The 288,358-nt window shown below is 39.3% G+C and overlaps 10 protein-coding genes and 1 long non-coding RNA gene across 13 annotated transcripts; 9 read left to right on the top strand and 2 right to left on the bottom strand.

Annotated features, from left to right (window-relative positions):
- Positions 1-107: 107 nt before the first annotated feature.
- On the bottom strand, positions 108-7,034 carry LOC108713500. The gene is made up of 5 exons (XM_018257069.2): positions 6,796-7,034; positions 5,022-5,233; positions 3,009-3,232; positions 1,939-2,095; positions 108-626 (listed from the first exon to the last, which is right to left on the bottom strand). The coding sequence occupies exons 1-5, from the start codon at positions 6,861-6,863 to the stop codon at positions 529-531; spliced, it is 759 nt and encodes a 252-aa protein (XP_018112558.1). The 5' UTR covers positions 6,864-7,034; the 3' UTR covers positions 108-528.
- A 9,694-nt stretch (positions 7,035-16,728) lies between these two features.
- On the top strand, positions 16,729-87,539 carry homer3.L (homer scaffold protein 3 L homeolog). Its single transcript, NM_001087155.1, is given in 10 exon segments — positions 16,729-16,782; positions 40,651-40,817; positions 48,058-48,214; positions 48,294-48,425; positions 49,805-49,912; positions 55,075-55,196; positions 60,113-60,269; positions 64,222-64,329; positions 68,267-68,347; positions 82,832-87,539. Coding segments are annotated over 9 exon segments (1,074 nt in total). The 5' UTR covers positions 16,729-16,782; positions 40,651-40,797; the 3' UTR covers positions 83,021-87,539.
- Positions 87,540-96,186: 8,647 nt separating this feature from the next.
- Positions 96,187-109,715, bottom strand: ddx49.L (DEAD-box helicase 49 L homeolog). Of its 2 annotated transcripts, XM_018257074.2 has the most exons (13): positions 109,548-109,714; positions 107,983-108,106; positions 104,401-104,486; positions 103,235-103,356; positions 102,515-102,702; positions 101,041-101,181; positions 100,392-100,467; positions 100,091-100,167; positions 99,567-99,664; positions 98,946-99,020; positions 97,174-97,262; positions 96,898-96,969; positions 96,187-96,814 (listed from the first exon to the last, which is right to left on the bottom strand). In XM_018257074.2, the coding sequence occupies exons 1-13, from the start codon at positions 109,660-109,662 to the stop codon at positions 96,644-96,646; spliced, it is 1,434 nt and encodes a 477-aa protein (XP_018112563.1). In that variant the 5' UTR covers positions 109,663-109,714; the 3' UTR covers positions 96,187-96,643. The 2 variants fall into 2 exon arrangements, with proteins under 2 accessions (XP_018112563.1, XP_041419274.1); XM_041563340.1 differs by lacking the exons at positions 100,091-100,167; positions 100,392-100,467 and having other exon boundaries at positions 109,548-109,715.
- Positions 109,716-109,775: 60 nt separating this feature from the next.
- cope.L (COPI coat complex subunit epsilon L homeolog) lies at positions 109,776-123,993 on the top strand. Its single transcript, XM_018257090.2, has 10 exons — positions 109,776-109,953; positions 110,156-110,218; positions 110,341-110,441; positions 113,414-113,566; positions 119,293-119,346; positions 120,607-120,688; positions 122,256-122,411; positions 122,536-122,604; positions 123,016-123,090; positions 123,652-123,993. The coding sequence occupies exons 1-10, from the start codon at positions 109,855-109,857 to the stop codon at positions 123,697-123,699; spliced, it is 900 nt and encodes a 299-aa protein (XP_018112579.1). The 5' UTR covers positions 109,776-109,854; the 3' UTR covers positions 123,700-123,993.
- A 2,309-nt stretch (positions 123,994-126,302) lies between these two features.
- Positions 126,303-142,597, top strand: cers1.L (ceramide synthase 1 L homeolog). Its single transcript, XM_018257081.2, has 7 exons — positions 126,303-127,214; positions 131,970-132,129; positions 136,040-136,220; positions 139,008-139,169; positions 139,273-139,420; positions 141,188-141,324; positions 141,619-142,597. Exons 1-7 carry the CDS (start codon positions 126,969-126,971, stop codon positions 141,659-141,661), a joined length of 1,077 nt encoding a protein of 358 aa, XP_018112570.1. The 5' UTR covers positions 126,303-126,968; the 3' UTR covers positions 141,662-142,597.
- Positions 142,598-146,812: 4,215 nt separating this feature from the next.
- On the top strand, positions 146,813-151,356 carry gdf1.S (growth differentiation factor 1 S homeolog; the record flags this gene model as incomplete). Its single annotated transcript, NM_001095591.1, is given in 2 exon segments — positions 146,813-147,096; positions 149,341-151,356. Coding segments are annotated over 2 exon segments (1,086 nt in total). The 3' UTR covers positions 150,159-151,356.
- Positions 151,357-157,857: 6,501 nt separating this feature from the next.
- LOC121393803 (protein kinase C delta type-like) lies at positions 157,858-174,041 on the top strand. The gene is made up of 10 exons (XM_041563349.1): positions 157,858-159,319; positions 159,924-160,094; positions 161,843-161,952; positions 163,209-163,370; positions 164,296-164,387; positions 165,185-165,247; positions 166,843-166,981; positions 167,070-167,261; positions 168,403-168,531; positions 170,069-174,041. The coding sequence occupies exons 1-10, from the start codon at positions 159,031-159,033 to the stop codon at positions 170,489-170,491; spliced, it is 1,770 nt and encodes a 589-aa protein (XP_041419283.1). The 5' UTR covers positions 157,858-159,030; the 3' UTR covers positions 170,492-174,041.
- Positions 174,042-182,515: 8,474 nt separating this feature from the next.
- LOC121401344 lies at positions 182,516-183,908 on the top strand. The gene is made up of 2 exons (XR_005966175.1): positions 182,516-182,633; positions 182,937-183,908. It is a non-coding gene; the product is annotated as an uncharacterized LOC121401344 (long non-coding RNA).
- A 6,670-nt stretch (positions 183,909-190,578) lies between these two features.
- LOC121393805 (protein DVR-1) lies at positions 190,579-195,016 on the top strand. The gene is made up of 2 exons (XM_041563353.1): positions 190,579-190,894; positions 192,945-195,016. Exons 1-2 carry the CDS (start codon positions 190,627-190,629, stop codon positions 193,760-193,762), a joined length of 1,086 nt encoding a protein of 361 aa, XP_041419287.1. The 5' UTR covers positions 190,579-190,626; the 3' UTR covers positions 193,763-195,016.
- Positions 195,017-195,672: 656 nt separating this feature from the next.
- LOC121393807 (protein kinase C delta type-like) lies at positions 195,673-216,235 on the top strand. 2 transcript variants are annotated; one of them, XM_041563358.1, is made up of 11 exons: positions 195,673-196,692; positions 201,399-201,548; positions 203,823-203,993; positions 205,672-205,781; positions 207,037-207,198; positions 208,124-208,215; positions 209,010-209,072; positions 210,666-210,804; positions 210,893-211,084; positions 212,292-212,420; positions 213,952-216,235. In XM_041563358.1, the coding sequence occupies exons 2-11, from the start codon at positions 201,461-201,463 to the stop codon at positions 214,372-214,374; spliced, it is 1,569 nt and encodes a 522-aa protein (XP_041419292.1). In that variant the 5' UTR covers positions 195,673-196,692; positions 201,399-201,460; the 3' UTR covers positions 214,375-216,235. The 2 variants fall into 2 exon arrangements, with proteins under 2 accessions (XP_041419292.1, XP_041419290.1); XM_041563356.1 differs by lacking the exons at positions 195,673-196,692; positions 201,399-201,548 and adding an exon at positions 202,092-203,218.
- A 65,391-nt stretch (positions 216,236-281,626) lies between these two features.
- Positions 281,627-285,304, top strand: klf2.L (Kruppel-like factor 2 L homeolog). Its single transcript, XM_041563367.1, has 3 exons — positions 281,627-282,011; positions 282,800-283,691; positions 284,120-285,304. The coding sequence occupies exons 1-3, from the start codon at positions 281,958-281,960 to the stop codon at positions 284,293-284,295; spliced, it is 1,122 nt and encodes a 373-aa protein (XP_041419301.1). The 5' UTR covers positions 281,627-281,957; the 3' UTR covers positions 284,296-285,304.
- The last annotated feature ends 3,054 nt before the right edge of the window (positions 285,305-288,358 follow it).

The raw sequence follows: 288,358 nt of genomic DNA on the forward strand, positions 1-288,358 counted from the left end.
TTTTTCTGTTGTCTCATTCTGATCTGATGCAAGGTTTTATTCCTTAGAATTGCTACAGAACATTGTAGCGAATGAATTCATTCATTTTCAATAAATTCTTCTGTAGATATTTATACAGAACAATTGCTTTATTTAGTCAGATCTTTATTAACAGAATGATAGACGCCTTGTTGCATAATATAACAGTTAGAATTAAAGAACACAATAATGCCACAGAGAAACCTGAGAGGCTATATAATTGCTAACGTTTGGTTCTGCCTGCTGATGCTTAGTGAAAAAAAGCAGAAAGAAATACAGTACTTTATGTGTTTTATTTTGTATTTGCTTTATGTGAGAATCGGAGGAAAAGGAAAGCAACGCTAGGTAAAAAACTTTGTGAAACTAATAAGCAAAATGTAATCAGCTATTCCTCTAATATCACACCTGCATGCAAACATGTATATTAAATACCAGCTGGTTCATTATTGTAGTGAAAATCTAATGTGCTGTCTGCCTTGATCTGGCTGTTATCCCATTTAATGGATCAGCTCAGAGGAGTGAGGTCCAAACAAAGGGTTGCTCTTTTAGTTTCCCAAGCGCATTGACACTGGTTTTTCCCCAAGTCTTCCCAATAGCAAACATCTGACCTACATTAAAACAAAATTAAAAAGTAAGCAAAGTTTCATATGTGTTTTGGTTATAACACAATAATACATATACCTTCTTTATAAGTAGGCTTTATATAAAATGTATATTACATGAGCAAAACAGTGGAATACATTTGCTTAGGCAGTTATTTTAGGGAACCCTTATTCTTCTTAGGGTTCATCACTACGTGCTGCAATTGCACTTGCACTTATCTGCTGAGCACTCATCTGCTGCATGAGGTAGTACAAAAGGGAGCTCCATATCTAACACCCACTTGTCCAGGTGGAAAGCACTTAGCTCCATTTGTGTATTGCGTCTATAGGTGCTTAGTGTTTTGCCAGGTAAATCAAATGCATCTGCTCTCCCTAAGATTGCAGGTGCAAATAGCACCAGTTTGCACAAACTTTACTATCTGGTGCTAACCTGATTACAGCAGGCACAATTACACTGGAGTTTTGTTTTCATTCTTTTCTACCAATATCTACCAATAGTGTTCTTTTCTTAACGAAATGGAAAGTGGCAGAGAATTTTTTTTTTTAAAGAACGAATGTACACAGTGAGGAAAAATGGTCAAAAAAAATGTGTGTGATTAAAAAAAAAACAACAAACAAATTTGATTAAAAATGAATTACCTGCCCACAATGGTCAGTTATATCAATATATCAGCCCCTAAGATCTAAGGAAATAACTGCTGACTGGTTTCAGAATGTCTAACCTTGGAACTATTCAGGTTGCACAAAGGTGCGGTAAACATGAATAAAAGTGCTAGATTCAGAATTAATTATATATAAACATTGTTGTGGTTGAAAAATAATATTTACAGAAAATCAGGACTTGAGAGAGCCTTTAAAAATATCCCTTTATGGGATATTTGTAGAAAAGTCAGTGTGCTAAATTTGTTTTCCCCAGACAATATGCACATAATGCAAACGCATTCCCTATCCTTTGTCACACACAACAATATAATTACAGTATATATTATATAATTATGTGCATGCCAGTGTCCCAACATGGCATTCCACAACAGGAGCTCCCTCCCAGGAGGCAGAGCACTTAGTAGAGGTGCTTTTTTAAAAAAAGAGAAGCAAAATGTGCTCTTTTAGCCAGCACCTCTGGTGCGATGAACAATTTATGGGTGACAGGTGCCCTTATAAAAAGTAAAAAGAATAACCTCCAGCTTGAAGCTGAGGGGGACAGTGAAGCTGAGGGAGATTAGGGTGCCCTTCTCTTCTGCAGTCAGCACATGTGCAAAGACTGTCCTCCTGTACATGCACTGATGTTGGAGGGGGTGATCAAAGGGCCAGTACCTACCAGGTATGTATCCTCCATAATTAGGAAGGATTCCAGAATCAGTTCTGTAAATCAATTTTCCTTGTTGTTCTTGATTATAATTTGTTGTGTATGAACTTGGTATAGGATCCCTTTCATTTTTCTCTGCAAATGGAGAAAGCCTTGGCAATGGGCGCTCCTGTAGAAATGGAAAATATAGCAACATTCAATGTGGTTACACAGGTGATAGATACACATCAAGGAATTATTCACAAATTGAGGTGCAAAAACACCACTGCAGTAACCTATAGAAACAATCAGCTGTTTACTAAAATTATACAGTGGATTTACTGTATAAGCCAATTGTGGATTGGCTGGTATAGTTTACTACGCGTCAAATTAAGGTGCATGGGGCCCATTGGGGCTTTGAACTCAAGGGTCCCCCTAGTGACATACAGCCCCCCCCCTTAAGTAAATTGTTACAAAAGTATCATATCTCCTGCTGTGGCTGTTCTGGGCTATCTGCCAAAAGCCAATTAAGTTAGAAACTTTGTTTCTTTTTCTGGCTGTTCAGAGAAAAACAGGACTTTCCAGTACAAATGAGGGACTGCAGGTTGAGCTGTCAAAAGAGGGATTGTCCCTCAGAAAACGGGACAGTTGGGAGGTATGATCCCTTCATCTGCCCCCTGCACTGTTTTGGGCTTGGGAGTAAGGGGGTCTATTCAGTGATTGTTATGATTGTTTATGGAAAGCTGGAACTTGTAATTTTATCACCAACCAGAGCAATGCAAGTTGCCTAAATACTGAATGATGTCTTGCTGGGCCATATACATAAAGACTTAAAGGTATATACATATATCAGAGTGCTTTTCTCTTCATATTAGGGGTCATTTACTTACTGCACCACAGTGGGTTAAGCACAATTGCCCTGTTTTTTCTGACAATGCAAATTCCAGCATAATACCATTCATTCCAGCACATTTGCAGTGCAATTGTGGCAATGTGTTAAACGTGCCACAATTGTGCTAGAACTGTATAAAAACATATTAACACATTCAAATAAATATACTTGTACTGGCAAATATCTTTGATATAATCAACTGAAAATTTACCTGCTCAGATCTTCCATGAAAAGTAGCTTTTTGCTTTAAACTTTCCCGAGACATTCGCAAATGCTTGCTGGTGTCAGAGGTAAATGTCTTCAGCTGATCAGGGCTGTGTAACTCATGTTTTATTCCTTCCACTGTTTGTATAGCAGTTGAAATCCTCAGGTCTCCATTATACATGTTATTTATTCCTGTAGCATAATATCTTCTTTTTATTGGATAAAAATATCCTTTATAGGAAAATGGGAAGAAAGCTATTACAGACAGATACTAAGATTTGACATAGCCAACTGAGCAAAAGCTAGGCTAGAACAGCTATTTTATTTGACATTCCTTAAAGGGGTGTTTCACCTTTAAGTTTACTTTTAGTATGTTATGGAATGGCAACTTCTAAGCAACTTTTCAGTTGGTTTTCATTATTTATTTTTTATAGTTTTATAAATATTTGCCTTTTTCTTCTGACTCTTTAAAGCTTTCAAATGGGCGTCGCTGACCCCTTCTAAAAATCGAATGCTCTGGAAGGCTACACTGGTATTGTTATCGATAATTTTTATTGCTGAGCTTTATGTTCAGCCCCTCTCCTATTCATATTCCAGTCACTCATTCCTATCAATGCATGGTTGCAAGGGTCGTTTGGAACCTGGTTACCAGATTGCTTAAAATGAAAACTGGAGAGCTGCTGAATAAAAAGCCAAATAACTCAAAATTCTTCAATAATAAAAAATGAAAACCAATTACAAATTGTCTCAGAATATCAATCTCTATATCATACTAAAAGTTATCTCAAAGCTGAACAACCCCTTTAATCAATAGAGGTTATGTAACAACACAGCAAAAGTTTTACCCTACTCCCCTAATCTACACAAAACTATTAGAAATTTGCTTTATTCTTTTTGTCAAGGTAAAGTTCTATTATTCGTAAAACTTGGGCTTTCCAGATAAGGGATCTTTTCATAAATTGGTTCTCCTTACCTGAAGTATGCGAAAAATCATTTACTCATTAAATAAACCCATCATGACTATTTTGCCTTCAATGTGTATCATATGTAGTTTAGTTTGTTTCAAATTTTGTCATTACCTTGACAATGGAAATCATTTAAAAACAGAATTTACTTAAGATGGACTCTATGGGATATGGACTTGTGTAAGTGTAAGTCTGAGTTTTCCAGATAACGGGTTTCTCAATAAGGGATGTACTAGAACAGTAAAAGCTGTAGAGCATTTTTATAGCCCCATAATTCATACATTATTTTATAATGCACAAGAACCATGAATATCTTGTAAATTATATCCTTATAAACGGTGCTAAGTGATGTCATCGGTTAGAATCGGAGCTTAGTGATGTCATTGCTGTCACATTATTTGCTGAAAATTGTGCATTATAATAAAAAAAGTAGGGATGCACCGAATCCACTATTTTGGATTCGGCTGAACCCCACAAATCCTTTGCGATAGATATGCAAACCTCCTTGTTTTGTGACAAAAAGTTACGCAATTTCACTCCCTGCCCCTAATTTGTATATGCAGATTAGAATTCGGATTCGGTCAGCTTGGCAGAAGGATTTGGCCGAATCCTGCTGAAAAAGGCCAAATCCTGACCAAATCCCGAAACCGAATTCTGGATTCGGTGCATCCCTAACATAAAGTACCCCCTGTTGCAAAATATGAGGATATTAGAATTGGATTTCCATGACCTGTATAAAAACACTTGGCCTTTAGTTTTTATATGGTCATGGAACTCCTTGATAACTTATAATATCCTTATAATACAAAAAAGCCATGAATATCTGTAAATTACATCCTTATAAATGGTGACTAGTGTTGTCCTAAGTTATAAACGGTGAAGTAACCTCTGAGTTCCATGACCTGTATAAAAACACTCGACCTTGGCCTCCTGCTTTTATATAGACATGGAACTCCTTGGTGACATAATATCCTTATATTTTACAAGAGGGGGTACTTTATTCACTATATTAAGTATGTTGTATATACTGTATGTACTGTATGTATCAGTCATACCTTTTTTAATATTCCAGCTTTCAGCCTGCTCTCTAGGGATGTCTCTTGTGCCAGAGTGCATAGAAATGACTGGTCCTTGTCTATCTCTCCATCCTGTGAGAGGCAAGTTTGTACATCTTTGTACACCTGGTTCATGGTTGCTCGATGTTTGGGTAGCATTGCCGTATATGTAACCAGCATCACTTCGAAGCTTTGGAATTTGGGTTGTATATCTGAAAAAGCAGGTGTTAAGAAATGATTTTCTAATGCTGAATGCTATATAACTAATGCCATATGAAACTGATGGAAATTGAAAATTTTGTTTAATCCCTGTTTAACAGAAGCAAGGTATAAAGCAAAATACGCACGACCCTGGGGAAAGGCTCAGTTCCCAGTCTGCACCGTTGGCCTAAGTGATAGTACCGAATGTGTCATATATGCCATTTTGATACGATCAATTGCTGATTTCACACAAAATCAGCAGACTCTTCAAGTTTCTTGTCCAACTCCATCTGCCAGCTCTGATGCTTAAACAAGCTACATTATATAAGGCCATGCTTGGTAACTCTGCCCTGGCTTAATTGCTTGGAAAATAAATGCAATATTTACTATAGTTATCTATTAGGATTTTATGTATATGCCAATTAAAAGACCCATGTAAAGTAGCACCTTTGCACCAAGCATATACCAGGTCACACTGTGCCTCACAACACCACATATACTTGTATTGTTTGCCTGAACCCAATCCAGTAAGTAAGCACCACAGCAGTGTGTATTAGCCAGGAAGCATTTCCAAGTAGCTACAAAACAATTTAGACAGGATTAGAATAATGTATAAGCCTCTTCGCCTATGCTCAAATACAGAAGGAATGCTGTATGCTGTCACGTATATATATTAAATTATGTAATTTATTAAGAGACTGAAGTGGAATACGTTAATATAGCAGACAATAAAACCACCTCATGGAGACTGTGCAGTAATATCCATAGTCTAGTTAAAAACAAGTAAAACAACTTGATTGCTCACTAATCCTAAAATCTAACACAGCCTAAAGTGTGGCTCTATTTCCTAAATCAAATGTCATGTATTATGTTACATATCCCATAAGTTCTGCCTATTCAGTTCGAGACTATGCCCAGGATCCAACTGTTTTTTCTTTTTGTTTGTTTCCAGGGACACGAAAAACTAAACGTACGCACAGCCTTGATACATTTCCCGGCAAGACGCCAGTTTATCAGAACCGATAAGCCTATGTAATTTATTATTCAGGCACGTACAGTTCTGGTTATCAGGACACAATGAATGTGTGACCCTCAATAAACTCAATATCCCCTGACTCCCGTTTTACAAAAGGAGCCCCAGGCATTCTTTCTGTATAAAAACCAAAAGTAACTGGATAGTTTATCAAAGCTTTCCTTACCTTGTGGCATAACAATAAATTCATTGCAAGTCAAGTTTTTAAGTTAAGTGTGGCTTTTTGTATGTCTTAAAGCTAAATTGTATTACTGTACACACCATCACAGACTATAAAGTACACCCAGCTCTAAAACTCCTGCTTCATTTACATGTCCACGTTAATTAACACTAATCTATTTACCACTGATCTGCTATTTAGTAACAATTGCCTTCATTTCAATAAATACATATTTTTATACAGCATATAAGTAACAGAGCATAGGCTTAGTAAATTAATTCTATTATCAAATAATTAGTCTCCTAGTTATTCACATATAATTACAAGAAAATGTCAAGCTCCAACATAGAATATTACCTGTAGGAGAAGACACGGCTTACCCTGGGATGTACTGGGGGTCATAGGTAGAAAACATTACTTCAGGAAGCTGTGGTAGAATGATGGGCATTTTCTGCTTAAATAGAGAAAATAGAAAGAGCAGAGCTTTCAGTACTCAGTTCAGTTAGTTGTTTTCGAATTGGTAACCGGACACTCACTAACTGCTTTGTCATAACAACCATTGACTTGTTTCTAGGCACAAACATTTATAGTCATTATCTACTGTATATTCTTAACAGATGAAGGAATGAAGTCCCAACCAGAAATTTGGGAAGTCTCTCTCCTTGTATAATTATACAAAATTCAAATTATCTACTATTTATCAAAAAAAGAAAAAACACACAGAGTTTACAGAGTACATAGTCCCCTTGTCACAATATACATAATAAGTAAAATCATGCAGAATATAAACTGGAAAATTGCTTTGTTTTATTTATATTTCAAATCTGTGTACGCTAATGTATTCTGTATTCAGTATGCTGTGATGAACTATTTAAAAGAAGGTTTTTAGTTTGTGTTTGCAATTGCTATAGAAACTAATAGGGCCACAAAAGTGCAAGAACAATACCCTCTAGTGTCATGTTAGGTTTACTGCACTAAATGGCCATAGTGAAATAAAAAGTACTTTCATGTAAGATATGTATTCTATCCTTAACTTCTAATACATTCTCTTGCCTTATATTTAATCTTTGTAATATGTATATTTTATTCTTGCCTTGTCCTGTGCTACATATAAGTAAATTATAGGGCAGAAAATGTTAGGGCAAGGGAGGAAGCTGTTTGCAGTGCTACAGGTATGGGACCTATTATTTAGAATGCATGAGACCTTGGGTTTTCCAATAAGGGATCATTCCGTAATTTGGATCTCCGTGTCTGAAGTCTACTAAAAATCATTTATAAATTAATTAAAACCATTATGATTGTTATGCCTTCAATAAGGATGAATTAGATCTTAGTTGGAATCAAGTACAAGGTAATGTTTTATTATTACAGAGAAAAGGTAAATATTTTTTAAACGTCAAATATTTCATTAAAATTGAGTATATGGGAGATGGACTACTGTAAATTGGCACTTTCTGGATAACGGGTCCCAAACTCGTTCTAATTTATACAGTGGTAGGACCAGAAATTAATTCATTAGTGGGTAATCACAGGGCTGCAGATGGAGACGGGGTAATGCCTAATGTAGCCAATGGCAGGCCATGATATTGAGCCAGTGGAGAGACTAAAAAAGGTGCAAGTGGTAGTTGGGTGTTTGAAGTAGGTGGTGATAATACTTAATTTAGATTGATATATATTTATAGTCCTACTAGCTACAATGAAATATAGGGTGTTTAAAGGTATTTCATGAGAGCTACAAATGCTAATGAATAGAAAATTGTGCCAATTAGGGTTCATTTAACATCTCAGCAGGAAAAAGTAGGTTTGTACCAGTTACATATTGAGGTCCTCTAAACCTGCTTCTGTCCCAACTGAAGCACATGTCAATGAACAAAAAAAGTTGTGGAAAACAGGCTCAGAAACCGCAGGTACTGTGCTGCAAAGTTTATTTAACACAACATATTTTGAGCAAAGTGGCTCTTTATCAAGTTTTAATCCGTGTACATATTACAACAGGTACAGGTATGGGATCCATTATCCGGAAACCCGTTATCCAGAAAGCTCTGAATTACGGAAAGGCCGTCTCCCATAGACTCTATTTTATCCAAATAATCCAGGTTATTAAAAAGTATTTCCTTTTTCTCTGTAATAATAAAACAGTAGCATTGTACTAGATCCCAACTAAGATATAATTAATCCTTATAGGAAGCAAAGTCAGCCTATTGTGTTTATTTAATGTTTACAAGATTTGCTAGTAGACTTAAAGGACCAGTAACATCAATTTATTTTTAAAATTTGTAAGTATAAAACAAAAAAAAACACAAAGACAAATTAAACTTTTAATTTGCTAAGTCTTTATTAAGAAATAATTTACCGAAACTCTGCTTGCGCTCGATTTCTTCTACCCTGCCTTCCTTATAGGAGATAGCCAGGGAGGAGAAATTGAGCGCCGCATGATGGATAGCCGCCGTGGCGCCTTTTCTGAAGAGGAGCGCAAGCGGAGTTTCTGTAAGTTATTTCTTAATAAAGACTTAGCAATTTAAAAGTTTAATTAGTCGTTGTGTTTTTTTTTGTTCTATACTAACGAATTGAAAAAAAAATGATGTTACTGGTCCTTTAAGGCATGAAGATCCAAATTACGTAAAGATTCATTATCCGGAAAACCACAGGTCCCGAGCTAGTACCTGTACTTATATCCTACTGACTGCTGACTGAAAAGCACAGAATTACGGGAAGGCCATCTCCCATAGACTCCATTTTATCCAAAATCTTTTTAAAAAAAGATCTTTTTCTCTGTAACAATAAAACAGTACCTTTCCGTATTGGAAACGTATTGGGTTTATTTAATGATTACATGGGTTTTCTAGTAAACTTAAGGTATAAAGATCCAAATTACAGAAGGATCTGTTATCCGGAAAACCCCAGGTTACGAGCATTCTGAATAATGAATGAGACTGGGGGATAATCTATTACCTAAAGTTTCTTTTTTTCTTGTTACAAATCTGTAGCACCTGTTAGGGATATTTCTCAGGGTGGGAACAGTTATATAGTTAGATTTTATATCAACAGTATTCTTAATTAGCTTATATTGGGGACTGTATACATGATAGAACCTCAGAGTTTTCCTTAGGTTTTGATATAGCTTTCTCCTCACTGGAGGATATGTCTTTATCAAAAGGAGGATTGATAGCATCAGTTCTATATTTTCTAAAAAGGTTTTCCCTTTTTGTGGCAGCTGCTCTTTTAAAAGCTTAAGTAATGCCTACATTAAATTATGCCTAAATTATCTGAGAAAAGCAGAGTGAATAGATGAAAGATTGGAGGATCTTGTAAGAACACAGTCACCAAAGTATTCTAATAGCATTAATAATGTCAGAAGGTGTGTACTATGAGGATATGCTAGTACTATGCAGGGATCCTTAAATTAAAAAAAGCTATTACTCACCCTGCCAAATGTCACACAGTCACACTAAGTGATTTTATCCTGCCCAGTAGCCCAGAGGCAATTGTAAAAAGATATCCTGGAAATTGTAAGCTGGTGAGCTAAAACTCCCAATATACTCAAGGCAGCATTCACTGAACTTTCAGTGCAATGACAGAAGCTATAGTGAAAAAAATTCAGCATCTATAAATGTTAGCCACTTTTATTTCTCTTAAAGAAGAAGCAAACCCAAAAGTTAAAAAAACCCTACCCGCTATCCTACATAAACCCCCTCCCTCCTCCCCCAGCCTAAGTGTTACCCCGGGTAAATGCCTCTAAGTTTTTACTTACCCCTTCATGCAGATTCTGACCAACGGAGTTCTTCTTCTCTTCGGAAATCTTCGGAATGAGACCGGCGGAGCGGCGCATGCGCAGTTGGAGCAATTTTCTGTTTCATGACAACTGCACATGCACCGAAATTCATGAAAGTTGCCGAATCGCCGTTCTCATTCCAAAGATTACTGAAGCGGCTGAAGATGGTGCCCGTGAACTCTGAGGGGTAAGTAAAAAGTTAGGGGATTTGTGGCAAGGCCACAAAGGCTAGTGCCTAGGGCGGCAAACTTTTAGGGGCGGCATGCCATCCGGCCACCTGCCGAAGAGCACCAGAGCTCCGGCGACTTGCGGGAGGTGCGGGCTGCGGGCGCCACAATACAAATCCGGCCCTGCCCGGGGTAACACTTAGGCTGGAGGGAGGGGGTCTATGTAGGGTAGGGTAGGGACTTTTTAACTTTTGGGTTTGCTTCTCCTTTAAAACATGTCAAATTTTACTCAGATATTTTATGCACTACAAATATTTTATTTTAGCTAAATATTTTGCTTTGCAACTTAAGGTTGATGTCCCCTCAGTATTAAGTCTAATGCAGGTAGAACTCTTGGTCTGAAGCTGGAAGAGTTTTGAATATTCTCCAATGTATTGTGCTTATGTGGAGCTAACATTAAAATTGTGTAATTCTGACAAAGGAAACCCAAAAATGTAGGGTGGCTAATCTGTAAGACACCCCTAAGGACCACAGTCTCTTACCTGTAAGCACTGGTGGGTGCCCCTCTCCAAATGGCCCAATATAGACAATTTAATATCTTACAACAGCCACTCTGGCATTTTCCAAAACACACAGATTGGCAGTATGAGCCTGAGCACTGGTGAAAGATATTCATTGCTAGCTGAAAATCCACCATTAGATGATATTTACAGCATACGCCACAGGGTGGTGTTGTGGATAAAAAAGTTAAAAAAGTGTTTTAAAAAGTTAAAGAGACTTTGATATCATAAAGGACATGTAAAAGATGTATTTCAGTATATCTAGAAGGAAAGTTTTTATCAACAGCAAGATTATGCAAACACAAGTGTATGTTACAAGTGTAACATAAATAAGTGTATGTTAATGAACACAACATTGCTGTAAACTACAGTAGAACCAACCTTTTTATGTTTTTCATGGCACCAGAAAAAAATGGTGTAAAATCAGGGAATTATGAATTTTATATTGGGCCAGACCACCAAAAAGTGTGTAAAAGCATTAGGGGATGTAAAATTGAGGTTTCGCTGTATTCTGATTACACATAGTACATAATTGTAATTAGGCACTGTTTAAAATAAGAATTGGTATTTTTATGCATAGATAATTTTAGAGATTTGGATCTTATATGTTTATGCAAGGGTCATGATAGGGAAAGTAGACCCTGTGATTGCTAGAAACTTAGAAAGAGTCCTTGGCAGAGGCCTTGTAAACAGGGCACAATTTTAGCCAAGCCACTGGCATCACTTATGAAGCACATATGGGTCATCTGGATAAGGAACTGAACCCTCCTAGGGACAAAAGCTCCCCTCATCTCTTCCTTCCTGCACAGTCTATTACTGTATGTAAAAAGTGCCCCTGTTTGAAAACCTGAGCTAAAAATGCAGAGCAGGTGTCATCTTCAGGCCATGCAAACACTCTTCTGCAACACAGACCCTACAGGCGCATGTGCAGTTGAAACGGATTCCTGACTGGCTCCATCTGCACATGCACCTGCAGGGTCTGTCTTGGCGGTGAGACACTAAGGGGTTATTTACTAAAACTTTTTTTCTGGTCAGGCTTTTTGGGGCAAAAACTCATTTTTCGGGATTTATTAAATAGGGGCACCATTCTACATGATAGACTGTGTGGGTAGGGCAAGGCCAGAACTAGGGGTAGGCAGAGTAGGCACGTGCCTAGGGGGCAAAGCTGGGGGGTGTCAGCTTTGCCAGTTCCTGCCTTCTACCCCTAGTCGGGTCCCCTCTCTCCTAGATTTTTTTGTGGAAAAAAAACCTAACATTTTTCGGGATTTATTATACCCCGAAGCTGCAAAAAGCCTGAATCCGAAAACCCACCATCTCAAACCTGTTGAAGTCCTGTATAATCAATGGTAGATGTCCCTATCGAATTTGAATTGGGGGTGGGAGTTTGGTTGAGCTTTGTTTAATAAAAAAATTAGATGAATTTAGATTTTAGTAAATAACCCCCTTAGAGTATCAAAATAGACAGAAGATGGCGCCTGGGAACTCCACTGCTTTTTTATGTCAGGTTTTCAAATAGGGGCACCATTCTACATGATAGACTGTGTGGGTAGGGCAGGGCCAGAACTAGGGGTAGGCAGAGTAGGCACGTGCCTAGGGAGCAAAGCCGGGGGCGTCATCTTTGCCAGTACCTGCCTTCTACCCCTAGTCAGGTCCCCTCTCTCCTAGGCAATTCGCGCTTCTGTGCGTGGTGATGTGGGCAAGCGTCAATTCATGCATGCGTGCATTCGTCGATCTGCACAAACGTCAATTTGCGCTTGCATGCTAGCGTCAAGTCGCTCATGCACGCTCCCAGTCGGCGCTGTGACCGGCCAGGTTGCCTAGGGTGCCTGGCCTGTCTGGCCCGGCTGTGGGGGAGGGAGAAGTCAGGGGGGGCCAAAGGAGGGTAGTTAAGGGGGGCTGTTGGGGGTTTAGTTCTCCTTTAAGACAGTCATACACTACAATTATTCATCACTATCAAGGCTGAATGAGCCAATATTGTACAAGTGCCAATTATGTGCCCTAATGTGAAACGTAATGGCTCCTCTTCACTTACTCATCTGCCAATGCACCGTGAACCACCCAACATTGTGCATTGGCTGATGAAATTTTTATACAGTACTTGCCCAATTGACAAACTGACTGATATCAATTGTATACATTTATCAATATGACTACCATACCAAAAACTGTACAACACCTAATTGTGTATGATTTTATATGTATGTATATAGTCAGCTTTAGTTTGGGATCTCCCTTTCTGCCCATAACCACGAATATTTGTACTCATACAGTAGTATAGAAAAGAGCAATTTTGACTTAAATGACCTGGCAGAAAAGCATGCAACAGTTGTGCTGAAGACAAAATACAGATAAAAGGTTTGGGCACTCCTGTTCCTTTTTAGAAATGCTAAAAGATCCTAATGCAACTTTCGAGACTGCAGCTCCAATTCTGTGTTTACTGTATACCTAAAGTCTTTGCCATTAAAGGGGTTGTTCACCTTTAAATTAATGTTTAGTATGTTGTTGAGAGTGATGTTGTAGAGAGTGATATTCACTCTCTACAACAATTGGTTTTGTCTGGTTTACAATTTCAGCAGTCTAGTTGATAGGGTCCAAATAACCCTAGCAACCATGCAATTAATTTAAATGGGGGACTGGAATATGAATTATAAAGTGCCTGAAAAAAGGATGAGTAATACATAGTAGCAATAACAATACATTTGTAGCCTTACATAGCATTTGTAATAGATGGGGTCAGCGACCTTCATTTGAAAGCTGGAGAAGAAGAAGGCAGATACTTAAAAAATTACAAAAAAGAAAAGATGTAGACCAACTGAAAATTTGCTTGGCATTAACCATTCTAAAACATACTAAAACAAACTTAAAGGTGAACCACCAATAGAAATTGTGAAATCACGTTGATTTTTGCACTTCACACTTTACACTGTTTTTAATAAACGAGTATTCGTCCAGAAACCCCTCTTAGTGTTGTTGTAATAACTAAGATGTCATTGGTTGAATAATCCCATGCAGGATCATTACATCATTGTTCCCAGAGCACACCCCCCCCCCCAGTAGGGACCACGGAGTCCCCTCAGCATGCTATAAGGAGGCCTGAAGGTAAGATGTACACTTTGAGTGTGGGAGCAGACTAGGGGGAGGTTTGCAGGTGTTGCACCCAGGCCTGTAGACTCCTAGTTTTCTGTATAAGTATGGAACCTGTTATCCAGAATGCTCAGGACCTGGGGTTTCCCAGATATGGGATCTTTCCATAATTTGGATCTTTCCATACCTTGTGTACTACAAATCATTTAAACATTCATTAAAACCAATTGGATTGTTTTGCATCCAATAAGGATTTATTGTCTATTAGTTGGAATCAAGTACAAGGTACATTTTCATTACTTCAGAAAAAAAGAAAATCATTTTAAAACATTTTAATTATTTCATTGTAACGGAGTCTATGGAGGATGGCCTCTCTATAACTCCAAGTTTCTGGATAATGGATTTTCAGACAATGGATCCTTTTCCTGTATCAGCCATCCCAGATAAAGATTCTTAGGTACACCAGGCAGATAATCACTTACCTGAATATAATTTATTATATCATTTCATAATACTACTTACTAGCCCTATCTTAGAAAATTTGCCCAAGACTGTTGCTGGGCAACCAGGCTATATCTCTCTCTCTCTACCCTTTAGTTTAGTACTGGCATTAAAGAACATTTTTTAGTTAGCATTCTATTTACTATCATTCAGAATTCATGTTGGAATTTATTTTTATAGCACAGTCTATAGGATTTTTGGGATGGAATTCTATAATATTTTGAGCATACTGATGGTCAATCAGGGTGAGATTTGCGGCAAATACTTACTTGCTGCACTAGATAGTCTTGGACCTATGACTGGTGGGGCAATACAACTATCTTTTCCTATATCTGTAACCATGTTATGAGCTAATGGGTGTGCCCTGACTAAAGTTTCTACTTCAAAGGGGAAAAGCACAGAGCTAACTGTCACATAATGTGTGATGTATTGGCGGCACAAAACAGGGACACACCACACCCTATGAACAAGGTTTACACAGGGGCTTTATTGCACCGGGGTACAAAATGGGAGAAACAGGAACAAGGCAATATCACATAAGACCCACAAGTTGATCAGTGAAGTCCCATAAAATGGTCTCCAGATGAATTAGATACATCTCCCCCCGTGGCAACCCAGAGGGTACCAAATATAAAGTTCTCCTTATTCAGTCCAATGCACAGTTCCTTCTATACAGGTAACAGGGCAGAGAATCTTTTGACATCAATCCACAGAATGAGGCACAGTTCAGCATACATTGTTCTTCTCTAGGTAACTCCACAATTAAAGGCACAGGGTACTTTTGGGTGACTCAATAGCGTAACAATACCTTTAGCTTGCTGAGTTCCTCCAATAAGCACTCCTCCGCAGGGGTAGGGGAATCCAAACTGTTGGAGGGAGTCTTCCTGCTGTAGCTAGGGTAGATTCCAGAGAGGTGCCAAGCAGGCCTGGACTGGCAATCTGTGGGTTCTGGCAAATGCCAGAGGGGCTTTTGTAAGTTCCCATAGAGTTGGGCTGGTGGGAGGCTGCTTGTGCCTTTGTGTACTTGGAATGCCAGGGCCTATTTTGATTCCCAGTCTGGACCTGGTGCCAAGGTGGGCTGCCCTGCCACACCCAAGATGCTCCCATTGTCTCTAAAGAATATGCCTCTGCTGCAACCACAACAACAACCTCCACTTCCCAGACCAACAATACTTTGTTTTTGTAGCGGGACAGATTTTGCCAGACCCCCTGGGATAAACCCAGTGTCAGACTGGCCCACTGGGATACAGGAAAACTCCCAATGGGCCCAGGTGTCAGTGGGTCCTCTTGCTTCTAACCATTTTGCCTATTTCATGGTCATTCCCTATTTCTTTAAGGGGCTTAATTATGGAAGAATAGAGTATAGTATGTAGAGATAAAAGACTAGGAGAATAAAGAGGTTGAGAGAAGGAATAATAGTTTGGAAAGTGGGCCCGCAGTCTAAGGTTTTCTGGTGAGCCCGACATCCCAGTCCCACACTGGATAAACTGGTATGTCCACTATACAATAGTGGGGGGGGTACTGTCCAGTGCCTTTCCCTGTCTTTTAATACTGAAAATGGGGGAAAGTATGGGGGAATTATGAAAAAAAAAGGCGCAAGCACATTCCAGTAGCCAAACCACATGTCCTTTTCTAGCTCAGCATTTGTCACACTAAACATTCTCCAAAGCATGGACAAAACTGTTTCTTTTCAAGAGCCAGTAAAGTTAACAAAGTGACCATCGGCAGGGGGAGCCATTGAGTCTGCAAACTGTCTGGAAATAAAGTGAAGAGAGAGAAAAAATAGGAAAAATGTAATGGGATGGGGCAGTGGGGAGGAAGGAGAACAAATCAGCTTAGAACAAAAGGAGAACAAGCTATAGAGGGTGTTCTGCAAGGGGACTGGGAGCGGTTGCTAAGCATTCTGGGAGTGTGGTACACACAGGGTTATTGTGGCTACATGCTGGGGGCAGGGGGGGCTAAGGGAAGGTTCGTACATAGCGGGGATGAGACCGGCAGAGCTACTGGAAAGTGACTGAAAGTTGCCCTTCAACTGGAGCCAGCGAGAGAGACAGAGAGAAGCTGCTCCCGTGTCTGCTCCGTCCTGCACGCTCAGCTCTTTGTGTCTGGGAGAGAGAGAAAGAGAGAGAGGAAGAGGCGAGAAGGGGCGGCAGGAGCAAATAACGGACTGGGAAGTGGGAAATTCACAGGAAATTTAAGAGCATCCGGCCTGACACAGGGAACAGGGACACGGTGCAAAGTGACACAGGGGCCACAGGAAACTCACATGGGAAAGGAGTGTGGGTGAGTAATTAGCTCTCAGACTCGACTACATGCAACACATGAGCAATGCTGATTTATCAATAGTCTGTGCTGTTATATGCCACATGTAAGCATCATTTAGGGATGAATCCCTGTTTTACCTTATAAACACGTGTGTGCCTATTCATATATCTGTGCGTATATAGGTATTCATTAGAAATGGTATGGTCATACTCATAGTGCTTCATATATGTTCTGTGTCATTCTCCTGTATTTCATCTGAGAGGCTTCTTAACTCCTTGGTCCCTGAGCCGGTCCTGACAGTACATTTATTTGCAGGCGCCTTTCTTTCAGAGCAGCTGTTAAAACCAAAGAAGGATTTTCCTGTTAGTGGAAAAAGCCAATTAGCGACTAGCATGACAGAGCTGAGTGCAGCATATGATATACTGCCAGCTGTGCCAATCTATGTGTATGTCAATCATCCTTCCGTCTGATGGCTATAAGCAGACTTTCTGTGTTGTGTGGCTAAGTATTAAGCACTTCTGTAGTCCTGTTGTAATAGCAAGTGGTTGTGTGCATGTCACAGAATCTTTCTAGCCCAACGTGCAGTCATGCTGAGACTTTCTTTTTTTGGTGTGTAATTTATGCTACAGCGCTGTACAGAAACATATAATTTTGAGCACAGAGTTCTCTCTCTCTCTTTTCACATCAGTATGGGGGGGGTTTTAAAATTTTCATCTTTCTCTGTGATCCCATCCTAGTATTTAGCTGGCGCTAGAAAGAAAAGCGGAGTTTCTCACCAGTACGGTACTAAAAAAAAAAAAGTACAAGTTTGAAGCGTATTCCAGTGAGGGTAAAATGCTCTGACATGTGGAGTCAACAAGCATAAAGCAAATGTCACACTCTCCTTGGTTGCCTCTGCTGAACGCTAGCCCCTTTGACAGTGCACAAGACAAAAGTACAAGACATAAGAGTTACGCTTCCTCCTCTATGGATTGCCTGCATTTTTATGAGCACTGTTTGTCCTGCTATATGATTAATGATAGGCAGGTGTGTTGAGAACATTTGGTGAGTGATCTGTAAAGTAAAATGCAGATGCTCTCAAAAAAAAAAAAAAAAAACCCTGAAGTCTGCATTTCCTTTGAGAAATGCTTAAATGGTGGAATTAGTCCAGCACTGGATGAAAAAAGAGAACTAAAGTGTTATGTATTAAATGTGGGGTAGGGGGCAATCCACCATGTTTCTTTGCACATTGCACCCTGCCCTTAGAAAAATTGCCATAGGTCTTTGCACTTCAAAATGGTATACATTTTGCACTTCAAATGTATACATTGTCGTCTGCATTTGGTAGTGCTATATTCATGAGGTACAGGTAGGGGTGGCACGGAAGGGTCTCCCCTTCCACCCCTGCCCATTCCCTAATGTGTGTCTTATTAAGACGCACAAGTTGGGGGGCATAGGCCACAATGGAGCCTATGGGAATAGGGCCTTGTGCCTGATGGAGCCACACTGCACCTAGCACAGAGCTCATAGGCAAGTTCTTCTCCAGGGTGGCACCTTCACCTTACCAGATCCATGCTCTTCTGCTGTAAACCGGTTGTAGCATATAGGTTCTACCAGATCCCCGTTACTCAACCACAAATCTTAAGTGTAGGCTGCGAGGCTATAGGAACTGAAGTGACTTGTGCTTGATGAAATCTTTAGAACCTGCACTTCTAGAGAGGACAAAGCACTTTAGATCAAAATTAGACATGGCTGGATTCATAACAGGCCTGATGGAACAGCAGTTTTAGGATTTTTGATTAAAAAAGGGCTTTAGGAAATTATCCAATGTAAATTGCAACAGTGCACCGATTACCCCTCTTTCTAACCTACTGCAAGCATTCACACAAGCAGGAGAGAGAAAGCGGTGCAGGCACAGCTTAGGTATAGACTGGGAAACAGCCGTCAAAGTTTGGTTCTCTGCCCTGCCATGTTGAGCAAAAACTTTGATAGGTGTTTAAATTTCTCTCTCCATACTTAAACTGTAGCGGCTTGTTGCTATCAGTCCTGCCAAACAACATAAACAGTTGGACCATTTCAGTTTTTAGTGATGTGGGTTGCTGTGTCATATACTGCTGTGAGTCAATGTGCTATTGGATGCTAGAACACTCACTACCACTTTAATGCTGGAAGCTCTGTACCATTTATGGTTGTTAATCATCCATTGAAAATGTACAGCTTCATGCCCATTATCAGACCCTGCCAGGAAGAAATAAGCTGGAGTGTTTTTGAAAGGTGCACACAGTTTGCCCCAGTCCAGTTATCAACAGCAAGGCTGCTGACAGTATTTTTGGGGGCCAACAAGTAGAATATGGCCCCAATTTAAAAAATAAATTCCCCATACATGCATAGACACATCCCTGATTCACCCAGTCCATGCTTCATTATCCCATGATCCACCCAAACCTTGACCTCAAAACGTGCAAATCACACTTCTATTCACACCTAGGGGCACATTTACAAAGCTCGAGTGAAGGATTCGAATTAAAAAAACTTCGAATTTCGAAGTGTTTTTTGAGCTACTTCGACCATCGAATGGGCTACTTCGACCTTCGACTACGACTACGAATCGAACGATTCGAACTAAAAATCGTTCGACTATTCGACCATTCGATAATTGAAGTACTGTCTCTTTAAGAAAAACTTCGACCCCCTACTTCGGCAGCTAAAAGCTACCGAAGTCAATGTTAGCCTATGGGGAAGGTCCCCATAGGCTTGCCTGAATTTTTTTGATCGAAGGATATTCCTTCGATCGTTGTATTAAAATCCTTCGAATCGTTCGATTCGAAGGATTTAATCGTTCGATCGAACGAATAATCGTTCGATCGTAGGATTAGCGCTAAATCGTTCGACTTCGATATTCGAAGTCGAACGATTTTAGTTCCTAGTCAAATATCGAGGGTTAATTAACCCTCGATATTCGACCCTTAGTAAATCTGCCCCCTATTGTATTTGTATGTTTATTAGACCCCTGAATGTGATACCCCTGATGGCAACCCTAAGCCATAAGAGGCACCATTAATATCGTACGAAACAAATTTTCATACGATATTCGTTGTGTGTATGGTGGGAGACGAGTCAACGAATATCAGCAGAAGGATTGGATATCGGTCGGCTCGCCGATCGAGCAGGCCAGAAAAATTTGGTTGGGGGCCTTTGAAGGCACCCGAACATCGGCCATTGTTAGTGGTATTCTATTGGTTCTACCTGTTTATCTGACCATTCAGCTCTACACATGTGTATTAAAACAAATGATCTTTCCTGGAAAGATCTTTTCCAGGAAAGATCGTAATTGTAAAGTCTATGGCCTCCTTAACAGTAAAGGCAATAGGATGGGTTTTTTTTACTGTTCAAAACATACTGGCCCAAATTAACAATTAACCACCATATGAAAATACATGAAAGAGCCAGCCACACTCACAAATTTTTGGCAGTCTTGACTAATAAATTTAAAAATCAGTGATTTAAACCCAGAAAACGACCCGTGTGCCATTCCCCTAAGGAATTTGATGTTTGCTTTAGTTATTGCAAGGATTTACTAAAACTTTGCCCTTCTATTATGTATGGTTATTCATTCAATCTGTTGTATTTACGCAGTAGAGCTTGTCTTCATCTTCACTCAAAGGGGCAGATTTATTAAGGGTTGAATTGAAAATTCGAATTTTCGAAAAAATGTTATGGTCAGAACTTTTTCAAATTTTTTTTTTATCATACCCTGGCCCTTTAGGAATTCAAATTTGCCCCCCTAAAACCTGCCTAATTACTGTTTACGTCAATGGGAGGGGGTCCAGGGATCAATTTGGAGATGTTTGCAGCCTTCCTGACATTTGAATCGGGTTTGATCGAATTCGAATCAAATTCGATTTGAGTTTTCGTTTGTTAATAAATCTCTCCAAGTTGAATTTCAAATTCATTCGAATTTAAAGGAGTTTAAAAAAACTCCCATGAATTTGAAACTCAACCTTTGATAAATATGCCTCAAAGTGTCCTGAGATACTGCATAAGATTTCTAATACTGTTGAGAACTACAGTACCCAGTGTACTAACCCAGCCAGTTGTACAGAAGCGATAGTATGGGGGAGGGGTGTTGTCATTTAAACAGACTCCAATAGGCACAAGGCGGTAATTGAATAACGGTACTTTTGATTGATACATGAAGGTTAGGCCTGGTACCACTTACTGGCAAAAAATCTTAGCATAAATTAAATCTATTAAATCAACATCCTGACAGCTGGAAATGCAAATCTCCATTGATAGCTTTTATACACCCTTATACAGCAAGTCAGTAAGACAGAGGACATATTCTGATACGGAATTGAATGGTTAAAATAGGTGCTGAAGGATTCTGTTTCCGATATACGTCATCTACAGAGATTCATGAGTATAAGTATTTATAGGTGCACTCGTGTGACCTAACGTCATTTGTATCTGCATTCTTTTGGTGTCAGAATACCCCCGCGTGGCACTTGTGAAATGCTGCTGTCACTTTCCATGGCTGGATGGACTCTTGGAAATGTTCAGAGCCAGTATAACAACTCACATTGACAGCAGAATATGTACAAATATATTGCCAAATTTAACCACTATTCCTTTCCTGTTCTTCTGGGGGGGGGGGGGGAACGGCCATATCAAGTATTACAAAAGCAGTTGCATTTCCATATACTTTCAAGGGGGGGGGGATATTAGCCTTGTCCTTATTGATTACAATTTTAGATGGTCATTTGATCCCTGGTTGGTCTTCATTTGCTTTCAGTTATTTTTATCCTGTAATTTTTTTTTGTATGATTGGTGCCACACCTACCCAAGGTGGTACTTCAGACAGAAAGGGTATGCTTTTTTTCTGTCCCTTCTAGACTCAGAGTAGAGATGGCCCAATTATGTTCAGAAGAATCTACACTAATGCTTATCCCCATTTCCTAAAAAAATAATTATACGATAATTTGTTAGCTAAATAAACTGAAAACGGTATTATGGGTAATGTTCTCTTAAAAAGTGTTCAATATAAGCTTAATTTTTACCTATATTACCACTGGTCTGCACTGATCAATGCAAATCACAAACAAAAGATATTTCTCACAGTGGACAGAAACTAGGTTCAACCCAAGCCCTATTCACTGAAACTCATATTAAACATTAGTGTATATTGTCTCTTAAAAGGGGTTGCTCATCTTTAAATCAACTCTAATATAGGGTAGACAGTGATATTCTGAGATAATTTGCAATTGGTTTTAATTGTTTATTTGTGGTTTTTGAGTTATTTAGCTTTTTATTCAGCAGCTCTCCAGTTTGCAGTTTCAGCAATCTGGTTTCTAGGGTCCAGATTACACTAGGAACCACACATAATATACAAAACAATATCATTGTAACCTTACAGACCATGTGAAAGATGGAAAGAGTCAGAAGAAGATAGCAAATAATTTAAAAAAAAACGTAAAAAATTAAGGCCAATTGAAAAGTTGCTTAGAATTAGCCATACATTTGTGATCCAAACGTAGGCTGGCACAAAACCGGACTTACTCCAAAGTATGATGCAAATAAAAAGTAACTTATTAAACAAAAAATAACATCTCAAATGGTAGCTTTATCCGTTTTGTGCCGTTTGGGCACTTAGTAATAGGCCTATGTACCCCCTGGACCCCCTGTTAATATCGGTAAGAAATTGCAAAGTCTAATTCCCATAAAAAAAAAGCATTAAATAAGCAACCTGAATTTTGTCATTTTATCCTTTAATATAGGTCATTGTGTCCTACCTGCCCCACTTCTATTTAAATAACACGTTCCTCTGGAGGCAGACTTGCTAATAATTTCACTGCTCTGCTATCAAAAATGTAAATAAATGCAGTGTGAGAAGGAGGTGCAAAATCTTCTCAAGTCTGCGTTACCATTTATCATTGAACACTTGGTTTAAATCCACAATATCCTTTAAAGATTATGCTCCTATAAAAGTAAAATTACAGTATAGTAGCAATGTACTGATTCTTAAAAAGATCACCATATTGTATAGCTTTTCCTCTTGTGTAACATATAAGGGTTCTTCCATGCATCTATATTATATGCAAGCTCTTGCAAGCAGGACCCTCTGAATCTTATTTTTAATCCATAATCCTTGTTGGTTAAATTATAAGACCCCTGTTCATTAAACATTAATGTAAAGCATTGCGCTTTGCTTGTGCTCTATAAATAAATTATGATGATGATACCCACAAGAAGCTTTGTTCAAAAGCCAAGCAAGTGCTAATGTTTTCCACAGTAATTTGGCCATGGGGTAGAGACCTGCAGTGGTCAAATTATGTAGACCCATACCTGGAGCTGCAATCTGATCTGACCTGCAACTGCTTAATCCCCAACCTACTAGTCATTGACCAACATAAAGCAGGAAAACTGCAAAACTTGCAGATCTCAAGGAATGTCATACACTAGTAAAAAATGGATCTTAAAGGGGATGTTCACCTTTGAGTTAACTTTTAGTATGATGTAGAGAGTGGTATTCTCAGACAATTTGCAATTGGTTTACAGTTTTTAATATTTGTGGTTTTTGACTGGCATATGATTAGGAGAGGGCCTGAATAGAAAGGTGAGTAATAAAAAGTAGCAATAACAATAAATGTGTAGCCTTACTGAACTGTAACTTTCTTAAAAAAATACACTTTTAGTTACAAAGTTTGTACAAAGCATGTATAAGCTGACGCTCCCCATCAAGGCGTCAGTCCTATCCTAAGTGAAAAAAAAGAAAGTGTTGGGGGGGAAACAGACCATACCTGCTTTGTACAAACTTTGTAACTAAAAGTGTCTTTTTTTAAGAAAGTTACAGTTCTGTTGTGCAAGAATATTTTTCCAGGGGGTTATATATTGAGAGTGCTGGGGCTAACTTGTTTAGTATGTAAATTAAGCCTTGCCCACGTGCACCCAATAAGAAATGGGAGGAGCGGCATTTCAGCTTGTTTCGTTTTAAAAAACTATATATATTGATTATATATTGAAAACAATACACAGCATTTTGTTGAATACGTCTAAGGTAGGGGTGCACCGAATCCACTTTTTGGGATTTGGCCGAATCCTCGAATCCTTTGTGAAAGATTTGGCCAAATACTGAACCGAATCTGAATCCTAATTTGCACATACAGATTAGAGGTGGGAAAGGAAAATGTGGAAAAAATGTTTTTACTTCCTTGTTTTGTGACAAAAAAAACAAGTGATTTCCCTCCCAGACCCTAATTTGGATATGCAAATCAGGATTCGGATTTGGTTTGGCCAGGCACAAGGATTCAGCTGAATCCGAATCCTGCTGAAAAATGGCGAATCCTGGGCGAATCCCGAACCGAATCCTAGATTCGGTGCATCCCTAGTCTAAGGGTAGCTAGTGGATTAATTTGTGCCAAATATCTGAACTATAATTAGCTTGAAGATCAACATCTACATCTGTTTTAAAGATAAAATATGGTAAGTAAAGCTGTAACTGTGAGCACCTTCTCACATGTTGTACTGTATCAGTGCTGGCTGCTGCTTCTTTCTGAAAAGATGGTCCTGTCTCTATTGCCAGCAGAAGGACTCAAGAGATGGGCATGGTGCAAGATTAAGCCTAATACTAGAAGTCAGTTCAATTATTCCAAGAAAGTATGCATAGTATGCTTTTGGCTTTTCTCATTCACCTTAAGTGATTAGTGATTGGATGGAGCCCTAGAGCTGAGTGACAAGTCCTCGTTTAAAATAACTTTTTTTTACAATCTGTGGGTTCATTTTTCTATACAGCACAAACATTGTGACAGCTACAAATGCTGCTTTTCCAGTTTCTGCTTTTTGGGTTTTTTTTTTAGTTTATTTTTCTTGTGTTCCTGGTTAGGGTGCCATTAAGTAGAATAAGCAGGTACTGTGATCCAGAAGCATAAACACATGGAGGTGAGGTTTCCTTTCAGTTGTAGTTCCTCCTACAACTGAAAGGAAACCTCACCTCCATGTGTTTATGCTTGGCAAAGTAGGCCAAACTTGAAGTGAAAGCACAGTTGTATGAGATTGTACTTTCTCTGTTGAATAGAATTGACTAATGATGAAAAACCTGCCCACCCTGGATGTCAGTGTAGAGGACAACATTACCAACCACTAAAAGGGTATCTGGCCAAAAGTTGTTGATCAATGCTATTGGAGTCACCCGGTATTCAGCTTTTGTCTCTGCAAAATATATTTCTAGGCTTGCAAGAAGATTGTCAAGTCCAAGATGGCAGAGAAGGGTCAATGACAGAAATTATGGTTGCCCTGGCCAGTGTTTGACCAGCCTAGCCGAGACCTGGGCCGGAATTACAAATTCACCAGAAATGTAATAGCCGATATATTCCTAAAACCTGATAAATACCTCCCTTACCTGACACTCTCCGCTGAAAATAACCTCTTATATGGTTATCCGGAATATCGGGAAAGCGGTAAGGTTTCAGGTAGAAAATTTACGCTTCACCAACCAGTTGGGTGGTACAAAAGTGCCCTTAGTGAGTATCTGGTTTAGTTGCAGGTCTAGCCCTCCCATCCTTTCAGATGATTGATCCTCCTCCAGAGTGATGTCACTATTGCAGTTCCCCGGGTTGAGTGAGTTAACCCTTACAAGTGTGGGTTGGGTAGCGGATTTGGGTAGTGGATATAGCTGGGGTGGAAGGTGTGGGTCGGGTTGCAGGTCAGCGATTCCTGGTTGGGTCTGCCACACTGGATCCATGCAGGACTCTACCAGCTGATGTTTTCTGGTGCATACAGTCTAGTACAGGGGTCATCAGCACGTTTCTCTTAGCTGCAGCAGCATCCATCAACATATTTTTGAGATACTTGGTGCCCATGGAAATGCAAGAAGGATGGGGTCCTACATTAAGAGAAAAAAGTCTTATAATTGATGTCCAGCCTACAGCTCAATAATGGTGGAGAAACCAATTTTTAACTGAGTCAAATAAAAGGCTAGGGAACTCACTTTGAACACAGATGTAGACTGAAATTTTAATATGTTTAAACAGAAATGACAAATTACAATGAATGAGGGTTATAAGGCTCACACAAGGATAATTTGGTTTTAAAATGTTGATTTGCTTTTATAATGATGGTTTTAAAAGGTCTGTATCATTTATTATACATCCTTTAGTATATACACGGTAATAATAGTGAAGAGCATCTTGAGACTTAACTGGTATTTTTTGTGGTTCATATCAGGATAAATGTATATATTTATATATGTATATATGATATGACAAATGATTTAGCCCTGAACTGAAAAACTGAAAAAAGTGTTTGGAAGGTGAACAGAAATTTAACCTCATATTGTTTATATGCTCAAGCTCATAGGTTGCAGAGAGGCAAAATAGAAAACAACTGAAATGAAAAATGTATTTTAGAACCAGTACCTAAAACATAGTTCACTTGAAGGTGAACCCCATCTCTAAGTAAAAAAATACCTTAGGCAGAGAGGATGGATGCAGTGCTGTGCATTATAAAGGCAGCTGAAAGCCCTTGGGCCACACTGCAGAAAATGTATTCTCTGTGAACATTTTTAATAGTTACTCTTATTGTATGTCTTTTATAGAGACCATTCCCTGTTAATCTTTCATTCCGTTTATTTTCCCTACGTCTGTGTGGGTTTTTCTCCATGCACTCCTGCTTTCCACCCACACTCCAAAAATTAAGCATATGTGTGTTGTGTCAGTGTCAAGTATGCTAGTTTTAAGGGCTGAACTACACAGTGCGCCGTTGCCTGACACGTCGCCATGCAATGCCACACATGCGACATGTCGGATGTCCAGAAGATAAAGAAAGCAAATGAGAAATCGCAGGTAAAAACTATATTCTGTATATCCAACTGTCTATAAAAACAGCGTGCAGCAGTGTTTTTTAACATGCAAATTGCCATGTGGTGTACTGGTATAGGATCCCTGATCTGGAAAGCCATTATCCAGAAAACCATCTCCCATAGGTTCCATTTTAGTTAATTAATTAAACATTTTTTTTAAGGTAATTTACAATTGCAGTTGCACTCCTGTAATAAGTTGCACATTAAACCACATTCTTTAAAGGTACTTGTGTCAAAATGCACTCTTTGCATTTCTATATAGTTGTGCTTGGCGCCACAAAGTACTCCCATTCAGAATGAGCTACTGCCCGTATTGACATAGTGGAACCCTGGAGCTACTACCATCTCCCGACAGGCAGTAGTTCCAGGCTTATTTTATGCTTAGCATCAATACATGCAGTTCACTTACCTAAAGAATCAGGCATTGACATTACTTACATGCCAAACGCTGGAAAAGACGACAGATGGACTAACGCACAATCCACACAGAGTTGCATTAATTTGGTCGAATCAGCCACAATTGCAGTAGAACTAGTACATTTGTATCAGGTGCAATGCCCCCTGTTACACTAATGCTAGAAATCTGGGAAAAAACACTGCATTGTGGGGGGAAATATAGCGACTATGCTTGAAATTGCACTTTGCTCCCTTTATATGACCACTATAATTAATCTGTATCTGTAGACCCAGTGCAGTCTGTATATTCTGTTTATTAATCAGTCTTGCTGTATCAGCTTCTATGGCAGATATCATTTGACTTGTGCTGTTTTGATAATTTATGAGGATTTCTAAGCTTAGCCTCCCAACAGAAGCCCAGACCAAACTGAGCATGTGCATGGTCTTGGTCTTCCAAAGATGTTTAACAAAGTTACAAGATGACAGCTCCCTGCGGCCAACTTTGAAAGCATAAATCTTTTAATGCCCATGTTTAATTAACCTCTTCCTCCTTGAGAGATCACCATCACCAAAGACTACAAGCCAAAGTCTAATAAACGTTTAATATTAACATTTGGGAATGTATGAGGGCTTCTAAAGATATTCATTTTTGATTCTGTTTATAATTATTTTCAATGCGCCAGCAAGTTATGCGGTGCCGTAGAGAAGCATTAAACATTTTTATGAAGTAAGGATGGTAGAATGGAACAGAAGGGGAGAAGAACACTGCTGACGTGAATTTTAAGGTTTAAAGATTAATTTATTATGTGATATATATATATATATATATATATATATATACATATACATAAACACACAAGATTTACAGATTCTGAATTGAGAGCATTGTGGTCTAGTGTAGAAGCATAACATTGGTGCAAAGGGAGCATTTAGAACTGAGGGGAATGAAAGAGGCTGGCAAGAAATTCTCTGGGCAGACAGATGCAGTGAAGGCAAGAGTGGGAGATTATTATAGGGAAAAAAAAGGCAAATGTATGAAGCAGTGAGTAGTGGGAGTGAAGGACATAGCTAAAGGAAAGGTCAGCGATACAGGGAAAAGCTGTACTGCTATAAGTATTTAAGGCTAAAATGTGTGATTTTTTTGTTTGCTTAAAGGTCCAGTATGCCCTCATTTCCCTTTATTTTGGTGTATTTGGAATTTATCATGTGTTATAACCCCACTGAAATGCTAGGTCAGCGGATAAATCACTGCTGCTCAAATCTGCCCATTGTTCATAGTATTTGACATCTATAGCATACACCTGTCATAGCGGACAGACTCGTGCTTGCACACTAGTATTGTACAGGTACGGGACCCAGGGCCGCCATCAGGGGGGGGACAGGAGGGAGAGTTGTAGGGGGCCCGAGGGTAAGGGGGGCCCGGCTACGCCGCACTTACTTGATTAGCTTGGCCGACTGACGACTTTGCGAAGGCAGGGCGGGAGCACAAGGGGAGGTATCTTCTGTCCATTACTTCCCCTTATTGGTCACAGAGTTTAAGTCCCGGTTGAGCTTTGAACTTCCCCTCCAGCTCATCCAATCACCATGCAGCTTTACCGGGACTTGAAATTCTGTAACCAATAAGGGAGGAAAATGCTGTCACTGGAAGAAGATGCCGCCACCTGTGCTCCCTTCTGTAGTTGGCAGCTCACCTACAGCTTCTGGGGGGGCAAGATTTATTACATGGACATTTAAGGGGGGCCCTGGCCAACAATTTTCTTATAATGTGGGCGGTGGGGGGCCTAAACACCAATATTTTTTTATTAACATGTGGGAACCCTAGCCACCAATGTTTTTTTTTTACTGTGTGGTGGGGGTGGACCTGTGGGGTGGGGAGGGCGGACCTGTAGGTGGGGCTTGCGGTGGGCGCATCCCAGGCGGCCCAGGAAACTTTGTCGTATGGGACCCTGCGATTTCTGATGGCGGCCCTGACGGGACCCATTATCCAAAATGCTTGGGATCTGGGGGTTTTTCCATAATAAACATTAAATAAACCCAATAGGCTGGTTTTGGTTCCAATAAGGATTAATTATATCTTAGTTTGGATCAAGTAGAAGCTCATCTTTTTTTATTGCAGAGAAAAAGGAAATCATTTTTAAAAATCTGGAAGCATTTCCTCATCTACACTTGCACAAGCAGAATACCAACACCAAAATTCTTCCTCATACTGCTCCCACGCTGCTTGTCTCTCGCTTTACTTCTGCTAGGGTTGCCACCATCCTATTTATTTATCTTTTTTCCCCTATCAATGACATTGGGATCAACCATTATTTTTACGAACCAGGCTGGTAAAATATCAGCCAGGTGGCACTCTACCCTCTGCCTGGCTTCTGTAAAAAAAATCTTAAGATGGTTGTGCATTCCACAGTGGACCGCACAGACTTCTTAAATTTTTTTTTTCAAGGAGCAGCCTGGAAGCTGAGAAGAATCGAAGATAAATGGAAACATTTAAACATTAACCCAGGATAGAGGGCTGTGATCTGATATGAGAGAGGCATTTGAGAGGTATGCAAAATTCCAGGGTGGGGAATGTGCCGCCCCTTGCCTCTTACCATGACTTCCATGGATACAGCAATAAAGCCACTATCTTACAATAAACACACACTCACCAACTGTTCCTGTATGTACTTCTGGTAATACAACCCCTATTCACAAACACCACTGCCTCACAGTAAGAAAAGTACTTATTAACTAAGCATAGGCAGAGTGTGATTTTTGAGTTTAGGGAGGCTAATTTGGTTGATAGACTCAACTCCATTGGCAATTTATTGTACAATAACCCCAGAAGATGTTGTTAGATATATGTAGTACCAATATTATATATAGTTACTAACAGAAAACAAGGTATGATAAAATCTGATTTAATTCCATGCATAAAAAATATTGCAAATAAGGAAAAAACCTGGAACAAAAGCCAGCATAGACGGCCTATTTCATGCAGAATGCCCCCCAAAAAATGTGCCAGGAATAATTTCTGTGACAGTTACATCAGTAATTATTATTATTATGCATGTGGAACAACATACCAAAGTACAAAATTAATGTCAAATTCAGGTGTAATGCCCCCAGAATATTGGCAAGATGAATGGAATGCTAGATGCTTGTGTAGGTTCACCTCGCTGTAGAAGATTATAACCAAGAGGGGCAGAGGGTTATTTTTCACAAAAAGCAAGAAATAAATATGTTTAAAATATTAAATATGCAATTGTGATTCTTCTGGTTTAAGTATTGCACTAATCATGTGCCCAAATATTACTGCTATGATGACGTGATTCCTAATTGCACTGTGCTGGGAGGCTGAGGGTCAGTGTAAATTTGAGAATGGCCCACAATTGGCTTGCGGGCCTGACTTTGGACATGCCTGCACTAGGGGATTGGCTTGGCTGAAGGACGCTTTTTTTCTTCCAAGCCTAGCCAATCCCCTTGTGGCAGGACCGGGACTTACAACTTGAGGGGGGGGGGGCAGTCAGTAAAGCTTCTTTTTGGCAGTTAGGGTTGGGAAGGTTTAGCATTCCCTATCCTTAATGAAAAGCCGCCCATGAGTGGGGTGTAATCATTTGGTGATAAGGTGACAGCAGCTCTGTATCTTATAGCTCTGTATCAGTCATTCAAGTTAACTCCTCCCTTCCTGCCCTCTTGATAATACCACTTTCAGAATGTGTTTCTCATCTTATGTGCTATATACATTTTTACCCTGATGGTTTGGGGAGGCTTAGCCTGTCTTACTAAGCAAAGAGCTCCTGCTGAATTGCATGAGATGGGATGACAGAAGACTTTCAGGGGATGTGGGGAATTTCAGTACAACAAGCTGGATATCATTGCTGTATGTAATGGAAGACTGAGGGGCCCAAGACATATACACTCATTGCCCCCCTGCCATTCTCATACACAGTCCCCACATATTAGAGGGAACTGAAAATGGCATCTTTTTTTTTCTTAGCAGTATATTTTTCCACCCACACGCTGTGGGTGCCCAATATTCTCGCCATAGTAATATGGATAGGTGTCACAGGACTTTTAGTTTTGCTTGTTAAATGACCTGTATATTGTCTGGATGTTATTGCGAGGCTCTGTTACATCATGTGTGTTTTCTGGGTGGCTGCGAGTTACGGTCTGAGTGGTGTTAATAGGTTCTTACTCACTCACTCACTCAGGTTTTGTCTCATTCAATATTAAAGACTTCAGCTGACCCACCGTAACAGCTACTGTAAATTGCAGCACTGGGATATTCTTTTTACTAATGCCTTTTAATAATAGCTGTGGAACACAGTGAAAAAAAAAAAAAAGAGATTTGCGTGTTTCTAGACAGATTCTACAGCAACCAGTATGTAACCATGGTGAATAAACTACAGTCCACAATACCCCTAGTTCACTCACGGGAAATGTAGTTCACAAGTGATTATTTGACATTGCAACATCTAGGGAATAATATAAGGTCATATTATAAGGACAGTAGAAGCCGCAAGACGTTTCATGACCATATAAAGGTACAATGTCAAAGAATGAGGCTTTTAAACAGGTCACGGAACCCCAAGGTTACTTCTAATATCCATGGAAAATAAAAATTGCACTTTCCTCACTAATTTGTACATAAGAATTTTTAGTTCTATCTGGTTCACAGTGGCTTCAATGCAGGTGATTATTTTACATTTGAATGTGGCTCATGGTTTAGAAAAGGGGGGACCCACACTTGGCAGAGTTTGCTAGCTAACCCATCCTACATTCCTGCCCAATCATCCTAATCCTATCTTATTAAATCTTACTGCTCTACCTAGCTGTACATTTATGGATTGTTGTGGAAACCAGAGCACTCAGACAAAACAAAATAGACAACAAAAAAAATAAGAAAAGGCTTTAGTGACAGTTTTTTCCCTCATGTTGTAAGTTCAGGTCCTGCCATAAAGGGATTGGCTAGGCTTGGAGGAAGAAATTAGAATCTTCCTCAAGTCCATCTGGACTATGTAAATGAGAAGAAGCGAAAACTGGAATGTATGCTGATGGTGAAAAGCAAAATAAAAAAGAGAGGGAATAACAACTAAAAAGAGGAATGGAGTAGCGGCAGGATTGAAACTAGCAAGAAAGAAAGAGAAAAAATACCCAGGAGAGCATAAAAAGGGAACTCATCCTGAAAAAATGTCAATATCGGTGCTTTTGCTGCTGCTGTTTATCTGCAGTGTGCATGTTTTCCCTGAAAAAAAGGGTGCCATTATGTTCAAGAAATGCAACAAATGCATTACAGGTACCACTGCCCAAACACAAAAATCACCCTCCGCCCATGCTTATTACTATGAATACAATAGAGTTTAATGCTATTGGATCAGATCAGATGAAGATAGCTGCCAATTTGGCCATTTAATGTGTCCATCAACTAAAAAGACCATTTCAGGCGATATTACCAGCAAACCTAAAGAGTAGCTGCCTGCTTGGCCCTGCAAACATAGATAGATTGCACTGGGACCGATAAAGATTTTTAAACTTGGCCGATCAATTTTCTGACAGATGTTGGGCGAAAAATCATAAAATGTACGATCAATCGAATCCCACTAACCGCACGATAATTTGATGGATTGGTCGGACTGCACTGAAATCGGGAATTCAGAAAAAAAAAAATTTCTACTGATTTCTTTTTACATTAAGGAATCCTGAGTCTAATAACTTTTGGATCTAGCCCTCCTATGGAAAAGCTTTTTTGGGAGGCTTGCCATGACGCTTAAGATGGTCATAGACGCAAAGATAAAGTCATATGAATCTTCGTTTCGTACAATTTCCATATCGTTTGTGGATCCTCCCGTCATTTTTCATAACATGTCCATCAGTCGTTTAGTCGAATGGACAGGTTAGAAGAATTCTATAATATCTCTGCAAGTATTATCTGATGATATTAATGGGTGACTGTCGCTACAATTTGTCAGGCAGAGCTTTGGTACGTTTGCTGTCTTTGAATTAATGGCCAAAACGTTGTGATTTGTTTTGTTCTAATCTGAATGGTTAGTGGTAGGTCGGCATAAGGATATGGTCTATGGTCAGCTTTAGAGCCCAAACTTTGATGAGAGCACATGCCGCATTACAAAACGACAACCTTTTTTTTCCTGGATGGTTGCTGCGTAGAAAAGTATTGTCCATATCTGTGATCCCTGCTTACGATTTATTTCCATCAGGAAGTAAGGATTCCATAAGCATTGCTGTTGAACGTTTCCTTCCGTTTCCTCTTTTTTTAAAGGTTATTGTTTCATGCTCTATAGAGATTCCATTCTTTATTGGTCAATTTGGTAAACTTAGCACATGTATTTTATGACTGTGGTGCAGCACTTAGGCTAGGGCCACACGGGAAGATTCAGGGAGATTGGTCGCCTGGCGACTAATCGCCGCGTCTTTGAGATGACTAATCTCCCTGAATGGCTTGCTGGTATCTCGCATCCGCTAGCGCTAAAGTCGCCTGCGCCTATTCACACGCGGTGACACGTTTTTCAAAGTCGCTCGAAATTGCCTCGTGAGGCAATTTCCAGCGACTTTGAAAAACGTGTCACCGCGTGTGAATAGGCGCAGGCGACTTTAGTTCCAGCGCGTGCAAGATACCAGCAAGCCATTCGGGTAGATTAGACGCGGCGATTAGTCGCCAGGCGACTAATCTCCCTGAAATCTTCCCGTGTGGCCTAGCCTTTCTATAGTGTTTGCCATTAATGATAGTGACCCTATGGCAAATTGCTAAGATTTTGCACTGTGTTAACAGCACCATGTTAACATCATATTAAGGAAAACTTAATTGGATTAATTTGTTATGTGTTATGTTCCATTGTGTTGATTAATAAATAACATTCTTGTTTTTAAAATATTTTTGGCCTGTTATTATGCTGTTTGTTTTTAATCCTTTATTATTCTGTCCCAACACAGTTTACATACATAAAAGACAAGTAACAGTGGCAGTGTGAAACAAGTTGCTGAGAGACTTGGGAGGGATAAGATGTATAGACTGGCACTGTAGCAGTTCACCATGGCTATCTTATCTCTCTGGTTTCTGGTCGGGTGCAGGTCGAGCTTTTCTTGACCTAGTGTGCTGATAATTGCAGTTAAAGGCTGTGTTATTGGGGTCTATTAAAGGGCTAGTTCACATTTAGTATGTTATAGAATGGCTAATTCTAAGCAACTCAATTGCCATTCATTTTTCCTTTTGATAGTGTTTGAATGTCATCTCCTATTCATATTCCATTCTCTTATTCAGGTCCATAGAATAATTTGGACACTTAACAACCAGATTGCTGAAATTGCAAACTCGAGAGCTGCTGAATAAAATAAAAAAATACATATAATAAAAAAAATTAAAACCAATTGCAAATTGTCTCAAAATATCACTCTCGACATCTTTCTAAAAGTTCATTTAAAGGTGAACACTAGTGATTTGCAGGCCGACCCGATACCCAGGTCGGGTCGGGTTCGGGTCGACCTCACACTGCTCCTCGCGGCGGGTAGAGCTCTTCTCCTGCTCTCCCTGCCCGCCACCTTCAAATGCCGGCTTCTGACTTCGGGGTTCCGGTTTTATAGTCTCGCGTCTGCTTGCCCTGCCCCTTTTGTGACGTCAGCAGCGGGGCGGATCTATAAAAGGACGCCGAAGGCGCGGGTTGGAGCAGGGCGGGTTAGGGTCGGGTGCGGGTCAGGAAAACCCTGACCCGCACATCACTAGTGAACACCCCCTTTTAAAACAATGTAACAAGAGTCAGCTGTCCTTGAGGTCTGTTAATCATGCAGCATTGTTTCAACAGTTATAGCCAACTGTGCAGAGAATGTAAACTGATTCTGCTTTCAATAGCAATTACATTTGCAAATAAATCATTTTATGTAATGTAAATTGAAAAGAAAACATTTAATTTTCTTTCAGTATGCAAAAAAAACTGTTTTTGGACAGGGGGCCACTTTAAATTGAGTTTTCTGTAAGTTATATGAACCTTATTATGTGGGAAATCCTACATATATTTAGCGTACAAACTTATGTTTATATTTGTCAGTTTTGTTGGTTTCATGGATAAAAACATACTTAAAAGAAATACCTATAAACTAATAACATCTAGGCAAAAAATAAAAAAAAATGTATATATAAACCATATCTGTTGATGAGTCAGGAAAAAGAATTAGTGCAAAGTAAGCATGTAAATGGTAACATACAGTATTTGTCATTGTCACTAAGTAAGCTTTCAGTTGTGTCTATTAAGTGCTCATGCCTGTCTTATCCCATCCCATACTGGTGCCTGCAGTGTGTGTTGAATGGTCCTCCTTTTGACCTGGAATGAATTACGGAGGGAATGGGGTCAGTTACTGAGCTACATTTACTCAGAGGCAAGGAAGAAAGAGTAACTCTGCACATCACAGAAAATCAGTTCATGGAAGAGCAGCCATGCGGGGAGAGAGAGAGGGGGGCACAGTGTGGAGGGGGGGTGCATTTTCCATTTTATATTCTCAGTGAAATGAATCTGAAGCCAGAGTATCTTGATTAGAGATGATTCTTGCCCCCAGTACACATAATATAAATGATTTCTATATTTTCTAGCACTACTAGTTTTATTTATTATTTTTTATGATTATTTATTTATTAATGAATACAGATTGGTTGCATGGTTTCCTGGTAGAGTTTATGTTTAGTTAACTGACAAAATACTCAATCAATAGGACCACATATTGGTAGCAGCCATGCAGCGCTGGGGACCTAGGTTCAAATCTAGGCAGGGCACCATCTGCAAGGAGTGTGACTGTTCTTTTTGTGCTTGTGTAGAGTTCCTCCCACACTCAAAAAACATACAGACAGGTTAAAGGGGTTGTTCACCGTTGAGACAATTTGCAATTGGTTTTCATTTTTTATTATTTGTGGGTTTTTGTGTTATTTAGCCTTTTTTGCAACAGCTCTCCAGATGGCTATTTAAGCAATCTGGTTGCTAGGGCCCAAATTATCCTAGAAACCATGCACTGATTTTAATAAAAGACTGGGATATGAATAGAAGAGGGGCTGAATAGAGAGATGAGCTATAAAATGTAGCAATACCAGTACATTTGTAGCTTTACAGAGCATTTGTTTTTAGATGGGGACAGTGACCCCCATTTGAAAGCTGGAAAGAGTCAGAAGAAGAAAAAGGCAAATAATTGAAAAAAACATAAAAAATAAATAATGAAGACCATTTAAAAAGTTGCTTAGAATGTGCTATTCTAGAACATACTAAAAGTTAACTGAAAGGTGAACCACCCCCTTAAAGGGGACCTGTCACCCAGACAAAAAAAGCCATATAATAAAAGTAATTTTCAAATTAACAAATGAAATCCAAATTCTTTTCAATATTAAAGCATTCATAGCTGTTGTAAACTCATTTAAAAATCTCAGCTGTCAATCAAATATTGCCTGCCCCTCCTCTATGCCTTAGGTATAGAGGCAGGGCAGACAATTACTTTCACTTTCCATTCAGCACTTTCTAGATGTCACTGCTCTCCCCACATTCCCCCACTCTCTTTACCATTTAATTGTGTAACCAGAGCATGGGAATGGACATCAGGACCCCCATTCTGGTGCACAAACGAGATTTTGAGATGATGCAAGGCTTGCCTTCGTAACAGCGTCCACAAAATGGCACCTTTCTGCTTGCTATAATTATGAATTTCCAGACTGAAGGAAACACAATTCAAATAATTTATATTATAACTGTAATTAAAGTTTTATTTGCTTGACTAACATAGGATTTGGATGATAAGTAACCGTAACATATTATGAATGTGATTCTAGCTTTAGATTGAAAGCGCTGCTGGTTGTGGTATTTGTCAACCCAGTCAAATATAATGGCTGGTATCAGATGTCAAGGAGCTTACTATTAAACATAGGATTCCCAGTTTCATAGCAGTGCTCATTACATGAGTAAGGTGTGGTTTCTGGGTTTTATAGTACACCTCATATTAACGATCTAGTCCTGACAAAACAAAGCAATTGTATAGCTTTCCTGTCTGGTGTATAGGAGGAAATAGCTCAATGTGTGACAGAAGAATTTGAAAGTTAAAAAAAAAATTACAGAGAGAGAGAATATTTGACTCAGTGCCATAGAAGATATGAGCACAGTTAATTGTATAAGACAACATCCATCTTTTTCTGATCAGCAGGAGTGCAGGCAGAGAACGGGGTTTGAAGTTAGCAGCCAGCGTGGGAATTCTGTAGCGTTAATAATGGATGGAGAGATGTTTGTCTAAATACAGACAGAGCTGCAATAACTGCGTACTGTTTGTAACCATCCATTCATACTCCAGCCATAAAAATACTACTCTGTTTGCTCACCAAGATTACTGTAGTGCTGCCTGTGTGACTACCTGTCGGTGGGGGCAAACTGCCTTAGATTTGACATAAATGAACTATAACTATATATTTATCTCTTCTTTTCAACTTGCCACCCAGCCCTGGATTTGTGGAAAGGCCACCTAGGCCCGGGCCTAGGGCGGCAGGATTTTAGGGCGGCAGCATGCTGCCCAACCACAACCATTGGTTCAAAAACACTGGGGATGCGCTGGAAATACAATCATTTTTTAAATCTCCTATGTGCCAATCCCCATTGATGATGAAAATTTGCACTAATAAATTGGAGGGGACAGGGGCGATGAAGGGCAGTGGGCCTAGAGGTGCCCACTAGGTAAATCCGGCCCTGTTGCCACCTATATGGGTACATCAATTTACATGGCTTCTAGGAAATGCGCTATTTTTAACCTCTTATCTGTATTATGTGTGCAAATTGTAAAGGGGTACTTAATACTAAAAAAGAAAGCGGACAAAAGTGCAAAACCCTCTTCAAATGTGTGTGTATACTTTTTTAAAGTAGTACTGCAGCTTAATATTAACTTTAATAGGATGTAACCATTGGTAATCTTAAACTATATATTGCGCGGTTAAATCTTCACTACCACAGGCGACAGATCCCCTCCCAAAAAATTTCAATTGAATAACCATGATCTCCGCAAGTAAAACTCAGTACTGATGGCTAGTGATGAGCAATTTTGACAGCCATGGATTTGTGGCAAAATTCCACACTTCGCCATCTGCTAATTTTTTGCAAAAAAAATGCCCATTGACTTTAATGCATTTGGACAAAAAAGTCGCCGTGAGAAAAAATGCCCATTGACTTGAATTCATTTGGAGCGAGAAAAATTGTTGCTAGCATAAAAATCTTTCTGTTTTTACCTATTGACATCAATGCTTTTTGCTAATTTTTCACCATTTTGTGAATTTCTTAGCGTTTTTGCAAAGGGACACATTTGCTCATCACTTCTCATGGCAAGTTGACTTAACTGCGGGGATCACCGATATATAAACTTTTATTGAATGGAAAATCTTTAGTAGCGAAGGGCCATGGTCCTTAGTGGCTTCTTCAACAGCTGGGATTTTAACAATTAACCTAGTTTCAAGGATTTACTTTTCCCTATCAGCCAGTCAAGGGTTTAGAAATCACAGTGGAAGATAAATATGAGATGGCCTTAACAGAAAGCTAAGCATTACAAAATAAGGACTCCTATAAAAATAACTTAATAGATAGTTGTTTTTTTTTGGTTGCCAGGATCAGTGAAAATGTTATATTGTCACATGAAGACATGTCTCTTATGGACTATAGTTTAAAGTACAAATGTGTAGGATTCAGCTGTGCTGCCTTAAATTCCTCATTTGTGCGTAGATGTTATTGAACACATAAGATAATGCATTTGCCAGCATGTCCTTTAAATATGCAGCTTAAAGCCTTCCAGGATTTTTGTTTGAATGTCTTAGTACAATCTTGAACGAAGGAACCTTAGGGCTCTAGTAGCGAAGTTCTATAGAATATATAGATAAAAGCTTCAGTGCAACAAATGCATTTCTCTTTATTGTGTAATGAAAATAACACACTGGTTGCCTGTTTTTGTTTGTCTGGGTGTATACTCACCCCAGAAGACTAGTTAGATAAGTGGCTTGAAAAGATAAAGAGGGTTATTTACTAAAATCCAAATTCATCTCATTATTTTAATAAAAAAAAAACCATGACCAAACTCCCATACCCGATTGGACCTTATTTATTGTTTGAAAAGCTTGAATTAATTGGTTTAGAGGAAAAATCCGAAAAAAATTTATTGTACATTTTTTTCTGACTTTTTCCCCAAATCATCAAATTTTTTAGGGTTTTTGCCCAAAATTATCACATTTTCGGGCTAAACCCTGCGCAGACCAAGATAACTTCCAATTAGTATAGGAACCTCTGCCATTGACTAATACACAACTTATGCTGGTCCGAGATGGCGGATTTTCGAATTAGAGTGTTTTGCAGCATCAGACTTAAAAATCCGAAAAATTTTGTCCCAAAAAGTCAGACCAGATAAATTCAGAGTTTAATAAATAATCCCCAAAATGTTGATAATTGAAATTCAGTAGATGAAACCAAATTCTGCTTTCTATGAAATCTTCCAAAAATGGTGGTATTTTTTTGTGTTGGCACCTGTGGGCTGGAGCTAATGGCAGCCATTTCAAGGAATGGTGCATGGGAGCCTAGATAGGAAAACAGTTTTTCATTTTTGGGCTCTTCCACTTCCTGCTGGGGCAGTGTGCCACTCTTCCCCTAGACTGGTGCTTTTGCAATACAGTTTCTGTAATGGGAGTTGTCACTTTGGTCTGGTTCTAGGGGACTGTAATCTCTTATAGATACATCAGGATTGAGCTCTGAGAATGCAAAACAAAGCCATTTGGATTAATATGAACACACGGAACAAATGTTTTATTTACATTGCATGGTGCACAACAGCAGACCAGAACAGTGTTCTTTTGATTTGGAAAAATTGTTATAGTGATCAGTTTAAACTAGATGACATGGTAGAACATGGTGTTTAGGCACAGGTTGCTAAATCTTTAGCAAGGAAAACAAATCGGTAGGGCAATGAGGCTTTAAAGCAAACTATACCCCTACAATTAATACTTGAGCAAAAGATAGTTTATTTCAAATTAAGTGGCATATTAAAGAATCTTATCAAACTGGAATATATATTTAAGTAAATATTGCCCTTTTACATCTCTTGCCTTAAACCGCCATTTTGTGATGATCACCTGACCAGAAATACTACAACTCTAACTGTATCAGGAAGAAGTGTGGAAGCAAAAGACAGAATTGGTTCATGTGACCTAACAAGTATAGTTTGATTGGTATGTTTGTGAGTACAGTGAATCATACGATTCCAGGGGGCTACCCTTATTTTTTAAAATGGCAGTTTTCTATTTATGATTACCCAATGGCACATACTACTAGAAAAGTATATTATTATGAAAATGGTTTATTTACATGAAGCAGGATTTTACATATGAGCTGTTTTATGCAGTATATGTTTTATAGAGACCTACATTGTTTGAGGGGTATAGTTTTCCTTTAAGCTTTTTCATGTATTAATTTGACAGCACCTAAAGTTAAATTCCACATGTGTATTCCTTTAAAAGTCTGTCTGGCTTTGTATTATACACTATTAATGAAAACATAGCCATGCTGAGTCACTAAATGTTATCCCAGCCCACCGAGTGGGGGGAGAGAACATAGGTTTGTTGAGTGTTACAGCCATTTATGATATCAGAATAAAATGACATCTGTTTCCTTTTTCTCCAGGAAATGAAAACTTGGACTCGGAGCAAAATAGAAGTTGCCTGTTTGGAGTGTAAGGGAGGACGTTTGTAACTTATGTTCTTATCACCACTGTGACCTCGGTCTTGTTTTCTTCAGTGTCCTTGTTCTTCCGCAGGCTTTCATCCACAAATGTCTTCTATCAATAACAGGTATGGATTTCTCTTCAGGCTTCCTCTGTGCTGCTATATTAAGCTGATGCTCTGCTGGATAATAGTTGGGTCACACTTTAGCAATGGTGGGTCGAGGTGCAAGGGCATGCTGCTTTACACCCACATTCTTTGAGAGGATAATCACATGGAAATGAAATTGTAATAAAACCAGCATTAATACTTTAGCTATGGTTCTGTGAACATAAAATTGGGTACCATATTCATGCTTTTATTGTAATTGTCACATCATATTGTATTTTTAATTTGTTTACAGTCCTGGCCCCTAAAGTTGACCAGGATTGTTTTTACACTGACTTTAAGCCTGTTAAAGGTGTTGTTCACTTCTAAATTACCTTTTAGTATGAAGTAGAGTATGCTATTCTGAGACAATTTGCAATTGCTTTTCATTTTTTATTTGTGTTTTTGGAGTTATTTAGCTTTTTATTCGGGAGCTCTTCAGTTTGCATTTTCAGCAATCTGGTTTCTAGGGTCTAAATTACCCTAGCAACCATGCATTGATTTCAATAATAGACTGGAATATGAATAGGAGAGGGCCTAAATAGAAAAACGAGTAATAAAAAGTAGAAATAACAATATATGTGTTGCCTCACAAAGCATTTGTTTTTATATGGGGTCCATGACCCCCGATTTGAAAGCTGGAAAGATTTCGGAGAAGGCTACAAATAATTAAAAAACTATAGAAAAGAAAAAATGAAGAACAAATGAAAAGTTGCCTAGAATCAGCATTTCTATAACATACTAAAAGTTAATGGAAAGGTGAACCACCACCACTTTAAATTTCTCACTATCTCAATTTGTGCTTAGTAACTGGTTATATATATATAGTTCATATTAGCAATGTGTTTATTATGTTGCAGCAGACATTTTACAGTATTGCATATATTATACACACTATTAGACCTCATCCAAGACCAGATACCCACACCGAAAGGTATAAATACATGTGTACAGAGTAGGAATATCCTGTACTCAGTAAGACAGGCGTTAAGAATTGATTCTTTATTTCAGGGAAAATGTATAGAAAATAAAGACTATGGTGTCTATTTAAAAGTTAGCCAAATGTCTTGCCTCTGATCTTGTCACCTGTTTATACTGGCAGTTAAATATTTATTAGAGTTAACCTCCCATGAGACTTAAAGGATCAGTAACACCCAGTGTTGGACTGGCCCACAGGGATACCAGGAAAACTCCTTGTTTCAGTGGGCCCTCTTGCTTCTAACCATTTAGCCTATTTCATGATCATTCTCTAATTCTTTATGGGGGGAAATGCTTAATAATGGAAGAATATATTAAGCATATATAAAAGACTAGGAGAATAAACAGGTTGAGTAAGGAGAGGAGGAATAATAGTTTGGAAAGTGCGCCCATGGTCTCAAAGTTTTCTGGTGAGCCCCTGGCATCCCAGTCCGACACTGGTAACACCAAAAAAATTCAAATGTTTTAATGGAATGATAATATAATATACTGTTACTCTGCACTGGTCAAAGCTGTGTTTTAGCTTCAGAAACTCTACTATAGTTTATATAAACAAGCTGTTGTGTAGCCATGGGGGCAGCCATTCAAGCACAGGATACACAGTATATAACAAATACGTTCCGAAGAATCCCATTGTACACTAAAGAGCCTATTTGTTATCTGCTATGTATACTGTCCTTTTCTCCTTTTTCAGCTTGAATGGATGCTCCCATGGTTACACAGCAGCTTGTTTATATAAACTATTGCAGAGTTTCTGAAGCAAACACACCCATTATACCAGTGCAGTGCCATCTGTATATTTTGGGCGCTTCAGTATGTATTTGTGTGCTGATGTGTGTATATACATGCACAAACTATTTCCACTACCTTATTCTTTTTGTCTAATAATAATAATAAGTCACTACAAATGCAGTTATAAGCAGAGCTATACATTTCTCGAAAAGAATATGGCAATGACAATGCACCAGGGTCTATTTGTCCCCACTGTGTTCCATGTTAGATATACACCTGGCTCTTGCTTCTCCAGCTACTACATGAAGTCTAGCCTCTTTAACATAAACCTTGTTCATAAAGTCCTGCTTCTCTCTGCTTTTAACACATTTTATAACTGAAAAGATTCCTGTGTTAGTAAATGAGCTCAACACGTAGGGCAAAAAGGAAAACTGATGTGCATTGCAGAATATTTAAACACACTTGTGGCAGGGAGACTGGATTGATAGTTACCCGCAACAAATAGTATTTTATTCTGCAACATACTATCTTTTAAGAGTAATTTAAGAGCAAAAGGGCTTTTAATTTTCTTTTCGATTACAGAGTGTTCTGTACTTCTTTAAAAAATGTACTTGGATTCTGTTCACACATCAACTCCCTGCGTAATTTGTGTACAGAGAGAGAATGTGTCTTCTCATTATATTACCCTTTGCACATTTCACAGATTATATAACTTTAAAACAGATCTTTCCTTGTCCTCTCTTCTCACTACACTGCATTTGAAGCTTCACGTGAAGTCAAATGTCCCCTTATTGCACAGCAAAGTGCCGAAAAAAGGCCTTTGGTTCACTAACACCTCCTGTCGTCAGCTTTATTTCTTATCCTGCCAGTACAGAGGGAATGCTTGTCTGCTAGTCACATGTCTCATTGTTTCTGATTAAACTGGCAATAATTTCATCCTGCAGAGGAAATGCTTTCTAATGGGCAAGCTTCCATTTTGGCAAATATCTGGGTCATTACATTGCAAAAGAAAACCAGTTTCCTCTATTCTTGTTGCTTATAGTGCATTGAGATAATATATGCCTTTTAGCAACATTTTACGTTTGTCCATACAAAGCAAAGGTAATAATGAACAACTTCCTATATCCCTACTCTTTGGGTATTCTATTCAGATCTGCTTCATCTTCCTATCTTTATTATTCTACAGAATACTATACACAAAACCTTATATTCTTACAATTCATGGGGCAGTGTATGAAAACAATTGTGGTCTATATAGCAATATACACATATTCAAATAGACAAAAAGGGCAAATTTACTGTCGCTATGATTAATGGAGTATCTGTGTGAGGCTTTCTTGGAAATTCCCCAAGACTCAATTAAGAGACACTCGGATTTCAGTCAGATTAATCTGCTGTCGTTTCATCTGGGTCATACAAGGCAGCAAATCTCAAACCACCTCTCTCTCTCCTGATTTCTGAAAAGAAAAAAAAAGTCAAATTCGAGTTCTTAAAGGGCCATTGTTTGATAAATCTTGAAAATCAAACTCAAATTTTTTGAAAAACTCGAATAGAATTTGAATAACTCCATAGTCGAATCTGACCAAAAATTTAAATTTTCAATTAGACCCTTGATTAATCTGCCCCTTAGTGCTAATATGGTACTAATCTGTGCTCCCTTTGTTTGCATCACTTATTAGAGTGTTTCCCAAAAAACTGATTCCACGACAAATCCTGCACGTATGAAGGCAGATTACTGAGAGGGGGATAATGAACATTAACTTGATTATTTCATAAACAATACAAAATTTTGAATTGAATATATCTAAAAAATCAAGTTCATTCATATAATTTGGAAAAAAAGTACATATATGGGGTATATGAGGTAATTTATGAAGACCCTGGACAGATGCTGCATGGTTGGCATGTGCAGGCCACCCCTGTCTTTATAGGGAACAGTTACAAGCTTTGTCTGCAAATGAATGCCTACTCCCCGTGAATACACCAGTACCAAAAGCAGGCAACTCTGAATTCATGGCGGCGGACGCAGAGCTTTTTAGTCTGAATTGGAGTGCAGAGACCTCCAGCAGCTAATCTAGGCTAGAAAGGAGGATTAAAACAGCAAAAAAAAAATCCATTACATAAATGACTTTCACTTTCACCTGTGTTTTCCAGCCTGGTTTGACATTTGTAATTGTTTCAAAAACACTTCCATACCCCATCTTGTGATATCAGACTTTACCAGAGGGAAAAGTCCCTGTGAAAATGAAGCTCCCAACCCTAACTGGGAGTACTGTAGTTTGTCATCCTGATCCCGTCTGATTGTGTTTGGGGCTGACCCAGGTATCACCAATATCTAGTACTCACCAAGTACTTGTCATAATAGTCTGCTGTACAGTGCTGTGTGCATAAGTGTCTCTAAATATAAATAAAAATATACATACATACAATAGTCTTACAATACCTATGGCTAAATCAGTGGTTTGCAGTTGGAAAGACTCCAAGTAATTTAATGATAAAAACATTATTCATACAAAACGAATAGCAGAAAGGTTTAAACCCCCCCCCCCACACACACATTTTTGAATACATATGTGCTTTCATGCTTCCTGCTGAAGATCACTATATGTTTTCAAGCTCTTCCAATTGCTATTGGCAGCCAGAAAACTGGCAAGGTAAACAAAATGCAGAGTTTTGAATAATAAATATCAGACACATACATATGTAATATACACTTTGGCTGGTTAGGAATTTGTTGCATTTTATTTCATGGAAGAAAACAATGCTTATTACATGGGAAACCATATAATTATGTATACCCAACAATTGCCATATTTTCCCAGACTGGTTCTTATATTCAGGGTCATAATAAAGGGTTTTCAAGAAAGGAGTATTGTTAAGGCAAATAGGATATGCATTAGGTGAATCAGAGCATGGCAACCGAAACATTTTGAAATCTGGAATGCTTTTAGGCCTGCTACAAGACTTTTGTGCAGGTATTGGATCTGTTATGCGTAATTCATAAAGCTCTGAATTACTGGAAGGTCATCTGCCGTAGACTTTATTAAAATTAAATAATTTTAAATCCTGTTTAATTCTTCTCTGTAATAACAAAACAGTACTTTGTACTTGATCCCAACTAAGATATAATTAATCCTTATTGGTGGGAAAACAATCATAAGGTATGTTCCAAATCACGGAAAGATCCCTTATCCGGAAACCCTCAAGTCCTGAAGAAGCATGGATAACAGGTCCCATACCTGTTCTTTGTGTTCACACAAACTGATGATTGTAGTAAATAAATTGTTCCAAATCGTTTAAGAAGTTTTTAAAGTGCAGAGCTCTGTCAGACTGGCCACTACTGCTACAGTGCTGGGTTAAGCACAATGCATGGCAGCGATTTCTCCCTTCTGTGCTATCTAGTGAAACTGCTTTACTGACCAGCTCTTTAGACTACAGATCTCACTCAGGAGAATAATCACACTTAACACATGCTATGCTAAAACACAGGTTGCGAAGAATAAAGAAACAGTGGTGTCTTTTTTTTTATATGGATGTAATTTATTACATAGCACACAAGTCCCTCGCCTTCCATTATCTACTGGTATAATATTAGTGTAATTAATTATCTCACAGATTGTTGGCTTCTAAATGCGGTCGCTCTAATGCTGGGAGCAAACCAGGTAGTGTCAGATACAGAGGTTTACAATGAGAACTGGCAGATTTCTCTATTCACTGGAATAAATGCATAGTAATGTGCTAGTATGTAATAATACAATATCACCAACCATTGGGGGATTGCACAGTCGCGTTATTTATTGCTATAATATATTTCAGTCTGTAACCATGGTGGATAAAATTCAATAGACCAATCAAAAGGTGATAATAGGCAGCAGTGAGTGGTAAGCACTGAACTGCTAGAATTAAACTGATCGAATAAAAAGACCGCATTATGTGCATATACAGTGCATCAGTTCACATTATTATTTTTATATTTTGTTGATACATACAGAGTAACAGTTGACATTGCGTCTTATAGTGCAAATTAGGTAATTTTTTTCCCCAGAAAATTATATTAAGATATAACGGGGCAAATTTGCAATTTGAACTGGGAATGATTTGTTTAGGCTTACAGAATTACTAATATGAGAGAGTGATTCCCTAGTACTATATCATTTTCAACTTCAATGAAGTAGCATTCTTATCATGTTATATATATGTTTGTGTGTGTGTGGCATTTAACCCATCAATGACTGTATAAGTGAATATATGACCAAATAAAAAGCTAATGTCTTATTTAATACCTGGTTTATTATTTTGAACCTATTTTTATGTTTCCACATAGTACTGAACAAATATGAGGGGTCATTTACTAAAGTAGAGCACACCCAAAGTTCAAATAACAGATGCAAGGCTCCATGTTTATTAGGGATACACCAAATCCAGGATTTGATTCGGATTCGGCCTTTTTCAGCAGAATTTGGATTCGGCCGAATCCTTCTGCCCGGCCGAACCGAATACTAATCTGCATATGCAAATTAGGGGTGGGGTGGGAAATCGCATGACTTTTTGTCATAAAACAAGGAAGTAAAAAATGTTTTCCCTTCCCACCCCTAATTTGCATATGCAAATTTGGATTCAGTTCGGTATTCGGCCAAATCCTTTACGAAGGATTCTGGGGTTCGGCCAAATCCAAAATAGTGGATTCGGTGCATCCCTGATGTTTTTAGGTCACGATTCACCTTGACATTACTGCAACCAGGTGCAAATGTTTTGCCACAGGGTGAAAAATAGTGCAGCCGAATGCAACGTGTGCCAGTCATGTAAGGGGCAGCATATGGGCATATGCACATACCTTACCCGCATGTTATTCTCAAGGTGCAAAAAATAAATGTTCGCATTGGGAACCCTGTAGTTACTGCCTGCCTTGAGTGTGCCAATGCTTGCATTTACTGAATGGTGAAATATCCCTATGGTTTTTTACTTAAAGTTATAAAGTGCAAATATTTATTGTTATCATGTACCTCATTTTATACATGTTGTCACTTTAAATCCTACTGTAAGGTCTATAGCAGGCTTGATCCTGGCAAAACTAGTGCACAAAAGCCAGGGTTTTTTAACCTTTTTTCCTGGGATCTCAGATTAAATCGCAATCCACTCCACCCACTTATGCAACCCACAGTTATTTAAACATAACCAAATGTCACTGACTCAGTTCAGTTGCTGTAGAACTGTATACAGCATGTTTCAATAGCAGACTATGATCTTATAGGCTTTCGGTTAATCAGGATAGTAATTTGGATATAACTGTGCTTAAGCAATATAGGACACCAGCTACACTGGATAATCATGGCGTAGCGTGGGCAGCTTTACATAATGTATGTAACATTTAAAGAAAGAATTGGACAAAACTGCTATATATAGCAAACGTGCATTGTGTGTTATCACTTTAAATATGTTAACTTTACACTTGTGTTGAAAATATTTTTATTAAAAGAATCTTGCAATATTTATAGTGTCTTCTTCTCTGTAGGGAGCAGCCAATTTTTAGCACCCGGGCTCATGTGTTTCAGATCGACCCAGTCACAAAAAAGAACTGGCTTCCGGCCAGCAAACATGCGGTCACAGTATCATACTTCTACGATGCTACAAGGAATGTATACCGCATCATCAGTGTGGGGGGCACCAAGGTGAGGGATGATATCTTGTTCGCAAGGTAGTAACTGAGATAACTATGTGTTCTGACCACAGATTATTGGGTTTCTGCAGGCCATCATCAACAGTACCATAACTCCAAACATGACATTTACCAAAACCTCACAGAAGTTCGGACAATGGGCCGACAGTCGTGCCAACACTGTGTATGGATTGGGTTTCGCTTCAGAGCAGAATTTATTTCAGGTAACCCTGGAAGATTACATTAGATGCGTGAAGAAAGGGTAATAGTTCTCCAAGTGTGTGCGACTTATGTAAAGCCTTAAGGTTATGTAATAAAAGGCACTGAGTTTGCCCAGGAGCAGTAACCCATAGCAACCAATCAGCAGGTAGCATTTACTGGTCACCTGTTGAAAAACAAAATCCTATTGGTTGCCATTGGTTACTGCTCCTGGGCAAACAATGTATTTTATTAGATATGGGGGTAGTATTTAAATAATATTTATTATTTATTTGTAAAGTTTTAACTTGTGTTATACCAGTTACCATGGCTGCTGTGTTTGTATGGGATCTTTTGGGTTCCTCTCCTATTTTAACTAGTATAGATTACAAAATCAACTTTTTTATACTTGGACTGTCATCCATCCCACAAGTCTTTTAGATTGGAAAGTGTTGCTCACAGAATAATTATATAGTAGCAGTTGGCAATTTTTTGTATCCCCAGCTATTACTACTCTATAAAACCCAATAGCTTTTTGGACCAGCACCTTTAGAACCACTTTCCTGTGGAAAGAAAATAATATTTTAGACAACAATCATCCCAAGACCTAAAATGACTAACTGCTGACCTGTTTTCATTAAAGAAAACATGTTGCCAGTTAAAGGAGGGCTAATTTAACTACTAGCCAGGGTACCAGTCATTGGGTGGATCACTAGTTATCAATGGACACTACATTTATACATGTCTTAAGTGTAAGATTTATATTTTTTTGGTGCTGCTATTCCATAGCCTGGGTGTGTGCCATATACACGGGGAGGCCCATTTACTAAGGGTCGAATACCGAGGGTTAATTAACCATCGAAGTAAAATCCTTCGACTTCGAATATCGAAGTCGAAGGATTTACTGCAAATACTTTGATCGAACGATTCAAAGGATTTTAATCCATCGATTGAATGATTTTCCTTCAATCACAAATTGCTTAGAAAGGTCCCCATAGGCTAACATTGGTGCTGTGTAGGTTTTAAGTGGCGAAGTAGGTAGTCAAAGTTTTTTTTAAAGAGACAGTACTTCGACTATCGAATGGTCGAATAGTCGAACGATTTTTAGTTCGAATCGTTCAATTCGAAGTCGAAGTAGCCTATTTGATGGTCGAAGTACCCAAAAACAAACTTCGAAATTCTAAGTTTTTTTACTTCGAATCCTTCACTCGAGCTTAGTAAATGTGCCCCCAAGTGAATATTAGTAATAAAGAAATTGATGTTTTAATCATTAAAGCTTTCATTTACACTATGGAAAGAAATGTATTGTGCCTTCCATTTCATGTGCTAATTGAGAATGAAGAAATGAATCTGCCTGTCCATCACAACTTATACTGAATTGTTTCTCACCATATCCCTTCTGCAGTTTGCAGAGAAGTTCCAGGAAGTGAGGGAAGCTGCCCGACTGGCAAGGGAGAGATCTCAGGACAAGACTGAGCTTACAAACCCTGCACTTAATATTACTTCTCAGCAGGTAGGTTGGCTTTACAGTATATGGAGACTAGTGTGTTACCAGTTTGCAGAAAGTGCCTGTAGGTACTGTCTTTCCAGTGGTACATTGAAAACACTCCTTTTCTTCTCATTGTATATCTATTTTGTTTCAACCATCAATAATACCTATCCATTTCCCAGTCTCCTAATTCATTTTTCTCCCATTGAAACCCTCTGTTCGTCCCTTCAGTTTCCATACCTACATCCAGCATTGAGGTGAGGTTCCCTGGCAGAGCCACATCCTGGCAACTTAATACATTGGGATACAGTCTTCCCACTCAGTACCAGACGCTGGTGCAGCCTTCTGGATTAACCGCTACCATAGCAGGGAATTGAGCAGATGGGACAAAAGCTCACTGTTTGTTTTTAACAAGCTGTTATCTTGTTTCTGCCTACAGAACTACAGATACTCAGAATCCATAATTTGTAGGCATTGTTGTATGGTACACCCACTGGATTAACCCATTCAAACCATTTTCCTCAATCAACACCTGCATATTTAGCTTGCAAGACAGTTTAATTCATAGAGGCAAATTATTTTTTTGAGATAACTTTCTCCAAAATATACTGCCCCACTTGCAGCTGGCCTGTTAAATTCAATGCTACGTTTAATTGCTGGTGCATCAAATATACACAATAGTTCAGCTTGGCTGTTGAAGACTTTTTTGTCTGTAAATGAACCCATCCAATTGTTTTGTGTTTTTTCCTAAACTATTTAAAGCGAGAAAAACAATTTTCAATTGTATAAATCCTTGTTATTACGCAAGGCTGCACATTTAAAGGGCCAACTCACATTTGAAACCATTAATGCATGCTATGACCTAGATTTTAGAGATGAGAAATCTATTCCACTAGTATGTTACTTTGTGTAACAGCTTTATCGAGCAATGATTTCTTTGAAGAAAATATTGATGAAATAGACCCAGAGGACTAAAAAGTTCAGGATTAGTGACATAGAATGCATTTTATCTAAAGCAGTTTAGTGCCCATCTATATAATGCTGTGCAGAATGGATTTATAGAGAGAACTGCTGTTTATTTTGCTCAGAAATATTTATGTTTATACAAATATATTTTATGTAGTTAATTGATTGGTAAAGCCAACCAAGAATTCTACCATTTCTTTGGAGTAATTGTTTTCTGGGTGTTATTTGTAGCTCAGCAGAGTAATCAGTATAGCATCTGCCACCATGTCATTGATTACTGAAAAGATTTAGAAGCATGATATACCATAAACCCATTTTATAAACAAGTAATATTTACATTTCATGTAATAAAAATGGCCTATGGAATAGCAAGCCCCAATTTTGTAAAATTATGTGTGTGACATAAACTATTATGATAACTTTACTCACGCTGAAAGCCAAATTTTTATGAATAAATAAACTTACAAAGTAAGTCAATGGCAAGGCATTTTTGGGGAGATACTTTGCCCACAGTAGAGATTTTTTAATTTTGTTTAACAATTATTTTTTATTGGGTTTTTGAAATTACACAAAAGAAAAAAAACCCTACAAAACAAAATTATAACAAATCAAGTAAATAGTCAACATATAGGACAGCTTTCATATGTACATAAGAAAGTTATGGAACAGCATTCAATTTCATCACATTTGGAATTAGTCAAATACAATCTAAATCACAAGTATTTGTAGAGATTTGTTAAAGCGGGTGACAAATCCCCCTTGTGTCATTGTTGAATGTATACACAACACGGGTCTTGAAACAATTTTTGACCTGTTGACTATACTTTTTAAGCAACCTCTTTCATGGCTAATGGCATATGGGGCTTTTGGATTACTGTTGATATCTGGGGGCACATTTACTAAGGGTTGAATTTCAAAGTGGTAAAACTTCGAAATTCGACCCTCGAATTGTAGAAACATAGCAATTCAGCAGGTTTAAGGTGGCGAAGTGTCGAAGTCGATATTTTTTAAAGAGACAGTACCATTTTCGAATGGTCAAATATTCAAAGTTTTTTAAACTCAAATCGAATTTTGGCCTATCCTATGGCCGAAGTACTCAAAAATTACTTCGAAATTCGAAGTTTTTGAATTCGAAAATTCACTTCGAATTCACTTCGACCCTTAGTAAATGGGCCCCCTGGTGTGATCTTTGGTGTGAACCTTTTCTGAGTAGAAGCCTTCACTGTGTGTATGTGTGTTTCATGCAGGTTACTGTGACGACACTTGGAGAAGGTTGAACGATTCTGTTTTCTGTCTTGTGTCTGTGATGATCCCCATGTGGAATTAACCTCAGACTACTTGTGGACTAAAAATACCTAAAATTCGGCAAGCTTTACATAGAAAAAATGCTATTTAAAAAAATAACCCATTCAGCAGCAAGCCAAAGCAATCGATTGCAGTTAGTTCAGGAACTAAATCAACGTTTCTGCTATCATTTATCCTAACCAGGACAGCCGAAGATTCATTCATCTGCCCCATAGGGTGTATGTATATTTTTATTATTCTAGCAAATTCTTCAGGGTGACTTTCGATTTATTCATCACTGAAATGGCAGTGATGGCCATTTAGTTCAGAATTTGGCATGTATTAACTTCATTATTTGTATTTGGCACTGAATATTAACACTGAATCCTTAGGGGCAGATGTATTAAGGGTTGAATATCGAGGGTTAATTAACCCTCGATATTCGACTGGCGAATTAAAATCCTTCGACTTCGAATATCGAAGTCAAAGGATTTTGCGCAATTCGTTCGATTTGAAGGATTTTAATCCATCGATCGAAGGATTATCCTTCGACCAAAAAAAGATAGCCAAGCCTATGGGGACCTTCCCCATAGGCTAACATTGACTTCGGTAGCTTTTAGATGGCGAACTAGGGGGTTGAAGTTTTTTCTTAAAGAGACAGTACTTTTGACTATCGAATGGTCGAATAGTCGAACGATTTTTAGTTCGAATCGTTCGATTCGAAGTAGCCCATTCGATGGTCGAAGTAGCCAAAAAAACACTTCGAAATTCGAAGTATTTTTTCTTGTATTCCTTCACTCGAACTTAGTGAATGGGCCCCTTAGAGCATTGTCCAAACATAGGCATCTAATTTGCAGATTTTTTTGGTGTTACTGCAATGGCCACACTAATGAATAGTTTATATAATATAGCATTTTATTATGAAATGTAATTATGGCCAATAAAGTAATATCATTTTTTGATTATATTCACATTATATTATTTATATTCATTATATTAATTAATTATTACCTTTTTTACACATAACTATACTTTCCATGTGACAATACAGATTGGCGACAATTTTGTATTTATTTGGTCTGGCACTAGTCTTTAGTAAACTTTACAGAACTACTTACAAAGCATTGATAACACAGTGCTACACAATATGTTGGCGCTATATAAATACATGTTAATAATAATAAGAGGTGATATATATGTGTGGCAGAAAATCCACAATTACAGAAGTGTTCACACTTTAGTTAACCTGCTGTGGAATTATTTTTGGCACAAGTCATTATCGCTGTCTATTGCACTTTACTAAATGAATGCCAGAATATGCCTATACAAATGTAGTAAATTTCAGTGACCATAAACATAATGCCTTTAAATGTTTATTGATTTAAAGTCACATTAAGGTATCAGATATGGATCGAATACTAAGGACTTGGCCAAATCTCATAAATCCTGCAAAAAGTGGCAGTGAAAAAGTGAAACCAATGTTGTGTTTGCAGCAATACTGTACATACTATAATTTAGGGGAAAATATTACGCATAGGAGTTAGTTATAATAATTCAGGACCAAAAAGGTGACTTATTTATCAAGCTTGATCTGATGTAATCAACTCTGGTGAGGAGCTAGCTACTGCCTGCAGATTAAATTCAGAGATTGTACTCCGGGGAATATATGCTAGGGAAGCTCATAATTTCACTCATGATTATGTTAAAACCCATAGACTACAGATGGACTGAAAGCAAGCCTGTGTCAGCTGAGACAGCTAGACTAATGACAAACTGGTCAGCTTTTCTCCATGTATATATGTGTGTGTGTATATATATATATATATATATATATATATATATATATATATATATATATATATATATATTCCATCTAAAAACCAGCTCAAGTGCCATTAGCCTTATTCTTAAACACTGTTGCAAATCCTAGTGACACTGGGGCTCATTGGGCAGATTTGCAAAATAGTAGTAACCTATAGCAACCAATCACATTTTTTTTATCTTACTCCATCTGCCTGAAAATGGAAATCTATGATTAGTTGATTATGGGTTATGACTCAGATGCAAACATTCCCTTTCTCTCTCCGGGCAGAGCTGGATATCAAATAATAATATAGTATGGTGCGTTGCCAAGCATCATAGAGCAACCTATCTTTCTCCAGGAGAGTATTTTGACAAATTCAGTGGTGTTACATGGGGGCTATCTGCAGTGTTCACAAACAAGTTTCCCGGCTAGTGATTTGGTAGTGATTGATGTAGTTTATTTCTTTCTCATTAAACATTGTCTGTTGAGTTTTTTCCTGGGCACAATTTCCTTGAGGGGGTGGATCTTTTAGTTTGAATATTCTTCTATTTTTTTATTGAACATTTTCAAAATTGGATGAGGGAAGGAGGTACAGTAAGGAGAGGGTGGGGGTAGAGGGAAAGCAAATATATACAGCACCAAGCAAGAGAATGAAACATCATAATTGAAAACATATACACAACTGGTGCTGTATGATGTGAAACACAATAATATTCAAAAGTCAATTGCCGTTTGGGTGTACTACCGAAGTGGTACCTTTCCTAAACTAGAGATGGAAGTACCCAAGTACATCTAAAGGCCAATAATTTCTTTGACAAGGAACCACCATAGCCAAGACTATAAAGATTTTCATTCATCCAGGTCATGGTATATCTAGTATAAGTAATTCTAAAACAACTGGACTTTTTAGAATTACTTATACTAGATAAATTATAGCCAAGTATTTCTAAATCCAGTCTGCTGCACTTCTGTTAGGGTGACTTTTAAGGAGAAGGGGGAATAGTGGATTTTCATTTTCTGGGGATGAGAATTTTAGCAGCATTATGGAAATGCCATTCGAAAGTTGAATCAGGGGCTTCCTCTGTAGTGCCTACATCCCAAAACTGAATATTCTTTTTTAACACCTACCCAGGTACTTCCTTCTCCTATTATCAGTGCCAATGGACCAGGGGATGACAAGCTGTTTCGGAGCCAGAGTGCAGAGATGGAACTTAGCACAGAAAGGGAACGTGTTAAGAAGATGCTCTCCGAAGGGTAAGTTGTGCTCTTTTTTTACATTTGTTTCAGAAAAGAGATAGTTTCAGCCACACTTTTTACTTTTCAGAGTTTCATAACAAGGTAGTTATGCATAAAGGGTTAGCTTCACTAAAGGGCACAATATTTGAATGAGATTTTCGTTGAGGTGAATGATTTAAGGTGGAATAGTTTGTACCATAAGTGAACTTTCACAATAAATTTTATTTTCATTCCACATAACAACCAAATAAATCAGGGAAGAATTCACAGAGATGTTTTTTAAGCCTTCCATAAAATGTAGCCTTCTGTTCTTGTGTGAGGGCTCACTGGGAAATTAACAAGTGCATTTATAAGCACCCCATATAAGATGCCACTGTAACACTGTGCAAAGAGCTGTCCAAACACCTGCATTTCCAGTAAATGCAGATTGTCCTGTTGGAGGCACACACCATAAAACAGATCTATATATGTAAACATAGCCAGAATTTTATTAAAATGGTGGTGTTACTTTAATAGTAAAGATAAAAGCACAACAATACAGTATATTAAATGGGCCACATATATGTAGCATGTCCCTTTCTGTATCCTACATTTTAGAATGAAAGTTATGATTAGTCGCATGGAAAAAAGTGAATAATGTAAATGAGAATTGCTTCTCGGGGGTTTCTGAAGAAACATACTTGCAATATCCGTATTTCCATTGTTAACATTTATTCAAGAATTCACAGAGAACAGTTACTGTACCTGAGGGAAAGAAAGAGACTGCATCACCATTTCTGTGAGAAAATTATATGTTATGGGCTTGATTCGATAGCATGTTTTAATCCTATCTGCTGTAAAGTACCATCTGTGAAAAAAAAAATCCCTAGAGATAGTCCAATTCTCACACACTGTGCTGAAAATATAAAAACTGAAGCAAAATGTGTCAAGCCCAGTTTATTCCAAAAGAAGATAGGTTTCTTTTTATTTTTAATGAAAGTGTATTTAAAAAATGAAAATGTGAAGGGCTTTTGTAACTTTAAAGACATACTGTTAGAACCATCCCCATCCAAAACCAACAGTAAAATAATTACAGTATAGGTATAGGCTTTGACTCATTGACTTTTAATCTGTAATAATAAAACCGAACCTTGCATTTCATTTTGTTTATGCTAGCATAACTCCATTTTAACAGAACAAGTTTTGGGAGTTTTTATACATCCTTAAAGAACAAGAAATGGGTAATACACTGTGGCAGTATAGCGCTAGGTAGTTACAATGATATCTAGGATAACAAATTAGATAATACCCCCAAAAACACAGTCTATTATGTTCATTTTCCCTTGAATTATGCTTCAAAGTGCTTTTTCCATGAAAATATGAAGGTCATGAATTACCAGCTTCAGACAGTTAAAAGTAAGCATGTCGGACACTTCATATACCTTTAATATGCATCTCTTTGAACCCTAATGCTAACTAGACACACATCACATATGCTCACAATTGAGTATGCATTGTTTATTTAAGGCAGCAGATGCAACATACGTTTAAGCTCATTTGCATTTATACTATAGAGCAACTTGCAATTTATTTTTAGATCAATTTACCCTGCATCCACTAACAAAAGCTGCCGTAAGAAATCCCTTGCTGATTCTCACACAAATTGAACTTCAATTCCCAAAACATACATGCAAACAGTTTTTTTCCTGCACTCTCTTTTTGGTCTCCCATATGTGAAAATATGTAACATTCTTCTGAAAGATTCTTGTAGTCTGAAACTTGCCTTATACATAGCCAGACTTTGTTGGGCAGTTTGTGCCATATTGAATGTACTGCCTTGCCTTCTGGGCATGTATGTCAGGTCAGGGATTGCAGGTGTATGGTCCAATTTGAAAGTGAAAGGTTGATGTATTGATTCCAGTAAGGTCCTTAAAGCAGAATCTTTTGTAGTATAAAGGGCACACACAGTAAAATATAAAGGCATGTAGATAAAAATTACCACCATTTTTAAAGGGGTAATCATAAACTGAAGTGCAGACAGTAAGCATAAAAAAACATGTCAAAACAAATTACACACTTCCATATTAAAAGAAAGAAAATGGGTTGGGGTATCATCTTCATAACATCACCAGTCTAACATTATAGGGACCTGCAGGGAATCTTTATAAAAGCCCCAAGGGAACCATTGTTCATCATATTGGAGAAAGTTAGGGTGTGTATGAAATCTTATATTATCCATTGCTCTGGTAAAGCAGAATATTTTAATTAGGGAAAATCAGCTATTTAATTATTAATGTTGCAAAAAAAAAAAAAAAAGAAACTAATGCTTCACAGTTGCCCCCCCCCCCCCCCCAGAGAGTATAAAAGAATTACAAAATATTTTGTTTCTCAAGTATGGGAAGAAATGTTTGCATTTGCATGTTTTCCTTTCCAAGCAGCCCACTCACATGATTTGCATCCTTCCTTATATCTACATAGGACAATAACATGAGGAAGCTGTATCATTGGGCACTCCCAAATGGTTTCTCTCATTTTCTTATTTTTCCACTGCTAAGTTTTTAGTAGTCATTAAAGTAATCTTAAAAGCAATTATAAAATAAGGACAGCAGGCATCTGTCCTGGGATCACAGCTTTCATCATGTGCTCTGTTACAGGGCTATTTGAAGTGAAAACATTAGAGCTTCCATTGAAAAGAATCTAATTTTTTGCTTGTTCATATTATGTTTAGAATTTTCCCCCAGCATCTGCTTTTAATTACGGTAACATAGATTTTTTATTATGCTATTTTGAAATGCCACATATTATTAACACAAGAACTTAAAAGTGAAACAGATAATATCCTGTCAGAAGAAATGTGACAGTCTCACCAAGATTTGATACTCACCCCCTCCCTCCATCTGCTATCAACCAATTAAAACACACGATAATTAAGTGCTCACAGTGCTACATTTTGGGTCACGCTAATAGTCAGATGCTCTATAAATTACAGGTTGTAATTATTAACCCTGAATGTGTTGCACCAGTATTTAGAGGGCAGGCAAATGCCACCTTCTTCATAAAATCCCAAAAGAGTTGCATATAGAGAAAGGACTGCATTTGGGGTCCCATATCCTCCTCTGTTGTACACATTAGATCACTGATGACAATTGGATTAATTTTAATAAATGCTGCATATAATTAGAATAATATGCAAATGTTTTTATTTGATTGTTTGGTGTCATGGTAAGTGATGAGCTATATTTCACAAAGCACTCAAAAATGAAACTTGTATGAATATCTAATATATTATAAAATAATATATATCTACACACATATATATATATATACAATATTTCCTTATTGAGACACTCCTGGTATGTATAAGCTACTTTCTCACAATTGAGCTCCATATATATTTAGTGAGACAACAGCTTTCATGTGTAAATAATTTGATTCAATTATTTAGTGCTGTTTGAGGTATTACACTTACATTAATTATGATGAAACAGGGCCTGCACTGTTACATCTCGTTAATCAGCACTGGACATTTTTTTAACCAAATGCCAAGCCTGTAAGTGCAAGACTGTTACTTGACATGGATACAATGAATATTGATGAATGAAATAATTGTAAATACATTTACATCTCTCCCATCTGTGTGGGAAGCCCAGAAGGAACCTTGAAAGAGCAAGACTGTAAAAACCACTTAATTAGATATGGGAGTACTTTATTGACACTTTTCTCTTGAACCAAATCCTGTACCACTTAATTAGATATGGGAGTACTTTATTGACACTTTTCTCTTGAACCTTAAGTTCATCTTTGCAGAAACACACAAACGACATGCCACATATTACAAACAGGAATCCCTGATTCAGTTGAGATCCATTGCCTTATTCCCAAGTGTCTGCATGTCAGATAATGCTTAGTTGTAGTATTGGAATATGCACATACAGGGCACTGTACTGACAAGTTAAATTAGATGAAATTTATTTTAACTTAAAGGCACAGTGTACACCTTAAGTAAAAGGCAGTACAAAGCGGTGGTTCCAAGCACAGCTTTATGGAAGTGCAAGGAGCACCTTTGGACCAAAGGTTGTGCATCTGCTGACACTTGCTTTTTAACCAATGTTATTTGGTGGCAGCCATATACACCTGGGGTCCCACAGACAGTGATGGAGTGAATGCAGGTCCGGACTGAGAATAGGCCCTGGCATTTCAGGTACACAGAGGACCAAACAGCCCCCGCCAGCCCACTAAATACTGACTTTCAATGGGACCTTATAGCAGCCCCTCTGGCATTTGCCAGAACCCATATACTAAGTTTAATGATCGGATTTGTTTAAAAACAAAGACTGGGGTGACTGGATGTCGTCTATAACAGAACAGAACACAACTTCCTGATGTTCAGCTGTATAACTCTGAGTTAGTCAGCGACTTGAAGGGGGGGCCACATGGGACATATCTGTTCAGTGAGTTTGCAATTGATCCTTAGTATGCAGCTCGGATTCAAAAGCAAACAGTTATGAGTCGCCACGAAAAATGAAAAAAATTGTTGTGTGTCAAAATAAATTTGTAGTGTTAAAAAAATGTTGTCGCCCATAGACTTCAATGCATTTCGGCAAATTTTCGCCATTTCAGGAATTTATGGCGAAACGGGTCAGATTCGCCCATCACTAGTTATGACTCATGTGGCCCCCCTTCAAGTCACTGATTGGTTACCAGGCAGTAACCAATTAGTGGAAACTACAAGAGCTGCAAAGCAGGTAGTACTATTCTGGCTATTATATTAGACATCCAGTCACTCCAGCCTTTATAGCTGACATTTTTGACTAACTAATTATATTGAAAACATTTTTTATTTTGAACAGCCTATCTATTTACCCAGTTTTTATTTTTATACTGAACAATTTAGTTGAAGTATTTACCAATCCTAATCACAGTTCTTGGACTTCTGTCCTTTTCTCTCTTATCAGCTCAGTGTGTGAAGTTCAGTGGGAAGCCGAGTTCTTCAGTCTCCAGGATAATAACAACAAGTTGGTGGCAGCCCTTCGAGAAGCTAATGCCAATGTAGAAAAATGGAAGAAGCAGCTGGCAGCATATCAGGAGGAGGCGGAAATGCTACGGCAACGGGTACGGAACGTCTTTCATATCCGCTCCAGGAGATTCTCGTTATTATATTCAGAAGGAACAAAACAACACGTGTTTTTCTCCATGTGGATTAAATTCCAACACAAAGCCAAACTGTCATTGGCACACATTGTAAGCTCTTAAAATTCAGTGCAAACCTTCATAACATATACATGAATTTTTATAGAATTCAGAAATATTTATCTTAGCTTTTGGTACTTTTCGACCTGAAGCGTTTAAGTTTTTTGATGAGAGGTACTTTCGATGTTGAGGTCGACAGGACAGATGTGGCCCTCCAAGGAAGTATTTTTTCATATGTACCCAGGTCCACTATGTCGGGCTGGGTGCAGGTACATGGGGTGGATTTTGGCACTGAAAAGCATACTCGCATGTTTCAGTGCCAAAATCCACTCCGTGAGCCTGCACCTGGGCCAACATAGTGGCTCCAGGTGCAGACACAGAAAAACGCTGACCACTGCACAAAATCACAGAGTATTTGGAGTTGATTGCTCAGCAGTAGCAGATTTAGTATCATACCCAGCCTTTCCCAGTTTCTCAATGACAGAAAGGGTATTGCATTTTGAAATAAAGTTTTAGTAATGACCCTGGTCCAACCAATTAGAATTCAAACCCTTTGATCACAATTGGGGTCTGACCCACGTCAGTACATAAATTATTTAAAACAACTTTAGAGAAAAGAAACCCCCCTTATATCAAATTACGACTTAACACCGGATACTTATTCAGCAGATATCTCTCAATTATTAAGTGGTAATTTGATATTAGTGGGTGCCTTTTCTACAAAGTTGTTTAAAAGGTATTGCATTTTACAATGTCTCTTTCGGGAGAAAGGGAGAGAATTGGAAGAGCATTTTCTGTAATTTTGTAGCTGTGGCAAGATGCTGAGTGACAAATAGCACCACGTGTCATTGTTTGTCTCATATCAACTAATTTAGTCTGGTAGATGGGCAAACAGATACCATGCATGTGGTGGACATGAATGAACAAACCTGAAATGACTGGAGCACTAGAGGCACACACAATGGAGTTAGCCAGTGACTACTTGCAAAGGCAGATGAGATCATTGATGAACCAAGAGACAATACTGGCCTGACATTTATAATCCTATAAGAATTATACACACTGAATGATGGGTGGCAAATTTGATGGCGAAAGACCAATCTGACTTGTATTTGTATTTGCCCAGCCTTCTGATTTGGAATGAAAAATGTAACGGAGAAGTATGACCTAATACAATAAAAGTTGAAGGTTGGAAAGGAAACAAGCATTAAGTAAAGGCAACTACATGGAAACAGAATGTGGCAGGCCTGCAGGTTGTAAATTTTGCCCCAGCTTGTAGCTACATTAAATTCAACTATGCTTTCTGCTTTCACTCTCCTTGTTTACACAAGGAAACCTGGGTGTTACATTTACATTTGATAATTTACATGTGCTTCATTTTTTTGTAGCATTTGCTAACTAGTTATGCTCTACCTGCTCTACACCAGCAGGACCCATGGGTTGTGCTGCAGTTCATGCTGTAATATGTTCTATGATATTAAAAGTATAGAGTGATTCCAACTTTCAAAGGCTGGAACTTCAGCCATTTACTCAGCTTGTACCTTGAGATACAGTGTAATAGCCTTTTCCAAATTCCTTAATACAGTTAAAGTAGACCTAGTACTATACAGAATACATCTCAATACAGGTATGGGACCTGTTATCCAGAATAATGGCAAACTTCCACAAGGCATATAAATTCAGAGTGAAGAGTTTATTGTGTCCACAGCCTTACGCGTTTCGTGTTATAAAACTTAATCATAGCCTAAAGGCTTTTAAATTAACTTTTAGTATGATGTAGAGAGTGATACTCTGAGAAATTGTTTTTTATTATTATTATATGTAGTTTTTAAGTTATTTAACTCAGCAGCTATCCAGTGTGCAATTTCAGCAATCTGGTTGCTAGGGACCAAATTATCTTAGCAACCATAAACTGATTTTAATAAGAGATGGGAATATGAATAGGAGAGGGTCTGAATAGAAAGCAGAGTAAAGAAAAAGTAGCAGTAGCAATACATGTGTAACCTTAAAGACCGTTTGTTTTTTCAGTGGGGTCAGTGACCCCCATTTTAAGCTTTTTAAGAAAAAAATAAAGACCAATTGAAAAGATGCTTCGAATTATCCATTCTATCACATACTAAAAGTTAACTTGAAGGTGAATCACCCTTTATGTCTATGTTGCTTAGACATCATATCAATGAATATTGCAGAAGACTTTCCTGGTTGTGTGTTACATCCTTACCACACAAAAGCAGAGCCATTGCTGAAACATTCACACAATTGTTTCCTTCCACACAGAGAAGTCACAGGGTAGCTACCATATATAGACACTCTTTAACAGCTGTGTCCTTCCATTAGGTAAAAATACTCTACTTTCTCACCTTGACTGAGCATTTGTATTTTTCATACTTCATTTTATTATTGCTGTACTTTAAGCACTTAGAGTGATACCTGTATATCCTATCTGTATAAGCCAAAGCTGCTCTGTGCTTTATGCAACTTCATGCTTCTCAGTTATAATTGTATGTTTCCACAGTCTTTGGCATTCTAGTTTGTTTCCCTTTAGCTATGTAATTATTTAGCTTTGTTTTCTACAATAATATATTGTAATTTTCCTTCAATTTGATTAAAGTAGTGATTGAGGTCTTATAAATAGCTCACTAATTTCTCTCTTTCATCACCAGTCTGTAATATACTTCATTTTCCCCAAGTCACATGGCAATTGTTCTCTATTGATTTAATTTGTATGGTACTGCTAGGATTATATATAATGCACTGGACTATTGCACATGGGCAACTCAGAGTTTTGCTGCTCATTTACCAGCTTGGCGGGTAGACAACAAAAAAAGCTTGGAATGGCGCCTTATTCATTTCTATGAGATTTTCCTGCACCGACAGGAACACTCACGGCTCGGGCAATTATATCTTGAAAATACTGCGCAATACCAGCGATTTCAGCAAAGATCAAATTAATAAGAATCCTGCAGGAATATGAACTTGACCTTTGATAAATCTGCCCTCAAATGGGTTGCCCACCTTTGAGTTAACTTGTAGTATGGTGTAGAGAGTGATAATGTGATACAATTTGCAATTGGTTTTCATTTTTTATAATTTGTGGTTTTTGAGTTATTTAACTTTTTATTCAGCAGCTTTTTCAGCAATCCTGTTGCTAGGGTCCAAATTATCTTAGCAACCATGCATGTATAGTAAGTTACAATAACAATACATTTCTACGGAGCATTTGTTTTTTAGATGGGGTCAGTGGCCCCCATTTGAAAGCTGGAAAGAGTCAGAAGAAAAAGGCAAATCATTAAAAAAACTATAAAGAAATAAATAATGAAAACCAAATTATGCTTAGAATTGTCCATTCTATAGCATGCTGAAAGTTTACTTTAAGGTAAACCACCCACCCAAAGGTAAAGCACCCATTTAAGGGTCTGATGATGTATGTAAGACGATAGCACGGTTTTGGACAAAACAAACACAAGAGATGTTTTCTTGCATTGATTTTTTTTAAATCCACGACCAGATTTATTCAAACTGTAAAAAGCTCCTAAAAGCTGTTGAGCTTTTTAAAAAAAACAATAGTGGAATTAAAAAAAATTGTGGGAGAAAAACAAAGCGTTCAATTCAAGATTTCTCTCTTGTTTTATTATTTCATGTTTCCTAAACCCAAGGTACAATAGTTTATAAATCAGCCCCCAAGTGTAAGGTCTCTGGTACACAGATCAAAAGTTGTAATTTTTCCATTTCTTTTACCCGTTGTTGCACAGCGTTCCTATCTTATTACATGCAGCAGCACACTCATGCATTAACTGATGAGGATAATGTATTTGAAAGGTTTCTTGCTTTCCTCTGTTGCAAATCATAACTTTGTTATGCTTATGTTACTAAGGTAGCAGAGCTTGAATCTCAGACACTGAAAGAGACAAATGAAGAACCTGGGGATGAACTGGCCTCAAGACTAAAAGACTTGGAGGCCCTTCTCAAAACTAAGGAGGAGGTAAGTACATGTAATATAATATGATGCTGCAGACAATGCTTGAAAATGTACAATCTCTTTATTAAGCTCACCTCATCTTTGTTAACAGCATGTATTGTTAATCATTCATGAAAACCTATACAGGTATTGGACCTGTTATCCAGAATGCTCGGTACCTGGGGTTTTCCGGATAAAGGATCTTTCCATAATTTGGATCTTCATACCTTGAGGGGCAGATTTACATTGGGTCGAATATCGAGGGTTAATTAACCCTCGATATTCGAATGCCGAATGTAAATCCTTCGACATCGAAGTCGAAGGATTTACCGCAAATAGTCCGATCGAATGATTAAATCCTTCGAAACGTTCGATTCTAAGGATTTTAATCCAACGATCGAACGATTTTTCTTCGACCAAAAAATTGCCAGGACGCCTATGGGGACCTTCCCCATAGGCTAACATTGCACCTCGGTAGGTTTTAGGTGGCGAAGTAGGGGGTCGAAGTTTTTTTTTTAAGAGACAGTACTTCGATTATCGAATGGTCGAATATTTGAACGATTTTTTCTTTGAATCTTTCGATTCAAAGTCGTAGTCGAAGGTCGAAGTAGCCAATTCGATGGTCGAAGTAGCCAAAAAAACATTCGAAATTCGAAGGTTTTTTATTCTATTCCTTCACTCGAGCTAAGTAAATGGGCCCCCTGGTGTACAAGAAAATCATGTAAACATTAAATAAACCCAACAGGCTGGTTTTGCTTCCAATAAGGATTAATTGTATCTTAATTGGGGTCAAGTGCATGGTACTGTTTTATTAGTACAGAGCAAAAGGAAATAATTTTCAAAAACTTGATTTATTTGATTATAATGGAGTCTATGGGTGATGGCCTTTCCGTAATTCTGAGCTTTTTGAAAATGGGTTTCCATATAATGGATCCCATACCTGTACAAGAAATAAGCATTTATCCTCATGTCAACCTTAATGGTCTTTAGGCAAGTCCCTCCATTTAACTTCTCGGGGCTGGGGGGAATCACCATATATAATACTTACCGGGGGCCCTGAGGGGGTGCGGGCCCTGGCCCGCTCGCACCCCCTGCTCCCCCGGTAGTTCCGCCACTGGTATTACACTGTGAGCCTAAAGAGAGTGGGGAACTCCTAAGCAACCCTTGTCCTTTGTAAGTGAAAAGTAGGAAACAACTACTGCTGGAATAAGTGTTAAAACATAAAAATAGTGTGTTAAAAACAACATATTAATGAAGGTTTACAGTTTTTTTCATGAAAATTGTAATTGTGCCATGTGCAAAAGTTTAAACACCCTAGTTAGTCAGTATTTAGAAACACCTATGGCACATATCACTGCTTGTCAACATCTTTTGCATCCAGGTATAAGTCTTGTTGTAAGCATTTTGCCCACTCTTCCTTGCAAGAGCAAGGATTTTCAGTAATTATTAAGGCAGGTAACTGCGAAGGCCATTCCACGTCTGGGCACCTTGGCAACAAGATTTTCTAATTTTTAGGCGAATCCATTCTTCTGTCAACATATACAATATTTCCTGTGCCACTGGATGCTACACAACCCCAAAACATAACGGAGTCATCCCCATGTTTAACAGTTGTCCCTCTGGCCCTTCTAGCTGCTGTTCTGCATACATTATTTAATGACATTTGTGATGAGGTTGCAGGTAATTCTTCCTCCTGATGACTTCCATTTAGATCATATTTGTGCAAGCAATGCTGCACCATGGAATACTTCATATATCCCAACATATAGAAATAGGGACAAAAAGTGCCCACTTCATGACCACACCTCTAAATACCACACAAAACATAATAGATAGTAAGCATATGAGCAAGTGGAGCAACACAGGACCATTGTTTCATTATCCTAGACTGTGGGCTAGGCTTTTAAACTCGTGACTGTCCTGTGAAAAGCAGGATGGTACAACAACACTTTTGTATCAGTCAAACCTTCCTGCTGGTCATATCTTCTCTTCTGCAGGCATCTAGTCTCCTCCAAATGCTTTCCCAAAGGTAATGCCTCTTGAGCAAAATGCTGCAAATGTTTCACTTACTATTTACACTTATTTTTTACATTATCAAGGATTTGGAAGAGAATAGTCACTTCATGTGCCTGCTCTTAGAGTTTGCCTTTTCCTTCCTTTTTCCTTCCTGCCTTTTTCCTTTCTTTCAAGCACACAAGAAATTCTCCCTGAACGTTTCCTGGTATTCTATCTCTTGCCCTTTTGCACCTGCCTTATTTGCTATTTTTCCATGTTCCTATGTTTTACAGTTGTTGAAATACAATGTAACTGTGCATTAAAATTTGTCAATATGTTATTTTTAACACTGATTCCTGCAGCAGTTGTTTACTACTTTTTACTTACAAAATTTACTGAATATGTAATTTGGCAAGGGATACCCAATTTTTGCATTCAACTGTATATTTATTTTTGGAATTTCAGATTTTCAGTGTTTATGCACCATTTCTACAAATGTCCAAGTGAATGATTTTCCCTTTAATTGTCTGGTTAGAAATCAACCTTCTGCCAAACAACACTTTATAGGCTGTCTCACACACCAGAAAGCCATACAGTTACTTTTCTTACTAGCCAAAGAGACTGGGTTTCCAGTCACACTGTTACAATGGAAAGAATATTCTGTCTCTACAATAAGCTCGGAGCTCAGAATTTTTTAACTGCTGTAAATAATATAAATGGAACACAACCTGTTTTGATATATACTGTAGGTATTATTTTGCCTTTAAATCCCTTGACTCTTCCAGTGCACTGAGAATTATTCATGCTTTGGGAAGCCCTGATACATAATTTATTTGCATATGTATCTATGTTTATCATGATCCCTTGGGAGACAGGAGGTCTTCTCACAGAGCTACAAAACATTATTAATTAAAACCGACCTAGTATCCTGCTGGCCACAGTGCTACATATATCTAAATAAATATGTATTTTATTTTATGAGTTCTGAAGGAACCGTTTTTTTTTTTTATTTATTAAAGCATCAGCATTATTTTACCATTTAATCTGTTCATGCTAGCACTGCTTAGAATAAGACCCTTTCCTTTTTGTGAACCCCAATCCCACGAATCTAGCGGAAAATGGATCCATTTTTTGTAACCACCCTCCCTGTATGTAAAGCCCTTTTTACTCTAAAACATCTTATATGCTATCACTCACTCAGTTCTTTTTAAAACCTGAATGTACAAAGGTTCTTAGGATTTCAAGATTCTGAACTAATTCATTTTATTTTTTTTACTTTCTAGTTTATTGCAATAATTTTTCCCCTCAAACTCAAATCTGCCCCTTAGTGCAGTTACCAAAAGAAAAAAAAAAGAAGAAAACAAAAAGTAGGCTGCCGTGGCCTTGCAATCTGTCTCCTTGCTCCAAAATTCCTATGGACACTAGTAGCTTCCATGAAACGGCTCTATTTTAGGGCTATTTTGTAAGCACCTTCCTTGTGTTGCTGCTCCAAACATGCTGTTTCTAGAAAAATACAGGTATTGACCTATTATCCAGAATGCTCAGGACCTGGGGTTTTCTGGATAACGGATCTTTCCGTAATTTAGATCTTCATACCTTAAGTATACTAGAAAATCATGTAAACATTAAGTAAACCCTATAGGCTGGTTTTGAGTCCAAAGAGGATTAATTGGGATCAAGTACAAGCTACTGTTTTATTAATACAGAGAAAAGGGAAATCATTTTTTAAAAGGTGGACTATCGAATTATAATAAAGTCCATCGGAAATGGCCTTCTGTAATTTGGATCTTTCTGGATAACAGATTTCCAGATAACGAATCCCATACCTGTATTAGCATTGCACTTTGTCCCTTCCCAATTTGACTTTTTGGCTGTCATTATTTTTCTAAAATGTTTTATCGCCCCGGGAATGCATACAAAGCATGTTTAATGCATTATCCTGAAATATTTTTTTTTTGCACTTCAGGAAATTCTTTTGTTGAGGGAACAGAGGCCTGATCTAATGGAACTGGAGAGTGAGAGAGACAAGCTACTTCAGAGGCTGCAGGTATGACAAAATGTACAGGACTCCCCTGGAAGGTAGAAGTTTTAGCCTGAGATGTGGCTCTATACCTAGTTTACTATTTGTATTTAATATGTATTAATGTGTGGCTGCCTGCATTTTGCGCATTTCTCTTGATGCTCATTGTCAGCGTGCTCTGGGTTTCCATGGAAATATTTGTTCTGATGTTTTGTTGAAGTATAAAGACTTGGCTCCCTGTTATTCCTATGAGCTGGGAGGGGGAATTACCTCACAAACTGCATAAGGTTGGTGAGCTCTCGCCCTGGTCTCTCTGTACAGGAAAATCCTGGCATTCCTTTCTGTTGCACACAAAAGCATTTCTGCAGACAACAGTGCAACCTTGGAAGTGAATACAGGAGAGTGTTCAAGCATGCCAATAAATGTGGCAGTCTGTGTCTCATATAGCACAGCTGTAAATATTGGACTTCAATTAGGAATAGGAAAGGCCATGACCAGGGTGGGTGTAATTACTTCGTATAATGATCCGTGATTAAATTTGAAATGTTGGTTTTTCACCACATACACAGAAACACACCAGTCTGTTAGGATTCATTTTTTTCATGTAATATCTGCTAAACATAAAATTAAATAATTGTATATCTTTTGTATAGCTGCCTTTTAGACCCAACTTGCTTTACTTAAGTGTTTTTATGTTGTCCCGCAACTATCTGTAACATCTTGGAGGTTTACATTCCTTTGAATACGACTGCACTACTAAAGTGCCATTTTTCTTCCTATACAAGTTACTTCTATATCAAAGATGGCTTCATGACAAGTTTGTATAATCATTTGATAAATAATCTTAAGGCAGCTGAACCTAAGCAAGGAGCACATCTAAATATAGCATATGTATCCAACTTAAAGGAGAAGGAAAGTAGTTTACCACTTGGGGGTGCCAAATGTTAGGCACCCCAAGTGAATGTATTTACTTACCTGAAACCCGGGCCGGTGCTCCTATCAGCAGAAAACTGCACTGGCACAGGCGAGCAGCACTGATCGCTTCTCTTACGGCTTCTTCTTCCTTCTCGTGGCTGCGCATGTGCATTCAAGTGAAAAGCCGAACTTTAACTAAAAAGATGGCTTTTTCATTCTACTGCGCATGTGCTTGCCTGGGAAATTTGGAGAAAGAAGAAGCCGGAAGAGAAGCGTTCAGTGGTGCTTTCTGGAATAACCCCGGGCCTGTGCAGTTTTCTGCTGATAGGAGCACCAGCCCGGGGTTTCAGGTAAGTAAATACATTCACTTGGGATGCCTAACATTTTGCACCTCCAAGTGCTAAACGACTTTCCTTCTCCTTTAATGGTTTGTTACAGTTTTATTTTCTATATTGCAGTTACTTTTCTCTCTAGGCAAAATTAAAGTAATACTGTCATTGGAAAACATATTCAAATCATAATCAAATCATGGGAAAACATATTCAAATCACAATCAAAATGCAGTTAATAGTGTTGGTCCAGCAGACCTCTGCACTGAAATCTGTTTTTCAAAAGAGCAAATTGATTTTTTAATATTTAATTTTGCAATCTGACATGGTACTAGACAAATTGTTAGTTTCCCAGGTGCCCCCAGTCATGTGACTTGTGCTCTGATACACTTCAGTGCCCCCCCCCCAGCCTTACAACAGAACAATGGGAAGGTAACCAGATAGCAGCTCCCTGGGAAAAGGAGTGATGAATTCCAGTCAAACGCAGTGGGTTGCTGCAAAAACTGTGCTTTTATTTTAACACAACATGTTTCGAGCTGTGCTCTTTGTCAAGTGTAATACAAAAGGAACACCATACATCCTATATAGTTTAAACCCCACCCCTCATTAGTGATGATCGGTTGCAGGTTATTGCTGTTAGGTAATTATTCAGCCTGACCACATTCCAAAAAAAGATTATAAAATGTTAAATATAGAAGCAAAGTCCCATAATATGTAGACAATTTCCATATTAATGACAGCACGAAGAATAACTGTGCAATCCCAAATCCATACAGTAGAGAGTGAATCTGTAAGAATAACATATTAAAAATTACATTAAAACGCTTAAAATCAATTACCTAGGTACTGCTCATATAGAGTCTACCATGAGCCAGCTAAGTTTAGTCATAGGACATCAAATGATATCTCACTGTCTAAAAATAAATAGAATCATTCTTACCCTTAAGTAGAGAATTTCACATTCTTAATATTAGTCAAAAAGTATCCATTTTATCTGGAAAGGAGAAGGTCAAAAGTTGTATCAAAACGATTACTATGTATGTTACAGAAAATACATTATGTCATTTCAAAGAAAGCTACTAATGCTCCAGTGTTCATTTAAACCTTCTGGATGTGTTATTGGCTTCATTGGATGGAAGCACAGTGATCGAACAGTCTAACTGAATCCAACTCTATTTGACAAGATAGCTCCTTGGATGATATAAGAACAGCACACAGTAGTAAAAATCCATGTCCCACTGAGACTCCTTCAGAAACAATAGCATGTCAGAAAGCAGTTCCATAGTGCAGCACTTGCTCTTTCTGAAAGCACATGACCAGGCAAAATGACCTGAGATGGCTGCCTACACACCAATATTACAACTAAAAAAATACAAGTTACACCATAAAAATCATGTCAGAATCGGTGCCCCATGTCCTTTTTTTTTCCCTGAGTGTTTCTAAACACACAAGCATTTGTATGCTGGACACATCTTTCCTTATCTTCTATCATAGGACTTCTGGGGGCCGATTCACTAAGCTCGAGTGAAGGATTCGAATGAAAAAAATTCGAATTTCGAAGTATTTTTTTGGTACTTCGACCATCGAATTGGTTAAATTCGTTCGAATTCGAACGAAATCGAACTAATCGAACGAAAAATCGTTCGACTATTCGACCATTCGATAGTCGAAGTACTTTCCCTTTAAAAAAAACTTCGACCCCCTACTTCGGCAGGTAAAACCTACCGAAGTCAATGTTAGCCTATGGGGAAGGTCCCCATAGGTTTGCTAACCTTTTTTTGATCGAAGGATTTTCCTTCGATCGTTGGATTAAAATCCTTCGAATCGTTCGATTCGAAGGATTTAATCGTTCGATCGAACGAAAAATCCTTCGATCGATCGATCGAAGGATTAGCGCTAAATCCTTCGATCGATCGATCGAAGGATTAGCGCTAAATCCTTCGACTTCGATATTCGAAGTCGAAGGATTTCAATTCGAGGGTCGAATTTCGAAGTATTTTTAACTTCGAAATTCGACCCTTAATGAATCTGCCCCCTAATGTTAGAAATGAAAAATAGGACTTCTGTAATGCTATAATCTTCTCACACCCTTGCTTTTGTTCCCGTGTTCCCATTTCACCAACCCACCACTTCTATTCTTTCTCATCAATTAATGCATTTTTACTATTTTATGTCTTTTGTTTCACTTGTTTACATTGCTTTCCAATTACTAGTTCGATATTCTTATCTCTTCGCTATTTTGGTGTTATTTAATTACAGTACAGTAGAGTCCTGCAGCGGGTACCCGCAGGTTACCCACAAAATCCTGCGGTGCCCTGTGGGATGCGGATAGAAGTTCCGGGTATAGACGCGGTTCTGCGGGTTTGCAGATTGGGTCGCGGGTCTTCTCAATAGCGATGTTTACTACTTTTTTCTGGTCATGTCTGCTTCCGATGACATCACTTCCGGTTTACAATGACAGCACTTCCTGTTTTACTTTTTTTCTGTTCACGGCTACTTCCGATGATGTCACTTCCTGTTTACAATGACAGCACTTCCTGATTCTTGATGGTCAGCGGGTCGCGGATCCGGGTTGCGGATAAGGTATTTGCGGGTCGGGTAGCAGGTCCAAGCGGTTAAGAATGCAGGTTGCGGATTGCAGGTTGCGGGTACGGGTCCCAAAAAATGGACCCGCGCAGGGCTCTACAGTACAGTCCTACACATATATGGGAAGGGAGGATAAGATAGAGCCCTTAATGTAATTTTGAATGTTTTGTCTTAATTTATTTTGCCTGGATTTTCTTTATGATTCCCACATGAATAATTCAAGTCTGTGAAAGAGCTTTCAATAAGAAGTAGTTAGGGAATAGACTGGCCAATAGCCTTCAACAAAGAATTAATATTTTGCCAAGTACATTATACTGTAACATGGTGCTAGAGCACTAAAGGGCATATGCAATGTAGTAAAGGGCTCTGTAGCTCCTTTTTCCAATTGGTGCTCCCTACATTACACATCTGAATGATATAAGGGGATGTTCATATTCTGCCCCCAGCCCTCATGAATTCAGCACTTTCAAATGCAGTCAGTACTGGAGAAGCAGGTCTTTGTGCTCCATTATAAGTGATCAAGATACGCCCGATGGGCACTAGGAACCATCCTCTACTTTCACTCATGAGAGGGTGAACTAGTTGAATCATTTTTGTATATTAAAGAGATAGTGATACTTTTTTAGCATAATTGAATTCTTCATCAATATATGCCTATATGTCCTTTAGACCATTTTCTTTAAAGGACAGGGAAAGTCCAAAATAAAATAGGCTAGAAATGCTGTATTTTGTATACTAAACATAAACATTAACTTACTGTACCACAAAGCCTAATCAAACAAATTATTTATGCTTTCAAATTTGGCCACAGGTGGCTGTCATCTTGTAACTTTGTTATACATCTTTACAAGATCAAGACTGTGCACATGCTCAGTGTGATCTGGGCTGCTTAGGGATCGTCATAAATTATCAAAACAGCACAAGTCAAATTATATCTGCCAGAAGCCGATACAGCAAGACTGATCAGAATATACAGACTGCACTGGGTCCTGTGTTGTCATGTAATCTAATGGGGATTTTATCGTTTTTGTATTGTTTAAAGGACATGTAAACCCCCCCCATAAAAATTGAATCAGTAAACGGCCTCTTTGAAATCTTTAGATAACTGCCACTCTGGTTGTTAAAAGGTTAACAGTAAGGATGTATGATCCCACTCACTCATGCATAATCCCACTCACTCATGCATAATCCCACTCACTCATTCATAATCCTGCTCATTTATGCATAATCCTGCTCCCTGCTCATTTATGCATAATCCTGCTCACTCGTGCATAATACCACTCACTCATGCATAATCTCGCTCACTCATGCATAATCCCCCTCATTCATGCATAATCCCACTCACTCATGCATAATCCCACTCACTCATGCATGATTTCACTTTTGATTAAAAAACGTCTGAGCAAGGTCATCAGGTATGGCTGGATATGCAAATATAAATGATGATGTAGCCGATAGATAATGGCCGTCTGGTTGAAGCACATCTTGCATTTAGGAAAACACTACAGTGCAGGTTTACAGAGGGGATACAGATACTCCCTGACCCAATACATAGACAATGATGCATTTTGTGTGGGGAATATGTGCCCATCCTAAAGACATGGTAAGGGTTTATAGGGTTAACATGTCATTTAATACAAATTTTCTCCAACTCTCCATAACCAGTGGCTGCAGCAAAGAATCCTCCAAATTGAATCCCAGTTTATCTGTTTAAATCTGGCTCCATGATCTTTGTACCTGCAGCTGGAGTTGGAAACAGTAAAGGGGATGTAAAGGCAAAAATAAAATCCAATACAAATCTCTACACAGTCGCCGACTGCTCTATTGGGAAACAAATAAAGCTTCTTGAGTTCTGCGTGGCTGGGAAGTAAGCGGGGGCTCCCCCTGCTGTTCATGAGTATGATTGTTTCCCTGCCCAGCAGTTAGGGACCGTCTGACAATTCCTTTCCACAGCAGTAAATGAAGGGGAATTTCACTGCATACAGTCAGGTTTCTTTTAAAAACTGTACACATTTTTTAATTAAAGTATAATGGAAATAGATTTCTTTTTCATTAAAGAAAGTAAAAATGGGATTTTATTGTTTTGCCTTTCTTTGTCCTTTAATGTGTATGTAAATTGGACATAGGTCATATTTCTATAATAAATTAAATAGTTACTTTACGAAAGTGGCAAGTGGAGATTGGGTAGTTACAATTAATTTAAAGTGAAGCATAACTGAGACACAATTGATATTTGATTAGGGAAATATATGGGGTATTCGTTTCTCCTTTTATAATAATAAGTGTCGGACTCCGTCACGTTCTTGTGGTCCCCTGGGACTTGTCAATCAGAACTTGCAAGGCCAGACGTTAAATGCTTGACTGACAGGAAGAATCTAAGAGCACAGTTAAATGGTTTTGTCGGCTTATACTACGTAGCCACAAAGGGATCAGGGTTTACAGCCTATTTATCACAGTGCTGCTGCTTCCTTTCATGTTCAGGTATGTGACTATACAAAAACAATTCTCCGCTCCTTCATCGCAATGCAAAACTCCTCCTCTGCGCCGCTTTGTGCTGCTTATTTTTTTAATGGTGATTTTAACTTATTCTGCCTTACTTGATTATGTGTGGCCCTTTCCTGTCTGCCTTCCCTGCAAAAACAGAATGATCTGTGCCATAACTGCTTGCAAAATTAACCTTTTAACCCCCAGAGCTGGAGTAGATCATTAGTGCAGGAAAAGTGAAGCAGGCAGGAAAGGGACACACATATAAAACCTAGTAAGAGAGAATGCGTTAAAGGGGAAGTAAAGTCTAAAATAGAATAAGGCTAGAAATGCTGTATTTTGTATGCTAAACATAAACATGAACTTACTGCACCACAAGCCTAATAAATTAAAAGGTTTATACTTTCATAGGGGGCCACCATCTTGTAACTTTGTTAAACATCTTTGCAAGACCAAGACTGTGCGCATGCTCAGAGTGGTCTGGGCTGCTTAGGGATTTTTAAAACAGCACAAGTCAAATAATATCTGCCAGAAGCCAATACGGCAAGACTGATTAATAATCAGAATAGACAGACTGCACTGGGTCCTATGTTGTCATGTAATCTAATGTGGATTTTATAGTTTTTGTAATGTTTAATACAAACTTTCTTTAACTCTGCAGAACCAGTGGCTGCAGCAAAAGAATCCTCCAAATAGAATCACAGTTTATCTGTTTAAATCTGGCTCTATGATCTTTGTCCCTGCAGCTGGAGTTGGAAACAGTAAAGGGGATGTAAAGGCAAAAATAAAATCCAATACAAATCTCTACACAGTCGCTGACTGCTCTACAGGGCAACAAACAAAGCTGCTTAAATTCTGCATGGCTGGGAAGTAAGGCCTCCTGCTGTTAAGTATGATTGTTTCCCATCAAAGCAGTTAGGGACCATCTGACAATTCCTATCCACAGCAGTAAATGAAGGGAGAATTTCACTGCATACAGTCAGGTTTCTTGTAAAAACGGTACACATGTTTTAATTAAAGTATATTGGAGATAGGTTTCTTTTTCATTAAAGAAAGTAAAAATGGGATTTTATTTTTTTGCCTTTACATGCCCTTTTAAAGCACCATCTCAAAAAAAAACCCAAACCTGAGCAGTGCGGAAGAGGAGATTTCAGAAAGAGGAGGCTTTTATTTTTCTGCAGGAGTGGGTGTGAGATAAGAGAGGCTGAAATCAGTAGTAGTCACCGCCTACAGGAAGTAGTAACCTTCTCTATATATATATTAGTTCAAAATTCTGTGTACAAACCGATGTGGTGCTCTATCTGGAAACCTTGCTGCATTATCCAGTTCCAATAGTCCAGTGGTCCCCAACCAGTAGCTCGTGAGCAACATGTTGCTCTCCAACCCCTTGGATGTTGCTCTCAGTGGCCTCAAAGCAGGTGCTTATTTTTAATTCCAGGCTTGGAGGCAAGTTTTGGTTGTATATAAAACAGGTGTACTGCCAAACAGAGCCTCAATGTAGGTTGATAATCCACATAGGGGATATTAAATGGCCAATCACAGCCCTTATTTAGCACCCCAAGAACATTTTTCATGCTAGTGTTGCTCCCCAACTCCTTTTACTTCTGAATGTTGCTCATGGGTTCAAAAGGTTGGGGATCCCTGCAATAGTCTATGAAATGTAGAAAATGGAATGGCATACACTATGGCAATTGTGCTAAATTTTTTAGCGGATAATACTTCAGAAAGGAGGTTGTACCCCCGAAACGTTGTGTGGAGAGCTCAATAAATCACTAAAATGTAACCTTCTCCATATAAGGAAGTGGAGTGTTTTTTAAAAACAACATATTTTACTAATTTGTGGGTTTACATCAGTAATTTTGTGATTAATAGTTATTGACATCAAAGTAGAGATCTAAGCACAACTAGAGGTGTCTCTATTTTACTCTAAAGGGTTTGTTCACCATTAAATGAACTTTTAGTATGATGTAGAAAGCGATATTCTGAGACAATTTGCAATCTTTTTTTATGGTTTTTGAGTTATTTAGCTTTTTATTCAGCAGTTTTCCAGTTTGCAATTTCAGCAATCTGATTGCTAGGATCCAAATTACCCTAGCAACCATGTATTTATTTGAATAAGAGACTAAAATATGAATAGGAGAGGCCTGAATAGAAAGTTGAGTAATAAAAAGTAGCAATAAAAATAAATTTGTAGCCTTACAGAGCATTTCTTTTTAGATGGGGTCAGTGACCCCATTTAATAGCTGGAAAGATTTAGAAGAATAATTTGAAAAACTATAAAAAAGAAAATAATGAAGTACAATTGAAAAGTTGCTTAGGCATTTTATATTAGCCATTCTATAACATATTTACAGGTGAACCACACCTTTAAAGGACAAGGAAAGTCTAAAATAGAATAAGGCTAAAGTAAAAACGGGATTTTATTTTTTTGTCCTTTAACACTTCATAAGTTGGCTTTCTCTTCTCATTCTCCAACTAATGAGAGGGCATTCTGGTCTATATTGATTGATTTGCCTGTTGGGTATACTGATGTTTCAAACACTTGTTTTTTTTTTAATTTTCTTGTTGGCTCTCTATAAAAAGACTTATTTTTTCCTGTTCCTTGGTCATTTTATGCCATGATATTCCTGAAACTGTTTTTTGAATGAAGACACAATGATGTTACAGGATTCAAGTAATGAGGTCATTACTAAAAACATGTTTTATAAACTTTTTCTTTCATTAAAGTTCTTTTCAGTCCTATTACTTACAGTATATAAAGGATACTTGACATGATAATAGGACTCTTGTGAATACTAATTGCATATTCTAACGCGCTTATATTTCATGGTTCACAAACTTCATTATCTCATACATTATAGCCATAAAGTATTCCTGTTGCTTTGCGTTATTAACAGTTGGTTATGTAATATTGGTGACCTTGAGCCTTCACTAATCACTCAGCCTTCTCAAGCAGATGCAGAAAACCTGTTTTGTCACACTCGCCCACAACTAATAAAATAAATAAGCGTGCAGTTCATTATCATGGATATGAGCTCTGACCTCTATGCATATTAGTCTCGACTGTCTATTGGAGTCAGAATATTCACATTAAAGTGTTTTTAGCTTCAAATTAAACTGCAAAGTGGAAATAGAGTGTGTTTTCATAATTTGTCACTGGGGAAGAATTTTCCTTTGCAAGAAAGTGGCACTTGGGGGCATATAAAGGCATACTCCAGCCTGAACCAGTGCTAACATGATGTATTACATAATAATATTGGCTAGTATTTTCTTTAGCTTAATAAAGCTTTAAGACAGTGTTTTTTAATTTGCATATTTATATCTAATATTTTGTATGCCTAAAGAAACACCAGCAATCAGATAATGAAAATACCCAGAGGGAGAAAATGTGCAATATAACTGTGGCCCTACCAAGGATGTAACTCCCGCATTATGATAAGGGCAACTAAACGAAAGGTTATCATGACCAACACAGGTCCAAATGTGCATTTGAGAACCCGAGTCAGGAACCCGAACCAAGACCCGTGGCAAGGAAAGAAGGAATTACCCAAAGAAGTCAACTCTTTAGTATTCTGCAAATTGTGGAATATGCAGACAGGAACAGGGTTATGCAGCTTTGTAGTAAACATTATTTTTATCATCATGGAATCATTTCAACTAAATGCATTAAGGGTCAGTCCACACAAGGAGATTCGGGGGGAGATTGTGTTGCCTAGCGACTAATCGCCTCGTTTTCTGAGCGACAATCTCCCCGCAATGCCTCAACGTGTTTTCCCATAGGCTACAATGAAAAGCACACGCGGCGATGCATTTTCAATAGTGGCCCAAAGTTTCCTCCGTGAGGCAACTTTGGGCGACTACTGAAAACGCATCGTGCTTGGTGCTAGTAAAGTAGTATGCTGTACATTATTTATATATATAAAAGACCAAAGAAATTTGTAAAATGGTGTGTTTTTCCTTTAATTTCTCCCTAGAATGGGGGGGGGGGGTGGTAAGTGCCAGGAAGGGTGTTAATGAACAGAGAAGGGTTTCTCTGTTTAAAGTCTTTGTTGCCAGAACTTTGAAGCTGGAGTATTCTGGAAAGAACAAACAAGCCAGGTAGTCCGATCCAGTAGTCCAGCTAACGTATTGGAGCTCATTTTCCACAAGAAGGCTGTCCTGTATTTAATTGTAATGAAAATGTTAGGAAGGAAGCAGGGCACAGAACAGGAAGCTTACCTGCCTGTGTTAGGAACTCCCAGAAGGACTGAAGGTGCTGCCTGACATTGCAAGGAGCAGAGGGAACCACAACCAGGTGATTGAGAGTCTGTCTGAGGTAAAAACTGAGAAAGCCAGGAGGCTGAGCAATCCCCCAAAGGAAGTATCGTGAGTAAAGGGGTCATCCCCAACTTATGGGTTTTTGCTGGTAGTCGACAAGGGGCCCAGTTTAGTGAGAGAATTTGCCAAATATGTGAAGGTAATGCCCAGTGGGCAGGTTTTATTTTTATGATAAATGTTTGTATGCTGAAATGGTCACCCCTGTGTGTAAATAAACCATATTTGCTGCTGTTATTTTACACTGCTTTAGACCTTTGTTAGGAAGTGAAGCCTCCTAAGCATCTAAAGGTCACCAAACAAGCCCGATTTGCCCACCAACGGCAGGGCGATATCGGATTACAACAGAGAATGGGCACCGGCAGGTCGTAGGCAGGGGCGATCCTGGCTCCTCCGCCGCCTGAGACAGTTTTCTGTTGCTGATGCCACCCTGTGTGCTTACTTTTTTGCGCTATTAGGGTCCACAAGGGCGGCAGAGAGGGCCAGGACACTAGCTCAGAGAGCATAATTGTGCTCTCTGCGCTAGAAGAGCTGAATTTTGCCGCCCCTGGTACCTAGTGGGTTTCTCATCTCACCTCATTGGCGCAGCACACCTGGTCGTAGGAAAGCATCAACTAACCAATGCGGTCCTCGATTGCCAGAAAAATCAATTTCTATGCATGATTAGGAGGCTTATTACTGTGTATGAGATGGGGGTGGTGTCATGCTGATGTAATTAGCACCAACATTTGTACTGGGTATTTAGATGGTTGTATGCCATATATCCCCCATATGCAATAAAAAACGCAAAGTTTGCCCAGGAGCAGTAACCCATAGCAACAAATAAGATGTTTGCTTTTAAACAGGTGACCAGTACATTCCACCTGCTGATTGGTTGCTATGGGTTACTGCTCTTGGGCAAACGTAGCACCTCTTATTACATTACACCCTATGAGGCATCTTCATAAAGGTCTGTTTTGTGACTGAAACTTGATTTTGTACAATAAAAAACATTTTTTTTATTTTTTAAGCAAGTCCTGTGAGTGCTGAGTTATTGCTGTGGATATATCTATATATAACTTGTGAAAGTAAGCCTTTGCTTCAGTGAATGTTACTCATATGTTTGATATTAAAGAGAAAGTAATTGGCTCAGTAAAGGTTCCCTTCCATTCCTTATTTTTCCTGGTTTTACTTACTTATTTTACATAGCTGGAGATTCTGTAGATTGTGTATAAAAGTAAATTCTAGGTCATCGAGCTTTCCACTACTTTGGGGATAATAGCATTCCTGCAGTGTTCCAATACACTCTGCATGTTGCTTGTTCCAGCTTGAAATGTCTTACATTTATACAAGAGAAAGAAACAGTGCTAATGCGAAATGTACTTTAATCACACTGCTATTATCTTAGCCTAGACATTCTAAAACTCCATTCTATTTACTATATTGATAGACAATACATGCTGCAGTGTGACAAATAATTTTGCAATTAGCAGGCACCTGTCTGCAGATTAACTAGAGAACAATGTACCCCCACTCTAGAATATAAGGATATCCAAAGTCACTAGGGCGTTCCAAAAGCATATAAAGGCACATGTGCGTAGGCTGAGCTTTAATACAGGTGACGCAGCTCTGAGGTGATTACAAATAGCCCTGTATTTAAAGGAGTGGAGGCCCAGAAATATAATTTTGCACATTTAAAGCAAATCAAATTCAAATAACCTTACCAGCATACATTACTTTCTGTGATTTTGATGCAATTACCATTGACAACTGTATATGTCTGCCCAATGCTATTCTTGGCATTGCACAAAACAAATTAACAGTAGTCGGTTTATATCCGACTCCATTTCCATAATGCCTGCAAATGTCTAAATATTGTGGACAATTGCACAGCAAGCATATATATTAATCCTAATCCTAAAGACATATAAAGGAAATTTTGAGAAGAAACATTTGGTTTGATCTCAATGAATAATTGGGTTTATCCCTAAGACTTAGATATGTATCATTTTGTCCATGTCTTCTCAATGGCTTTTTCTTTATTGTAAAAAATCTAATTGGGAGATGAGATTCATTTAAAACGAAGGACACATCAATATTTGAGGATTCTAAAAAGTTTCAGAGAATTCTGGAGTTGGTTTACAATTAAAGTCTATGGTATCACATGAGAAGTGTTCCTTTACTTTACAGAAAGTGCTGAAAAGTGATCTGCATTGAAATAGTACAGGTATGGGACCTGTTATCCAGAATGCTCGGGGCCTGGAGTTTTCTGGATAAAGGATCTTTCCATAATTTGGATCTCCATAGCTTAAGTCTACTAAAAATGATTTAAACATTAAATAAAACCAGTAGGATTGTTTTGCCTAGAATTAATTATATACCACTTAGGATCAAGTACAAGGTACTGTTTTATTATTACATCATATTATTAAAATGGAAATCATTCATAAAAATTAGAATTATTTGATTAAAATAAAATCTATGGGAGATGGCCATCCCGTAATTTGGAGCTTTCTAACAGGTTTGCAGATAACGGATCCCATACCTGTACCTGAGAACGAAAACAAAATGAAATACATCCCTTTCCCATGTGCTAAATTCAGACAGAAAAATCAAGAAAATATTTAACACTTCAAAATCTCCCCCTTCATTTCAAAGTTGCAAGGTATTATTCAATAATACATAATGTCTATATATTTTTAATTCTAATTACTAATGGAAAACAGAACTGTTTTCATAGTACCTTAGGTGCACCATATGTTTTCTATTTTAAGGGAAGCACTGAATCCACTATTTTAGGAATTGGCTGAATCATTTGTGAAAGTTTTCTCTTTTGGAGGAAAGAGAACCAAGCACTCAGCGTGGTTAAAAAATATCTTTGGCTTCCTTGTTTGTGTGACAAAAAGTCACGTCATTTTTCAGATTCAGTTTGGCCAGGCACTTGTATTCAGGCATATCCTGCTGAAAAAGGCAGAATCCCGAACCAAATCCTGGATTCGGCCAATCCTTAGGGGCAAATTCACTAACCTCCGAAAATTCGCCAGCGACTGCTTCACTCACATCGCAACACGTCGCCAGGCGTAGATTTCCCAGGACAACGCTAATTCACTAAAATCCAAAGTTGCGTCCAGGGCACCAAACACTGGCGAATTTGTGCTAGAGTTACTGCGGCAAGCAAAACGAAGTTGCGTTGGCTAATTTGCTTACGGCGGGAAGTTAAAGTTGAATGGACGTATATGTTGCAGCAAATACATTACACTACACAAGCCCAGGGAACCATAATAAAATAAAATAAGTTGTTATATTGCCCTACACATGAGCCCACAGTATAGTTTATGTGTCATATGTAAGGAAATGTAGGGGGGAAGCTGGGTACCCCAGAAAAAATGTACGATCTTTTGCAGCCTATCACCCTGAAAAATGAAAAGTTGCCAGCGTTTTTTGGGACTATTTTTTGAGGAAGTCCTATCTACTCTATTGCACTTTGCCTGGTCTGACGCAAGAGGTAACGTTCAGTAAAATCCGCATCTTAGTGAATTTGAGAAATAAGGCTCTTTCGCCAGAGCAAAACTTTGCCTGGCGTTAGAGTGCGAAGTAGTGCTAGAGTCTATCTCCTTCACTAGCGAAGTTATGCCAGCAACCGTCAATCTGCGAAGTACCAAAATGATGTCACCCTGGCCAATTTTCATCAGCGTTAGTCACTTCGCCCTTTAGTAAATTTGCCCCCTAGTTTTCGCCGATAAATCCCATATTAAATGGTGCCCCATGCACACTGTTGAAATAGGTTAGTGGCTTTTGTTCACTGTATTGTATATGAGCGAAATGAGGCATTGGTAATGCACGGTAAGATCTATTTTTAATGAGCATATGTTTTTGGTAAAGGCTTTTCTTTCTTTTTCTGCAGGAGCTGGAAACGCAAAACCAAGAAATGGAGAAGGAACTAGAGAGATCAGAACAGAGCCTCAAAGACTCCCAGTCAGAAAGAGATCGAGTTCGAGAAGAGATTAGCAAAGCTGGAGAAGATCTTGATGTGAAAATATGTCAACTGAATGAGTTGCGTATGGGACTCTCTAAACTTCTAGAAAGCAACTGAAAGGGGAACAAAGCGGCTACACATGGAAATAGTTTATACTGTTTTTGCTCTTGGAAGAATTCAGACCGGTAATCCGGGAACACAAGTAGCTGACATGGACTAATGAGGACGTTCAGCAGTATTTCTTCAGCTCATTGTATTCACATGTCGATCAATGGTATTCTTCAGTTTGCTCTCATCATAGCAAAACCTCTTCTCTTCCACTTCAGAGGTCTGCAGCCTCGCTAAACTTTGTTTTTAACATTACATCTCAATGCCGCATTTTTCAGCCAGGAGTATAAGCCATTGTAAAAAAAACAAAACAAAAGAAATATGTGGAACAGGTAGATGGAATTAGGTAAGGGCTGCTTACAATCATTCTTTACCCACTGTGATACAGAGAAAAGCCTGTTGTCTCTCTCTGTTTTGTTAAAGCCACTCTATATGTTGTATTACCCATTCAAATCATGCAGCTGTGTAACTGCCTTAATAGATGGCAGCCGTACTGTTAGCTATTTTAAGTATAGGAATAAAAAGTCATTACATTAGTCCAATGTAAATCTATGCTAGTTATAAAATTGTACTTTTCTACATGTATAATCTGAACAGCAGTAGAACTGTAGATTTAATGAAGTGCATCAAAAAACACAGTCACCCACAGTATTAGGCCAGTGGCCGACGGGGAGGTTTGATGCCTGTGATTATTTATGCACAACTATGAGCGACAAATCTCCCAAAAATACATCTCCATTGGAAATAACTGAAATCCCTGTCAGTAAAACCAACATATCGCAAAGTTGCCTCTGGAGGAAACTTTTGGGCGACTTTGTGATATTTTTGTTTTACCACTAGCGATTTCAGTTATTTCAATGGAAATTTTTTAGGACAAATCTCCTCATCGGCCACTGCCCTAAATGAAACTAACTATGGCTGGTTGTTAAATGCAATATGCCAAGCTGATAAATAAGGACTTATGCTTCTGAACAAAGAATTGGTCAAATCTAGGCCTCACATCTAATATTATAGTGTTACTTGCAAATTTTAAGCGTCTTTGTGGGTTTTTAAGTAAACGCCTATGACTCCATATATTTTTGGTTTGAATATTAAAAGTACTAATACATAAACAGTTTCAACACAGGCTGTGTATTTGATCAGCTACTCATTGCTGCCATCATCCTGTCCCTAAGCACAGTGAAAATGCACATATACAAATGGACTGTCGGCTGATCTGTCAAATCACTTCCATTCTGGGAAACAAACAATCTCAAGGACACCAGCCTTTTGATCAGATATCTTAGTAACAGGAGGGAGTGTGAAGCTCTGAGGCCATGATAACAAGGTTAGTTGCTTTAAAGAAAAAGCCTGCACTAACATAAAAGGAAACAAGAGTGCCAAAAAGGGGACACCATTGTAAAGGACTAGTGGAACAACTGCAAGCTTTACAGGGGTGGTTCACCTTTTAGTTAACGTTTAGTTTATTCTAGACAACTTTTCAGTTGGTTTTCATTATTTATTTTTTGTTGTTTTTTAATTATTTGCCTTCTTCTTCTGACTCTTTCCAGCTTTATGGCAGAGACGCGCTGCAATTCATGAAGATTAGTCGCCCAGTGACAAATCTCTTCTTCGGGACGACTAATCTCCCTGAACTGCCTTCCCACTGGCTAGAATAAAAATCACAGCCAGATGGCACTCTGAGCGCTTAGTTTTCTGAAGTCACCCGAAGTTTCCTCGTGTGGCAACTTTGGAAAACGAAGCAATCCAAGTGCCATCCCGCCGGTGATTTTCATTCTAGCCAGTGGGAAGGCAGGGGAGGCAGTTCGGTGAGATTAGTCGCCCCGAATAAGAGGAGATTTGTCGCCGGGCAACTAATCTACCCGAATTGCAGCGTGTGTCTCTGCCCTTAAAGTGCTCTGTAAGGCTACACATGTATTGTTATTTCTACTTTCTATTTCTCATCCTTCTATTCAGGCATCTCCTATTCATATTCCAGTCTCTTATTCAAATCGGTGCATGATTGCTGGGTAATTTGGAACCTATCAATAGATTGCTGAACTGGATAGCTGCAAATACTTAATAATGAAAACCAATTGCAAATTGTATCAGAATATCACACTCATACTAAAAATTATTTAAAAGGTGTATAACCACTTTAAGCGTTATGTGGTCCCTTTGTCAAGGAAGAACCTTACCAGCGTATTACTGTATATATGTTGACAATTAGGTCATAGCATCTTTTTTGCAGTATCATTTTCCTAAGTAATTAAAAGACCTGAAAAAACTGTAGAGTTAATAAAAAAAAAGTCACAGTCCGGTACCTAGGACAGGGGGCTTTCATATTAAAAATTGCCTTTGTATTTTTCTAATGGAAAGATGAAGATGTGGATTTGTTATTGTTCACCTCTTGCTTTTTTACCCTAGTTTTTATGAAGACAATACTAATTTAACTTGCAATTCTTGTCAAAACCTCCACTGACTACAGCATTTATCACATCTGACCACCCTTAGGTTTAATATAGTATAGAGATACTTGGGGGCACATTTACATTTACTATTGGTCGAATATCGAGGGTTAATTAACCCTCGATATTCGACGCTCAAAGTTAAATCCTTCGACTTCAAATATCGAAGTCGAAGGATTTAGCGCAATTCATTCGATCGAAGGAATAATCGTTTGAACGATTAAATCCTTCGAATAGAACGATCCAAAGGATTTTAATCCATCGATCGAACGATTTTCCTTCAAATTTTCCTTCGATCAGAAATTGGTTAGAAAGCCTATGGGGACCTTCCCCATAGGCTAACATTGGTGCTCGGTAGGTTTTAGGTGGCGAAGTAGGTGGTCGAAGTTTTTTTTAAAGAGACAGTACTTCGACTATCGAATAGTCTAACGATTTTTAGTTCGAATCGTTCAATTTGAAGTCAAAGCTCAAAGTAGTCAATTCGAGCTAAGTAAATTTGCCCCTAAGTAATGGGTACCTGCACATCTGCCCAAACAGGTTGCTATCAACATTCACTATGTATTCCTGGAACTTCCACATTGTAGGTGGTTCTTCACAGTGAGGTTGTGGAATGCACTGCCGGGTGATGTTGTGATGGCTGATTCAGTTAATGCCTTTAAGAATGGCTTGGATGATTTTTGGAAAGACATAATATCAAAGGCTATTGTGATACTAAACTCTATAGTTAGTATAGGTATGGGTATATAGAATTTATGTGAAAGTAGGGAGGGGTGTGTGTATGGATGCTGGGTTTTCATTTGGAGGGGTTGAACTTGATGGACTTTGTCTTTTTTCAACCCAATTTAACTATGTAACCCATGCATCCCTGCCTACCCATAGTACTGGCCTTGTAAATTAGGGGCATGCACTGAGGTCAGAGGAATGGGGCTGTAAATGCTTCATAGCTGAACAACTGTCACTTTTTCATTTATAGCCTGTATAACACAGAGGTGGAGATCTGCTGAAAATGCCTGCTTTCATAGATTTCAGGTCAAACTCTGCTCCGTTCTGTGTATCTACAATCAGACGGAAAATGTACTTTTTAGTGCAGATACATGGAGATGAAGAAGAGAGTTGATCTACTTCTCTTCGCCTGCAGAAAAAATGCAGGCTTAGAGCAGTTGCTAAATGATTGATACACTCTTATGTTCCTCTATCTCCCCCCTTGATATGAGCTATGTTGGCCTGACCAAAGGTTAGACCCTCCAAGGGAAGCTTAAATTGAAAGTCCAACAACCACTGATCTAAGGTCCTTATCACATTCCCGCACTCACGCTATGGTCAGTTTTATCAGGAGCCAATTAACCTGCCTGTAAGTATTTGTAATGTGGGAGGAAACAAGAAGTACCTGTAGGAAACCCATGCAGACACGGGGAGAACAAGCAGACTCCATTAATATAGGGCCCTAAATAATAATATAGGGCTCAAATCAAAGTGTAGTACCTCAGTGCAATGTTAACAACTGCACCACTTACATACAGTATATGTCACATTCTTCCAGTGATTTAGAAAGAATAAGAAAAGCAAAACGATGAAACTGTATGATTATTCACATATAACCTTTCCTGTTGTTTCTACTGAGCCATAGCTATAGCTCTACTGGAGTAGTTTATTCTGTAGTTGACAGACTTCAATGATGCTAGGGATAACAGAGGAATCCATGGATCATTGTACTGGCTGGTTCAGAATCTCAGGAATAAAACTAGAAAACAACATTTACTGGGAAACAATAGTGAAACTACCAAATCACGTTGGAAATTTAACATAGAGGACTTGCTTTGGTCTTTGAGCAGTTTTACATTGTGAGCAAAATTAAACTTAGCTAGAGGTACATGCAGATTCAGTCTTGAAATCAGAGGGAAGGTTATACAAATGGAGCCATTTTTTACAGAAGCACAACCTATTCTTTGCTACAATGCATATTTATCTTTTAGATTCTTATAGAAAACAAATTTGGAAAAACATTATACCACTTAGTGCTGTTTTAGAGATTCTGAATTTTCTTTTGTGAAATTTAATAAAGCTTTGCAGCTTTGAATACACATGGTGTCTGTTTGTGAATTTCACTACCACTATAAAAGGATCTGTGGGATTTATCATTGACATAAAAGCTGAAATTTGTGAGCAATCAGTATGTATGCAAATTGAATTTCCATGTTTGTAAAGAAGGTTGGCCTTATTATCATTTTCCTTGCTCGTTTACATTTGCTGAAGATTAAAAAAACATACAAGTATAAGACCCACTATCCAGATTGTTCAGGACATGGGGGTTTCTGGATAAGGGATTTTTCCATAATTTAGATCTCCGTACCTTAAGTCTGCTAAAAACCATTTAAAACTTTAATAAAACCAATAGGATTATTCTGCCATCAATTGGTTTCATATAGCTTAGTTACCATCAAGTGCAAGGTTTAAACATCAATAAAACCCAATAGGCTGGTTTTACTTCCAGTAAGGATACATTACATCTTAGTTTTTATCAAGTACAATGTAGTGTTTCATTATTACAGAGAAAGTAGTTTGGTGTGATTTTAAGAAACACTTCTACAATACAAACTTCACTGTTTATATATAAATGTTATTTATATATATATATATATATATATATATATATATATATATATATATATATATATATATACTGTATATTCAAAGCTGTATTTTAAAAGTGATTCTACATGTTCTTGTGAGTGATCCAATTCATGTCAGTAACAATTTGAGCCAACATCACAAATTATTGAGCAGCACCTCCAAGCCCTGTTGTACCTCAACACTTAGCCATGCTCAAGGCTGCATTACAAAGAGAACTGTATCAGAGAATGGACCATTGCTCCTTTATTCTGGACTACAGTACACACTTGTATTCCAGTCTACATTAAAGGAACAGTAGCAGCAAAAGTGTTTTAATGGAAAGACAATATAAATTTACTGTTGCCCTGTACTGGCAAACTGGTGTGTTCAGATAAACAACTATAATTCATATAAACAAGCCACTGTGTAGCCATGGGGACAGCCATTGTTGCAGGATACACAGTAGAAAAAACATAATTTCTGAAGAATCCCATTACATGCTACAGGGTTTATCTGTTATATGCTGTGTATCCTGTGCCTGTTCTCCTTTTTCAGGTCTGAATAGATGCCCCATTGCTACACAGCTGCTTGTTTATATAAACTATAGTTGTGTTTCTGAAGCAAACACACCAATGCAGGGCAACACCGCATTATATTTTCATTACTCAGGACTCTTATTTTTTAGTGTTACTGTTCTTACAATGCCCTAAGCCCAGCATGACTGATACATCCTGCCTGTCTGTCTGACTGGTATCCTTGGACGACAGCTTTCTGCCTGTCTGACTGACTGCTAAGGCAATGCTGGACTGGGAAGCTGGTTTAGGGCTCTTAACACACGCCCTCTTTACCTGCGCTCCCCTGTGTTGCGCTTTCTTCCATTCAACTGCAGAGGAGTGCAGGAGTAGACACACTCAATTATCGTGAAGGGGTCTGTACTCACACAGACACATGTATGGGATGCAGTATGTTGCATTTCACCTGCGTTCGGCACATACATGCGTCTGTGTGAGTACAGCCCCCTTCACGATAATTGAGAGCGTCTACTCCTCCGCAGTTGAATGGAAGAATGGAATCGAATGGAAGAAAGTGCAACGCAGGGGAGCACAGGCAAAAATGGCCATGTGTAAGAGCCCTAAGGGTTGAATTTTGTAAAGCTTACAAACTACACAATGTTAATTTGTTAGAGATACTGACACAATTGCAGTAATTGAAAGGAGTGTGTTTATGCACTACTCTGGTCCACCTGCCTGGTTTTGAACTGGACAGTCCTGTTTCTACGTGGGCTGTCTGGTTCAGAACTGTTTGGATTTGGTTCTGAAACCCAAACAATACTCCCACTGAAGCCTGAAATTTGCAAATCCCCACATGCTACAGCATAGTCCCGACCTCCTTACAGCATATCCTCAATAAGCATCCCATCCCTTTAGAGTCCTGCACTGGTGTCTGTACCCACAGAATACCCACAAAGTGGTTGGGTTTCTGGCAAAAAATCCCTGACCTTGCAGGCAGATCGCGGATAACTCGCCTGGGTACCTAGCTACAGTGCAGTCCTGCGAGGGACTGATCCCCCTGGTTTCGGCAGCTTTTCTCCATTTACATGCAGATGCATCGCCGGTCCACAGTGACGGCACTTCCGGTTTTGCGTGCCACGAGAAGCACAAGAACATACGTAATTATTCCACAAACATCGCAAGATACCTTGCTATGGCTGCAGCATGCATCAATAATACAAGTAGTTGTGGCTGCAAACATCACCAACACCAAACACACAAGATGGTAGCCCTTAGCCCCCATTTGAAAGCAGTAAGGAAAGAGACACAACAAGCTACACAAATCAATGTGGTGGAAGAAAGCATGATGGACATTATGCACATCTTCTATAAGCTATAAAAAGAGTCATGAGAAGATCGGATTAAAGACCAAATACACATAACTCACTATTAACTTTACAAAAATGAAGGGACCTCTGCCATGTTACATCTGGGTTTTGCAGAATGGGGTAATGCATTCCTTAACAGATGGAACAGATATCATAAAATGCTTGGGCCTGGATGAGTCCTCACCTTCAAGGATAAGTAAACCTTTAAAACAAGTGAATGTAATATTGATGAGGGTGCTATTCTTTTGCAATGTACATTCTTTTTCTACTTTTAATTCCAAGATATTAAGAGAGACATGTACTGTTAACATGAATGAATTTTATTTACATTTACACAGTGCCACCTGCTGGTCATTTCCCAACCATTCTGGTTAGGAAAGAATTTAGAATGGTTTTTATGGTGGAAAAAAAACAGAAGAACATCAAACCAGCCCTTGTTCTTTCAATTGACTACTTGGTGGTCAGGCTGGTGGTAAAATAAAAGCAGATGGCGCTGTTGTAACAAAATTCATTCAGGTTAACAGTGCATGTATCCCTTAATGTCTTGGAATAAAAAATAAAGATCAATATACATTGCAAAAGTGCTTAGAATTGCACCATCATCAATTTTACATTCGCTTATTTCAAAGGTTTACTTCTCTCTCCTGAGTCTACATCAGACTGCTGCACAGATGTTAGAAAACAGGAATAAAAGCAGTTATTTCTTGTAAAAATAGGATACAGCCTCTCCCAAACTCTCTCCAACAAAACAAGGTGACTTGCTAAATTAGAAGAGCAGAGAGCTTCCCAGCTGGAAAAAAATTCCTAGGGAATTGTAACTATGCTCTATTAATAGTAACAGTAAAAATACACTAATGACCGGGGCCTGGGGCCTATTTATACATTTTAGCCACCTGGCAACTTCCCACAAGGTGTAGCTGTCGCTTAGTCTAACCAATAAGCTAATTTTAAAATTAAAATATATATTGTAAATTTTTTATGTTTATTCTTGATTTTGAGATGTATTTTTCAGTCTAGTCTGTGTAAAGACACGTCGACAATGTAAAGACACGTCGACAATATTATTGCATTGTACAAATAGGAAAATATCCATTGCAGACCTGCTCTCATATCATAGATATACACACTTATATTTAAGTATGACCCTTCATTTAAAATGGTCACCCTTTAATGTTATCCTAAATGGAGGACATAGTTATTAAATTATAATGCACAAGAGCCATGAATATCCTCTAAATGATATCCTTATAAATGGACCTAAGTGACGTCATAAATCATAATTGGTGCATAGTGATGTAATGTCAAATACAAATAAATAATGTACCCCCTGTTGAAAAATATGAGGATATTAATAGTCATCTCAGACTTCCATGACCTTTATAAAAGAACTTGGCCTTTGGTCTTGTGCTTTTATTTGGTCATGAAACTCCTCCGTGACATAAAATGCTTATATAGTACAATAGGGGGTACTTTATTCACTATATAAACATTCAGACCACACCCTAGAACAGTAGCAGCTTTCCTTTGGTTTTCCTTACATAGCCAACAATTGAAAATATGTGAGCCAATCATAAGAGTTTCCCTCGGGCCATGGGCCGATCATACAAGTAAATGAGATACCCATAAAGTAAATAACTACATGCAACCTATAGTGGGAAGTGTTTATTCCCCCCCCCCCTTCGCTCTGTTTACATTGACTCTTGTTAGTGGTGGTTAGACAATCAATTCAGTGTAGCACAGGTTACCTTGCTATTAACATATATTATAATAAAAGAAACCTATAAACCCCCCTGACACAAAATACCATCATTTGCTAATAAAACACTATCTCAAGGAACAAATAAGCCTACATTAGAGGGGTGCAAAACAATGCAAGAATACATACCATACTACAAAATGTGCAGTTTATCACCATTATAAAAGGCTTGTCATAGTGAAAACAATTGTATAAGGTATTGTGTATAGGTTTGGCCACAACTAGACTACCTGGAGAGCAGCCGGTGTGACTGTACCTGGCCCTGCCCCCTCCAGTTTTGCACCCAGACCTGTGCTCATCTACTTTCACCACTGCCACAAGAAGAGGCTTTAAAGCAGGACTCCCTGCAAGGGATCAGAAGGTAATATATGGAGGTTCATCTCTGGGCAGAAAGTTGCTATCTGTGCAGAATGCCTGGAACCTGGGTCTCAGAACTAAGTGCCCGGTCTAGCTAGTGAAAAAAGTTTATATTATAGCTCACTGCAGCAGTAAAAAGGGAATTAAGACCAGGTAGGAAGGGCAATCTGGTGCCCCAACAAGGAGTAACGTAGGGGTTAGTACCCTAGCACATACCCTGCCAGTCAAGGTCACATCTGACAGCACAGGATAGTGTTTACCCCTAATAACAAAGCTGCACAGTCCTAGGATTCGACTGTTCAGCACCTGGTGTTGAGCAATACCTCTGGGATTTTTTTTTAATGTCAAGTTGCTGTTGCCTTTCTCTGGATTAAATAAATTCCTATACTAATATATAAAAAAGTGGATGGTGGAAGTATTGATTATACACCAAAACTCAAATATTCATGGAAAAAACAACTCAAACATTAATAAAACTGCCCCTAAATATAAGGAGTGAAGATGTACTTGCTCATAAGGAATGGTGAATTGTAAAATACTAAAATGGTTTCTATCTCTGACAATGGATTAACGGGAATCTTAAGAATCATGTTTTGTAATTTTCTACTTGCTAGATAGTGGGAAAAAATATTCCAGTAGAATATCATGTATTGCTATGCAAACTAGCCATCTCTGGGCCAATCAGATAAAAGCTATAAATAACACTTTGCTCACTTTACATTTGCGGATCTGTCGCCCTGCCAGGAGTATGACGGTTACCTTCATTTGTGGGACTGAAGCATCTGGCAATCATATCACCATGAAGGAATTGATATGTGGGTGATATTGGGCATATTTGCAACTAGGTAGTAAGCACGGATTATGTTTTTTTTTCAGCTAGCTACAGGTAGAGGAATACATTTGACTGGTTGCCATAGGGTACTGCCAAGGTGCAAATTTGCTGATAAATGAGCCCCTTGAGTCTGTAGCAAACAGTAACAGACATTGTGCCTACTTCTTCTGCCTATAAAAATTCAGTAAGCCACTAGAATTTTTCCCAATTCATTAAAATAAAGGCATGCAGACCTCCTTTCACAACCATTCCTAATACTTCAAGGCCACCACCTTGGCTTTGCCTGTCTTACCTTCCTGTTGGCAAAAATCAGTGGTGTGAATGTACATTGTTGCTACTCCTTCTCACCTGGAGAGCTACCCGACTGCCTGCTTACTTGCTGTTGACAAAGATAAATGTAAGCAGTGAAGTGGCCTGTGGCTTAGGATACTAGACTCACCAAGGAAACAGAATATTCGTATATTCCTAATTGATGCACAGCATGAGATGTGTGGTCTTGCAGGGCATATCATATGGTTGGATGTTCGATGTCTGTGAAGGACAGGACATGTGCTAGACTTGGCCTAGTGCAATGTGATGGATTGTGGAACTGTCTGCTTTCCACAGCAGGTGGTGCAGAGGGACATGAAGATCCCAGACATTGTACTACACATGCACTAAGAGGTAGTACCGGATATGGTCTGCCAGGCAGCACTCTTGCCCCTTTAGAGCCACCACCAGATCAAGTAAGGACAATCTTTGCGCCTGTTCTGTGAACAGGCACAAGGAACAATTATGGAGCAAATATTTAATGTTTTTTCAGACACAATTAGGATTTTGCACACACAAAGAGTGATATTCTAATTTTATTATTATTTGTGGCTTTTGAGTTATTTCGTGTTTTTTTTATTCAGCATCTCTCCAATTTGCAATTTAGGCAGTCAGGTTGCTGACCAAGCACTGATTTGAACGAGACTGGAATATGAATAGGAGAGGCCTGAATAGAAAGACGAGTAATATACAGTAACAATAAATGTGTAGCCTTACAGAGCATTTGTTTTCTAGATGGGGGTCAGTGATCCTAATTTCAAAGCTGGAAAGAGTGAAAAGAAGGGGGCAAATAAAACTACAAAAAAAAAAAACAATAATTAAAAAGTTGTTTAGAATTAGTCATTCTAGAACATACTAAAAGTTAGCTGGATCAATGACATGGTTGATTGCTTGCTGGGCACAAGGGTAGAACTAAAGACTGACATTTACTATGAGAGTTTCTAATTGCCAACTAGAATTGTTTAATGCAAAGGTCTGTCCGGATGGAAATAGCTTACACGTCCATCTTTACATGAAGGTTACTAATCCTAACTAGCCGTTTCCTTCCTAACAATAAACACTGCATTTCCTACAGCAAAAACAGATGGACTTTCCTGGACAGCTGGACCACCTGAACTATCTTGCCAAGATCTTCTGAAAGAGGGTAAAATTAAGGTTAATGAATCAAAAAGATATACCACTTCATGGTAACTTTAGAAGTAAGAGTTTGATAAAGAAATGCAATGTATATTAATAGAGAACCTGACAGAATATGAGGCCACTTTATAAGCTCTCAATATAAATGAGTTGGGAGTTGTAACAATATGGGTTGCTGGTTTAGATTCCTCAGTTATACTTTCATATATACTATTAGGCCCATAAATGTTTGGACAGACAACTTTTTTCTACTTTTGCTGGCAATGACAGCCTGAAGTCTTGAACTCATGGACATCACCAAATTCTGGGTTTCCTCCTTTTTAATGCTCTGCCAGGACTTTACTGCAGTGGCTTTCAGTTGCTGTTTGTTTGTGGGCCTTTCTACTTTCTGTAGAAGTTTAGTCTTCAACAAGTGAAATGCAGCTCAATTGGGTTCAGATCAGATGACTTGGCCATTCAAGAATATTCCACTTCTTTGCTGTAATAAACTCATGGGTTGCTTTGGCTGTATGTTTTAGTCATTATGAAACACCTCCCAATCAATTTGACTGCATTTAGCTGGATTTGAGCAGACAGCGTCTCTGAACACCTCAGAATTAATTCTTGTGCTTCTGTCCTGTGTCACATCATGGATAAACACTAGTGTCCCAGTGCCACTGGCAGCCATGCACGCCCAAGCCATCACACTGCCTCCACTATGTTTTATAGATGATGTGGTATGCTTTGGATCATGAGCTGTTCCACGTCTTCTCTATACTTTTTTCTTGCCATCATTCCGGTAGTGGTTGATCTTGGTTTCATCTGTCCAAAGAATGTTTTTCCAGAACTGTGCTGGCTTTTTTAGATTTTTTTTTTTTTTTTTTAGCAAATTCCAATCCAGCCTTTCTATTCTTGATGCTTATGAGTGGCTTGCACCTTGCAGTGCACCCTCTGTATTTACGTTCACAGTCTTCTCTTTATGGTAGACTTGGATATTGATACACCTACCTCCTGGAGAGTGTTGTTCACTTGTTTGGCTGTTGTAAAGGGGTTTCTCTTCACCATGGAAATGATTCTGTGATCATCCACCACTGTTGTCTTCCGTGGACGTCCAAGTCTTTTTGCATTGCTGAGTTCACCAGTGCTTTTTCTTTCTTTCTCAGGATGTATCAAACTGTAGATTTTGCCACTCCTAATATTATAGAAATTTCTCGGATGGGTTTTTTCTGTTTTTGCAGCTTAAGGACCTGCATGGAGAGCTCCTTTGACCACATGTTGTCTGTTCACAGCAAAATCTTCCACATACAAGCACCCCCCCCCCCTCAAATCAACTCCAGGGCTTTTATCTGCTTCATTGATAATGAGATAACAAAGGAACTGCCCACACCTGCCCATGAAATAGCCTTTGGGCAATTGTCCAATTACTTTTGAGCCCCTGAAATGAAGTGATTGTTTTAAAAAAAAAGGCTTTAGTTCCTCACATTTTTTATGCAATCTTTTTGTTCAACCCACTGAATTAAAGCTGAAAATCTGCAGATCAACTGCATCTGAGTTGTTTCATTAATGTACAGAACCAAAATTAGAAAAAAATGGTCTCTGCACAAATATTTATGGACCTAACTGTATGTGCTTAAATTTATCCAGTTGGTACATTTTACTTTATGTCGAAAACAGAACCATTGTATCTCACCCAGCTAATGTACCACTCTTCGTGTATTGCATCATCAAGTTGTACTGATCTCATAACAACTCAGTCAACGAAGATTTCATAGCACTTGGAATGAGGACACCTCTTAAATATTTAGGTTTCAAGTTTTAAGGCAAGTGGTGGCTGATCCATATTAGTAAGAAACCAGAAGACTAGGACTGTTATCTGTTTTTTTAAAGAATATATTTTCATTTCCAGTTGTCTTTTGCCATTGTAATCTCCTGGTTTTGCGACTACGAAAATAAGTAAACATTTTACAGAGGAGAACAGCAATTGATACTAGGATTATTTTTGGTTGTTTTCTGTACAAAACAGTTCCTTGAACATATCTTGGCGTGTCAGACTTCCTATGAAAATTGCAAGCATCCAAAAACATGAGGGATAGCCTGGCAACAGCTTCATTCCTTAGCAAGTTAAAGAGTGATAGGACAATCACTATTAATACACTAGGTGCATTGCCATTTGCCCTTGTTCAAAATAAATGTCTTTGCTAAGACCAAACCTTAGTCCTGTGTAGAAGGGCAGAGTTCAACCAGCCCATGGCTTCTGTTGCATTAGGGCACAAATTATAAGTCCAGCTACAGAAAGTCAGGTAAAAAGCCTGATCCCAGCAGCTTGTTATTGGGCAGCCTTCTTCTTCTTCTCACGAAGATGTTTCTTCTTTCGTTTTCTCTGCACTTGAGCATCCCTCTTCTTCTGCATAGTCTCCTGAATGTGCTCCTTGAATTTCTTTTTCTGCTTCTTTATTTTCTCAAGTTCTGCCTTCCTTTTAGCTTCCAGATCAGGGTCCTGTAGATGAAAAGTAATTGCAGTTTATGAAATCTCCATTGTACATCTGGCCAGGATTCAGTATGGGGGTAAAAGAATCTAACCTTTCCTTCCAGGATAAGCTGTTTCCTCTTGTTTATCTCTTTTTTCTCATCAAAGTCTGTACATTCAAGTTTCTAAAAGAAAAAAATATCATTACTATGCCAATCCTCAAAATAGAATGTTTGGCATCATCCTCTGCATGATATATGCGGTCATATCGATTTTTTTTTTTTTGTTTATGTGAAAATCAAATAAATATTTTAAACGTAAGATTGTTTGGTGATTTCTGCCAGGGTTTTTTCTTGAGAAACAAAAAATAAATAAATATCTAAACTCACTATTTCACATTCCCGTCGGGTCACGTTCACCTGGGTTAAAATTTTCAGCACGTCCTTCTCCTTCACTTTAAACTCCTCAAGTTTCAGATCTAGAAGAAGAAGCGACTATATTCACCTCATATAAAATTAACATGTTATATTCTGAAAAGCCAGCTCATGGAAAGCAGCCTTTGGAAAGTGAATGTTGATGTTCTGAGTACACTAAAAACTTTTATGTACATCAATGAGGCTTTAATGTTATTAATTATGCATATCTTCAATAACTGGGACCTTAAAAGAATGTCAAAGATTTATTAATGCAATAAACTTTTACAGACTTCTTATGGACTTGGGTTATTTTATCTTTGGATCACAAGGGGCCCATTCTGTGTTATGTGCATTCTGTGTTATGTGAGCAAGGAAGCAAAAGGCTGCTTTGTATGTTGGACCAATATTAACAAAACAATGTGTCTTAACAGTTTACACCCACAACTGATTGTAATGGCACTTTTTTTTTAGGGATTTTATCTATTGAGCAGCACAAATTTTAGATACTGGCAAATTTGAGGATTTGAGAATTACATATTTATTTGTTTTTATAATTAATGCCATTTTTTAATTGAGTAGTCTGACCAGCCACTACTTTTTACTTTCTACTAATTATTACTGTTGAATAAAAGTATATCATTTAATGATAACCAAGTGTGCACTGCCATCAAAAATCGTGGGTGTAAACGGATCATAGATTCTATAAAGACACCTGGTTTTATTATTATTTTTGTCTTGGGGGGGTGCCTTAGCATTGTACAGCTCCCTCAATTCTTTAGCAAGGGGATTTCGCAGTGTTTCACTTGGTCTTACTTTAGCTGCAAAAACCACTATTAGTCATTTTCACCTTTCCTTAACTGACCTATTCTAATAGATTAATTAATATTAACACATTTATTAAAATGCAAACCTATCCATCAAACCCTTCAGAAAACCTCATTGGACGTTAACATCTTCAATTTTGCTCTCACAGCTTATGCGTATAGCTTTCACTTTCACACAGAACCAAATGTAACATTAAATAAGCTTTCTATCTCAGGTATAAGCACTGTTAGGGTCAGGGCACACGCTCAGATTTTGGGAGTTTAGTCGCCTGGCGACAAATCTCTTCTTTGGGGCCACTATTCTCCCCTAACTGCCTCCCGCCAGCTATAATGTAAATCGCCGGAGGGATGGCACTCTGAGCGATTCGTTTTCCAAAGTCGCTGCACAAGGAAACTTTGGGGCGACTTTGGAAAATGAAGTGCTCCGAGTGCCATCCGGAAACGAAACAATTCCCCCAGCAATTTACGTTCTAGCAGGCGGGAGGCAGTTTGGGGAGATTAGTTGCCCCCTGAAAAAGAGGAGATTTGTCACCGGGTGACTAATCTCCCTGAATCTGACCTTATGCCCTGTCCCTAACACCCTTCAAAAATAAATTAGAAAAAAAGAGATGCTGGGTAAAAATAGGCCTGTTTGCTATGTTCAGTTTCTAGACAGAAATTAAAATAAATGAGTGAATAGGGGGAGAAAAAGACCCATAAGGACCTTAAAAATTTAAAATAAAAATGTACAATAAGCAACACGATATATCAGGCTACTCAGCATAAGTAAAAAACTATATGTTCACAAAAAAAAAAAAAAAAAAAAAAAAAAGAGCATAAAGCAATCCTAATTATCTAGTCAAGACTGCACTGAACTGCTAGCAAACAGAACTGTTTTGGTAAAAGGAGAGAAGGTAGAAGTCTAGATCATCAAAAACTTACTGATTTGTCCTTCAATTGCATGTACCAGATGAATATCATACTGTGTGACTAGCGTTATTGCCATTCCATTTCTTCCTGAAAATAAGAGAAACAGCATTAGTTGGCTGTTAACAATGCTTCCTGCACACCAATAAATAAGCAGATATCTTGATTTCAGACTCAAAACTTGCTTGTTCCTTAAAAAAAAAAAAAAAAAAAAAGGAGGAGTTTCACACTGCACAGACTTTGTTATTTGTGCTATAAACGATATCTTTCTCCAAAACCTTATTTTCTTCCTCTAGTTCGAGTTCCCCAAGGTCATGTCCCTTTTCGTTGTGCTTTTTTGAACACCTACATGACCTAGTTTATTGCAAAAGCAACATAAAATCGGATTTTTCCCCAAACGCATCCTAGTCCAATTATCTCACTGAACTCTCCATTAGAATTTATACTATAATGTGGGATAAATTAGGCGACATTAATCTTATCAGGAGCTGGTGGGTGCACCCTTTTCACTAACTGTGCAATAGGGCTCACTATGACTTCTCCCATCTCCTTGTTAATGATACATTAAAAAACATTAAATATCTTTCAAAAATTAACAAAACAAACATTTAAAAATACATATTATTAGCTCTATACCTGCTCTTGCTGTTCGCCCCACCCGGTGAATGTAGATCTTGGGCAGGCCGGGGGTATTGTGGTTGATTACAACCTGGACAGTAGGTATATCCAGGCCTCTGTTGGCAGAAAGGGAAAGCAAAAAAGCGCACTTAACAAAAATGTGAAATCTTACACAGTGACTCAACATTTTAACAGAATTAAGCTTAAAGTCTAGAGCTATGGGCAGAAATGAGGCTTAGCGGTTCGCAACTATGACTTGATGCACTGGATTCCACACTCAACAGATTGGACGTTTAAAGTAGTGCCCATGTTTGTGTGGGTTTCCTCCAGGCACTCGTGTCATCCCATCCTCCAAAAACATACAGAAAGTTTAACTGGTTCCTAATGAAATAGACCCAACTGCAGCACCATATAGCTAATGCATCATCAGTAACTGTATGGAGTCCGATAAACAAAAACAAATGCAATCCTGGAGTGAAATGTGTGCAACCTGCACAAGTGACAATTTAGAAATCTTCTGTTATGCCTGATTGCTTTCTCACCTAGCTGCCACGTCTGTTGCAATAAGAATCTTGAAAACACTCGACTTGAACTTGGCAAGAGCAGCAAATCTTTGCTTCTAGAGAGGGGATAGGACAGGGAATTATATTAATTCTGGTTACCTTACCCAATTTACCAAAATGGAGGGGAAGCTCCAAAAAAGTCTAATAGGGGTCAAGTAAGAAATTAAAGGAAGAACTTCTAGGACTGATCCTATAATCTCTTTATGGAGTGTTTAGATTAAGGATATTATGATAATTTGAGAGGACACCACATATAGAAAGATGAAGGCATATACTTTACTTGTTTCATCATGGAGTGCAGAGCAACAGATGGGAAGCTGAATTCACGCAACATCATATTAAGAATTTGGCAGGTTCTAAAAAAAAAAATAAAAAAAACCATCCTGTTAATACTAGTGTGTCCATTGTGCTTGCCTTTTATAACCCACACATCATCCGAAGGCTCCCCCAAACCTAGAAATTAACCCCATTCTGTGTGTGACTTTAAAGTACATACAGCACACTGTAAAAACAAGCACTGTATGTTTGTTTGCCATTTATCCACTGGACCTCAATTTCAAACACCATTCAAACATATTTGCTAACCAACAGCAAACTATCAGTAAGTAACTTCTATTAATCTCCTACAGTTTGAATATTGAATGCAAATCACGGATTGCTTACTACAGTGTGCAGGTCTGTCCAGTGTTAAAAAAACAGCCACACTGGGGCTCATTTAAAAACACTGGGTAAATTTGCACCTGGGCAGTTACCCATAGCAACCAATCAGTGATAAGATTTTTCCCACTCAGCTGCAAGAAAAACAATGAAAACAAACATGTCATTGGTTGCTGTGGGTAATTGCCCAAGTGCAAGTTTGCCCAGTGTTTATAAATGACCCCCACTGTCTGATGCTTTCACATAGAAGGATACATAGCCACAGTTCTTACTTGCATGTGTTAGTGAAGATCATGATGGACCAATCTTCATGTTCATCCTGAAACTTCTGAATCAGATACACCAGATAGGCATCCTTAACCTTCTCAGGCACTAGGATATATCGCTGGTCTAACTGCTCCACTGTTTTTACCCTGGAGGAGTAAGAGATGATAAGCCAAATAAATAAAGAATTAGTGGAGGTGTTTGTGCTTCAGATAACTAATTAACGCAAAGACTCAATTCACTGCATCTAAATTTACCTCCCTATGCCACAAACATAAAAAAAATCCAAGAAGTGGGTACTATTTGTGCCTTAATAGGTTTACTGTCGTTTATTTAGTAGTACTAAGTTAAAATCAAAACAGAAGAAAATGCATTCTCAAATACTGGAACTATAAAGAACAACAGTTGGGACACTGCTTTACCAACAATGCAGGTGCTACATCATTGGCAAGCTAAGCCATAGTGTGCCAGTGATGAAGCAGCTAGGTTTGCATGTTTCTGTACCTTTCACAAAGACCTGCAGCACTTCACACATTGCATGGAAGGTTAGGTGTAAAGTGCAAAAAAAAAAAAAATTGTATGTTGCATACAGTGCATGCATCTCTGTACATTAGCCACTTTATTTAGCATGAGACTGCCAATAACAGTCCTTTAGCAAAACAGCAAGCTTTGAAAGATGAACCTGTCTATACATTGTCTGGTATATATAATTATCTCAAAAAAACTTGTTATTAGCAGTATAAAGACGCAAATATCTCAGAAATCACCAAGAACAGAAAATGAATGGAATTTTAAATAGAAACACTCTAAATAAGCCAATTCATTTATTTTGCATGGATCCCCCTTTAATGTACAGCACTGCATATACATACAGAAATATATTATTAAATACACACACACACGTGCAGTTATACAATAGAGAAAAAGCTACATGCACAGAAAGACGTTGCACTATACTGATAATGGTGTAGGACATTTGGCTTTTCTTATTTCTACAATCTATGCTTAAAATAAGAGCATGAACTCTCTTTAAACTATAAGCATGCTATTAACCTGGCCTTATAGTACAGCAGTTATGCTACACTAACTATGCAGGCCAGACAATAGGTGAAAAGTTAAAAAAAAATATATATAGGAAAGAGGGCGCTATGTGAGAGATGTGAAGATACCTAGGATATGAAGAAAAGAATTCACCGGCACACAGGTATTGCTGGCAGGGTGAAAGCCCTTGCTTTAAAGTTTAATAGTGCGACATGTCAGCAATACCTGTGTGCCGGTGAATTCTTTTCTTCATATTGTTGTGGGTTTGCCGAAGCCCTTTTCCCCGAGCACCAGGGTTAGTATTCTACTGGGTGTGCGTGAGCAGTTTGAATTTTTTCCACAAAGATACCTAGGATAACCATATGATGAAAGTGAAAACATAGCCCAGATTACCTGTGCAAAGTATACTGACTGCATACTGGCAGGACATCAATTACTTACTCTGAGATGGACTCCCAAAAGAAGGGCTTGTTCATGGCAACAGTTTTCAGCTCCTGCAAGGTGTCTGTAAGGGTTGCACTGAATAACAAGGTCTGGCGTTGTGCAGGGACAGCTTCAAGAATCACCTGCAAATCCTGGGTGAAATCTGTGCAGCCTTGCTCTAGAAGCCGATCGGCCTCATCCAGCACCTAGATGAACAGTCATAATTAGAACATTTTCTGTAATAAGGGACATAAAATATTTGGCAGCAGATAAAAACCTATATCTACAGTAAAAGAGAGAGTAAGCTTGGCTAGATGCTACAGCTCACATATAAAACCTTATATCTACAGTGAAAAAGATGAACCAAGGAAGCTTAACTAGATTCTATAGCTCACAAAGTGTACTGACTCCAGAATACCTTTCCTCTCCAGCCCAAGCCAGCAGCTTATTGTTCTGTATGGGGCCCTCTGACAAGCCTGCCCTACAGATACCTGGCCAAAAATCTGGCATATAACGATCGGGCATATTTGAAAATTCCATAAAATAATGATGTCATCCACAATGCTGGTGTAATATTGGCCGAATATCTCCCTGTAGAGTATGATCAACATGTGGGCAGTCAAAAAAGGATAACTTGTTTGGCGACCTTGCTATGTAAGTGGATCTTTAAATGTATGGCCAGCTTAATGCTTTTATCAATCTTGAGGAATACATTTCACTAATCAAAACACCAATTACCAAGAAACGAATCTTCTTGATGCTGAAAGTGTTTGAACTCCGGATATGGTCAGCCAGCCGGCCTGGTGTGGCTATTACAATATGTGGCTTCCGGGACAACTCCAGAGCTTGTGCCACCATATCTGTGGAAGGAGGAATTAGAGATAATGGGCAAAACACAGCTATCAAAGGTAAAAAGAAATGATCAAGGATTTTGTCCATTGATTACCAACATGATTTTTCCAGCTATTGCTAAACTATATCTTTCAATCTCATGATCTCTTTTGGCAGTTGAGGTATGCGGACAACCATTATTTAGCAACAGCAGAACCACCATAGGTTGCCGACAAGGGATCAGGGCATTAGGGGGGTTATTTATTAAAGGTTTAATTGTAGAGGTATATTTATCCCTCAAATGAACTTACAACTTGAGTTTTCGAGCGAAACCCACCAAAAAAACCAAACATCATAAAGGCTATTAACAACTTCAAATGGTTCAAGGGACCTCTGCTATTGACCCTAACTGTACCCTTTTAAAGGAAATAGACACAATTAGAACACAAGCAGTGTTCTTAGGAGAGGCTTAAGTGTTCTATCATGTAGGGTGGCAGCAGACGGGCAGATTAATTCCGACACATATGCCATCCCAGCCAGGTTATTCACAGTCTTGCCGGCAGGAAGGCATTTCGGGGAAAATTAGTTGTCCGCAGTAGAGAAGATTTTCTCCCCGTCTGCCACCACCCTTAAATTCTTCTACTCCATATTCTGCTGAACATAAAAAAAAATTACAGATTCATATAATTACAATAAAACACAAGTGTATAAAACACAAATAGGACATTGCGCCAAAAAAAAAAATAAATCACATGTAAATAGGATTGTTCCCACTCAAACAACCAACATTCATATCAAAAACACTGCTAATTCCCAGTGTGTAAAAGGTCTAATATATGAATAATATGCTATTCTGTTTTTCACTGATTACCTCTAATAAAGAGAAGTTATAAAAAAAAAAAAACACTGCTAAATTTAGAAGTTATGAAATATGTTTCAAATATTTGTGGAAATATTGACAGATACAAGTTATATAGTTTTCTTATATTGATCATTTCCTTCCAGAAACTTGTATAAACACATCACTATCTTTCATAGATTCTGTTAACAACTGGACAAGCCAGGATACATACCCATTCCACCAACAATAATGCAATCTTTTAAGCCCAGTGGTTTCCCTAGGACACGAAACTGCTCTGCAATCTGATATGCGAGTTCTCTGAGAATAAAAGAATTAAAAAAAAAGCCCATTAGTTCTGGCAAATGCCAGAGGGGATGCTGCAAGATGCCATAAACAGTCATTATTTATTGGGCTGTACTTGAAATGTCAGGGCTTATTTTAATTCTCATATAACATACATTCATGTACAACATACATTCAACTGTGCTTTAAAGATACACCCAGTAAACAGAAAAAGCTTGGAGGTTTATATATCATCCCCCTTCCTCTTGGAAAATTAAGTCCCTAGTAGCCCTGTGTCAAATACCTCTGAAACCTGACAAAAGATTAAATGTAAGGCTGAATTCTCATTGTTATTTGGTATTACATTAGGTCATGTTCTACTAATCTGTCATTGGAATTCTTATATTTAAAAGATTGAGATACATGTAGTGGGTAGGTAAATACCACTTTCAACTGTTAAGTAAGAATGTTAATATTGTGTACTGTGTTTATATGATATACATAATGTCTGATCTAAATTGATCTTGACTTTAGTGCATTACCATAGCTGGCCATTAGATGGCAATACTCTGCAAGTAAAAATCCTTAAAAGGATTCTGTCATGATTTTTATGATGTAGTTTTTATGTTTAAATTACACTGTTTACACTGCAAATAATTCACTCAATATAAAATTCCATTCCTGAACCAGTAAGTGTGGTTTTTTTAGTTGTTATATTTGTGTGTGTAGGCAGCCATCTCGGGACATGTGCTTTCAGAGAGAGCCAGCACTTTAGGATGGAACTGCTTTCTGGCAGGCTGTTGTTTCTCCTACTCAATGTAACTGAATGTGTCGCAGTGGGACCTGAATTTTGCTATTGAGTACTGTTCTTTGATCTACCAGGCAGCTGTTGTTAAGATGCTGGGGGGAAAGGAAGGGGGTGATATCACTTGCAGTACAGTATTACAAAGAGTGGCTGAAGTTTATCAGAGCACAAGTCACATGGCTGGGGGCAGCTGGGAAAATGTAAAAAAATTTTTTTTGCTCTTTTGAGAAATGGATTTCAGTGTGGAATTCTGCTGCTGCAGCAGCAGCAACATTAATTGATGCATTTTCAAAAAAAAAATTACAGTATCGTTTTAACATATAGAAAACTGATTCAATGCTCAAGAGAGAGACAAAAATCGGAGTACATGGCGTCGCACAATCTAATGGTAACCTTGTATTAATAATGTATCTTTCAATCTTAAAGTGATCAACTGTAAATTATGATTGTACAAATTAATACTGTGATTTATGTGAACGTGTCCTTTGTATTCATTGAGTGAAAAATAAAGTAAAAATCTTATAAATTCATGGTTAGTTGAAATTGTTAAAGTGCATAGTGCTTAATGTGAGCAAGGAGACGTACTAGAACCCACGACTTGGACTCCAATTTCAAAACCAGATAAAAAATAACTTTTATTTACTCCTTTAAAATTCATGGACTGTGAAAGGGAATTAATTGATGAAACCATTAAAAACAATTAAAAGAAAGGGTGGGAATTCAATCCAGTATATAAGTGAAATGGGGGTGACAGTGTAAATTGATTAGACTGTTCCCATGTGGATCTTACATCACCCGTTTCCCTATAATAGCTGAACGGTGATTGGGGGTACTCTGAGGACTTGATTGGCGATAGTCAGTGATATTCAGAGAGGGTGGGTGCGAAAACTCGCTCAGAAAACGGGTATAATGGTGGAACGGTTCAGTATGGTATCCTGGAGCGCAGCGGAAGCCAATAGTATTACAGGTAAGTTAGAACTTAAGGCCCCTCTGTTGGAGGGATGAGCTGGTCAGCCACTGTGTCCTCTCAGAGGCACCTATGATGTTTGGCCTATTCCCTAAACACTGAAAAGGCAACACCTACTGACAAGTCGGCTAGACAATGTGCATAAGGATTCTGAACCTCCACGTGGTAGTCGTACCCTCCGTTCTCCCCCCTAATTCTCTGTCCCACTGCAAGCTGCCTTGGATTCCTCTTCTACCCCTATCTTGAGCCGCTAAACCTAGTGCCTATAGCACTATAGCTCCGCCGCTTGTTTAGCGGCTCAAGATAGGGGTAGAAGAGGAATCCAAGGTTTTTAATGGTTTCATCAATTAATTCCCTTTCACAGTCCATGAATTTTAAAGGAGTAAATAAAAGTTATTTTTTATCTGGTTTTGAAATTGGAGTCCAAGTCGTGGGTTCTAGTAAGTCTCCTTGCTCACATTAAGCACTATGCACTTTAACAATTTCAACTCACCATGAATTTATAAGATTTTTACTTTATTTTTCACTCAATGAATACAAAGGACACGTTCACATAAATCACAGTATTAATTTGTACAATCATAATTTACAGTTGATCACTTTAAGATTGAAAGATACATTATTAATACAAGGTTACCATTAGATTGTGCGACGCCATGTACTCCGATTTTTGTCTCTCTCTTGAGCATTGAATCAGTTTTCTATATATATATATATATATATATAGGAGTAGTCAGCACATCTATACCGAGGTGCCCAGACTCTCGGCCAAGGGACCTCCCTAGGAATAGGCATTAGGTTAGAAGGTGCGGCAAACACCCTTTCAATTTCGTTTTAACATATATTTCAGTGTGCCAGGCCACATATTGGATCGGACATATTAATTGGATGTTTTTAAAACATGATTTGGGTTATGGGCACGTTGCCTAAGCACATGATGAAGGATTTGTGTATCCAAAACATATGCACTACACATTAAATTCATTTGAAAATATAGTGGAACCCTCATTTTACATTTTTCAGGGAACCAGAAAAAAAATTATGTAAAATCTAGGGAAATGTAGAATCAGGGAAATGCATTATATATGGGCGAGACCAAAAAAAATAGGAAAATTAAGAAAAATGAGGAAATCCTTGAACTCATGGTATGTACACAGAGGCTTTACTTTACTTATATGGTTCTCCAGAGCGAAACCTTGCTCCTGATCTGTGGTTTGTAAAGGCTGGATGGTGCCTACACTCTGTATTATAGGAGTTCTTCAACTTTATATTAACTTTTAGTATGATGTAGAGAGAGATATTCTGAGACAATTTGAAATTGGTTTTCATCTTTACTTGTTGTTTTTCAGTTATTTAGCTTTTTTTTTTCAGCAAATCTTCATTTAGCACTTTCAGCAGTTCTGGTTGCTAGGGTCCAAATTACCCTAGAAATCATACATTGCATATGAATAGGAGAGGGCCTGAATATAAAGAGGAGTAATAAAAAGCAGCAGTAAAAATACCTTTGTAGCCTTACAGAGCATTTGTTTTTAGATGAAGTCTGTGACCTACATCTGAAAGCTGGAAAGATTTAGAAAAAGATGGCAAATAATTCAAAGAAACTATAAAAAAGAAATAATGACACATAAATGAAAAGTTGCTTAAAATTGACTATTGTACAACATACTTACAGTTAACGTAAAGGTGAACCACCCTTTAAGAACCCTTACAAAAGAAATGGAGAGGGTATCACATATTCGTTATATTATTTTAGCACTCACCGAGTTGGTGTCAGAACCAGGCAGAATATTCCAAAAGGATCATCAGAGAGTTTCTGGAGAATAGGTAGCACAAAGGCAGCTGTTTTTCCACTGCCAGTCTTTGCACATCCCATGCAGTCTCGGCCTAACAGGACAGCAACTTATAAGTTCTCAAGAAAATACACTGAAAGTTTTGTGCAGAAGTTAATTGATAGTTGAGCTTAAAATCAACATTGTAAGGAATAGTATTGTTATGAACATACAATGAATACCCCAGCAGCAATCAATGGTGAATTCCCATTTAATTTGTGCCACCAATATGCCTGGTTGGTGGCACAAATAAAACATTCCAGAGTGCTACTGGAGTATTCATTGTACATTACTTGCTACTCTGTGCAGAGGGGATTGCAACTTTGCACCAGACACTTCAAAAAGTGAGCATAGCTCTACCAGCATTTTCAAAGGAATTGTTCCTTTGAGTTAACGGTTAGTAAGTTGTAGAGATTCATATTCCGAAACAATTTGCAATTGGTTTTCATATTTTTTATTATCTGCCATTCTCGAGTTATTTAGCTTTTTATTCAGGAGAATTCCAGTATGCCATTTCAGCAATCTGGTTGCTAGGGTCCAAATTACCCTAGTAACCATGCACCAATTTGAATAAGAGACTGGAATATAAATAGGAGAGGGCCTGAATAGAAAGAGGAGTAATAAAAAGTAGCAATAATGATACATGTGTAGCTTTACAGATCATTTAATTTTTAGATGAGGTCAATGACCCCCATTTGACAGCTGGAAAGAGTCAGAACAAGAAGGGCAAATAACTAAAAAACTATAAAAAAAATAAAAATAAAAAAAAATGAAGACCAATTGAAAAGCTGCTTGGAACTGGTCATACTCAAACATACTAAAAGTTAACTTAAAGGTGAACCACCCCTTTAAGTAAGGAATTGCTGCTGGGGCAGAACAACAATGTCAGTTAAAGGAGACATTTAGGATAAATGAAGAAACCCTAATTTTGTAGGCAATTATGCTATTGCTTTTACATGATGCTAAAATTAATATTATCTTTAAAAATCACTCCCTATAGATGTTCACTGGTCCCTGTCTCAAATGAGGGGTGGGCGTGTCCTGACAGTCCCTGCCAGAAGCACAGTAGGAGAGGGACAGCCAATCACAGCCCTGCAGTCACACAAGCGCACACACAAGTTCTCTATCAGGTCCTGCTAGCTGCTGATTGGTTCCTGTCCTACAGTGGAGTGAGCGGAGAGCTGCCAGTTCCCCTGCACAGCCTGGGAATTCAGGGAGCAGGAAGTGGAAGAGAATGGAGGGATTATTAGGATTTTTCAGAAATATTCAATAAATCAGCCTGAAACACTACTTTTTTTAAGCCCAATTCTTCCGTATCTAAAAGACTAGCACTGTTTTTTTTTTTTGTTTTTTTACACAAAATGTCTCCTTTAAATCTCATCCTCAAATTTTAAGGCTCCCAAAAATGAGTTAAACCATTGAACATCGTTTTACACTTTGGTTCAGGTTTTAGTGTATAAATTATATTGCTGTACTACTTCTATACTAGAGCTCACCTTCCAGGATCGGCGGGATGCAATTCTCCTGTACAGAACTAGGTTTTAATATGCCCAGTTGGCTGCACTGATCGATAAGCCAGGAAGACAACCCAAGCCTCAAAAACCCTTCCATCTTGGCACACGTGATAGCCACCAACAGCCCATACCGGCGCACGATTTATGCGTCACGCCACTAGACATTCTATTGGTCCTTACAGACAGCGATCTGTAGTACTACATTACCCGGCAGGCCTTTCGTTGAGAGACAGAAGCGAAGGCGGAAGTAGTTGAAGCAGCCCGGCTGACGTGTCCGGGGTACACAGAAATGGCTAACCAGGGAGAGGTGGACGAGTTGTTTGATGTGAAGAATTCTTTCTACATTGGAAGTTACCAGCAGTGCATTAATGAAGCTCAAAGGGTGAAGGTGAAGTCATTTAGCGTTTGGAGTGAAGTGGGAGGGCTGGAATAATGACTGAAGGCAAATGGATAGGAGAGTTATTATTACCAATCACCTTTAATAGGAAATCCGTATAGCAACAATATGAAACGAACATGCATTATGAACCATTTGCAAACAGTCTGAGGTAACTTATTCAATTGTAATGTGAAAACATTTGATTTTACAGCCTTCGAGTCCAGAGAAGGAGGTGGAGAGGGATGTATTCCTGTTCAGAGCATATATAGCCCAGGTAAAAGACATTCTTCATCATAATCATAGGTCACATTTTGAAGCTTGGTATTTGATGTGAATGTAGCTTTTTTTATTTCACCCTGCTGGAATGCCACTTTCTTTTTATTTCCTTGCATGCAGCGCAAGTATGGGGTAGTGCTTGATGAAATCCGTCCAAATGCCAATGCGGAATTGCAGGCTGTCCGACTGTTTGCAGAGTATCTGTCCAATGAGAGCCGCAGGTAAGTGTATTCTACATCTCTGTGTTACTGTTATTGTGTCCCAGTCTATGGCTCTCACCTGAACAACTTTGAAATAATCCGAATCTGCACTATTATTGAAGAAGTAATTGGTGCATGTTCCTTTAATTGCCACAAACCATCATTAAACATAACAAATGTATGAAAATTATAATTAAATGGATTTGTTGACCTCCGACAGACATTTTTTAGACCGTCTTTGGCCTTTTTTACAAGAGGAGAGATGATATATAACTTGCACCAGAAAGTCACTTGACCCTGACCCTATACAAATAGAACAGTTATCAGCCTATGTGATATATTTGGACCAGAACCCCCAGAAATATGGGGTTAAGTTTCCAGAAATAAAACTTGTAGGGGATTTACAACCACAAAATAAACTCACCAAATTAAACAGAGATTGCAGGTTGACTTCCATGAGTCTTCAGATGGGAAGGGCATATACCAAACTTATAGAGTGCATGCACTCCTCAAATCAATCACAAACAAGTATATGATTAGGTTAGCTAAACCTTCAGTCTTTCTTCTCCTGACGGTCCCAGTACAGTCTCTCCACATAATATAAAATATCCAACAAAATGGCCAGTGCCACACGGCTAGCGGGAAAATAAACAACAAACTATAAAATGCATATAGTGTAGTATGTTATAAAATAACTAAATCACCCTTTGTGACTGCTACGCTACATGTGTTAAAAAGGTTTGGGTTAAGTTACGCTTTAAACCCCCTTTAGAGGCTGAGGGGAACTGTAGTTTGAGGGTTTCAATAGAGCAAAATCCTATTTGCCTGAAAGGACCACAACCAGTTCATGCAGCCGAATTCCCTACTTACAAGGTCACAACTTTTTCCAGATGCATATCAATTGGTTAACTTGCTTCTCGTATAAATCCTTAGCCCAGAGCGTAAAAAAGTCTTTTACGATTTGTAAAAACGAAAGTAATGCACTTAAACTGTGCTTTAAAACAATTGCTTCTCAGTCCTAATGTTAACCTGTTTGGATATTGGCCATTTTGTTGGATACTCCTCAAATCAAACGTGTCCGCACCAACAGGGTTATACATTTAACAGGGTGCACCTCACCTCATTCACTCTTCACAGGTAGTAACTGCTACATAGTCTAGAAGGCAGTCCAAAAATGTTCCTTTAAATTAAAATGCCTTTATTACACATTTGGCATAGATTCCAGATAGCAATGGTTTAGGTCTACATTGCTATGCTGTACAGCTGGCTGTCATGCTGTTTCGTTGTATAACTGACCTAGTTAGATTTATCAGTGTAGTTGGTGAATGGGAAATCTGTACTGCAACCTAATCAATAACTGACAGTAAAGGCATCAAAGTTTTGGGCTTCTGACTTTGTAAAAAGTAGCATAGTCAATAACGAGTGTCCATTTGTATGGATACTTTAAGTGGTATCCTAGCAATGATATAAAAGCTTAGATTCTAAACTGGAGTGTTAACTAGTTTAGAAAAAAGAACTAATAACTAAATAACTAAAATCAATAACAAAACATCTCCTAAGAGGGTTAGACTATACTAAAGATTCAATTTTAGTATCGCAGAATCTTGAAGTTTTAGAACAAATGTTCTCTAATTTAGCTTTTTATTATACAAACTAAAAGTTCACAGCTTTTCTAGAAAGCATAGGTCTGCAATGAATAGATGGCCTGCCATCAAAGCTAAAATATAGTCCTATTTTAGATAAAATATCTTAAAGGAGAAGAAAAAGTAGATCACTGTGGGAGCTAAGTTATTCTTTCCAGTGCTCATCTGTGCCTTTGCACAATTCAGAAATTGACAAAGACTTTCCGTACTGTGCATACACTTGCCCAGGGTATTAGACAACTTGGCAATCCTCAGTGATTTTAGATATACACTCTGGATCGAAGCTATAGTCTTCGTAATACTATTATAATGATATTAATAAACTTAGATTATAGTGTGGAGTCATAGCAGCCTTAAAGGAGAACTAAACCCTAAAAATATGGCTAAAAATACCATATTTGATATACTGAACTTATTGTACCAGCCTAAAATTTCAGCTTCTCAATAGCAGCAATGATTCAGGACTTCAAACTTGTCACAGGAGGTTGCCATCTTGGAAATTGTCTGCGACACTCATATGCTCAGTGGGCTCTGCGCAGCTGTTGAGATGCTAAGCTTAGGGGTTGTCTTAAACAATCAAGTTGAAAATGAGGTTGGTCTGTTATATAAGTTGATGCTACAGGGCTGATTATTAAATTCTGATGCTAGTTGCACTGTTTTTTGTGCTGTCATGTAGTAATTATCTGTATTAATTACTTAGCCTTATGTTGTGACATTTATATGATATATATGTAGTATCTTGTGCATTGCTCCCTAAGCTCAGTAAGAGACAGCAGCACAGAGCATGTGCAATGAATCAGCAGAAAAGAAGATGGGGAGCTACTGGGGCATATTTCGAGACACAGTTCTTCCCTGTTAAAGGTCTTTTGGTTACCTTGGACTGGTATATAAGCTCAAAACACAATGTACAACATTTCTAGTCTACTTCTTTAATTAAGCTTTAGTTCTCCTTTAAATGGATACTTACACTTACTCTAGCACTTCAGCTAGTGATTATAAAAGAAACTTAGGAATGTACTGAGGGTAATGTGCAGAGTAAAAAAAAACAAACCTCAGGACAGAATAAGAACGTTTATGCTGTCAAATACTCTCCTTTTCAATGTAGCATGTAGCATAGCCACATGCACAATGGTAAATTCGAAAAAGTATTTATGGACTTTCAGGTTCAAATGCAATTAGCAAGAATTAGAACTGTTTGATGCATTTGCTTGATGGAATCTTGCCTCTAACCGAGCAACTCTGCTGTTTTTGTCAGAAAATGAAATGCAGTTGGATATGTTCACTATAAATGCGTTTGTGTTAAACTTGTCAATCTTTCCTTTCCCTACAATTATCATTTTTATTTTGTAGAGATGCTATAGTCTCAGATCTTGACAAAAAGATGGCAAAAAGTGTTGATATCACTAACACAACATTCCTGCTGATGGCATCTTCAATTTATTTCCATGATGGCAACACAGACGCTGCCTTGCGAGCCCTACACCAAGGAGACAGCCTGGAATGGTATGGCAAAACTTTTTTTTTTTTCCTTCACTTCCACATTTAAAATTTATTTTCCTGCAGCACATTTTCTTTTGGCCTTTCACCTTGTAATACTGAAGTTGTATGCATGAATGATTCAAAGGCATTTCCATATATCAAATGTTATGAAATTCCTTTTGTTTCCTGTTGAAATTACAGAATTTATAGCACCACTTGTACTTTAAGTACTGTGCTAGGGCATCCTAGTGCAATTTTAAATGATTAATTGTTGACAATTAACATTCTTATATATATCAGTTAGCCCTGGGGTCCAAAAACTTTTTTTTACCTGTGAGCCAGATTCAATTGTAAAAAGAGTTGGAAGCAAGACAAGCATGAAAATAGTTCCTGGGGTACCAAATAAGGGCTGTGATTGGCCATTTGGTAGACTCTATGTGGACTGACAGTCAACAGGAGACTCTGTTTGGCAGTTCACATGGTTTTTATGCAACCAAAACTTGCCTCCAAGCCAGGAATTCAAAAATAAGCACCGGCTTTGAGGCCACTGAGAGCAACATTCAAGGGGTTGGTGAGCAACTTGTTGCTAGCGAGCCACTGGTTGAGGATCACTCGAACAGTGTGAAACCTCTCTTATAACATTGTAAGCCTGCTTCAGTATCCGTCTTAGTTACAGCTCATGACAGCTGTGACCTGCATTCAGTATCCCTGTCACAATTATTGTTCCCAACAGCTGTGTTGCCCTTCCTTTTGTCTGTCTGTAAATTACAGCTTTTCAAATCTTGAAGGCATTCTCATGTAACAGACTACTTGGTTAATTAAAATTGTCCTCTTGGGAGGGGAAGTTAATCATATTTATGTTTGAAGTAATTGATACACTTCCTTTGTGCTGTACACCTACTACTAAGCTAACTTACATTGTTGTGTTTTTTAAACAAATTACCATTCTTAAGTTTCAAAGGAAAGCTAGATATATAAACATTCACACACCCTTGTGTTAAATAACATTCATACTAATATGTTTTTGTGGAGTTCCCCTTTAAAAAAATCCTAACTTTAGCTTTTTGAAAGTAAACATAATTTCAAGCAACTTTGCAATATACATCAATAAAAAATCTGCAGACTTTGCATGCATTTTAATGGTTTGGAACAGTTCCTTAAGCCTAGCCCCTTGCTCTGGTGCTGATCTGTCTGACTATTTTGCTGAGCTGGCTGACTACTGTTACTTTGTATCAACAGGCAGCTGTCCTTAGCATGCATTCTCCAAACCCCACAATTCCCTACACACATGATTTCAATAAGGAACTGAACATCACAGTGCAATGCTTTGTGGGTTATGTAGTTCCTGCATGCTGTATCTAAACTGTGGAGTAGTTTTTACAATTTGTAACATCAGTGTTTTAGTCCCTCCTTCCCTGCCAGGATTTCAAAAGATGCAGAAAGAGAAAAACTGTTTAACAGCTGGATTGCAGAATAGACATTTGTATTTATTCATACTTTTTGAAGAAACAGGTAACTGTGATGGGTATATGTGGGTTTCTGTGTTATGTGGTCCTTAATCAGATTGGTTTGGAAGCCAGAGTTCCCCTTTAAGGACACAAAAAGACATTATAAATGAATCATCAATCACATAAACATCCAAAGGAAAATAATCGCATCAACATCCAAAGGAAAACATTTATCTATATAAATATAGTTACTTTCAGCCACAATATTGCTCATTCTATAATTTAAAAGGCAGTTCAAGTGCATAAGACATGGCTACATTGTATATACAGTTGAACATTTTTCTGAGCGCTCCACAAGTATAAATTGGTATAGTATATACCCGAGTATAAGCCGAGTTTTTCAGCATCCAAAATGTGCTGAAAAAGTCTCTCGGCTTATACTCGGGTCAGCGGTACCCTACCTGAGTAGCTGAGATTGCAGTCACTTTTAATCATTCCTATACCAACAGTTCACTTGGGGAGAGACTGCAATATCCCACAATGCCCTCTGTTGGTTATATGAAAGAATAACTGTGCACCCTCTGGTTATATGAAAGAATAACAGTGACTGCAATATCACACAGCGCCATCTGTTGGTTATATGAAAGAATAACAGTGACTGCAATATCACACAGAGCCATCTGTTGGTTATATGAAAGAATAACAGTGACTGCAATATCACACAGCGCCATCTGTTGGTTGTATGAAAGAATAACAGTGCGCCCTCTGTTGGTTATATGAAAGATTAACAGTGACTGCAATATCACACAGCGCCCTCTGTTGGTTATATTAAAGAATAACAGGGACTGCAATATCACACAGCACCCTCTGTTGGTTATATGGAAGAATAACAGTGCGCCCTCTGTTGGTTATATGAAAGAATAACAGTGACTGCAATATCACACAGCGCCCTCTGTTGGTTATATTAAAGAATAACAGGGACTGCAATATCACACAGCACCCTCTGTTGGTTATATGAAAGAATAACAGTGCGCCCTCTGTTGGTTATATGAAAGAATAACAGTGACTGCAATATCACACAGCGCCCTCTGTTGGTTATATGAAAGAATAACAGTGACTGCAATATCACACAGTGCCCTCTGTTGGTTATATGAAAGAATAACAGTGACTGCAATATCACACAGCACCATCTGTTGGTTATACGAAAGATTAACAGTGATGGCAATATCAAACAGCACCCTCTGCACATGGTAGTGGGACAGTGGGACAATGCACACAGTAATCCGTTTGGCAATTCTCTGTCACCATCAGCTTTGCAAAGAAGTCTGGTTGATCGCTGGGGGGGTCGCTTTGGCAGAATGTGCGCTACTGGGAGACAGGGCTGTAGTTGTGTCTAGGCTTATACTAGAGTCAATAAGTTTTCCCAGTTTTCGTAGGTAAAATTAGGTACCTCGGCTTATACTCGAGTATATACGGTAAATGCATTTTAACAAAAGCAAAAAGTGAATTGCCAACCTACAGTTATTGAGGGGTAATACCCACATTCAGCTGAAAACCTGACAGGTTTGGTCAAATCGTTGTACAAATATGTATAAGCTGACCTGCCCCATCAAGGCAGTACACTTGTGAACAAAATGTAAATTATAGCCTTATTATACACAAAAGCCATGAATATCTTGTAAATGATAACCTTATAAACGGTGAGTTCTGATGTCATTTCTGTCACATGACTCACTGAAACTTGTGTATTATAATAAAGTACCCCCAGTTGCAAAATATGAGGATATTAGAAGTTACCTCGGAGTTCCATGACCTGTATAAAAACACTCGGTCTTCGGCCTCGTGTTTTTATATGGTTATGAAACTCCTCGGTAACTTATAATATCCTTATATTTTACAAGAGGGGGTACTTTATTCACTATATAAATAGTGCGCTCCTATGCCATTATGTGTTTATATATAGTGAATAAAGTACCCCCTCTTATAAAATATAAGGATATTATAAGTTACCGAGGAGTTTCATGACCATATAAAAGCACGAAGCCGAAGGCCGAGTGCTTTTATACAGGTCATGGAACTCCGAGGTAACTTCTAATATCCTCATATTTTGCAACTGGGGATACTTTATTTATTATAATACACACGTTTCAGTGAGTCATGTGACAGAAATGACATCAGAACTCACCGTTTATAAGGATATAATTTACAGGATATTAATGGCTTTTGTGTATGATATAGTGAATAAAGTACCCCCTTTTGTAAAATATAGGGATATTATAAGTTACCGAGGAGTTTCATGACCATATAAAAACACGAGGCCGAAGGCCGAGTGTTTTTATACAGGTCATGGAACTCCGAGGTAACTTCTAATATCCTCATATTTTACAACTGGGGGTACTTTATTTATTATAATACACAAATTTCAATGAGTCATGTGACAGAAATTACATCAGAACTCACCGTTTATAACTGATGACATCAGAACTCACCGTTTATAAGGATATAATTTACAGGATATTCATGGCTTTTGTGTATTATATAGTGATCTCTACTAGAACTTTCTCTCCTTTCACACTGCCTGTCACTTGTCTAAAAGCCTAACATAAGCAATTATTATATATAATAATGTATATAGAAGAGGTTTGAAGAATCATCACTCGCAGGTCTTATACTGAATTAAAACTGATTTTTATTGTAGACACAAACTAAAGATTCGACTGGAACCAACGTTTTGACTGGAACTCTAGTCTTTTTCAATAATTATTATTTTGTAAAAAAAATGCTGGAAAATCTTACCCTATACCACATTTGTACCAGCTGTATTTATGCAGCAAAGAGAAAGCTCTTCACTAACCTATCTACATGTAACTAAACTATATAATCATTTAATTGTACAATATAATGAATAATGTTCCTCCTGCCAAGATTTATAAATATATTAAAAGTCACGTTGGAGCTACTTGACCTTTATAAAAGCACTCAGCTGGTGGTCTTGTGCTTTTATATGGTCGCTTTTCGGTTACATAATATTTTTATAAATTACAGTATGGAACACTTTAGCCACTATATATTTGTGTGTGTGTTTTTCGGACCCACGCAGGAACCTTTTGGGCGGGACCGAAACATTGGATACAACCATTAGGCTGACAGACCCATTCAACCCCAAACTCACCTTGATGCATGTTAAAGTTATGGTTTCTGGAAAGCAGGCAAAGGTTTCAGAGTGGTGGCTGTCTCTTTTTTTTAATCACAGTTACTGTGTGTGACTGGGTTGTGCTTTGATTCTAAGTGGTTTCTTTAAAGGAATTGTTCAGTAAAAAAATAAAAACTGGGTAAATTTATAGGCTGTGCAAAATACAAAATGTTTCCAATATAGTTAGTTAGGCAAAAATGTAATGTACAAAGGTTGGAGTGACTGGACATCTAACATAATAGCCAGAACACTACTTCCTGCTTTGCAGCTCTTTTGGTTTCCACTGATTGGTTCCCAGGCAGTAACCAATCAGTGACTTGAGGGGGGGGTGGGCAAATGGGTCATAATCATTAGCTTTTGAATCTGAGCTGCATGCTGAGGATCAATTGCAAATTCAATGAACAGTTATGTCCCATGGGCTCCCCCTTAAAGTCACTGACTAATTCAGTTAGAGAACTAAAAGCAGGAAATATTGTTCTGTTGTATTAGACATCCAGTCACTCCAGCCTTTATACATTACATTTTTGCCTAATTAACTATATTAAAAAAAATTTTTAATTTGCACAGCAAATCTATCTATTTACCCAGTTTCAATTGTAATACTGAATAATTCCTTTAAAGAGATACTGACACCAGAAAATAACCTTTTTTTGTATTTGTCATAACATTGTTTTTAAATGCTATATATAATATTGCCATAAAAGTATTTGCGTGATGCTTTTACGTTACCTTTTTCATCCCCGGTGTTCCTCTAGGAGGGGGCTGCCATATTTGTGCAGCAATAGTCCGTTTTAGAAACTCTAACTGACAGGCTGAGACGAGACAGTCAGGTTTAGGAACTTCAAGTAGCAATTACTTACAAAATCAGAACTATCCGCGACAAACTTAACGTAACTTATCCGCGTAACTTTTAATGTAGATTAATATTTTGAAAATAATTTTTTTAGTGTCAAGTATCACTTTAATACAGTACTAGTACTGCTATCACTCTTACTATCCTTATGATCTGGATTCAGTATTCGTCAAGAAACGTTTTCAATTTGGTTTCTCTAGGAGAATGTTTCAAGTTCAGAAACAGTATTAATCTGCTTCTTTTCTCTCTGTTGCAGCATGGCCACAATAATTCAAGTGCTGCTGAAACTTGACAGGCTTGATCTTGCTCGGTAACAACCTTTTACTTACTTTTTTTCATGACTGTATTTGTTTAAAATCATACTGTCTATGTATGTGTGTATATGTATGTATATATGTGTATATATATATATATATATATTCCGGCACTCGCGATAATAAATATTTACCCTCCTTGCCATTTTTCATGTTTTGTTGCCTCACAACCTGGAATTAAAATGGATTGTTTGAGAGTTTGCACCATTTCATTTACATTTACATGCCTACAACTTTGAAGATGTTTTTTTTTTTTTTTATTGTGAAGCAAATAACAGAAATCTTCAGCGTGCACAACTGTTCACCCCCCCCCCCCCCCTCTAAAGTCAGTACTTTGTAGAGCTACCTTTTGCTACAATTACAGCTGCAAGTCACTTTGGATAAGTCTCCATGAGCTTGCTACATCTTGCCACTGGGATTTTTAACCATTCCTCAAGGCAAAACTGCTCCAGCTCCTTCATGTTGGATGGTTTTTGCTTGTGAACAGCAATCTTCAAGTCTGACCACAGATTCTCAATTGGATTGAGGTCTGGACTTTGACTAGGCCATTCCAACCCATTTAAATATTTTCCCTTAAACCACTCGAGTGTTGCTTTAGCAGTATACTTCGGGTCATTGTCCTGCTGGAAGGTGAACCTCCATCCCAGTCTCAAATCACAGGCAGATGGACACAGGTTTTGCTCAAGAATATCCCTGTATTTAGCCCCATCCATCTTTCCCTCGACTCGGACCAGTTTCCCAGTCCCTGCTGCTGAGAAACATCCCCACAGCATTATGCTGTCACCGTCATGTTTCACTGTGGCGATGGTGTTCTTGGGGTGATGGGATGTGTTGGGTTTGTGCCAGACATAGCATTTTCCTTGGTGGCCGAAAAGTTAAATTTTAGTCTTATCTGACCAGAGCACCTTCCTCCATACATTTGGGGAGTCACCAACATGCCTTTTTGCAAATTCAAAATGTGCCTTCTTATTTTTAACTTAAGTAATGGCTTTTTTTCTGGCCACTCTTCGGTAAAGCCCAGCTCTATGGAGTGTACGGCTTGTTGTGGTCCTATGGACAGTCTCTGCTGTGAAACTCTGCAACTCCTTTACATTACAGGTTGGAATGTAGCAAAATAGGTAAAAACCTAAGGGGTGGATACTTTTGCAAGGCAGTGTGTACGTATAAAAATGTACATGCCATTTTCTATATTCTAATGTAAATCTAGTGTTTTGAGAGAATCTTACTAAGGAACATATTTGTCTGGTAACCATTAGGAAAGAACTGAAGAAGATGGTGGAGGTGGATGAGGATGCAACATTAACACAGTTGGCAACAGCTTGGGTCAATATTGCTGTGGTAAGGATAATTTCAGTACATTCAATTTTCTAGCCAGTAATTGATATTTGTTCCTTAGGAGATACTTGGCTAATCTATTGTCAATAAACTGCTTTGGTAGCTTTTCTTCTCCTTTAATTTAACTTTTAGCATGATTATTTCTTAGCAACGTTTCAATCGGTCTTCATTATTTTTTTTTATATAGTTTTTTAATTATTTGCCTTCTTCTGGCTCCAGCTTTCAAATAGGGGTGACTGATCCCATCTAAAAGCAAATGTTCTGTAAGGCTACACATGTACTGTCATTGCTACTTTTTCTTAATCATCTTTCTATGCAGGCCTCTCCTATTCATATTCCAGTCTCTTATTCAAATCAATGCATGGTTGCTAGGGTAATTTGGACCATAGCAATCAGATTGCTGAAACTGAATACTGGAAAGCTGCTAAAAAAGCTAAATAAAACAAAAATCCAAAATAATAAAAATGAAAACAAATTACAGTTTGTTTCAGAATATCTCTACATCATACTAAAAGTTATTTTAAAGGTGAACAACCCCTTTAACGTTTATTGCCTTATTTTGCCTTAAAGTTTTTTTTAACATCTTTAACCCGCCCCTTTTCTGTTATCTTTAAATATGTCAGGGAAAGTCCTATTTACTTTCAAATGATTTTCTTTTATTATTTATGTTAATACTTAATTAAATAATTAAATGGTTTGCCTTACGATTCTGTCTTACTCTTTACAGCTTTCAAATAGGGGTCAGTTACCATGAGAGCCAATAAAACTATCTTTGACTATCTCTTATATAAACCACTGCCTGGGTGCCATGGTAAATTAGACCCCCAGGAATCGGCTTCTGAACAAAATCTAAATTCCAAAACCCCAGAAATAGAACATTTAGCCCAGTATATAAATGGCTAAGTCAGGCTAAAAGTTAATTAGGTATGTAGGTGAACTACCATCCTGCCCTACTAGCAAAGGAAACACATATATATATATATATATATATATATATATATATATATATATATATATATATAGTCTAATAAAAAGTGTATCTAACATAATGCAGAAAGCATTTATAAGCAGCGACCGTGCTGCTATTTCAGTGAAAGGAGATAGAAATGGAAGCCATTGACTTCCTAGTAATTTCTCTAGAGAAATACCCCTGGCTGCCCCTTGGTTGGCATGTATCAGTATCATTGAAGCAGTGCTGCCAGCTAGTATTATGTCTCTCAGGTGTCACTGGATTTTCTGTTTTTCTATTTTTTTTTTAGATTTTTTTGTTTATTGTTTTAGTGCCTGAGCGTATGCAGTCCTGCTCTCTATTGAATAGGTCATTGTTTGTCTAGATTTTCATGTGTGTCGTCCATATTTATTATAACACTGATGCTGGCAGAGGAATGCTTCTACTTCCAAGCATCTCACATAACTGGAAATCTAGCCCCATTGCACTAAGATTATCTGGTAGAGCATGAATATTTAATAGCATCATGTGGTATTTTTCCCTTTGCTCATGGTTTTGCCTTTCTTTTCTTTTTTTCCCTTCATCAAGTTTATTCTTTCCCTTTATGCTTGTAAACTGCAGGGTGGAGACAAGTTGCAAGATGCCTTCTACATCTTCCAGGAAATGTCTGATAAATATTCATCTACTCTTCTGCTGCTGAATGGGCAAGCCACGTGTTATATGGGTCAGGGCAAGTGGGAAGATGCAGAGGGTGTTCTACAGGAAGCACTGGATAAGGTATTGTCTCCAGATAGAATCTGCCTTTAAGTCCATCAGTGGCATTGTGTTATGTTCAGTTAGTGATTGCTGTTTGGCTGTATGTTTAAATATATGACATAAAGTTTGTTTTATACTGCTGTAGGATAGCAGCCATCCAGAGACCTTGATTAATTTTATTGTCTTGACCCAGCACATGGGAAAACCACCTGAGGTAAGAGAATTTGATTTTCATTTTATTTTTTGTTGACCTTTACTTGTAAAAAGATTTTGAAGAGAAAGTACTGGTTTCAGTGCTGTCGTGTTTCCAAATAACTGTTTGTTGCTTAACCAAAGCCTCAACTATTTAGCCCTGATGTGTAATGTGGGACCTTAGAAGCCGTGTAACAACAGAGGTGCAGATCATGCTGTTGTTGTCTGGGCTGAAGATCCAGAGCAATGAGACATTCAAATATTGGACCTCTTTTCAGCTGGGCAATGGGAGGCATGTTTTTTTCAAGGAGTAGTTTACATAGAAAAGGTTATGTTTAAAAGGTCCAATTCTGATTGTAACAGTTAAATAAAAGTAATAAAGTGACAGATCGTTATGCTAGCTCTTAATTCTCATATCTTGTTGCCTTGAAAGGTCACCAACCGTTACCTGTCTCAACTAAAGGATGGACACAGAAATCACCCATTTATTAAGGAATACCAAGCAAAGGTGAGAACCAAATAACACTGTTAAATATACTGTACTGTTATTTTCCTGCAGTTCTCTTCTTAATTTTTATTTGTTTATGTAAAATGCAGTCAGGATAATATTACTCCTTATATGTCATGTGGGAATGCTGTAACCCATATCAAATTTTCTTTGTGGCCACTGAATTGGCTGAATTTACTTAAACCTATTCTAATAAAAATGCATTGGCACAAGTAAATGAAAGAAACTGTGTTGCCAAAGCAGTGTTTTGCATATGAAGACTGTGTGTGGAATAAACTGATTTACTTTTATATAGTTCAATTCACTTAAAGCAAAACATGCAATCATTTAAAAAAAATGTATAAAAAAATGGTTTCTTAAATGGCCTGTGAATAAAGCTACCCTATGTTTTATCTCTGCAATATAGTTCTTGCCTGGTTCTATAACTGTCCCCTCAGTACAAATCTACCGTCCGTACTTTTGTTCCCTCTTATGACCTTTACCCTGCTCTATCGACAAAATGAATCTAGTGACTGTAAATTTGATGATTGTTTTACAGAGCTCTGCATTTTTTTCTTTCAGGAAAATGAATTTGACCGGTTGGTCCTGCAGTATGCACCCAGTGCATGAAGTCATCCTGGCTAACTTATATTCCTCCATTAGCACTAAGCTGTAACCATAAAGCACCTTCCTGCAGGGCACGGTGGTACATCATATGATCGTTCTGAAATTAGCAAAACCTTTGGGCCTGTATCAGCATTTACAAAGATCTGATTATCTTTAACCTCAAGTCAAAAGGTCTGAATCCTGGAAACTAATTCTTGGCAATTACAGAGAAAATGCCAACTTTTTTTTTATATAATCTGTGTCCCTTTGTTGTGCTCTCTTCAGCTGCATTCCCAGTAAAAACAAATGTATACATTTTATTCTGGCTCTTTATTTTTTTTTAATTGGTTCTTTAGTTTGTCTGGACAGTTGGGCCTAAAAAAAATATAATATCTGATTGACCTATTGGCAAAATCAGTAGGATATCCTAGTGAGCAGTAGAATGAAAGGTTTTATCAGAAAAAAACAGCAAAAAAAATCAGAACCATTGTGTTCCCCATAAGTGTCATAATCCCCCGAATCCTTTGTGAAAGATTTGGGCAAATACAGAATCGAATTCAAATTTGCATATGCACATCTTCATATGCAAATTAGGGATGGGAAAGGAAAAAGCGGGAAAACCGGTTTTTACTTGTTTTGTGATGAAAAGTCGTGATTTCCCTTCCTGTCTCTAATTTACACAAAAATTTGTCTTAATACAAAGCCTGCTGAAAAAGGCCAAATCCTGGATTGAGTGCATCCGAATCCACTATTTTGGATCCCGCCAAACCCCTGAATCCTTTACGAACCCGAATCCTGCTGAAAAAGGCAGAATCCCGAACCGAATCCTGGAATTGGTGCGTCCCTATTATTTATTCTTACGAAGTACAGTACTCGATGCAGAACTAAGCCCTAAGGTGGGCCATCCCTCTACCATATTTGTTTTGTTCCCTTAAAAAATTCACCGCAACCAATAAGAAACCAGGACTTTGCTAATATAAAGGCTACAGTGATAGCTAGTACTTTCAGTAAGGTCTTGTTGCTACTCATACTAGTCCTAATGTTTCATTGCTGACTTTCAGAAAGACTATGGGGCAAGTGTATAAGAGAAAACTGGGAATCCAGTGCCCAGCCAATCAGTCTGTCTAGTGGCTTTTATTTATTTTCAAAATGATTTCAACTATGGATCAAACACTTATTATTGTCCAAGGCTTCAGAAACCCTAAAGAATGATAGGTTTGGGCTATTGAATATTTGGCTATAGAATATAGGGCTATGGTCCCCCCCCCCATTTGATATTATGAATAACAATCCGTTCATACGAATCATTACTGAATCTGTCCCTATGTTTCCTATGAGGCTGTATAGGGCAAGGCATTATGCTAAGATCTTCAATAAACTTAGATATCAATTTTTATTGTTAACTACAAAACAAACTACTGTATCAGTGCCAGAAGATTGATTAACATGCTCAATAAACAAGCTAATTTTGTAGGCATGCATGCAGTATGTATAGCAACCTTTGCAGAGTGGATAATAGATAAGCTATTTAGAATGCAATGGTCTTAAGATTTTAGTCCTGATGAACAGATGTCTGATGTGATTGGTGGCTCTCTACATACTTATAGCACAAAATAGAACTTTATTCACCAAGAAATATATCCCTGTGGGAAGGAAAAGCTGCAACTTCAAGGATCACATATTGTACAATTGCACAAGATCTCATGCAGTTGCAGGGTGAGAGTTTTAGGGGATCAGAGCCCAAATTGCTTCCTGTGATATGTGACATCCTTTAGATTTCTATTTTGAGGACTAGGGTAAGTGTATTATAGTCATGTCTTCTCATAGGTTACAGTGCTCAAGTCTTCTTATATTGTCAGACTGTTATCCCCTTCCTTCTTGCAAGCTACACTGCTGAAAAGAACAGGTACATGACCAGGTTTTCAATATATTGATGTGAAGGTCATTATGGTAAGTGAGTGGTATAGAAGTCATTTTATGGGGTATATTTATCAAAGAGTGAAGTTAGACGTCACCACAGTCCTCTAGAGTGAAATTCCGCCACTCTCCATTCATTTCTATGGGATTTTTAAAAGAATATTTAACAATGGGTGAAAGTGAAAGTTCATCCTTTGATAAATACGCCTTTTAATATCCCATAGAAAATAATGGAGTGGCGGAATTTCACTCGAAAGGACTGTGGTGATCTCTAACTTCACTCTTTGATAAATATGCCCCTAAGTGTTGAGAAAAATACTCTGAATGCATAGATGCCCCAGCTAGACTTGTATGGCCCAGAACTAATCACTAAATGGAACGTGATCAATGCTGATACCCCAATAACACAGTCCCTCCGAATAAAATATGATCAAGCACCGCCTGCAAGTTCACGTCTAGTTGGTCTGATCCTGCGTGACATGCGACCGTAGAACGACAATCGCTTACCCATAAAGAGAGGCCGTTATTCTACTGCATATTAGTGGCACGTAAGAGGTAAAAGTGATGCATTCTTATATTGGGATGGGTCTGCTGCTCCTTCCGTAGCCCTATGGCAAATAAACAGAGGAGCCAAATACACCTGCCATGCTGAGCAATTTGCATCACCCACACCCCCGCCCCCTCCCTCCTCCCCTTCATTCAAACGTGCACTGAATGTAAATGAGGGCTGGACTTCTCCCATGCAAAGAGCCGGTGTGTCCCCGCTGCTGTCGGATGGTTGTAGCAGTCTAGTTTATATGCTTATTGTTCCTGTCTACGAGAATCCGCAAAGCACAAGGAAAGGAGCAGCCCCACTCCCATATCTGGACCTGTCCTGCTTCACTGGATCCTTCTGTGTGAAGGGGAGGGGGATTTACTGAGCCATCTCTGGAAACAGAAGAGGGGGGGGGGGAGACACTGCATCCCACTCCATCTAAAGGGCATCTTGGAATTGCTTCCTATTTTGCATCACATCCCACTGTTACTATTCACCACAGGCCCAAGAGGCCACCTGCAACCTGCAACCCTAATCCCAACCCCCCCCCCACACAAATACACTCATACTCACACTCACAGACATATACACATAATCACACACATATATGCTCACACATACTCACACAACCCCTTCACCATTTACGCAGATAGCAATGCCGGGGTAACAGCATCCTACCAACCAAATGAGAATTTGGGGGTTAATCCGAATTATGCGTTAGTTTTCTATCAGCATCATGCCTGGGTTTTAACGGGCAGTGAAAATCCTTTCAGCGCCGCATTCTGTCATCTGTGCAAGATACAGTATAAGCATCTCCCGCAGGATCTTCCAGGTGGCAAGCATGGAGGCACTGCACCCAGCACAAGCACCCCAGCTACCAGCTGCTCCTGGATACATGGACCTCTTGTTCCAAGGTGGGGGCAGATTTATGGATGCCCTGAGAGAATGCAAGGACTGTGGGTGGGAGTTGTCCTTGGCTACTCTGCAGAAACATGCCAGCCTTACCTGGGCAGAGCTCCTATGCCTGTTCACAGGCACCTTGCTATGGACTGGCTTTAGAAGTGTAACCACAAGGTGGATCTTCCAGGTGAGTGACACACACAGTGACAGTTAGCTATTCTTGGTAGGGACAACCTGGCACTGTAGGGAGCAGCAAACTGCCATCTCTTTCCAAAACACTACCCACCCTTCTTATACACATATCTCTCTCCAGTCCTTCTGCATTAGTATCACCAGGGCACCAGCCTGGAGCAACTGACTACACATATCCACACCTTTCACACATTATTTCAACTGACAAAGAGTGTGTCATCTTCCAGAAAATAATAATACAAAACTGGCTTATTACTGTTAAACTCAATATCAATTATCTTTTATAATCCACATTTGCATTGGCATCTTCTGCAATGCTGAACCATTGGCTTTTTTCCATTTTGGTTCATTAGGCTGGGTGCTGTCACCATAACTACCTCCGGCATCATGTATCCCCTGCTTTTAATACAAGTTGTTTAAGCACTCAGGCATTCTGCTACACAATCAGTAGTACAACCCTTAGGCCAAATCAATCTGTATTCACCTAGAATTATTTAAGGGTGTGTGCAGCTTGTATATATACCTACAATCATTTTTTGGATCAGCCATTAACCCCTTTAGCCTAAATTCTCAGTTTTGTATTTGAAGGCAATTTTTTTATTTACTCCATCAAATATATAAAACTGTTGTGATGAGAGGAAAGCATGGTGCAAATAATGTGACACGTAGGCCCGAAGCCATGATAGCCTGCAATCTAGTGAGTGTAGAAAAAAAAATCAATCACTTAGCTTCTGAAAAATGCAACACAAATAATATGCATAGTTATTCTGATAGTAACACAAATGCCCTTATTCCTCATCCTATTTTTACTACTGATAAAGTCAGGACACATTCTGCCAGCTCCATTCTTCACAACCTCACAGGCATCTTTTTTTGACAAGTGGTCTGCAGATTCCAGGTTACAGATAAAAATATTATGTCATTAGCCATCCTGTTTTGTACCAAGAATATATAGAACATTTTGGCTTGTAACAAGTAACAGTTCACCCCAAAGCATACATCAACCTACATTCATATTGGATTCTCCTTCCACTGTTTCAGGATACCATAGTTAGGGAACTGAGGCTTTAAACCAGAAGTTTGTCAGATTTGTTCATTTCCAGCCCTAATTGGAGGTATATAATATAACCCTTCTTCAGGGCCCCCCTTTATCAATTGCTGTTCAGTCATTTACCATACTTCCAAGAATATCTGCAAATAAGCATTCTTTCCAAATCTCACCTTAATTGACTTTCATGGTGGCCTCTCATATATATGTGAGGGGAAATTGTCATTCTCCCCAAATCTCCCCCAAATAGTGAGCGCACCTTGTCATTGCTCCAGGGTATGGGAACAACTGCTGTAAACTGTAAGATGTCAGGGACCAGTTCCCATTCAGGTTAATGTATCATTTTATGTTATTCCAACACAGCAGAAAGGTTGCCACTTATATAACCTTTAACCAATCAAAACTAATATATCATCACTAGTATCTCTTATGACAATCTACTGTGAATCAATCTGCCCATCTCTGTTAAACCACACAAAAGATTTCTACCTCCCAGCAACATCAGTGTGAATTGGGGAGAGGGCTGAAATGGATGGGGTGAAATAAATAGTTGCAGCTGCATAGCAGTTGCCAGTAGCAACTTCAGCATCCCTTGGCATCTCCATAGCAACACTATCTTACTTTGTTCAAGGATAAGCATTGTTTCAAGTCTAAAAATCAGACGTCTCCCTTAGTAAAATGTTCTTTTCCTTCTATCAAAGCGGCAAAGAAATTTCTCCCTCCATCTTCTTTTTCTTAGAAGAGATGTTTTTTTTTATACTGTGGAATGGATCCCTCCTTATACAATGCTACATGTGCTGGCTAACTGTTTGGCTTTCAGGCACAAAGTTTGCAAAGTAGAATGTTCTTTTACTTTACAGAAAGTGAAACAGATGCTGAAAAGTGATCTGCATTGAATTAGTATAATGTTTGTAAAATTCCATTATTTTATAGCATTTGTTAACTAGATGGATACAACATACATGTCCATGTGTTCTAGGCTCCAGTGCCTAATTTTAGCCAGAGTTCAGAGTGCAGGATGAGGAAACTGCTGAGAACACACAAGGTACTGTTACTTCTCTAGCTAAACATAGAACATAGAAAGCTGACTAATGTCTCTCCCCACTTCAGTTTGTTCACTGGTTGTATCATTATTAAAAATCCATTTACTTACATAGAAGACATCCTCTTTGTAAGGAGGGCCTACCTTACATTTATTTCTCTTACATTTGACAAGTGAGCTTGCTGTGTGTACAGAATATATATTGTCTGTTCATTTGCATTGATGTATGATTGGCTGTTTGTTGGCTGCCATACTACTTGCCTCAGCTATTGTTTCTGAAACAGCTAAGCTGTCACATTCTGCCAGGGCAATATTTGTTTGTTCAAACTTTGTAATTGGTTTATCTATATTGTATCCGTCTGCACCATGATAAGCAATTCTTTTGTAATACAAAAGATGTACAAAATAAATTGTTAAAAAGGATATATATATATAGAATAATCATATGCGGGCAATGCTCAACTATAACTCACCGCTTGTTGTAGCGTCGGGTGCAAGCTGCTGGTCACCCTGCCAGGGACCCACTTATAACTCCAAGAAATACTTGCTGCAGTACTCCGAATCCTGTGAAAAGTGATTTATTGTGCCAACAAACTAGGCAACGTTTCGGGCCAACGCCCTTTCTGAAGCCTCTAAAGATATATATAGCTTTACCACCAGCCTTTAAAAGGCATAAGCTAGGCAAACTAGGTCACCCAAATGGCCCTATCTGATCTGCCACATCAATATGAGACTCGATGTTGGAAATGGGCCTGGGAAACAGCATCATTGCTCACTCAGAGTGACCATGTGTGGAATGGCATTCAAAGAGGTCCTGGCATTTCAGGTACATAGAGGCCCCAACAGATAGTGACTGTCTATGGCATCTTAAAACAGCCTCCTGGCATTTGCCAGAACCCAAAAGTTGCCAGGTTGGACCTGGGTTGTATTCTGGTACAAGTAGAAGCTGATCTGTTTGATATTCACTGCTGGTATGTCTCTGCTGACCATTGCCCATTTGACTGCTGCTTAGTTGCCACCATAGGGAAACATTTAATCTTCATTCAAAAACCTGTCTGTCTTGCTCTTATGTGACACCATATTGCTTGTAGGTTTGTTTTTTTCTTCCGAGCAGGTGAAAAATACCTCTCCGGCTCAAATATAATTTATTTTACAAGTCAAGAAAAAAGTTTAGGCCAATTGCATAAATGGAATTTTAAAAGTCAATAAATGTACCCAGCAAGTCCTGAAAGAAATACGTGAAATTTTGTCTCCATGTCTTTTATGCCAATTTTTGTTTGTGTTTTTCAAATATTATTACTGTATATTCAATTGTGAGTGGCAGAGTGTTCCTTTTAATAGAATTCACTTTGAACACAAATTATTCAGGAAATTGAATATTATGCTCTGGGCCACCAGAAGGGGCTGCAAGATTACTGTACGCAGAAATGTGAATAATATCCCTGGGAGAAAAGTTACTATTTACTGTTTTGATTTGGTTCTCCACTTACACCACTGTTAGACCCAGGGTGCTGTCTAATGCATTGATTGTGGGGCTACTCCCATTAAGAGGGTTTAAAGAAATGAATGGAGGGGAGACTTGTAATTAGCTTTTGTTGAGGATACCCTTAACTATAGTATAACAATGTATTTTATGTATCTCTTATATTGTAAAGTACTAACAAGTGAGCAGCATGTAGGAAAAACAACAGGTGTTGTAATGCCAGTAAATGTCCTATAAACAGTAAAAAGTAGTTGCCACTAAATTATTATGCATGCATCAAAAAGCCCAATGAATTTCCATTGTGGCTATGAAATGTTGCCAGAAAAAATATTGTTCAAAATATTGTGGCTACAAAATAATCTCAGAAAAGTCAGTTACTACGTCACAAAAGTGCCTGTTTTTTTTTAATACCACCAGTCCAACTTCTCCAAAGCTGATAATATGGGGGTTATTAATTAAGGTTTGAGGTGCGTTTTACACGAAAATTCAAGTTTGCAAGTTGATTTTTTTTTTGTCAAAACAAACAGTTTTGGGTTAAAAAATAACCCAGAATTTTTCAAAATTTACTGTAAATACCTTGAATCTGAAAATACACCATCAAAAACCTGTCGAGGTCATGTAGGTGTCAATGGAAGAGGTCCCTTGAACTATTTGAAGATGTTAATAGCCTTCATGATGTTTGAGTTTTTTTCTGAGGGTTTTGCCCGAAAACTTTAATAATTCAAGTTTTTTCCCACGGAGAACTCAATTAACTCAAGTTTTTGGGTTTCACAACTCGAGCTCGCAGCATCGGGTTTTTGCCATTCGAGTTTTTTCTTAAATAAGATACCATTCGAATTGTGAGTTCATTCCAGGTAAAATATACTGTAACATGGATAAATAACCAACTATTGTGGAAACCCAATCCCAACTGGATTCATCTGGTTAAGATGCACGTACTTTATATTTGCACATCTAAAACTGCTTGAAAACGGGTACCTTATTAAGGAAGTTTAAAATTAGTCTAGTAGCTGACGGTAAAATGAGTCTTTATAGAAGAATATGCAAGGTGAATAATCGACTCTGAACTCAGTATGTTTGACTTCTTACTGTTTGTAAAGTAATTGGTAAGATCATGAATTGAATTTGCAGAATTCCTGCTTAGTGTTAAATATGTCTTGTTCTGTTGTTTCTACAGCCTTTTGCCCATTGGTGTAAGCTGCACCCGAAAGAAGCCAGTAAGGTTCCGGAGAGTGCCTGGAAGCTCCTCTTCTACACCATTTCTTGGTCTTACAGTTTCTACCTGCTGTTCTTCACTGAGTACAATTTCTTCCATGACCCTTCTTGTTGCTTCCATGGTATGACCAGGGATCATTATAAATTACCTTCTTAAATACTGCCAGTCTTCCAGTGCAGAGCAAAATCACTGTGTTCCTTTTTTTGTCAGTGTGGGGCACAAATAAATGTCATATAAGTGACTATTTTACACATAGAAAATTTTATATATTTTCCACATTGGTTTTGTGTGAAATAGTGAAATAATTAAATATGTTTCTAGCTCTCTCTAGAATGGGGTCCCCAACCTCTTTTACCCACCAGCCACATTGAAAAAAGAGTTGGGGGAGCAACATGTGCACTAAAAAGGTTCCTGGGCATATGGGCTGTGACTGGCTAATTGTAATCCCTACAGGAGACTCTATTTGGCAGTACATCTGGTTTTTAGCAACCAAAACTTGCCTTCAAGCCAGAAATTCAATAATAAGCACCTGTTTTGAGGCCACTGGGAGCAACATCACAGGGGTTGGTGAGCAACATGTTTCCCACGAATCACTGGTTGAGGATCACTTTCTAGAACCAGGGCACACTTGAGATGTTTACCTGCTGGCTTCCTGGTAGAATGGTCTCATCCTGGGCACAGGGTTTGGACTTTGGGGCTTAGACAGGGCAATTGGTGTACTACAGAAGAACTACAGAAGAACCACTGGAAGCAAATCATCAGTCCGGCCTGTTGGCTGAATTTAAAACCTTTTGCTAATATTTGGCATGTTTTTGGCTATACCCCCCTCATAAATGTGGTTATATGTTTTCCTAGAACAAACAGTATCTAATACCATTATTTGCATTCCCACAGTATAGAGTGCACAAAAAAGTGAACATAGCCCCAGGTGTTTTCACAAAAGGTTTGGTTGCACTTGTGCTTTCTAAAGAACGCCAGAAGTACTTTCACATGGTTTGTTTTGAGTAATGGCTGCTTTTGTGCAATGTCCATAAAGGTCAGTCTTATGCAGAGCTGCTTTTATATTGTTGACTCTACTTCATTTCAGCCTGAGCTATTCAACTCAGATAATTAGCTACTTCAGACTGATTTTTGGTTTGTCGCCTTATTGTTTGCACCACTGGTTTTGATGACCTTTTCTGGGCATCATCTTGGTGGTTTGATATAACTTACACTTCCTGATAACTGAACAAACTGAGCCCACTTGACTGTTGTTTTATACATTTTCCTCATTTATGCCATTGTACAACATTAAAGAAGAAGGATAGTCCTGTTATACTTGGGGGTGCCAAATGTTAGGCATTTACTTTACCGGACACCCCGGGCCAGAGAAAACTGCACTGGTCCGTGATTCTTCCAGCGAGCACCGCGGATCGATCGTCAACTGGCTTCTTCTTCTCCTTTATCTTTAACATCTTGGAAGAGTTTGGTAGCATTCATTTTTACAGCTGACCTTCAATTGAAATCCTAAAAAAATATCCATTAATGGCAGCATTTTTATCTAGAAAATGTGGCAGTTGTTTCTGATTTGCTGGTGGAGGCCAGTAGAAAGTCAGTGGTTTTCACCTGGCAAATGTTGAACTTCCAAAACATCGGATTCATTTTTTATTAGATTATTTTCTAACATATTATTATTAGTTTCACTTTAGTTATTATTTTGAGTTTCAGTAATTTGAAATTAAAGCACCACAGTCACAGTAGGGTTTGTTATTTAGTAAAACGAGTGAACTGATCAAGGATCTGAATACTTTTGCAAGGCACTGTCTGTAGAGAGGTATTGAATTTATTACAGTGATCGGATATGTTAGTCTGAATTCTTGGAAACAGGTGTTTTCCAAATAGTCTTTCCGTAACTCGGATAATCATGCCTAATAATTAATATAAGTAATAAGGAGAAATAATTTAATAAACTTTTCCATTAACAATGCTGTTACAGTACCATGGGAAATGGAACTGAGTTAGGGAGAAATTCTAGATAAACTATATATTTGTATTTAGCTAAATTACGTTAATTCTCCTGTGCCACATGATTTAAACATCAGTTCAGAGTTCTGCTACAGTGCCATGGGAAATGTAAAGGAGTTTAAAGAGAAACTATATATATTTCATTTAGCTACACCTAAGGGGCAGATTCACTAAGGGTCGAATTTCGAAGTTAAAAATACTTCGAAATTCGACCCTCGAATTGAAATCCTTCGACTTCGAATATCGAAGTCGAAGGATTTAGCGCTAATCTTGCGATCGATCGATCGAAGGATTTTTCGTTCGATCGAACGATTAAATCGTTCGAATCGAACGATTCGAACGATTTTAATCCAACGATCGAAGGAAAATCCTTCGATCAAAAAAAGGTTAGCAAGCCTATGGGGACCTTCCCCATAGGCTAACATTGACTTCGGTAGGTTTTATCTGCCGAAGTAGGGGGTCGAAGTTTTTTTTAAAGGGAAAGTACTTCGACTATCGAATGGTCGAATAGTCGAACGATTTTTACTTCGAATCGTTCGATTTCGTTCGAATTCGAACGAATTTAACCAATTCGATGGTCGAAGTACCCAAAAAATACTTCGAAATTCGAATTTTTTTCATTCGAATCCTTCACTCGAAGTTAGTGAATCTGCCCCTTATTGTCCCATGTCACGTCTTCTACACTGAGACAGCAATCCCGTGCTAACTGGTTGTCTTCTACTGCCTACCTGCAGAAAATTACTAATAGATGCCAAATATCTTTTGGCCATGAATGACCTACCAAAATGAAAAGGGTGGTTCACCTTTAAATGAACTTTTAGTTATATTACAGAATGGCTAAGCAACTTTTCAATTGGCCTTTTTTTTAAAAAAAAAAATAGTTTTTGAATGATTTGCCTTCTTCTTCAGGCTATTTCCAGCTTTCAAATGGGGGGTCACTGACCCCATCTTAAAAATCAAATGCTCTGTAAGGCTACACATGTATTGTTATTGCTACTTTTATTACTCATCTTTCTATTCAGGTCCTCTCCTATTCATATTCTAATCTCTTATCCAAATCAATACATGGTTGCTAGGGTAATTTGGACCCTGACAACGGTTTGCTTAAATTACAAACTGGAGAGCTGCTGAATAAAAAGCTAAATAACTACAAATAATAATAACCAGTTGCAAAGTGTCTCCATACTAGTGTCATACTAAAAGTTAACTCAAAGGTGAACAATCCCTTTATGCGACAAAAGTAAGATTTACTATAACAGAAAAAAAAACAAGGTAATTTATATACTAAAATAATCCTCCAATCTCCTCCAGTTCTCAGTGATGGGCTTTGGAATGAATGAGCAGCTACCCAAGGCCAAAGCTGCTGTGAACTGACACTTCTGTGATGGACTACCTATCCAGGAGGCTTCTGATTGGAGAGACCATCTGCATAAGGAATAAACCCCTGAGTCTTTTGCCGGGAGAGCAATGAAGGCTTTAAAGATTTTTTTCTCGAAAACAGCTCATTAAAAAAATTAAAGTAGATTGCAAATGTGCTTAAGGGAGTACTTTCTGCATATTCAATTTTATGCTGACCTTTAGTTCCCCTTTAAAGTCAGGGGGTGTAGTAAGATTGTATAGTTTATCACAGCAATAAAGAGCAAACAATCAGATCATTTTTATTGATTTAGACTATAGAAAGATAACTGCTAATGGATTGATATGGGTTTGGCAAATATGATAAATTTGCCTCTGTCACCAATAATGGAGGTCATTTATAAACACTGGGTAAATTTGCACATGGGCAGTAACCCATGGCATCCAATCAGATGTTTCTACCTGTAACTGACACCCATAGCACTGATTGGTTGCTATGGATTACTGCCCAGGTGCAAATTTGCCAAGTTTTTATAAATAAGCCCCCCAATGTCTTGTCCTTGTTTTACAAATGAACCTGAATATAGAATAGGGACATTTCAGGTGACAGCATCTGCACATTTATGTCTTGCTCCTATATTAATCCTCATTCTTTCCTTGATGGAATGCAGGTTGGAAGTCAGGAGTGCAGGTTCCCAGGGATATTGCCCTGGCGTATCTCATACAAGGTAGTTTCTATGCCCACTCCACATATGCCACCCTCTATATGGACTCATGGAGGAAAGACTCTGTTGTCATGATTCTGCATCACCTGGTCACATTCACTCTTATTACTTTCTCATATGCTTTCAGGTAAGTCAGATGCTTCAGGGTATGTACTTAAATTTCCTAAAGGTTTTCATTTGGAACAGTCTCATATGGTTTCATTCTCATATTAGACTTTTTTTTGAAAACTATGCTGTTTCACTACAGGGGTCATTTACATAGACCCTGAACAGAAGGACAACAGGATACAAAAGCACACCAATTAGTGCTCCTTTAAAAGCATTTATGTCCACATTCTAGCTGCACTTTCTGGCAGACAAAAATCCAGTGCAAGATGCAGAAAACAATATTGGATGTTGTAAGACAATTCTGTCCTTACGGCCTACCATAGGGCATCTGCATGCTCTCCCTAACTTGCTTGTCTGAATGCCTAGGGACCTCATCCTACCTGTTCCTCATATATATATTGTTCTGCTGAATACAGGCAGCAGTTTATATATATATATATATATATATATATAATACACAAAAGCCATGAATATCCTGTAAATTATATCCTTATAAACGGTGAGTTCTGATGTCATCAGTTATAAACGGTGAGTTCTGATGTAATTTCTGTCACATGACTCATTGAAACTTGTGTATTATAATAAATAAAGTACCCCCAGTTGTAAAATATGAGGATATTAGAAGTTACCTCGGAGTTCCATGACCTGTATAAAAACACTCGGCCTTCGGCCTCGTGTTTTTATATGGTCATGAAACTCCTCGGTGACTTATAATATCCTTATATTTTACAAGAGGGGGTACTTTATTCACTATATATACAGTATATATATATAACATTTATTTATGAGTCCAGTATTGCCCTAAAAAGTTAAAGTGGACCTGTCACCCAGACACAAAAATCTGTATAATAAAAGTCCTTTTCAAACTAAACATGAAATCCAATTTCTATTTTTTATTAAAGCATTCATAGCTGTTGTAAACTCATTTAAAAATCTCAGCTGTCAATCAAATATTGTCTGCCACTCCTCTATGCCAGTGGCATAGAGGCGGGGCAGACAATTAGGGGCAGATTTACTAAGGGTCGAATATCGAGGGTTAATTAACCCTCGATATTCGACCAGGAACTAAAATCGTTCGACTTCGAATATCGAAGTCGAACGATTTAGCGCTAATCGTACGATCGTACGATTATTCGTTCGATCGAACGATTAAATCCTTCGAATCGAACGATTCGAAGGATTTTAATCCAACGATCGAAGGAATATCCTTCGATCAAAAAAACACAGGCAAGCCTATGGGGACCTTCCCCCTAGGCTAACATTGAGTTCGGTAGCTTTTAGCTGCCGAACTAGGGGGTCGAAGTTTTTCTTAAAGAGACAGTACTTCGATTATCGAATCGTCGAATAGTCGAACGATTTTTAGTTCGAATCGTTCGATTCGTAGTCGAAGTCGTAGTCGAAGGTCGAACTAGCCCATTCGATGGTCGAAGTAGCCAAAAAAACACTTCGAAATTCGAAGTTTTTTTAATTCGAATCCTTCACTCGAGCTTTGTAAATGTGCCCCCAAGTTTCACTTTCCATGCAGCACTTCCTAGATGTCACTGGTCTCAACATATTTCCCTGTTCTCTTTACTATTTAATTGTGTAGCCAGGGCATGGGGATGGACATCGGGCCCCCCATTCTGGTGCACAAACAAGATTCTGAGATGATACAAGACTTGTCTTAATAACAGTGTCCACAAAATGACTGCTGCCTGGTTGCTATAATTTTGAAATCCCAGACTGAAGGAAGCAAGATTCAAATAATTTATATAGTGTAATTAAAGTTCATTTTGCTTGACTAATCTGATAAAATAGGATTTTGAATAATTTTTTTGGGTGACGGGTCCCCTTTAATCAATTCGAGCGATATTTTTTTCCCTGTCAAAAACTCTTCGTTTTTTCCCCAAACTTGCTTATTCAAATTTTCCCATTCGAGTTTTTTTTTTTAATTCGAGTTGTGAGTTTGTTCTACTTCATTCAAGGTACTGTATATAAAACTCTAAGGATCAAAGATAACAGACAGAGATATTTGAAGTGTGTTCCTTCTGGTGCAAGAAGTTATTGCTTCATTGGTTCATATATGTTCAGGTTGAGCAATGACCCTTTAAATGCAGCAGTAGAAATATGATATATATATATATATAAATAGCAGGGTTATACCTAGAGTGATATCAAGAAAAGAAAAAACATACTGGGAAAAAGATTAAGGGGGAAGGCAGAGAACATTTGAATTACTCTCCTATGCATATTTTTAATATGCCACCCTTATATTTGTCTAATGGAAAAGTTAAGAGCTGAATATATTATTACAAAAGCAGAACCATTTAAGCAGAATGTGTTTTTGTACCTGTGGGTAACTGGTGGGCTATATGGGGTTGGAGTGTCCACAACACGTTTCCATTGGTTTGGAGTAGAAGTCCCATTTTGTATATATATGAATATATTATTAATTACTGCACTGAAGTTGTAGCTTTAGCCTTGCATAAATATTGTTGAATGAACGTTTGGTCACAGAACTGCTTATCACCTCCCTACTGTAATCAGTCAGTTTACCAAAATGGAGTGTGAGCTTTCTAACAAGGGTGTGAGGTCAGGTTTCTTAGGGGACACAGTTAAAATGGCTTTCAATGAAAAAGTCCAGATGTGCCAGCAGCAATAACAACCAGCTCAATATTCTCATTGCCTTCTACAGAGAGGGGATGAAAGATACAGGCTGACATACTGGGTGGACACTGGTGCATCAGAATTCCATACTGACCCGTGTGCTTCTAGCTATGTGTCTACTGCAGGATTATGTTATACTCTGACTTTTGGTTTTTTGCAGGTATCACAACATTGGAATCCTTGTTCTTTTCCTCCACGACATTAATGACATACAACTTGAATTCACCAAGCTAAATGTCTACTTTAAAACCAGGGGTGGGAAATACCACAGAATTAATGACTTCATTTCTGATGCCGGCTGTGTGACATTCAGCATGAGCTGGTGAGAATACTCTCGGCCATTTTCCAACAATCATTTATACACCTAGCGCTAAGGTTTGTCCTGCAGTTTACTAAATCCTAAATGTATTTTCATCTTCCTCCAGGTTCTGGTTCAGATTGTACTGGTTTCCTCAGAAAGTTCTCTATGCTACCTGCTATTCAAGTCTTGAGTCCAATTCAAACATCCCTTTTTATTTCTTTTTTAACAGTCTGCTGTTTGTGTTGACACTGATGAATATATATTGGTTTTTGGTGAGTATTGCCACGTTTTAGTGATCATAATAATGACTGCTAATGCGCCAGTTTTACTGAAAATATTCTCCACTTATATGTGGTTTAGTGTCTTATTTTATTAATAAACTGGCATGCTTCCTGAGGTACAGGTATGGGATCCTTTATCCAGAAACCTGTTATTCAGAAAGCTCCAAATTACAAAAAGGCTATCTCCAATAGACTCAATTTCATCCAAATAATTCAAATTTTTAAAAATGATTTCCATTTTTCTCTGTAATAATAAAACAGTACATTGTACTTGATCCAAACTAAGATAAAACTAATCATTATTGGAAGCAAAACCAGCCTATTGGGTTTACTTATTATTTACATGATTTTGTAGCAGACTCAAGTTAAGAAGACCCAAATTAAGGAAAGATCAGCTAACCTGAAAACCCCAGGTCCCAAGCATTGTGGAGCAGGTCCTATACCTGTATAAAGGAGACATTATGAGGGTATGATCAGACACACTGATAAATTCAGAATATAGAGTTGTAGTGTACACAAAGGGGGTTATTTGCTAAACTCCGAAATAATCTAGTCAGGCTTTTTGGAGCAAAACTCTTAAGTTTTCCAGGTTTTTTTTTTTTTTTAAACTAATTTTTTCATTATTTATTAAAGCCCGATGCTGCAAAAAGCCAGTATCCGAAAATCTGTCAGAGCTGCCGAGGTTGTGTATAAGTCAGTGGCAGAGGTCCCTATCTTTTTGGGAAGTTTCTGTGGTCTGCGCTTGAATTAGCCTGAAAATCTGGCCATTTCAAGCAAAAATCCAAACAAATACGGGCTTTTCAGAAGAAAGCCTGAAAAAAATTATCGATTCAGGAAAAACCCCGAAAAAATCATCAAGTTTTCGCTCGATTTTATAGAGTATTTACATGAACCACTGAAATCAAATAATAATAAATAAGGTCAAATCGGGTATGGGAGTTTGGTCATAGTTTTTTATTAAAAAAATTAGATAGATTCAGAATTTAGTAAATAACCCTCCCCATCTTAACTTTGATTCACAGATGTTGCAGGACTATAACTCTGAGAATCCTCCAGCATACGGGCATATTTATCAAAGACTGAGAATATCGTATTCCAATGGGAGCTCCTCAATTGTCTAGTCACTTATAGGAGCTTGCAGCAGGAGTAATTCCAAGTGTGACCTTTCTGCAGAAAATGCTTATGCCACAATGCTAAGTGAGAACATCTTCCCAGTTAGCATTTTATCAGGGACCAGCAAAAAACACAGGTAGCATGAAAAGCTGAAAATCTTGCTCAGGCTGCAAGAGTCAAAATAAACAGCAACTCCCTATAATAATTTGAGTAAGAAGAAAATCTTTTCAGGGGCCCTAAACATTTAGAAAGATGTGTTGTTTGCGACAAATATAGTAAACTGTTGCATCATTCAGGTCTCTCACTGGTCCCTCTATAATTCTATCCACCCTAATAAAAACCATTTGGTCTGCTGACTCTATTTTAATCTTCTATATGAATACTCAGATAAGGTATGTTCAGTGCATACCAAAATCTGTATTAGAACTCCTTATATATACAAAAGGGAGGATACATGGGTCACTACCTCCAACTGATAAGCAGAGTATATGTCTTTATCTCTCTAATGATTAGCACTGGGAGTATTAAAGGCAAAGACATTTTATCTTGGGTATGCCCCAGCAGGTCACTCATGACTTAATTACTGATAAATACTTGGTATATATGTAGAGAGAGATACATTTTCTGTTTCTTTTGTCCCCTTAGTACATTGTGATGTTTGTCGTGAAAGTGTTAACAGGACAAATTCAAGAAGTCAATGATGTCAGAGAATATGATGTTTGTGAGAATGAAAAGGTGTTTGCAAAAAACAACAGCCGACATAAGGACGCTCTTAGCAATGGGTAAGTCCAAAAAAAGAATGTAGCTTTTTGTACCTCTCTATTTTCCCAGGTATTTTATGGCATTTATCACATCTACCATAGATAATTGGAAATATGGTGTAAAGGCTGCTAATGCATGACAAAAACACTCTACCTGACGTGTAATGCAGTCTGCACTATGCTGCTATGTGTATATATTAATACAATTCAGAATTACAATTCCCACCCACAACTGAGAATTACCATCCCTATGTAACTGCACCACCATTCTGTGATGTAACATGAATAACCCAGGTTTCATCTCTCTTTTTTCAGGCAATCTGTCTCAAATGGATGTGTAAAGAAAAAGAAGATGTAGATGAGAATTAAATAACACCCTGCACGTCTCACGTTCATTCCTTTTGTGGTTAGAACATTGTCCGGAAGCCATTTCATCTCCACATTAAGGCACTCGACACAATACACGCCGAAATTAACTGAATGACTTTAATATCATCTGGTTCATGCAAGACCTTTGTTGATTTTTTTAAAATATATACTTCTTACCCAGTTAATGAGTTTGACACATTATCTACTGTGAAAACATGAGAACGGCACAGATTTACTAAAGGTTTAAGATGCACTGCAATTTACATCATGTCATTTTCTTATTATGTCCTTTTTGGCGATCTGCCATCTATTGGTATTACTCAGCAGATGTTGGTGTTCACATGTACTTAATAGACAGTTTCAGCCGCAACTGAGGTGATGCTGGAATGAGCCAGTGAGACTGTGAGTCAGACTTCCAATAATGCATTACTGATTCATGTGGGGTTGTATTTGTAGCTCCATGGTGGAATTCAACAAATATTTTGTGGGACTCATATTGTGGCAGCACACCAAAGAAGTCAAGATGCAGCGCCATAGTAGTCGTTAGGTTGGCTCATTTGGATTCAGAAATATAATTGTATTCTAGAGATTACAGGATCATTTTTCTTGACTTGCGCAATAACCCAGGCCCTCATAAACTGACCTGTCAACCCTCCCAAACTTTTTTCATATGTATACCCCAGAGCAGGGGCACAATGAGGGGGGTTTAGGGCATTAACAAAGTGTGGTTGTGATAATATATATAAAATATCTAGACATCTATGAACTAATGCAGTTTTCTCTCCCAATTACCCTTTATTTAGTCTTTAGTAATTCTGTGCCCTAATCTTGGTTACCAGAAGACAAAGCCTTTTCTAATTATTACCAGTTGACAATGTTATGTTTCCTAAGTGTAACTAAATGAAAAATAATAATTTTAAAATAAGTTGTTGTTGTTGGATTGTATATTATAGGCAACAAGTGGAGATTTTCAGCTCTTTGAAAATTTACTAAAGAGCAAAGTGGCTAACGCTGGCGAAAATTTGCCAGCGTGACGTCATTTCGTCAGTTCGCCGATTTACTAACGGTCGCAGGTGAATTTTCACTCTGGCGAAAGAGCTTTACTACGCTAATTCAGTAGTAGCTTTTTATTTTACTGACTATTACCTCTATCGCCAGACTTGCCTACGCCACCTAAGACCAGGCGAAGTACAATAGAGTAGATAGGAGTTCCTCAAAAAAAAGTTGAACATTATTCCAAGTCCCAAAAATCACTGGCATCTTTTCCTTTTTACAGGGTGATAGGCTGAAAAAGATCAAACATTTTTTTGGGGTACCCTTCTTCCCCTCTACATTTGATAACATATGGCACCTAAACTAAACTGTGGGCACATGTGTAGGGCAATATAACACCTCTATATAATTTTATTAAGGTTCCCTGGCCTTGAGTAGTGTAATGTAGTTGATGCAGCATATGCGGCCATTGTACTTTAACTACACGCCGTATGCAAATTAGCTAACGCTAGCGTTACTTCGAACGCTGATCGTATTTTCGCTGGCGCAACTTCGCCAGTGTACGGTACCCTGTGCGCAACGTCGGATCTTCGTGAATTCCAGTCGAATTTACGCCTGGCGAAGTGTTGCGATGTGCGCAAAGCCAGTGCTGGCGAATTAGTGAATTTGCCCTAAGGCTCACACTATGGATTCAGTTTGACTACAGTCAGACCAATATTAGATTGTGAGGAATCATGCACTCTGGACTCACAGGGGGCCATACAATTTATACAACAGACAATCTTTATTTCATCCTGCAATCAGCTCCTAAGTCTGAAGCAGTGATCACTAACCAGCAGTGTTGGACTGGGATACCAGCGGCCAACCAGAAAACCTTAGGCTGAGGGCCCACTTACCAAACTATCCTCTCCTCACTCAACCTCTTTATTCTCCTAGTCTCTTTTCTCTACATACTATACTCTATTCTTCCATTATTAAGCCTGTGTTCCCATAAAGAAATGACCATGAAATAGGCCAAATGGTTGGAAGCAAGAGGCCCACTGAGACCTGGGCCCACCGGGAGTTTTCCTGGTATCCCTTTGGGCCAGTCTGGCACTGCCAACCAGTGGCTCTTGAGCAACATATTGCTCACCAACCCCTTAACTGTTGCTCCCAGTACCCTAAAAGCAGATGCTTATTTCTGAATTCCAGGCTTAGAGGCAAATTGTGGTTGCAGTGAAGGTGCACTGCCAAACAGAGCCTCCTGTAGGCTGCCAGTTTATATTGGGGCTACCAAGTAGCCAATCACAGCCCTTATTTGGCATCCCAATTGAATTGTTCATGCTTGTGTTGCTCCCCAACTCTTTTTACTTTTAAATGTTTCTCATGAGTAAAAAAAGGTTGGAACCTCACCATTTCAGACTTCAAAATGTGAGAGCAGCAGTTAAGCAGAACAGAAAAATCTGAGTATTTCAAGTAAAGATCAAATGCAAGATGACCTTTGACTAGACCTTCACTTTAATAAAGGATAGGCATTAAACACTTATTGCACATATACTCTGCTTTTCACAGCGCAGGAGGGATTTTTATATGTGTTCAACGTTAAAGAGAAAAGTCTGGTCTTGGTAAAAAGAAATTTGGTTTATAAATAAATGGAGTCCCATTCCCAATCCCTAGTAGTTACCAAAATGAAAGAGGGTATCTAGCTAAGATCCTGTGCTAGAAACAAGACAACTCCCCTCATGTGAGACGTATTCATAAACAAATTATTGCATCCAAGCACTGTGTGGATGAGATGGTATTATAGACCAGTAATGTTTGTAGTATAAAAGCACTACACCACACATTGAATTCAGAACTTTTAGATCTAACAATATTGTAATCATTCCAGGATAAAAAACAATTGTCTAATACTTTCTCCCTGCATTAGATACACCTAGGGTATGAGAATTTAGGCACGCAGGGTTGTATTATTTATATAAGCATCCAAGGCCATGTGCCTAGACAGCAGGGATTTAGGTGATCCTTCAGTTGCCTATGTATTAAAAACGCATTTTATTTCTTTTATATCCCCGTCTCCTGCTTCACAATCACAAAATCCAACATTGAGGGACAGGGAATCAGATTGCATCACATTTACTCTCTGCATGTAGGTTTTTATCAGCCCGCATCGCCAGTAAGCACAAAACTGTCACCTTTGCATGGAGCATGCACATTATTCTACTCCAAAGACTATGCAATGTGTGCATTATTCAAACTGGCTTGCAGATATAATACAGAATAATGCACATTATTGACCCCAGAGTACAGGAAGCTGTCAGTGCAGTTTCCAAAATCGCTGATGTGACACAGAAGAAAATGTACATTTTGAAAGTTATTACAGTGGGGGTGGTATGAGGTAAACAACTTTCACTGAAAAGTTGGCCCAGACCAGAAAGGGGCCATGAGTTCCCAGAGCAGCCATATCGGATCTGAGAACAGCACAATGGAAGTACCCAAAGATTCCAAACCAAAGTCAACAAACATTTACTGTACACTTATGGGTCTGTTTATCATGCTGCCTAAAAAGTGGAGTGACTCATTACTGGTGATGTTGCCCCGAGCAAGCAATCAGCAATTAGATTTCGACAGTTAGAAAATAAAAACAAAGATCTGATTTGTTGCTATGAGTAGAATTGGCCATAGACGCAAATATAAAGTTGTACGACTCTTCGTTTCGTATGATTTTCAGATAATGTGTGGATCGCCCCAACATTTTTTCGTGCCATGGCGATCAGTCATTTAGTCAATGGGACAGGTTAGAAGATTTATGTTAGCTAACGATAATATCTCTACATGTATTGTCTATCTGACAATACCAGTGGGTGTCACTACTAATTGTTGGACATAATTTTCTTATGAATTCTGTCTGTGAATTAATGGCCAGAATATTGTCTGATTTGTTCTTTTTACTACTTTATTTAATCTGAATGGTTAATGGTAGGGCAGGAGAGTGCAACGAAAGAGTGTTCATCGGACGTAAGGATATATCTGCACGTCTATGGCCAGCTTAACATCACTGGTAATGTTTCACTCCACTTTTAACACAGCTTGATAAATAGACCCCTTAGGGGCATATTTATTAACATTGGCGACATACATCACTGGTGATGTTTCCCATAGCAACCAATGAGATCTTTGCTTTTGTTTTCTAACTTGTAGGTGACTTCAAATCTAATTGCTGATTGGATGCTACAGACAATATCACTGATGATGTTTGTCTCTGCCAGAAACCACGTGAAAGTGCCCAACCAATTTGTTCTGTTGTTTGATATCAGAATATTTAGACCTTTATCTATATACAGAAAACCCCTAACTATTGGTAGTCCTCATTGAGATCAGGTGCTTCATACATAAAAAAAAACATTGTATCCCCATAAAAAGGGCATTATTGCTCTCTCAGTTCTCCTTGAATCTAGTAATCAGCCTTGTAGCACATTATCTTATATTACAGACCAACCTCATTTTCTGCTTGATAATTTGCAACGACCCCTAAGTTTAGCTTCTCAACAGCTGCTCAGAGCCCACTGAGCGTCGAAGACACTTTCCAAGATGGTGACTCCTTGTAATAAGTTTGAAGTCCTGGTTCATTACTGCTATCGAGAAGCTAAAAAAAAACATTAGGCTGGTGCAATAAGTGCATTATATAAAATATGGCATTTTTAGGGTTTAGTTCTCTTTAAGGACAATGACACATGGATACATATCTGTGCAGCAATGATATAGGAGAAATGTCTTTGTGTCTTGGCATGCATTTTTTTTACATAGTTCTTTTCTTCTAATGAAAACACAAATGCACAGACTGATTGAGCCATTTTGAGGTAATTGGATATTGTGAATAATTACATTCCTTACACAAATCATTTCCTTACATTAAAATCTCTGTGGATCTGCAGCTAAACAGATTGTTGTGACAAAGGGATTGTGTGAAATAATATATTTATAATGAGTTTTCTTATTGCCTTTCACTTTACCAGACAAACAAATGAACAGACATATCTGTGCTTGACATGGCACATATAATAAATAACATTTACGGTTTTTAAACAGCTAATTAAACTTTCTCTCAGACAATTGTTTGCATGTGTTTATAAAGCTAGCATTACCCAGAATACCACAGTACCTGCAGAGACTAGCTTGTCAGTATGATGTGGCTGAGACTGTGGGCTTTCCTGCATATACTTGCTATTGTAACTTTGGATTCAGAGCTCAAGAGGCGGGAAGAGCTGTTTCTGAGGAGTTTGGGTTTCTCTTCCAAGCCTAACCCGGTATCTCCTCCTCCTGTCCCTTCTATACTTTGGAGGATATTCAACCAAAGGATGGGGAGCTCCAGTCAGAAAAAGAAACCAGACTTGTGCTTTGTGGAGGAATTTAATGTTCCTGGTAGTGTTATCAGAGTGTTCCCTGATCAAGGTGAGCTGATGGCTAATGTTCTCCATGGCATGGATAGTGTATACAAAGCCATTTTGTACCAGACATGTACTCCCGAGAGCTTTCTTTCAGATTATCCAGTGTAGTGATTTTAGGTGAACTGCATGATACCCATGGTTGTGTCATCAACTGAAAAACACGTGGTTCGCCTTTATGGCTCTTACAGACGAGCGTTTGAAGCTGCACTCCCCTGCGTTCCGTTTTTATGCATTCAGCCGCAGGGGAGCGCAGGAGTAGAAGCATTGTCTTTTTCAAAAATGCAGCATGTTGCATCTCAACCTGCGTTCTGCGCCTACATGCGCCTGTGTGAGTACAGCCCCATTGAAAAAACTGAATGCGTCTACTCCTGCGCTCCCCTGCGGCTGAACACATAAAAACGGAACGCAGGGGAGCGCAGCTTCAAACGCTCGTCTGTAAGAACGCTTAAGCTACCTTTTAGTATGTTATAAAATGGTTAATTCTAAATAACTTTTTAATTAAACTTAATTTTATCTTTTTTTTATAGTTTTTTTTTTTTTTCTTAATTATTTGCCTTTTTTTCTTCTGACTATTTCCAGCTTTCAAATGGGGCTCACTATTGTTGCTTTTAATTACTCCTCTTTCTATTCAGATCTCCTTGTCATATTCCAGTCTCTGATTCAAATCAATGCATGGTTTCTAGGGTAAGTTGGACCCTAGCAACAAGATTGTTGACTAAAAAAATGATAAAAAATAAAAACCAATTGCAAATTGTCTCGAATATCAATCTCTATATCATACTAATTGTTGATTCAGAGGTAAACAACCCCTTTAACTATAGCAGAACTATAGCTAAAGAGCATGAATGCTGATTGTATGTGAAGCATCCATTTAAAAGTACTTCAAATATGTTTGCAGAACTGAACAACCCCACAAAAAGAAACCAGGGGCAGCTTTAAATTGTGCAATGTACTGGAATATATATTGCCAGAGAACACTGCTTCCTGCAGAGGTTGTGAAAACACTTGTCTGTCTTCTGCTCACACTGCATGCAAGCCTTGTAGGGGCCTAGCTTTCATTTAGTGGCAACAGATTCCGAGCAGATAATTTGAAACTAGTGAACTTGGCAGCATGCATTATTGCTCACTGTTTTTAACTTTCACCAGGTATTCAAGGCTTTGCAACTGAGTGTTCATCATAATACCCTGTGTGACTGCAAATATATAGAGTTCTTGAGTTTTTGTCTGTTCATGCCATAGTTTATGCTATCTGCTTTATCATGTTTTATTGTGTATAGAAAAATATTCTTACTCTCCCTTTTTGATTCAGGTATCCTAGAACAATATATGGCTGTTTGAAAAACTAGATAAACCCTGTGCAATGCATTTATCACCATATTCCAGCATTACACCTTCATAAAGCCCATTTTAAATGCTAAAATATTGCATTCTAGTTGCTGTTTTACTTTCTATGTAAAAAAAATCATATGAAAATAAAATTGACAGCCAGCTGGAAACACAAGATTTAATTTATTTTTGCAGATGAATAGCGGAATAATTAACTACAGCACACAATTTCTAATGATATTTTGAGCAGATTTGTGTTATATAGGCTGGATTTAAACTTGCTTGCATGACTAACTTCCTAAGTTAGCTTTATTAATCACACACCATGTTTTGGGCACCCCAAAGTGTAAAAAGTGGTATTTGGGGCCCAAAATATGTTGTGTCACTAATAAATCTAACTTTGCCTTATAATGTAGATACATCTGTACCCATCTACCCTCGCTCAGCAATACAGTGCTGCCCAACATCTTACATGTAGTGGGATATTTATCTGACATATCCATGTTTAGGGGGTGGCATATAATTATACAAATATAATATCTTACTCAGAATTCTCTGTAAAGAGTGAAGTTTCTAGGTCTAGTAAACCATAGAAATCAAATTATTATTCTGATTGCTCACTATGAGTTACAAGACCTGTGGCAAAGTTTACTCCTTTTAATAAGGTACTGTTTCATAAGGAACAAACTTGATTTGCTGGAGAAACAGTCAGAGCAGTGTTCACAAAGCAATGTTTTAGCTGGCATTGACATTTCTGTCCTAAACAGAGTATTGTGAATTTTCTCATTGCAATTACATTGAATATTAGTACCTGTGGTAAAAACAGGGGGCAAAAACTCTTCTGTATAATATGGATCAATCTGTTGTATTAAGACATATTGTTGGACTAAATAGTTTCAACTTTCCTATGTTAATCTTTTAGGTCGGTTTATTATTCCCTACTCCGATGACATCCACCCAACACAATGCCTGGAAAAGAGACTTTTCTTCAATATCTCAGCAATAGAGAAGGAAGAGAGAGTCACCATGGGGCAGTTGGAATTGAGGTTCAGCCAGAACACCTATTACGGAAGGGTATTTGATCTGCGTCTCTATCGCACATTACAGATCACGCTTAAAGGGATGGGAAGAAGCAAAACAAGTAGAAAGCTGTTGGTGGCCCAAACGTTCCGTCTTCTGCATAAATCCCTCTTTTTTAACCTGACTGAAATTTGCCAAAGCTGGCAAGACCCACTGAAGAACTTGGGTTTGGTCTTGGAGATCTTTCCTAACAAGGAAAGTTCCTGGATGTCGACCGCTAAAGATGAGTGCAAAGACATACAGACCTTTCTCTATACCTCCTTGCTGACTGTGACCCTCAATCCTTTGCGGTGTAAAAAGCCACGTAGAAAAAGAAGCTATAGCAAACTGCCTTTTACTGCCAGCAATATCTGCAAAAAGAGGCACCTTTATGTTGAGTTTAAAGATGTTGGATGGCAAAACTGGGTGATTGCACCGCAAGGTTACATGGCCAACTACTGCTATGGAGAGTGTCCATACCCGCTGACAGAAATACTTAATGGGTCCAACCATGCAATTCTGCAGACCTTGGTCCACTCTATTGAGCCAGAAGACATTCCTCTTCCTTGCTGTGTTCCGACAAAAATGTCTCCCATATCAATGTTATTCTATGACAACAATGACAATGTGGTGCTGAGACATTATGAAAACATGGCAGTAGATGAGTGTGGCTGCAGGTGACCATATGTGCCAGTACATACAAATAATTTGATTCTATTAATTAGTATTCCTGTTAATGTGACCTACTAGTGTATGCTTGTTCCTGTAGTTATTAATATGGGAGAATTTATTTGTAACCCGATCAAGGTTAATAGTTACTGCTTGGATTAAGCAATGGATGTAGCTTACACATAGGCAACAATATTGTGTGCTACAGATCCACATTCACTACCATCAGTGTTCATGGTCTGCTAGGAAAAATATACTGATCTAAAAGCAATATTTCTACTTTATTTCTACACTGTTATGTCATAGATTTTATCATTCTTAACGTATTCACAGTCCTGTACATGCACAGAGTATCTTGAGTGCTAGTAAGGGTGTTGGGACATCATCATATTGATTTGCCTTGACTGTTAGCTGTTAGCTGTTAAGGAGCACATATGCTAAAATTCACTTTGATCTTGTGTGAATGTATATATCACTATATGATGTTGTTAATAATAATATCTTAGAAGAACATGGTATATAACCTGATGACTTTTCTATTTCACTAAAATTAGATGAGGTGCTTGCACTATTCACTGCACAGAGGCGTAATCCTCCAATATGAAAATAAAAAAATATATAATAGTCCATATGACTTGAGCATTCTGGCCAGTGATAGATCTAACAGGTCATATGCACTGGTTGGTAGAAAGTTGGTTACACTGTCCTTCATGTACCAATAGGGAGGTAGATGCCATTGACATACAAGTGGTATTTAAATAATTATTTGTTTTTAAAAAATATATTTTTAGGCTCTAAATGCAATGTTTTTTTACGCTGCCGGTCTTGCATTTGTCTGTGGAAAGGCAACATAACTTATGCCTATTGCTTCTATTTGCTTCCCTATAAGATGAGTTTCCTTTAAAGAAAATGGAGTGCATCTGTGGGGTAAAATACCTTAGACAATTTTTCATTGATACTTTTTAAGCTGCTTTTACATACCTAAAAATGCATCTTTGAGTGAAACCATCGTAAACCCCTGATGGACAGAATGGATAAAAATCATACAAAATCTGAAAACTAACAGTAATAAAAATGTTAATGTAGTGGTATTTCTGCTATAGCCATAGAACCACAGGTTTTGGTACCAGGGTGTGCCTATATAAAGATACTTGCTTATTGTAAACCATTGCTTTTAAATTGTGAATAAAATGTATTTGGATTTGTTTAACTTGGCTAACTTGCATGCAATGTGGGAATTAAAGTGAAGTATAATAAATATCTAAATAATATCCAGGGGTTTTGTGTTAACTGAGCATTTGAACCATATAACAATTGTGCCATAAAGGCATTTTCTCAGTTACCATCTATGGCCTGCTTAGTGAGAAGGCTTTTAAAACCTACTATAGAGTTTTAAAGGGGTTGTTAACTTTTAGTATGATGTATAATTTGTTGTTATTTGTGGTTTTTGAGTTATTTAGCCTTTTATTCAGCAACCCTCCAGTTTGCAATTTCAGCTATCTGGTTGTTAGGGTCCAAATTACCCTGGCAACCATGCACTGATTTGAATAAGACACTGGAATATGAATAGGTGAAGACCTGAATAGAAACATGAGTAATAAAAAGTAGCAATAACAATACATTTGTAGCCTTAAGGTGGCCATACACGGATAGATCCGCTCGTTTGGCGATGTCGCCAAACGAGTGGATCTCCCTCCGATATGCCCACCTTGAGGTGGGCAATATCGGGCTGATCTGATCGTGGGCCCTAGGGCCCAACGATCGGATCCTTCACGTTCGCAAACGGGCGGTCGGATCGCGGGACCGCATCAACGAACAGATGCGGCCGCGATCCGACGGGATTTTTAACCCCATCCGATCGAGATCTGGCCGACTTTCGGCCAGATCTCGATCGGGGAAGCCCGTCGGGGGCCCCCATACACGGGCCAATAAACTGCCGACTCGGTCTGTCGACAGCTTTTATCGGCCCGTGTATGGCCACCTTTACAGAGCATTTGTTTTTAGATGGGGTTTAAAAACAAATGCAGTGAATCACTCCTTTTAAAAGGCAAGGAACCCTTAAATCACTGGGGTGGGGGTCTGCCAGTAATTTTATTCCATCCATTCTTGTAAGAATGTTAATTTTAATATGCATTAGCAGCTAGGGTTGCCACCTTTTTGAAATGGTGGAGACCGGGCAAGATGATTGGGCCGTGACCTTAGGGGGCGGGCCGTGATGTAGATTGTAGTGACGGGGCTATGACACAGCGACTAGCGATTGGCCGATCGATGTTTCAATCAAGGGAATCCTGCTCGGTTTTCCTTATTTGGAAAACCGGGCGGCAAGTTTTGTCTCGGGCAGCCCTTCAAAATACCGGGCTGTCCGGGTAGAAACCGGAAGGGGAAGTGAAAGGGAAGGAGCAGATGGTGTGGAGGGAGCAGCCAGAAATAAAGCCAACTTCTACCCTGCAGTCTGGCATCTCTTTGTGCATTCTTCTAGTTCTGCAACACCCTGTACTGGGTTATCACACTGCTGCATCAGGGGCCCACACACCCCAGCCGAAATCCCCCCACACATATCTTATGTGTTCTGTGGTTGCGATTGTGGTGTGGGGGAGGTGAGGAAGAAGCTCAGGTGGCCATTGGGAGCATATCTAGGCTGCTGGGGCCCACTGGGTTTATTCCAGGTGTCTCTGGCCCAGTCTGACCCTGCCGAGATCAGCCCCTGTGTGGCATTAGCTGATTTAATCAAATAAGTTAGCTATTTGACACCTTGCCAGTAGATGTCACTATATTATTAGTTCATACATCAAAACACCCCTTTCTGGGGATTGTTTACAAAGACTGACATCCCCTCTAGGGAAATAATGGTGTCTTCCAGAGAACTGGAGGAAAAAAAGATGTTCTTTCTCCAGAGAACTGCTACAGGCAGCCATTGAGAAAGAAGCAACCATCAGCCATCATATGGGGTAAGTCCTCCAGGGGAACCCTTTCCTAGTTCTTAGCTAGGATTAGTCAGCTTGTGTTATAGAAGTGGCTCAGCAACCACTTAGTGCCAGTCAGGCAGGTTTGACACCTTTCAAGTTTAGACTTCGGCAGTGGGGCAGACAGTGATGTTGTGGGGAGGGACGGGTGATGGCCATGTGCTGTGATTATATGTGATCTACTTTCTGATTGTAATGGTATGTACAATACAATGTAATGTAGCCAGCTATAGGAAGGCTCACATCTCACTCACAAATAGACTATTAAAGCCTTGTTCTCCCAGTAGCAAAAGTTGCTATATATGATCTTATGAATGCTGTATCCCAGTAGATTTGTGGGTAGCTTTCTGTATATATACTGTAGCTTCAAAACTGGTTGTTTTATAATAAACTTGAGACTATACCCTAGCAATACAGCTGGGATAGTGGCAAGTCCCTAGCACCTAATACCACTGTATCTCAGTGTATCTCTTATTCCTGTCTTATTCCCTCCAAAATAATCAGTGATCAGACCACTGATTAATTTTTCTCCACTGTCACAGCTTTTACAGGGAGTTTATACAGACCACTGGCCAGTTATAGATTTCGAAAGCCATGAGTAGGGTGTTTTTTTCTTGGAAGAGAACAATAGCGCTCCAGTTTCTAGGAAATCTCCAGCAACCCCAGGTAGATTGACTTCATTATAGGGAAACATGCTAAAAAATTACAATGTATTTCTTTAAAATCTGGCATTTTACTCAAACTATGCAGAAATACTTAAAGGAGAATTCAAACGTTTTCAAAAAAACGCCCTACCCCCACCCCACGTAGGCCCCCCCTCCCTCTTCCCCCCTCAGCATAGTTGCCCCCTGGGGAAATGCCCCTAACTTTATACTTACGCCTTGGCGCAGATTCAGGCATCAGAGTTCCACGCAGCCATCTTCCAGGTCTTCGGTAAGCTGAGTGGGAGACCTGCAAAGCGGCGCATGCACAGTTGGAGCAATTTGCTGGTTTGCGACAACTGTGCATGCGCCGGAAGAAGACAGAAAAGACCCGGAAGATGGCTGCGTGGAACTCCGATGCCTGAATCTGTGCCGAGGGGTAAGTATAAAGTATGGGGCATTTTCCCTGGGGGGGAGGAGGGTTTATATCTTTTTTTAAAACGGTTGCATTCTCCTTTAATGCTTTTTTAGAAAATCACAATGGTCATTGGCCTATTTGTACTTGCCCCTAGAGGGCTTAGAAAATGTGTTATAGCAAATATTTTATGCTCAGAATTCTATTAGCAGATGCACTTTACTACAGGTATAGGATCTCTTATCCGGAAACCCGATATCCAGAAAGGTCCAAATTAAGGAAAGGCCATCTCCCATAGGGGCAAATCTCCAGAGACGGCTTCGCTCACATAGCAAGACTTCGCCAGGTGTAGATTTGCCAGGACAACGCTAATTCACTAAAATCAGAAGTTGCGTCCAGGGTGCCGAACATTGGCGAAGTTGCGCTAGCGTTTCTGCGGCAAGCGAAGTTGCGATAGCGTTGGCTAATTTGCATACGGCAGGAAGTGAAAGTACAAAGCACGTATATGTTACATCAAATTCATTACATTACACAAGCCCAGGGAACATTAATAAAATGAAATAGAGTTGTTATAATGCCCTGCACATGTGCCCAATGTATAGTTTATGTGCTATAAGGTAGGAAATGTATGGGGGAGCCTGGGTACCCAAAAACAAATTTAAGGACCTTTACAGCCTATAACCCTGAAAAAAGTAAAAGACGGCCAGCGTTTTTTGGGACTTTGGGACTAAAAATTGAAGAAGCCCTATACATTCCATTGCACTTCGCCTGGTCTGAGGTGGCTAAGGCAAGTGTGGCGGAACAGGTGAATTTGCGAAGAAATGCTCTTTCGAGAGAGCGAAACTGCGCCTGGCGTAAGAGTGCGACGTAGTGCCAGAGTTTATGTCCTACGCTAGCAAACTCACGCCAATTTTCGCTAACGTCACTTCGCCCTTTAGTAAATTTGCCCCCATAGTTTTTATTTTATACAAATAATCCAAATTTTTAAAAATTTGCTTTTTTTCTGTAATAATAAAACAGTAGCTTGTACTCGTTCCAAACTAAGATATAATTAATCCTTATTGGAAGCAGAACCAGCCTATTGGGTTATTTAATGTTTACATGATTTTCTAGTAGACTACTACTAGGTACAAAGATCCAAATTACGGACAAATCCATTATCCGGAAAACCCAAGGTCCCGAGCATTCTGGATAGCAGGTCCCATACCTGTTTCAACTTAAACTTTCAATTCCATCGTATAATGTGGTTCAAGTTTAAGACAATCCATGATTATATTTATTCCATGTTAGTTTCTATTAAGAATGTGTGTGTGTGGCAGTGGTGCCCCCCACACCTTGAAACAGGGCATCTTTCCCAAGCTCTGAGTGTAATAAGTACAACTGATATGCCTGGTGCTATCAGTGAGGTAAATATGAGATGCTGGGGTTCTGTTGGAGATGAGTGAGATCCTTATTACAGTGTGATGCTGTGATGAAACTGGTGTACACTTCCTTATCTCCCTAGTTGCTGGGCAGAAGCCCATGTATGTAATGGCTAATCTACATATTCCAGTTATTCGCCTACAGGTCTATGACCACTTCCTGTCTGGTAAGGGGGTGGATTCTGGTTGCTGACCCAGCTGTATGTGTTTCAGGGAGTCTGGGTACAACAAGGCCCAGTAAAACCATTCTGCCCTAGAGGGACCAGCACCTCCAGTGATCAGGGCGCCCGAGGCTGTGCGGTCCTGTTGCCCGGCCGTGCGGTCCTAGCGCCCGCCTGTTTACCCCCCTCCAGTGTGAGTGCGCCTGCACCGCTGAGCTCAGGGGCACCATCTTTGGCGCTTCAGTAGTCCTCGTAAAGAAAGAAGCATGGACATGCTGTGTGAGAAGCCTGCTGCTGTGAGTGAGTCAAGGATGAAGTGCATGTTACAGTGGACAAGATGTGCGCTACTGCTGCTGTGTGTCCAGTGACCGTTCAATGTTTGCTGACAAATTGGGCTGTATGTACTGCAGGGCTGCTTTTTAGTTCCACCCTTCCTTTGTATGTATATGTGTTTCCTTTAGAGCACGGTTCCCCAACTGCCAGGCCGTGGCCCAAAAGCAGGCCGCAGACACTCCCGTACTGGGCTGCCGACCCAGCCCCCGACCCCACCAATATGGATTCATCCAGCTTAGTTTGGATCACAAGCTACTGTTTTATTAATATAGAGAAAAGGCAAATCATTTTTCAAACGTGACTTATTTGCTTAAAATTGAGTCTTTGAGACATGGCCTTCCCTTAAGTCAGATCTTTCTGGATATAGGGTAACCGCTTAATTTTGCTTAGGTTACTTGCTTAGCTTAATTTTGCTTATGCTTAATTTTCATCTGATTCATTAAGAATTCTATTGCTTCATTATACATTTTACCTGCAACTTACTTGCTGCTTTCAAAGTAAAACTCCCAAACTTGGCTGCCCTTTTATTAGACACCAGTGGGATCACCTGACTATAGCTGGGAAGGGTGGGAGCTACAACATGGAGCTGGTCACTGCTCCTGTATAACTAGAACAAACAAGGGAAAGATGAAAATTAAGCGTAGGACTGGCCAGATATGGGATGACTTTGACGTAGTTGGCCAGCTTAAATATACTGCAATATATGGGTAAACAATCCCTGTTTTGTTTAAAGGGTAAGGCATTTTTCAGTAGCAGTATGCTCAAAATGTCTCTGTCTTAAATATATTGATAATGGGTTGAGTGCAGAGGACCTCTTGTATTTTTCTATATGTATTTTGTGGTCACACCCTCATTGCATCCCCAGCCTAATTTTTTTAAAAATTAGTGGTGAGCACAACTTTCCCTTGTTTGTTCCCCCTCACAACAAGCCACTATGGCTTGCTTCACCATACCTGATTATAAAAGCAGGTCGATGGTTGCCCCGTCAGGCCACTTGTCTTTTTCCCCATGGCTCATTGGGTCTGATGCCAAATAGAAGCACATGCAGATGAAGCAAATCTGGTCTTGGCTTTAAAAAAAGAAACAAACCCTTAATAAAAAATACTTACTTACATAGACCCCCTCCCTACTCCCCCCCACCTCAGCCTAGCTGCTACCCCAGGCAAATGCCCCTAACTCTTTACTTACCCCTCCATACAGATTCTGTCCAGCAGAGTTCACGGGCGCCATCTTCAGCCGCTTCGGTAATCTTCGGAATGAGACTGGCGGTTCAGCAATCTTTATGAGTTTCGGCGAATGCACATTTGTTGTGAAACAGAGAATTGCTCCAACTTCACATGCGCCACTCCGCCGGTCTCATTCAGAAGATTACCGAAAAGAAGAAGAAGATGGCTGCCGTGAACTCTGCTGGACAGAATCTGCACCGAGGGGTAAGTATAGAGTTAGGGGCATTTGCCCGGGGTAGCAGCTAGGCTAGGGGGGAGGAGGGAGGGGATCTATGTAGGGTAGGGGGTAGGATTTTTTTTGTATTAAGCGTTTGTTTCTCCTTTAAGTGTGCATGCTCCTGGTCAATAATTGCCAACCCCACTGCACTACTCTGTTCTATGATTAGGTACAGGAGATTGCAACTGCATTCATGAGTGTGGGTAGTGCAATTCAGGAGAAGGGTCTCTGCAGGAGCCCTATGAAGTATACAACTCCTTAAACCTAAACCTTATTGAATTTTCTTTTTATTTACTTCCAGGTTCTTCTGATTTGGCACTCTTTGTCCAAGCTCTTCACACAGCATTTGTATATTGTGCTTCCATGGGGTACTGGGAAGTTTATGGTCATAGGGTTGGCTCAGTGCGCATGCATGACTCCGAGGAGGGGCCATGTTGTTGGAATGAGCACGGTAATTTGAGGTCTCTTCAAGTAATTGTGCTTGAGCTTTTTAAGCATCCCCATTTAGCCCCCCATAGCATTAAATTGCAGTTTCTTGACAAACACTCCTAATGGCACAACAATGGTTTTTCAGGCAATAATTTCTTGAAAAGTAAAAGCTCTTGTCAAGCAATTGCAATCATCTCTTTGGTGGGGGTTGGGCAGTTTTGAATGCTTCAATGGGACATATGTTATCAAGAACAAGTATTACCATTGCATTGTACTCGTTTATAATGTGCTAAAATGTCTCTTGCTTTTTGACTACACAAGTGTCTACCAAAATAGACATAATTATTGAATCTTATAGGTTGCTAACTAATATACAAATAGCTAAATACCTTGCCCAAGATATCTTGGACAATGGACTAAAATGGGCAATGGATGTCTCTAAGTGACATGCAGTTATTTAATCCTCTGTGGTTAAATATTATAGATAATGATAAAAGTTTAGTGGTCCAGAATATAGAATTAAAATGTGAATACAGTATAGATGTGTCATAGAAAAGTCTTTTTCAGAAGCATTCTCTACTCTGAAATTACATCATGATGGACACAGATTTAGATACAATACAGCTAGAGACCACCATTTTCCCATTCAGACATTTAGGTCTTCAAGCACTCAAAGTGCATTCTAGTAATCCATGAAATGTCCCTGCATTACAAACCATAAAAATTGCAAATTTGAAAGCTCAATTGGAAATAATATGCTTTGCCAAATAGAACAAAGACTTGTTAGGAAAGGTTTCCAAAATGAATGTTAGACTGCTGTTAAAAAAGGTTCTTAAGCAGATTCTAGATTACGCAGTCTACCAAGTTTTAATAAGTGTTTAAGAAATGCTCTGATGTATGCATATATACTGCCCATGTCACTCTGACAGTTGTGACAGTTGGTCACATCTCAGTCTTGAGCTGAAAGTGACTGTTGGTCTCAGTGCGTGGTTTGACTCAGACCAGCGTGCTTCTCAGAGAGATTTTTCCAAGTGACTACTTGCGAATTTTTTACCTGATCAAAGCGAATTCCCCAATTATGGGTGAAAAAATGCCTCCAGCTATGGAGAAGAGTACTCCTCCAATAAGGAGTGAGGAAAAAGATCTACTGATTCCAGCTTCAATTGAAGAGATGGAAAAGAAGAAGAAGGTTAACATCAGGATGAAGAGAAAGATGGACAACGAAGGCAGCACTGAGGGAAAAAGTAGGAGAAAAAGGAAGGAAAAGGTGAAGAGACATCAGTGCAGTGACTACATCAAGGAAGAAGAAGAAAAGGAAGGAGGAAGAAAAAGACCCCAAAGCAATGAGGGCACCATCAAAACCGAAGGTAAGTGTAAATGGGCATTGGGCTTACAAATGGTATATCTGAAAGCTTGATTAAAAAATATGGTTTGTCAAATAGAACACAGATTTATTATGAAAGGTTCCAAAATGAATGCCAGACTGTTGTTAAAAAAGGTTCTTAAAGGAGAAACAAACCCCTTATTAAAAAAAAAACCCTACCCGGAAAATGGCTGCCGTGAACTCTGGTCCCTGAATCTGCACTGAGGGGTAAGTAAAAAGTTAGGGGCATTTGCCTGGGGTAGCAGCTAGGCTGGGGGGGAGGAGGGAGGGGGTCTATTTTTTTAATAAGGGGTTTGTTTCTCCTTTTATGCAGAGTCTGGATTTCTCAATCCACCAAGATTTGACAGTTGACAGTTAGTCTTGACATCTCAGTCTTGAGCTGAAAGTGACCGTTGGTCTCGGTGCATGATTTGACTCAGACCAGCGTGCATCTTTAGTGATTTTTCAAGCGATAAATTGCAATTTTTTGTGCTTGCTCAAAGCGAATACCCCAATTATGGGTGAAAAAATGCCTCCAGCTATGGAGAAGAGTACTCCTCCAATAAGGAGTGAGGAAAAACATCTACTTATTCCTGCTTCAATTGCAGAGGTGGAAAAGAAGAACACAGTTAACATCAGGATGAAGAGAAAGATGGACAGCAAAGGCAGCACTGAGGGAAAAAGTGGGGAAAAAAGAAAGAAAAAGGCGAAGAGACATCAGTGCAGTGAAAAAGAAGGAGGAAGAAAAAGACCCCATGAGGACACCACCAAAGCAGAAGGTAAGTAAAAATGGCAGTTACAGTTGAGATACTGTTATAATATATATATATATAAATATATCTATATATATATAAAATGTCAAGTACAGTGAGCGCACTCTTTACGGATTTAGGATATAAAGATTGGTGCGTTGGTCAAATCTTGTAATACATCGTAGTAAATGGACCCGTACTTGTTTGTAGTGAAAAAATCAATGTGCTTTAGTCACAAATCCATTTCCAGGAAATGAATTTGTGAATAAAGCACATTAATTTTTTCACTACAAACAAGGAGTGCAGGTCCATTTACTACTGTATATATATATATATATATATATATATATATATATATATATATATATATATATATATATATATATATATATATATATATATATATATATATATATATATATACACACACACACATATATATCCGGTATTTTTTTTACTTTCTTTCAAAACACAAAAATGATCTTCTACCTGTTCAGTGTTCATGTAACACCATCATCATCCCATGTGTTATCAAAAAATGTAATTAGGGATAAGACACTGTTAGAGCATTCGGGGTCTCAATGGAAAAATTAACACACCTACCATTTGCTATACTTTTCCGATTTCAAACTCCCTTACTGGAATACTGACCCCAATTATTTTGGATGTTGTGCATTTTTTTCATATATATAAATGATCTAGTTAGCTTCATGATTATTTGCACATCAGAGCAGCTGATAATAATACAATAAAAATAAAAAAGTATGGTTTGATCTAATACTTATAGTGACCTTTGCCATTTGAATTATATTGCATAATATCCCAACTTAAAGAAATTTTACAGATCACACTGTTTATCTTGCCTATGTCTCCTAAATTTGATTGTATTTCTTGTGCTGGAAAAACTAGTTATTTAGATTTTTACAGTTCACAATTTTAATAGTCTGTTTCTTAGGGTTCAAATCACCCTAGCAACCATGCATTGATTTGAATAAGACGCTGGAATATGAATAGGACAGGGACTCAATAGAAATAGTAGTAATAAAAAGTAGTAATAACAATAAGGGGCAGATTTATCAAGTGTCGAATTTCGAAGTGAAAAAAACTTCGACCATCGAATAGGCTAGTCCGACATTCGAAGTCGAAGGATTTTTAAGATCGTACAATCGTACTACGATCAAACTTCAATCGTACTTAGAAACAAACTATTTAATCATACAATCGTACGATTTTACAAAAAAATCCTTCGACTTCTCAAAACTTAGACTAATACTGGCTATAGGTTCTAGGAGGTCCCCATAGGCTAACATAGCAATTCGGCAGGTTTAAGGTGGCGAAGTGTCGTTTTTTAAAGTGACAGTACTTCGATTTTCAATGGTCGAATTTGTGAAGTATTTTCAATTCAAGTCGAAGTTGAATTTAGCTTATTCGATGGTCGAAGTAGCCAAAAATTACTTCGAAATTCGAAGTTTTTTAATTCGAAAATTCACTTCGACCCTTAGTAAATGGGCCACTAAATGTGTAGCCTTACAGAGCATTTGTGTCATTTAAAAGCTGAAAATAATTTAAAAACTATAAAAAAAAGAAAAATGAAGACCAATTGAAAGTTGCTTAAAAATACTATATAACATATTTTTACTATATAACATACTAAAAATTAACGTAAAGGTTACCCACCCCACTGAATAAAAGCCAGTATGCACAGAGGAAATATTGACCCCATAATTTCCTGGGACCAACTTTTATTCCATTTACATTTCTGTCTTTTCTCCTAGAAGGAGGAAGTGGCCAGAAGAGACCCCTCCTAGAAGACGACATTCCTCTCCCCGAGGCAGTCAGCAGGTGTAAGATCCACGCTGAGCTTGGGAGTGGCTCATATGGCAAAGTAAGTAATGGACTTCTGGGAAATTAGGTCACTGTAATTGCCTTTTAAACTCAGTTTATTCTTATATTATTATTATATAAATGCAAGGTTATGCATTTTGGCAAAAATAATAAAAAATGCAAGTTATACACTAAATGGCAGTGTGTTGGGAGTTTCCTCAAATGAGAAGGATCTAGGGGTCTTTGTAGATAACACGTTGTCTAATTCTGGGCAGTGTCATTCTGTGGCTACTAAAGCAAATAAAGTTCTGTCTTGCATAAAAAAGGGCATTAACTTAAGGGATGAAAACATAATTACTGGTAAGGCCTCATCTGGAGTATGCAGTGCAGTTTTGGACTCCAGTCCTTAAGAGGGATATAAATGAGCTGGAGAGAGTGTAGAGACTAATTGCAACTAAATTGGTTAGAAGGACAGAAGACTTAGATTATGAGGGTAGACTGTCAAGGTTGGGGTTGTTTTCTCTCGAAAAAAGGCGCTTGCGAGGGGACATGATTACACTTTACAAGTACATTAGAGGACATTATAGACAAATAGCAGGGGACCTTTTTACCCATAAAGTGGATCACCGTACCAGAGGCCACCCCTTTAGACTAGAAGAAAAGAACTTTCATTTGAAGCAACGTAGAGGGTTCTTCACAGTGAGGACAGTGAGGTTGTGGAATGCACTGACGGGTGATGTTGTGATGGCTGATTCAGTTATTGCCTTTAAGAATGGCTTGGATGATTTCTTGGACAGACAGAATATCAAAGGCTATTGTGATACTAAGCTCTATAGTTAGTATAGTTATGGGTATATAGAATTTAATTAAAAGTAGGGAGGGGTGTGTGTGTATGGATGCTGGGTTTTCATTTGGAGGGGTTGAACTTGATGGACTTTGTCTTTTTTCAACCCAATTTAACTATGTAACTAACTATGTAACTATTCAGAATCAATTGTCTGATGATTCCCTAATATGCCCAGAATTATAGAAAGACCACATACAATAAGCCCAAATCCAGGGTAGCAGAAGTTATTGGGGATGGCAGGGTGCCCCTATTTAAAATACTGTTTTTTGCTATTGTTCTCATGTTCATTAAATTAGATCTAGGACACAGTGAGATGAATCATGTGCTTATGTAGGATTAATGGCAGTTTCAGGCCATGTGTCACTGTTCCTCAAAACAATGACCTGGGTGATGTTATAGGTAAATCCAGCCTTGGACCTTGGTGACAATCTCATGATGATTTACTGTATTTCTTTTTCTGTCTTTTACAGGTGTTATTGGCATCTTTGCCCAACAAAAGCGAGCATGTAGCCATAAAGGTGATGAAGAAAGGTGACTACATCCCTCCTACCAGCATCATAGAGGCTAACGTGCTAAAGATCGCTGCTGGGTGCCCGTACCTTTGCCATTCCTATGGAGCATTCCATACTCAGGTAAAAGATAGGGTCAATAACTTAATGGGGCATATTTGTGACAAATGGGTGGGGGGTTCGGGTCTCACCTTGCGGTGGGCATGGTGGTGGATGGGAATTGATTCTTGCTGCTTGCCTAAGCACAGATTGGCCTGGCACTGGTGAGTTCTATTTCACCCTTTGGTAAATTTACACCAATGTGAATTTTTAATTAGCATCCAGTTTTCCCCAACAGATCATTCCAACACAGGGTTTCTGAAAAATTACAAAACCATACCTCTATGCATAGTTACCCTTTGTTCACTTAATATATTTTCCCATAATCAAATCATTTCCTGAGTTATAGTTTCCCATTCACAAATAGAATGTGGCAGGTGACTAGGGTTGCCACCTTTTCTGGAAAACTTTACAAGCCTTCCTATAGCTATCACCTTGGTTTTTTTTTCTCTTTAATGTCTACATCTGCATAACTGTATGTATTTAATCTGAATTTGTCTCTGCTACTCTATCTCTCAATCTAGTTATCTGACTTTATACAGAAATTCTCTCTATATATTGTGCCTCCTCAGACAAAATATTCCAAAATTCCATTCTTGCCTTCTGCTGTAATACTGGGGTCTCCTGCCAGGTGGACAAGTTTTCAACATACCTTGAGCGCATGAGATTAGCAATAGCAATACTTATAGAGCTCTCTCCATTATGAGAATAACAGATTTCTCCTGGCCACCTTGGCTACAGTAGATATGTTTAGCAAGCATTTCCAAGACAACTGTTTCTTTAACCATAATATCAGTGTGTGTAAAAATACCAATGCAGCCTGATCATTTGATCATCTTCATCAGGAAAATGTGACAAGAAAGAACTTGGGTGACAATAGATTCCTAAACAAATAGAATACTTTTTGTGCAAGTGCTTAATAATGTTCCCTTTTCTTTTCTCCATCCAGTGGCATTCTGTGTTTGTCATGGAATATGTCAACGGAGGTACCTTACACGATCAAATGAACAACATAGGACTTCCGCGCATGGACACATTAATGTAAGTGACCAATGTGTGTAGGATAGGGATAAGGGATAACCGACAGTGCGAAGTATAACATAGAGCAATAAAAGGTATAGGGCACTCTGGAACCAACATGCAGATCAGACCATAGCTTATGAATTAGTGTCAGATGAACATGAAACGTGTAAGCCTGAGATTGTCTAAATAAAGATTTTTTTCTACTTTTTAACGAACAGTTTTAGTCTATTAAGCATGTTGATTACAGAGTGCCCTATACCTTTTATTGCTCTATACGGATTGACCACCCCCCTGAGCTGAGGGCCTGGGGCAGGAGCACCTGGGCCACTGCTCCACAGGAACCAGATATATTTGTGCTTTGATATGTATTTTGGAGTATAACATATACAATCTAGCTGTTTGTTGTTTTTTTTGCAAAAGCGAGAATAATATGAGGTTAGTAATCCTGGGGTCAATTTTGAAGTCATGAGGACAAAAACAAGTGCAAAAAACTGGCACAACCCACCTTTACATCACTGGAGCAAATCTTTGTGGTTTAGTAGTGCAAAAACCTGCACGTCCCAGTGAATGTAGCACTACCTGTGACTGAGCAGTATTCTGTGGGGAGGGCTTGAGGAGAAATGTAGGTGGTAATAACAGAACCCTGAGACAGGCAGTAAGAACAGTTTTGTCTCGTTCCCCCAGTTCTGTGTATAGTGTAGCATGGCACCTACCATTTAGCTCTTGGTGAAATGAGCACTAAGGGAGAATTTTATTTGTTCACCTTTGTGCTCCATCACATATATTTTTTTTAATATTTTGTTTTATTCCCAAAGATTCTACGCTGCGGAGATGGTGTGCGGCTTGCAGTTTCTCCACGAGAACGGGATTATACATCGGTATGTAAGATTTGCAAAAACCTCACTTATTATTTTTCTTGGTATTATGTACCTGCTCTGCCTGGTGGAACAACATGGAACTTGTCTGTGACGGGGGTGGGTGATGGCCTCCAGGATCAGACTATGGGTCCAGGGCTTCAACCTCAGGAGCCCCCACACCCCCTCACACTACCCAATACCACAACCCTCCACTGTGCTCACCTTTAACTTCTCTCCTTATCGGCTATGATCGGGGGAGATCAGGGGGGAGCACAGCAAGTGCACACAGTTTTTGGAGGGGTGCTGGTCTGGGTCGATGGGGCCTATGAGGGTTGGAGCCAATGTTCCTTCTAAGCTGTGCGCACAAATTTTATATTTTTGCTCACATAGCTGAGAAGGAATTAGAGCAAACATTTTTCAGAGCCCATTAGGTTTTTCCCAGTATCTCTCCAGCCCAGTCTGACCCTGGTAGTCCCTGATACTGGTTGATTGCAGCCCTAAAATAATTCTTGCTGGTAAGGGGTGTCTATATGCCCCTGACCTATGCATGTTCCATAGGTCATAATGTAGCAACGGTTAAAGTATAGCAGAGTTAAAGATTCCATTCTCTGCAGCTCCATACTGGGATTCAAAATAGGTCCTAGCATTTTAAGCACACAGAAGTCCAAACAGCCCCCCACCAGCCCACTGAACAGTGACTGTCTATGGCATCTTATAGCAGCCACATATGGCCAGTCCAGGTGGTAAATCCCCTGATCCTGCCCAGCTAAAGCAGCTTGTCCGTAATTGAAGTTGTCCCTGATCCTGTACATTCCGATTTGCATTCACAAATGCTACTATTGTGAATACTACCCCATCCAACTGAAGAATAACAGACTGTACAGACTGTGAACAGTTAAAATTTGCTACATTAGGGGGCAGATTTATCAAAGGTCGAGGTGAATTTTTGAATTGAAAAAATTTGAATTTCGAGCTATTTCTTGTGTACTTCAACAAGGGAATAGTCGAAATTCGATTCGAATTTGAAAAAAATTTGAAAATTCGTATATCAAATTTATCATGTACTGTCTCTTTAAAAACTCTACTTCGACCATTCGCCATCTAAAACTTGCCGAATTGCTGTTTTACCCTATGGGGGACCTCCTAGAACCTATTTGAAGTCAACTGGTGTGTTTTTTGGGGAAAACCTTCAAATCGAATGCGCTATGACTTCGATTCATACGATTCGAATTTTTCCGAATACAGACCTATTTGATCGAAAACGGATCTATTCGGCCAAAAAAAACTTAATTTTGAATTTAAATTTCTCAGTTTTTCATATTCGAAATTTGACCCTTGATAAATATGCCCTAGGTGAAACATTTCTCAGTAGCTTCTATGGGATGTTAAAATGGTAAAAAAAAAATAAAAGCAACTTAAAAACATTTTTAAAAAGTTAATTCAGGTGAACTATTAGAAAACAATGGACATGAAAAAATATTTGGAACCCCTTTAAGTGCTATTATGATGAGTGCCACTTATTTTTTAAATGAGGTTGAAGGCTTTCAAGATGTGGGTCCAACATGCCTGGCTTTCTTTCCATTTGAATTTTCCTAAACCTAATCTGTACCTTGCAGGGATCTGAAACCAGCGAATGTCCTAGTGACCAGCGAGGGACATTTAAAGATTTGTGACTTTGGATTGGCGGCTGAGGGCATCTCTGGGAATAAGAAAACCAGAGGACTAGTAGGAACATTACCCTACATGGCCCCAGAGGTAAGAGACTCACACCAGATGCATTTTCTATATGTAAGTTGTCTAAAAAATAAGTTTAACAGTTTTGAAAAAAATAAATATTTTCTAGCTGTTGAAAGAAAAGGAGTATGATGCAGGGATAGACTGGTGGTCCCTGGGAGTCAACATATATTTGATGGCCACCGGATCTCATCCATTCTACAAGGGCGATAACATGATGGAGTTCAGTGAAGCCATTCTTCATACAGAGCTCCACATTCCAGAATACCTCAGCCAAGAACTTGAAGATCTCTTGACAAAGGTCAGTATAGGATATCTATTTTGAGGGCAGTGATCATGTTTATAAACATCTAAATGTTCTTGTATGCTTAATAGTGTGTGTGTGTGTGTGTGTGTGTGTGTATATATATATATATATATCAGTAACTCCAAGACTGGATCTGAGTGCGAGTGTTTGTGTATATATATATATATATATATATATATATATATATATATATATATATATATATATATATATATATATATATATATATATATATATATATATATATATATATATATATATATATATATATATATATATATATATATATATGCCATATTTAGCCAAACACACATCCTATATATCATGCAGTGTAAAATAAATGAAGAATTCAAGGGTCAATGGGAAAACTCAAACACCATCTAGATTTCATCAGTAACAAAATGGTGATGACTGATTACCAGAAGTGTATGCATAAAAGTTTTACACCAAAACTTAAAACACACCTTGATAAATATGCTGTTATTTAAAAGACAATTCATACAGTTCATCAATTCAAAAATATGTTGCAAGTATCAAAAAAGGCAATAAATAGGAGGATGAAGTGATATTGGTGCTAAATATGTAGATAACAGATGTGCAGATATGTTTGGTCAGCTGGGAGTTTATGCAGACATTAGACATTATTGAGTCAAAAGGCAATATATTCAGGGCCACCCCTTGTTGCCAATATATGTGCAGTAACACCCCTCCTTTTCATTAAAAACAGTGTTGGTTACCTTTTAATATATCATTCTATGTACTCTCCGAGTCCTCTCCTTTGTGTCCCCAAAATAGCACAAGGAGAGCACAAACGACAATACTGAGAGACAGCTGAACAAAGTGTTTTTTATCAGAAAGGAGAGGGTTAATGCACATATATTGCATAATATATATTTGTCCTACATTGATCATTTCATTAATTCATTATTGTGAGATTGTCATATTCAACAGCATCATTATTTTATCACCATATTTAGCATAATTTTTATTCCCTGCAATATATTTGAGCAGATACATTGATGAACTGCACCAACTTCTTGTATTGATGACTCTTTACTTGGATTGGCTGTTTGTGATATGAATGGCAGGTGTTTAGCAATATAGAAATAACTGATCATTTTATCTTATACTTCAGCTTCTCAACAAAGATCCTAAGGAGCGACTTGGCTGCAATGGCAACATTCGGGAACACCCATTTTTCCATTCCATTGATTGGGTGAACCTAGAAAAGGGAAACGTACCACTGCCTTATAAACCAGAAGCAGTAAGTACATGTCTACAGTATGTAATGAAAAAAACACTGCTTATTCTTTACACTCGACATATATGTATACAATAATAATAATACAAGAGGACAAACAGCATTTTTGGGAACACCAGGACAAAATATTTGTGTAAATCCAGGAGAAAATTATGTAAAATCTAGGGAAGACTCAATTTGGGATTTGGCTAAATCCGAGCCATTTTGGCCGGATTCAGCGGAATTCAAGAGCCTGGCCAAACCGAATCCCACAAAGTGTTAAAAATTTGCTACATGTGTAGCCTGATGCTTCTAAGCCTCATTTAACACCGCATGGGTGATATGCTTAAATGGATCCAAATTAGTGTGTATACTAACATGATGCATCCAGCGTCGGACTGGGCCGGCGGGACACCGGGAAAAAACCCGGTTGGCCCCAGCCCTCGTGGGACCCGGTAGACATAGGCGGCGCTCCTGTCCTCCCCTCCCCCGATTGCGTACACATGAAGCAGGTATGCATCGGCAGGTACGAGTAACTAGTGCAGAGTAGGCTGCTAGTGCTCCATGTGATTATGTCGCACACATGATGTTTCCGGGTCACAAAGCGTGAAAAGAAGTTCATATTGGTGCTGTTCTGCAGGATTGTAAGTGCCGGGCAGTCCTTCCCTTCCCCCGCCCAATCGCTGATACACACAAAGAAGGTACGCACCGGCGGGACAGAGGGAGCCTGGTGACTGTGGTAGTGGGGCCCTGATGTGTCAGTCCCGGTGGGCCCTGACCCCCCCTGGATGCACCATACATAGCAACGTGCTTGCCCAGTCTGTTCTGATGAATGCCACCAACCTGAACCCTGAACTTGGCTGTAATTTCATAGTTCCCATAGCAGGTTGTGTCAGTACAGACTTACACCAAACAAATTGCAGGCTCATGTATGATACAGGTATAGGATCCTTTATCTGGAAACCTTTTATCCAGAAAGATTACTGGAAAAAAAAGTAATAAACTCCATTTTAAATAATTACATTTTTAAAAAATGATTACCTTTTTCTCCGTAGCAGAACAGTAGCTTTTACTTGATCCCAACTGAGCTATAATTAATTCCTATTGGAGCCAAAACAATCCTATTGAGTTTAATACACGTTTAAATGATTTTTAGTAGACAAAGTATCCATATTACACCCCAAGCATTCTGGATAATCAATCCATGCTCTGAAATTGTTAGGAGCAGATCGCACCCAGTTGATACAGTAGTGTCCATTTTTTAAACATTTCTAGTTGTTACAGAAACAGCCAGTTGGGAAAAATACATAATATAGAGCCCAAAGTACACAAATGAAAATTTTTAACAATCGGCATTTACAGCACTAGCTGATTGTCCCTAATCTTTATTTATGGAGCAACAGCATATTATCTAGCATGTTGGTACACAAGGAGGCATATACATCTACACTCCATAGAATACCCAGCTTCTTTCCATACTACACAATGTGTACATCTGTATTCAGTATCATGAAGTCACATGTGAATGTGATGTAAAAACGTATATTGTGCTTTTCTGCAGATGCCATCAGTGGATTTCAGCAAGACGTATGAAGAGACGCTATCGTTCTTGGAGTCCATCAAGCAGAGAATCTCTTCAAGATACATCACGCCTGATGTCCAGCTGGCGCAGCCAAGTCATTTCTTTACAAACGAGCCCTTCTGGAATTCTCAAGCCCAACAATCAGCTCCATACTATAGGTACCATCAGGCTCCATTTGGTCCATCTGCCTATAACATCCAGCCATACCCTGCATATTCTCCTAACCTCTACCCATATCAGTGGCTGCCACCATCAGGTCCTATTTCTGGACCTTACTATCACCATCTTGCTTTTGGTCGTGTCAATCCACCATTGGTTCCTTGGCCTCCAAACATCAACACCGCTGGGCTCTTTCCATCTCGCCTGCCTCTGCCTAATTACAACTTTCCTCATGTCTGGTAGCTTCCATCGTCCTCCACCTCTCATTCTTACCATCATTTTTTCATTCTCTGCCTGCAGCCTTTTGCATGGGCTGCTGCCTCAGGGCCCCAACACCGGCCCACTCCTTCGACCTCTGTCTGCAGCCCTTTCCACCAGCTGCTGCATTTGACCCCCGAAAATGGCCCAATACATCGGCCCCTGCCCTTTCCCCTGGCTGCTTTCTAGCCCCCAACACTGGCCCATACCATCAGCTTCTGCCTGCAGCCCTTTCCAACGGCTGCACCTGTGCCCCTGACAACGGCCCATTACATCAGCCTCTGCCTGCAGCCAATTCCACCGGCTGCTGCGTCTGGGCCCCTGACAATGTCCCAATACATCAAACTCTCCCCTAAAAATCCATCGGCCTCTGCCCACAACCCTTTCCATCGGCTGCTTCCTGGCCCCTGACACCGGCCCATACCATCGGCTTCTGCCCGCAGCCCTTTCTGATGGCTGCTGCATATGTGCCCCCGACAACGGCCCAATATATCGGCCTCTGCCCTAAATCCACCAGCTTCTGGCCACAGCCCTTTCTACCGGCTGCTTCCTGGCCCCTGACATCAGCCCATACTATTGGCTTCTGCCATCAGCCCTTTCCAACGGCTGCTGCATCTGTGCCCCCGACAACGGCCCATTACATCGGCCTCTGCCTTCAGCCACTTCCATCGGCTACTGCTTCTGGGCCCCTGACAACGGCCCAATACATCAAACTCTCCCCTAAAAATCCATCGGCCTCTGCCCGCAGCCCTTTCCACCGGCTGCTTCCTGGCCCCCGACACCGGCCCATACCATCAGCTTCTGCCCGCAGCGCTTTGCAATGGCTGCTGCACCTGTGCCCCCGACAACGGCCCATTACATTGGCCTCTGCCTGCAGCCACTTCCAACCGCTGCTGCATATGTGCCCCCGACAACAGCCCAATACATCAGCCTCTTCCCTAAATCCATCAGCCTCTGCCCACAGCCCTTTCCACCTGGCCCCCGACACCGGCCCATACCATCGGCTTCTGCCCGCAGCCCCTTCCAACTGCTGCTGCACCTGTGCCCCCAACAACGGCCCAAAACATCGGCCTCTTTCCTAAATCCATCAGCCTCTGCCCACAGCCCTTTCCACCGGCTGCTTCCTGCCCCCCGACACCGGCCCATACCATCAGCTTCAGCCCGCAGCCCTTTCCAATGGCTGCTGCACCTGTGTCCCCGACAACGGCCCATTACATTGGCCTCTGCCTGCAGCCACTTCCACCGGCTGCTGCGTCTGGCCCCTGACAATGGCTCAATATATCAAACTCTCCCCTAAAAATCCATCGGCCTCTGCCCGCAGCCCTTTCCATCGGCTGCTTCCTGGCCCCTGACACCGGCCCATACCATCGGCTTCTGCCCGCAGCCCTTTCCAACGGCTCCTGCACCTGTGCCCCCGACAACGGCCCATTACATCGGCCTCTGCCTGCAGCCACTTCCATCGGCTACTGCTTCTGGGCCCCTGACAACGGCCCAATACATCAAACTCTCCCCTAAAAATCCATCGGCCTCTGCCCGCAGCCCTTTCCACCGGCTGCTTCCTGGCCCCGACACCGGCCCATACCATCAGCTTCTGCCCGCAGCGCTTTCCAATGGCTGCTGCACCTGTGCCCCCGACAACGGCCCATTACATTGGCCTCTGCCTGCAGCCACTTCCAACGGCTGCTGCATATGTGCCCCCGACAACAGCCCAATACATCAGCCCATCAGCCTCTTCGCTAAATCCATCAGCCTCTGCCCACAGCCCTTTCCACCTGGCCCCCGACACCGGCCAATATCATCGGCTTCTGCCCGCAGCCCCTTCCAACTGCTGCTGCACCTGTGCCCCCAACAACGGCCCAAAACATCGGCGTCTTTCCTAAATCCATCAGCCTCTGCCCACGGCCCTTTCCACCGGCTGCTTCCTGGCCCCCGACACCAGCCCATACCATCGGCTTCTGCCCGCAGCCCTTTCCAACGGCTCCTGCACCTGTGCCCCCGACAACGGCCCATTACATCGGCCTCTGCCTGCAGCCACTTCCACCGGCTACTGCGTCTGGGCACCTGACAACAGCCCAATACATCAAACTCTCCCCTAAAAATCCATCGGCCTCTGCCCGCAGCCCTTTCCACCGGCTGCTTCCTGGCCCCTGACACTGGCCCATACCATCGGCTTCTGCCCATAGCCCTTTCCAACAGCTTCTGCATCTGTACCCCCAACAATGGCCCATTACATGGACCTCTGCCAGCAGCCCCTTCCGCCGGCTGCTTCCTAGCCCCCGACACCGGCCTTACCATCGGCTTCTGCCAGCAGCCCTTTCCAATGGCTACTGCATATGTGCCCCCAACGATGGCCCAATTCATCGGAATCTGTCATAAATCCACCAGCCTCTGCCCACAGCCCTTTCCACCTGCTGCTTCCTGGCCCCCGGCACCATCAGCCTCTGCACACAATCCTTTCCACCGGCTGCTGCCTCTGGGCCACTAACACCGACCCCAACACTGGCCAATTCCATCGGCCTCTGCACACAGACCTTTCCACCGGCTGCTGCCTCTGGGCTCCCGCCATCGGCCCATTAGTGATCCAGGGACTAGTCCGACTGCCATATTGGAGTCAGGAAGGAATTTTTTTCCCCTTCTGAGGCACATTGGACACAGCCTTAGAAAGGTTTTTTCGCCTTCCTCTGGATCACTTTAATGATAAATAGGAATTTATTAAATGAAAGGTTAAGCTAAGGTATCGAATCTAGTATCCCAAAACCCATTCTTCTTTAATTTCCTAATAATGAGTAGATATTACCTTGTAATACTCAATGCTTCCACAGGTCCCAAACTTTCTGGCTAATGGATGCCATACTTATTATATATATCAATCCCAAACATATAATAAATATAAAATATCAGCAGAATTGTACAGGATAAATGATTAAAAACATTATATGGCAAAATGTAATCACTAAACATCATAGGATAAATAGCAAAAATTAGATGGCAGAAAATGTTAAAAACTCAAGGCTAAAGAATACTAATTAAAGAATTTGGGATAGTAAAAGGATAAGGGATACAAAATTAGACATGGTGAAAAATAAGAATAGTTACAAATTCCATAATTATAACTCCCTCATTATAGCATCTCCTTCACTTATTGGCATCTCCGTGCATCTTTAGTTAGACATTTAATAAGATGGATAGACTAAAAATGATGCAAGTTAATAGGTTAGTAGAAACAAGCTGTCACCGTGTTTCTGAGTTTCATACTATTCATTGGTAGGGGGTGGTCTGACTAAGCAAGTAGTTCTGTAGGACAACAGCACCATACAGCCCCCCCTCTAGGAGAACAAACTTAAATACAAACTTAAAGGAGAATAAACCTTAACTAAGCAATCTTCTCCAAAAATGATTGTTAAAAACCCCTCTCCTGAAACACTGGGTCGAAAAAATCAATTATTCACTGATGTATCTATTTTTAAACAATTATTTGTACGGAATGCTTAATTTCACAATAAAGTTAAACCCTAACAAACTAAACATGGTGTCCTGTTGCCTTACTAACACACCACAAGGTGTTCCTATACTCTCCTGGGTTTAATGTTGGTATTAAAGAGTTACCGGTATGCTTTCATAAGTTAGGTCTTGCTGTAACAAGGAGCAATGTGAGAAAGGAAACCTGTGTTGGAAACCAGTCAGGTTCTGTGTTATAGATTAGGGGGAATTCAAAGATCAGGAGAGGGGTATGAGTTTGTCCACTATTCCCAGACTTTCTCAAATATTTTGGGGCAGCCTCTCCTGAGATATGTAAGTTTGTATAGAAGTATGTCCATGATGACTGTCTCCCATACTCCCATGTAAGTATCTTTGCCAGAGAAACTGCTGCTTGTGGCAGCCATGTTGTTTAGCTACACCTCACTTTCCCCTGTGTCTTTAACTGAATGTTCATGCACCACTCAAAGTGCTCAGAATAAGGACAAGCAGGGAACTTTGTTGAGCTGTCAAGTAATATACCTCAATTATCTGTACTGGGTCCTCTCATTTTCTCTTTTATAAACCAAAGATCCTGTATAAAATGTGTCAACAACTTGTCAGTATCTCCCCTGAATGGCAAGCAAATGTCTTAAAGGCATAGGAAAGGCTCACTGGGGGTGCAAACATTTTACACACACAGCCCCTCCAGTGAAAGGAAGTTTTTAACCCAGGCTCCTGCTCCTTGAAAAAAAATTGCACCCACTATAGTATTACCACCACTGGGTGTGGGTATGTATATAGATTGTATATGATCACTGTTTTTGTGACTACAATGATTGTTTTATTAAAGTGGTCTGCAAACTCTGGGGCTGGCACCCCTACAGGGCTTAGAGCAATGGCAGAGGGGCTCAGCCTAAAGGCCAGTAAGGGTGATATTTGCTCTCCTAGATACATCTGAAAGCCCAACTTGAAGGTCAGTCACTGTAATATTTGGGGTGAAAACATATTTGCTGTCTTAGGTATTGACTGCTGCTGATATTTCAGTAATATTTTCCTATATCTGTGATTTTGTTGTAATAACATGTTGCACCTCAGAAGGAGGCTTGTGCTAAAGGGTGGGCTTAAAGGGGAAGGAAACCTAGTCAGTATAGTTTTCGTATAATTTACCTTCTAAATTTTTCGAGCTTTCAAATGACCCCATGTATTGTTATAGCTACTTTTTATTACTCATTTTTCTATTCAGGTTCTCTTCCATTCATATTCCAGTCACTTATTCAAATCAATGGATGGTTGCTAGTAATTTTGGACCCTGGCAACCAGATTGCTGGCATTGCACAATGGAGAGCTGCTGAATGAAAAGCTAAATCAATCAAAAAACAAAAATAATAGAACATGAAAGCCAAATGCAAATTATCTCAGAATATCACTCTATACATTATACTTAGATTTATCTCAAAGATGAAAAACCCCTTTAAAAGCATATTGCTAATTCAGAGATTTTTGGACACTCATTCTGCTGTAAGAATGTGATGCAGTTAATTGATACCTATATTTTGTGTTCTTAGAGTGGCAGATGGATTGGAGTTTGCTGCAGGATGGAGTTTCTCTTGGGTAGGAGACAGTGGCTCAGTTTCGAGTTGTCCCACTGTTATAAATTTGTATTATGTGGGAATTGATAAACCACCAGGCAGTTTGACCAGTGTTGGCTATACTGTATGTGTGACACCAACTGAGGCCAGTTTAGACACACAATCCTACAGATTGCAGGCAGTCTATCTAATCAGAGAATTCTACCTGCCAATGTTTTTATGTTGCCTGGGTTGGCAGATGTGGAAGTGGAGCTGTGACTGTAAAGGTGGCCATACACAGGGCAGATTGAAGCTGCCAATATCTCTCCTTTAGATTGATTCAGCAGTTTATCTGCTAGTGTATGGGGGCTTCTGAAGGGGCTTCTCTGATCAATTTCAGGACAAAAATTGCCTAGATATCGATAAGGCATATCAGGACCTCATCGGCTAGTTGATGCAGTCATACGACCCATCAGCACCCATTTCCTTTGTATAATCTGATCGTTTGGCCCTAGGGCTGAACGTTTGGATTAACCCGATATCGCCCTGCCATTGGTGGGCACATCAGTGAAAGATCCTCTCGTTTGGTGAAACGAGTGGATCTTATCATTTCTGGCCACCTTTACTTGCGTCTATTCAAATCTGCTTTTTGCCATCAGCCCAAATGTATGGATTAAGGCTATGTGGCCAAAAAACATCAAAAGGTCTAAACCCAAGACATGATCTTATGTATCTTTATTAATACAATAGACAAGAGCGGGTAAATGGGGCCCTAAAAAATCTTAAATCAGAATTATTATATACCATATGCATAATAAGAATGACTTTATTCAAACCATTATTTAATTAACAATATGGCTATAACATGCCTGTAGTATATTGTCCTTACCTATAATTATACTTACACACATATATGCAGTTACCAGAAGAAATCCAATAAAATATTTTTAAAAAAAACTACTCAAACAATTAACAACAGTGTAATAGTAAAAAATTAAAAACAAAAGTTTACTAGGGTTCCGAGTATTCTCCATAGGCATACCACTCAGTGTAGACGAAATTGGCTCCTTTTGGAGTGCATTAATGGTTTTAACTAACACGATTTTTGAATTTTAAATGTACAAATCAAGAGAGTTTTTACAATTAGTAACATATATGGTTAAATTTTATGTATGAAGTAATTTTACGTACAACCTTAGAGGCCGCTGTTGTATGGCCTATTTAAGGAAATGACATGATTGTACGTGTAAACCTAAGATTAAGGGAGTTACTCCCGAAACGATGTTGGTCTGTGACCTGTTGGAATAAACCATCTCTTCTTTTAACCGGAGTGACGCTATTTCCAATTTCTTTGAACATATGTGGCCAAAAACATTCTGGTAAGGGGACAATTTTGGGGTTATTTATTAATCTCTGAATGCCAAAAATGCGAAAAAATGGTGTTTTAAAAAATCTGAATTTCTAGTGGAAAAAAAATTACGATTTTTTCAGGATTTATTATACCCCAAGGATGAAAATAGTTAGAATCCAAATATCCAGCAACTTAGAACTACCGAGGTTGCAAATAAGTCAATGGAAGAAGCCTGGAAGATATATTGATCTGCGCTGGGTTGCGTGCAATAATCCCGAAGATTTCTTAGTTTTCAGGCAAAAATCTGAATACAATTTTGGGTATAAAATTCAAAAAATTCTGTTGATTTTTTTTTTTTTTTAATGATTTTATCAGGTTTTTTTCCCGCACAGGAAATATTCGGGAAAATGTATTGATAAATAAGGGGAACAAAACCCGTGCGACTATTTCAGAAAATAATGAGATAAATTCGGACTTTGATAAATGGGCCTCTATAAGTAAAGTAGTGTACTACCAATTGCTGAACTAGATTCTAAGATAAACATGGCCATAAACATTGAGATTTTTCTCTCTGTTGCCTCCATTTTTAGTGCGATCCGACAAATCAGTCAAATTATCGTGAGGTACGATAATGAAAACATCTTTTAAAAAGCTTAACGTGTATGGCCAGCATTGGCTGAAGTGAGTCAGAGAGGGCTTGTGAGTACATCAGCCCAAAGCTCTATATAGGTGTAAAAACCATGACAACTCTCCATGATTATTAACAATACAGTCACCTTGGAGAGGTTCAGCATAAAGTGCCGGTGCTCACCGAGGACCCGGAAGATGGATGCCATGAAGTCCGCTGCCAGAATCTGCGACGAGGGGCAAGTATAAAATATGGGGCATTTCCCCAGGGGGACAGTTAGCCTGGGGGAGGAGGGAGGGGGTTGTCTATGTGAGGTGGGGGTACGGTTTTTTTTCTACAGGGTTTCCTTCTCCTTTAAGAGGTGTCAGCACCACTTGCACCCTGCTGGCTAGAGCTACTCATATCTGCATAACTAAGTGGTTCACTGACCTAAGTGTGAACTGAATGTGCAGAGAGCACCCAACACACTTATCTGTCCTCTCTGCGTTCTATCTGATCCTGTAAATCAGTGGTCCCCAACCTTTTTTGCCCGGGGACTGGTGTAGAGCCAAATTTATTTTCAAGGACCAGGGGGTGGGGTCGACGTCCAATTCTGGCATGCTGGCGTCCAATTCGGAGCACAGCATTAATTATTCCATAGGCTTGGCCGTCCAGTTCAAGACAGTCCGTGGCCCGGTACGGGGCCGCAGCCCCGTTGGTGACCCCTGCTGTAAATAAATAAACTGGCAGATTGAAGTGGCACCCTTTCATTCATTTTATTTATTTGTACAACTTATTTATTCCTTTATTTGTTTAGATCCTGGGTCGGACTGGGCCGATGGGGCACCGGGAAAAACCTGTGGGGCTAGGGTCTGCATGTTATGGATCCACCTATTCTCTTCCTGTAGGGTTCTTTTGATTCTATCACCTCCCCACAGGGATTAAATATGGATATGAATTTTAGAGCATTTTTATAATAATATGAAAGTTCAAGATTTCTTAATAGTACCAAGACTGATATTATGACAAATGCACACACAAGCACTTTATTAATATATTAATTTATTTATAAATTCAGTACGTATAGATTATTATTAAGATTGCACAGAGCACATACGCACTTTAGTTGATTTTATTTACAGATAAAATGAATTTATTCACAAATTAATTATACAATAAACAATATATATATATATAAACAATAACAAATTAATATGAATTGTAAAAACAAAATGTAAATATAAGTTGTTACTATAATTGAAAACTAATGAAATTATAGTACAAATAAACAAATAAAGTTTTTTAAGCCTTTTAAATAAATCAATATTATACTATGCGACTTCTGTATCCTTATCTTGGAGCCTAACAGTGGCCTGTAGAGAAGGGGAGAATACTGGTGACCACTACTACATGTGTTAATTCTACTACAGTATTGGCCATTAGCCCACTCCCAACTATTACAATCAATTGTACAAATACAATTTTATGACTATTTACAATCACAAATGCCCTTTACGTTAATTACTGTTGGAGCAGGGCCTTACCCTTTGTTATTATTTGATTTATTATTTATTATTTTGGGCCCTGACCCATAAGCTTGAGAACCCGTGTGTTAATGGCTATAATAACTGACACATTTGGGGCATAAGTAGCCCTGCTATAGTCCCTGTGCTTATTGTTTATTGCTGGAGTGCTTTTAGGGGGCTGTCAGTAACGTATTACATTGATATTGCTCTTAATTTTAAATTGAAGCATCTTTCACTGTATGTCTAAGGGGCAGGGGCTATCCGTGGACTGCAACCCCGATGCCGCCTCTCGCTCTGCGCTTAAAAGTTCAGCTTCAGGGCGGGTCAAAGTGGCTGCAACTCTAGCGCAATGAGCTTTTTGCCGCCCATTGTAAGTGGCCGCTCACTGCCGCCTGAGGCAAGGTTCTCACTTTGCCTCATAGCAGTAGTGGCCCTGCTATGGGGAAATCCACTTTTTAAGGGTACGCCACCTTTATATCAACTTTTAGTTGTTTATAACTGGCCTTTTTATGTTTTTCTTTTTAAATAAATAGTTTTTTTTTCTAATGCAGCAGTTCTTCTGATTAGGAGGGTTCAGTTTACCCTAGAAAGAAGAAGGTAAATAATTAAAAACCATAGAGACCAATCAAGTGTTTGCTAAGAATAGTAGCACATTCTATGGCATACTTATGAGCTAAATGGGTTGTTCACCTTTGACTCTTTGAGATAACTTAGTATGGTGTAGAGAGGGATATTCTGAGACAATTTGCAATTGGGTTTTATTTTTTATTATTTGTGGTTTTTGAGTTTTTTTGCTTTTTATTCAGCAGCTCTTCAATTTGCATTTTAAGCAATGTGGTAGCTAGAGTCCAAATTCCCCTAGCAACCATGCATTGATTTGAATAAGAGACTGTAATATGAATAGGAGAGACCTGAATCAAAAGATGAGTAAAACAAATTAGCAATAACAATACATTTGTAGTCTTACAGAGCAGTTGCTTTTTAGAAGGGTACATTTAAGAAGATAAGAATCCGTATAGCGGAGAATTACTTGAACAGGGGGTCTCACTACTGGGAATATATTAGGTAAAACACACTTTATTTATTCAAAATTTAAAATACACATCATCAAAATTAAGGCTGCAGCACTCCAGATGCTTTTTGCACTGAGAACATTGTTTAATATTGTTACAGCCAATCCAGTTTAAAAAAAAAAAGCTAATTTTGATATTTATTTGTAGGTGCTATTTTGAACTGGAGGGAGTGCAGGCCCTTGAGACGAGGTCACCTGGTGGACCCCATGCATCCCAGTCCGACACTGCGAGGAACTACTGTCCACTCAAATTGTTTTTTGGCTGGGCACGAAAATATCTGTTGCGCACAGTTTTAAAAACTATGTGCAGTTTAGAACTTTATCATTTATACTATAGCTTTAAACATATATAGTATAGGTATGGGACCTGTTATGCAGAATGCTCGGGACCTGGGGCTTTCCGGATAATGTATCTTTCTGTAATTTGGATCTTTGTACCTTAAGTCTACTAGCAAATCCTTTATACATTAAATAAACACAATAGGCTGGTTTTGCTTCAAATAAGCATTAATTATATCTTAGTTAGGATCAAGTACAAGGTACTGGTACTGTTTTATTATTACAGAGAAAAAGGAAATAATTTTTAAAATTTTTAATTGGATAAAATGGAGTCTATGGGAGTTGGCCTTTCCGTAATTTCGGAGTTTTCTGGATAACGGGTTTCTGGATAAAGGATCCCACACCTGTATAGGGAATAAGTAACTACTTGTAGTGCAATATACAGTAAATATATTATTAGCAGTCACCTAAAAGTTCTATGGCTAAAAAAGTACAAAGGCTCAGACTGAGTACTGAATTAACTCCGAGGTGAGTTCTAAGATTTTATTATGCTTAAAGGGGAAATCCGACTTCCAAACCACAATTTGATTAAAAGGCCCACATAACACAGAAATCCTTAATATACTCATCACAGTTACCTGTTTCTTCAAAAAGTATAAATAATTGCCATTTTCTATGCTATAATCCAGCTGTATAACAGTTCTTCTCTTTCTGCATCATTTGAAATCCTGGCAGGGAAGGAGGGACTAAAACACTTCTCCTCAGTTTACAGACAGTATGCAGGAACTACATAACCCACAATGCATTGCACTGTGATGTTCTGTTCCTTGTTTGGAGGATGAAGGCTAAGGACAGATGGCTGCTGATACAAAGTAACAGTAGTCAGCCAGCTCAGCAAAGTAGTCAGACAGATCAACAGGAGAACAGGGGGCTAGGATTAGGGAACTGTTCCAAACCATTAGAAACCATGAAAGAAAAACAGAGCCCTGTCTCAAAAACCATGAATAGCCAGTAAAATATAATCTTATAAATAGCGCACAGAAATGCAAAACAAATAAAACAGTACTGATGTCAGTTGTCACATGACTCAATTAAAGTTCTGTATTATAGGATGTAATTTACTCCCTGTTTTATAATTTAAAGATATTACAAGCTTGTAACTTTAAAATATTCTATTACTTGCAGTGGGTTTGGGGATACACTAATCCTTTCCTTTGCTGTGGTTTGGGGATACACTAATGCTCTTTATTATTATATGAAAATACCACACTGCAGCAATCCCAGAGGCTCAGTAATTGAGGCCAGCATACCAGTATACAATTAAGTCTTTCCTTTAGCCATTCCTGGAGTTCAGTAGATTTGCACGTTTAAAAAATTGGTCAGTTATCCTGATACACAAAACTTCTACCAAATAATTATTGCTCCCAAGAAAAAGTTCATTGATTTACCAGCGTTTTTGTGTAGATCTAAATATTTTATGAAGATACACACCATCTGTTAAACTAATGAAGGTTTGGAGAGCTATCTGAGTGATTTCTGTTACATTTTATTTACCAGTAATATTCCCACTTAAAGGGGTTGTTCACCTTCATATAACATTCAAAAATGTAACAGTTCATGTAAAAATAACAAGCTTTGCCATATATATGTTTAACAAAAAATGTGCAGTTGATGAGATATTCACCTCAGATGGATCCCTTTGCAGATGGGGTCCTTTCATCATGGGCTCCCTGTTGGGGGGGTCGCCGACCCCCAAAAACGTTACAGTGCCTTATTTTACATCATACACACTCCTGGCAGAAGCAGGAAGTGCACACATGCAGCTGTTTCTGAAGCTTAACTCTGATTGGCTGATTCTCCTGTCAGTCTGCTTCTGATCCCTAGTCAGTGTGGTTAATTTGTATACACACTGCTCTGTAGGGAGGGGCTGGGCCAGCATGTGAGGAGAGGAGAAGTGTTCTGGTGGGACTTGGTGTGGCAGCATGTATGTACAGAGAAGTTTCTTATGTGAAGGGGCTGACTTGAAGGAGGTGAATGTTTAGCTCTGTGTGTGTGTTGGGAGGACGGTGTGTCATATTCACATGGGGGAAGAGGAGGGTGCACAGGCTTGTGTGGGGTTGAAGGAGGGAGGAAGGAGCTGCTCGTGAAAGTGTTAACAGGACAAATTCAAGAAGTCAATGATGTCAGAGAATATGATGTTTGTGAGAATGAAAAGGTGTTTGCAAAAAACAACAACAGATGACATAAGGACGCTCTTAGCAATGGGTAAGTCCAAAAAAAGAATGTAGCTTTTTGTACCTCTCTATTTTCCCAGGAAAATATGGTATTTTATGGCATTTATCACGTCTACCATAGATAATTGGAAATATGGTGTAAAGGCTGCTAATGCATGACAAAAACACTCTACCTGACGTGTAATGCAGTCTGCACTATGCTGCTATGTGTATATATTAATACAATTCAGAATTACATTTCCCACCCACAACTGAGAATTACCATCCCTATGTAACTGCACCACCATTCTGTGATGTAACATGAATAACCCAGGTTTCATCTCTCTTTTTTCAGGCAATCTGTCTCAAATGGATGTGTAAAGAAAAAGAAGATGAGAACTAAATAACACCCTGCACGTCTCACGTTCATTCCTTTTGTGGTTAGAATATTGTCCGGAAGCCGTTTTCATCTCCACATTAAGGCACTCGACACAATAAACGCTGAAATTAACTGAATGACTTTAATATCATCTGGTTCATGCAAGACCTTTGTTGATTTTTTTTAAATATATACCTCTTACCCAGTTAATGAGTTTGACACATTATCTACTGTGAAAACATGAGAACGGCACAGATTTACTAAAGGTTTAAGATGCACTGCACTTTACATCATGTCATTTTCTTATTATGTCCTTTTTGGCGATCTGCCATCTATTGGTATTACTCAGCAGATGTTGGTGTTCACATGTACTTAATAGACAGTTTCAGCCGCAACTGAGGTGATGCTGGAATGAGCCAGTGAGACTGTGAGTCAGACTTCCAATAATGCATTACTGATTCATGTGGGGTTGTATTTGTAGCTCCATGGTGGAATTCAACAAATATTTTGTGGGACTCATATTGTGGCAGCACACCATAGAAGTCAAGATGCAGCGCCATAGTAGTCGTTGGGTTGGCTCATTTGGATTCAGAAATGTAATTGTTTTCTAGAGATTACAGGATCATTTTTCTTGACTTGCGCAATAACCCAGGCCCTCATAAACTGACCTGTCAACCCTCCCAAACTTTTCACAGGTTATACCCCAGAGCAGGGGCACAATGAGGGGGTTTAAGGTATTAACAAAGTGTGGTTGTGATAATATATAATAAAATGTCTAGACATCTATGAACTAATGCAGTTTTCTCTCCAAATTACCCTTTATTTAGTCTTTAGTAATTCTGTGCCTAATCTTTGTTACCAGAAGACAAAGCCTTTTCTAATTATTACCAGTTGACAATGTTATGTTTCCTAAGTGTAACTAAATGAAAAATAATAATTTTAAAATAAGTTTTTGTTGTTGGATTGTATATTATAGGCAACAAGTGGAGATTTTAAGCTCTTTTGAAAATTTACTAAAGGGCAAAGTGGCTAACGCTGGCGAAAATTTGCCAGCGTGACGTCATTTCGCCAGTTCGCCGATTTACTAACGGTCGCAGAGAATTTTCACTCTGGCGAAAGAGCTTTACTACGCTAATTCAGTAGTAGTTTTTGATTTTACTGGACCGTTACCTCTACGCCAGACTTGCCTACGCCACCTAAGACCAGGCGAAGTGCAAAAGAGTAGATAGGAGTTCCTCAAAAAAAAGTTGAACATTTTTCCAAGTCCCAAAAATCACTGGCATCTTTTCCTTTTACAGGGTGATCAAACTTTTTTGGGGTACCCTCCTTCCCCCCTACATTTGATAACATATGGCACCTAAACTGAACTGTGGGCACATGTGTAGGGCATTATAACACCTCTATATAATTTTATTAAGTTCCCCTGGCCTTGTGTAGTGTATGTATGTTGATGCACGCATATGCGCCATTGACTTTAACTGCACGCAGTATGCAAATTAGCCAACTTCGAACCGCTGAGTGTATTTTCGCTGGCGTAACTTCGCCAGCGTACGGTACCCTGTGTGCAATGTCGGATCTTCGTGAATTATCATTGTCCAGGCGAATTTACGCCTGGCGAAGTGTTGCGATGTGCGCAAAGCCAGCGCTGGCGAATTAGTGAATTTGCCCCTAAGGCTCACACTATGGATTCAGTTTGACTCCAGTCAGACCAATATTAGATTGTAAGGAATCATGCACTCTGGACTCACATCCAGCTTTACCAGAAGGCAATGTATGCAAGTGTCCTGTGCTGTTCAAAGTGTAGGACTCCTCACAATTTAATATGACTCTTCACACAGGGGGCCATACAATTTATACAACAGACAATCTTTATTTCATCCTGCAATCAGCTCCTAAGTCTGAAGCAGTGATTCGCAACCAGCAGTGTTGGACTGGGCTACCAAGGGCCCACCAGAAAAGCTTAGGCTGAGGGCCCACTTTCCAAACTATCCTCTCCTCACTCAACCTCTTTATTCTCCTAGTCTCTTTTCTCTACATACTATACTCTATTCTTCCATTATTAAGCCTGTGTTCCCATAAAGAAATAGGGAATGACCATGAAATAGGCCAAATGGTTAAAAGCAAGAGGCCCACTGAGACCTGGGCCCACCGGGAGTTTTCCTGGTATCCCTTTGGGTCAGTCTGACACTGCCAACCAGTGGCTCTTGAGCAACATGTTGCTCACCAACCCCTTAACTGTTGCTCCCAGTACCCTCAAAGCAGAGGCTTATTTTTGAATTCCAGGCTTAGAGGCAAATTGTGGTTGCAGTGCAGGTGCACTGCCAAACAGAGCCTCCTGTAGGCTGCCAGTTTACATTGGGGCTACCAAGTACCCAATCACAGCCCTTATTTGGCATCCCAATTGAATTTTTCATGCATGTGTTGCTCCCCAACTCTTTTTACATTTAAATGTGTCTTATGAGTAAAGAAAGGTTGCAACCTCTCCATTTCAGACTTCAAAATGTGAGAGCAGCAGTTAAGCAGAACAGAAAAATCTGAGTATTTCAAGTAAAGATCAAATGCAAGATGACCTTTGACTAGACCTTCATTTTAATAAAGGATAGGCATCAAACACTTATTGCACATAAACTCAACTTTTTCCAGTGCAGGAGGGATTTTAAAGAGAAAAGTCTGGTCTTGGTAAAAAGAAATTTGGTTTATAAATAAATGGAGTCCCATTCCCAATCCCTGGTAGTTACCAAAATGAAAGAGGGTATCTAGCTAAGATCCTGTGCTAGAAACAAGACAACTCCCCTCATGTGAGACGTATTCATAAACAAATGATTGCATCCAAGCACTGTGTGGATGAGATGGTATTATAGACCAGTAACGTTTGTAGTATAAAAGCACTGCACCACACATTGAATTCAGGACTTTTAGATCTAACAATATTGTAATCATTCCAGGATAAAAAAACAATTGTCTAATACTTTCTCCCTGCAATAGATACACCTAGGGTATGAGAATTTAGGCACGCAGGGTTGTATTATTGATATAAGCATCCAAGGCCATGTGCCTAGACGGCAGGAATTTATATTATCCTTCAGTTGCCTATGCATTAAAAAATTCATTTTATTTATTTTTTATCCCCATCTCCTGCTTCACAATCACAAAATCCAACAGTTTGGGACAGGGAATCAGATTGCATCACATTTACTCTCTGTATGTAGGTTTTTATCAGCCCTCATCGCCAGTGAGCACAAAACTGTCACCTTTGCATGGAGCATGCACATTATTCTACTCCAAAGACTATGCAATGTCTGCATTATTCAAACTGGCTTGCAGAAATAATACAGAATAATGCACATTATTGACCCCAGAGTACAGGAAGCTGTCAGTGCAGTTTCCAAAATCGCTGATGTGACACAGAAGAAAATGTACATTTTGAAAGTTATTACAGTGGGGGTGGTATGAGGTAAACAACTTTTAGTGAAAAGTTGGCCCAGACCAGACATGAGCCATGGCCCAGAGCAGCCATATCGGATCTGAGAACAGCACAATCATCATCATCATCATCATTTATTTATATAGCGCTGTCAAGATACGCAGTGTTTAACTGCAGTTATAGCAAACAGGGAATAAATGGATAACAGACAAGGATTACAGAGTACAATAGGGTTAGAAGGACCTAGAGATTAGAGTTTACAAACTAAAAGTTTAGGGTACAATTGAGACATTAGGATTGTATAAACACTTTGTCATTTTTGATACAGCAATGATTAATTAAGGTACATCGAATAGGCCTCTTTAAACAGATGGGTCTTTAAGGAGCGCTTGAAAGTTTGGAAGGAAGGAGAAAGTCTGACAGCTTGGGGCAGAGAGTTCCAGAGAAAAGCAGAAGCCCGAGAGAAGTCTTGTAGACGAGAATGGGCAGAAGTGATCAGAGGAGAAGTGAGGCGAAGATCAGAAGCAGAGCGTAGGTTTCGTGAAGGAGTGTATTTGGAGATTAGAGATGAAATATAGGGAGGGGTTGCATTATTAAGGGCCTTGAATGTGAGTGTAAGTAATTTGAATTTGATTCTAGAAGAGATTGGGAGCCAGTGAAGGGACATACATATGGGAGCAGCTGATGTTGAGCGGCGAGCTAGATGAATGAGTCTAGCGGCCGCGTTTAGAATAGATTGGAGTTGTGAAAGGCGACTTGTTGGAATACCTGTGAGGAGTAAGTTGCAGTAATCAAGGCGGGAGATGATGAGAGACTGAATCAGTGTTTTAGTTGATTCTGAACTGAGATATGGTCGTATTCGAGCAATGTTGCGCAGTTGAATACGGCAAGATTTTGCAAGTGTTTGAATGTGTGGTGAAAAAGACAGATGAGAGTCTAAGATGACTCCTAGGCAGCGTGCCTTTGTGGTAGAATGAAAGGTGGTGTTGTTTACGGTGAGTGATATCTGAGGGACAGGGGAAGATCTTGGAGAAAATATGATGAGTTCTGTTTTAGAAAGGTTCAGTTTCAGGTGGCGCTGTGACATCCAGGAGGAGACAGCAGAGAGACAGTCTGTGACTTGGGAAAGGACAGAATTAGAAAGATCAGGAGTAGACAAGTAGAGTTGGGTGTCATCAGCATAAAGGTGATACTGAAGTCCAAATGACTGAATGAGTTTTCCCAGTGAAGTTGTATAGAGCGAGAACAGCAGGGGGTCTAGAACAGAGCCTTGAGGAACTCCAACAGAGAGTGGGAAAGTAGTAGAAGTAGAGTTAGAGAAGGAAACTTTAAAGGAACGGTCAGACAGATAAGATGTAAACCATGAAAGAGCAGTGTCCCGAATGCCAGATGAGTGTAGAATGTCAAGGAGGAGTGTGTGGTCAACTGTGTCAAAGGCTGCAGAGAGATCTAGAAGGATTAGAATGGAATAATGACCTTTAGACTTTGCCAATAGAAGATCATTGGTTACTTTGGTGAGTGCAGTTTCAGTCGAGTGTGATGGGCGGAAGCCAGATTGCAATGGGTCGAGAAGGGAGTTGTGAGTGCGATGCTGGATCAGGCGTTTGTAAACAAGCCTTTCTAGTAATTTGGAAGCGAATGGAAGAAGAGAGGCCGGTCGATAGTTAGTGGGAGAGCTGGGATCAAGGGAAGGTTTTTTGAGGATAGGAGTGATTAGTCCTTGTTTGTATAATGATGGAAAGGTACCAGTAGAGAGTGAAAGATTGAATAGGTGGGTAAGTGCAGGAGAGAGTGTATCAGAGATTGGGTGGAGAAGGCGAGAGGGTATGGGGTCAAGTGAGCAGGTGGTGGGTTTTGAGCTGGCTAGAAGTTTGCTAACTTCATCTAGAGTTGCAGGGGTGAAGGAGTGCAAAGAAGATGTGAGTGGACTGCACGTTGGTCTGAGATTGTTGTCGGACGGTATGCTCAGCCTAATGAGATCGATTTTTTCATTAAAGAAATGAGCAAGATCTTGGGCGGTAACATTATGGAAGTAACATTATGGAAGTAGCCAAAGATTCCAAACCAAAGTCAACAAACATTTAGGGGCAGATTTACTAAGGGTCGAATATCGAGGGTTAATTAACCCTCGATATTCGACTAGGAACTAAAATCGTTCGACTTCGAATATCGAAGTCGAACGATTTAGCGCTAATCCTACGATCGAACGATCGAAGGATTATTCGTTCGATCGACCGATTAAATCCTTCGAATCGAACGATTCGAAGGATTTTAATCCAACTATCGAAGGAATATCCTTCGATCAAAAAAACACAGGCAAGCCTATGGGGACCTTCCCCATAGGCTAACATTGAGTTCGGTAGCTTTTAGCTGCCGAACTAGGGGGTCGAAGTTTTTCTTAAAGAGACAGTACTTCGACTATCGAATGGTCGAATAGTCGAACGATTTTTAGTTCGAATCGTTCGATTCGTAGTCGAAGTCGTAGTCGAAGGTCGAACTAGCCCATTCGATGGTCGAAGTAGCCCAAAAAACACTTCGAAATTCGAAGTTTTTTTAATTCGAATCCTTCACTCGAGCTTTGTAAATGTGCCCCTTACTGTACACTTATGGGTCTGTTATCATGCTGCCTAAAAAGTGGAGTGACTCATTACTGGTGATGTTGCCCCGATCATCCAATCAGCAATTAGATTTCGACAGTTAGAAAATAAAAACAAAGATCTGATTTCTTGCTATGAGTAGAACTGGCCATAGACGCAAAGATAAAGTTGTACAACTCTTCATGTGTGGATCGCCCCAACAGTTTTTTCGTGCTCGGTAGTCAGTGGCACAGGTTAGAAGATTTATATTGGCTAACGATAATATCTCTACATGTATTGTCTATCTGACAATACCAGTGGGTGTCACTAATATTTGTTAGACATAATTTTCATACAATTTCTGTCTGTGAATTAATGGTCAGAATATTGTCTGATTTGTTCTTTTTACTACTTTATTTAATCTGAATGGTTAGTGTTCAGTCAGGAGATTGCAACGAAAGAGTGTTCATCGTAAGGATATATCTGCACGTCTATGGCCAGCTTAACATCACCGGTAATGTTTCACTCCACTTTTACCACAGCATGATAAATAGACCCCTTAGGGGCATATGTATTAGCATTTGGCGACATACATCACTGGTGATGTTTCCCATAGCAACCAATCAGATCTTTGCTTTTGTTTTCTAACTTGTAGGTGACTTCAAATCTAATTGCTTATTGGATGCTACAAACAATATCACTGATGATGTTTGTCTCTGCCAGAAACCACGTGAAAGTGCCCAACCAATTTGTTCTGTTGTTTGATATCAGAATATTTAGACCTTTATCTATATACAGAAAACCCCTAACTATTGGTATTCCTCATTGAGATCAGGTGCTGCATACATAAAAAAAAACCATTGTATCCCCATAAAAAGGGCATTATTGCTCTCTCAGTTCTCCTTGAATCTAGTAATCAGCCTTGTAGCATCAGCTTATATTACAGACCAACCTCATTTTCTGCTTGATAATTTGCAGCGACCCCTAAGTTTAGCTTCTCAACAGCTGCTCAGAGCCCACTGAGCATGTGAGTGTCGAAGACACTTTCCAAGATGGTGACTCCTTGTAATACCAGTAAGTTTGAAGTCCTGGTTCATTACTGCTATCGAGTAGCTTAAAAAAACATTAGGCTGGTGCAATAAGTGCGTTATATAAAATATGGCATTATTAGCCATATTTATTTTTAGGGTTTAGTTCTCTTTAAGGACAATGACACATGGATACACATATGTGCATCAATGATATAGGAGAAATGTCTTTGTGTCTTGGCTATGAGTTTTTTTACATAGTTCTTTCTTCTAATGAAAACACAAATGCACAGACTAATTGTGCTGTTTTGAAGTAATTGGATATTGTGAATAATTACATTCCTTACACAAATCATTTCCTTACATTAAAATCTCTGTGGAACCTGCTGCTAAACAGATTGTTGTGACAAAGGGATTGTGTGAAATCATACATTTATAATGAGTTTTCTTATTGCCCTTCACTTTACCAGACAAACAAATGAACAGACATATCTGTGCGTGACACGGCACATATTATAAATAGCATTTACGATTTTTTAACAGCTAATTAAACTTTCTCTCAGACAATTGTTTGCATGTGTTTATAAAGCTAGCATTACCCAGAATACCACAGTACCTGCAGAGACTAGCTTGTCAGTATGGTGTGGCTGAGACTGTGGGCTTTCCTGCATATACTTGCTATTGTAACTTTGGATTCAGAGCTCAAGAGGCGGGAAGAGCTGTTTCTGAGGAGTTTGGGTTTCTCTTCCAAGCCTAACCCGGTATCTCCTCCTCCTGTCCCTTCTATACTTTGGAGGATATTCAACCAAAGGATGGGGAGCTCCATTCAGAAAAAGAAACCAGACTTGTGCTTTGTGGAGGAATTTAATGTTCCTGGTAGTGTTATCAGAGTGTTCCCTGATCAAGGTGAGCTGATGGCTAATGTTCTCCATGGCATGGATAGTGTATAGTTACAAAGCCATTTTGTCTAACCTCTGTATTGATGCTTTACTACCTCATTTTACTTGCCACTGGTTTCTATTACCAGACCTACTCACGACAGCTTTCTTTCAGATTATCCAGTGTAGTGATTTCAGGTGAACTGCATGATACCCATGGTTGTGTCATCAACTGAAAGATCTACTTTTTAAACGTGTGGTTTGCCTTTAGGGCTCTTACAGACGAGCATTTGAAGCCGCGCTTCCCTGAGTTCCATTTTTATGCGTACAGCCGCAGGGGAGCGCAGGAGTAGAAGCATTTTTTTTTTCAATGGGACTGTACTCACACAGGCGCATGTAGGCGCCGAACGCAGGAAAAATGCAGCATGTTGCGTCTCAACCTGCATTCTGCGCCTACATGCGCCTGTGTGAGTAAAGCCCCATTGAAATAACTGAATGCATCTACTCCTGCGCTCACCTGCGGCTGAACGCATAAAAATGGAACGCAGGGGAGCGCAGCTTCAAACGCTCGTCTGTAAGAGCCCTTAAGATAACTTTTATTATGTTATAAAATGGTTAATTTTTTAAATTTGCCTTTTTTCTTTTTCTTCTATTTCCAGCTTTCAAATGGGGCTCACTATTGTTGCTTTTAATTACTCCTCTTTCTATTCAGATCTCCTTGTCATATTCCAGTCTCTGATTCAAATCAATGCATGGTTTCTAGGGTAAGTTGGACCCTAGCAACCAGATTGTTGACTAAAAAATTATAAAAAATAAAAACCAATTGCAAATTGTCTCGAATATCAATCTCTATATCATACTAATTGTTGATTCAGAGGTATACAACCCCTTTAAAGGAGAACTATAGCTAAAGAGCATGAATGCTGATTCTATGTGAAGCATCCACTTAAAAGTACTTCAAATATGTTTGCAGAACTGAACAACGCCACAAAAAGAAACCAGGTGCAGCTTTAAATTGTGCAATGTACTGGAATATATATTGCCAGAGTACACTGCTTCCTGCAGAGGTTGTGAAAACACTTGTCTGTCTTCTGCTCACCTTTTTGATTCAGGTATCCTAGAACAATATATGGCTGTTTGAAAAACTAGATAAACCCTGTGCAATGCACACTTTCAAGGGGAAATGTGGTCACCATATTCCAGCATTACTCAAACGCCTTCATAAAGCCCATTTTAAATGCTAAAATATTGCATTCTAGTTGCTGTTTTACTTTCTATGTAAAAAAAAAAATCATATGAAAATAAAATTGACAGCCAGCTGGAAACACAAGATTTAATTTATTTTTGCAGATGAATAGCGGAATAATTAACTACAGCACACAATTTCTAATGATATTTTGAGCAGATTTGTGTTATATAGGCTGGATTTAAACTTGCTTGCATGGCTAACTTCCTAAGTTAGCTTTATTAATCACACACCATGTTTTGGGCACCCCAAAGTGTAAAAAGTGCTATTTGGGGCCCAAAATATGTTGCGTCACTAATAAATCTAACTTTGCCTTATAATGTAGATATAACTGACCCATCTGCCCTCGCTCAGCAATACAGTGCTGTCCAACATCTTACATTTAGTGGGATATTTATCTGACATATCCATGTCTGGGGGGGGGGCACATAATTATACAAATATAATATCTTACTCAGAATTCTCTGTAAAGAGTGAGGTTTCTAGGTCTAGTAAACCATAGAAATCAAATTATTATTCTGATTGCTCACTATGAGTTACAAGACCTGTGGCAAAGTTTACTCCTTTTAATAAGGTACTGTTTCATAAGGAACAAACTTGATTTGCTGGAGAAACAGTCGGAGCAGTGTTCACAAAGCAATGTTTTAGCTGGCATTGACATTTCTGTCCTAAACAGAGTATTGTGAATTTTCTCATTGCAATTACATTGAATATTAGTACCTGTGGTAAATACAGGGGGCAAAAACTCTTCTGTATAATATGGAATCAATCTGTTGTATTAAGACATATTGTTGGACTAAATAGTTTCAACTTTCCTATGTTAATCTTTTAGGTCGGTTTATTATTCCCTACTCCGATGACATCCACCCAACACAATGCCTGGAAAAGAGACTTTTCTTCAATATCTCAGCAATAGAGAAGGAAGAGAGAGTCACCATGGGGCAGTTGGAATTGAGGTTCAGCCAGAACACCTATTACGGAAGGGTATTTGATCTGCGTCTCTATCGCACATTACAGATCACGCTTAAAGGGATGGGAAGAAGCAAAACAAGCAGAAAGCTGTTGGTGGCCCAAACTTTCCGTCTTCTGCATAAATCCCTCTTTTTTAACCTGACTGAAATTTGCCAAAGCTGGCAAGACCCACTGAAGAACTTGGGTTTGGTCTTGGAGATCTTTCCTAAAAAGGAAAGTTCCTGGATGTCGACCGCTAACGATGAGTGCAAAGACATACAGACCTTTCTCTATACCTCCTTGCTGACTGTGACCCTCAATCCTTTGCGGTGTAAAAAGCCACGTAGAAAAAGAAGCTATAGCAAACTGCCTTTTACTGCCAGCAATATCTGCAAAAAGAGGCGCCTTTATGTTGAGTTTAAAGATGTTGGATGGCAAAACTGGGTGATTGCACCTCAAGGTTACATGGCCAACTACTGCTATGGAGAGTGTCCATACCCGCTGACAGAAATACTTAATGGGTCCAACCATGCAATTCTGCAGACCTTGGTCCACTCTATAGAGCCAGAAGACATTCCTCTTCCTTGCTGTGTTCCGACAAAAATGTCTCCCATATCAATGTTATTCTATGACAACAATGACAATGTGGTGCTGAGACATTATGAAAACATGGCAGTAGATGAGTGTGGCTGCAGGTGACCATATGTGCCAGTACATACAAATAATTTGATTCTATTAATTAGTATTCCTGTTAATGTGACCTACTAGTGTATGCTTGTTCCTGTAGTTATTAATATGGGAGAATTTATTTGTAACCCGATCAAGGTTAATAGTTACTGCTTGGATTAAGCAATGGATGTAGCTTACACATAGGCAACAATATTGTGTGCTACAGATCCACATTCACTACCATCAGTGTTCATGGTCTGCTAGGAAAAATATACTGATCTAAAAGCAATATTTCTACTTTATTTCTACACTGTTATGTCATAGATTTTATCATTCTTAACGTATTCACAGTCCTGTATATGCACAGAGTATCTTGAGTGCTAGTAAGGGTGTTGGGACATCATCATATTGATTTGCCTTGACTGTTAGCTGTTAGCTGTTAAGGAGCACATATGCTAAAATTCACTTTGATCTTGTGTGAATGTATATATCACTATATGATGTTGTTAATAATAATATCTTAGAAGAACATGGTATATAACCTGATGACTTTTCTATTTCACTAAAATTAGATGAGGTGCTTGCACTATTCACTGCACAGAGGCGTAATCCTCCAATATGAAAATAAAAAAATATATAATAGTCCATATGACTTGAGCATTCTGGCCAGTGATAGATCTAACAGGTCATATGCACTGGTTGGTAGAAAGTTGGTTACACTGTCCTTCATGTACCAATAGGGAGGTAGATGCCATTGACATACAAGTGGTATTTAAATAATTATTTGTTTTTAAAAAATATATTTTTAGGCTCTAAATGCAATGTTTTTTTACGCTGCCGGTCTTGCATTTGTCTGTGGAAAGGCAACATAACTTATGCCTATTGCTTCTATTTGCTTCCCTATAAGATGAGTTTCCTATAAAGAAAATGGAGTGCATCTGTGGGGTAAAATACCTTAGACAATTTTTCATTGATACTTTTTAAGCTGCTTTTACATACCTAAAATCTTTGAGTGAAACCATCGTAAACCCCTGATGGACAGAATGGATAAAAATCATACAAAATCTGAAAACTAACAGTAATAAAAATGTTAATGTAGTGGTATTTCTGCTATAGCCATAGAACCACAGGTTTTGGTACCAGGGTGTGCCTATATAAAGATACTTGCTTATTGTAAACCATTGCTTTTAAATTGTGAATAAAATGTATTTGGATTTGTTTAACTTGGCTAACTTGCATGCAATGTGGGAATTAAAGTGAAGTATAATAAATATCTAAATAATATCCAGGGGTTTTGTGTTAACTGAGCATTTGAACCATATAACAATTGTGCCATAAAGGCATTTTCTCAGTTACCATCTATGGCCTGCTTAGTGAGAAGGCTTTTAAAACCTACTATAGAGTTTTAAAGGGGTTGTTAACTTTTAGTATGATGTATAATTTGTTGTTATTTGTGGTTTTTGAGTTATTTAGCCTTTTATTCAGCAACCCTCCAGTTTGCAATTTCAGCTATCTGGTTGTTAGGGTCCAAATTACCCTGGCAACCATGCACTGATTTGAATAAGCCACTGGAATATGAATAGGTGAAGACCTGAATAGAAACATGAGTAATAAAAAGTAGCAATAACAATACATTTGTAGCCTTAAGGTGGCCATACACGGATAGATCCGCTCGTGTGGCGATGTCGCCAAACGAGCGGATCTCCCTCCGATATGCCCACCTTGAGGTGGGCAATATCGGGCTGATCCGATCGTGGGCCCTAGGGCCCAACGATCGGATCCTTCATGTTCGCAAACGGGCGGTCGGTTCGCGGGACCGCATCAACGAACAGATGCGGCCGCGATCCGACGGGATTTTTAACCCCATCCGATCGAGATCTGGCCGACTTTCGGCCAGATCTCGATCGGGGAAGCCCGTCGGGGGCCCCCATACACGGGCCAATAAGCTGCCGACTCGGTCTGTCGACAGCTTTTATCGGCCCGTGTATGGCCACCTTTACAGAGCATTTGTTTTTAGATGGGGTTTAAAAACAAATGCAGTGAATCACTCCTTTTAAAAGGCAAGGAACCCTTAAATCACTGGGGTGGGGGTCTGCCAGTAATTTTATTCCATCCATTCTTGTAAGAATGTTAATTTTAATATGCATTAGCAGCTAGGGTTGCCACCTTTTGAAATGGTGGAGACCGGGCAAGATGATTGGGCCGTGACCTCAGGGGGCGGGCCGTGATGTAGATTGTAGTGACGGGGCTATGACACAGCGACTAGCGATTGGCCGATCGATGTTTCAATCAAGGGAATCCTGCTCGGTTTTCCTTATTTGGAAAACCGGGCGGCAAGTTTTGTCTCGGGCAGCCCTTCAAAATACCGGGCTGTCCGGGTAGAAACCGGAAGGGGAAGTGAAAGGGAAGGAGCAGATGGTGTGGAGGGAGCAGCCAGAAATAAAGCCAACTTCTACCCTGCAGTCTGGCATCTCTTTGTGCATTCTTCTAGTTCTGCAACACCCTGTACTGGGTTATCACACTGCTGCATCAGGGGCCCACACACCCCAGCCGAAATCCCCCCACACATACCTTATGTGTTCTGTGGTTGCGATTGTGGTGTGGGGGAGGTGAGGAAGAAGCTCAGGTGGCCATTGGGAGCATGTCTAGGCTGCTGGGGCCCACTGGGTTTATTCCAGGTGTCTCTGGCCCAGTCTGACCCTGCCGAGATCAGCCCCTGTGTGGCATTAGCTGATTTAATCAAATAAGTTAGCTATTTGACACCTTGCCAGTAGATGTCACTATATTATTAGTTCATACATCAAAACACCCCTTTCTGGGGATTGTTTACAAAGACTGACATCCCCTATAGGGAAATAATGGTGTCTTCCAGAGAACTGGAGGAAAAAAAGATGTTCTTTCTCCAGGGAACTGCTACAGGCAGCCATTGAGAAATAAGCAACCATCAGCCATCATATGGGGTAAGTCCTCCAGGGGAACCCTTTCCTAGTTCTTAGATAGGATTAGTCAGCTTGTGTTATAGAACTGGCTCAGCAACCACTTAGTGCCAGTCAGGCAGGTTTGACACCTTTCAAGTTTAGACTTCGGCAGTGGGGCAGACAGTGATGTCGCGGGGAGGGACGGGTGATGGCCATGTGCTGTGATTATATGTGATCTACTTTCTGATTGTAATGGTATGTACAATACAATGTAATGTAGCCAGCTATAGGAAGGCTCACATCTCACTCACAAATAGACTATTAAAGCCTTGTTCTCCCAGTAGCAAAAGCTGATATATATGATCTTATGAATGCTGTATACCAGTAGATTTCTGTATATATACTGTAGCTTCAAAACTGGTTGTTTTATAATAAACTTGAGACTATACCCTAGCAATACAGCTGGGATAGTGGCAAGTCCCTAGCACCTAATACCACTGTATCTCAGTGTATCTCTTATTCCTGTCTTATTCCCTCCAAAATAATCAGTGATCAGACCACTGATTAATTTTTCTCCACTGTCGCAGCTTTTACAGGGAGTTTATACAGACCACTGGCCAGTTATAGATTTCGAAAGCCATGAGTAGGGGTTTTTTTTCTTGGAAGAGAACAATAGCGCTCCAGTTTCTAGGAAATCTCCAGCAACCCCAGGTAGATTGACTTCATTATAGGGAAACATGCTAAAAAATTACAATGTATTTCTTTAAAATCTGGCATTTTACTCAAACTATGCAGAAATACTTAAAGGAGAATTCAAACGTTTTCAAAAAAACGCCCTACCCCCACCCCACGTAGGCTCCCTCTTCCCCCCTCAGCATAGTTGCCCCCTGGGGAAATGCCCCTTTATACTTACGCCTTGGCGCAGATTCAGGCATCAGAGTTCCACGCAGCCATCTTCCAGGTCTTCGGTAAGCTGAGTGGGAGACCTGCAAAGCGGCGCATGCACAGTTGGAGCAATTTGCTGGTTTGCGACAACTGTGCATGCGCCGGAAGAAGACAGAAAAGACCCGGAAGATGGCTGCGTGGAACTCCGATGCCTGAATCTGTGCCGAGGGGTAAGTATAAAGTATGGGGCATTTTCCCTGGGGGGGAGGAGGGTTTATATCTTTTTTTAAAACGGTTGCATTCTCCTTTAATGCTTTTTTAGAAAATCACAATGGTCATTGGCCTATTTGTACTTGCCCCTAGAGGGCTTAGAAAATGTGTTATAGCAAATATTTTATGCTCAGAATTCTATTAGCAGATGCACTTTACTACAGGTATAGGATCTCTTATCCGGAAACCCGATATCCAGAAAGGTCCAAATTAAGGAAAGGCCATCTCCCATAGGGGCAAATCTCCAGAGACGGCTTCGCTCACATAGCAAGACTTCGCCAGGTGTAGATTTGCCAGGACAACGCTAATTCACTAAAATCAGAAGTTGCGTCCAGGGTGCCGAACATTGGCGAAGTTGCGCTAGCGTTTCTGCGGCAAGCGAAGTTGCGATAGCGTTGGCTAATTTGCATACGGCAGGAAGTGAAAGTACAAAGCACGTATATGTTACATCAAATTCATTACATTACACAAGCCCAGGGAACATTAATAAAATGAAATAGAGTTGTTATAATGCCCTGCACATGTGCCCAATGTATAGTTTATGTGCTATAAGGTAGGAAATGTATGGGGGAGCCTGGGTACCCAAAAACAAATTTAAGGACCTTTACAGCCTATAACCCTGAAAAAAGTAAAAGACGGCCAGCGTTTTTTGGGACTTTGGGACTAAAAATTGAAGAAGCCCTATACATTCCATTGCACTTCGCCTGGTCTGAGGTGGCTAAGGCAAGTGTGGCGGAACAGGTGAATTTGCGAAGAAATGCTCTTTCGAGAGAGCGAAACTGCGCCTGGCGTAAGAGTGCGACGTAGTGCCAGAGTTTATGTCCTACGCTAGCAAACTCACGCCAATTTTCGCTAACGTCACTTCGCCCTTTAGTAAATTTGCCCCCATAGTTTTTATTTTATACAAATAATCCAAATTTTTAAAAATTTGCTTTTTTTCTGTAATAATAAAACAGTAGCTTGTACTCGTTCCAAACTAAGATATAATTAATCCTTATTGGAAGCAGAACCAGCCTATTGGGTTATTTAATGTTTACATGATTTTCTAGTAGACTACTACTAGGTACAAAGATCCAAATTACGGACAAATCCATTATCCGGAAAACCCAAGGTCCCGAGCATTCTGGATAGCAGGTCCCATACCTGTTTCAACTTAAACTTTCAATTCCATCGTATAATGTGGTTCAAGTTTAAGACAATCCATGATTATATTTATTCCATGTTAGTTTCTATTAAGAATGTGTGTGTGTGTCTGTGGCAGTGGTGCCCCCCACACCTTGAAACAGGGCATCTTTCCCAAGCTCTGAGTGTAATAAGTACAACTGATATGCCTGGTGCTGTCAGTGAGGTAAATATGAGATGCTGGGGTTCTGTTGGAGATGAGTGAGATCCTTATTACAGTGTGATGCTGTGATGAAACTGGTGTACACTTCCTTATCTCCCTAGTTGCTGGGCAGAAGCCCATGTATCTAATGGCTAATCTACATATTCCAGTTATTCGCCTACAGGTCTATGACCACTTCCTGTCTGGTAAGGGGGTGGATTCTGGTTGCTGACCCAGCTGTATGTGTATCAGGGAGTCTGGGTACAACAAGGCCCAGTAAAACCATTCTGCCCTAGAGGGACCAGCACCTCCAGTGATCAGGGCGCCCGAGGCTGTGCGGTCCTGTCGCCCGGCCGTGCGGTCCTAGCGCCGGCCTGTTTACCCCCCTCCAGTGTGAGTGCGCCTGCACCGCTGAGCTCAGGGGCACCATCTTTGGCGCTTCAGTAGTCCTCGTAAAGAAAGAAGCATGGACATGCTGTGTGAGAAGCCTGCTGCTGTGAGTGAGTCAAGGATGAAGTGCATGTTACAGTGGACAAGATGTGCGCTACTGCTGCTGTGTGTCCAGTGACCGTTCAATGTTTGCTGACAAATTGGGCTGTATGTACTGCAGGGCTGCTTTTTAGTTCCACCCTTCCTTTGTATGTATATGTGTTTCCTTTAGAGCACGGTTCCCCAACTGCCAGGCCGTGGCCCAAAAGCAGGCCGCAGACACTCCCGTACTGGGCTGCCGACCCAGCCCCCGACCCCACCAATATGGATTCATCCAGCTTAGTTTGGATCACAAGCTACTGTTTTATTAATATAGAGAAAAGGCAAATCATTTTTCAAACGTGACTTATTTGCTTAAAATTGAGTCTTTGAGACATGGCCTTCCCTTAAGTCAGATCTTTCTGGATATAGGGTAACCGCTTAATTTTGCTTAGGTTACTTGCTTAGCTTAATTTTGCTTATGCTTAATTTTCATCTGATTCATTAAGAATTCTATTGCTTCATTATACATTTTACCTGCAACTTACTTGCTGCTTTCAAAGTAAAACTCCCAAACTTGGCTGCCCTTTTATTAGACACCAGTGGGATCACCTGACTATAGCTGGGAAGGGTGGGAGCTACAACATGGAGCTGGTCACTGCTCCTGTATAACTAGAACAAACAAGGGAAAGATGAAAATTAAGCGTAGGACTGGCCAGATATGGGATGACTTTGACGTAGTTGGCCAGCTTAAATATATTGCAATATATGGACAAACAATCCCTGTTTTGTTTAAAGGGTAAGGCATTTTTCAGTAGCAGTATGCTCAAAATGTCTCTGTCTTAAATATATTGATAATGGGTTGAGTGCAGAGGACCTCTTGTATTTTTCTATATGTATTTTGTGGTCACACCCTCATTGCATCCCCAGCCTAATGTTTTTAAAAATTAGTGGTGAGCACAACTTTCCCTTGTTTGTTCCCCCTCACAACAAGCCACTATGGCTTGCTTCACCATACCTGATTATAAAAGCAGGTCGATGGTTGCCCCGTCAGGCCACTTGTCTTTTTCCCCATGGCTCATTGGGTCTGATGCCAAATAGAAGCACATGCAGATGAAGCAAATCTGGTCTTGGCTTTAAAAAAAGAAACAAACCCTTAATAAAAAATACTTACTTACATAGACCCCCTCCCTACTCCCCCCCACCTCAGCCTAGCTGCTACCCCAGGCAAATGCCCCTAACTCTTTACTTACCCCTCCATACAGATTCTGTCCAGCAGAGTTCACGGGCGCCATCTTCAGCCGCTTCGGTAATCTTCGGAATGAGACTGGCGGTTCAGCAATCTTTATGAGTTTCGGCGAATGCACATTTGTTGTGAAACAGAGAATTGCTCCAACTTCACATGCGCCACTCCGCCGGTCTCATTCAGAAGATTACCGAAAAGAAGAAGAAGATGGCTGCCGTGAACTCTGCTGGACAGAATCTGCACCGAGGGGTAAGTATAGAGTTAGGGGCATTTGCCCGGGGTAGCAGCTAGGCTAGGGGGGAGGAGGGAGGGGATCTATGTAGGGTAGGGGGTACGATTTTTTTTGTATTAAGCATTTGTTTCTCCTTTAAGTGTGCATGCTCCTGGTCAATAATTGCCAACCCCACTGCACTACTATGTTCTATGATTAGGAATGCAACTGCATTCATGAGTGTGGGTAGTGCAATTCAGGAGAAGGGTCTCTGCAGGAGCCCTATGAAGTATACAACTCCTTAAACCTAAACCTTATTGAATTTTCTTTTTATTTACTTCCAGGTTCTTCTGATTTGGCACTCTTTGTCCAAGCTCTTCACACAGCATTTGTATATTGTGCTTCCATGGGGTACTGGGAAGTTTATGGTCATAGGGTTGGCTCAGTGCGCATGCATGACTCCGAGGAGGGGCCATGTTGTTGGAATGAGCACGGTAAGTTGAGGTCTCTTCAAGTAATTGTGCTTGAGCTTTTTAAGCATCCCCATTTAGCCCCCCATAGCATTAAATTGCAGTTTCTTGACAAACACTCCTAATGGCACAACAATGGTTTTTCAGGCAATAATTTCTTGAAAAGTAAAAGCTCTTGTCAAGCAATTGCAATCATCTCTTTGGTGGGGGTTGGGCAGTTTTGAATGCTTCAATGGGACATATGTTATCAAGTGGAAAAAATTCAAACTGCTCACGCACACCCAGTAAAATACTAACCCTGGTGCTCGGGGAAAAGGGCTTCGGCAAACCCACGACAATATGAAGAAAAGAATTCACCGGCACACAGGTATTGCTGGCAGGGTGAAAGCCCTTGCTTTAAAGTTTAATAGTGCGACATGCAACGTTTCGGGGACAACCCCTTTATCAAGCATGATGCTTGATAAAGGGGTTGTCCCCGAAACGTTGCATGTCGCACTATTAAACTTTAAAGCAAGGGCTTTCACCCTGCCAGCAATACCTGTGTGCCGGTGAATTCTTTTCTACATATGTTATCAAGAACAAGTATTACCATTGCATTGTACTCGTTTATAATGTGCTAAAATGTCTCTTGCTTTTTGACTACACAAGTGTTTACCAAAATAGACATAATTATTGAATCTTATAGGTTGCTAACTAATATACAAATAGCTAAATACCTTGCCCAAGATATCTTGGACAATGCACTAAAATGGGCAATGGATGTCTCTAAGTGACATGCAGTCATTTAATCCTCTGTGGTTAAATATTATAGATAATGATAAAAGTTTAGTGGTCCAGAATATAGAATTAAAATGTGAATACAGTATAGATGTGTCATAGAAAAGTCTTTTTCAGAAGCATTCTCTACTCTGAAATTACATCATGATGGACACAGATTTAGATACAATACAGCTAGAGACCACCATTTTCCCATTCAGACATTTAGGTCTTCAAGCACTCAAAGTGCATTCTAGTAATCCATGAAATGTCCCTGCATTACAAACCATAAAAATTGCAAATTTGAAAGCTCAATTGGAAATAATATGCTTTGCCAAATAGAACAAAGACTTGTTAGGAAAGGTTTCCAAAATGAATGTTAGACTGCTGTTAAAAAAGGTTCTTAAGCAGATTCTAGATTACGCAGTCTACCAAGTTTTAATAAGTGTTTAAGAAATGCTCTGATGTATGCATATATACTGCCCATGTCACTCTGACAGTTGTGACAGTTGGTCACATCTCAGTCTTGAGCTGAAAGTGACTGTTGGTCTCAGTGCGTGGTTTGACTCAGACCAGCGTGCTTCTCAGAGAGATTTTTCCAAGTGACTACTTGCGAATTTTTTACCTGATCAAAGCGAATTCCCCAATTATGGGTGAAAAAATGCCTCCAGCTATGGAGAAGAGTACTCCTCCAATAAGGAGTGAGGAAAAAGATCTACTGATTCCAGCTTCAATTGAAGAGATGGAAAAGAAGAAGAAGGTTAACATCAGGATGAAGAGAAAGATGGACAACGAAGGCAGCACTGAGGGAAAAAGTCGGAGAAAAAGGAAGGAAAAGGTGAAGAGACATCAGTGCAGTGACTACATCAAGGAAGAAGAAGAAAAGGAAGGAGGAAGAAAAAGACCCCAAAGCAATGAGGGCACCATCAAAACCGAAGGTAAGTGTAAATGGGCATTGGGCTTACAAATGGTATATCTGAAAGCTTGATTAAAAAATATGGTTTGTCAAATAGAACACAGATTTATTATGAAAGGTTCCAAAATGAATGCCAGACTGTTGTTAAAAAAGGTTCTTAAAGGAGAAACAAACCCCTTATTAAAAAAAAAACCCTACCCGGAAAATGGCTGCCGTGAACTCTGGTCCCTGAATCTGCACTGAGGGGTAAGTAAAAAGTTAGGGGCATTTGCCTGGGGTAGCAGCTAGGCTGGGGGGGAGGAGGGAGGGGGTCTATTTTTTTAATAAGGGGTTTGTTTCTCCTTTTATGCAGAGTCTGGATTTCTCAATCCACCAAGATTTGACAGTTGACAGTTAGTCTTGACATCTCAGTCTTGAGCTGAAAGTGACCGTTGGTCTCGGTGCATGATTTGACTCAGACCAGCGTGCATCTTTAGTGATTTTTCAAGCGATAAATTGCAATTTTTTGTGCTTGCTCAAAGCGAATACCCCAATTATGGGTGAAAAAATGCCTCCAGCTATGGAGAAGAGTACTCCTCCAATAAGGAGTGAGGAAAAACATCTACTTATTCCTGCTTCAATTGCAGAGGTGGAAAAGAAGAACACAGTTAACATCAGGATGAAGAGAAAGATGGACAGCAAAGGCAGCACTGAGGGAAAAAGTGGGGAAAAAAGAAAGAAAAAGGCGAAGAGACATCAGTGCAGTGAAAAAGAAGGAGGAAGAAAAAGACCCCATGAGGACACCACCAAAGCAGAAGGTAAGTAAAAATGGCAGTTACAGTTGAGATACTGTTATAATATATATATATATATATATATATATCTATATATATATAAAATGTCAAGTACAGTGAGCGCACTCTTTACGGATTTAGGATATAAAGATTGGTGCGTTGGTCAAATCTTGTAATACATCGTAGTAAATGGACCCGTACTTGTTTGTAGTGAAAAAATCAATGTGCTTTAGTCACAAATTCATTTCCAGGAAATGAATTTGTGAATAAAGCACATTAATTTTTTCACTACAAACAAGGAGTGCAGGTATATATATATATATATATATATATATACACACACACACACATATATATATCCGGTATTTTTTTTACTTTCTTTCAAAACACAAAAATGATCTTCTACCTGTTCAGTGTTCATGTAACACCATCATCATCCCATGTGTTATCAAAAAATGTAATTAGGGATAAGACACTGTTAGACCATTCGGGGTCTCAATGGAAAAATTAACACACCTACCATTTGCTATACTTTTCCGATTTCAAACTCCCTTACTGGAATACTGACCCCAATTATTTTGGATGTTGTGCATTTTTTTCATATATATAAATGATCTAGTTAGCTTCATGATTATTTGCACATCAGAGCAGCTGATAATAATACAATAAAAATAAAAAAGTATGGTTTGATCTAATACTTATAGTGACCTTTGCCATTTGAATTATATTGCATAATATCCCAACTTAAAGAAATTTTACAGATCACACTGTTTATCTTGCCTATGTCTCCTAAATTTGATTGTATTTCTTGTGCTGGAAAAACTAGTTATTTAGATTTTTACAGTTCACAGTTTTAATAGTCTGTTTCTTAGGGTTCAAATCACCCTAGCAACCATGCATTGATTTGAATAAGACGCTGGAATATGAATAGGACAGGGACTCAATAGAAATAGTAGTAATAAAAAGTAGTAATAACAATAAGGGGCAGATTTATCAAGTGTCGAATTTCGAAGTGAAAAAAACTTCGACCATCGAATAGGCTAGTCCGACATTCGAAGTCGAAGGATTTTTAAGATCGTACAATCGTACTACGATCAAACTTCAATCGTACTTAGAAACAAACTATTTAATCATACAATCGTACGATTTTACAAAAAAATCCTTCGACTTCTCAAAACTTAGACTAATACTGGCTATAGGTTCTAGGAGGTCCCCATAGGCTAACATAGGCTAACATAGCAATTCGGCAGGTTTAAGGTGGCGAAGTGTCGTTTTTTAAAGTGACAGTACTTCGATTTTCAATGGTCGAATTTGTGAAGTATTTTCAATTCAAGTCGAAGTTGAATTTAGCTTATTCGATGGTCGAAGTAGCCAAAAATTACTTCGAAATTCGAAGTTTTTTAATTCGAAAATTCACTTCGACCCTTAGTAAATGGGCCACTAAATGTGTAGCCTTACAGAGCATTTGTGTCATTTAAAAGCTGAAAATAATTTAAAAACTATAAAAAAAAGAAAAATGAAGACCAATTGAAAGTTGCTTAAAAATACTATATAACATATTTTTACTATATAACATACTAAAAATTAACGTAAAGGTTACCCACTCCACTGAATAAAAGCCAGTATGCACAGAGGAAATATTGACCCCATAATTTCCTGGGACCAACTTTTATTCCATTTACATTTCTGTCTTTTCTCCTAGAAGGAGGAAGTGGCCAGAAGAGACCCCTCCTAGAAGACGACATTCCTCTCCCCGAGGCAGTCAGCAGGTGTAAGATCCACGCTGAGCTTGGGAGTGGCTCATATGGCAAAGTAAGTAATGGACTTCTGGGAAATTAGGTCACTGTAATTGCCTTTTAAACTCAGTTTATTCTTATATTATTATTATATAAATGCAAGGTTATGCATTTTGGCAAAAATAATAAAAAATGCAAGTTATACACTAAATGGCAGTGTGTTGGGAGTTTCCTCAAATGAGAAGGATCTAGGGGTCTTTGTAGATAACACGTTGTCTAATTCTGGGCAGTGTCATTCTGTGGCTACTAAAGCAAATAAAGTTCTGTCTTGCATAAAAAGGGCATTAACTTAAGGGATGAAAACATAATTACTGGTAAGGCCTCATCTGGAGTATGCAGTGCAGTTTTGGACTCCAGTCCTTAAGAGGGATATAAATGAGCTGGAGAGAGTGTAGAGACTAATTGCAACTAAATTGGTTAGAAGGACAGAAGACTTAGATTATGAGGGTAGACTGTCAAGGTTGGGGTTGTTTTCTCTCGAAAAAAGGCGCTTGCGAGGGGACATGATTACACTTTACAAGTACATTAGAGGACATTATAGACAAATAGCAGGGGACCTTTTTACCCATAAAGTGGATCACCGTACCAGAGGCCACCCCTTTAGACTAGAAGAAAAGAACTTTCATTTGAAGCAACGTAGAGGGTTCTTCACAGTGAGGACAGTGAGGTTGTGGAATGCACTGACGGGTGATGTTGTGATGGCTGATTCAGTTAATGCCTTTAAGAATGGCTTGGATGATTTCTTGGACAGACAGAATATCAAAGGCTATTGTGATACTAAGCTCTATAGTTAGTATAGTTATGGGTATATAGAATTTAATTAAAAGTAGGGAGGGGTGTGTGTGTATGGATGCTGGGTTTTCATTTGGAGGGGTTGAACTTGATGGACTTTGTCTTTTTTCAACCCAATTTAACTATGTAACTAACTATGTAACTATTCAGAATCAATTGTCTGATGATTCCCTAATATGCCCAGAATTATAGAAAGACCACATACAATAAGCCCAAATCCAGGGTAGCAGAAGTTATTGGGGATGGCAGGGTGCCCCTATTTAAAATACTGTTTTTTGCTATTGTTCTCATGTTCATTAAATTAGATCTAGGACACAGTGAGATGAATCATGTGCTTATGTAGGATTAATGGCAGTTTCAGGCCATGTGTCACTGTTCCTCAAAACAATGACCTGGGTGATGTTATAGGTAAATCCAGCCTTGGACCTTGGTGACAATCTCATGATGATTTACTGTATTTCTTTTTCTGTCTTTTACAGGTGTTATTGGCATCTTTGCCCAACAAAAGCGAGCATGTAGCCATAAAGGTGATGAAGAAAGGTGACTACATCCCTCCTACCAGCATCATAGAGGCTAACGTGCTAAAGATCGCTGCTGGGTGCCCGTACCTTTGCCATTCCTATGGAGCATTCCATACTCAGGTAAAAGATAGGGTCAATAACTTAATGGGGCATATTTGTGACAAATGGGTGGGGGGTTCGGGTCTCACCTTGCGGTGGGCATGGTGGTGGATGGGAATTGATTCTTGCTGCTTGCCTAAGCACAGATTGGCCTGGCACTGGTGAGTTCTATTTCACCCTTTGGTAAATTTACACCAATGTGAATTTTTAATTAGCATCCAGTTTTCCCCAACAGATCATTCCAACACAGGGTTTCTGAAAAATTACAAAACCATACCTCTATGCATAGTTACCCTTTGTTCACTTAATATATTTTCCCATAATCAAATCATTTCCTGAGTTATAGTTTCCCATTCACAAATAGAATGTGGCAGGTGACTAGGGTTGCCACCTTTTCTGGAAAACTTTACAAGCCTTCCTATAGCTATCACCTTGGTTTTTTTTTCTCTTTAATGTCTACATCTGCATAACTGTATGTATTTAATCTGAATTTGTCTCTGCTACTCTATCTCTCAATCTAGTTATCTGACTTTATACAGAAATTCTCTCTATATATTGTGCCTCCTCAGACAAAATATTCCAAAATTCCATTCTTGCCTTCTGCTGTAATACTGGGGTCTCCTGCCAGGTGGACACGTTTTCAACATACCTTGAGCGCATGAGATTAGCAATAGCAATACTTATAGAGCTCTCTCCATTATGAGAATAACAGATTTCTCCTGGCCACCTTGGCTACAGTAGATATGTTTAGCAAGCATTTCCAAGACAACTGTTTCTTTAACCATAATATCAGTGTGTGTAAAAATACCAATGCAGCCTGATCATTTGATCATCTTCATCAGGAAAATGTGACAAGAAAGAACTTGGGTGACAATAGATTCCTAAACAAATAGAATACTTTTTGTGCAAGTGCTTAATAATGTTCCCTTTTCTTTTCTCCATCCAGTGGCATTCTGTGTTTGTCATGGAATATGTCAACGGAGGTACCTTACACGATCAAATGAACAACATAGGACTTCCGCGCATGGACACATTAATGTAAGTGACCAATGTGTGTAGGATAGGGATAAGGGATAACCGACAGTGCGAAGTATAACATAGAGCAATAAAAGGTATAGGGCACTCTGGAACCAACATGCAGATCAGACCATAGCTTATGAATTAGTGTCAGATGAACATGAAACGTGTAAGCCTGAGATTGTCTAAATAAAGATTTTTTTCTACTTTTTAACGAACAGTTTTAGTCTATTAAGCATGTTGATTACAGAGTGCCCTATACCTTTTATTGCTCTATACGGATTGACCACCCCCCTGAGCTGAGGGCCTGGGGCAGGAGCACCTGGGCCACTGCTCCACAGGAACCAGATATATTTGTGCTTTGATATGTATTTTGGAGTATAACATATACAATCTAGCTGTTTGTTGTTTTTTTGCAAAAGCGAGAATAATATGAGGTTAGTAATCCTGGGGTCAATTTTGAAGTCATGAGGACAAAAACAAGTGCAAAAAACTGGCACAACCCACCTTTACATCACTGGAGCAAATCTTTGTGGTTTAGTAGTGCAAAAACCTGCACGTCCCAGTGAATGTAGCACTACCTGTGACTGAGCAGTATTCTGTGGGGAGGGCTTGAGGAGAAATGTAGGTGGTAATAACAGAACCCTGAGACAGGCAGTAAGAACAGTTTTGTCTCGTTCCCCCAGTTCTGTGTATAGTGTAGCATGGCACCTACCATTTAGCTCTTGGTGAAATGAGCACTAAGGGAGAATTTTATTTGTTCACCTTTGTGCTCCATCACATATTTTTTTTAATATTTTGTTTTATTCCCAAAGATTCTACGCTGCGGAGATGGTGTGCGGCTTGCAGTTTCTCCACGAGAACGGGATTATACATCGGTATGTAAGATTTGCAAAAACCTCACTTATTATTTTTCTTGGTATTATGTACCTGCTCTGCCTGGTGGAACAACATGGAACTTGTCTGTGACGGGGGTGGGTGATGGCCTCCAGGATCAGACTATGGGTCCAGGGCTTCAACCTCAGGAGCCCCCACACCCCCTCACACTACCCAATACCACAACCCTCCACTGTGCTCACCTTTAACTTCTCTCCTTATCGGCTATGATCGGGGGAGATCAGGGGGGAGCACAGCAAGTGCACACAGTTTTTGGAGGGGTGCTGGTCTGGGTCGATGGGGCCTATGAGGGTTGGAGCCAATGTTCCTTCTAAGCTGTGCGCACAAATTTTATATTTTTGCTCACATAGCTGAGAAGGAATTAGAGCAAACATTTTTCAGAGCCCATTAGGTTTTTCCCAGTATCTCTCCAGCCCAGTCTGACCCTGGTAGGCCCTGATACTGGTTGATTGCAGCCCTAAAATAATTCTTGCTGGTAAGGGGTGTCTATATGCCCCTGACCTATGCATGTTCCATAGGTCATAATGTAGCAACGGTTAAAGTATAGCAGAGTTAAAGATTCCATTCTCTGCAGCTCCATACTGGGATTCAAAATAGGTCCTAGCATTTTAAGCACACAGAAGTCCAAACAGCCCCCCACCAGCCCACTGAACAGTGACTGTCTATGGCATCTTATAGCAGCCACATATGGCCAGTCCAGGTGGTAAATCCCCTGATCCTGCCCAGCTAAAGCAGCTTGTCCGTAATTGAAGTTGTCCCTGATCCTGTACATTCCGATTTGCATTCACAAATGCTACTATTGTGAATACTACCCCATCCAACTGAAGAATAACAGACTGTACAGACTGTGAACAGTTAAAATTTGCTACATTAGGGGGCAGATTTATCAAAGGTCGAGGTGAATTTTTGAATTGAAAAAATTTGAATTTCGAGCTATTTCTTGTGTACTTCAACAAGGGAATAGTCGAAATTCGATTCGAATTTGAAAAAAATTTGAAAATTCGTATATCAAATTTATCATGTACTGTCTCTTTAAAAACTCTACTTCGACCATTCGCCATCTAAAACTTGCCGAATTGCTGTTTTACCCTATGGGGGACCTCCTAGAACCTATTTGAAGTCAACTGGTGTGTTTTTTGGGGAAAACCTTCAAATCGAATGCGCTATGACTTCGATTCATACGATTCGAATTTTGCCGAATACAGACCTATTTGATCGAAAACGGATCTATTCGGCCAAAAAAACTTAATTTTGAATTTAAATTTCTCAGTTTTTCATATTCGAAATTCGACCCTTGATAAATATGCCCTAGGTGAAACATTTCTCAGTAGCTTCTATGGGATGTTAAAATGGTAAAAAAAAATAAAAGCAACTTAAAAACATTTTTAAAAAGTTAATTCAGGTGAACTATTAGAAAACAATGGACATGAAAAAATATTTGGAACCCCTTTAAGTGCTATTATGATGAGTGCCACTTATTTTTTAAATGAGGTTGAAGGCTTTCAAGATGTGGGTCCAACATGCCTGGCTTTCTTTCCATTTGAATTTTCCTAAACCTAATCTGTACCTTGCAGGGATCTGAAACCAGCGAATGTCCTAGTGACCAGCGAGGGACATTTAAAGATTTGTGACTTTGGATTGGCGGCTGAGGGCATCTCTGGGAATAAGAAAACCAGAGGACTAGTAGGAACATTACCCTACATGGCCCCAGAGGTAAGAGACTCACACCAGATGCATTTTCTACATGTAAGTTGTCTAAAAAATAAGTTTAACAGTTTTGAAAAAAATAAATATTTTCTAGCTGTTGAAAGAAAAGGAGTATGATGCAGGGATAGACTGGTGGTCCCTGGGAGTCAACATATATTTGATGGCCACCGGATCTCATCCATTCTACAAGGGCGATAACATGATGGAGTTCAGTGAAGCCATTCTTCATACAGAGCTCCACATTCCAGAATACCTCAGCCAAGAACTTGAAGATCTCTTGACAAAGGTCAGTATAGGATATCTATTTTGAGGGCAGTGATCATGTTTATAAACATCTAAATGTTCTTGTATGCTTAATAGTGTGTGTGTGTGTGTGTATGTGTGTGTGTGTGTGTGTGTGTGTGTGTGTATATATATATATATATATATATATATATATAGTAATTAAATAGGGACCCGCACTACGGGTCCCTATTTAATTACTGTATGCTAAAGCTTTGACCCAGCACCCACAGTAACTCCAAGACTGGATCTGAGTGCGAGTGTTTGTCTATATATATATATATATATATATATATATATATATATATATATATATATATATATAATATATATATATATATATATATATATATATATATATATATATGCCATATTTAGCCAAACACACATCCTATATATCATGCAGTGTAAAATAAATGAAGAATTCAAGGGTCAATGGGAAAACTCAAACACCATCTAGATTTCATCAGTAACAAAATGGTGATGACTGATTACCAGAAGTGTATGCATAAAAGTTTTACACCAAAACTTAAAACACACCTTGATAAATATGCTGTTATTTAAAAGACAATTCATACAGTTCATCAATTCAAAAATATGTTGCAAGTATCAAAAAAGGCAATAAATAGGAGAATGAAGTGATATTGGTGCTAAATATGTAGATAACAGATGTGCAGATATGTTTGGTCAGCTGGGAGTTTATGCAGACATTAGACATTATTGAGTCAAAAGGCAATATATTCAGGGCCACCCCTTGTTGCCAATATATGTGCAGTAACACCCCTCCTTTTCATTAAAAACAGTGTTGGTTACCTTTTAATATATCATTCTATGTACTCTTCGAGTCCTCTCCTTTGTGTCCCCAAAATAGCACAAGGAGAGCACAAACGACAATACTGAGAGACAGCTGAACAAAGTGTTTTTTATCAGAAAGGAGAGGGTTAATGCACATATATTGCATAATATATATTTGTGCTACATTGATCATTTCATTAATTCATTATTGTGAGATTGTCATATTCAACAGCATCATTATTTTATCACCATATTTAGCATAATTTTTATTCCCTGCAATATATTTGAGCAGATACATTGATGAACTGCACCAACTTCTTGTATTGATGACTCTTTACTTGGATTGGCTGTTTGTGATATGAATGGCAGGTGTTTAGCAATATAGAAATAACTGATCATTTTATCTTATACTTCAGCTTCTCAACAAAGATCCTAAGGAGCGACTTGGCTGCAATGGCAACATTCGGGAACACCCATTTTTCCATTCCATTGATTGGGTGAACCTAGAAAAGGGAAACGTACCACTGCCTTATAAACCAGAAGCAGTAAGTACATGTCTACAGTATGTAATGAAAAAAACACTGCTTATTCTTTACACTCCACATATATGTATACAACAATAATAATACAAGAGGACAAACAGCATTTTTGGGAACACCAGGACAAAATGTTTGTGTAAATCCAGGAGAAAGTTATGTAAAATCTAGGGAAGAATCAATTTGGGATTTGGCTAAATCCGAGCCATTTTGGCCGGATTCAGCGGAATCCAAGAGCCTGGCCAAACCGAATCCCACAAAGTGTTAAAAATTTGCTACATGTGTAGCCTGATGCTTCTAAGCCTCATTTAACACCGCATGGGTGATATGCTAAAATGGATCCAAATTAGTGTGTATACTAACATGATGCATCCAGCGTCGGACTGGGCCAGCGGGACACCGGGAAAAAACCTGGTTGGCCCCAGCCCTCGTGGGACCCGGTAGACATAGGCGGCGCTCCTGTCCTCCCCTCCCCCGATTGCGTACACATGAAGCAGGTATGCATCGGCAGGTACGAGTAACTAGTGCAGATTAGGCTGCTAGTGCTCCATGTGATTATGTCGCGCACATAATGTTTCCGGGTCACAAAGCGTGAAAAGAAGTTCATATTGGTGCTGTTCTGCAGGATTGTAAGTGCCAGGCAGTCCTTCCCTCCCCTGCCCAATCACTGATACACACAAAGAAGGTACGCACCGGCGGGACAGAGGGAGCCTGGTGACTGGGGTAGTGGGGCCCTGATGTGACCCCCCCCCCAGTCCGACCCTGGATGCACCATACATAGCAACGTGCTTGCCCAGTCTGTTCTGATGAATGCCACCAACCTGAACCCTGAACTTGGCTGTAATTTCATAGTTCCCATAGCAGGTTGTGTCAGTACAGACTTACACCAAACAAATTGCAGGCTCATGTATGATACAGGTATAGGATCCTTTATCTGGAAACCTTTTATCCAGAAAGATTACTGGATGGCCATCTCCCATAAACTCCATTTTAAATAATTACATTTTTAAAAAATCATTACCTTGTTCTCCGTAGCGGAACAGTAGCTTTTACTTGATCCCAACTGAGCTATAATTAATTCCTATTGGAGCCAAAACAATCTTATTTAGTGTAATACACGTTTAAATGATTTTTAGTAGACAAAGTATCCATATTACACACCAAGCATTCTGGATAATCAATTCATGCTCTGAAATTGTTAGGAGCAGATCGCACCCAGTTGATACAGTAGTGTCCATTTTTTAAACAATTCTAGTTGTTACAGAAACAGCCAGTTGGGTAAAATACATAATATAGAGCCCAAAGTACACAATTGAAAATTTTAACAATCTGCATTTACAGCACTAGCTGATTGTCCCTAATCTTTATTTATGGAGCAACAGCATATTATCTAGCATGTTGGTACACAAGGAGGCATATACATCTACACTCCATAGAATACCCAGCTTCTTTCCATACTACACAATGTGTACATCTGTATTCAGTATCATGAAGTCACTTGTGAATGTGATGTAAAAACGTATATTGTGCTTTTCTGCAGATGCCATCAGTGGATTTCAGCAAGACGTATGAAGAGACGCTATCGTTCTTGGAGTCCATCAAGCAGAGAATCTCTTCAAGATACATCACGCCTGATGTCCAGCTGGCGCAGCCAAGTCATTTCTATACAAACGGGCCCTTCTGGAATTCTCAAGCCCAACAATCAGCTCCATACTATAGGTACCATCAGGCTCCATTTGGTCCATCTGCCTATAACATCCAGCCATACCCTGCATATTCTCCTAACCTCTACCCATATCAGTGGCTGCCACCATCAGGTCCTATTTCTGGACCTTACTATCACCATCTTGCTTTTGGTCATGTCAATCCACCATTGGTTCCTTGGCCTCCAAACATCAACACCGCTGGGCTCTTTCCATCTCGCCTGCCTCTGCCTAATTACAACTTTCCTCATGTCTGGTAGCTTCCATCGTCCTCCACCTCTCATTCTTACCATCATTTTTTCATTCTCTGCCTGCAGCCTTTTGCATGGGCTGCTGCCTCAGGGCCCCAACACCGGCCCACTCCTTCGACCTCTGTCTGCAGCCCTTTCCACCAGCTGCTGCATTTGACCCCCGAAAATGGCCCAATACATCGGCCCCTGCCCTTTCCCCTGGCTGCTTTCTAGCCCCCAACACTGGCCCATACCATCGGCTTCTGCCTGCAGCCCTTTCCAACGGCTGCACCTGTGCCCCTGACAACGGCCCATTACATCAGCCTCTGCCTGCAGCCACTTCCACCGGCTGCTGCGTCTGGGCCCCTGACAATGGCCCAATACATCAAACTCTCCCCTAAAAATCCATCGGCCTCTGCCCACAACCCTTTCCATCGGCTGCTTCCTGGCCCCTGACACCGGCCCATACCATCGGCTTCTGCCCGCAGCCCTTTCCAATGGCTGCTGCATATGTGCCCCCGACAACGGCCCAATATATCGGCCTCTGCCCTAAATCCACCAGCTTCTGGCCATAGCCCTTTCCACCGGCTGCTTCCTGGCCCCTGACATCAGCCCATACTATTGGCTTCTGTCATCAGCCCTTTCCAACGGCTGCTGCATCTGTGCCCCCGACAACAGCCCAATACATCAGCCTCTTCCCTAAATCCATCAGCCTCTGCCCACAGCCCTTTCCATCTGGCCCCCGACACCGGCCCATACCATCGGCTTCTGCCCGCAGCCCCTTCCAACTGCTGCTGCACCTGTGCCCCCAACAACGGCCCAAAACATCGGCGTCTTTCCTAAATCCATCAGCCTCTGCCCACAGCCCTTTCCACCGGCTGCTTCCTGGCCCCCGACACCGACCCATACCATCAGCTTCTGCCTGCAGCGCTTTCCAATGGCTGCTGCACCTGTGCCCCCCGACAACGGCCCATTACATAGGCCTCTGCCTGCAGCCACTTCCACCGGCTGCTGCGTCTGGCCCCTGACAATGGCTGAATATATCAAACTCTCCCCTAAAAACCCATCGGCCTCTGCCCACAACCCTTTCCATCGGCTGCTTCCTGGCCCCTGATACCGGCCCATACCATCAGCTTCTGCCCGCAGCCCTTTCCAATGGCTGCTGCATATGTGCCCCCGACAACGGCCCAATATATCGGCCTCTGCCCTAATTCCACCAGCTTCTGGCCATAGCCCTTTCCACCGGCTGCTTCCTGGCCCCTGACATCAGCCCATACTATTGGCTTCTGCCATCAGCCCTTTCCAACGGCTGCTGCATCTGTGCCCCCGACAACAGCCCAATACATCAGCCTCTTCCCTAAATCCATCAGCCTCTGCCCACAGCCCTTTCCACCTGGCCCCCGACACCGGCCCATACCATCGGCTTCTGCCCGCAGCCCCTTCCAACTGCTGCTGCACCTGTGCCCCCAACAACGGCCCAAAACATCGGCCTCTTTCCTAAATCCATCAGCCTCTGCCCACAGCCCTTTCCACCGGCTGCTTCCTGGCCCCCGACACCGACCCATACCATCAGCTTCTGCCTGCAGCGCTTTCCAATGGCTGCTGCACCTGTGCCCCCCGACAACGGCCCATTACATTGGCCTCTGCCTGCAGCCACTTCCACCGGCTGCTGCGTCTGGCCCCTGACAATGGCTGAATATATCAAACTCTGCCCTAAAAATCCATCGGCCTCTGCCCGCAGCCCTTTCCATCGGCTGCTTCCTGGCCCCTGACACCGGCCCATACCATCGGCTTCTGCCCGCAGCCCTTTCCAACGGCTCCTGCACCTGTGCCCCCGACAACGGCCCATTACATCGGCCTCTGCCTGCAGCCACTTCCATCGGCTACTGCTTCTGGGCCCCTGACAACGGCCCAATACATCATACTCTCCCCTAAAAATCCATCGGCCTCCGCCCGCAGCCCTTTCCACCGGCTGCTTCCTGGCCCCCTACACCGGCCCATACCATCAGCTTCTGCCCGCAGCGCTTTCCAATGGCTGCTGCACCTGTGCCCCCGACAACGGCCCATTACATTGGCCTCTGCCTGCAGCCACTTCCAATGGCTGCTGCATATGTGCCCCCGACAACAGCCCAATACATCAGCTTCTTCCCTAAATCCATCAGCCTCTGCTCAGAGCCCTTTCCACCTGGCCCCCGACACCGGCCCATACCATCGGCTTCTGCCCGCAGCCCCTTCCAACTGCTGCTGCACCTGTGCCCCCAACAACGGCCCAAAACATCGGCATCATTTCCTAAATCCATCAGCCTCTGCCCACAGCCCTTTCCACCGGCTGCTTCCTGGCCCCCGACACCGACCCATACCATCAGCCTCTGCCTGCAGCCCTTTCCAATGGCTCCTGCACCTGTGCCCCCGACAACGGCCCATTACATCGGCCTCTGCCTGCAGCCACTTCCATCGGCTACTGCTTCTGGGCCCCTGACAACGGCCCAATACATCACTCTCCCCTAAAAATCCATTGGCCTCTGCCCGCAGCCCTTTCCACCGGCTGCTTCCTGGCCCCCGACACCGGCCCATACCATCAGCTTCTGCCCGCAGCCCCTTCCAACTGCTGTTGCACCTGTGCCCCCAACAACGGCCCAAAACATCGGCGTCTTTCCTAAATCCATCAGCCTCTGCCCACAGCCCTTTCCACCGGCTGCTTCCTGGCCCCCGACACCGGCCCATACCATCGGCTTCTGCCCGCAGCCCTTTCCAACGGCTCCTGCACCTGTGTCCCCCACAACGGCCCATTACATCGGCCTCTGCCTGCAGCCACTTCCACCGGCTACTGCGTCTGGGCCCCTGACAACGGCCCAATACATCAAACTCTCCCCTAAAAATCCATCGGCCTCTGCCCACAACCCTTTCCACCGGCTGCTTCCTGGCCCCTGACACTGGCCCATACCATCGCCTTCTGCCCAAAGCCCTTTCCAACAGCTTCTGCATCTGTACCCCCAACAATGGCCCATTACATGGACCTCTGCCAGCAGCCCCTTCCGCTGGCTGCTTCCTAGCCCCCGACACCGGCCTTACCATCGGCTTCTGCCAGCAGCCCTTTCCAATGGCTACTGCATATGTGCCCCCAACGATGGCCCAATACATCGGCCTCTGTCATAAATCCACCAGCCTCTGCCCACAGCCCTTTCCACCTGCTGCTTCTTGGCCCCCGACACCATCAGCCTCTGCACACAATCCTTTCCACAGGCTGCTGCCTCTGGGCCACTAACACCGACCCCAACACTGGCCAATTCCATCGGCCTCTGCACACAGACCTTTCCACCGGCTGCTGCCTCTGGGCTCCCGCCATCGGCCCATTAGTGATCCAGGGACTAGTCCGACTGCCATATTGGAGTCAGGAAGGAATTTTATTCCCCTTCTGAGGCACATTGGACACGGCCTTAGAAAGGTTTTTTCACCTTCCTCTGGATCACTTTAATGATAAATAGGAATTTATTAAATGAAAGGTTAAGCTAAGGTATTGAATCTAGTATCCCAAAACCCATTCTTCTTTAATTTCCTAATAATGAGTAGATATTACCTTGTAATACTCAATGCTTCCACAGGTCCCAAACTTTCTGGCTAATGGATGCCATACTTATTATATATATCAATCCCAAACATATAATAAATATAAAATATCAGCAGAATTGTACAGGATAAATGATTAAAAACATTATATGGCAAAATGTAATCACTAAACATCATAGGATAAATAGCAAAAATTAGATGGCAGAAAATGTTAAAAACTCAAGGCTAAAGAATACTAATTAAAGAATTTGGGATAGTAAAAGGATAAGGGATACAAAATTAGACATGGTGAAAAATAAGAATAGTTACAAATTTCATAATTATAACTCCCTCATTATAGCATCTCCTTCACTTATTGGCATCTCCGTGCATCTTTAGTTAGACATTTAATAAGATGGATAGACTAAAAATGATGCAAGTTAATAGGTTAGTAGAAACAAGCTGTCACCGTGTTTCTGAGTTTCATACTATTCATTGGTAGGGGGTGGTCTGACTAAGCAAGTAGTTCTGTAGGACAACAGCACCATACAGCCCCCTCTAGGAGAACAAACTTAAATACAAACTTAAAGGAGAATAAACCTTAACTAAGCAATCTTCTCCAAAAATTATTGTTAAAAACCCCTCTCCTGAAACACTGGATCGAAAAAATCAATTATTCACTATGTATCTATTTTTAAACAATTATTTGTACGGAATGCTTAATTTCACAATAAAGTTAAACCCTAACAAACTAAACATGGTGTCCTGTTGCCTTACTAACACACCACAAGGTGTTCCTATACTCTCCTGGGTTTAATGTTGGTACTAAAGAGTTATGCTTTCATAAGTTAGGTCTTGCTGTAACAAGGAGCAATGTGAGAAAGGAAACCTGTGTTGGAAACCAGTCAGGTTCTGTGTTATAGATTAGGGGGAATGCAAAGATCAGGAGAGGGGTATGAGTTTGTCCACTATTCCCAGACTTTCTCAAATATTTTGGGGCAGCCTCTCCTGAGATATGTAAGTTTGTATAGAGGTATGTCCATGATGACTGTCTCCCATACTCCCATGTAAGTATCTTTGCCAGAGAAACCGCTGCTTGTGGCAGCCATGTTGTTTAGCTACACCTCACTTTCCCCTGTGTCTTTAACTGAATGTTCATGAACCACTCAAAGTGCTCAGAATAAGGACAAGCCGGGAACTTTGTTGAGCTGTCAAGTAATATACCTCAATTATCTGTACTGGGTCCTCTCATTTTCTCTTTTATAAACCAAAGATCCTGTATAAAATGTGTCAACAACTTGTCAGTATCTCCCCTGAATGGCAAGCAAATGTCTTAAAGGCATAGGAAAGGCTCACTGGGGGTGCAAACATTTTACACACACAGCCCCTCCAGTGAAAGGAAGTTGAAAAAAAATTGCACCCACTATAGTATTACCACCACTGGGTGTGGGTATGTATATAGATTGTATATGATCACTGTTTTTGTGACTACAATGATTGTTTTATTAAAGTGGTCTGCAAACTCTGGGGCTGGCACCCCTACAGGGCTTGGAGCAATGGCAGAGGGGCTCAGCCTAAAGGCCAGTAAGGGTGATATTTGCTCTCCTAGATACATCTGAAAGCCCAACTTGAAGGTCAGTCACTGTAATATTTGGGGTGAAAACATATTTGCTGTCTTAGGTATTGACTGCTGCTGATATTTCAGTAATATTTTCCTATATCTGTGATTTTGTTGTAATAACATGTTGCACCTCAGAAGGAGGCTTGTGCTAAAGGGTGGGCTTAAAGGGGAAGGAAACCTAGTCAGCGCAAACCCCCCACCCCCCCTCCCGTTTGTTGCCCACCCTCCCTCCTCCCCCCTGGCCTACCCGTCCCGCTGGGCAAATGCCCCTAACTTGTTTCTTACCCTTCTGCGCAGGTCCAATCCAGGGAGTTCACAGACGACATCTTCTTCCAAGCGATCTTCTTCCTGCTGTGAACGGCGTTTTGGCGCATGCGCAGTAGGATCATTTCGCCGGTACGGATCTACTGCGCATGCGCCAAAAGACACGCGCATGCGCAGTAGATCGTACCGGCAAAATGATCCTACTGCGCATGCGCCATTCACAGCAGGAAGAAGATCGCGTGGAAGAAGATGTCGTCGGTGAACTCCCTGGACTGGACCTGCGCAGAAGGGTAAGTAACAAGTTAGGGGCATTTGCCCAGCGGGACGCGTAGGCCAGGGGGGAGGAGGGAGGGTGGGCAACAAACGGGAGGGGGGGTGGGGAGTTTGCGCCGACTAGGTTTCCTTCCCCTTTAAATAAAGGTTGGCTCTCTGGGGGGATTAACTGAAAAAGTCTGACCAGACTTTGTTACTATTGTATCCTGAAGGGACTGGTGGTGCAAGTGTATGTCATTAAAATGATGATGCAAGGTGAAGAGGAGAGCAGTGTCAGGGTATAAGTGAACCCTCAACTGAATGCCTACCATACGGCAGAAATTACAGGGCACCTTGAAGCCTCACCACTCTCTAGCGACATGTCTGAATGACTTGCAACTACTACTTGCAATTGCTACAGTGTATTACAGGCTAAACCCATGTGCCACCTGCCTGCTGTTATACCTCTGCATTCCGAGTGAAGAGCAACCAGTGTAGAAAGGTGAATAAAAGCAAAAGGACAGGGCACTTTGTATTCATTTTTATCACTCTGCATTTTGCTTGCAGTTTAGTAAACAAGGCTTAACATTAAAACATTACCACCTTACTGACTCTGTACTGATGTAATGTGTATCTCTGTTTATACTGCATTTTGTTGGATATTGTCATGTTGCCGACTGTCAACTTTCTTTTTCTTTCCACTGCCTTTTTTTTTGCTTTCTGTATTTCCTTGAAAATTGAATAAAGATTATTATAAAAAAAAAAAAACATTACCACCTTCCCTTTAAGGAGGAATATAATAATAACAATATGCTTCTATACAATGTTTCCTTCTCATACACAGGGAAACAATAGGAGTCCAGCATATTTATAATATAAATGTGTAGCTTTCTTGAGGGAAATTAAATCAACTTACTGGTACTGATTTTAGAATGAACGGAACAGAAAGCACATATATGTTCCATGTGTTTGTCACAGATGATTTTTATTCCATTCACTTTTGTTCTTGCAGTGAGAGTTCAGTAAATTCTACCTTGTTTCTCAGTTTTCCCGCGCTTATTAAGGCATAGTCGCACTTCAGTAGTAGCTAATAATTTCTAAGCAATTGCCCAACAATATAAACAAGGTTACCAGATCATGTGACAAACCAGACATTCAGATCTCTGCTTACACATTACAGATTTTGATAAAACAGCCCTTATTTTACCAGGAAATAAGCTTCTCATTCACAATGACGGGCTACATACAGAAATATATGGTGGAGTTTAGTGAAAGTAGCACATATGATCATAGTAACATTGGAGTGTCAGTCTGATTTGTATTGGTTCCTATTACTGCTCAGCTGTTTGGTTCATTCAGGCCTAGACTGGGATTCAAAATGGGCCTTGACATTTCAAGTTCACAGAGGCCCAAACAGCCTCCACAGCCCACTAACTAGTGACTATGGCATCTTACAATGGCCCCTCTGGTATTTGCCAAAATCTACAGGCCAGTTCGGCCCTGAGTGTATTCCGGCCCAGGTCACTGTATATGTGGTGTTTGTACATTCTGCCAGTGTTTGGGTGTGTTTCTAAAGGGAGTTCTGGTTTCCTTTCACAGCAATAAAGCTTTATAAGAAAATTCTAGTATAAATGATTTCTACCCTTCCTCAACATTTTTTAGAATTCTTCTGGTTTTGTTAACACACTGGATTGATAAATAAGCTCATTCTCCTCTAATTTAAACAACTAGTTCAACATTGCTTTATAATCAAGAACTTCCATCAACTTTATTGGTTTAACTGCCCGGCTTTGGACTCTCTCAAGTTCAATGTCACTTTGGAGTAGATATCAAAACTGTAATACGTATTCTAGCTGAGGCCTTACTTTTACCTATGCTTTGTATGGAGGAAGAATTAAACTCTTGCTGTGAATCTATATAACTTTTAGTGCATGACAATATGTTGGGATGAGGCTGAGTTGCATTCCTTGTTACAGCTTATTCTATTATCCACAAGTTCTCCAGGTCCTTCTCTATCTAGTTTTTACCTATCTTAGGGCCGTGTCTGCTTCCTCTGTAGGGGGGCCTGTGGGTGACCCTGCAAAAAGCCTCCCCGGGTAACTTTAAAAGCCAAAATCCAATTTTTTTAATTAGAATTTCTGCTCTACTGGTGCAGAGCGCTAGTTAAATTAGAGAATGTAGCATTGACAACTTTTCATTGTACATTGCCTTTCACACAGTTCTGTATTAACATACAAACAGACCAACAGACCATAGTAGATCTGAGACGGCATTTAAAAGCAAGTGTGAGCCTTACATCCATATTGCAACACATGATTATCTGTATATTTTTATATTTTCCTGATGTATTTCTTATATGTTGCCTAAGGCCCTACATTATTCATGGTGTGAAACTTGGCCTTACAAAGGGGACTCTATGTGAACAACCAGCTTGGTGCTTGAATATTTCACATCTCTGTTTATTTATACACTATCACACTATTTATACCAGGAAGGGGTTTCTTCTTTCACTTTTGAGTCTCTTTACTTCCCCTTTCCTACACAAGTATTATTTTTACATTCAAAATGATTCAAGGGTTGTTGTTTTCAAGTTATTGCAAATAATACTTGTGAGAGGTGTGAGTGTAGGACAGAAAGGAGACATAAAGGCAAAGGAAAGACAGGCCAACACAATAAATAAAAGAGGTGAGTGATAGAAGGTATATGTTGTTTACCCTTGTTATTGAGAGGTTAAATAAGAGAGATGTATGGCAACCACATGCAACAGTGGAACAGTGTGCTGGGGCAATGCCATAACTACAGTGCGTTGCCCCCTGCAAAATAATCTTCTGAGGGCCTGGTGCACTGCACTTCCCAACCTGCCCCCTGTCTGCACCGCCCACTCCTACCTCATGCCCACCCACTCCCCGCCCCCTTCTCTCCCAGCGCCGGAGCAGCCTGCCCCCCCCTTCCCTGGCCAAGGATAAGATAATGGCTTTTATTGAGAAAGATATGGGGATTCCCCTCTGTTTCTCCTTCTACATATATAAAAAACCTACATGACTTATTAAAGTCCATGTCAGACTAAGGTCCAGAGCAGTGTATCCTTGGCTGGAAGCTCTGCAATTGTACAACAAACAAGCTCATACACAATGTGAAAAGCAGTGTGCATTCTCCCTGTACAACTGACTTTGTATTTCATGTCATTGTCCCCTAAACATTAAAATATAGCCTTCCCACGAATTTGTAGCTGTGGGGGGGGGGCGATCTATTTAGATGAGTCAGATTAAATTTTCCATGCTCTTAGCCCAAACGGAATGAAGAGGAGATATAATGAAAACAGGGTCATTATTAAGGGGCCCGGAAAGATTTGTTCCCCCAACATTGACACAGATCACAGTTCTCTTTTTACAAGTATGTGATCTTTTGCAGTATATTCATCAATTGGGGAAACAGGGAACTCTATTTTCGCCCTTTCATTAAAATGAACCTAAAACTCCCCTACAAGTGAAGAGAAAGCTGGGCAGTTTCCTCCGCGGAGAACGTTATTTTAACTCTTCTATGAATATGCCCCATAGCCGGGTTTTAGGTTTCCTTTGGATCATCACAAATAGGAGAATGGAAGAATTGGCTTCTGTCGATACAGGTCCATCAGTAAAAGTGAAGTATTATTTTAAAAGATTCGGTTACGGATTTTATTTACAGTTGCTCATGAAAAAAAAATTTCAGATTAAAAATAGATGAAAAAGAACTCCCCGTTTAGTCAATTTTCTTTTCTGTGTAATGGTTTTATCTCAAACAAGGAACAATCATCTATTTAGATAGAAATACTTTGCTCACCCTGCCCTAATGCATTTGTGTGGTATTGTCATAATATATTGTTTGATTTAATAAATAAAAACTGTGATGTGATGTAAATGTGACACTGATGTGCATTATTGGATTTTCTAATTTGGCAAATGAAATACCACAAGTCATGGTGTTTTGCAGCAGTTTGTTTGCAAATTTTTGTATAAAAAAACGTTGCCACCATGCCTTGAGTAAAAACCCCGGGTAGTTAACAAATAAATTGAGACCAGGCTCATTTGACAGGCCATGTTCTGCTGTACTTTATTAATATAAACCAATGATACTTGCAAAGTGAAAGAAATACAACATAACTTCTGGTAACTGCAAACACAATAGTGCTGGGTACACACAGTAGGTACAGTCATATGAAAAAGTTTGGGAACCCCTCTGAATTCTTTGGAGTTTTGTATATCAATGGCTGAACTTTTAAGGTAGCAACTTCCTTTTAATATATAACATGCCTTACGGAAACAGTAGTATTTCAGCAGTGACATAAAGTTTATTGGATTAACTGAAAATATGCATAGCCTTTAAAGAGGGTCTTTAACAAGGGCCCAGTCCCTGAACTAGCCACACAGCCCCACAGCGTGATGGAACCTCTACCATATTTGACAGTAGCAGGTGTTTTTCTTGGAATGTGGTGTTTTTCTTCCGCCAATCGCCATGCAAAGCCATTCTTGTTATGACCAAATATCTCAATTTTTGTCTCATCAGTCCAAAGCACTTTGTTCCAAAATGACTGTGGCTTGTCTAAATGAGCTTTTGCATACAACAAGTGACTCTGTGGCATGAGTGCAGAAAGGGCTTCTTTCTCATCACCCTGTCATACAGATGTTCTTTGTGCAAATTGCACTGAATTGTAGAATAATGTACAGATACACCATCTGCAGCAAGATGTTCTTGCAGGTCTTTGGAGGTGATCTTTGGGTTGTCTGTAACCATTCTCACAATAATCTGCATATGCCGCTCCTGTATTTTTCTTGGCCTGCCAGACCTGGGTTTTACAGCAACTGTGTCTGTGGCCTTCCATTTCCTGATTACATTCCTTACAGTTGAAACTGACAGTTTAAACCTATGAAACAAGTATTTTGTAGCCTTCCCCTAAACCATGATACTGAACAATCTTTGTTTCAGATCTTTTGAGAGTTGCTTTGAGGATCCCATGCTGTCACTCTTCAGAGGAGAGTCAAACAGAAGCACAACTTGCAATTGGCCACCTTAAATACCTTTTCTCGTGATTGGACACACCCGCCTTTTGAAGTTCAAGGCTTAACGAGCTAATCCAACCAATTTGGTGATGCCAGTAATCAATATTGAGCAGTTACATGCATTCAAATGAGCAAAATTACAGGGTACAGCCAGTTTTTCACATTTAATTTAATCTCATACTGAATACTGCTTTACTAAAAATCTTTGTACAGAAAACAGCCCAGTACTCGGATGTTCCTGGGAAATGAAAGACATACCACTGTTATTTTTTGTTGAAAGTAGAGTAAATTATTATGCGGGCTGAGAGGGGCTCCCAAACGTTTTCATATGACTGTATATCATTATATCAAGTGAATATAAATACTAAAACTTACCATGTGTTAACTGGGCAAGAACAAAAACAATAGCATAAATGGAAGTGGATCATTCAGCAAACCATTTTAGGCCTCCTAAAAACTTTGAGCAGAATGGAATCGCTCATCGGTCTGGACCCTCTGTACTGCTGGGAACCCTCCAAGTACTTACAAGGTCTGTTAAAAAGACAGGACATGGGCATTTACAGTAAAAAGCACCACTTGTACAGTGAGGATGGTATGTCCATGTGTTGTCAGCTTTACTGCATGGGACAATACTCTGCCCCTTTTAGGCTTTTACTAAATTAGCCTCTAGTGCCAAACAGACATTTTAAAAAGCAACGAGTTTGTCCCTGTGAATCATAAACTCAAAAATCTTTTTCCCATCAATAAGTCTGAGTAGTTGTGCTAAGATTTTGGGCCTCTGTTTTTAACCTATGTATCAATACATCCTCCTCTACAATCAAAAAGGCTATTCTCATTGCTCTACAGGTCACCTTTTTTTTAAAAAAAAAAAATATCCCTAGATGGCGCCACATCCTACATATTAAATAGAACGTAGCAACTTTAATGTTTTAGATGCAACAAAGTTGAAGTTACATGACACTGAGCAAATAGCATTTCAGATTTGATCAAAGCTTTAACGGGGTGCTTCACCTTTAAGTTAACTTTTAGCATGTTATAAAATGACCAATTCTAAGCAACTTTTCAACTGATGTTAATTTTTATAGTTTTCATATAATTTACCTTCTAAATTTTTCGAGCTTTCAAATGACCCCATGTATTGTTATAGCTACTTTTTATTACTCATTTTTCTATTCAGGTTCTCTTCCATTCATATTCCAGTCACTTATTCAAATCAATGGATGGTTGCTAGTAATTTTGGACCCTGGCAACCAGATTGCTGCCATTGCACACTGGAGAGCTGCTGAATGAAAAGCTAAATAAATCAAAAACCAAAAATAATCGAACATGAAAGCCAAATGCAAATTATCTCAGAATATCACTCTATACACTATACTTACATTTATCTCAAAGATGAACAGCCCCTTTAAAATCACATTGCCAATTCACAGATTTTTGGACACTCATTCTGCTGTAAGAATGTGATGCAGTTAATTGATACCTATATTTTGTGTTCTTAGAGTGGCAGATGGATTGGAGTTTGCTGCAGGATGGAGTTTCTCTTGGGTAGGAGACAGTGGCTCAGTTTCGAGTTGTCCCACTGTTATAAATTTGTATTATGTGGGAATTGATAACCCACCAGGCAGTTTGACCAGTGTTGGCTGTACTGTATGTGTGACACCAACTGAGGCCAGTTTAGACACACAATCCTACAGATTGCAGGCAGTCTATCTAATCAGAGAATTCTACCTGCCAATGTTTTTATGTTGCCTGGGTTGGCAGATGTGGAAGTGGAGCTGTGACTGTAAAGGTGGCCATACACAGGGCAGATTGAAGCTGCCAATATCTGTCCTTTAGATTGATTCAGCAGCTTATCTGCTAGTGTATGGGGGCTTCTGAAGGGGCTTCTCTGATCGATGTCAGGACAAAAATTGGCCAGATATCGATAAGGCATATTCGATGGCAGGACCTCATCAGCTAGTTGATGCAGTCATACGACCCATCAGCACCCATTTCCTTTGTATAATCTGATCGTTTGGCCCTAGGGCTGAACGTTTGGATTAACCCGATATCGCCCTGCCATTGGTGGGCACATTTCTGGCCACCTTTACTTGCGTCTATTCAAATCTGCTTTTTGCCATCAGCCCAAATGTATGGATTAAGGCTATGTGGCCAAAAAACATCAAAAGGTCTAAACCCAAGACATGATCTTATGTATCTTTATTAATACAATAGACAAGAGCGGGTAAAAGGGGCCCTAAAAAATCTTAAATCAGAATTATTATATACCATATGCATAATAAGAATGACTTTATTCAAACCATTATTTAATTAACAATATGGCTATAACATGCCTGTAGTATATTGTCCTTACCTATAGTTATACTTACACACATATATGCAATTACCAGAAGAAATCCAATCAAATATTATAAAAAAAACTATGTAACAATGTAATAGTAAAAAATGTAAGAAATTAAAAACAAAAGCATGCAGTTTACTAGGGTTCCGAGTATTCTCCATAGGCATACCACTCAGTGTAGAGAAAATTGGCTCCTTTTGGAGTGCATTAATGGTTTTAACTAACAGGATTTTTGGATTTTAAATGTACAAATAAAGAGAGTTTTTACAATTAGTAACATATATGGTTACTTTTTGTATGAAGTAATTATACGAACAACCTTTAGGGGCTGCTGTTGTATGGCCTATTTAAGGAAATTACATGATTGTACGTGTAAGCCTATGATTAAGGCTGAAACGCGTCAGGTGATGTTGGTCAGTGATCTGTTGGAATAAACCACCTCTTCTTTTAACCGGAGTGGCACTTTTTCCAATTTCTTTGAACAAATATGTGGCCAAAAACATTCTGGTAAGGAGACAATATGGGGGTTATTTATTAATCTCCGAATGGCAAAAACCTGTTTTATAAAATCTGAATTTCTAGTGGGGAAAAAAAATTAAGATTTTTTCAGGATTTATTATACCCGAAGGATGAAAATAGTTAGAATCCGAATATCCGGCATCTTAGAACTGCTGAGGTTGCATATAAGTCAATGGAAGAAGCCTGGAAGATATATTGATCTGCGCTGGGTTGCGTGCAATAATAAGATTTCGCAGTTTTCGGGCAAAAATCTGAAAAATTGGGTATAAAATTCAAAAAATTCTGTCGATTTGTTTTTTTTATGATTTTAACAGGTTTTTTTCCCGTACAGGAAATATTCGGGAACATGTATTGATAAATAAGGGGAACAAAACCAGTAACGTCACTAGAGGGGGGCGGGCCCTGGCGCGTGACGTGCAGCTGGGCCCTGCCCCCCTCCGTACGCATTTTCAGTGGCGCACGGGCTGCCGGGGGGGCCCTGAGGGGGTGTGGGCCCACTCACACCCCCTTCTCCCCCGGTAGTTCAGCCACTGAACAAAACCCGTGCGACTATTTCAGAAAATGAGATAAATTCGGACTTTGATAAATGGGCCTCTATAAGTAAAGTAGTGTACTACCAATTGCTGAACTAGATTCTAAGCTAAAGATGACCATAAACATTGAGATTTTTCTCTCCCTTGCGTCCATTTTTAGTGCGATCCGACAAATCAGTCAAATTATCGTGAGGTACGATAATGAAAACATCTTTTAAAAAGCTTAACGTGTATGGCCAGCGTTGGCTGAAGTGAGTCAGAGAGGGCTTGTGAGTACATCAGCCCAAAGCTCTATATAGGTGTAAAAACCATGACAACTCTCCATGATTATTAACAGTACAGGCACCTTGGAGAGGTTCAGCATAAAGTGCCGGTGCCATTGAGAATGGGCTGGTCCTCCATTTATCTCTATAAGAGTCAGTCTAGGACTCGCCTTCTTATTTACACTTCATTTCAATGTATAATAGGCTGTAGATAGTGGTATTTTATATGCAGCCTACACAGACCTAAGGTTATCCCACCTGACCTATGTGCTTAACAGATGCATCATGTCTCATTGGCCATCAACCAGGTAGCACAGAGCCACTACACCAGCTAATGGTCTGACTGACTAGATAGAAATAGAAACAGGAGAGGAAAGTGGGGTCCACGTTTTTCGTCCAAAAGATATCAATTATTTGCTTACATGGCTTCTGAACACAAGATATTAAGTCCAACATATTCCTGCCCCATATTTTAGCGCAGGCAACTGTAGGATCTCTCAGGGGGGGTTTGCTATGTCTTGCAGTGGCAGTGAACAACACAATTTGGGATACCAATTATAACAACACTAACATAGCTGTTAAGTAATAGTCTATCTTATACTTGCTATCTATCTTACTATCTAATATTTACTCCATTCACACCCTTTAAGAGATATCACATTGGCACAGCTTCTTTGGATAAATGCTTAAAATGCAGCAGCCGCAGAGCAGACCTAACATATTGCCTATGGTATTGCCCGAACATTCAACTACTCTGGGAGGAAGTAGCCAACTACTGGACAAAACAAACAAATCAGGTAACACTCTGAATGTCACAGCCTCTTGGGCAATTTTCAGCAGATTCTCCTCCACCACACGAACCACACTTCCAGAAAAAGCACTTGCTGAACTACTAGCTGCAGTGGCCAGAAAATCTATCTTGCATTAATGGCTCTCCCACGCTCCTCGGCCTATTAACCTAGTGCAGAATGAGCTCCATTATATTTTGCATTAGGATTGGATAGAGACCATGACGAATTAGGAACAATACACCCACAAATTCTTTAATACATGTAATACATGGCTCATATACATATTCTCATTACCGCAAGCTATCGGACACGTGACGATACATGTTCTCACTCAGGGGGGAGTGCAGAGAGGACTTTGCAGCTGGGGGATGGTGTGGGGGGCCCCTGAGGCTGCAGGCCCAGTATGACGCTGAACACTTGTACATGAGACTGACCAAGCTTTTACACAATCTGTTTTCTCCAGTCAATCACCAACGAACTCACCCCACAGGTGCCACCAAGCCGATAGATTGCTAAATAACTATCCAGAACAAATGTCATTATCTGTAAATCTGACTCTACAGCAATAGAAACACCACCCTATCGCTGAATATCTTCTTTTCACCTTAACTGAATGGGAATATCACTGAATACAGTTCATCCTGTTCCTTTGGTCACAATGTTTTTACTTTTTCTAATAACCTTCATTTTGTAAGCACCGTTTGAACTTCTTTCAAAGTATCTCTGATTCTTTCAAAAATTTTAAATAAAAACATTTTGGAAAAAAAAAACATCTAAGCCACTCCAGCTATTACTGGAGTTGCCCTTTTGGGAGATGAATACATGACCTTTGACATCTAAGGATTTTTATTATGTTGGGGGTGTAGAGTATATAACATGTTGCTTCAAATGACACAGTACATACCTGCAAATCTCAGGTACTTCTGAGCTTTATTTCTGTATCATGCGAATGACTAATCTGAAGAATTACATCCTGTCCTTTTCGCACCTACCAGTGAGAAACATCTTTCCAGGACCCTTGTTTCTAATAATACAGAGAGTTTCTTGTAAACAGACACGATTCTAGTCACTTAGAGAGTCTCTATGGAAAAACACAGGGAATGTTGTCTTAGCAATTAGTGTAACCCTCTCTGTTCTGACCATGGGAATGAATTGAATTCTACTGACTACTGTGGGGCCATTGCTATGTTATGCATATATAACAAAACAAATTATTTAAATAATTAAAAGAAATGTTATTAGAATCTCCAAAATTAATTTGCCAGGCTTCTTTTGTTTTTTCTTTGGGGAGTTTAAAGGATATAGTTCTGACAAAAGCCTCGCAGCTGTATATGTTCTGCTGAGGCATAGAATAAATGCACATGCATTCTTTTTCTCACAAGAAATCACTATGTTCTGATCCTCTTTACAACATCATACTCTTTGCAGGCTGCAGGGCATTTTAAAGGAATTTCACTCATTCGGACACCTTTAAGGCTGGATGTTAAGACACAACATTACAAACAAATCCTTCCTCGTCACTAAATACACACCTGCGTCGTGGCGGATCTGAACCGAGCGTCATATGGATAAAAAGTCATTATGTTCTTAGCAGTAACTGTCAAACGGAGGCAGAAATATTTATTGAGCTGCTCACTGACTATATCACGTTATGTATCTTTTTGTAAAACTGTGATGCCCTTAGGACACTGCATGTAACATATACACACTGCTGATTTTGTTTCTGAAATCCTGAGGGACACCATGATTTTATAGGGTAAAGGCTACTATTTATAAGTAATGATTAACATCTACTGCCCCATAGTGACCCCGTCCCCCATGATGTCACTCAGCACTTTCTAAAAATGCTTGATTTTATTTGCTACTGTGCAACAGAAACATTTATGGATCCTGGCTGAAAAGGATTCCACATACCAAAGATGTTAACTATACTGATAAGGACAATGGACAATATTATGATAAACATGATATTAAGCAAAACGCTGACACATACCCTAATGAATCACCCTAGTCAGTGACACCTCACCAGGTTTATTAACCAAGCCAGGATTAATGGTTCTTAGCCTTTGCCCCACAAACATCAGATTGTAATTATACCCCTGTACCAGTAACTACAACCATGTCAAAAGTGTTGTCCCTAAATCTGGAATCGTCATGGAGAAGAAAACACTTGAAAGCAGAAACACACACTCAGATTTGGGGAGATTAGTCGCTTGGCGATATATCGCCTCCTCTTCGGGGCGACTAATCTCCCCGAACTGGCTAGAATCGAAATCGCCGATGGGATGGCACTTGGAGCGCTTCGTTTTTCAAAGTCGTCTGAAGTTTCCGCATGAGGCAATTTCGGAAAATGAAGCGCACAGATTGCCATCCCACCGGCAATTTACTTTCTAGCTGGCAGGAAGCAGTTCGGGGAGATTAGTCACCCCGAAGAAGAGGAGATTTGTTGCTGGGCGACTAATTCCCCCGAATCTGAGCGTGTATCTCTGCCCTAATAGTTGGTAAAAGATATCTCTTTAGGACATCAGATTCATTACATGTAACCAGTGTGCAATGATGTTTCTTCTATAGAAATGTAGCACAATAGGGAAAATGTAGTAAGACTGAAGCAAGCCTGTTGCAATGGCCTGTAGCAAGTTAGAGCATTAGTACATTTAGACAAAATAGAACTGCATGAGAAGCTACATAAAGTATCCAAAGCACAACTCCCTGTCAATTTTTTTAATTACACTACCAAAGAAATTAGGGTTACGTTTACCAAGAGATAATTCCTAAATTTGTATACATGTACCATCTGGGTCTTGAAAGCTTCACAATATGGTCCTCACATTCCCATAGTCTCATATTTGCCTTTTCTCTGTTATCATTGGACAGTATCTTATATTTGATATTAGTTAAGTTAGCATAAATCTATATTCAGAAAATAGAAAAGATGCAATTTATACATCTGGCAAATTTATTTTCAGTTTTTTGTTGAGAAAATGAATGGTTATTAATAAGCAGGTGCCTAAAAAGCTAAACTACACAAAAGTGTCCAGATACCACTTTTTATTAGTAGAAATTACTATTGAAGTCTCACCCATTACTGATGTGTATAATTGAGTACGCAGCCATGTAATCTCCAGCAAAAGTCATTGGCAAGTAGAATGTATTGAATAGCTCAGTGATGTGGCACAATAATAGGATGGCACGGCACCTTTCCAACAAGTCTGTTTTGCTCACATTTCTGCCCTGCTCTACTTGCCCCTGTCATTTGTTAGAGATGGGATAATGAAGTGTAAATGTTAGAATAAAAGGGTTACATTTGCGCTGGGGAAGGCTATCAAGAGTGCTTTCTGCAAGAGAACTTATAACTATATACTTGACTTCCTGTGAAACTGACCATAGGGTGTGTGAATGTATTTATATTATAAATATATCAATGCTAATACTATAGTGTATGTTTATTACAGAGATCATTGTGTCTAACACTGTTCAGAATTAGTAGCTCTGTATAGAATTGAAGGAAATTAAATAATTGAATTTATTTTGTAACTTGGAATGTGTCGCCAGCTGTGAATTTGGGAAACCCTTATATTATCCACTAAGAAGAATTTCTGCTGAACATTGTTCCCAATGGCTACATTCACTGTATAACCTTGACAGTGGCAGGATGAAGATAGAGGCACTGCGTATCTTGTCGGCGCTATATAAATAAATGATGATGATGATAGAGTCATCAGAAAAAAAGACAGGACTATAAAGCAATTGTTAAAATGCCAGATATTATTATTATTTATTTATTTTGCACTTATGTGCACAGTGGCTTGATAAATACATATATTGCAATATGCAGTGGACACGTGTATTCTACTAACTATTTTAATTTGTTGGTATGATCTGGAAGTGAATGCGACAAGGAAGGTTCTGTACGTTCATTTTATTCATAGAATGTTATGAAACTCACTATACATTTATTGCAAGTACAAAAGCAGTCAAAGGACAGGGGGGATTGTTCCCATTTCCCTTGGGATAGAGAAAGAGAGATTGGCAGGGGGGGATTATGTTCAGATAGAGCATGAGAGTGTCACTATACAGTTCAGTCCTGCTCAGTGCTCTCTATCTGCAGGAAACACCTTTGCAGGAAGCCAGCATGTACAATTAGTTTGGACTGAGGGAACATGACGGCCTTAGAGGTTCGACCAATCACAGCACACTTATTTTGGGACAGGGTATATAAGTCATCAACAAACGGCAATGCCTGTGTTACTCAGACACGAAGGCCGCTGGCAGCATATAAACTGTTCTGCCACTGTGTGCGTGTCTGTACAAACATCGCTGTATCTTGGGCCTCAGCTAAAATATACATGATTTAATATGTATGTTATATGTGTGTGTGTTCTATTCCTTTAATATTTTTCTACTTTACTTGTCTAATATATTTTATGTAATAATCTTTTTCTACTTTACCTGTCTACTAGATTTTATGTAAGCTGAAGGATCATTAGTGGCACTGTGTGACTTTGTTATTTATATGTTAAGGTGGCCATACACGGGCCGATAAAAGCTGCCGACAGACCAAGTCGGCAGCTTATTGGCCCATGTATGGGGGCCCCCGACGGGCTTCCCCGATCGAGATCTGGCCGAAAGTCGGCCAGATCTCGATCGGATGGGGTTAAAAATCCCGTCGGATCGCGGCCGCATCTGTTCGTTGATGCGGTCCCGCGATCCGACCGCCCGTTTGGCGAACGCTAGGATCCGATCGTTGGGCCCTAGGGCCCACGATCGGATCAGCCCGATATTGCCCACCTCAAGGTGGGCATATCGGAGGGAGATCCGCTCGTTTGGCGACATCGCCAAACGAGCGGATCTATCCGTGTATGGCCACCTTTAGTCCCTCTAACATATGGCATATTTGTTGTCTCTGAACATTTATATAAAATTTTACTTTGGCCATCTTCCTTTACCTTTTCCCGCAATCACAGTCTCTTCCCAAAGACTATTATATCACAATTGTAAATGGCCAGTTAGGCTTAGGTACTATAGTATTATATCACCCTACACACCCACAGATTTTTATTTTAATTGCCCACTCATTTATCTCACTGTACTATACGCACTATCCAACAGCACATTCCCAAAGTCTATTTTCATGAGTACCTGCTTTTTTCCACAGCCATATTCCCTTCAAGAAGCCTATTATTTCCACTGCAAGTAAAGTTAAAATAATATCCACTTTACTTGCAGTGGAAATACAGTAATAGGCTCCTGGAAGGGAATGGGGCTGTGGGAAAGCAGGTAAAAAAACTAGGTTGGATGTCTCGCCCTCGTATACCTGTTATGTTTTATCTACAATTCCTTTCAAGGTGCTTTTGCTGCAGGCACCATCTGACCCAGCTATGAAAACACCCACAGCAGCTTCCAGAGTGTATTATCCCCACTACTACAGGCACGCTATTATATCAATTCTCATTCTCTAAAATGTCAATTCTCTTGCACCTGTTGTTTACACTTTGCACACTGCCTTCCTTATTGTTAATAACCCTTATATCTTTTATTATTGAACTTTGCCAAACATTTTATCCTAATAGTGCAAAGGGTATTTTCTCCACCAATGTACAGTACATTGCATTTAACAGCAGAGAAGCACCAAGAATCTCTTACCAGCTCCCATAGACTTCAATGCCTCTCAACCCACCTGCATTATTCAAGAGAGACCTGTATTTATAGCCAACCTGATGGGTTGGAGGAGTCAAAATATAGGCTGGGCTGGGAGGCATGGCCAAAACCCTCCCACATTAAAGTTTGGACAGTGTATCATCTATCCTGTAAGCCCAGGGCAGTTACTCCTGTTTGGACTCAACTAATAATAGGGTTTTATCAACCTGAGCCATCTCTACAGGCTTGACTGATGGTAAATCACTGTTAATTGCATTAAACCAGTGATCCACAACCAGTGACTTGTAACATGTTGCTCCCATTGGCCTCAAAGCAGGTGCTTATTTTTTAATTCCTTGCTTGAAGGCAAGCTTTAATTTCTTGTTTCTTGTTACCAAATAACAAATCACAGACCTTATTTGGCCTCCCCAGGAACTTTTTTCATGCTTGTGTTGCATCCCAACTCTTTTTACATTTGAATGTGACTCACAGGTATTTAAAGTGTCGGGGACCCCTGCTCTTGACTAAGTATTTCCCATCTTGGTAACCTGTTAGTTACTGTATTTTGGTTTTGATTTTGATACTTTTTATATCTTGTAAAATAACTCTACTTAATAAGGCACAGACAAACCACCACTGGTTAACACATACCTCATGGAGCACAGATGCACACTTTATAATAAGCAAAGGCATTCAGAGCTTAATGATCACTTTAATGATATAGATACACAAACAAACTTAGTCAAACAATAAAATTTTTTATATGTATACACTTACAGTGTATTATGGTGAACAGATTAATCCAAATAAACATTTATAAATAAAACAAACCCAGAATGATTCAGTACTAAATAGTACTAAATATTAAATAGAAAATGTGACTTGCAGAGACCATTTCTGAATCCAATAACAGTTCTCATACTGAGGAAAGTAAGCAAGGTTCACAAAGAGGACATGAAGTTAGTCCAATTAATCATTAAGCAGATGACGACACATATTTACAATCAATGTTTTAAAGGGGGAGTATATGTTAAGATAAGTTCTAATTAGTCGCTCAAATCATTTGTTGGAATAAACATCACAGTTCAGTCTTGTAATACAGACTCCTGCCTACTTCATCTTGTGCCCTTAGATTAAAGATCAGGCTGTTACCAGTGAACTACAGCTTACTGCATCCAGTGAAATGTAGATTGGTTTGAGATGTACATTCAAATACAAACTATATTTTGTAACCAATAAATAGCTTTTTTCTAGTGGCACTTATGGGAATCAAATTAAAAGCCAGATTTGAGTTCCTGCGCCCTGAAATTTAAAAATAAATTATGTTAAATGCATTTAATGCTAAAATAGGCACTGTCATATCCATACGTACAATATAATTGCCCTCATCAGGTTTCCCCTGTATTCCAAAATGAATTGTTATGAATCCAGGAATGTCAGATTGAGCAACTGAGTAATAAATCATTTCTGATATAATTATCTGTAATATGCCAATGTACAATTGAGCTTGTCTTTTACTCACTGATTATTCACAATTTGGGAGAACTGCTAGGGGGCAATGTGATACAGTGATACAGTAATAGTGACAGCCATATAATAAGAAACAGAATGAGCAGAGATGCAGTAAGATGAAGACTAATAAAAGTACAATTGTAAATGATAAGTATATTACAAGTAATCAAGGAGTTCTGTAAATACAAAAAGGCACAAGGTTAGAGCTGCTTTTATACAAGTTTTACTGCTTGCATGGCCCCTAGAGGGTTTGATGTCAAAGACAGCACAGGGAAGCTCACAGATTCCCAGTTTCATATTTAGTTTATTGCAATGGGAATTTGTTCCTTAAATGTGTTGTACGTCTGGAAGGACAAAAAGCTTTCTTCTGCTCCCTGTTAAAACAACTGCTCATTAAAGCTGTTGTCTGGAATGACAATTGCTGGAAGTGCTGTCCATGCTAGGGTCACGAACAAGCAAAGTGCCACTGTCAATATCAGTCTTTTCACACGTGTGCCCCTCTGACCCCATCCAGAAAAGCATGCAAGATGTTTCTTAAGCTGAGAAACCTCCACTTCTCAAATGACAACAAAGGAAAGAGACAAAGGATGCTAAAGAAAAACCCATAGCATTAGCCTTGGCCTGAAACATAAAACAACTTGGTGTTGGCTGGCCATTTGTACCTCTGTGCAGCTGCCCTACAGGGAGTGAATACTGATATTTAAAGTATTGGAATAGGGTTGCAACCAGGTCTGTATTGTTAACATATAAATAAAATATATAGTATAAATGTATTCTTATAGTATAAAATATGAATATTTTATACCATGTGTATTTTTAGTATAGTATAAAATTCTACTTATAAATTGTCAACTTTTCCCATTGTGAAAAGAGAGAGATGACAGTTATAGTTGAACAGGGTGAGCAAAGTAGGGCTATAGAAAGACTTCATATCTGTGTTGACTGTCCTGATGCTTTTCAGTACAATGACCAGTGTCCAACAACAACCTGAATAATCCACATTTTTCAATCAGAATTTGGTATCTTTGAGAAGGTTTGAACACAGTAGCTGCAAATGTGTTTTTCCATGTTCCCACTGAGGTGTCAATTATTAAAAGGCACAAGCTTTGCATCATGTCTAGTAACCTAAGTATCCAGCCACTAGAAGGTTTTCTAGCAGAAAGGCCAGAACATTTTACATTTTTTAAGTTTAGGAACTTAGGTTTAGGTTATGTTTGTGATTTAGAGTTTGAATCATGACTTTGCTTCCCCTAATTGCCTGACACAGGCTCAAACATACACAGAAAACTGATTTGCAATACAGAGGGTTTTCCACCATGCTCCAAACACGTTAAGGCAGAGACTCCCAATATACATCATGACATGCATGTTACACTGGTAAATGGCAAGAATAAGCACCCAGCTGTGTTCCATATATATAATCCCTGACCTCTGATTTTTCAGAATCCAAAACCAAATACAATGCTTGCAGGGAACAAAGAGGTTTCTTACAGTGGAAAACCAGAGCTGGGCCAGGTTGCCTAGGGCACCTGGACAGTCTCTGCAGCAGCTGGGAGCTTGTATGAGTGAATTGCCGTGTGTGCATGCACGAACGACGCAAACTATAGTGCAAAATGACTTAGAGAGAGAACAGCCAGTTGGGGAGGGTGGGGACCAGACTTGGGGTAGGCGGCAGGGACGGTAAGTGCCTGGCGCCCCCCAGCTTTGTGCCCTAGGCACGTGCCTGCTCTGCCTACCCCTAGTTCCAGCCCGTATAACCAGATTGTACCACAAAACTATAAAGAACAATAATATTGTTTTTATCATAAGCTTAAGCTTTATCATCACTGTGACTACGTCTTCTTTGCGACAAATACAAGATTCCTCTGCACTCAACCCATTATCAATATATTAAGGACATTGAAATATTTTGTGCCTTAAGCTACTAAACATGCCTTACCCTTTAAACAAAACAGGGATTGTTTGTCCATATATTGCAATATATTTAAGCTGGCAACTACGTCAAAGTCATCCCATATCTGGCCAGTCCTACAATCAACTTTCATTTGATTCATTAAGAAGTCTATTGCTTCATTTTACATTTTACACAGGGACTAAGTTTTACCTGCAACTTACTTGCTGCTTTCAAGGTTAACAATCTTATTTGCAAGATACCCTTGGAAGGCAGTCCTGAAGGTCAGTTAGGGTGAGACTTTGGGGGAATACTTTTATTGTCCTGGATAGTCATGAAATGATGGCTGAACTACTAAAACAGGATTATTCTCTAAGGGGCCCACACCATTCTTTGAACCTCAAAGGGGACTTGCACTTCTGGTCTATGAGGAAAAGCTGGTGCACACCAGATGTTTGCCACTTGACTCCTTTAGTGCCAGTCACTCCTCTCAACATCTGAGGAAGGGAGTCTCCCTGTGGCAAAACATCATGGAGTTTCTGGCACAGTAGATGTAGAAAGTGATCCTCTTGCATGACCTACATTCTGTATGCTTCAAAATGTTTCTATTTAACTTATAAGAGATATGGTAGTACAAACAAGCTCTTATCTAGTAAATAATTTCGCATTCAAAGGATTATTGAATGACTCACACATATGAGCTGAGAAAAGCAGAAAAACTTGCAAATAATCAAATCCTCTAGAAGCTGGAACTCAACATTTGTCTTGTGTTTCTGCTTTCCGGAGCACTGAACAGGGCAGAATGATAGAATGTACAAGACAGGACAGAAAAATAATATTTGTGTAAAATTCCTGTAAGAAAAAAACAGTGTGAAACATGTGGAGATATTTAGCAAACTGTATAAACCATTCATTAAATGCATTCCACTAGCAACCTGGCTAAGCGGCCGACCGCGGTATGAAAGGGCAGGAAATTCTGCATTAACTCAAAAGATTTGTACCTGGATTTCAAGAAAGAGGAGCTATCAATGAGTCTGTTTCATATGTAAGCAAGGCCGAGGAGGAATAGTTTAAAGGCACAGAAATGCTGTAATATTGAAATTCTTATCTAGCCCAGTAAAAGTTTCCATACTTTATGTTTAAATTCACAAATATATGTGTTTTCGTTCTTCATATGGGGGGTTGGTGGAAATCTGTGTGGAACTGTGTTGCACTGCACCTAGAGAAGTACGGTGTCCGGAGAGAAATGTAGGGAGAAAAAACACAGGACAAAACGAAATATTACATCACAAGCCTGTGGTGCCAAATAAATCAGTTACTATTTAAGTTTTCCCACTTTTGTATGCTAGACAGAAGGTATTCTGGGATACAAGTTACATTTTGCTTGAATATTTTCCATTTCTGGACAATGTTTTCTACAATGTAAGCTGATTCAGGTTTAAAAGCACAGCCAGGAGCATAGCAACAGTGGAAATAGATCCTGGGAAATAAAGAGGCATGAGAGTCACGAGTCAAGAGTGAGTTTATTGCCATTTCATCCATATATACGTTTGTAAAGTACACAGTGTAATGAAACAACGTTCCTCTAGGACCATGGTGCTACACACAACATAGATGTACCAGATAACAGACAAAAAGTGCAAGTGCAAAAATATGCAACACCTGCAAGACAAGACAGTATAGTGCAGGGACAGGACAAGACAGTGCACACTCAGCAGATGTAATATTTTAAGTAAATAATGCTAAACGTCAGAAATTGCGGTACTGATGGAAAGGCTACTTTAAGATATGTGTATCTTGCAATAGAGTGGGTTAGGGTGGGACTGCATTGCTGGCACTAAAGTTGGCCATAGACGCAACGATCCAATCGTACAAATCGTGGATTTGTACGATTTTCGGACCGTGTGTGGACAGTCCCGTCATTTTTCGTCCGGCGGAGATCGGTCGTTTGGTCGATCGGACAGGTTAGAAAATTTCTGTCACCTACCGATAATATCTCTGAATGTATTGCCGATCGTATTGCCGATCGTACGATTTTCAGTGTCACTAGCTTTGTCAGACATAACTAATTGCTGTCAGAGGTAGTACATTGGCTGATCTGTTCTTTTACTACTTTATTTGATCGGAATGTTACTACTTTGATCTGAATGGTTAGTGGCAGGTCGGGAGATGGGAAAGTCCGATCATACGATGATTCGTAAGATTTGCGTCTATGGCCAGCTTTAGAGTACAATTGTGCTCTCTGAACAATTCCATGAAAGTTATCAGAGGTGATTTTTAATCGCCACTAGTAAACTACTACACGTGATTATCATGGAGAGGCCCTGGTGATGATCAGATCTCAGCTCTTGCTGAAACTCATTGGTTGACAACAGGGATTCCACTGAGCATATATGAAGGCAATTGAAAAAGGCCACAACCGATTCCTAATTGATTGTACTCAGATATTCTGTAAAGATTAATGGTTACTTGGCTCTGTTCCTTTGATGTTCAAGTGCTGGGACGGTTAAATAATGAAAGGTGCAAAGTGTGCTGCAGGTTTAATCAACTATAACAATCAACTGGATGGGCACATGTTTAAATGCAAATTTCTTATTGCTTGCTGTGCCCATGCCTTTTATTACAGTGCATGAAGGAGAAGTACAATTTAAAGTTTATAATGTATTGTAGCTGGTTAAGTTGTTGCAAAAATGGGAGGTTATGTCATTTGTTGTACAATTGTTGTGTACAGTTTGAGTCTGACACTGTCTTTCCTATTGCACTCATTCTGACAATAAAATATTGTTAACTAGTTACCCTAAAATATACAAGACAGAAGATAAGCATTAATTCTAAATCATATTCTATTTGGCATATAAACTGTTCCCCTACCTGCCATATTCTCTACCATGAGTTTCTGAAAGCTGCCAGCTCCACTGTTCCAGAACCTGTGAATTAATGGAATTATGATAAAATGCCCCAAGTTACAGCCTCAAATATATGATACATATTGCTTCCAAATTATTTTCAATGTTATTAATAGTTACGTGTTTAGTTAACGATTCTTTATTAAAATCTACAGAGACTTTATAAATGATCAAAACAGTGGGAGACTTTATCCATTAACAGAAATGAATTCTATGGTTAACTTATGAAAATGCAACTCCACCCTTGAACATGCAGCTCCACCTCCTCTCCTCATCATCTCCTGATTTTAGTCTCACGTTTCAAATCCCACCGCTCTCGCTATTTTTCCATGCACAGAAATACATACAGTGGGTTTTGTTTTCTGTTCTGAAGCAGAGAGATCTGTGTTGTGTTATTTTATAAAGGGATATTTTCTTCTCCTGCTGAACAAAAGTCCCCTTTAAGAAATGCGAGAAAGAGTTGAAGTTAATTAAAGGGGCAGGGCAAACAAACAGTGCTTTTAATCGTGTGCCCAGTGAGGCGGTTTTTTAACGGGACTCGTTCGACTTGTGTTTCGGAGCCAAAGAGTATGTGTGTTCTCTCTCCAAATTGAGGCCAGAGATGTGAAGCCGCGTCTGCTAAGGGAACTTGGGAATATGCAGTATGGAATGCCTGAAGTGGAAGGCCAGGGAATATTTGTGGAGAACTAAATGTTGCTGTAGACAAGGATGGTCAGGGAGAAGGTCAAGCAGAGGTGATGTCCTAGTGTTAGAGCTTATTCAAATATGATGAGACCACAGACTGTTATGAACATGTGAAAGCAAGGAAAGAGCAGAGTTTTAATTTATTCTGCTAATAGGAAGAAGACAGTTATTACACACACACATCATTAACCTTTATACTATGAGCCTTATTGGTTATAAGTGGCACAGTGTTATGCGCAAATGAATGCAAAAATTGAGTAAATAAAACACCTTATGGAAAGTAATTTGCTCCTAGCATCAGTACAAGGTACAGTGATACAGTTGCTAATAACACATGGTCAGTATAATGGGATAGTACATTTGTAATTCCCCCATATTTCACCCATGTCCTCTCAGTTCTGTTCCTGGCCTACCACAGTCATTGCTTCCCTTGACACACTAAGCTAACCCTGATCCAACAAATTCACCTCCCCAAGCCACCCATTCTTCATCCAAATCCTCATTAACCAATCCCCACCCCAATCCAGCCAATCCCACCCCAATCCAGCCAATTCCACCCCAATCCCCGCTGGAATTAATTCACTTTCATCATCACTCCATCCCTGTTCTCATGCTGCTAATGCATAGATGTAATCCATAATATTCTATACAGACATACAAAGGGCTATGTGTAAATTCAGAAGAACTAAGGGCTGCAAAACAGTCCCATACACAAGATGATTGCACCTAGCAAGGCACAAGAGTTAAATTGTACCACACAAAGCTCAGCTTTGCAAGGTGATAGTAACCCAGGTACTGATTGCCTTGTAGGACTAAATTCATTGGAGAAGAAGTGCATAAGACAGCGCAATGTGCAACCTCAGTATGTGATATTTGTTCCTTCTAAAAGACCAGGGGTCCCCAACCTTTTCTACCTGTGAGCCACATTTAAATGTAAAAAGAACTTGGATAGCAACATAAGTATGCAAAATAAGTGCTGTGATTGGTTACTTAGTAGCTTCTATGTTGACTGGCAGCCTACAGAAGGCTATGTTTGGCAGTACATATTGTTTTTATGCAACTATAGCTTGCCTCCAAGGCATACATTCAAAAATAAGAACCTGATTTGAAGCCACTGGGAGCAACATCCAGTGGGTCAGACAGCAACTTGTCACTGGTTGGGGATCACTGTGATAGACCTATATTGTTCTCCTTTCACTATTATACAAATATAAGGGTTCATTTAAAAACTGCAGGTACAATGTGATAAATCTGATGTAAATCACCATGTTTTCCCACAATCACAACAAGTAAATTGTACAGAAGCTGTGGTACAAGTTAGTGGTGACAGTATCCTATCCAGAGCACTCATGTACAGTGTAAATAATGGCTTTAGTGTAATTCATAAGATAAAATCCAATAGTGTGTGTAGGAAGCACACACCAAGGGAACCCTAGAATTAACAGTCCGGTGGTAAATGCAGAAATCCCTTGGGTTCATGCTCCCTGTTCTTTGCAGCTTGTTTATCGAAACACATGGGGTGTAACCTTTGTAAATAAGCCCTATCATTTGTAAGCAGTACTAATATGCTAAAAAAATTAACTCTAATGTTTACTATCTCCTAGTACAGAGACGACATAATTTACAGTTTTACCACTCCGGATTACTGACCTGCCCCTAGCGCGCATGTATGAAACAATAAAGGGCATTTGGGATGCAGCATTCCTTAAAAGCCTCCATTGTGGGTTTAACACAAGACTAATAAAAATAAATTGGCTGTTCATTTTCCTTGCTGGAATGTTTTCTTGCATGTAGGGTTAAGAATGGCTGCTTTGCCAGTATTTTTCCCTTCTTTTTCAACTGTATGATATTTCAAGGAGACAGTGTAAGACCAGCCTTCAAAGCTGGAATAAAACGAGACTTGTGTTTTCCTGAACACTGAGTATTTTTGCAGCTGGGACAGTTTGCTTCACAGACACAGAGAGCGCAACATTGTGGTTTCTACGTGGTATAAAAACATCACAGGTTTAAGCTCCGTCCCCCCACTCCGACGCTTGTTCCCCCCTCTATTTTCCCGGGATCCATATAAAAGAGAAGGCCTGTTCCAGGCTTGGGTATATCTGGATTTCTGTGGGTTTTTGCAGAGGCTCAAATTAAAGTCTGGAATGTTAAAAATGAACTATTCACTGCCAGATATAAACACAGAATAATTTCAACTCACCCTAAACTCCTCTGAAGTTTGGGTTTCAAGTCTCTTATTTGGAAAACCTATTTACTCTTAATTATAATGCTCTTTCAGAAGGAAAGGGTACTTTGTTCTCTTTAACATGCACGCTGCTTTCAATACACCTTTATAGGATAACAGCCCCAAACACCATATTTTGCATTATGCTTCCTGAGCAATAACCTTTCCAAGCAAATGTAATATAGCAGAAGAATTTGTCATACAACAGAATATTCTATGACTAATTTGGAACTTAGGATATTAAGGTATTTGATTTTGGTGCTGTTTTGGCGTTTATAGAGTGAGAGGACAATAGCTTAATTTTGTCTGCTAGAAAACAGTACTTGCAAAGCAACGCATCCATAAACCATTTCAACTATGAGCCTACAAACTGGATCTGGTCTGCAATTTAGTTTTCATTCAGAGGGATAACATCAAACAGAATTGTGGTGTCATAAGAAAATTGCTGTCTAGTCCAGTTCTTCATGAGAACTCCATGTGTTTGCATGGGTTTCCTCCAACAGCCCACAACATACAATAAGGCTAACTAAACTTGACCATATTGTACATGGAATGGGATGTACAGCTTCTCCAAATAATGCTGGCTATGGTGCTATATCCATAAAGCGTATATTTAAAGGGGTTGTTTACCTATGCATTAACTTTTAGTATGAGATAAAGAATGGTAGTCCGAGCCAATTTGCAATCGGTTTTCATTTTTTATTATTTGTAGTTTTAGAGTTATTTTGCTTTTTATTCAGCAGCTCTCCAGTTTCCAATTTCAGAAATCTGGTTGCTAGAGTCAGATTACCCGAGCCACCTTGCACTGATTTAAATAGAGACTGGAATATGAAGAGGGGAGGGTCTGAATAGAAAGACGAGTTATAAAAAGTAGCAATAACAATAAATTTGTAGCCTTACAAAGCATTTGTTTTTAGATGGGGTCGATGACCCCCCATTTGAAAGCTGGAAAAAGTCAGCAGAAGAGGGCAAATAATTAAAAAAAATTAAAACTAAATAGTGAAGACCAAATGAGAAGTTGCTTAAGACTGGCCGTTCTATAACACCATAGCATACCAAACTAAAAGGTGAACCACCCTTTTAAGAATGTTTTAGTCAAAATTCAGCTGTAACATGTTGTATTGCAATATTTAAGCCCACCTACTTAAATACACTGCTATGTGCAGTCTACAATGCAGAGTTTTCCCCCAGAATTATCATATTGAGTACCGTTTATAGTATAGAATATAATCAGTATAGATTCTACCACAACTTGTAGCAGGGGCACTAATATGGACACATTTGGCAAATTGGTGGTTCTTAGTGTGACATTTTAATGCCATTGCTGTTCTATTCACTAGGGTCCATAAATGCAACCCACTAGGGCTACCCTGGAATTATCACCAGGCCACGGTTGACAATACTTCAAGTATTCAATAACATTGTCACAGGTTTTCAGGAAAGGGTATGAACACCAGTTTCAATTGGCCACTGGGAGCAAGAGCCAAGGGGTTGGTGAGCAACATGTTACTCATGAGCCACTGGTTGGGTATCACTGTTAGAGAATAATAAAGAAGGAGTCTGCCCCAGAACAGCGCATACTTCTGAATTGTGGTTTTTGGGGTGTGCACAACTGTTGTCACAAAAAAGAAAAAACATCTCCTATAAAAAACTAGAGAAGGAAATATGGGAAAGAATAAAATGTCCATTATTTATGTGTGAATAGACTTGTGCAATGTTAACTATCCTTAGAGTTTACCAAGGGGCTAAGCATTGCAACTTTGGGTAAAGGGGGAGGCAATAAGAGCTGCTGTCAGAATAAGAAACATCTCTCGCTCTCATCAGCGGAGAATATTCTGTGGAGCATCCTAGCTAGCTCCGATCAGCCCAACTTTCTGACTTTGCTGTTTTCCTTTACGGCAGGAAACGAATGGCTGTAAAGTGTGCTTCTATTAGTGGCAGATTAACACCATGCTTGCCCTATGGGACACTTCATTATACACAGAGGCCCAATACAGCAGATTCATAGCATGGGACTAACTATTTATATTATACTTACTATGCATGTCTGATACTAATGGGTTCTGTCAGGTTAATAACGATTCCTTGTATACATTTCAGTTCCCTAAAGACACTTACATATACAGAGACAGATGTGTCGGCCACTCTCCCCTTTCCCAAGTCTGCATTACACGAAACTGCCAACTCCAGCACAAACACTCTGTCTGGAAGGGTACTAGCAGCATGGATGTGTGAGAGGAAAAGAATCGTCAGCTCCCACACCCCATACACTTATTACACAGACTCTTCTCTGTCTTCTTGCACTAGCCAACACCCCCCACACACACTTTAAAAACCGGGTACTAAAAATAGAATGTTTACATAAAAGGGTTATTTTTTGCATCACCTCCACATCAGAATACTGATTTATGGAATAACCCAAGTCATGGAAAAAAAAGCACTTTCATTTCCGAGTTTGAAAAATATGAGAGAGCATTACTGTACTAAAAAGACCGTACATTTAGCAGCAAAATGATAGACTTGATGGTCACTTTGCCCCGAACAGACAAAATATAAAACCAAAGAGCTATAGGGAGAAAATGTGACAAGGAATGCAATTTTCTGGGTCAGCCATGGGTATTCCAGCTATACAGATGCTCCAGACTAGTAACTCATTACTATTGTAATGTGCTACAGCTAACAGAGCCACTGCCTAAAAATCATATCACCCATTCTCGCCAAACCGACCCTCTGGTAGGCCCAGGCTAAGACAGCAAATGTGAATTTTGGTATCCATAGATAGAAGCAAGAGTATATTATTAGATAGAAGCAAGAGGATGGATCTCACTCTGCATGCTATCTCTTCTTAGTATAAAGCTTCATATTGAAGTAGCTTCAATCATGTATAATTACAACTACTGTATATCGTTTTTAAAGAACATAACAAGTGTGCTGTGCTCTCATCTGTAAATGATTGTTTCAGAGTTAATCTAAATATTTAGCATGTCCATCTGCCCTGCAGCAGTACAGGAAGGAAATAAATACAATCTCTGACTGACAGAAAGGAGAGTCTGCAGCCATCACAAGTGCACCCCACATAACAGTTATGTTTCACGCACCCTTGGAAAACTGTGAAGAAGGTCTTATGAACCACAAATATGCATAATCACCAGTGATTAGAAACCTACTGGGGTCAAACAATAATCACTTACAGCACTGTCACTTGTATGCAAAACAACACACTCAGCCAAGCTCACAACATTTGGCACACAACCTGCTCCAATCTGGGTCAGGGTCCATCGTCCAAAGCATTCACCCACTTGAACAGGGACAGCTTGTTTACCTCTCTACATCTAAAACTAAACTGGACATTTGAGATATCTTCTCAATTCAGTTCTTATTGTAATGTTATCATCTTTTCTTCCACTAATTACCTTTGATAATAAAGCTTTTGGCTGGGATCTCACAAGGTCTCTCTCTCTGTTATATCTGAATTGCTTTATTATAATAATCAATCAGCTGGAAAGGTTGTGCTCATAGGGCAAGTGCTGTCCTCAGTGTTTAGGTTGAAGGGATGAGATCTATCCAGTCCAGGGTTGAGTTTCTTGCTGTGTGACCAGCTCTATATATAATTTGTAGAACTATAGGGGGATACATACAAACAGGTACTGTAAAAGCAGGTAAGTAGCATTTAAAATATATCGACAAGACACTTTTCACACATTAATGTGAGCTTTTAATACCAGCGTGCAATGAGGATAGATTGAATCTTTTCTCCATTAAAGTATATAGCTTAGATGTAATAAAAATATGTCAATGTGCCACTTGCCGTTGGATCTCCAGTCAGTGGCTTGCGAACAATATGGAGCTCACCAACACCTTGGATGTTGCTCCAAGTAGCCTCAAAGCAGGCACTTATTTTGAATTCCAGGCTTGGAGGCAAGTTTTGGTTGTATTTGGTATATTTCCAAATAAAGCCTCCTTTAGGCTGCCAGTCCACATAGGGGCTACCAATAGCCAATAACAGCCCTTATTTAGCACCTCCAGAATCTTTTTTCATGCTTATGCCGCTCCTCAAGTACTTTTCCATTTGAATGTGGCTCATAGGTAAAAAAGGTTGGGGACCCCCAATGTACAGGTTACTACATACCTACCAGGCACCTGTTTAGTAAACTAATATCCTTGGCTAATCCTGATCTGATGTGCACAAGGACAAAGTATAAAGTTTAATGGATGAACTGATTCAAAAAGGACACTGTTATTTGTAGTTGTTTTGTTACAATAAAAGTATATTTCCCCCACCATTGGGGTGTAATACAGATATATACTTATAATACTTTATTACCTTAAAAAATTATAGCTTTTCTAGAAAAATTTCCTTGACTTACTATTAATAGAGGTATTTAGTCAAACAATAAGGTTTGTTATAACAATGTTTTGAAATATAAAAGTTTATTACTAGAATACTGTATAAACATATTGTTTGTGACCAATTCTATACAAATTTTAATAATTAATGTGATTATTAATGTCATTATGTGTTAATGTAAAAACTTTTACTTAAAGTATATATTAGGCTTTTACCAAAAGCTGTAATTTAACTTGAAAAAACCCCAATAAAAACTTATTGAAAATAAGTTTAATGGATGCAAGGGAACCCTGAAATTGACACTTCACTACCCTTGAGCTGCTGGTGAATAGCATTCTGATGTCACAACTGACACTGTTCACACTTATTTATCATGTGCCTGAAATTACACTGGAATTCAGTGGGGGTGGGGGTGCTGCTGCATTGTGGGTAAAAAAAATAGCCAGTACTTTACACAGAGCACTGCTTCAGACTTCAGTAAACGATCCATTGGAAGTATACCCCAGATATTCCCTATACATGGGGATTCCAGATGCAGCTTCTGTAAACTGTATATGTGTGTTTCAATAAAAGCCGTATTGAAATTATAAACGTCTTCCGCTCTTGGATCAGCGATCGCTAATGCGAGGTAGATGTTACATAGTTAAAGGTGAATCAACCCTTTAACATGGTGAAAATTTGTCAGTATCTCATCAGGGATGCCATCATATATGGAAAAGGCAGGAGTACTGTCGTTGGCCCTGTCGAATAAGGGGGACTAGGGCTAGGTTGGATTTAGAAAGAGTGATGGGAGGTCTGAGCAAGTGTACCAGATCCATCAATTATTAGGGCAAACAAGTAGCCCATGGCATCCAGATGTTTGCATTAGACCAATAAAAAAAAAAATATAGGTTAATGTTTTGGAGCAGATTTGCACTGTATTCATACAAAAACATGCAGACGTACATCATGATACATTCCCATGCTATTTCAAGAACATAATAATGGAATCAGTACCTGAATCCCATAGGAAAACAGCAGTGAGCCTATAGCAGGTAAATGCACTCCCCCACATATTTAGCAAAGGAAGTCAGACACATAGGATACACAGAGCCTTATCTTTCTTTCAGATTATACATGTTTATTATGAATAACAGTTTCCCTGTTTCCAGTGCCATCAGATGATTGTACAGCCTGTGAAGCCCTGATTATTAACAGACGGGAGCTTAATATCTAATTCTATGCCTCCTTGTCCTCTGTAGATAAACTCCATCAAGTCCTATGGACCTATTCCAGATGTTTGAACAGATTGCAGTATGTTTTTTTCTTTAATGTTTCCTCCTGGTACGGCCGCCAGGCATGTACATTTGCACTTTTCTACTGTGTGTTTTCTTTTCCTTTATTTTTTTTTTTCATTGAACTACTCAGCCTCAGCCAAGATTGTGCTTGTTCACAGGAATCAGGGCCAATGAGGCCTTCCTGAATGTCTGAGAGAGGAAATCTTACAAGTAGTGCGCAATCCGAGGATAAAAATAACTGCCCTATATAAGAGCAGCGGTTTTCCCTGGTCCGGCCTCATTCTCTCTCCCGCTGCTCTCACATACACTTCTCCAGCCCTGCTCTACAAGCAATGCCGCTGCACCAAGCCCTTGCTGAGCTGGAAGGGACATCTCTGTTGATCTGGCCATAGAGAAAAGCTTCATAAAAACTGTGTGCTGTCTTTCGTTACACATCCTTAGCTTGTCGTATATTCATTTTTGTTATGTGGTAATTGTTATACCCTTGCTGTTCTCTGTTTCTGAGACCTAAAGCATCTGATTTAACTATTTAAGTCAGCTGTGTAGCCCTATGGAGCACTGTGGTGCCTGAACAGAGGTGTTTATAAAAGGGTGTTTGCTCTTTACATTACACAGTGTAGGAAAACAAAGGGAGAAAAGGGTTCCATGATAATGCAGGTGTTCATTCTGGCCACAAAGGGGCAATTAAAACATCAGGAATATCCAACCTGTGGCTCTCCAGATGCCAGCCTGTGACTGTTCTGTTGGCATGCTGAGAGTCACAGTTTAGCAACAACATTTTATTGCAAGGCTGTCCAGCATTTAACAAACCCAACTCAACTCCAATAACTGATTGTGAAAAAATTGTAAACAATCCAGTGGGAGATGGGTCCCCATACATGGTATTTTTTTTTAAAACATGTTTTTATTTATTTATAACACATATGAAATTTGTTTTCATTTTGCAGTTACGTATATAGTAAGAACAAGCAGTATGGTTTTTCCAACAGTTTTCAACAATGGGTTTTCATCAATATATAATTACATTACAAAACATACAGCTCAAAATATAGTATATGATCCTATGTAGGACTCGATGGGTACATTGCCAATAGTCTGTTTATCTGATGACTCCTGGGGGGTGCGAAAACCAGTCTTTCCTGTTCACGATGCCAGTTGCCGAGGTATTGGGATGCCTCCACCACAAGTGGGTGTTCTCTGAGGGTTTCTTCGTCGTACCATGTTGTTTATCTGAATGTATAAACCGTAAGATATCTAGTATGGTGTGGGAGTGTTGTTATATATGTTATCCAAGTGTTAAAGAATTTTATTGTGATATGAAATAGGTGATGTCGTTTTTGTTTCGCTATCAATATAGATGGGGATTCCAGAGTCAGCCATTGTTGTAATATCGTTTTTCTAGCTGCTGCAGCTAGTCTGCCAATCATGTTTTTTTCAGACGGCTGCTATAATTTTCCGGAGTGACTGAACTGGATGCCTGTTTTTGAGGAAGCCTACTTGGTGTTCGGTAAGTATATTAGGTAGTACTTTTTGTAGTCTATCCGCCATACTTTTGGTCATGGTTTTTATGTCTTGATTTAAAAGTGATATTGGTCTATATGAGGCTGGGTCAGTTAAGTCTTTATTTTCTTTAGGAATTCATACATGGTATTTTATCAACAACCCTGTGTCAGGCAGAGAGTAAATTCCTCTTTAAATAAAAACACAATAAAGTTACAGTAAGTTATGTTGCAAAAAGACACATGCCCATCAAGTGCAACCTTTCATATTTATATATAACTGCCTAACTGCTAGTTGATCCAGAGGAAGGCATAACATGCAAATACACACAAATGTATAGTCACACACTGTGAGACCACAAATGTTTAAAGAAACGCTCGTCCACCTTCTGTTTAATAAAAAAATACAGTATCTAGAATATTTCATTAGTTAGAATGACTACTGACCCCTATAAACTCTTTAAAAGCTATAGCTTTCCTGTATAGAATCCTCAAACATGTCTTGTATATGACACCCCTTTAATGTGCTCCTCTCCTGAGAAATGTGAGCTGCCCTCTATCATGATCTGATCATTGGCCAGAGGGCCAAACTATCACATCAGCCCAGGTTGCTTTAAATGATGGGGGTGGTTTAGTCAGTCAACAGATGGCTTCAAAAAAGTGGACAGTGAAGTGGCTAGCGCAGAGGTCTGTTTTGGGAGGTCTGTTTTTGGGCACATACATCTTTTAGGCCAGCCATTACTCCTCTCACACTGTACAACACTTGGTCTGATCTACCTCCTTTTGGAAAATGTACATCTTATTTGGTAAATGTATTAGAGACAAAGTGCACATATATGTTTGTATATATATATATATATATATATATATATATATATATATATATATATATATATATATATAATACACAAAAGCTATGAATATCTTGTAAATTATATCCTTATATCCTTATAGATGGTGAGTTTGGATCTCATCAGTTATAAAACGTGAGTTCTGATGTCATTTCTGTCACATGACTCACTGAATCGTGTGTATTATAATAAATAAAGTACCCCCAGTTGCAAAATATGAGGATATTAGAAGTTACCTCGGAGTTCAATGGCCTTCGACCTCGTGTTTTTATATGGTCATGAAACTCCTTGGTAACTTATAATATCCTTATATTTTACAAGAGGGGGGACTTTATTCACTATATATTGCAAAAGTGTCCTCTATCTGGGTGCACAAAATTCATATAATGGATATAAGAACCAGCACTTCCAGTTTTGTGATTAAATATGTCTTTTTTATTTTACTTCATGCTGCATCCAACATACCGGAAACCCTTTGTTCAGAAAGCTCAGAATTACGGAAAGGCCGTGTTCCATAAACTCTATTTTATCCAAATATTCCACATTTTTAAAAATTATTTCCTTTTCTCTGTAATAAGAAAACAGTACCTTCTACTTGATCCAAGCTAAGATTATATAGGAAGTTGGGTTCTGGTTATTATGTTACACATCCAGTCTCTCCAGCCTTTATACATTACATTTTTGCCTAAATAACTATATTAGAAACATTTTTTTATCTATTTACATAATTTATATTTTCACATTGAACTGTTCCTTTAAGGTACGAAGATACAAATTATGGAAAGATCCATTATCCAGAAAGCCCCAGGTCCCGAGCATTCTGGATAACAGGTCCCATACCTACATATATATATATATATATATATATATATATATATATATATAGCCTTTTATTACATTACACCTATGTAATATGCAATGCATTCAGTATTTAATTGTACCAAACTTCCCTCCAACTGTATAATACAGGGATGTTCTCCTAATATAATCTTCTAAAACAGATACTGGTTCACACTCCACAGTGTAAAATACCCAATTTGCTTTCTCCCTATAATACAAGATCTGTTCTCCCCACACACTGTACAATACAGGGTCTGCCCCCCAACTCTACTAAACAGGGTCTGAGTTTCCTCTCAAAAATTGTTAAATACTGAAGGTAGCCATAGATGTTAAAGGGATTCTGTCACAATTTTTTGTGTAGTTTTTATTTCTAAATTACACTGCAAATAATTCACTTTACAATTTAAAATTTAGTTCCTGAACCAGTTTATTTTTTTAGTTGTAATATTGGTGTGTAGGCAGCCATCTCAGGTCATTTTGCCTGGTCATGTGCTTTCAGAAATAGTCAGCACTTTAGGATGGAGCTGTTTTCTGGCAGGCTGTTGTTTCTCCTACTCAATGTGAAAGAATGTGTCACAGTGGGACATGGATTTTTCTATTGAGTGCTGTTCTTAGATCTACCAGGCAGCTTTCTTGGTTCTACCAGGCAGCTGTTATCTTGTGTTAGGGAGCTGCTATCTGGTTACCTTCCCATTGTTCTGTTGTTGCTGGGGGGGGGAAAGGGACGGCGGTGATATCGCTCCAACTTGCAGTACAGCAGTAAAGAGCGACTAAGGTTTAGCAAAAGTCACATGACTGGGGGCAACTGGGAAACTGACAAAGTGTCTAGCACCATGTCAGATTTCAAAATTAAATATAAAAATATCAGTTTGCTTTTTCGAGTAAGGGATTTCAGTGCAGAATTCTGCTGGAGCAGCACTATTAATGCTTTTTGAAAAAAACATGTTTTTCCATGACAGTATCCCTTTAAGATTCTTCGACCAATTTTTATGCAATCCAACAGGGCCAAGCAGGCAGTTACCCACAGCTTCAACTAGACAATATCACTTGAAATGGTCTTTTTTGTTGATGGACAAATCGTACATTTAAACAATCTTTTCAGGTCCTACGATAACAAAAAGATCTTTTAAAAATATTAACATCTATGGCCACCTTGAGTCTGTTTAATACAATGTTTTGAAGATACTGAGAAACGTTCTTTTTCACGCTCCATGCTAAAGGTTTTCCTAGGGGAGTGGCTTGTAGCAGAGGCACAGATATGAATTTCTATAAGCACTAGTTCATATTCTTTTCTGTGCAGAGCTCAGGTTTTATTGTACAGCAGGTATTTCTAGAGAATTAATAGGTAAATGAAAGCACTAGCAGAGGTGTAGTGTCAACAATAGTGAAAGGGAAGCCTGGTGTTCTATATGGTATAGCCTGCTAGGCTGCTGCTTGCAACACAAGTACTGCACAGGAATTCTCTACCGAAGTGCCTTGTGCATCTGCCCTGTGCCTACATCTGCTTGTGTGGGGATACTGATGTGGTGGGATATATCAGGGATATATCAGACAATCTACCTTTTCGTCCCTCAGTCTAATGTCTGGGTCACATTTGTGAGGGGTCCATGCCAATTGTTTATGCATCCACAGCCTGATGTCCTTTTCTAGGGCTAAACTATCAGATGTCGGACGAAATTCAGTACAGTCACCGGGGTGTTGCAACACAGTTCTGTGTGTGTGTCTTGAACCATAGAAGTCCATGCACAGATTTTTCTAAAGTTCGAAAGTGCTATAGTGATTTTTACAAAGTGCTGTTTCCAAAATTAAATAAAAATGAATACAAACAAAGTGCTTATAGTGCTTCCTTCAAAAGATAATTTGAATTAAAGCAAGGTGCATCCTGAGTTTTGTTTAAAGAAAAAACCATTGCACCTTGCTTTAGTAACATAGTAAGTAAGGTTGAAAAAAGACACACGTCCATCAAGTTCAACCTTTTAGTTTTTTTTTTAGTCTGCCTAAAGGTGGCCATACATGGATAGATCCGCTCGTTTGGCGATGTCGCCAAACGAGCGGATCTCCCTCCGATATGCCCACCTTGAGGTGGGCAATATCGGACTGATCCGATCGTGGGCCCTAGGGCCCAACGATCGGATCCTAGCGTTCGCAAACGGGCGGTCGGATCGAGGGACCGCATCAAGGAACAGATGGGGCCGCGATCCGACGGGATTTTTAATCCCATCCGATCGAGATCTGCCCGACTTTCGGCCAGATCTCGATCGGGGAAGCCCGTCGGGGGCCCCCATACACGGGCCAATAAGCTGCCGACTCGGTCTGTCGGCAGCTTTTATCGGCCCGTGTATGGCCACCTTAACTGCTAGTTGATCCAGAGGAAGGCCAAAAAAAAACATCTGAGGGGGAAAAAATTCCTTCCTGACTCCAAAATGGCAAATGGACCAGTCCCTGCATCAACTTGTACTATGAGCTATCTCCCATAACCCTGTATTACGTCACTTGCTAAAAAGCCATTCAACCCCTTCTTAAAGCTATCTAATGTATCAGCCTGTACAACTGATTCAGGGAGAGAATTCCACAGCTTCACAGCTCTCACTGTAAAAAGCCCCTTCCGAAAATTTAGGCGGAACCTCTTTTCTTCTAATCGGAATGGGTGACCTTGTGTCAGCTGGAAAGACCTACTGGTAAATAAAGCATTAGAGAGATTATTATATGATCCCCTTATATATTTATACATATTTATCATATCACCCCTTAAGCGCCTCTTCTTCAGCGTGAACATCCCCAATTTGGCCAGTGTTTCTTCATAGCTAAGATTTTCCATTCCTTTTACCAGTTTAAGGTGGCCATACATGGATAGATCCGCTCGTTTGGCGATGTCGCCAAACGAGCGGATCTCCCTCCGATATGCCCACCTTGAGGTGGGCAATATCGGGCTGATCCGATCGTGGGCCCTAGGGCCCAACGATTGGATCCTAGCGTTCGCAAACAGGCGGTCGGATCGCAGGACCGCATCAACGAACAGCTGCGGCCGCGATCCGACGGGATTTTTAATCCCATCCGATCGAGATCTGGCCGACTTTCGGCCAGATCTCGATCGGGGAAGCCCGTCGGGGGCCTCCATACACGGGCCAATAAGCTGCCGACTCGGTCTGTCGGCAGCTTTTATCGGCCCGTGTATGGCCACCTTTAGTTGCCCTTCTCTGTACCCTCTCTAATACAATAATGTCCTATTTGAGTGATGGAGACCAAAACTGTACGGCATATTCTAAATGGGGCCTTACAAGTGCTCTATACAGGGGAAGAATGACCCCCTCCTCCCATGAATCAATGCCCCCATTTAATACAGCTCAAGACCTTATTTGCCCTTGATGCTGCCGACTGGCATTGCTTGCTACAGCCAAGTTTATCATCTACAAGGACTCCAAGGTCCTTTTCCATAATGGATTTGCCTAGTGCAGTCCCATTAAGGGTATAAGTGGCTTGGATATTTTTACATCCCAGGTGCATGACTTTACATTTATCAACATTGAATCTCATTTGCCACTTAGCTGCCCAGATTGCCAGTTTGTCAAGATCATGTTGCAAGGATGCCACATCCTGGATGGAATTAATTGGGCTGGATAATTTTGTGTCATCTGCAAACACTGATACTTTACTTACAACACCCTCCCCTAAGTCTTAATGAACAAGTTAAATAAAAGTGGACCCAATACCGAGCCCTGAGGGACCCCACTAAGAACCTTACTCCAAGGAGAGAATGTCCCATTAACAACCACCCTCTGTACCCGATCCTGTAGCCAGTTTCCTATCCATGTGCAAACGACTTCATTAAGCCCAACAGACCTTAGTCTAGAAAGCAGTCGTTTGTGGGGCACAGTATCAAATGCTTTGGCAAAATCCAAATAGATCACATCTACTGCCCCCCCCCCCACTGTCACCGCATCTTACTTAACTCATCATAAAAAGCAATCAAATTTGTCTGACATGACCTATCCTTCATAAATCCATGCTGATTTCTGCTTAAAATGCCATTGACTAGGACAACATTTTGAATGTGATCCCTTAACAAGCCTTCAAATAATTTGCCCACCACAGATGTCAAATTTACTGGCCTATAATTGCCAGGCTGAGATCGTAATCCCTTTTTAAATATTGGAATAACATCAGCTTTTCTCCAATCCATAGGCACCATACTAGATGAAAGTGAATCTGAGAAAATCAGAATAGCACCTTGTTTTTATTAATTTTTATTTAATTTTGGAGATAAGACTTTGTAAAAATCTCTATAGCACTTTAGATAACACAAGTAAAATCTGTGCATAGACTTTCTATGGTTCAAGACACACACAGAATTGTGTTGCAATACCCTAGTGACTGTACTGAATGTTAAAGATATTGTGCTAGGCTCTGTTATTTGTTCTTTTCCGTAGCCTGTTGCACAGATCTATAATTTTTTCTTGATTTGGTGATCCAGTGAAGGAACTGCAAAAAAAATCAGCAAAGGAAAGAAAACTGAGGGATTACTTTTCCTTTAATCTTGCAATTTTAGTTTGTTTTGTAATTTTAACTCTGTTAAGTTTCCCATAATTCAGAGCTTTCGGGATAAAAGGAATGGCTGTCTGAATGGCACGGAGCAGTGACTGACGGACCTGCATGCGAAAACTGGATGGGAAAGGAGGACAAAATGCCCCATGTGAAAATAGTTTACTGAAGATGACAACCAGAAATAATGATATTTTCTGCAAAGCGAAGGACACTTGGGTCTTAAAGACAGGCAATATATAAAACGTAACTGCACCATACAGTGCCAGACTGGAAAAACAAACTAATAATGTGTTGGTATCACACGTCAGCTGTTTGAGGCACTCTAAGAAACAGCTCTCATCCCAGTGTGTATGATTATCTTCCTAGAATCACTTTAGATAACGATGGCATTGTGTGATAGCCACTTCTTCACTGAATGTACAATTATACCCTTGAGCTCAGACTCAAAACCTTGCCTTGGCCTGTCCCAGGGGTTAAGGAAATCCCCTTCAGCAGACACATTTTGTTCTCGCACTGTTTGTGCAGAGGTGCACCTGGATCTTACACTTGCCACTCCTCATGATCCACCTCTCACAGTTCATTTCAACCTCTTGCATCAGTAAATTCTTTGGCTGCGCAGGCTGCTTACAAACAGCCCAGGAATGCAGTCTAACCGCACATTATGTGGATCGTATTGAGAGGGCTTTCCTCCTTCCCTTTTATGACGCAGGATTTCCTTGTGTTTCTCTAGCAACCCTATGTATGTATCTTTGTATATGTGAAATACTGAGATAAACTTGTCTCGTTTTATCTCAGTCTAGGTCTATCCCATTAACCCTTGCATTATCATAAGCCATCTGACTGCAAAAGTGGAAGTTCTGTATAGTATTAGCAGGCAGGGAAAGAACATAAAGTCACCAAAGTCCCACTTACTAGTTATCTGCATTTGTCTACTAGACAATGACATATCAGAATTCTCTCACATGCAGGCATTATTGCTGTATACAGTGTTGTGCCACTCTGGGCAGGGTCAGAACTGGGCAGGTGGGGCACCAGGAAAAAACCCGGTGGGCTCCAACTCTTGTGGGCCCTGCCGGCCTAGACCAGCTCCCTGGATAATCTTCCTGTTGTCCTGCCTGTGACCACCCACGTCAAAAATGTGCATGTGCATCAAAAAAACGTTTATGCACATCAAAAACCGCACATGCATGGCAGGGGTCCAGAGGGGGGCCCTGGGACAGCAACGCCGGTGGGCCCCAGGCCCCCCAGAACGACCCTGACTCAGGGTGTGTCATTGCTTAAATGACCTGTCCACACACCCATCCAAAAATCATATGAATCGAGGATTCGTACAATCGGCTCTTTGCGTCTATGGCCAGCTATACTCGCAGTATCCAGTTGTCCACAATGGGAAGAGGCAGGAGGCCATTCCGTGACTTCATTCCAGAGAAAGTTCAATTGCAATGGGCTAACAAGTCCAGTGAAGTCAGATGTTGGAATCCTAAATCCACCATATTGAGTAACCTTTCTGTGTATTGTCTAGGAGCCATTTCTCTTTTCAGCTAATCTGATTGATGAATGGAAATTTGCCAGTATTTACATCAAATGCAGAATTCCTTTTAACAAAGTAAAATGAGATATTAGCCTTTCTCTAATCCTGCCTCTGTTATTCAATACAAAGAGAAAAAAAGCCATAAACACGCACATGCTTAACCCTGTATCTGCCACGCACAGGAAACTTGCAAGACTGGATTCCTAAGCGACTCCAGGCTTTGTTGGCAGACAGCAGAGGGGAATCCCTTTGAAAAAAATTATAAATAAACATGGAGATGCCAAGCCATCTAAGAAGTTACAGCAACAAAATATCCGCTGGGCATTCTCTTGGGAATTTGTGGCACAAAAGAGTTGGCTTGTATAACATGACCTACGTGGGAAAGAACTTGCTTTATAGACAGACATGTTCCACAAGAATGTCACACAATTATATGTGATATTCCATTTTCATTTGTGCCTGTATGAATTAATTTTGTACAATTTTGTACATTGTTTACACTGTATAGTAATTATATGTTGCATCATACCCTTGTGACGCCTTGCCCTGGTGTGGCTGGTTCACAGTGTGAAGTTAGAGTGACTTTGCTCCGTTTATATGTACTGTATGTCATGCAGTGTTAGATTGGCCCGCCAGAGTACCAGAAAAACTGCTGGTGATCCCAGGAGGTGTCATTGGGCCCTCCTGCTCACCCAACCAATAGTTTGATTGGCAGCTGGAAAAGACTCTGATGGGGCCCCTAGCATTAGCGTTCCAGCTGAACATAATGGGGCCACCAGCTTAATATCATTGTAACTTTTGTTATATTATATCCTTGCTGTAAAATTGGCAATTACAATTAAATATTGTGATCTGGCCCGGGCTGAACTCAGCACACACTTTGTGGGTCATTGGTTCTGGTTGAGCTCTTCCTGCTTCTGGAATTCTTTTTATAACCGCCTGCTTGCCTTCCCTGCCCCTTTTGCGACATGATCGACAGGGCAGCGTGGGTGTATATATATATATCTATATATATATAGATATATATATATATAATCAAAATCTGGAATAAAGCATTCCTGGGCCAGCACTTCCCTTTGTAAAACAAGTGTCTTTTTATTATTTCATTTCACACATCACAGTGCTCCAACGTTTCGGTCACTCTTGGGACCTTTCTCAAGGATAACCGCCTGCTTGCCTTCCCTGCCCCTTTTGCGACATGATCGACAGGGCAGCGTGGGTGTATATATATATATTTATATATATATATATAGGGGAATAGGTGGGTTGAGTTTTTCTCGACCCACACATAACTAATGCACAGATATGGATGTAGTCTTAGGTATCTGTTTGAATGCACCAAAATTGGACCCTTGTGCAGTGATCTGAATCTGGTCTTAATCTGGACTTCGTAACCACCAACAGCATAACTACCCATGTGGCCAGTTTTAGTTTATTATGTAATACGATTGCTTGTAAATCAATTGAATTGTAAAAAGAGAGAATGCATGTTGATTCTGGCATAGTCTCCACTAGAGCTATAAGACCCTTGAATCAGGCTTCCAGTGTGAGCCTGAATCTTCCACTATATAAATAAATTGTACAATTCCTGGAAAACGAGAGGTTATGTACAATGAAACCTGTATTGTCAGGAATGTTCAGCAGAATATTGCATTGCCCTGACTTTGCTGTAGAACGTCTGTCCCTTTATTCCCACCGGATACATACCAGAGATCTGTCCCTTGTAATACTGTATATATTTGGCACAATGTTTAGTTTTTCAGAGACCATTGGATGTGCTTATTCAGTGCAAGAAGTTAGAGGTACAGGCCAAAATGCACAGCAAGTAGTGCCACATGCTTTGTGGGTAAAGTGGAAAATACAGCCCTGGTTAAGTTATTACTGCTGATTCTGTCACAATATCACTAGATTTCTGTCGCCTCACTGCTGAATCCTTCTTTCAATAAAAAAGAGAGTTGTGTGAGTGCATCAGCCCTTCTGTTAGCAGGTGAGATCATCATAGATATGTTTTGTTACTGTGTATATTATACTGATTTCTGGAAGACCATGTCCTGACTCCTGACTATACTCATGGCTCTACCCTGCCAGTTAGAAAAATCCATGTGACTAAAAGGGTGAGGTGACACAGCTCGATGTTCTATTTATTCTCATTATGTTCTGGCTGCTCAATTTCCCCATCTCTGGTAAATTATAAGGCTCATCGACAGAACCCCACTTGTAAAATAACTATTCACAAGGTTTGAAAGCCTGAAAATATTTTGCTGTGCAGCTCGGAAACTTCTTGTTAAACCATCACTGTAGTAATGTAGTACAATAGTATTATATTTTAACCCACCAAAACTAACAATAAAAATATATGATAAATTCTCTTTGGAATGCTAATGCTTGCCTATCTGATATGACCTGGTGCTTCCATCCATGCCAGAAAGCCTGGGCATTATGCCAACAGGCTTATTTAATAAAGTGCAAACATTGTGGCCCCTTTCAGCAATTCACATGAACTAATCTCATTCGATTTAAACATTCTAATTGCCCCAAAAGCTTGCTAACGTCTCAGTACTTTCCCCCACATTTGTATTGAGGATGGCATAGCAGGACACCCCATATATATTGTAAGTTTGAGGGATTGACAATAGACACTGTCTTCAGTTTTAGATGGTTTATTGGAACACAAGGGTGCCTATCTCAGCATACAAAACAAAGTATCAATTATAGAAATAACTCTTGCCCTATGGACATTAACTGTACATTTGGAGAGCTCCCTCACTACACTGGGCCCCTTGTAGACTACCAGTAACACAAGCAGAAATGTTGGGGTTACTCCTGTTCTTACACTACCTATTGGTTCTTTGGAGAATCACTCAGGCATCTGGCTTTACTCCAATTCCTGGACTAGTGGAATGGAGGATCTGGCTCACTTCAGCTTCCTGGTCCCAGCAGCAAAATTCTCTGAATAGAGAAAATATGTCCTCCATTGCTCATTAAGTACTGTTTAGGGGCAATTATATGAACCCATTGTGGCCTGACACATGAAGGCATCACCTGAAACTAGCTTTACTTCTCTTTGCGATATCAGAGTGCAGTTACTTGTTAGAGAGCAGAAAATGAGATACAAAGAAGCATGCAATTGTTCCCAAATGGCTTCAATGGAGAAACTCAAACATACTTATCATTCCGTGGGTGGCTGCAGTACTTTGTTTGCCTAAAAGGCAGTGGTTGCGCCCAACCTACGCCATGTTCAAACTGACAGAAGGTGTGTGTCTCTCATGTGTTACCAATCCATCTCAGAACTGAACAGGTAATTGGCATGAGAGAAGTGCTGTATTTTGGCCAAGAATTAAATATCAGCTGAGGGCCAAGGCACACAAAGGAGAAAAATTAAGATTGGACAAGAAATCATTCATCTAACACTCCCTTTATAGATTAAGTTGCCATTTTTGGACATTGCTACCCATTTCAAGTGATAATTGTGTATCCAGTTCTTCAGCTTAAAGGGATACTGTCATGGGAAAAAATGTTTTTTTCAAAATGAATTAGTTAATAGTGCTGCTCCAGCAGAATTCTGCACTGAAATCCATTTCTCAAAAGAGCAAACAGATTTTTTTATATTCAATTTTGAAATCTGACATGGGGCTAGACATTTTGTCAATTTCCCAGCTGCCCCATGTCATGTGACTTGTGCTCTGATAAACTTCAATCACTCTTTACTGCTGTACTGCAAGTTGGAGTGATATCACCCCCTCCCTTCCCCCCCCCCCAGCAGGCAAATAAAAGAACAATGGGAAGGTAACCAGATAACAGCTCCCTAACACAAGATAACAGCTGCCTGGTAGATCTAAGAACATCACTCAATAGTAAAAACCCATGTCCCACTGAGACACATTCATTTACATTGAGAAGGAAAAACAGCAGCCTGCCAGAAAGCATTTCTCTCCTGAAGTGCAGGCACAAGTCACATGACATGGGGCAGCTGGGAAATTGACAAAATGTCTAGCCCCATATCAGATTTCAAAATTGAATATAAAAAAATCTGTTTGCTCTTTTGAGAAATGGATTTCAGTGCAGAATTCTGCTGGAGTAGCACTATTAACTGATTCATTTTGAAAAAAAATTTTTTCCCATGACAGTATCCCTTTAACTTTAAAAATTAAATGCTGCCAATAAACTATGACAGGTATAAAAACTTCAAATAAAGTTTCATTATTCCCTTATAATTCTACACTCATTAGCTGGGTTGAGTTTAGCAGGAAGAGATTAGTCCCTGGAGTTATCTGGTCTACCAAGGGCATATAATCTTCTATAAAAGCTTTCCTTCTGGCATTAATGTAAATAATTGGTGGGAAAACATGTGTGACCCCCCAACAATATTAACATTTGTGATTTGTGTTCAAACCAAGCTCCCACTTTGGGGCTGATTGTTTCTTACCCCTGCTCACTGCTTACATGGAACCTAGATGATTTTCTCCCCTCCTAACCCAAGAGCAGGGCAGCTCTTAAGTGGTCTATTCCAGCCTTCTTTCATCAGAGACTAGAACAATTTATAATCATGTTGTTTCACGTTTACTTAATTGAAGTTAACTTATTTATTGCAAAGCATAAGCCTGGCAACATCTTCTTCTGTATCTGAGTTTCCTGACCAAGGATCAGTAATGGAACATGACTTTATTTTGTGCATATAGGGTCATACAGAAATATGTCCATTGACATTTTGGGTACATTAGGGATTTCATGCCTGAATTGCTACATCCAACAGGTCAGGGGCTCATATATTCTTCATCCATAAATGGAGCGTACCAAATATTTAACTGTTCTTCTCCCTTAAGTCTGTCTATTATCATACCATAAGCAGAAATACATTTTTCATTCCGATAGATGGAAAGTAAAAAAGAAGAAGCAGTTTACCCTGCAAGAGGGGTGATCTTTCACTTCTTCTTACTAAACACAATTTCCAAATTAAAATTAAGAAACATAAACATGATATTTTCTGTTATTTTTATGAGAAATGTGTGTTTGTCTCCAATTAAGAGACCCACTTAGCAGAATGAAAACGTTGTCAAGTCAGCTCTGCTATAAATTCACGGATTCAAATTTGGACAAAAATTTTATAATAAATTACATGTTCCTATCAAGTATAGGGATGTATTAGTATCACTTTATTCTCTCCCTTAACCCACCTCATACATTGCTTTGTATTCTCTGCATTCTGATTTTATATTTTCTTTTCTCTCCCTTTTTTCTCTTCACCCCACTAACATTTTTTTTAACTCCTCATCCTTCTCCCATTTTTTCTCCTCTTCGTTTTAAAAGGGGCTGTTATTTCTTGGAAATTGTCTACTTCAGCAGTTAAAGAAAACCTATTTATTTGCTTTGAGACAGATTTTCATTTTCATTTGTAGTATTTCTGTGCGCTGAAAAATAAGCAGCACTTAAACTAAGCTCCAAGTCTACTAAAAACCAACTGCTTGCACAATTTTGTGACCCTCAAAGCTTAGGACAATGAACATCTAGTGCAGTGATCCCCAACCAGTGGCTCGTGAGAAACATATGGCTCAACAACCCCTTGGATGTTGCTCCCAGTGGCCTCAAAGCAAGTGCTTATTTTTTAATTCCTGGCTTGGAGACAAGTTTTGGTTGCATACAAACCAGAACTTCCTATAGGCTGCCAGACCACATAGGGGCTACCAAAAAGCCAATCACAGCCCAAAATGGCACCCAAGAACTTTTCACATGCTTATGTTGCTCTCCAACTTCTTTTGCATGTGGCTCATGGGTAAAAAAGGTTGGGGATCCCTGATCTAGTGAAAGGGTCACAGTCATAAAACAACACACCCCTGCTTTCTTCCCATAGTGATACTACAGAGTTAACTGAACCACAATTAATTATCTGCAGTGTGACAAAAATATGGGTTCATAAATACACCAAATTACTACGTTTTGCATGGCCTTTAACATAAACATATTTGAAAGTTAAAAAGTAAAGAAAATATCAACAGATGAAATAAATCTTGAGATTAGTCACATTTAAAGCAACAACTAACCCCTTGAACATAAATGTTTTACCAATGAATCAAAGTCCACTCCAGTGGAGAAAGGGTTAGTGTCAGAATATATGTTTTTGGTGAGGAGCTGAATGCACCTTTCTCAGGAGTAGTATTTGAGGAATCCGAAATATGAACTTGGTCTGCTTTTCATCAAAATGTTTCCCATTAGGTTTAGCAAAAGAGGAAATGTTTAGCAGAATCTTTTTCTGCTGCTTCAAGTGTTTTCCTTTATGTATTGTGCTGTCATGAAGGCCAAAGACTCAAATAAACCATTTAGCCGGTCATAAAATATATATTTCAGCTGTAAAAAGAGTTTTCAGCTAGGTCCATTCTTAGACACAAGCAGTAAAACATCTGTCCTAACAATATATTTTTGCAATAAATTATATCCATCACAGCAATATTGTCCTATAAGCTTTTTTACTATAAGCAATTTACTATACTTCTAGGGTCCCATAGTTACACCACTGGCTTAAATGTATATATAAAAAAACATTTTATTTCTTTTAGTTAGCTTTAACTGTGATTTTGAAATTCTGTCACACATTTCTGTTTGCACAGGTACATTATGGTAGCTGAAAATATCACGCATTACCCAGAGCACTCGTTGGGGGACTCTAAAATTCTGTAAACGCTACATAATGGCAATTACTGGAACAATGTTGCATTATAATATTGCCCATGTGTCTAACTAAATAGAAATTTCTGTTATTATGGAAAGCAAAAATGGATCTCTTTTGTTAGTATTGCCAGTGTTGTTCCAAAAAACTTTCCTGGAGGAAAGTCTGAAATAAAAGTACAAATTGATATGTTTATCATTACGTTTATAATAGATCCCATACCTGTACAAGGACTCACATTTATATCATACAGGGTTTTAATCAACTTATGTACAAGAATTTGAAGAAACAGTTAAGACGGAATATATTTACATAAAAAAGTTATTCTTTTTGTTTTGATTTTTTATTCTTTATTGATTATTATTTTTTTATTTTTGACTCTGGTCAAGAAACGGAGCCACACACCATTATCTATAAATGAGCCTCACTAGTGTGTGTGTAAATGTTATTGGGACTAATATGAATGATACATAATCTCTGGAAAAATAATAATAGATAATCTCACAGTTGCAGCATAGGACATGATAAGATCTGTTGAAGGAGACATAGCACTACACCTGCTTTAGTAAACAGTAAGAAGGCCTTTGCTGAGACAACTATGATAAACTCAGCAATGAATCTGAACACTTTTAATTGTCAGCTATTACTTGTCTATCCTGATGCTTGTGTGGGCTTAGTCATAAGGGCTCAAATCCATCATTATATTAATATGTAGTACATTGTATAATTATCCCAGTACACTGAAAATTATGTAATATGACAATCTCCTTAAAGTGTACATAACCTTTGCACAAAATTTTCAGTATGTTATAGAGAAACCTATTCTAAGCAAATTTAATTTGCTTTCTAAATTTTAATAAATAATACTCCTCCACATGACTGTTATTGTCTCTCTAAGTCCCTTATGTCCCTTCTAAAGGTGGCCATATACGGAGAGATCCGCTCGTTTGGCGATGTTTTAGTCCCATCTGATCGAGATCTGGCCGACTTTCGGCCAGATCTCGATTGGTGAAGCCCATTGTAACTCCAATAATTTTCAAATATATATTCAATAAAATGTTTATCTTAATGGTGCAGGATGCTGTAAGGTCTGGCATGGCGCAGAGACATTGGTGAATTGCTAATGTGGTGCCATTATTCAAAAAAAGGTCCTGTTCTTAGCCTGAAGGCTATAGGCCTGTTAGTTTGACATTGCTGATAGGAAAGATATGGAAGAGTGTAATTAGGGGTAAGATAATGGAATAAAAATACAATGCATTTTGCATGAAACAAGTACTTCCATACAGTTGAAATCGGCACCACTGCCTTCTTCCTGCAGGGGAACCCTGGAGCTACTGCATCAGCCCCTAGTGACTGCAATACACTTGAATGATGATAAAATACCACATTCTGGGTAAAAAACATAGCGACTGCGCCACAAATTGCACTTAGCCCACTGCACTTGCCATCATAATTGACCCCTAGTCAAGACCCCTAGTGTCTTATGGTTTATTATATATTATTAATTACTACAATTTGACTTCAAAGCTGTCTGGTGTAGAGATTATATACCTGTGCTGTGGGAAAGGCTAACAGAGTGAAATATTTGAATTCTTAAGGAATCATCCTGTTGGATTTCACATTTCAGAAAGTATAACTTGTCAGGTAAAGGTTACTTCTGTCAGAAACCGTAATTCCTGCTTTAGTTATTCTCCTACTTTGTCTGTCTCCATTAAATATGCTCCTCCAACACCAGATGTACAGCGTGTATAAAGAAGAAAAAAATTCCAGCACTCAGTTCCAACCTGTGTAAACACTAATTTGTGAAAAATGAGGGGTTTAGTATCACATTTGGACAAATTATGCAAGCTCACATGCCCTATCAAGGCACCTCATAATTCACAAGTCGAGTGCTAGCCTATTGGTGTACTTAATATAGACATGCATTTAAACTCTTTGAGACAATTTCAGGAATATGTAATAATAAGCAGTTAAACATTAAAGTTGGTTTACGTTCCCTGTACTAAAGGGTATTCAATGTGTGCAAATAATGGTTTGTAATGGTTATTGTATATAATTTCTAGCAGATGGTCATCCATAAAATGAAGGCTGACTATGTGCTGAGCTCTGCTGTTCAGAGATGGATTGGATGGGGCAGTGGAGATTTGTCTGATTTTTTACCCAGAGACTGCTTTTTAAAACTATACTGGAAGGTATATATATATTTAGAGAGTAAGTTTGATGAGGCAGGGTCATCCTTCCTCTTGAGTTAAACTTCAACGTTATTTTTTATCACTACTTGTTTTTTATTTTATTATTGTATTGACCCCTATATTCTATACTTGTATTAGTCTCATGTATGCCATAATGCTATTCAGACACATGTACCACCAAAACAGCTTTGGAACAAGGAGGTTTGCAGAGAGCTATAAGGGTTAAGAAGACAACATCTTTATGCTGGAATGTTAGTGGAAAAATCAGGAAAGAATTATTGAGTGATTCGGTAAATTTCATTATGTGACATTATCAAGCCATTATTGCATTCTTTCATGGATACTGCATGAAGTCTTGAAAACAACAAAGTCAAAACATGCCTTAGAGAATTTTACTGTCTCACTCAAATACTCATATGACATGCAGGCTTAATTGAACACATTTTAAATGATATTTCTCTTATAAATGCAATATTTTCAAGGGATTTGCAAGATGATTAAAATGAAGGATCCATGGACATCTGCATGTTTTCCAGCACACCACTTTTAAAACAAACTAATCATGTGATGTCACCTCATGTATGGAAGGTCAGTTACAGATGGAACATATGATATTTTTTTCCATTTATTTTCCAAGGATCGTTTACATTAGATCATACAAGCTGTCAAGCTGGACTGGAATTGGACGTCTCTGCAAGCTGATGGATGGGGCATAATAGCATGGAACATGGTACTCTTTAATAAGAGCTCTTAAAGAATCGTTTCTATAGAGGAAAAAAACAGCAATGGACTGTACAGAGAATCCTTATTCAATAAGGTCTACAAAATTTGTCCTTAAAAGGATTACCATACGGATTTAGTCATCCTTTTGTTTAATCCTTGTTAATGGTGATATATAGTAATAAAACTGTACTGTATGTGTTTGGACCATGTTGGAGAATAGACTTTTTTGAAAAAAAAGTATATTCTCCAACATGGTCCAAACACATACAGTATTTTGTGAAGGGCAGGTCATAAAGTCCTCTATAGTGTATGTGTGTTTATGTATGTACATGAATTCAAGGACCTACATTGCCATAATAACAGGGTGTGCCATGACCATGGGGCTTAGTCATGACAGTGGTGAATTGGTGAAGATATTGTATTGCACAACAAGTACAGTAGTTCCAGGGTAAAGGAGTCAGAGGGGCCCAATTGCAAACTGCACTAAGGCCTATGGCTGTATAGTTATTGAGAATCTGTAGGCTATGCCAAAGCAATTATCTGCCAGTCTACATTGTAAGATGAAAGACAGGGAAGCCTGTTTTAACCATTGTGGTTGTCCCTGAGAGCAACACAGCAGTCAAACCTGGGGGCCTATTTATCATGCTGTGTAAAACACTGGAGACACTGGTAATATTGCCCTCTAACCAATCAGATATTTTGTTTTCTAAAGGTGGCCATACATGGAGAGATCCGCTCGTTTGGCGATGTCGCCAAACGAGCGGATCTCCCTCCGATATGCCCACCTTGAGGTGGGCAATATCGGGCTGATCCGATCGTGGGCCCTAGGGCCCAACGATCAGATCCTAACGATGCCTTAACAGGCGGTCGGATCGCGGGTCCGCATCAACAAACAGATGCGGCCGCGATCCGACGGGATTTTCTGTCCCATCCGATCGAGATCTGGCTGACTTTCGGCCAGATCTCGATCGGTGAAGCCCGTCGGGGGCCCCCCATACACGGGCCAATAAGCTGCCGACTCGGTCCGTCGGCAGCTTTTATTGACCCATGTATGGCCACCTTAACTTTAAAGTGATTGTTAAAATCTAATTGCTGATTGGTTGTTACAGTAAACTTCCCCGGTGATGTTTGTCTCTAATGTTTTACAAAGCATGATAAATAAGCCCCTAGGTTTGACTGCTGTACTGCCATAACTCTTTATCTATGTTATGAGAATTAGGGATGCACCAAATCCACTATTTTGGATTCGGCCAAACCCCTGAATCCCTCGCGAAAGATAAGTCAGAATACTGAACCGAATCCGAATCCTAATTTGCATATTAGGGGTGGGAAAACATTTTTTACTTCCTTGTTTTGTGACAAAAAGTCACGAGATTTTCCTCCTGCCCATGATTTGTATATGCCATTTTGGATTCGTTCGCCTGGGCAGAAGGATTCGCCAGAAAAAGGCCGAATCCTGGCCGAATCCAGAACCAAATCCTGGAATCTTGAAAAAGAATTAAATGACAGCATAGATATTATTGCAACTGAATCTGCAGTGTGATATGCTTGCTTGATTGGTCCCCATGTTCTCAATCAAAGCATAATACCCAATAAGATGTGAAGGCCTAGTAACCCATTGCAACCAATCAGTAGGTAGCTGTTAGTGTCACTTGTTTGCAAGAAATCAAGAGAAATTACAGGAGCCACACACACCATATAGGGCATCTTGGCTTTTTCACTGGGACCACCTGTGCATCAACAATTGGGGGCAACCCTCCCTTTATCAGGAAGCATACAAAAGTGCAAAAATCAGAATTAAAGCTTTTTTTCACGTTCCTTGCACTTCTTTTTCGCTGCACTCAGTGCTGCTCAGTCCTTCCTATCTTCCATTCCAAATCGAGTGCTTGCAGTGATGCAGAAATTCTGGGAATAACGTCACAATGAGGAATAAAAACATGGCGATTGCGCCTGATATTGCCACATGACATCCTCAGGGCTACATTAGCTATGCCACTACATACAATGTTGAAAAGAAACCATACAATTAAAATCTATTAAACAGTAAAACAAAAAAGGGAAATTGAGAGCTCTGGTATTTCCTGTCTCTGTTGTATACAAATAGATGAAGTGCAAACCTTAAACAATAGGGTAGAGAGCAATGCTGTTCGTCTCCTGTCCATGCACTTGCTATATATACCTTTAGATAAAAACATAGATCAAGAAGAACTAAATATGTATTCTAAAGATTATTTAGCGAGAAAACATACAGTTTATATAAAATGTGTGTGACTGGGGACCAATCCTGCACCAAAATGTTTTCTAACTGGATGTTTATGAGATTTCCCAGGCAAGAGAAAATATACCAGAAAAGTTACCTCTACATAAATATAGCATCATTTTCCATTATCTGTGGGCATTGCTTGGAGCAAACGTGTATATAATATAGTAATATATAAATAGTGTATATAATAGCAGTACAGGTATGGGACCTGGAGTTTTCTGGATAACAGATCTTTCTGTAATTTGGATCTTCATACTTTAGGTCTACTAGAAAATCATGTAAACATTAAATAAACCCAATAGGCTGGTTTTGCTTCCAGTAAGGATTAAATATGTCTTAGTTTGGATCAAGCAACTGTATTATTATTACATTTTTAAAAATGTTAATTATTTGGACAAAATGTAGATACGGGAGACAGCCTTTCCATAATATCAGCCTTTCTGGCTATCAGGTTTCTGGATAACAGATCCCATACCTGTATATTACTTGTGATTGAGGCACAAGGCTCAGTGCATAGTGCAAATATACATTAAACTGGCCTTACACTATAAGATCCACCGGGTCAGCAAGGTAATCAATCAAGATCTTTACCCAAATAGGGATAATGTGATTGTTGGTCCCCGGTCCAACAATCAGATCATTTTGGGGGCCTAGAGAGACCCATCTGGAAGAAACTGTATCAACTCAGCTGCTGCAATCAGGCAAAAAACATTGCCAGTCAAAAAGGCCCCTTTCAACTGATTCATACTCTCATAGTAATATATATGTGCATATATATGTGCAACATGGTGCCTGAAGTACATGTAGCAGTGAACACTTAAAAGCAAGTCTCACTAGGAAACACATAGGTGAAATTCTGAATTTAAATAAGTAAAAACAGACTTTTTGAGCATTCTTTTCATGGTTACTGCAGAAGCCTGTGGAGAGAAAATGGGGGAAGGGAAGGATCACCCTCATTATCATACAGTTCAAGTTCCCTCCAATGTTCCCTCCAATTTTGTTGACAGGTATTATTTAATAGAAATGCTAAATTGTACTGATTAAAATTTTAGTAATGTGACTTATTCTATGTTACCTTAAGTTTGCTTTGTGCACTGGTGCAACAACAGGGGTGCACTCACAGAGATATATTGGTTGTTACTATCACTTTAGTTAGTATAGCCAATTGTAAGAGCAGCACAGAGGTACAATGGTTTATGGTATAACTCAAAGTGAGCACTACATATAGGACCATCAAAAATATGACTGGATTGAAGGAACCATTGCGTAGCAGTGATCAACAGTAGCAGAAAAATGCAAGAAGGAGTGTGCCATGGGCAACAATGAGGCAAAGGGTTATAGGTTTGATTCTAGCCAGGATCTACAAGGACATTTTTTCTCAGTGGGTTTGCTTCTACTCTACAACATTATACAGAAAGGTTCATTGGCACTTGATAAAATTGACCCTAGTCTGAAAATGACGGATATGAATGATCTATAATCTCTGTGCAATATGTGAACACTATATAAAGAATAATAATGTTGTATTCTTTATTTAGCCATTTTTGTTATTATTTCTATAATTGTTGGTTTGATGTTTTACTGACAATGTATTGTTGGTGGCAGATGTCACAGCTCCTGGTCAGCTTTATGTAGGCATGTAAAACAGTGTAGGAAGTGCAGGGGTGGGAAATATTTGTTCTTTCTGTGTTTGGTAAGGATGGAAGATTTTTGCTTACAGAGGAAAAAAAAAAGAGAACAAAACTAGTAAGCTTACCCCATGAAATTGGTTTTATGCCAATAACTTTATCCCACATACTTTAATTTTACCAGTGAGAACAATCCCCATGCAGTACAATTAATAGAGATAGGAACAGTACTCTATATTCTGTGTTGTTTGCTTAGTTAGATTGTCCATATCTATTATTTAGGTTTACATTAAAAAAAAAAGTCAGATGCAAGAATGTTGGTTGTACTGGAGAGGGTGACAAACTTTCTTTAACAATTGTATATTTTTATATTAAACAAATAGAATAGGATTCCTAAAACAAAGATGCTCATAAGACAGGATCCATACAATGACATTCAGGAGGTTAACTGGTTTGGCACCGAAAAGGTTAAGCAGAAAGTCTTGTGTCACAGAGACTTGGCACATTTCTTGAACTTCTGATGTTGCTGTAAGTGTTGGCAAAGAGCCATTGCTTTTACTCAAAGCGGGAAATGAGTTTGGTAATACATTGTGCAAAAAGAAAGAAGGAAATTATAGAACTTGGTTACACTGAAAAAAAATGTGGGGGACTAAAATAGACCAAAAAGACACAGCAAAAATCTATTGTCTATTGGTATTAAAACAGAAACAATAGAACAGTAATGATGTTATCAGTTTAAAATAGAGGCATGAGAATGCACATAAGCACATTCTGGCTCCCAGAAGGCTCGAAAGTACCCTGCTGTAAAGCTATGTCTGAGCTTTGCATTTTCCTTTATTTTAGATTTTGACTTTTGCTTAGAGAATATGAAAAAGTACTGAGGTATTGGTAACTACCAAAAGTAATGATTTATGTAAGTGTGAAATATAAAGTTTATTGAAAGCAGATGCCCAAGCTCTGGTTAATTAAAAATGCAACTCTTGCCATGCTTGGTCTCCTATATAAATATATAGTAAGGCCAGTATTTTTGGCAACCCTATTTGCTGCAGGGATGAAGTTTACCAGAATCCTTATATTTCACCAGGAAAAGCATAAAACTCTAGGGGAAATATGTCATACTTGCACCTCTTTAAAATCCATGGGGGAATCCTTGTACATCTGTTCCAGTGCAGTACAGATTTCTGGGACCAAAAATGAGATCAAACTGGAACTAAAGGGATCCCGGAGTTGCATTAGTCAATCTGGGCCATGGTTATGAAAATGATAGATATTCAGCTGGAGTTGCTGGTAGGTAAACACTTCAAAACAGATTTACATTTGAACGTATCCCACTCTAAAATGATGCAATTCAACCTTTCTCAAAAACATACCAACTTAGATTAAAAACTAAAGTAGTGCCAAAGCTGGCAGTAGTGCCAAAGTTGGGCCTGGGTGCTATTCAAGAGCCTGCCTTACTACCCATCCAGTAGCAGAGCTATCTTACTTTTTGCAGGCTGAGAAAAGCAGATCTGCTCATTGCCCCTGCTCCATTGACTTGAATATGCTCACACACAGCAGAAGCTGAGGTCAGCCCAAAAACGCAAAAGGAGGCATCTCTGGGCTGACCTCAGCTTCAGCTCTGCTGTGTGTGACCGCATTCAAATCAATGGAGCAGGGGCAATGAGCAGATCTGCTTCTCTCAGCCTGCAAAATTACTCTGGCTGACAACAGCCAGAGCCTTTAGCCTGTGTGCCCACAGCCATAAGGCTAATGTCACACAGGGCTGAAACCGAGCCGGGTACAAGTGCAGGCTGAGAATCATCCCCTACACTGGAATCAGCCCTTTACCTTACCAATCTGGCATCTGGATCCATTGCATTGGCCCGGGTATAGGCACATTGGAAGGATTTCAGCTCTAAAATGCAAACTCTTGCTTTTTGAACACCGAAATCCATTGCAAGCACCTACATCATTGACAACACAATGAACCCGGGTGAGGTCAGGCAAGGTTCTGATTCCAGTATAGGGGCTGATTCGCGAGCTGCAACTATTCCTATTGGCTAAGCTATGTAGACAAACAATACTTTTTATTTTGATCAGTGTCCTTTATACATTTTTATCCCAGTGCTCACCCCTCATTCAGAGCACAAAGACCATGGGAAAATTATAACAGAGGCCAGTATGGACCATTAGTGTTAGGGCACATGAGGTAGATACTTCGTTTTTATCACAGCAAAAAAAAGTCTCTGGCTCCCAACATTGATTTTAGTTACATCTGTCTGCCACTGTAAACATGTGGTCGATTTTGGCCTGAAGATGCGAACTTCAGCATCTGCTCTGTGGGACTAGTGACAGGCACGGAAAATGAACAGCAGTAGACAATATCAGATGGGAATCTCCATTTACCTGAGTGAAAACTGGAGTATACACAATGTGTGCCCTTAGCTTTAGCCATGTCTTTCGGCAGGGTGCCAAAGCACCCCAAATCACTCCATGTCAACTCTGATAAAGTTAAAATGACCTAAAACACAGCAGTGGTTCTTGCAGCCTGAAAACTCAACATAAAGGCAAGCTTTCAAACATTTTATATTAAATTCTAAGAAAGTAGCAGTAATTTTGAGATTCCTTGCCACCCTCTGAAATTACTGAAACTTGTCAGAATTTACAAGAAGTCTTAAATTGGTGTAAATGTAAGGCTGGTAAAGTATACATAAACAATTAAGGTTAGTGTAAATCTACATCTACATAATTCAGGCATTACTCAGTGTTTTTAAGAGGAACATAGTGCATGGCTATTGTCAAACTCAGACATCATGTCTGCAGTTACTTGTAATGCTAATAGTAATTCCAAGGGACAAGTTTTATTGTGAATTTCATTACATGTTGCTCTATTCAGCTGTTGTTTTGACCAAACAGTTTATGCTGGAATATTCATGGAGGACAAAAAGGCAGATACTGCTGCCTGAAACACTAGCAAGACAGATATTGGTTTCATAATCATATTCCTCAACAGGGAGAGCATGTTCTAATAACAAATATTGATTAACTACCAGTTACACAGTTTATTTGTATACTTTCCTGATGGATGTCACTTTCTTTGTCCCTCAGATGGCATCCAGTGATTATTAAAATTGCCAATGGCCACTTCTTCTTTAACTCAGGTTCTTCTTTAACTCTATGCAGAAGGGCCATCAAACAAACTGTTGCACACCTGATCCCCTCTTTTGTGTCAGTGAATTTGGTGAAATGCCAAAAAGACAGTTACAGGGCCGATTATTCACGACTCTCTAAAGTTCTAACTGAAAAGCAAATAAACCACACATAAGTTTCACTGTGCCCTGTGCTGAAATAGAATACGGTTACATTTTGCTATAAGAGAAAAAAACGTTCACTTTCAGTATTACTATTAGTGGGGAGGAGAGCACTTAAGCTCTTAAGACGTTAGCTACTTTTTGGAAATGTTTGCACAGAATTTTAAAACGACAGATAAGCATCACATTGTCATTTTCAAACTAATGTAAAGCTGTAACCTCTATTGTAACTGTAACTGGTTGTAGCAGGAACTCATCAACCCTGTTATGGGGATCCGTTTGTTCTTACTGGAAGAGTTTTAACAAAATCTTAGGGTCTGGCCACACGAGCAGATTCAGGGAGATTAGTCGCCCCATCAACAAATTGCCTCTTCTTCGGGGGCGACAATCTCCCTGAACTGCCTTCTCCCTGCCCTCCGCTGGCTAAAATGAAAATGGTCTGCGGCAATTCACACGCGGCGCTTCGTTTTCCGAAGTTGCCCGAAGTTTCCTCGTGAGGCAACTTCGGGCGACTTCTGAAAACGAAGCGCCACTTGTGCATTGCCACAAGCGATTTTAATTGTAGCCGGTGGATCGCAGGGGGTGGCTAATCTCCCCGAATCTGCTCATGTGGACTGACCCTTAAAACGACAGATAAGTATTGCCTTGTAATTTGTGAACTAATGTGGAATTGTAACCTGTATTGTAACTGTGACTGGTGGTCATGAGGCTTTGTGGCAGGAACTTAACCCTTTTATGAATTCATTTCACAACGTTGAGATACAGCCAAAAATAGACATCAGGCTAAGACTTAAGATTTCAAGATTACCTTTAAATTAGCTTTTAATTTGTTACAGATGGGTGAAAGTGTAAAATTCTCTTTATTACACACAGTCTGATGTGGAGTTTAAAATGCTTTCTTTTTGCTATGATCAGTGACCCAAGCAACCACAAATACAGTATAGCTATTAAAAAAAAAGTTAATCGTTGATTTGATTTAGTCCACCAACTATGGAGGACTGAACTGAAGTGATTCAATTTTTATGTGTCAATGATCAGATAACATGGGGGGCCTTGCAGACATGTTGGGCAAGGGCTGAACTGTTCTTGAGACAAATCAATGCTACCCATGGGAAATCTTCATCATCATCATCATCATCATCATCATCATCATCATCATCATTTATTTCTTATCGATTGTTGGAGGTTTTTTTGGTGTCTAATCTGAATGCTTAACGTATACATCAATTTCTTGTCCAGTGCGGCAGAATATATGGGTGTTTTATAAATATGCGCTAACATAATCATAATCATCGCCGTATCAACACACATATTGGATCAGAAATCACTGGGTCCAGTAAACACACACAAATCCAATTTAAGCACAAGAGATGCAATCTGTGGAAAGTAGTACCGTTTTGGTAACCACAAGTAGTCGCTAGTGCAATGTCAAATGTCATCGCTCTGCAGCACTGGTTGAGACCAAAAGAGGATGCCAAATGCCAATGGGCAGAAGATGGCACCATGGAACTCTGCTGTGCTGCTCCGTGTGCTGAGCTCAGGTTTCCAAATAGGGGCACCGTTCTATGTAATACACTATGCGATGAGGGAGAGGTGTGGAGACACCATTTTTTAACATGGAAATTCGGCTCTGCTAGTGCAGAGAGCACAAAGTGCTTACTGCAGCCGCTCCTGAAACCCCGTGTTGTACCTTGGGGGGGTTTCATTTTCCAGTAAGTTAAAGCCCCGCTTGAGGACAGGGCCCCCTTTGTAGGTCCACACTTAGGCCAAATCCCCTGGTGAAGGTCCAGCCTTTGGTCAGGACCAACTTAACTTATAAAATGACAGATGTAGGAAAATATACATGTATTAGTCCTTCAGTTATGATTTCAAGAATTCTACAATAGAAAATATATAATCACCCTATACCAGACTGAGTGCTCTCAGAATCAAGCCCCAGTACAAACAAAATTAATCTCTACAGTCATGTGCAAGAATAATGATTTCTGCACTATGAAGCCCCCAGTTAACAGACACCAATCACTTTCAATCAGTGAGACCACGATTATCTTGAAACGATCGTACAATCGTACGAATTGTCCATCAACTGTAAAGACCATTTCAGGCGATATTGCCAGGAAAACAAAGGGTAGCTGCCTGCTTGTCCCTGCAAACATGGATAGATTGCACTGGGACCGATAAAGATTTTTTAACCTGGCAAATTTTATGACAGATGTCTGCGAAAAATCGTAAGATGTTCGATCATTCGAATTCCACTAACCGCTCGATAATTTCGAAGGATTGGTCGGCCTTCGCTAAAATCAGTCGTTTGGCAAGAGAAATCTTGGTGTCTATGGGGACCTTAAGATCACAGTTTCCCAAACTTCTGTTAAAATAAGAGTGATCACCTACTATCAGCTGCTGGAAATAGCCAGAGCTTGGGGTTTCTAACATCATCTCTATAATTTCAAAGTTTGTAACTTGCTGGTGAATCTACAGCAATGGTGTCCCTAATATGTCTTTCCTTACCCTATGAAACAAATCTAATTTCTGTACTTTGTTATTTGTTTAGAACATCAGGCGTTTCCAGGGCTGATTTTCTAATGTGAGTACTATATTGCACCACTGCAATTAGCTAAAGTAATCAATCAGGCCTTTGCTTTTTTTCTTTTAATTGTAGCAGATTAAATAAAACAAATTGCTCACTGGTTGCTGTTGGTGTACTGCACTGGTTTAGTTTAGCATTTATGTTAGTAAATAGTCCCTTCCATGTGAAACTTGGCACATGCTCTGTAATGCGATTGATGACTTTGCTTGACCTGCCAACTATGCAGCAATGTATACAAAACAAGTTATAAGTTATAAACAAACTATGAAATCTTCAATTCTTTAGGATTCAGTTTATCGGTGATTGATATAACATACACATTTACCATTAGTTAAAAAAAATAGCATTTACTAATGAATTTTTTATTATGGCACTAATCTTTCCAGTGTGGAAATAATCGTATGAATGATTCATTCATGCATGTGATTTGCATCAGGATAAAGTATACAACTATACATGGGTGTTAATGCTCAAAACCGAGCACTAGCACCCTATTAGAAATTAAAGGTGTTCAAGAAATTAAAGGTGTCCTTCAAAAGAATTGATACACTCGTTAGCTTTAATACATGTGTCAATTCATTAACATTTTTCTAACTTTAAGGAAGGTGTTGCTAACTGTGGAAAAAGATCAAACTGCTGGGAATCGTTCAGGATTTCCCAGTTTGATCTATGATAAAGCTGCACCCAAATCTTTAAATCACATACAGTGCACATTTGAGTTCAAACCAAAAAGCAGAAACAGTTTAGGTGAGTAAAAGCATGTTATACCAATTTCATTTGCCTTGCCTTCCAGATATTTGAGCTAACTTCTAAATGGCTCAGAGTTTTATATCTCCCTATTTTTTAGCATTTAGTCTTGCATAGTTTGCAAAACAAACCTCACGTCTCCATGCAATAAAAAAAAAGTAACTGAGGCCTAAGCTCCCAAAACTTGTTTTTCTGTGCAAGTGCTTCCCAGTGGACAGTTTCGGAATAGAACTGTTCTTTACGCAGAGAAAGTAAAGTGCTCCCAGGGTATAAAGAACTCAACATTATTACAGATTATGTCAACCTGTGTTAAAATATAGTGGAGCAGGTTAACTCATTAGCCACCCGAGGGCTGGTGTAGAATGTCGATGTGTTGCAAAGTGGAAAATGTTTAACCCTCATAGTGTTGAAATATTAGTAACAGCGTGACAGGAGAGAAAGGTGCGATCTGAAATGAATACAACTTGTGAATTCTGAAAGATACATACAACACAGGTATTTTGTTGCACAGTGTACATGGAAAATCTATGAGTAGATGAGGGGATCACAGCCCCCTTCTAAAGCAGCAGAGAGGATAGATTATGTATGATAAATGCACAATGTGTTACATTTTTCTGCTTTATGTGTGAACAGATTATATAAAGGACAGCTAAAATAAACTGCAGTGTGTGCCTATTAATAACATTTGCCTTTAACTGTATACCATATATACTAGAGATGACCTTTGAGGATTATTCTCGGTGTTGCAAGTGACTCCCCACAGAACAAGCGTTCACACACAACACAAGTAGGGTTGTCACCTTTTCTGAAAAAAATTACCGGCTTTCCTATATATTTATCTTTTTTCCCTATTAATAACATTGGCATCAGCCATCATTTTTACCTGCCAGGCCGGTAAAATACTGGCCAGGTGGCAACTCTAAGCACAAGACATAGCTGCATGCACACACAGGGGCTCATTTATAAACACTGGGCAAATTTGCACCTGTCAGTAACCCATAGCAACCAATCAGTGATTAGATTTTTTTCAGTCAGCTGCAGGCTAACTACTGAAAGCAATCATCTAATTGGTTGCCATGGGTTACTGCCAGGAGCAAATTTGTTTAGTGTTTATAAATTAGCCTCACGGACTGTGTATTGTGAAAGTATCTGCAGTTGGTCAGTTACAAAACAACATAAATATTGCATTTCCATGGAAAAATCATTGCCTGGGACCAAACTTTGCAAACAACATGGCAACTGGGTTAAAAGCCGAGAAAAGTACACCCCCTTCAGGGTTGTCAGGTCTAATTTTCAAAACTAGCCAAAATCAACTACAAAACCAGCCCTAAACTAGCCAAGAGTCACTTCAAAAGTAGCGCAAATAGGAAAATTACCAAAATATGTGCAGTGAAAAAAAAGTGTAAAAAAAATTAATTAATTTATGTGAAAAATACGCCTTTTTTCAAATTTTCACTGATTTGCAAATTTTTCATGAAGTAAAATGGGACAGATTTGCCCATCACCAGGGGTGTAATTACAGAGGGGGGCCCAGGAGGTATAGGGACCCCAAAAGGCCCTAATTCATATACAACTTCAATACATTTTGGTAAAACAGGTCAAACTCTAGACATTCTGGTGGCCAGCAGATTTTTGCCCCAAAATTGTCTAAAATTGAGAAAAGTCACCAGAAAATGGAGGGAGGAGAGACTAGGGTACAGAGCCCAAAATCTGGTAACTCCCGACTAATACACTAGTCAGTCTGCATGCTGGGTATTGTAGTCTTCAAATTGTTAAACATAAACTACCCAGCATTCATTGGGAGACGCAGGCTTGGCACATTAGGGCACGATTAAACTTTGACTGGTTTCCAAAGTAAAAAAAACAACCAAAGCCCCAAAAAGTAGCCCAAATCCGTACCTTGGCTAGTTTATACTTTCAAAACCCGCCTGGGCTTTAAATTAGTAGCCCAATTTGGCTGGAAACCCAACAACCTGCCAACCCTGACCCCCTGTAAATCAGCATCACTTGGCTACTTGTACGAAGCGAAGAGAGTATGTTTACAGAACCTACTATCCACTGCTTAAGTCGCAGCAGCTCCAGCTATTTGCCCTTTGCGCTACTTTAGAGCGACAGTCTACTTCTGAACTCTGCCAATACGAAAAAGGGCGGGCTTTTCGGCCCGGGGCTCCCTCCTACGTCACTACTCGTCACCGAAGTTCTCTGTTGGCCTGTGTTTCCCTCGGTTGCCAGGGGGAACCGCAGGAGAAGGGGCGTGGTCAACTCTTTAAAGAGCTCTAAGAGCTGCTGCTCTCGCTGCAGACTGAACTTGACTGCAGGGTTTATATAGTGCGGCTAAATTTAGGCTCCACTGAGTGCTCAGCCTCCTCATCCTGAACGTGTTTCCTCCTCTCCTTGCAATTGGTTTGGTGTATGCCCCCCGTGCCTTTATTTATAAATCTAGGTCCCCTCTCAGCTGCAAGGAAAACTGGTTTTTGCTATTGCGCGTAACTTGATGTACGCACGGACTTCTCCACGACGGGGATCGGGGAGATCGTGATCTTATTTAATTTTTGTTTTTTTAAACTGTAATATTTTTTGTTCCGTTTTGCGGACAATCTGACTCGGATTTGGGATGGCTCTGAGCGAGACCATTCTCCCTTCTTTCGCTACGTTTGCAAACCAAGATGTAAGTATCTCAAGTGGGGGAGATTGAGACAGGTGTGTAGCTGCTGCTGGGGGGGGGAGATCGTACAACTGAAATCGTTTGCAATCAGTCGGCCATGGCTGGAGGGCCATTATACATTCATCTTTTTTCTATGCAAGGCAAATAGATTTTTTTATATATATATATATATATATATATATATATATATATATATATATATATATATATATATATATATATATATATATAATATTATGCTGCTGACCATTTATATGTTTTTTACATTTCTATATCTTAGTGCAATTGTGCTATTTATTCCTTTATCATGTAGCGTAAAAAAAGCCCAAAATATCCTAATTAGTATAATGTTACACACCTGTCTGTTTTGCACCTGCCCATAGATGCTCTTAGACATATTCATTTTTTTTTTTTTCTTGTTTTTTTAATTTAACATCCCACGCTCCGTATGTAACGTGCTGCTGTCCTGTAAGAGAATTATGAATGAAGTTTTCTAGTAGGAAGAGTAACTGTGTGAATGCTGATTGTTGAAAGCAGAAGTTGGCTTGTGTGTAATTTCTAGGTAATGTGTAGGTGTGGAGCTTGCAAGATCTGCTGGGTATGAAGTGCATGCAAGAAAGCTCTGATTCATTCTTCTATAAAGCTGGTTTATGACTCTAATCCCTATTTATAGTAGCTGCAATGCTCTTTGATTAAGCGGTGAGCTCATTATAATTTGCAGCCCCGATGAGTGTGCTTAGCTTTGGTAACTACCTGCGGTCGTGACGTTCTTTTATCTTTTCTATTTGCAGAGGTGGAAGTGTGACTATGAGTCCAAGTCTCCCCACGGCAGCTGTGGCATTCCAGATGTTTTACAAAGTCCAGACCCCTTCTCCTCTAAGAAGGAAGACGAAGACTTAAACAGTGTTCTGGAATTCGTGTTGTCCATGGGTGGTGACAAAATTGTCCAAACCTGTGGAGAGTATCAAATGGCATCTTCAGAGTCCTGCACTTACTACCAAACAAGCCCTTCTCGGGGAAGCTTCAGCACAGACCAAAGCCCTCCTCCTTACAGTTCAGGTAGCCTCATGACTGAACTGATTAGATCTGACATGGACAACTACTGCCACCCCAGCAGTGTTCAAGGGAGGTTCTTTGTGACATCAAATTTTGACTTTCCAGATACAATCAAAGCAGAACCTGACATGGATTCATATGGACCAGTTGTGGGCATGGTTCCCCAGTCATGCACAAAGATCAAGCAAGAAGGCAGTACCGCTTGTATGATGGCATATGAACAGCCTAGACTTGCCAATTCTCCTCAGATGGGTGGCCCTGACACCCCTCCTTTGAGCCCTGATGACATAATGTTAAGTGAATGCCAGTCCCAGTTGATGTGCCATCCTTCACTGCCTTATGCTCATAATTATCAGCATGCTGGCTTCCATCACCAGTCACCTGTCCAGTATCAAAATACCTCCCAGTATGGCATGTTTGAGGAAAATCTGCCCATGCAGCCTTCTATTGCCAGGGGCATGATAACGCCTCCTTGTTCCCCTTTGGAAATACTGGATACCAAGCCAAAGAGAGGCCGCAGATCTTGGCCCAGGAAAAGGACAGCGACACACACTTGCTCTTATGCTGGTTGCGGGAAGACTTACACAAAGAGTTCCCACTTGAAAGCTCATCTCCGAACACACACAGGTAAATATCCATTATCTATTGCTCAAACCAATGATCTGTTCTGCTTTACCCCTTGAGTGTACCAAGTTTTGTAGATTGGTCAAGCACCAAAGCCACACGAGATGTTGGCCAAAGGTGCCCAGGGTCAGTTTAGGGAGAAATGCCCTAATACTCTTAACCAGTCTACAATAACTGGTCTTATGTTAGTTACTCCTAAGTTGGCAGTAGTGGTTTGTTGTCCTTCATTAAATCTATTCATAGGTTTATCTATTCTTGATACCGTTCTAGTTTAGGACAGTTGGGTTGGGTCTGGGTATAAAGATATAGATTAATATAGATTCCTGTTTTTAAAAGAATAGAGCATAAATGTTTTTTTAGAAGATTGTATTTAGAAATGTTTGTTTCCACATTAGCAGTGGCTTTAACCAATGGCTATTCTCTTCTTTCAGGCGAGAAACCTTATCACTGCAACTGGGAAGGATGCGGCTGGAAATTTGCCCGATCTGATGAACTGACTCGCCACTTCCGCAAGCATACTGGCCACCGGCCCTTCCAGTGCCATCTGTGTGACCGTGCTTTCTCTCGATCCGACCACCTTGCACTGCACATGAAGAGGCACATGTAGAACTGAGACTTGTGTGTAAAGCAATGGAGGGGCAGTGGGTATTCAGGAATCTTTCATGGCCAAATGAACTCTGCCACTGGCCCTTCTTAGTGGGCCATACTGTAGCTGGTACTGCATGGGGTGGCATCTGTCAATTTGCAAATTTGCCCCACTGGGAATAACTTGACTTAAAGGCTGGACCTATATCTTGGACTTTAAGAATTAACTGGAACTCTTCAGAGACCCGAGTTAGCTGGGATATGTCTGTATGTTCATATAGTACTTAATGATTGTTAACACTTTGCCTTCTTAGAAATTGGCAAAAAGCATTTTATAAGGGCATTGATGAGTGTAAATCTCTACCCTAACAGTAGCACATCCAGTAATGCAGAGTATCTCCATACACATTCACCTCCATTTCTTCCCCTTCTCTAAAGTACTTAAATGAATGCACTGGTTTAGTCCAGATTCTGCTTCAAAACCTGCACTTCTCCCTTCTTTCACCACTGGAATTAAGGTAGTGTTGGAGGTGGTAGTTACTGTATAGTGATACTCTGCACTGGTACGTGCTGCAGCCTATGTGCATTTTTCTACATTCCATTGTTAATTGATTGTAACTGCCTGTTTCAGAAGACCTAAGACAATGTTTGTACGAAACTGCCTTAATTTTGTTCACGTTGACGGGATAAACTTTCAAATATCCCATAATTTTTTTTTCTATCTATATGAAATTGCATAAAGGAAAACACTCCTTCTCTTCCTGGAATATATTTTTATATCAACAGTGTGTTTTCTCACATTACACTATAAAACAGCAGGGCTAGAGGTCTTGCAAGAGAATAGCCTTTTTTATATATTATATTTATGTAATTATATATTTGTATATAGATTTGTACAATGAATGTGATGTATAGTGTAAATATGACAACTGCAAATGGCAAAGTTTTTTTTATATAATATGGGGAGGGGGCAATTCTTCCGTGACATGGATTCTTTTTCTTTTTTTATTAAAGAAAAAATTAAAAACAAAGTTTTGTGTACTTGATCAATATTGATGCATTGCGCATTAACTTAAATAGTGTTAATGGTGTCTGGATATATTCCTGCAACCCAAGCAATTGTTCTTCATTTGACTGCCTTCTTTGGGTTTATGTACAGGCTATAAACCTTTTCAACTGCAGGCAAGGGCACATTGTGACACTACAAATGATTCATTCCAGGAGTGAGAAAATTTCCAATCTGGTATGTTTTAAGTATTCTACCGGATATTCTACATCTCTGCTTTCTGCATAGGTACTAAAGGGTTTCTTAAAACTCCTATCTAAAAGGGATCTAAAACAGTTACTCTACTATACTTTACTCAGAAGTTGCCAGAGTAAACGTTTCTTACATATTATTAAAGATAAAGCACGCTGGTAGCTGTATTCTGCAACATCTGGGCTTAGTAGTAAAAAGTAAGATAGCTCAAATACTTATAAATAATTCTCTAGCCCTTGAGTTAGTAATCCAATGATTCAGACTATTTTTGCACCTGTAATTAAATTAAATATTTCTGAACCCAGTGTTTAGCTCCCCTTTAATATTAAAAAAAATATCCACTTTAAACACAAAACCATGAATGGTGTTTGTTGATCTGTGTACAAAGAATACTTACTTCGGTGTAAAATAAATCGTGTTGTCTGGACTAAACTGGAAAATGAACTCAAAATCCAATAATGCAGCTGCAACATTGTGTGGTCCTAATACTGTTGTTTGCACTTAAAATGAAAGCAAAGAGAGGATCCAAAGTGGTAGTAGCGTTGATCGCTTGTGGTCTTCACTAGAACAACTTTGTAGTTTGCTTACCACCAAAAACCACCAGGGGTATTTGAAAGCTCTTTGAAATACGCAAGGGTAAATTTAACATACACCTAGTCTCCAATAAATGACTTCACTTATAAATGACAGCAGTTTATCTTCTTAGCAATGAAAATAACCAGTTGAGGGGTGTTTTTTATTCCAAAGCTTCTTTATCACTAATAAAGTCTGTAATCCAAGGCTTTTTGATGTCCTTTTTGGTAACAAGAGAGTTTAAGTTTCTTAGACCACAGAATTTTACTACTTGTAAAAATAGTAAAGAAAAGTCAAGTTAGTGAAATGGAAGAGAGAATATCTCATTTCACTTTTATAAAGCATCATGTGTTGGAAAGAGAACAGTGAGAGTTAACACCTGCCCTGCTGCTTCTAACGGAAGGGTTTGCCCTCTTTCTGTGCTGATAAAGGGGACAATCAGAGTAAGATCAACACCAAACTTGCCAGAAAACTTTATAAAGCAAGAGAAGTACAAAACACTTAACTTTCCAGATTGGAGGAAAGTAAACTTAACAGATAAGCTAAATAGGTGCTGCCAATAAAAAGTGTTATTGCTGCACCAAATACCTGAACCTCATTTCTAAGAGCAGGTTGAGTTTCAATCTGTTTGAAAAGGGCTCCCTCTTGTGGTGCAGTCACTTCCATTACATATAAAAACTATGCCTCCAATACTTCAAGAGAGTAAGCTTTATTTCCGGAACACAATTAATGTTTCCTATTCCAAAAATCTCTGCATTCGCTAATAGAATCTTTCACCAATTCTGTCCACATTCTCACCATATCAGTATAGACGTTTGTTCAAATCTGTCCATCAGAAAAAAACTGTTCCCATTGTACAAACGTGAGCAGAGAATACAAAATACATTTGTTACAGTGCAATAGCATCTCAAGTTGGTCTGTTGCCATTCTTTAAAACATGTAACACTGAAACAAAGTACAAATATACGACAGTCAGTTGTTTTATTCGGTGATGTTACCGGTCATCAATTATGGTTCTTTATTTGTCCTTAAAACAGGTCTAACTGGGTTGGTTGTGCTGGGAATATCATTTGCTTTTTCCCTGCATGCTGCCCAAATTGACCAATTGCAGTCATAGATGGGCATCCTGTTTTCAATGTTGGCTGCTATTTGTTCAATTATAGCTCGGAGATCCATAGATCTCCCTTAGAATTAGCCATTCTATAACATATTAAAAGTTAACTTAGAGGCAAACCACCCCTTTAATATGTGTTGAAAAGAAATATATCCCCATTTTCCTTATAGTTTCAGGCTATTGCTTATGAGCAAAAGCTAACAGTAAAATGGCAGCATGTTAAGCAACTTATTAAAACTTTCCTTAAAAGATGAGCACTTAGATTAGGCTGAAAAATATCTGTCACATCCCACAGGCACCAAGTCCCTTATGGTAGATAATTTTAGCTATAATTGTTACAATCGATGAGAACCTTTCATCAGTTCTTAGACCCAAATATTGATAGCTACTAAAATGTGGGAAAATCTCAAGCATGTCTGTATGTTTGCTAAGTCCTGCTTCTATCCAATCGAAGACCCAAAACAGCAATGACCATGGGAACTGATACCAAAGTCTATGGATGAAGGTGCATCACAATAGCTGTAGGCTACTTATGAATTGCCTCTGCTAGTGTTTATACCCACTAAGCCAGAAATTCCCTCCACATCCACGGATACCCTTCCACTACAGCTGGAATGCAACTATGCGGAAATGGACACATTATTATATCTGTCTTGTCAGCAGGAATAAAAGATTCTGTGTATAATTTTGATGCCAAAATGTCTCACCAGGGTCTGCTGCTGCTGCTCCTTTCTTAAAGAACAGAAACCTAAAAACACTATGGGGTAGAAATGCCTTATTACATATACTGACCTTACTGCATCTGCCTAATGTTTCAGAATCTCTATAACAAGAACATAGCTCCCAACTGTCCCTTTTTCGGAGGGACAGTCCCTCTTTTGACAGCTCAACATGCAGTCCCTATTTTCTCTGCACTGAAAAAAGCAGAAAAAGAAACAAAGTTTCTCACTTATTTGGCTTTTAGCAGAGAGCACAGAACAGCTAACAGGTGTTAGATGCAAATAAGATACTTTGTAACAACTCTGAGACACAAAAAAACAGTTTAGATAAGGAGAATTATTTTCAAACTTTCATAACCTGCCAAATTTTGTAAAATGAACATGGTAATTAGGGGGTGTGGCCACACAAAGGGGCATGGTA

The sequence above is a fragment of the Xenopus laevis genome, chromosome 1L (genome assembly GCF_017654675.1).
Source record: "Xenopus laevis strain J_2021 chromosome 1L, Xenopus_laevis_v10.1, whole genome shotgun sequence".
Taxonomy (NCBI): Eukaryota; Metazoa; Chordata; class Amphibia; order Anura; family Pipidae; genus Xenopus; species Xenopus laevis.

Coding starts and splice junctions, on each gene's coding strand:
- LOC108713500 (XM_018257069.2), bottom strand. CDS start 6,863: ATGCCCATCATTCTACCACAGCTTCCTGAAGTAATGTTTTCTACCTAT. Junction 5,234..6,795: donor GACCCCCAGTACATCCCAGG/GTAAGCCGTGTC, acceptor CTGCTTTTTCAG/ATATACAACCCAAATTCCAA. Junction 3,233..5,021: donor AAGCTGGAATATTAAAAAAG/GTATGACTGATA, acceptor TTTCCTATAAAG/GATATTTTTATCCAATAAAA.
- LOC121393807 (XM_041563356.1), top strand. CDS start 202,930: ATGGGTGAAAAAATGCCTCCAGCTATGGAGAAGAGTACTCCTCCAATA. Junction 203,219..203,822: donor GGGCACCATCAAAACCGAAG/GTAAGTGTAAAT, acceptor CTTCAATTGCAG/AGGTGGAAAAGAAGAACACA. Junction 210,805..210,892: donor TACCCTACATGGCCCCAGAG/GTAAGAGACTCA, acceptor AATATTTTCTAG/CTGTTGAAAGAAAAGGAGTA.
- ddx49.L (XM_018257074.2), bottom strand. CDS start 109,662: ATGGAAGGGTTTTTGAGGCTTGGGTTGTCTTCCTGGCTTATCGATCAG. Junction 102,703..103,234: donor TCAAGAAGATTCGTTTCTTG/GTAATTGGTGTT, acceptor CTGTTCATCTAG/GTGCTGGATGAGGCCGATCG. Junction 99,665..100,090: donor GCAACAGACGTGGCAGCTAG/GTGAGAAAGCAA, acceptor TTCTGCCAACAG/AGGCCTGGATATACCTACTG.
- LOC121393803 (XM_041563349.1), top strand. CDS start 159,031: ATGGGTGAAAAAATGCCTCCAGCTATGGAGAAGAGTACTCCTCCAATA. Junction 160,095..161,842: donor GGACACCACCAAAGCAGAAG/GTAAGTAAAAAT, acceptor CTTTTCTCCTAG/AAGGAGGAAGTGGCCAGAAG. Junction 166,982..167,069: donor TACCCTACATGGCCCCAGAG/GTAAGAGACTCA, acceptor AATATTTTCTAG/CTGTTGAAAGAAAAGGAGTA.
- klf2.L (XM_041563367.1), top strand. CDS start 281,958: ATGGCTCTGAGCGAGACCATTCTCCCTTCTTTCGCTACGTTTGCAAAC. Junction 282,012..282,799: donor CTACGTTTGCAAACCAAGAT/GTAAGTATCTCA, acceptor TTCTATTTGCAG/AGGTGGAAGTGTGACTATGA. Junction 283,692..284,119: donor TCATCTCCGAACACACACAG/GTAAATATCCAT, acceptor CTCTTCTTTCAG/GCGAGAAACCTTATCACTGC.
- LOC121393805 (XM_041563353.1), top strand. CDS start 190,627: ATGGTGTGGCTGAGACTGTGGGCTTTCCTGCATATACTTGCTATTGTA. Junction 190,895..192,944: donor CAGAGTGTTCCCTGATCAAG/GTGAGCTGATGG, acceptor TTAATCTTTTAG/GTCGGTTTATTATTCCCTAC.
- cers1.L (XM_018257081.2), top strand. CDS start 126,969: ATGGAGGCACTGCACCCAGCACAAGCACCCCAGCTACCAGCTGCTCCT. Junction 132,130..136,039: donor CCCTTCTTGTTGCTTCCATG/GTATGACCAGGG, acceptor GATGGAATGCAG/GTTGGAAGTCAGGAGTGCAG. Junction 136,221..139,007: donor ACTTTCTCATATGCTTTCAG/GTAAGTCAGATG, acceptor GGTTTTTTGCAG/GTATCACAACATTGGAATCC.
- cope.L (XM_018257090.2), top strand. CDS start 109,855: ATGGCTAACCAGGGAGAGGTGGACGAGTTGTTTGATGTGAAGAATTCT. Junction 113,567..119,292: donor CAAGGAGACAGCCTGGAATG/GTATGGCAAAAC, acceptor TCTCTGTTGCAG/CATGGCCACAATAATTCAAG. Junction 122,605..123,015: donor ACATGGGAAAACCACCTGAG/GTAAGAGAATTT, acceptor TTGCCTTGAAAG/GTCACCAACCGTTACCTGTC.